Source organism: Dermochelys coriacea, chromosome 23, assembly GCF_009764565.3.
Source record: "Dermochelys coriacea isolate rDerCor1 chromosome 23, rDerCor1.pri.v4, whole genome shotgun sequence".
NCBI classification, from domain to species: domain Eukaryota; kingdom Metazoa; phylum Chordata; order Testudines; family Dermochelyidae; genus Dermochelys; species Dermochelys coriacea.
Window position 1 is genome coordinate 16482897 of NC_050090.1, and position 261892 is coordinate 16744788.

The 261892-nt window shown below is 65.6% G+C and overlaps 17 protein-coding genes and 2 long non-coding RNA genes across 34 annotated transcripts; 13 read left to right on the plus strand and 6 right to left on the minus strand.

The window, feature by feature from the left end:
• Positions 1-904: 904 nt before the first annotated feature.
• On the minus strand, positions 905-15218 carry GRIPAP1 (GRIP1 associated protein 1). Of its 6 annotated transcripts, XM_038382222.2 has the most exons (26): positions 14965-15201; positions 14551-14617; positions 14209-14270; positions 13839-13865; positions 13340-13447; positions 13071-13221; positions 12668-12876; positions 12535-12582; positions 12395-12426; positions 12190-12237; positions 11163-11262; positions 10922-10999; positions 9866-9958; positions 8833-8967; positions 8201-8296; positions 7802-8014; positions 6690-6803; positions 6463-6540; positions 6214-6309; positions 6065-6121; positions 5663-5762; positions 4636-4763; positions 4181-4291; positions 3979-4072; positions 2084-2238; positions 905-1889 (listed from the first exon to the last, which is right to left on the minus strand). In XM_038382222.2, the coding sequence occupies exons 1-26, from the start codon at positions 15004-15006 to the stop codon at positions 1788-1790; spliced, it is 2544 nt and encodes an 847-aa protein (XP_038238150.1). In that variant the 5' UTR covers positions 15007-15201; the 3' UTR covers positions 905-1787. The 6 variants fall into 6 exon arrangements, with proteins under 6 accessions (XP_038238150.1, XP_038238152.1, XP_043357470.1 ...); XM_038382224.2 differs by lacking the exon at positions 9866-9958 and having other exon boundaries at positions 14965-15202; XM_043501535.1 differs by lacking the exon at positions 10922-10999 and having other exon boundaries at positions 14965-15199.
• Positions 15219-16805: 1587 nt separating this feature from the next.
• On the minus strand, positions 16806-64901 carry CACNA1F (calcium voltage-gated channel subunit alpha1 F). The gene is made up of 48 exons (XM_043501695.1): positions 64550-64901; positions 62683-62890; positions 62406-62511; positions 61571-61710; positions 60960-61102; positions 59730-59882; positions 59460-59656; positions 58571-58674; positions 57189-57355; positions 54253-54336; positions 53703-53790; positions 53555-53581; positions 53192-53352; positions 51009-51234; positions 50136-50343; positions 48875-48995; positions 48527-48614; positions 48256-48310; positions 47550-47601; positions 46551-46683; positions 45566-45695; positions 45157-45216; positions 44932-45038; positions 44220-44307; positions 43392-43499; positions 43119-43171; positions 42646-42792; positions 42022-42223; positions 39526-39684; positions 39196-39306; positions 38956-39039; positions 38269-38289; positions 38000-38128; positions 37064-37129; positions 36188-36279; positions 35487-35646; positions 34928-35055; positions 23908-24004; positions 23527-23629; positions 22058-22159; positions 21694-21824; positions 21256-21378; positions 20825-21057; positions 20436-20576; positions 19746-19909; positions 19348-19460; positions 17738-18040; positions 16806-17414 (listed from the first exon to the last, which is right to left on the minus strand). Exons 1-48 carry the CDS (start codon positions 64899-64901, stop codon positions 17127-17129), a joined length of 6456 nt encoding a protein of 2151 aa, XP_043357630.1. The 3' UTR covers positions 16806-17126.
• Positions 64902-65187: 286 nt separating this feature from the next.
• CCDC22 (coiled-coil domain containing 22) lies at positions 65188-72886 on the plus strand. The gene is given in 18 exon segments (XM_043501540.1): positions 65188-65303; positions 65519-65594; positions 65962-66139; positions 66243-66375; positions 66549-66655; positions 68021-68087; positions 68328-68497; positions 68682-68744; positions 68746-68892; positions 69270-69341; positions 69661-69780; positions 70506-70742; positions 70833-70934; positions 71221-71328; positions 71615-71710; positions 71988-72047; positions 72284-72358; positions 72445-72886. Coding segments are annotated over 17 exon segments (1899 nt in total). The 5' UTR covers positions 65188-65303; positions 65519-65544; the 3' UTR covers positions 72559-72886.
• A 28-nt stretch (positions 72887-72914) lies between these two features.
• On the minus strand, positions 72915-81857 carry FOXP3 (forkhead box P3). Of its 2 annotated transcripts, XM_043501575.1 has the most exons (12): positions 81793-81829; positions 78451-78589; positions 78255-78353; positions 77945-78035; positions 77708-77837; positions 75881-75968; positions 75433-75513; positions 75014-75173; positions 74694-74770; positions 73700-73801; positions 73273-73394; positions 72915-73052 (listed from the first exon to the last, which is right to left on the minus strand). In XM_043501575.1, the coding sequence occupies exons 1-12, from the start codon at positions 81810-81812 to the stop codon at positions 72989-72991; spliced, it is 1173 nt and encodes a 390-aa protein (XP_043357510.1). In that variant the 5' UTR covers positions 81813-81829; the 3' UTR covers positions 72915-72988. The 2 variants fall into 2 exon arrangements, with proteins under 2 accessions (XP_043357510.1, XP_038238208.1); XM_038382280.2 differs by having other exon boundaries at positions 73035-73394; positions 81793-81857.
• A 3640-nt stretch (positions 81858-85497) lies between these two features.
• On the plus strand, positions 85498-103201 carry LOC119847051. Its single transcript, XM_038381413.2, has 6 exons — positions 85498-87632; positions 93709-93764; positions 94139-94206; positions 94573-95361; positions 95749-95973; positions 101456-103201. Exons 1-6 carry the CDS (start codon positions 85519-85521, stop codon positions 102581-102583), a joined length of 4380 nt encoding a protein of 1459 aa, XP_038237341.1. The 5' UTR covers positions 85498-85518; the 3' UTR covers positions 102584-103201.
• A 2140-nt stretch (positions 103202-105341) lies between these two features.
• Positions 105342-107761, plus strand: LOC122457301. The gene is made up of 3 exons (XR_006276787.1): positions 105342-105523; positions 107258-107427; positions 107666-107761. It is a non-coding gene; the product is annotated as an uncharacterized LOC122457301 (long non-coding RNA).
• A 649-nt stretch (positions 107762-108410) lies between these two features.
• Positions 108411-110079, plus strand: LOC122457302. The gene is made up of 2 exons (XR_006276789.1): positions 108411-108515; positions 108584-110079. It is a non-coding gene; the product is annotated as an uncharacterized LOC122457302 (long non-coding RNA).
• A 1676-nt stretch (positions 110080-111755) lies between these two features.
• Positions 111756-115816, plus strand: LOC119847052 (putative testis-specific Y-encoded-like protein 3; the record flags this gene model as incomplete). The annotated part of the gene is made up of 7 exons (XM_038381414.2): positions 111756-112616; positions 112746-112823; positions 113022-113133; positions 113218-113363; positions 113440-113516; positions 114281-114381; positions 114726-115816. Coding segments are annotated over 7 exons (1443 nt in total), but the record flags the coding sequence as incomplete, so codon positions are not given.
• A 151-nt stretch (positions 115817-115967) lies between these two features.
• On the plus strand, positions 115968-125937 carry LOC119847106 (semaphorin-3F-like). Of its 2 annotated transcripts, XM_038381520.2 has the most exons (18): positions 115968-116741; positions 117498-117618; positions 119302-119462; positions 119841-119903; positions 120164-120283; positions 120394-120487; positions 120599-120718; positions 121171-121310; positions 121446-121560; positions 122119-122188; positions 122342-122486; positions 123173-123395; positions 123513-123601; positions 123890-123931; positions 124506-124663; positions 124954-125021; positions 125243-125373; positions 125460-125937. In XM_038381520.2, exons 2-18 carry the CDS (start codon positions 117516-117518, stop codon positions 125793-125795), a joined length of 2178 nt encoding a protein of 725 aa, XP_038237448.1. In that variant the 5' UTR covers positions 115968-116741; positions 117498-117515; the 3' UTR covers positions 125796-125937. The 2 variants fall into 2 exon arrangements, with proteins under 2 accessions (XP_038237448.1, XP_038237449.1); XM_038381521.2 differs by lacking the exon at positions 119841-119903.
• Positions 125938-130573: 4636 nt separating this feature from the next.
• PNCK (pregnancy up-regulated nonubiquitous CaM kinase) lies at positions 130574-144983 on the minus strand. 2 transcript variants are annotated; one of them, XM_038381696.2, is made up of 12 exons: positions 144965-144983; positions 134370-134468; positions 134049-134180; positions 133686-133760; positions 133343-133481; positions 132899-133022; positions 132675-132750; positions 132230-132342; positions 132008-132086; positions 131831-131918; positions 131267-131385; positions 130574-130953 (listed from the first exon to the last, which is right to left on the minus strand). In XM_038381696.2, exons 2-11 carry the CDS (start codon positions 134444-134446, stop codon positions 131275-131277), a joined length of 1014 nt encoding a protein of 337 aa, XP_038237624.1. In that variant the 5' UTR covers positions 134447-134468; positions 144965-144983; the 3' UTR covers positions 130574-130953; positions 131267-131274. The 2 variants fall into 2 exon arrangements, with proteins under 2 accessions (XP_038237624.1, XP_038237623.1); XM_038381695.2 differs by lacking the exon at positions 144965-144983 and adding an exon at positions 144789-144851.
• Positions 144984-148276: 3293 nt separating this feature from the next.
• On the plus strand, positions 148277-157156 carry SLC6A8 (solute carrier family 6 member 8). The gene is made up of 13 exons (XM_038381938.2): positions 148277-149081; positions 152918-153049; positions 153161-153392; positions 153957-154089; positions 154281-154415; positions 154536-154639; positions 154763-154887; positions 155005-155117; positions 155251-155409; positions 155502-155604; positions 155837-155937; positions 156178-156348; positions 156681-157156. Exons 1-13 carry the CDS (start codon positions 148805-148807, stop codon positions 156822-156824), a joined length of 1929 nt encoding a protein of 642 aa, XP_038237866.1. The 5' UTR covers positions 148277-148804; the 3' UTR covers positions 156825-157156.
• Positions 157157-159419: 2263 nt separating this feature from the next.
• BCAP31 (B cell receptor associated protein 31) lies at positions 159420-164243 on the minus strand. 3 transcript variants are annotated; one of them, XM_043501336.1, is made up of 8 exons: positions 164120-164243; positions 162837-162949; positions 162400-162500; positions 162004-162151; positions 161783-161918; positions 161341-161467; positions 160871-160971; positions 159420-159945 (listed from the first exon to the last, which is right to left on the minus strand). In XM_043501336.1, exons 2-8 carry the CDS (start codon positions 162926-162928, stop codon positions 159907-159909), a joined length of 744 nt encoding a protein of 247 aa, XP_043357271.1. In that variant the 5' UTR covers positions 162929-162949; positions 164120-164243; the 3' UTR covers positions 159420-159906. The 3 variants fall into 3 exon arrangements, with proteins under 3 accessions (XP_043357271.1, XP_038237865.1, XP_038237862.1); XM_038381937.2 differs by having other exon boundaries at positions 162837-162943; positions 164120-164238; XM_038381934.2 differs by having other exon boundaries at positions 162837-162943; positions 164054-164163.
• Positions 164244-166007: 1764 nt separating this feature from the next.
• ABCD1 (ATP binding cassette subfamily D member 1) lies at positions 166008-175429 on the plus strand. Its single transcript, XM_038382386.2, is given in 13 exon segments — positions 166008-167148; positions 169261-169282; positions 169285-169440; positions 171303-171445; positions 171526-171694; positions 171854-171948; positions 172387-172438; positions 172441-172531; positions 172718-172863; positions 173069-173122; positions 173125-173152; positions 173382-173507; positions 174377-175429. Coding segments are annotated over 13 exon segments (2226 nt in total). The 5' UTR covers positions 166008-166224; the 3' UTR covers positions 174597-175429.
• A 990-nt stretch (positions 175430-176419) lies between these two features.
• On the plus strand, positions 176420-199485 carry PLXNB3 (plexin B3). Its single transcript, XM_043501315.1, is given in 49 exon segments — positions 176420-176427; positions 181678-182093; positions 182096-182167; positions 182170-182220; positions 182223-182270; positions 182273-182324; positions 182326-182420; positions 182423-182590; positions 182593-182729; positions 183305-183344; positions 183347-183463; positions 183466-183482; positions 183629-183674; positions 183677-183753; positions 183939-183948; positions 183951-184038; positions 184298-184430; positions 184661-184817; positions 185049-185108; positions 185111-185155; positions 185615-185726; positions 186011-186234; positions 186386-186595; positions 186833-187007; positions 187217-187385; positions 187387-187412; positions 187716-187821; positions 187962-187997; positions 187999-188090; positions 188163-188339; positions 188752-188771; positions 188774-188943; positions 189062-189301; positions 189686-189847; positions 190133-190281; positions 191251-191351; positions 192550-192767; positions 193272-193450; positions 193878-193944; positions 194247-194562; positions 195448-195551; positions 195760-195847; positions 196115-196281; positions 197366-197526; positions 197650-197797; positions 198208-198272; positions 198376-198451; positions 198742-198816; positions 198885-199485. Coding segments are annotated over 49 exon segments (5775 nt in total). The 3' UTR covers positions 198990-199485.
• A 1121-nt stretch (positions 199486-200606) lies between these two features.
• Positions 200607-210128, plus strand: SRPK3 (SRSF protein kinase 3). Its single transcript, XM_043501316.1, has 17 exons — positions 200607-200622; positions 200746-200821; positions 201491-201553; positions 201635-201765; positions 202210-202318; positions 202566-202653; positions 204478-204565; positions 205159-205265; positions 206004-206169; positions 206724-206749; positions 207478-207637; positions 207949-208197; positions 208338-208438; positions 208558-208665; positions 208737-208806; positions 208969-209061; positions 209673-210128. The coding sequence occupies exons 1-17, from the start codon at positions 200607-200609 to the stop codon at positions 209855-209857; spliced, it is 1836 nt and encodes a 611-aa protein (XP_043357251.1). The 3' UTR covers positions 209858-210128.
• A 1667-nt stretch (positions 210129-211795) lies between these two features.
• Positions 211796-218281, minus strand: IDH3G (isocitrate dehydrogenase (NAD(+)) 3 non-catalytic subunit gamma). 5 transcript variants are annotated; one of them, XM_043501333.1, is made up of 15 exons: positions 217331-217432; positions 216989-217021; positions 216511-216522; positions 216176-216273; positions 215894-216006; positions 215064-215124; positions 214781-214913; positions 214208-214341; positions 214018-214120; positions 213788-213934; positions 213432-213526; positions 213176-213236; positions 212647-212771; positions 212295-212318; positions 211796-211966 (listed from the first exon to the last, which is right to left on the minus strand). In XM_043501333.1, the coding sequence occupies exons 1-13, from the start codon at positions 217415-217417 to the stop codon at positions 212670-212672; spliced, it is 1179 nt and encodes a 392-aa protein (XP_043357268.1). In that variant the 5' UTR covers positions 217418-217432; the 3' UTR covers positions 211796-211966; positions 212295-212318; positions 212647-212669. The 5 variants fall into 5 exon arrangements, with proteins under 5 accessions (XP_043357268.1, XP_043357269.1, XP_038237370.1 ...); XM_043501334.1 differs by lacking the exons at positions 212295-212318; positions 217331-217432 and adding an exon at positions 217944-218281 and having other exon boundaries at positions 212618-212771; XM_038381442.2 differs by lacking the exon at positions 212295-212318 and having other exon boundaries at positions 212623-212771.
• A 225-nt stretch (positions 218282-218506) lies between these two features.
• SSR4 (signal sequence receptor subunit 4) lies at positions 218507-220927 on the plus strand. Of its 2 annotated transcripts, XM_038381445.2 has the most exons (6): positions 218507-218724; positions 219353-219471; positions 219785-219859; positions 219976-220065; positions 220235-220300; positions 220741-220927. In XM_038381445.2, exons 1-6 carry the CDS (start codon positions 218667-218669, stop codon positions 220843-220845), a joined length of 513 nt encoding a protein of 170 aa, XP_038237373.1. In that variant the 5' UTR covers positions 218507-218666; the 3' UTR covers positions 220846-220927. The 2 variants fall into 2 exon arrangements, with proteins under 2 accessions (XP_038237373.1, XP_038237374.1); XM_038381446.2 differs by lacking the exon at positions 220235-220300.
• A 4723-nt stretch (positions 220928-225650) lies between these two features.
• L1CAM (L1 cell adhesion molecule) lies at positions 225651-250169 on the plus strand. The gene is given in 35 exon segments (XM_043501318.1): positions 225651-225828; positions 230303-230452; positions 231376-231390; positions 231709-231814; positions 231918-232105; positions 233273-233395; positions 233535-233705; positions 234336-234447; positions 234568-234752; positions 235362-235493; positions 235700-235843; positions 236242-236355; positions 236515-236537; positions 236540-236675; positions 236864-237023; positions 237930-238054; positions 238123-238224; positions 238944-239139; positions 239247-239312; positions 240078-240192; positions 242646-242768; positions 242770-242869; positions 243067-243182; positions 243610-243820; positions 243968-244031; positions 244033-244088; positions 244240-244294; positions 244296-244408; positions 244606-244725; positions 245032-245196; positions 246515-246646; positions 246851-246923; positions 247264-247275; positions 248611-248701; positions 248703-250169. Coding segments are annotated over 35 exon segments (4095 nt in total). The 5' UTR covers positions 225651-225665; the 3' UTR covers positions 248841-250169.
• Positions 250170-252339: 2170 nt separating this feature from the next.
• On the plus strand, positions 252340-260036 carry PDZD4 (PDZ domain containing 4). The gene is given in 9 exon segments (XM_038381722.2): positions 252340-252590; positions 254129-254347; positions 254349-254398; positions 255839-255929; positions 256067-256165; positions 256365-256427; positions 256605-256706; positions 257030-257131; positions 257750-260036. Coding segments are annotated over 9 exon segments (2016 nt in total). The 5' UTR covers positions 252340-252530; the 3' UTR covers positions 258980-260036.
• Positions 260037-261892: the final 1856 nt, after the last annotated feature.

A 261892-nucleotide genomic window follows, 5' to 3' on the forward strand; every position in this document is an offset into this window, starting at 1 on the left:
GCGGGCAGGGGCTGTGGGTCGGGAGTGAGGGGCATTGGCAGGGCCGGGGGGGGGGGCTGGGCCAGGGTGGCAGGGGCTGTGGGTCAGGAGTGAGGGGCATCGGCAGGGCCGGGGAGGGGGGGGGGACAGGGCCAGGCGGGCAGGGGCTGTGGGTCGGGAGTGAGGGGCATTGGCAGGGCTGGGGAGGTGGGGGGGGGGCAGGGCCAGGTTGGCAGGGGCTGTGGGTCGGGAGTGAGGGGCATTGGCAGGGCTGGGGGGCAGGGCCAGGCTGGCATGGACTGCAGGTCAGGAGTGAGGGGCACTGGCGCAGTTGGGGGGGGAGGTGGGGCCCTACCCCACACAGCTGGGGCAGGGGGCATTGGTGACATCACCAGCCCAGCCATTAATATTTCATTGTTTTCCTTCCCCCTGATCAAAGCCCCCAGGAGTGTTGCCAAGACGGGTGGGGGCGGGATCGTTTCCGGGCAGCACTTTGATGCCAGCCTGAGTCCCTCCCCCAGGCTGCCGAGATGCGGTCAGCTCTGGGGCGGGGGGCTGCTGGGGGCCAGCCCCCCTAACACCATGTGGGGACGGCTTGCCTGGCGCTGAGATGCGGCCAGCTCTGGGGTGAGGGGGCAGGTAACAGGCAGCCGGGCCCTTCCGGATGGTGAAGGAACCTGGAATAGCCCCAGGGGGAATTAACCCCGGACGCCTGGGTTCCTGCCCCGACGAGGGCTTCGGGACACAGAGTGGAGGAGTTTAAGGACAAACAAGATTAGGGGATTTCCCACCCCAAGAGAGCACCTGCCCCACTGGGCCCCCCGCTGCTCCCCCCACCCAGGCCCCTGCCCCAAGGTGCCCCCCAGCACTGCCAGAGGACAGCAGCCACCCCACCCGCCCCACCACTGACACCGGGAGCCGAGCGCCAAGTCCACGTCTTTATTGTCTCCGTCATGAGCCGCGGCTCACGTCACCGACCCACTAAACACCCCCCAGAGCTGGGAGGGGGGCTGGGAAAGTGCAGTCAGAAGATAGTCCAGGCCCCCCCCATGAGCCAAATATACACAGCACGTCCCTTAGCGCCCCTTTGTACAGATGCAAGCGGGCGGGCGGCGGACTTGCAGTGGGACACATGCGGGAGGGGCTGGGGAGCAGGAAAGGGGGGTTAGAGCAAGTCCAGGGCAGAGCAGGTGGGTAAAGGAGCCACTACCCCAGGGGAGAAGTGGGAGCCGCCCAAAGATGAATAGGTGCCCCTCACTCCCGACGCGCAGCCCCTGCGAGCTCAGCCCCATGCGCCAGCCCTGCCCATGCCCCCCACTTCCCCTCATGGGGCCCCTGGGGAACTAGGCTGCGGTTCCCCCTCCTGCCAGCGGAGGCAGCACCACGACACCTCACCTCTTTCCCCTGCTTCTTAAAGGGTTGGTTATCCCTGGCTTGGGGGGCGGGTAAAGTCTGGGGGTAGGGTGAAGCTCAGCAGGGGCAGGATCTGTGCTGGGGGAGAAGGGGTTCAGGTACCAAGAGGATGTGGGGGGAGGGGAAGATGGACAGTGAGATGGGGGAAGGGAGGTCAGGTGGGGGCAGGTTCCCCCCCCCGGGAGGGGCTAGAACTCGGGGGCAGGGGACAATGAACCGTTAATGGAGCTGGGAGGCCGAGGGAGGAGGCGAAGGGTTAAAAGGGCCTGCCCCCCACATAATGTAAGGGGGGGGGAGAAGAGGAAGCTGCTGGCCAAATGGGGGGCAGCGCTTGAAGCAAGGGCATAGGGGGCCCTGGGACCAGGCAGGTCCTGCCCCTGGTGCAGTGGGGGGGGTCAGTGGGCCCCGCCGGGCTCAGCGCCGTTGGGGGTGGGCGGGGGGAGGGGGACGCACTCCTTGCTGAGCCGCACGACCTCCTGGGACAGGACCTCCAGGTGCTGGAAGAGACGAGAGAGCGGGATGAGGGGCAAAGAACCCAGGAGTCCGAGAGACCCTGCCCCCTAGGGGAGAGGGGCTGGGGGGGCTCTTCCCCAGCAGGTGGGGACAGGCACTAGAGGGCGCTTTCCCCATGCCCCTCCCCCCGACTCCACCCCCACAGACTCCGCCCCTCCCCATGACTCCGCCCCCTCACCTTCTGCAGGTGCATGTTCTTGGTGAGCTGCTCCTCCAGCAGGTTCTGCAGCTTCTTGTTCATCTCCCGCAGGTTCTCGTCGCCCGGCTTCACCAGGTCCCGCAGGACACTGCCCAGGCTGCTGCGCTCCAGGGGCCCGTGGGCCGCCGACACGTCTGGGGGGGCAGATGGGGGAGGGGTCAGCCAGCCCCCCACCGAGACCCTACAACAGCACCTCGGGGGCGGGGGTTGGGGGGCAGCCGGCTCCAGGGCTCTCCCGGAGCCGGAAAACCCACTGGGATTGGCTAGGGACCCACCCCCAGGCCGGGAGGGGGCGGCGGGGGCGTGAGCAAGAAAGATAGGACGCAGGTGTCCTGGCGCCCCTCGCTCTAGCCACCAGACCCCACTCCCCTCCTAGAGCCGGGGAGAGAACCCAGGAGTCCTGGCTCCCCACCCCCCCAAGCCGCTAAACACCACTGTGCAAGAATGCTTAGAGCGGGGGGGCGGGGAGCCAGGACTCCTGGCTCCCCCCCCCGCAGGGCAGGACAATGACAGAGGAAGGTAAGGAGCAGGGAGGGTATTTTTAGCCGTCATTAAACATTCAGGGCCGGAGCCGCCAGCTGCCAAGCCGAGGGGAACACGACCCCACAGCAGCTATTTATACCCGGGGCTGCAGGCCAGAGCCGCCCGCCAACCTACCACTCCCGGCTCACTGCCCCACCCCAGAGGTGGCTGCATCTCCCCCTGGGGCACGGCTAGGCCAACACTAGCCTGAGCCTGGGGGAACAGACCGGAGGGTGCAGCCCTGCCCACTTCCAGCCCAGCAGGCAGACAGAGATGAGCTAATTCGGGGTCCCTGGGCAAATGCTGTGCCAGCCAAACCCCCTCCCCACAGCACCCCCCAGCACCCAGCCCAGCCCTGCGAGAGAGGGCTCCCTGCCCAGCCCAGCCCCTCACCCTGCAGCCCCCCTTGGGCTGCCCTGAGGCACCTGGCTGCAGGGGGCCGGGGGATGCAGCGCCAGGCCTGAGCCAGGCAGGATCGATTCCCGGAGCCGCCTCTGGCCCAAGGTGACCCAGGCTGGAGGGAGCGGAAGGGGACTCGCCCAGCAGCCCTTGAGGAGCCGCGGGCCAGGGAGAATTCCAGGGGGAACGGGACACAGAGCCTTTCCCCTGTAGGGGGCGCCGACTCCAAACTGCCTCCCGGCAGGGGGCGGCTGGCGCAGGGGCCCGGGGAACAGGACACAGGGCAGCAGAGCACTTTGCTATCCTTCCAGATCAACAGAAGTGACTTGAAAAAACCTAACAGGGCTGCAGCCTCCTTTGGGGTGGGGACCTACGAACAGCCCCATATAAACGCCACATGAGGATGGCTCATTTGGTGCCAAAATGCAGCCACCTCTGGGGCAGGGCAGCTGGGGAAACAGCCACACACAACGCCGCACAGGGGTGTCTCACTCAGGAAGGGTTGGAGGTATGCAGCACCCATCCCTTTGGCCTCAGGGCTGGAGGGGGTGACCAGCCTTCCCCAGAGCCCCATGGAGGCCCCCAGCAGACATCCAGGGTAGCCGACACCCGCACAATCCTGCTAGCCATGCCCTGACCTGCCGCCCCCACCGCACCTGAACTCACCTGGGGTGGGGGGGAGGAGAGTGGGGCAGGGGTTTCCCAGCATGCCGTGCAACAGAAGGCCTCCCCCCTGCCCTGGCTGAGATGGGACACCCCCACGGCTCCCGGCCTCGTAACATCTGGGACGCCTGGTGATGAATCCAACCCACTGGGACAGGGAGAAACCACCAGCCCCCAGTCTAATCCACTGGACCTCACTCCCTTCCCACAGCCAGAGAGAGTCCTGGCTCTCAGCCCCCCCCAGCTCTAACCACCAGACTCCACCCCCTCCCGGACACCAGGGTCCTCACCGATGCGACTGTCCATGACGTAGGTCTCAATAATGGCGCTCTTCCGGCACAGATCCTCTGCCATCGAGGCGCTGCTCACCTCCAGGTGCTTCACCTGTGGGGCAGGTCAGAGCCGGAGACATTGCCCCTCACTCCCGACCCACAGCCCCCAGCCCTGATCCCCCCTCACTTCCTAGCGCCCCCCATGTGTCAGGGCCGGTACCTTTTCCTCCAGCATCCACTTCTCCTGCTGCATCTCCGCCAGGCGCTGGAACAGCTCCGAGATCTCCTCGTCCGACAGGTCCGCGGGGCGCTGGGGGCTGCCTGTGTTGGACTGGGGGGGCAGAGAGGGGGGGAGGGGCTGCCCTGAGTGCTGATGGGACCCCCCAGGGAGGGGGAAACAGGGTGTGAGGGGTGGGGTTTGCAAAGGGGGGGGTCTGGGTATAGTCTGAGGGAAGAGGGGGATAGGGAGTGGGGAGGGGAGGAGCCCTAGCATCGGGGCAGGGCTAGCACCAGAGGCCATGCCCCCAGGCAGGGAGGGGGGAGGAAGGAGCAAAGGGCTGCTGGGAGCCAGCACAAGAAGCCCCACCCCTTTCGGAGGGAGGGGGAGCAGAGCATGGGGGCAGGGCTTGGTACAAAAGAGGCCCTGCCCCCAATCAGGAAGCCCCACCCCCTCACCTTGACACTGCCCGGCCCCGACCCCTCCTTCATGATCTCTCGGTAGCTGAAGGACGAGATGCTGCTGCTGTCGCCCGTCTGCACCCGGCTGGGGGAGCTCATCTCGGCCAGAACCAGCTCCTCGATCCCTGCGGAGACAGGGCATGGAACCCAGGAGTCCGGGCTCCCCCTCCCCTCCCAGAGCCGGGGAGAGAACCCAGGAGTCCGGGCTCCCAGCTCCCCTGCTCTAAGCGGCCGCACCCGGGGGCGATGAAGGCTCTGAGCTCCGGGGAAAGAGGAACGAACGCGTCAGGGCTAGCAGGGCATTGAACGCCCTGGAGCCCCGTGGCAGCCAGGCCGGGAACGGTGCGTCCGCGTCCAATACTTGATCTCCCGTTTTCTGCTTTTCACTTGACCGTGGCAGGAGCGTTTCTGCCTCTTGGCCCCCGGACCCAGAGACGCCGTCCTCAACGGCATATCGCTGGGGGAGGGCAGGGGGACTCCAAGGAGTCAAGGAACAGCCCCACATGCGATGGACCCCCCCCGCCCCGAAAGCCATCGAGTCAAACACGCTCTCCTCTGGGGTGATCCCCATGTCCATCCCCACGTCCCTCCCTGCTCTAAAGCTTGCTGAGCTCTTGGCCTTCAGGGACATCATGTGGCGAGGAGTTCCGCAGGCTCCCCCTTTCAAACTGCCCCCTCCCCCTTCTGTGAAGCCTTGGCAGAGAATGGTGGGGCTGCCCCCACTGGCGGAAGAGGGAACAGTGCACAGGCTGCGCTCCCATCGCCCCCTACAGCCCAAGATCGCCACAGATTCGCTGTGCACCTGTCCCCTCCAGCTGCCTCTCAGTGCCAGAGCAGCCATCCCCGTGTGACATCGCGTGTGGCTGTTCCCCAGCTGCCCTGCCCTAGAAGTGGCTGCATCTCGGCGCCAGACGAACCACATTCATGCAAAGGAGCGTGGGAAGGGACTTGGAAGCAGGAGGTTGAGGGGAAGATCCCGTGTCCCGTTCCCTGTCCCTTGGGCCGGTGTCCCTTCCGCGCTCACCCGGCCGGGTCTTGGTGTTGGTCAGGATCTCCTGCAGTCGCTCCTGCAGCTTGTCCGCCCGCTTCCTCTCCAGCTGCAGCTGCCGCTTCAGGTCTTTGAGCTACCGAGAAGGGGGGCAGCGAATTGAAAGGGCCGGTGGTCCCGGGGGGCGCAGCCCTGGGCTGAAGGGGCAGGGGGATGGGGCAGGAAGCAGGGACATTAGTAGGGGAGCGCGCTGCTGTTTAACCCCGTCTCCCCTCTGCACAGCAGCAGCTGGAGGGGCCTGGGGGGGCTCCATGACCTGCCAGTCCCTCCACGACTGCTGTGCATCAGAGGAGCGCCCGGGCTCCATCCCAGCTCGGAGGGCGGGGGGGGGATCAGGGTTCCTGGGTTCCGTGGGCAGGGCCAGAGGGGGCCACTCACAGTGGCACTGCCTTTCTTCTCCAGGATGCGCTGTCCGTCCACCGTGTCCTTCACCTCCTGCCAGAGACGGGGCGGCGTCAGTGTCACCCCCAGCCCAGCCCAGCCCTGGGGGGCTCTGGGGCCGGAAGGGAACCGGGGCAGCCCCTCACCTGTCTGAGCCGGCTGATTGTGGCCACGTGCTCGTCCCGGGAATTCTCGGCCGCCCGCAGCTGCTCCCTGGCAGCTTCCACCTCTTGGGCCTTCAGCTGAGGGGAGGGAGAAGCAGCCAGGGGTTAACAAAGTCCCACAGATGATGCAGCCACCTCTGGGGCGGAACAGCTGTGTATACCACCACACAAGGAGAGCTCCTTGGCTCAGAGATGCAGCCACCTTTGGGGCAGGGCAGCTGCCAGTCGTACCTTCAACTCGGCCCCGTGCTGCTCCTTGCACACTCGAAGTGCCTCTTCGTGGTCCCGCTGGTGCTTGTCAATCAGCTCCTGCAACGCAAGATAGAGACACCCCGAGTGAGAACAGCCAGGGATATGGGGGGGGATGGACAGACCTGAGGCCGGTCCCCTCCAGGGGGCGCTGGCTCCCACCCGGCCCCAGGGCAGGCGACAGGAATGGGACCCGGGGCCTCTCCCACCTCTGCTTCCTTGAGCCGCCGCTCGAACCAGCCTTTGGCCCCGTCCATGGACTGGATTTGCAGGCGCAGCTCCTCCACCGTCTGCCGCGAGCTCTCCAGCTCCCGGCTCCGGGCCTGCGGAGAGAGGCACCATCACCGCCCGCCTCTCAGGACTTTGTGTTATGCCTCTATTTTCACACAACTTTGTATCAGATCTTTATATAGAAAACATTGTACTGAGCCCTGGTCTAACGTTAAATAAAAACGTTTTTTCATTTGGAGTAGAATAAGATTTCTCCCCCCCCCGCCCCCCTTAATCAATTGCCCTGTGGCGTGAACGAGGTGTGAATGAGCAAGGCAAGGCGTGGAAGGCAGCACCTTCAGCCAGCTGCAGCCCTGGGAGAGAGGATGGAAGCCAGACCCAAGAACAATGAGCCGTGTCAAGTGGGCTCACTGAAGAGCAGACACACTGGCAGCCTTGGGGGTGAGGAGCCAGCCCCTTCTCTGGGGACACCCTCTTTGCAGCATTGGGACGACCCCCAGAAGGAAATGCCACAGGGGGCCAAGGGACCCAGACTTTGTTTCTGAGACAGATTCGCATGAGAGGGAAGCGGTGAGAAACATGGGGTGTCTTGCAGGGGACCCCGGGTCTCATCCTGTCAACAGCAGAGCATCGATCCTGATCGGCAGCCGCCCGGCTCCAGCCCTCCCCCATCTAACTCACCTGGCCTGTGAAGTTAAGGGGAACAACTAGTTGGTAAAAACAACAAGACGGAGCGAGTGTGTGCGCGCGCGAGGGAGAGTGTAATATCTACCATACGCATACGATACAGTGTTAATACATACATGTATTACAATAAATGTGGCGTTTTGCCTTATTCCCCATGAAAAGATCCTGTGGGATACTTTACGTACAACAAAGGGGGCTTCAAAGAAGCAAGGCTAGTGTGACCCCACCCAGCTGGGGCGGAGCCCATGGGGCTGAGATGCAGCCACTTCTGGGGCAGGGAAGCTGGAACAGCTGCACACAACGCTGCACGGGGAAGGCTCGCCCGGGGCTGAGATGCAGCCAGCTCTGGGGTGGAGCAGCTGTATGTAAAAACTCTGATCCCCACAGGGCTCCCCTGCAGCACCTTCTCCTCCTTGAGCTGCCCCCGCAGCTCCTCCTCGTGGCGTTTCTTCTCCTCATGCAGCTCGCGCAGCTCCCGCTCGTAGCGCGCCCGGACGGCCAGCACCTCCTTCTCCTGCTGCACCCGCAGCGCCCCCAGCGCCTCCTGGTGCCGCCCCTTCTCCTGCTGCGTCTCCACCGCCATCGCGTCCAACATGGACTTCCGCTTGTCTGCGCTCTGTGGGGAGACCCCCGCTGAGACCCCTTCCGCGGCCAGGGGAGAGAGCCGCTCACTGAGCCCCCCCGGCGGTCAGGGGAGAGCGCCCCCCTGCAGCCAGCCCCCCAGGGATTGGCCCCCCCAAGGGACTGGCCCCACTGAGGCCCCCCACAGCCAGGGGAGAGCGCCCCCCGCTGAGCCTCTCACCTTCCTGGCCTCTTCTAGCTCCAGCAGCAGCTTCTCCTTCTCCTGGCCCAGCTCCTGCAGTTGCTCTAGGAGGCGGCTGTTGGCTCTGATGGATTCCTGAAGAGGAGTGTGAAAAAAACAACACAAACAGGCCCCGATAAGTCTGCTGCCCCCCACAGCTCAGACAGGGCCACGAGCGGCCAGGCCAGGGGACAGAGACACTCCGGCTAGCCCGGGGCCCTGTCTCCCAGAGTGGCTGGCGTGACAGGTTCAGGGCCAACGAACAGAGCAGGGCGAGTCTGGGGAAACCCCGGCTGACAGAGGTTTCTGGGTTGCCCTGAGCCGCTCGGGCTAATCACTGGGCCTGACCTCCAGCTGCTTCTCTGGCCTGTCCGACGCCCTGGGGTGAGGAGTTCTGCAGGTGAACGCAAGAGCGCGGCTTCCTGGGGGCATTAAACCAGCGGCCTGACCCTTCCATAGGGTGACCCCCCTGGTTTGGCTCCTGGCAAAGGACGGAGTGGGCTGCTCCTTGATCGGGAACCTGGCGCCCCCCACCATTGATAACTCAAACTGGCGCCCTCTGGGAGCAGAGCAGGGGCCTGCAGGCCCCACGGGCGGGGTGAGCCCTCCTCAGGCATCCCGTCTCCCCCCACCTGTAGCTGGGTGTTTAGGTCGTCCCGCTGCCCAGCCAGCGCCTCCTTCTCGCTCTCCCTCTCCTGCAGCTCCAGGCCGAGCGCTGCGCTCTGCTCCCGCAGCAGATTCATCTCCTGGGTCTTCGACGTCTGGATCTGAACAGCAGGAGAGGAAAGGACGCTCAGCCTGGGGAACTACTCACCACCGGACCTCGGACGGCAGACCAGCCCCCACCCTGCTGCGCTTGGCCGGCGCTAGTTAACTCCAGCATCTCCTAGGACAGGGAAGGAACCCAAGTCCCACTGACACTGGGAACCCGCCTTCAGCTACGGCGCACCCCACATCACTGGAAAGGATCAGGAATGCCCAAACATCAAGTGAGGGGTGTGGGCACCAGCTATCGGGGGAGTCCTCAGTGGCTGGGATAAGGGGAGGGATGAGCGTGCCAATAACTGGGATTAGCAGTGCCAGAGCACGGGGGACACAGACCGGGAGAGGGCGGGGGGTGATTGCCCCCCTCCTCCCCAGAGATAAGGGCAGAAAATAGACCAGAGGGGACACGGACTCCAGACGCAGGGAGAAAAGCGGATTTCCCAGGCCAGGCGCCGACAGAGGAAAGAATCCAGCAAGCAGGAGAACCTGGGCATTCAGCACAAGAGCATCACACACCTTTCCTCGAAGCACTGCCGACTTGGGGAGGGCTTGCCTGGCACGGAAATGCAGTCGCTTCTGGGGCGGGGCGGCTGGGGCAGTGCTTGAGAGGTTTAGGGCAGGCAGCGAAGGAGAATCCCGGCCACAAATCAAAGCCTCACCTCAGCGCGGGACGGGATCAGAGGTGCCCCAGCAGCAAGTCCCGCAAACTGAGATTTGGACCAAGACCCTGAGCTAGCGCCCCCGATGGACTTAGAACTGCCTAGGGGGAATTAATGACTCCCCCTAACGCCCGGCCCTGACTGCCAGGGGAGAGCCCCCTGACGAGCCCCCCACCGTGCTCCCCACCCCAACGCCCAGCCCTGACTGCCAGGGGAGAGAGCGCCCTGCCCCAGCGGGTACCTGCTCTAGTGCAGCTAGATTGGTTCTCAGGGCATCGTTCTCAGAGAGAATCGTCTCTACTTGCTCCTGGCTCTCTGCGCTCTGGCAGGCCACCTGCCCCCGGGGGGCACGGAGCGGGGAGGGGGAGACGCCCCAGAGACAGAGGTAGAAAGAGAAGAGACGCAGTTAACACAGAGAACAGCCGAGGAGGAGGAGATGAACGGCGGCAACGCATCCCTGCCAATTCCCCATCTGGTCCTCAGTTTCCCCAGCTGTACCTCACGTGTAACACCACTGCTCTCCTATGGCTGGGGCAGGACAGGGCCACCACAGCCTGGAGATGGCGCTATTTGTACATGTACGTAAAGTTGCAGCAATCAGGGTTAACAAAAAACCACTAAGAAAATATCCGTGAACTGCAAAATTCAACATGGGACCTGGAGTCGGCATGAAACAAGATCAACTTCAAAACCCCAAGGCAACGAAGAGCCCAAACCCTGACATGAAACGCAGAACATGCCCCAGCCCCAAAGGGAAATGAAGGGCCGAAAGGCCAGGCCCCCCGCGACACCCAGACCAGCACAGAAAGGGGGTACTGGACCGTGGCCGTGAAACAGGGTTAACGAAACGCAGACAACAAGGGAAAACCCCCGGGGGGGCGAAGCAGCTGCCCGCGGGAACCCACGGGAAGGGGCTGGTCATTTGCGAAGCGACCCCAAGGAAACAGGAACCCAGCAGGCGAAGCAGAGGGAGAAGAGAGGAAGAACCAAAGCTGGGCTGGGTCCCGGCCCCCAGCTGCCCAGCCCTGGGGAGGTTAGTTAAATGTGGGGGCGAGGGCCGGTTCCCCACATGTTGCTCCCATGGAGGCTGGAGGGAAGCGAGAACGGCTGCTATCCTCGACATGGCCCGGGGGGGGGGGGGGGGACGACCAGATCCCAGCCCCCACCCAGAGAACCCAGGAGTCCGGGCTCCCAGCCCCCTCTCCAACCAGCTAGTTCCACTGCCTCCACCCCAGGGACTTAGGCAGGAGTGACCCCGGGCGGGAGAAGCTCCCCCGGGGTTCAGCTGGGGGCTCACCTGGTCCTGCAGCGCGTGAAGGGCGTCCGCATGCTCCCTCTGCCAGCTCTGGAGCTGCTCCTGCACCTCGGCAGCACTCTGCCGGGGAGAGGGGGAGGGGGTGGGACAGAGCCCCCCCATGATCCCTCCCACAAACCATCCCTCCGCCTTCTGCACACCCCTGAACCCCCACATACGGAGCCCCTTCCCACCGGCCCAGCTCCTCCCTGAACCCAGAGCCAGGCAGCTGAGGGGCTCTCACCTGCGCGGCTGCCTGCAGCTCCTGGTGCAGTTTCTGGTTGCGAAGCTGCAGCGATTTCAGCTCCTCGTCTCTCCTCTGCTGGACCTCCTCCAGCTTGGTCCTGGGGGAGGAATTCCGGGGACGGGGCCCCTCATGCTCAGGGAAGGGGAGAGAACCCAGGAGACCAGGCTCCCAGCCCCCCTGCAACCACCAGACCCAGCTCCCCTCCTGGAGCCAGAGAGAGAACCCAGGAGCCCCGGCTTTCAGCCCCCTGCTCTAACCACTAGACCCCACTCCCCTGCCAGAGCCGTGGGGGAGAACCCAGGAGTCCGGGCTCCCAGCCCACACCACCCTGGCTGATCCCATGGCCAGTCAGGGCTGGGCACAGCCTGCCCCCCCAGCCGCAGGCCCCGAAGGAAGGGGACATTCCCAGGTGCCTGGCGGGTGGCTGCTGACACGGGCCCCTGCGGAGACCAGCTGCTGCCGCCCACCCATGTGTGAAATGCGGCTTATTCCACCCTATTGACCATCCTACCCCCCGGCTGGGTTCTCGGGCCATTACAATACAGTACCAGGCCAGACTGCTAACTGAGTGTGGCCTCACCAGGACCCAGGAGTCCGGGCTCCCAGCCCCCCCGCTCTAACCACTAGATCCCACTCCCCTCCCAAAGCCAGGGAGAGAACCCAGGAGTCCCGAGTCCAACACAACAGGGTAGGAAAAGGAGACAAACTTTTAATCATTTACTTGACACCCCATGCCAGAGACAGTTTGGAGTAGAGAGAATAAGGGTGGTGTGTGTGTGTGTGTGTGTCCGTCCCCGTCCGTCCGACGGGGGGGAGGAGCTGGGCCCTGCACCGTGTCCGTCCCCATGTGTGCGCACACGCAGGGAGGCCGGATGGAAGCAGCCAGCGAACAGGCGTGTGCCACGGAGCAGGCGAGCGACCGGCCCCAGGCCCTGGCCCAGCCGGCGGGTGCGGGGGCATCTTGCCCGCAGCACGGGGGAGCGCGGACGGGATTTTGCCTGGCCCGGCTGCAGCCGTGTCTCACCTGCTGTCGTTGTAGAGAGCTTCCTTCTCCGTCTGCAGCCGCAGGAAACTAGGAGACAAACACTGACAGTCACCCACAGACACAGCGGGGGGTGTGGTTAGTTATGGGGTGCGGGGCCTGTCCCCTCTAGGGAGTCGTGGCTCCCCCTGCTCTAACCACCAGACCCCCAGAGCCAGGGAGAGAACCCAGGCGTCCTGGCCCCTACCTCTCTTGCTTTTTCTTCAGTTTCTCAGCGAGCTGCAGAGAGAGAGAGGAGAGAGTCGCCATCAGGAAGGGGTCACCATGGACCCCCCACCCCACAGCCCAGGCCCCCCGCCCCGGTCAGGGATGCAGGGTTCCACTCGCCTTATTCAGCTCGTCCTGAAGCCGGGAGATCTCCATCTGCTTGGCCACCTGGGGAGAGAGCAAGGGGGGGGTCAGACCCAGGGGAGCCCCCAGCCCGAGACCCTCCCCCCTCGGGACTGCACCCCCCGCTGACCTCCAGGCTCTGCAGCTGCTCCCGCAGCAGCCTCTTCTCCTCCCGCGCCGTCTCCCACTTCAGTGCCAGCTCCGAGGGCAGGGGGGGGCAGGGGCTGGCGTCCGGCGTCGGCCCAGCCACGGCCTCCCCAGTGGGGCCCTGAGCTTGGGGGGCATCCCCCTGCCCCTCCGCCTGCCGGGCCACCTCCTTCTCGAAGCGCTCCTGCAGGGCTGTGGGGACCTCGTTAGTGCCCCACTCCCACCCCATGGCGCCCACTGGCCCCGATTGCCAGGGGAGAGCGCCCCATGGCACCCAGCCCTTCCTGCCAGGGGACAGCACCCCCCGCCCCTCTCCCCACCCACAGCGCCCCATGGCACCCAGCCCTTCCTGCCAGGGGACAGCACCCCCCCCCACCCCAGGTTACCTGCCACATTCTTTTGCAGCGCCTTGTTCTCGGCCTGCAGCCGCAGGAACTCACTGGGTGGGGGCCCAGGGGACGGGGACCCATCCGGCACTGGGTCCCCCTCCTGCATCCTCTTATTATCCTTCTCCAGCTGCTCAATCTGGGAGCACAGCTGGAGTGAGGGCAGCAGAGAAAGGGATCAAAGGTTAACTAATATCACCGTTTCCCCCCCATGTCCTTCCCGGGGCAAACTCTGGGGGATCTGAGAGCTCAGCCCCCTGACATGGTACCTTGGACAGCTCCCGCACCAGTGCGCTGTTCTGCAGCCGGAAATCCTCCTCCTGGCTGTGCAGTTTGCTCTGGAGCATCTCGTTCTCGCTCAGCAGGGCCTCCACCTCCTGGGGGGCGACAGGGGTAGGGCCCAGACCACCGGCTCTGATTCCCCCTCCAGGGCACCGAGCCCCCCGCCCCCAGCCCAGATGCCCCCCCAGGGCACCAAGCCCCATCCCCAGCCCAGCCACCGGCTCTGACCCCCACCCCCCTCCAGGCCATAGAGCTCCACCCCCAGCCCAGACACTGGCTCTGCCTCTCCCCCACCTGGATCCCAGGCCTGGGGCTTAGGACTCCTGGGTTCTCTCCCTGGCTCTGGGAGGGGTGTGGGGGCTGGTGGTTGGGGGTGGGAGCCAGGACGCCCAGACACAACGGTGACAGGCCTCACGCTAGTCCCGGTGACAGACAACAACCCTGCCCGCCCGAAGCTTTCCTGCCCCGCCGATGAGGCAGCCTCACCTGAGCCTTCTTGCTTTTCCCCAGAGCCTGGAGAAACACAGAAGAGAAACCTCAGTAACTAACACCACTGGGGACCCAGAGCATCCCTCCCACCCACCCCAGAGATGGCTGCATCACAGTGCCCGGCGAGTCTTCCCTGGGCAGCGTTATGTGTGGCTGTTCCCCAGCTGCCCTGCCCCAGAAGTGGCTACGTCTCAGTGCCAGATGAGCCCTCTCCATGTGGGGTTACGCTGGGCTGCTCCCCAGCAGCCCCATCCCTGCACCCTTCAGCAGGTGAGGTGAGCAGGGCCTTGTCACCAGTGCTCAGAGGCAGGATCGGGGACGCGCCGTCACACGCCCGAACGCACCCCAGGTCAGGGAGGGCAGGTACCTTCTGAGCCTTGGCGAGCTCCTTATCCAGAAAGGTGACACGCTGCCGGAGCCCGGTGAGCTCTGTGGGGAGAGAGACCAGGTCAAATGCCACGGCAAAGGGGTGCGTCCCTCTGGGGTATGGCAGCCCCCATCCGGCCCCAGGCAGGGACTGGCTGGCTCAGGGGGGCAGGGGCCTGTCCCCTCTGGGGAGCACCAGCCCCCATCCGGCCCCAGGGCAGGGACTGGCTGGCTCAGGGGGGCAGGAATGGGAGACGCTGGGGCAGAGGCCAAGGGCTCCCCAAGGGTGTGAGTCAGTCTCAGCGTCATCCCCCGGCCCAGCCCAGCCCAGCCCCCCCGTTACCGGTGCTGGTTTTCCGTAGCTCATCCGACAGCTGGTAGTTGTGGGTGCGGAGCTCCAGCAGCTGCGCCTGGGCACAAACACATGGGGGTCAGAGGGGGGCCCGGACGCCTGGGTTCTCCCCCCAGCCCGGGGAGGAGGGGGATCAGAGGGGGGCCCGGACGCCTGGGTTCTCTCTCCAGCTCGGGGAGGGGGGGGAGTCAGAGCGGGGGGGGGGCCCGGACGCCTGGGTTCTCTCTCCAGCTCGGGGAGGGGGGAAGTCAGAGCGGGGGGGGCCCGGACGCCTGGGTTCTCCCCCCAGCCCGGGGAGGAGGGGGGTCAGAGCGGGGGGGGCCCGGACGCCTGGGTTCTCTCTCCAGCTCGGGGAGGAGGGGGGTCAGAGCGGGGGGGGGCCCGGACGCCTGGGTCCCCCCGCACCTGCAGCCGCTGGAACTCCTCCGCCGACAGAGCCTGCGCCATCTTCCGGCCCCCCACCCGTCGGCGGACAAAAACTCCCCCGCCAGCGGCTGTGACGGTGCGGGTGACTTTAAGGGCGGAGCATAGAGTTGCCGGGGCGCCCGGCGAGAGCGTCGCCCGGAAGCAGGAACCATAGAGAGGTACCGGGCGCCGCCAGGACGGGCGGGAGAGAGAGTCGATGTCAGAGGCCGTAGGATCATAGAGTCCCGCCCTTCGCCCCGGAATCAGAAGTTGGGACCATAGAGACGTAGGGGCTCAAGCCGGAAGGAGAGACCATAGAGCCGTAAGTGACAGAGCGCCGAAAGAGTGCGAGGACCATAGAGATGGCCGGCGCGTACGAAAGCGGAAGTAGTAACCATAGAGCCTCTAGGGAGAGAGCGTCGCTCGCTGAAAAACCGGTAGTGGCCATGATAGAGATTAAGGCAGCACCGGTGGGCAGACCGTCCCCTTGTGAGCCTGGCGACCATAGAGACGCAGGCAGGGAACGTTACCGTTACCCTCTTTGGTCCTCCAGTGTCCCCTCCCCCAGCCCAGTCAGTGCTAACCCTTAATTAGGATTAATTAACTAACAATTAGTGACTGCTGGGCTGCCCCTTTAAACCCACCCAATTACTAGGTCCCTTGCTGATTAGCCAGCCCCAATTAGCTAATTACCCCTGATTAACGAGCTCCCAGGGGTCATTAACGATGGCGCCCTGGGGGAAGCCAGCACCAATTAAGGACCCAGGCTCCCAATTAACCCCAGGCTAATTATTGGGGCTGTGGCACGAGCCAAATCACCAATGCCGGGTACAATGGGGGGGGCCTGGGGAATATTGGGGCGAGGCCCAGGCTTGCCTCAGTTTCCCCTCTGCATCGTGTCCAGGCCTCACTGGAGCTGCCTGGCCGGGGGGACGCGAGCGGCCCGGGACCCTTGGGCTCAAAGGCCTTGGAGTTCAGGAGTTAGGCACTTGGGCTTCCCGGCCTAGGGGCTTCGGGCACAGCTGTGCATGAGCCAGCGGGCACAGCCCTCGCCACATCCCTGTGAGCCACCCGCACGGCTCCAGCCTCCCCCTCGCTTAACCCTGGCGTCTGGGCGCCGGCGAACCTCTGATTTCCATGACAAATCAACTGTGTGGCGTTATGGGCGCCTGTTCCTGGGTTGCTCTGCCCCAGAGCTGGCTGCATCTCAGTGCCAGGTGACATTCTCGTGTGGTGTTATACGTGGCTGTTCCCCAGCCCCAGAGCTGGCTGCATCTCAGCACTGGGCAAACCATCCCTGTGTGAACCCTGCAGGGTGTGTGCATTTGGATGGACTCCTGGCCCTTGGGGTCACTCCCAGACCCCTCCCCATTCCTGGCCTGATGCGGGGTGGGGGGTGGATCAGAGAGGAATTGTGGGTATTTACAGAGCGTTAACTGGGACCAGGGAGAGCCCCCCTCTAATCCTCCCCTCCGAGCACGGTGACGAGATAACCCGTCTGACCCAATTGTCCATCCGTCTGCATTGGCGGCCCCCCCGCCCCCCCACTGGAACTGGGGGACGACACTGCGGCTGGGCCCAGGGGTCTGTTCTGGGAGTGGCTACTGGGCTGGCTGGGTCCATAGGGCGGGGTGGGGGGGAACCTGGACTCCTGGGTTCTCTCCCTGGGGGTTGGGGGCTCCCATTGGGGTGGATGTGGCCACAGGTGATTCCCCCACCGAAATATCCTGTGCTGGAGGGGGTCTCCCTGCGACGCCCACGCCCAGCTTCTCCCGGCCTGAGTCCCCCCCCCCACAGGAGACCCCAGACCTCACTTCTTCCAAAGAGAATTTATTGGACTGTCCTACCCCAGACCCTGTGGGGGGGCTCCCCATTGGGTGGGGGCCTGGCTTCAGCAAAGGGGGGGGCTGCTGGAAGAGCCACCCCAGGGCAGGATCCCGCCTCAGCCAATGGGGGGGGCAGCCTTCGGGGGGTGAAGCCCCCTCCTCTGCTGTGTCTTCTCCTGCCCCCCCATTCCTCCAGGCTGCATCCCCAGCGGGGAGGTCCCCTCTCCCACAGCTCCCTGTCCTTGGGGGCGGGTCCAGCCGTAATTCTAGGGTCCATGAACCCCTCCCCCACTGGGGGTCTTCTCCGGGGGGGTCCTCGCACCCCCGCTGCCCTGGTCAATACGAGGCCACACAGACCATCTCGTCGGCCAGCTCGTCCTCGGCCCGTGAGCGGAACGGCTCCTCGTCGCTGTACAGGGCCCCCCCCGCTCCCCCGCCCCCTTCCCCCTCGCTGCCCAGGGGGCCCCCGTGGGCCCCAGGCCCCCGCCCGTGGCTCAGCAGGTGGGAGGCGGCGCTCTCCATCTCAGCGATGGTCATGTGACAGGCGTCGGCGATCTCCCGCTTGGCGAAGGCCACGAACTTGGGGTCCCGGGCATAGAGCCCCAGGCCCTCTGAGATCAGCACCTGGGGGGAGTGGGGGGTCAGAGAGACACAGGCACCCGCCCAGCCCCCCCAGCCCCTGCCCCTCCAAGACAGCTCCCCCATACCTTGACCCGCAGAGCCAGCCAGCCAGCCCCCAGTCCCTGGCCCCCCCAGCCAGCTGGCACCCCCCAGAGGGGACGGGTCCCGTGTCCATTTCCCCACCCCCCCAGCTAGCCGGTGCCCTGCAGAGGGGAGGGGCCCCGTGCCCCATTGCCCGCCCCCCCAACCAGCCGGCACCCCCCAGAGGGGATGGGCCCTGTGCCCCATTGCCAGCCCCCCCAGCCAGCCGGCACCCCCCAACTCACGGCTTCCACCAGGCTGTCAGCGCTGCCCCGCTGGTCGTGGTAGTTGGGACTGGGCACATGGAGATGGGCGTAGGAGGGCCAGGGCAGGTCTGGCTCGTGGGCCCCCCAGCGGGTGCGGGAGGCGGGCGGGAGGCTGCGGCTGCTGCTCTTCTCCCCCCAGCCCCTGACCGTCAGCCCCCCCTCCTCCACCAGCAGCAGGGGGGCGTAGAGCAGCCGGCCCCGCTTGGGGGGCACGGCCCAGGCCTGCGAGGAGTCCCCTGGCGGGCGGCTGGGGCTGTGCCAGGAGGCAGCGCTGCCATAGCCCTGCGGGGAGAGCGGGGTGAGGGGGACCATGGGGGGAACACGTACGCACACCCCCCCTCGCAGCATCGCTCAAACATGCCCCCATCACACACACACAGCCCAGTTGCACCATCGCACACACACACTCCCCATCACACCATCACATGCCCCCTTTGCACCACTGCACGCACACACCCCCTTTGCACCATTGCACACACACAGCCCCATCACACCATCGCACGCTCCCATTGCACCATTGCACGCACACAGCCCCTGTCACACCATCGCACACTCCCATTGCACCATTGCATGCCCGTCACACCATTGCATGCACACAGCCCCCATCACATCATCGCATGCTCCCATTGCACCATTGCATGTCCCCATCACACCATCGCATGCCCCCATTGTACCATTGCATGCACATGCCCCCTTTGCACCTTTGCACACACACAGCCCTGTCACACCATCGCACACTCCCATTGCACCATTGCATGCCTCTGTCACACCATTGCACACACACAGCCCTCATCACACCATCGCACACTCCCTTTGCACCATTGCATGCCCGTCACACCATCGCACGCACACATTCCCCGTCACACCATCGTATGCCACCGTTGCACGTACACATACCCCATCACACCATCGCATGCACACAGGCCCCCACCTCACCATTGCTCACTCACAGCCCACCCATCGCACCATCATGGACACACACACCCCAGTCACACCATAGCTTGCACACAGTCCCCCTCTCACCATCACACACACAGAGCCCCTCTCCACACCATTACAGCACACGGACCCCAGTTGCACGGCCACAAGCACATGCCCCCCCCTTGCACATTGCAAGCACACGCCCCCCATCACACACCCATCCCATGGCACCATCTCACCCCCTGTACCGCAGGACAACCCCCGTCATCCCCCGTTCCCCACTCATACATGGTTGGGCTCCTATGAAAAATCACGATGGGCTGAAGCTTCTGGTCCTAGCCCACGGCTCAGCCCCGCGTGTGGAGCGCCCGCCCTCTGGCTGTGAGGGACACAGGCTGGGGATGCCCTGTGGCACCAAAGGGGGCACCCAGCCCCCCGCGGGAGCTAGGTGCCCGTCCTTAGCCCCTGGCCGGCCGGAGCACCGTGAACGAGAGAGAGCTTTTCACCGGCTCTGCCCCCCAACCACCTGCCATGGATCGTCCCGTCAAAGACCCCGGGCCGGCTGCCTCGTGCGAATGGCCGTGCGAGAGCAAAGCTGGCCAGGGGAGAGGTGGCCCGAGCGCAGGGCCCCACAGTGGAGGTCGTGCCCAGCCCCTCCCCGGGGGTACCTGGGGGGGGTGGCGCCGGGCTGGAGCATTCTGGTGGTAAGTGCCCGGGATGGGCATGTCCTCACAGCTGCCCTGCCGCTGCAAACACTGCATGAGGAAGGGCGGCTTCCGGCCTGGGGGGCGAACGGGGGGGGGCGTTACTCCCCAGCGCTCACATGCCCCCCTGCCCCAGGCCCCGCCCCTTCCCCAGCAAGCCCCACCCCCTCTGCCTTGTCCCCCAGCCTCAAATCTCCCCCTCCCCTAATTCCGCCCACCACCCTAGCTCCACCCCTTACCCCGCCCCCAAAACGGCTCCCTGCTGTTCACCCCGCCCCAACCAGCTCCCCAGCCCCACCCCTGTGGCCCCTCACCTCCCCCTTGCCCTCCTTTTTGCTAGCCCTGCCCCCCCAGCCCCCTACCTGCGGGCGTGGGGGGCAGGAGGCGTCGGCGCTTGGCCAGGCGGCCCCCCGGCCCCCCATCCGGGTGGGCGTTGGAGAGGCGTCGGTGGGGCAATGGCAGGGACCCCCCATGGCCATCGTCCCAGCGGTGCCGGTAGAGCCGGGCGCCCCCCAGACATGGCTGCCTGCGCCGGGCGGGGGAACGAAGGAACAAGGCCGGAGGCGAAGGGACAGAACCAGGAAGGGGGAGGGAGGAACGAAGGAGCGAGGAAAGGCAGAAGGAAGGAACGAGAGGCGGACGGGAAAGAAGAACAAAGGAGAGAAGCGATGAACAGATGGAAACAGGAACCAAGGGAGGAAGCAAGAATGGAAAAAGGAAGGAAGGGGGAACCCCGGCATCCGGGGCCGAACCCAAGGAGGTCAAAAAAATGAAGGAAGGGAAGACAAAAGTGTCAGAAGGACACAGCAGGAGAGAGACAGAAAGCACCTCAGTGAGCCCCGCCCCGTGTGGGGCAATGTGGGGAGTGCTCCCCAGTTGCTAGGAGGTGGGGTAAACCCAAGCCCCATTCCAGCTCCGACCCACAAGAGTCAGTGTGGGAACCCAGGCATCCGAGCTCAATCCCAATGGGGGGGAGCCCTCCCCGTGAGGCGTTATGTGTGGCTCTTCCCCAGCTGCCCCGCCCCAGAGGTGGCTGCCTCTCAGCTCCCCACCTGTCCTGAGAGGCCAGGCTCTCTGAGTCCTCCTCCCGGCTATTGTAGCCTTGCTCCCCCGCTGTCTCCTCACTGTACTCCTCGGCTGGGGGGGGCTCTTCATGCACCGTCGGGGGGATGCAGCTCCCGTCGGAGCTCCGCCTGGACAGACACAGGGACATTGGGAACCCAGGCGTCCTGGCTCCCAACCCCTGCTCTAACCACCAGACCTCCTCCACTCACCACCACCACATACAGCTGGGGAGAGAACCCAGGCGTCCTGGCTCCCAGCCCCTGCTCTAGCCACCAGCCCCCACTCCCTCTCCTAGAGCCAGGGAGAGAACCCAGGAGTCCTGGCTCCCCCCCCACTCCACTCCCAGAGCTCGGGGGAGAACCCCAGCACCCGGTACCTGCTCATGCAGCGCCTGCTGGGGATGTAGGGCAGCTCGGGCAACTCCTCCTGCCTCCCGTTGTTCTCCTTGTAGCTGTGGGGGCCGTTGGGGATCCTGACCAGACTGGCAGAGGAAGGGCGCCAGGACCCCAGTAGCCCGTTGGCCAGGGGCTCCCCACCCCGCTCGGCCGGGGCGGAGACGGGCGCCGTGGGGCAGTGGTCGGGACTGCTGCCGAGCAATCCTTCTGGGGTCTGTGGGAACACGGTGGGGAGGAGTCACTGGGGGTGGGGGCACTCGGGGGGTGGGGGCTTAGCCACAGGAAAGGAGCACTAGGGGGACACCCGGGGGGCTAGGCAGATGGGGGTGGTACCAGGAGCTGTGGTGTCAGGAGAAAGCGGGTGCTGTGGGGTGACAGGGGTGCTGGGAGGGGGCAGATGGGGGGTCCTCACCTGGCACGTCAGCTGCTCCTCCTCACACAGGGTCTCCCCTGCTGCCTCCTCCCCGTCCTCCAGGTCACAGGACAGCGCCCGGCGCATCTCGGGGCCCAGGTCCTGGAGGGTCTGCAGCCCGGCCTGGGGGGAGAACTGAGTCGTGGGGGGCTGCTGGTGTCCCCCCTGCCACCTCCAGCCGGCCCGGTGTCCCCCCTGCCCCGCCCCGCCCCCAGCCAGCCTGGTGTCCCCCCAGCCCTGCCCCCAGCTGGCTCAGTGTCCCCCCAGCCCTGTCCCAGCGCCAGCCGGCCCGGTGTCCCCCCCCACCCTGCCCCCAGCCGGCTCAGTGTCCCCCCCAGCCCCAGCCGGCCTGGTGTCCTTCCCTGCCCTGCCCCATCCCCAGCCAGCCCGGTGTCCCCCTGCCCCGCTGGCTCAGTGTCGCCGGTGGGGGGGTCTCACCTGCAGGGCCGTGGAGTTGCTGGGGGAGGCGTCCGGTCCCAGAAGCCCCTTTTCCTTCCGCTTCCGGAACTTCCGGAAATAATCCTGGATCAGGAACGTGGCGTAAAACTTCCCCACCGTGACTTCCTCCTCTGCGGGGCGAGAGAGGGCTGTCAGGATGCCTGGGTTCTCTCCCGGCTCTGGGAGGGGAGTGGGGTCTGGTGGGTTATAGCGGGGGGGGGGGCTGGGAGCCAGGACACCTGGGTTCTCTCCCAGCTCTGGGAGGGGAGTGGGGTCTGGTGGTTAGAGCGGGGTGGGGGAGCTGGGAGCCAGGATGCCTGGGTTCTCTCCCCGGCTGTATGTGGTGGTGGTGGGTGTTTCTCACCTTCTGGCGGGGGTATCACCTCGTCCAGGAGTTTGGGTTTCGTTCTCTTCCAGATCTTCTTGATAACGGCGCGAAGCTCTTTGTTGGCTTGGTCCAAGTTGCCTAGTGGGGGTGACATGGAAGGCCAGGCACCATGAGCTACAGGTCAGGGGCCCTATGGCCCCTTGTGGGGCTGGGCTCCCGGGAGGGACTCCCATGAGGCACTTTGGCCTGTGGCGGGACTGTCTCCCCTAGCTAAGCGGGGAGAGTGTGAGGCATCATGGGCATTGTAGCTGGGTCAGGAGAATGGGGTGGAGGGGTCGAAATGAGGCAAAAAAGAATGACAAGTCTCACAATGGTCCTGAACTACCATTCCCATGATGCCTTGCAGTGCCTCTCCTACAGGCTATGCTGTGATGCATCCTGGGAGATGTAGTCGGCTGGGAGCCCAGCTCATAGATAACAGGGAGTGAGGCACCAAACTACAATTCCCATGATGCCTTGCAGCAACTCTCCACTCGGGGTTGGTGGACCCCTCTTGCTGGTGGCTGCACTGACAGTTTTTCCTAAAACCTTCCTCAACGGTAGGAAACACAAATAAATGTGCACATACACACGTCCACAGCACTGCAAGTTATTTGTGGAGGTTTTTTTTGCAGACTCAATAGCAACAATAACGTACAGTCGTCTCTCTCCGTTACTGGCCCCACACACAATAGAAACACAAATAAGGCGCTTCAGACTTACTGGCGAGTACGTCTGCTCCTGTGAAACGTGAGGTTTGTATGTTTGTTAACATCACTTTTCCCAGCAGACTTACTCAGCCCCGGCAAGCTGGGGGACAGATGAAGCCCAAGGTGGGGAGGGCCCAGAGTGATGGGGGGCTGGAGGAGGCAGGGGGCTTGGGGTGATGGGGGGCTGAGCCCAGGGCTGGAGCCCAAAGTCCAAGCCCCACCACCTCCAGGAAGGCGGGGAGCCTATGGGACGGGCCGCTGCTTTGGTCCCCACCCCCCATCACCACCCAGAAGGCTGCGGCCACAAGAAAAGCCCCTGGTGGCCACATGGGGCCACAGTGGCCATATTTGAGAAAGGTAGACCGTGGTGCATCATGGGAGATGTAGTCCAGCCACCCACCGGCCCACGGAGGAGAATGGGAGAAGGGAGGAAGCTGCACTATAACTCCCATGATGCTCCCCTGCAGTATTTTGTGGCTCAATCCTTCTCCAAAAAGATTATTTTTCCCAGAGGACTGGGGGGGGAGGGATCCCAATCCCCGTCACCACCCCCCACAGGTCCAGTTAAAACCCTTTGCCCCCCAGCATGTCCAGCCCCCATCGACTCCGGTTGTGTACAGACCCAGAGACACCAGGGTCTATGAGTCACCCCACAGCGCTCGCTTGAGCCCCACTCTTCCCAAGCCAGGCCAAGCCCAGAGACACCAGCCCTCCACAGGCCCAACTGTACCCCCACCCCACACCCCTGGGGTTCACCTTCAGTCTTGATCTTGAGCGAGGTGCGGACCAGGGCGAAGAGGGTGGCGTTAAAGGTGACAGTGCCGTCAGCATTGAGGGGCATGTTCATGGCCACCAGCCTCTGCAAAGAGAGGAAGAATAGAACCCAGGCGTCCGAGCTCCCAGCCCCCTCTGCTCTAACCACCAGATCCCACTCCACTCCCAGAGCCGGGGCAAGAACCCTGGCGTCTGGTTTCCCAGCCAACGCCCCCCCCACTCTAATCACTAGACCCCACTCTCCTCCCAGAGCCAGGGAGAGAACCCAGGAGTCCTGGCCCTAGCTCCCCCTGTGCTAACCACCAGACCCCACTCCACTCCCCTCCTCTTCCAGAGCCAGGGAGAGAACCCAGGCGTCCTGACCTTACAGGCCACGCGGTGCGGGCAGAGCTTCCCAAAGCCGAGGGGCGGCTGGATCCGGCGTAGCAGGGTCACGACGTCCAAGTGTTTAATGCGGCCCCTGGGGAGAGAAATGGAGTGGGCAGAAGGTGTGGGGAGCTGTGGGACACATGGGGGTCTGCTGTCCCTGGTGGTGGATGGGGGAATGGCAAGGGGGGGATAGAGCTGGGGAGATCTGTGAGCATGGGAGGGGGGCTGTGGGTCCCAGAGGAATTGAGGGTCTGGGGGACCTGAGGGGATTGGGGGTCTCAGGGGAATTGGGGGGGTTTGGGGGTGTCTTGGGGTCCCCGGGCAATGCTCTGGACCTGCTCCCTGCAAAGCCAGGCAGGACTCTGGGGACCCTCCTTTCTCAGCGCCGACTGTCCCCAGGACAAGACGCTGCCCCAGCTTCCACCCTCCTGGGTCCGACCCCGTAGCCTCCAGCCTCCCCTGCCCCACCGTGCGCTTCCCGCAGCGAGACCCCCGGGCGTAGGGCAGAGCTTGTTAGCACAGAAATCAGGGACTTTCAGCCAAGTCCATCTTGGGAAGTCCTGGGCCAGACGCCCTGGACTCCCCCCTCCAATCCCCCACGCAGAACCCCAGCCTCCAGCGGCCCGACCTGCGACAACCCCCTTCATGCCCCTCCTCCTCTTTGTCTCACTCCGGGCCAAAGATGTCACCTGGTCGCATGCCCCTCCTGGGTCTCAGGTTACACAGGTGCAGACACCTGGGCAGCCTCACCTGCCCCAGGGCCTCAGCAAAATCACTCCCCCAATTCCCACCACCCAAGCATCAGTGCAGCACACAGGGAAACTGAGGCACACACAGTATTAGTATAGGCCAGTAAGACTCACATGCAACATAAGAAGATGAATAAAACCCCACTCATCACAGGGGGTCCCAGGGGAATTGGAGGTGTGGGGGTCCTGGGAGGATGAGGAGTTTGGGGGTCTGAGGAAGTCAGGGGGCTGAGAGTCCCAAGGGAATTGGGGGTTGTGGGGGTCCCAGGGGAGTCAGGGGATTAGGGATGTGACAAAGTTGGGGATTTTTGTAGTGTTTTACATGAATAGCATGTGTGCGCCTCAGTTTCTCTGTGTGCTGCATATTTAACAAGCTGGTGGGAGAGGGGTTGTTGTTACAGAGGACCAGGTGTGACCTTGCCTAGCAGCCAGGACCCCCGGACAATGGCCTGGAGATGGGGAACCCTAACAACTGGTGACCTGGAGACTAAGAGGCCACCCCAGCTTGGCCGTCAGCTGGTTCCAGCCAGAGGGGCCAGAGGACAGAGGAGGGGAGAGGGGGCCCAGGCAACCTGTTTACCTGGAGAGAAGACAATGGACAGAGGGGGCCTGGGGCCGGTGATAGCAGATGCCCAGTGGGGAAGTAGGGGGGCTTGGGACTGCGGGGAGGGAGCAGCCAGAGCCCCCTGGATGCAGGGGAGACTGGGATGTGCTGGGCTGAGGGGGGCCAGGCCTGAAGCCGGAGAGTTTCTTGTGCTGGGTTCAGATGCTCACTAAATCCTCCTGTGTTACACCAGCTGAGTCGCTCCGGGCTAGAGACCAGGGGGCCTTATTCCCTCTGGGGGTGGAGAGACTGGGGGGGGGCCTGATGTGACAAAGCGGGGGCCCTTCCCCCTGCAAGGTGAGAGCTAAAGGGCTGGAGAACAAAGGAATTAGGTGGCCTCCTGGCCCGGGAAAAGGACAAAGCCCAGAGGAGGGGGGGCTGGGGGGGAGTCAGTTGGGGCTGGCTGGGGACATGGAGTGAAGTGCCGACGGGGTTGTCTGGCTCACTGCCCCCCAAAATGGACCCAGCTGAGGGGTCCTGTTCTCTGCACCTACAAGCTCCGTGTTAGACCATGTTCCTGTCGTCTAATAAACCTTCTGTTTTACTGGCTGGCTGAGAGTAACGTCTGACTGCGGAGTTGGGGGGCAGGATCCTCTGGCTTCCCCAGGACCCCGCCTGGGCGGACTGGCTGTGGGAAGCGCACGGAGGGGCAGGGGAGGCTGGAGGCTCCGGGATCAGACCCGGGAAGGTGGAAGCCGGGTGAGCTGTGTGTCCTGCAGACAGTCTGCTCCCAGAAAGGAGACTTCCCCCGAGTCCTGACTGACTTGGTAGGGAGCAGCTCCAGAGCATCGCCTGGGGACTCTGTGACAACTGGTGGCAGAGGTGGGATGTACTGCACCCCATGGATGGCGCTTTCTGCAGTAAGTGACCAGGGAGCAATAAAACGAAGGGGGATTGATGAGGACCAGGCGTGCTGAAGGCTCAGAGAGGAGCGGTTTCGGGGGGCACTTAACCCCTGGGAGTGTGTGACCAGCAAGGACTGTGCAGTAATGGGGTCCTCCTGGGGACTGCGGGGAGCAGTCTCAGGGGCAGAGGAGCCTGTGGCTTGGCCCTGGGAGAGAGAAGGACTTTTGCAGTAACAGGGTTCCCCTGGGGATTGCAGCGAGCGGTCCCAGGGGTGGAGGAGTCTGCAGCTCGACCCTGCAAAGAGGTGGTGACCTCGAGAAGGGCTGGCACACTAGGGGTTCTCCCTGGAGACCGTGGGGAGCTGAGAGCACACGGGCCTGTGAGTCCACAGCAGCTTGGGAAGAGCGGAGTGAGGGCCTCTCACCATCTCCTTAAGAAGGACATTGTAAGCCTGTGCAAAAAGAGAGGGTTGAGCGTTGGAAAGTTCACCAAAGCACAGTTAATCGTGCAGCTGGAGGAGGATGATCACTCTAAGGAGCAGATTCCTGACCCCAGTAGGGCTATAGCAGGATCTGGGAGCAGCAGGAGTAGTAGCCAGGAACCCCCGACTCCTGTCCCCGACCAGACGGGGGTCTTCACGATCGGGTTCCCCATCGGGGGATCGGAGACGGACGGGATTGGAGCTGAGTCCGAGAGAGCAAGAGGACAGACACAGGCACGTCTCCTTCCCTGTCCCACTTCTTCACCCAGCTAACAGGTAAGGTCCAGGGACACTCATCTTCCGCTCTCCTGGCCTTCCCACCCTGCTGACTAGACAAAGCCACCTTTGGGAGAGGCCAAGAAAGAGCTGCAGAAGCAGCAGCAGCATGAGCTGGCGATGGTGGAGCCGAGAGGCGGAGGGGACCTTCCAGGGGTGAGCGGGGATAGACCCTGGGGTGCCAGTTCCGCAGGGACCCTCGAGACTAAATTGCTGCCCCCGGTTAAGAAAAGGGGGGATGTGGATGCCACCTCACTGCCTGTGAGCAGCCTGGCGATTTGAACCAGGGGGACCCTGCGGAACAGCCCCAGTGTTTAGCTCCCTTGCTGGGCCCCAAGGCCATAGACTCCGTCAGCCAGATGGGTGGGGAGGGGGACAGGCTCCCACTCCTGACCCCAACCTATATGTCTGCGTGGAATTTCCTGGGGTCAGGCCCCTTGGACCCCCAGTGGGAGCAGAAGGTGATGGTCAAGGGGGAGACATTCCTGGGGTGGCGAGATCCTGGGACAGAGAGAACTGTTGTCAGGCCCCGGGTGGTGCAGCCTCAGATGCTGAGGGACTGGGTGAGGGTCCCAGGTATGAAGCCCCTCACCCTGCCTATGGCCCAGATCCCTGCGCAGACCCAGGAGGGGTGGGGCTGGCTGGTCGTTGGGGTTCTCCAGGATAGCAGCTGTGAGACCCTGTTGGGGGGTGACTGTGTCTCTTTGGGACAGGATCCAGGCCCGGCTCCTGTAACGGCCAAGGGTTTGTATTTGAATCCAGGGAACCAATCGGTGGAGAGGGAAATGGTCAGTGAAAATGCAGGTGACCTGGCTGGCAGCAGGGAGGAGCTGCTAGCCTCAGGATACCTGCCTGCCTGTAACCAGACCCCTGGGGCTGCGTGGGACAGAGAGATGCTCCCTGCCCCCTTGCACACCGGAGAGGGGGCTCACGCTGGCTCTGATGCAGTGAGGAAAGCAGTGAGCTCGCTGCCTACCCCACTGGGACAGCAAGGGCAGCGCTGAGCACAGTGGGAGCTGAGACCCCAGCTGAGTGGGGGAGACACAGGCAGGGCAGGGGATCTGTTGGGAGTGGCAAGGTGCTTGGTAAGGAAAATCTGGATGAGCCTAGGCAGCCTTGTGAGCTGTGGCTTTGTCTAGTCAGCAGTGTGGGAAGGCCAGGAGAGCGGAAGATGAGTGTCCCTGCACCTTATCTGTTAGCTGGGTGGAGAAGTGGGACAGGGAACGAACGTGCCTGTGTCTGTCCGGGGTAGTGACTCGCCTGTGGAGGGAGCTACCCCGGTCTCCAAGCAGTTGTCTATGAACAGCCCTGTGTGCTGGGACCAGGGGAATGATCCCGAGTTGTGTGTCTGGGAAAGGAGAAAGTGGAGCAGACAGAAGGGGCCTTTCAGCCTGGGATGGTGGAAAATAGTGCAGTTGTCTCAGAGTTGGTTCTGGATTCAGGTAAAGCCCAGGAAGGGAATGGCCCTAAGTTTGTGTCTGCTCGGGAGAATGGCCCTGTAACTAGGTCGCATCCACTTCGTGTCTATGTAAAATCCCAGAGATCAGACAATTCTGGTGCTTGTATTTTGTCTGTTGCTAGTGTGTTGTTGGGAAAGGGTGTCACAACTCTGTCTAATCAAGGTGAGATCCTAGCCAGGGCACGGTGATTTGATTGTGTTACCTCCTGAGGGTGTGGAAACCTGTAGCAAGAAGGAAAAGATTCCTGAAGGAGAAGGCTTCCAACCTTTTATCTAGGAAGTCTGTCAGTTTGCCCGAAAGGGGATTGTGTAGGAATCCGCCTGATGGGCCAGAGGTAATTCTGGATGTAAGTGAGACCCAGAAAGAGTCTGTTGTTGCTCAGGAAAGTGTTCCTCTAGAGCAAGCCCTAGGTGAAGAGGGTAAGGGCAGAATTTCTGTGAGGGGTGAATTGTTGCATAGAAGAGCCCCTAGGGAAAGAAATCTTCCTGGAGTCTTTGCAAGCAGTTTACTGCAACTGAAGGGTGTGGAAGTGATTTAATCAAGAAAGGTTTCAGAGTAGTAGCTGTGTTAGTCTGTATTCGCAAAAAAGAAAAGGAGGACTTGTGGCACCTTAGAGACTAACAAATTCATTTGACCGTAAGCTTTCGTGAGCTACAGCTCCGATGCATCCGATGAAGTGAGCTGTAGCTCACGAAAGCTTACGCTCAAATGAATTTGTTAGTCTCTAAGGTGTCACAAGTCCTCCTTTTCTTTTTAATCAAGAAAGTTTCAGTTCCTAACAGCCAGAAATTTTCTGTTGTGAATGGATCTACTGGCTTTCCTGTTGAAGGATCCAGTGTGGATAGCTTTGAGAAGGTCTCAGATGGAGTGAAAGCTGTTAAGAAAGTTAAACCGTCCTATAACCAAGTGGCTGTGTTTGGCCAGCTTGTTGGGGAGACACGGTTGTTGAGAAAGGGATGTCTCCATGCTGGTTCTGTAAGTGAACAGTCTGTGGCCCAGGTCAAGATGGGAGCTCTTAACCAAGAGAGCCCAAATTGCAGCCCCCCAGACTGGAGCGCTGGGAGAAGACCCGATCCCAGTTTGACCCCCCCGGGGGTTTTGGGGTGGCAAAAGGGCACAGGCCACATAAACATTCCCACATGCGGCATGCGAGTCCTATCAACCACCCCCGACCTAAGGGAGGGTGTGAAACTGGAAGGGCCTGGTGTAACTCCCACCAAGGAACGGGAGAGATGCTGGGGCATCCATGGGAATGTTGGTGGCTTCGAACTTCCCCAGGTCACTGGCTAAAGTGACCCTGCTCAGTTCGGTCTCAAACGGGGGGGGGGGGGGGGGGGAATGTGACAAGGTGGGACTGTTCTTAATGTTTTCTCTGAATAGTGTGGGGGTGCCTCAGTTTCCCCGATGCAGTTCTCAAATATCTAGGGGGTGGGATAAGGGTGTATGATCGTTGCAGAGCCCTAGAGGACAGGTGTGTGCAGGGGTCTGGACACAGAGAATGGCCGACACCCTGTTTCCTGGCACCTGATGGCCTGGGCCCTTCCCCCTGCAAGGTGAGAGCTAAAGGGTTGGAGAACAAAGGAATCCGTTGACCTCCTGGCCCGGGACAGGGACAAAGCCCAGAGGAAGGGGGGCTCGGGAGAGTTTCAGTTGGGGGCTGGCTGGGGACGAGGAGTGAAGTGCAGACGGGGTTGTCTGGCTCACTGCCCCCCAAAATGGACCCAGCTGAGGGGTCCTGTTCTCTGCACCTACAAGCTCCGTGTTAGACCATGTTCCTGTCGTCTAATAAACCTTCTGTTTTACTGGCTGGCTGAGAGTAACGTCTGACTGCGGAGTTGGGGGGCAGGATCCTCTGGCTTCCCCAGGACCCCGCCTGGGCGGACTGGCTGTGGGAAGCGCACGGAGGGGCAGGGGAGGCTGGAGGCTCCGGGATCAGACCCGGGAAGGTGGAAGCCGGGTGAGCTGTGTGTCCTGCAGACAGTCTGCTCCCAGAAAGGAGACTTCCCCCGAGTCCTGACTGACTTGGTAGGGAGCAGCTCCAGAGCATCGCCTGGGGACTCTGTGACAACTGGTGGCAGAGGTGGGATGTACTGCACCCCATGGATGGCGCTTTCTGCAGTAAGTGACCAGGGAGCAATAAAACGAAGGGGGATTGATGAGGACCAGGCGTGCTGAAGGCTCAGAGAGGAGCGGTTTCGGGGGGCACTTAACCCCTGGGAGTGTGTGACCAGCAAGGACTGTGCAGTAATGGGGTCCTCCTGGGGACTGCGGGGAGCAGTCTCAGGGGCAGAGGAGCCTGTGGCTTGGCCCTGGGAGAGAGAAGGACTTTTGCAGTAACAGGGTTCCCCTGGGGATTGCAGCGAGCGGTCCCAGGGGTGGAGGAGTCTGCAGCTCGACCCTGCAAAGAGGTGGTGACCTCGAGAAGGGCTGGCACACTAGGGGTTCTCCCTGGAGACCGTGGGGAGCTGAGAGCACACGGGCCTGTGAGTCCACAGCAGCTTGGGAAGAGCGGAGTGAGGGCCTCTCACCATCTCCTTAAGAAGGACATTGTAAGCCTGTGCAAAAAGAGAGGGTTGAGCGTTGGAAAGTTCACCAAAGCACAGTTAATCGTGCAGCTGGAGGAGGATGATCACTCTAAGGAGCAGATTCCTGACCCCAGTAGGGCTATAGCAGGATCTGGGAGCAGCAGGAGTAGTAGCCAGGAACCCCCGACTCCTGTCCCCGACCAGACGGGGGTCTTCACGATCGGGTTCCCCATCGGGGGATCGGAGACGGACGGGATTGGAGCTGAGTCCGAGAGAGCAAGAGGACAGACACAGGCACGTCTCCTTCCCTGTCCCACTTCTTCACCCAGCTAACAGGTAAGGTCCAGGGACACTCATCTTCCGCTCTCCTGGCCTTCCCACCCTGCTGACTAGACAAAGCCACCTTTGGGAGAGGCCAAGAAAGAGCTGCAGAAGCAGCAGCAGCATGAGCTGGCGATGGTGGAGCCGAGAGGCGGAGGGGACCTTCCAGGGGTGAGCGGGGATAGACCCTGGGGTGCCAGTTCCGCAGGGACCCTCGAGACTAAATTGCTGCCCCCGGTTAAGAAAAGGGGGGATGTGGATGCCACCTCACTGCCTGTGAGCAGCCTGGCGATTTGAACCAGGGGGACCCTGCGGAACAGCCCCAGTGTTTAGCTCCCTTGCTGGGCCCCAAGGCCATAGACTCCGTCAGCCAGATGGGTGGGGAGGGGGACAGGCTCCCACTCCTGACCCCAACCTATATGTCTGCGTGGAATTTCCTGGGGTCAGGCCCCTTGGACCCCCAGTGGGAGCAGAAGGTGATGGTCAAGGGGGAGACATTCCTGGGGTGGCGAGATCCTGGGACAGAGAGAACTGTTGTCAGGCCCCGGGTGGTGCAGCCTCAGATGCTGAGGGACTGGGTGAGGGTCCCAGGTATGAAGCCCCTCACCCTGCCTATGGCCCAGATCCCTGCGCAGACCCAGGAGGGGTGGGGCTGGCTGGTCGTTGGGGTTCTCCAGGATAGCAGCTGTGAGACCCTGTTGGGGGGTGACTGTGTCTCTTTGGGACAGGATCCAGGCCCGGCTCCTGTAACGGCCAAGGGTTTGTATTTGAATCCAGGGAACCAATCGGTGGAGAGGGAAATGGTCAGTGAAAATGCAGGTGACCTGGCTGGCAGCAGGGAGGAGCTGCTAGCCTCAGGATACCTGCCTGCCTGTAACCAGACCCCTGGGGCTGCGTGGGACAGAGAGATGCTCCCTGCCCCCTTGCACACCGGAGAGGGGGCTCACGCTGGCTCTGATGCAGTGAGGAAAGCAGTGAGCTCGCTGCCTACCCCACTGGGACAGCAAGGGCAGCGCTGAGCACAGTGGGAGCTGAGACCCCAGCTGAGTGGGGGAGACACAGGCAGGGCAGGGGATCTGTTGGGAGTGGCAAGGTGCTTGGTAAGGAAAATCTGGATGAGCCTAGGCAGCCTTGTGAGCTGTGGCTTTGTCTAGTCAGCAGTGTGGGAAGGCCAGGAGAGCGGAAGATGAGTGTCCCTGCACCTTATCTGTTAGCTGGGTGGAGAAGTGGGACAGGGAACGAACGTGCCTGTGTCTGTCCGGGGTAGTGACTCGCCTGTGGAGGGAGCTACCCCGGTCTCCAAGCAGTTGTCTATGAACAGCCCTGTGTGCTGGGACCAGGGGAATGATCCCGAGTTGTGTGTCTGGGAAAGGAGAAAGTGGAGCAGACAGAAGGGGCCTTTCAGCCTGGGATGGTGGAAAATAGTGCAGTTGTCTCAGAGTTGGTTCTGGATTCAGGTAAAGCCCAGGAAGGGAATGGCCCTAAGTTTGTGTCTGCTCGGGAGAATGGCCCTGTAACTAGGTCGCATCCACTTCGTGTCTATGTAAAATCCCAGAGATCAGACAATTCTGGTGCTTGTATTTTGTCTGTTGCTAGTGTGTTGTTGGGAAAGGGTGTCACAACTCTGTCTAATCAAGGTGAGATCCTAGCCAGGGCACGGTGATTTGATTGTGTTACCTCCTGAGGGTGTGGAAACCTGTAGCAAGAAGGAAAAGATTCCTGAAGGAGAAGGCTTCCAACCTTTTATCTAGGAAGTCTGTCAGTTTGCCCGAAAGGGGATTGTGTAGGAATCCGCCTGATGGGCCAGAGGTAATTCTGGATGTAAGTGAGACCCAGAAAGAGTCTGTTGTTGCTCAGGAAAGTGTTCCTCTAGAGCAAGCCCTAGGTGAAGAGGGTAAGGGCAGAATTTCTGTGAGGGGTGAATTGTTGCATAGAAGAGCCCCTAGGGAAAGAAATCTTCCTGGAGTCTTTGCAAGCAGTTTACTGCAACTGAAGGGTGTGGAAGTGATTTAATCAAGAAAGGTTTCAGAGTAGTAGCTGTGTTAGTCTGTATTCGCAAAAAAGAAAAGGAGGACTTGTGGCACCTTAGAGACTAACAAATTCATTTGACCGTAAGCTTTCGTGAGCTACAGCTCCGATGCATCCGATGAAGTGAGCTGTAGCTCACGAAAGCTTACGCTCAAATGAATTTGTTAGTCTCTAAGGTGTCACAAGTCCTCCTTTTCTTTTTAATCAAGAAAGTTTCAGTTCCTAACAGCCAGAAATTTTCTGTTGTGAATGGATCTACTGGCTTTCCTGTTGAAGGATCCAGTGTGGATAGCTTTGAGAAGGTCTCAGATGGAGTGAAAGCTGTTAAGAAAGTTAAACCGTCCTATAACCAAGTGGCTGTGTTTGGCCAGCTTGTTGGGGAGACACGGTTGTTGAGAAAGGGATGTCTCCATGCTGGTTCTGTAAGTGAACAGTCTGTGGCCCAGGTCAAGATGGGAGCTCTTAACCAAGAGAGCCCAAATTGCAGCCCCCCAGACTGGAGCGCTGGGAGAAGACCCGATCCCAGTTTGACCCCCCCGGGGGTTTTGGGGTGGCAAAAGGGCACAGGCCACATAAACATTCCCACATGCGGCATGCGAGTCCTATCAACCACCCCCGACCTAAGGGAGGGTGTGAAACTGGAAGGGCCTGGTGTAACTCCCACCAAGGAACGGGAGAGATGCTGGGGCATCCATGGGAATGTTGGTGGCTTCGAACTTCCCCAGGTCACTGGCTAAAGTGACCCTGCTCAGTTCGGTCTCAAACGGGGGGGGGGGGGGGGAATGTGACAAGGTGGGACTGTTCTTAATGTTTTCTCTGAATAGTGTGGGGGTGCCTCAGTTTCCCCGATGCAGTTCTCAAATATCTAGGGGGTGGGATAAGGGTGTATGATCGTTGCAGAGCCCTAGAGGGCAGGTGGTGCAGGGGTCTGGACACAGAGAATGGCCGACACCCTGTTTCCTGGCACCTGATGGCCTGGGCCCTTCCCCCTGCAAGGTGAGAGCTAAAGGGTTGGAGAACAAAGGAATCCGTTGACCTCCTGGCCCGGGACAGGGACAAAGCCCAGAGGAAGGGGGGCTCGGGAGAGTTTCAGTTGGGGGCTGGCTGGGGACGAGGAGTGAAGTGCAGACGGGGTTGTCTGGCTCACTGCCCCCCAAAATGGACCCAGCTGAGGGGTCCTGTTCTCTGCACCTACAAGCTCCGTGTTAGACCATGTTCCTGTCGTCTAATAAACCTTCTGTTTTACTGGCTGGCTGAGAGTCACGTCGGACTGTGGAGTTGGGGGGCAGGACCCTCTGGCTTCCCCAGGACCCTGCCTGGGCGGACTCGCGGTGGGAAGTGCACGGAGGGGCAGAGGATGCTGGATGCTCCGGGGTCAGACCCAGGAAGGGGGGAGCCGGATGAGCTGTGTGTCCTGCAGACAGGCTGCTCCCAGAGAGGAGACTCCCCCGAGTCCTGCCTGGCTTCGTAGGGAGCAGGTCAGAGCATCGCCCAGGAACTCCGTGACACAGGGGTCCCAGGGGACTTGGGAGTGTGGGGGACCTGGGGAAATTGGGAGGTTGGGGGAGTCTGGAGATGTCACTGCAGGATTGGGGGGAGTCCCAGGGGAATTGGGGGTGTGGGGAGCCGGGGGAATGGGGAGGTTGGGGGTTCCAGGGGGTTTGGGGAGCCTGAGTAATTGGGGGTTAGGGGAGGTTTGGGGGGTCCGGGGGTGGGGCCCTTACTTGGCGGTGGGGTCGTACTCAGACCAGATGCGTTTGAACTCGTCCAGGTGGTGGGGGCCCAGGATGGACCAGTCCCGGGTCAGGTAGTCGAAATTGTCCATGATCACGGCCACAAAGAGGTTAATGATCTGGGGGGGAGGGGCAGAAATCAAGCAGTGAAAAGATGGGGGGCAGGGTCTCCATGTGAGGGACACCTTGTGCCATGCAGCATAGGGGGCACTGGGGGATTATGGCAGATGGAGGGGTCCCCAAGGGGCAGGGGGGCAAATGACCCCCAAGAAGAGGGCGTAGGAGAGCTCGGGGGCCAGGAGCCTTGAGGGGGGCTGGTGGCCATGGAACATGGGGGACTCTGGCAGAGGGCGAGGGGGGTCCCGTGGTGGAGGGAGGTGGTTGCCCACGGGGGGTACAGGGGCTCTGGTGAAAGGTGGGAGGCAGGGTCCCACGGGGGATACAGAGGATCTGGCGGATGGTGGGAGACGGGGGGTACAGGGGCTCTGGCGAATGGCGGGGGGTCCCACGGGGGGCGGGGTCCTGCAGCGGGGGCCCCGGGGGGGCTCACCAGGAAGGCACAGAGCATGAAGAAGCTGATGAAGTAGACGATGGCGAAGTGGCTCCCGCAGGTGAATTCCTCACCGGGCCCCACGTCCGACTCGGGGTCGCAGCGTTTCCCGGGCAGGCTGGCCAGCATGATCTCCTGCCAGGCCTCCCCCGTGGCGCACCTGGGGGGTGAGGGGGAGTCAGCTGGCCCCACCTAGCTCCATGGCGCCCCCCGGCCCCCTCCAGCATCCCGCCCAGCCCACGGCACCTGGCCCCGCCCAGCCCCATGTCGCCTCCCAAAACCCAGCCCTGCCCAGCCCCACAGTGCCTCTCGGCCCCACCGCACCCAGTCCCGCCCAGCTCCACGGCGCCCTCCAGCACCTGGCCCTGCCCAGCCCCATGGCTCCCCCCAGCTCCGCCCCACGGGTGGGGAGTTGGGGCATCGGGGGAGAGTTGGGGAGATGGTAGAGCGCCAGGGGCGAGTTGGAGTATAGGGGGCTCCCAGGGGGAATTGGGGCATCGGGGGGTTCCCAGGGGGGAGTTGGGGCATCGGCGGCTCCCCAGGGGGGAGTGGGGGCATCGGGGCCTCCCTGGGAGGAGTTGGGCCGTCAGGGTCCCCCAGGGGGAGTTGGGAGAATGGTGGAGGCCTGGGGGGAAGTTGGGGTATTGGGGGTCCCCCCGGGAGGAATGGGGGGAGGGCGGGGGTCTGGGTCCGCAGGGTACCTGAAGAGCAGCAGCACAGCCTGGGGGAACGTCTGGAAGTTGTTGTTGCGGTTGATCTGCGTCCCGTCCTGCATCGCCACTTTGCCGAAGGTCTGCAACACTCCGGGACATCACCGGGGGTGGGGGCACCCCAAAAGGGGCCCCTTGTCCCCCCCAGCGCCCCACCACCCCCACCCTTCCTGTTCCCCGCTGCCCTGCAGGTTAGCTCTCCTGAGCTCCCCGCTCCCGCATTGCGAGGCAGAGACACATGTGCGATGCACAACTGGAGCCCTATGCGCATGGTGCATGTGGAGACACACGCATGTGCATGTGTTGCACACTCAGGGGCTGCACAGGGGTGTGCATTGCACACTTGGGGGCTGCACGGGGGGTGTTGCACGCCTGGAGTCTCTATGCACAAGCATCCAGGGTTTGATTGTGATAGATACTCGTGTGGCCCAGAACTGGGTGTGCAAGGCACACTCCAGCTTGCAGAGGCAGACACAGCACAATGTGCGTGTGCCAGAGATACCCTCTGGTGCATGTCGCACAATTAGAGTCATGCACAAGTGTGTGACACATGCTCAAGAATGGGCTGCAGACACGGGTGTATGCAAGTATGTAATGTATGCTCCAGCATTTCTTGCTCGGTCCTAGCCTTGCACAAATGTGCCACGTGCTTTGGTGTGTTGCATGCTCAGGGCCATGCACAAGGGTGCATGTTGCACATGCAGGGCAGTGTGTTGCCTGCTTGCAGTCTTGCACAAGTGCAAGATCCACACTCAGGCATGTCTCAGAGGCACCCCCAGCAGTTCACGCTTTTGGGGGTGTGCAAGGCCAGTGCACTAGTGTGTGCATTGCACATGCACAGCCATGGAAGGCTCCTCTCCCACTTACCTGCATGCCGATGACGGCGTAGATGAAGAAGATCATGGCGATCAGCAGGGCGACGTAGGGCAGGGCCTGTGGAGAGACACGGGGGGGGGGGGGTCAGACTATGGTGGGGTCACAACCCCCCCTTCCAGCCCCACCCCCCTGTACAGCTGACTCCACCAGGCTGCTCCCAGTATGTCCCGCTCCAGCCCACCCTGGCGCCCAGCATGCATTGCTCCATCTGGGCTGCCCCATGGGTGCCGCGCAGAGCATGCTGGGAAGGGTGTACCCCCATAACCCCCGGGTGTACACCCCATCCCCCCATGGGTGTACTCCCTCATTCCCCCCAGATGTACCCCCATAGCCCTCTGGGTGTATCCCTCATCCCCCCGGGTATACACCCCTCATCCCTGTGATGAAGTGGGAATGGTCTTAATGTTTCCTCTCAATACTTTGTGCGTGCCTCAGTTTCCCCTCTGTGTTACCCAAGCACCTTGGTGGGGGGATGAGTGTGTGTGATTGGTGCAGCAACCCCTAGAGGGCCGGTGTGACCCGAGTGGCCACCTGGGCCCAAACAGTGGCCAACACCCTATCTCCTGGCAACTGAGGGCCGGGCCCCTCCTCGGCAAGGACCAGCCGGAGGTGCTGGTGCAGCCCAGGTGGCCTGCTGGCCTGGGAGAAGAAGGGGAACAGGCAGGTCTGGGGCCAGGCAGTCTCTGGATTGGGATGCGGGGAGAGGGGGTCAGGGCACCCGGCCCGGGGTCCCCCCCAGACGGACTTGGCTGAAAGTTCCTGCTCCTGGTGCTAACGAGCTCGGCTCTACGCCGGCCAATAACCCGGCTGAGTCCCACGCGGGCTGTGGAGCAGGGCCAGGGCCCCAGCAGCTGCGGGAGGCGCGGTGAGAACAGGGGCCTGGACGCTCCCAGGCAGGGGCACCCCCCCCCCCGGGCGCCGTCCCACCTGGAAGGACTTGATGAAGGTCCAGAGCAGGGTGCGAATCCCTTCACCTTTGCTGAGCAGCTTGACCAGCCGCATGACTCGGAAGAGGCGGAAGAAGGTGATGGAGATGCGGGAGCTGTCCTCCGAGCTCTGCGGGGCAGGGGGGCGGGGTCACGGCGCCCCACGGTTCCCCCAACCCCCTCCGACCCCCCGCACCCCAGCTCCTCCACCTCCAGAGTCTCATCTGCTCTGGCCCCCCAACCCAGGGTGGGGGGGATCCGGGGCGTTACCTCGCCGACGTGGCCGCCGTTCTAGCGGGGGGCATGGAGTTGTGATGACGACGACGAGGAGGAGGAGATGAAGGATGAAGCCATGAGACCCCGACGTCCGCCGGGAAACAACCATGGGAGAGATGAGAGACAGACCCCCACGCGGGCGGGCGGACGGGATGTGGGGGGGGGGACAGACAGAGGATGGGTGTGTGGTATGGGGGCGGGTATTTCTCCAGCATGTTCCACCCCCCGGATTCCCATTTTATACGGGGTCCCCTGGCCTACTGCTGTGACATGCAGCCCCCCTCGGGCGGGGCACGGGGGCCAGTCACGCGGGGAACCCTCCGGGGTGGGGCACAGGGGGGACCCTTCTGGGGTGGTGCGTGGGGGCCCTTCACACGGGGACCCCTCTGAGGCGGCGCATGGGGTGGACCCTTCCAGGGCAGGGCCCTTCACATGGGGAGCCCTCCAGGGCGGGGCGCAGGTGGGACCCTTCTGGGGTGGCGTGTGGGGGCCCTTCAAGTGGGGACCCCTCTGGGGTGGGACACAGGGGCTGATTCCCCCCACTTCCCATGCCCCCCATCTCCCCACCCTCCAGCTCCCCTCCAGGACCTGCCAGCTTCCTCTCACTTTCCCCAGCCCCACACGGTGTGGCCCGGACACTGGGGTCCCCACCCCAGATTTGGGGGGAAGGGGGGCGCTTACATTGACCTCGGTGACGGCGATGTCCACCACGCTGCCCACCACGATCAGCGCGTCGAAGGTGTTCCAGGCGTCACAGAAATAGTGCTGGGAACGGGGCGGGGGGGTCAGCCGTGGGGTGCATGTCCCACCCCGCCCCCAGCTTGCCAGGCCCCGCCCCCTCACACGAGGCCCCACTCATGTTGTGCCCTGCCCCGCCCCCATGGTGCCAGGCCCCGCCCCCTCACCGCAGGCCCCGCCTACCCGGGGTTTGAAGGCGATGATCTTCAGCACCATCTCCACGGTGAAGAGGCCGGTGAAGACCATGTTGAGCAGGTCCATGACGTAGTTGAAGGGCTGCGACTGCTCGTAGTGCTGGGGGGCGAGTGCAGGGTGAGGGGGGCCCGCCCCAGCCCCAGCCCCAGCCCCAGCTTGATGGAGAGACAAGCTCCGCCCCCAGACGGCCAGGCCCCGCCCCCTCCCCAGATGGACGGACAGGACCCTCCCCGCCCCGCCCCGCCCCCCGCCCCAGGCCCCGCCCCCGGCCCCGCCTCGGGCTCCACCCCCCGCCCCAGGCCCCGCCCCGGGCAGCACCTGCACGGCCAGGGCGATGGTGTTGAGCAGGATGAGCAGGAACATGCCGTACTCGAAGGCCGAGCAGTTCACGGCCGCCCACACCCGGTGCTGGTGCCGGTTCTTGGGGATGTAGCGCCGCAGGGGCTGGGCCTTCAGCGCGTACTCCACACACTGCCGCTGGGGGGCGGGGGGGTCAGGGGGCGCTGAGCCGTGCCCCCCCCCGCCCTCCCGCGCTCAGCCGTGCCCCACACCCGCCCTCCCGGCCCCCCCACCGCTCCCAGCCCCCTGGGCTGAGCCGCCCCGCCACACACTGCCGCTGGGGGGCGGGGGGGTCAGGGGGCGCTGAGCCGTGCCCCCCCCGCCCTCCCGCGCTCAGCCGTGCCCCACCCCCGGCCTCCCGGCCCCCCCGCGCGCTGAGCTGTGCCCCACACCCGCCCTCCCGGTCCCCCCACCGCTCCCAGCCCCCTGGGCTGAGCCGCCCCTCCACACACTGCCGCTGGGGGGCGGGGGGGTCAGGGGGCGCTGAGCCGTGCCCCACACCTGCCCTCCCGGCCCCCCCGCCGCTCCCAGCCTCCCGCGCTGAGCCACCCCTCCACACACTGCCACTGAGGGGGGGCGGGGTTAGGGGCCACCGGGACCGCCACTGCTCCCCCACTGAGCCGTGTCCCATGTGACAAGGTGGGAATGTTTTTTGTTTTCTCTGAATACACGTGCCTCAGTTTCCCCTAGGTATTTTGTAAGTCTCTGGGGGTGGGATAAGGGGGTGTCATTGTTGCAGAGCAAAGGGCCAGGTACGTAAATGGCGACACCCTGTCTCCTGGCCACTGACGGCCTGGCCCTTCCCCCTGCCAGGTGAGAGCTGAAGGGTTGGAGAACAAAGGGATCCGGTGCCCTCCTGGCCCAGGACAGGGACAAAGCCCAGAGGAGGGGGGGCTGGCGGGAGTCAGTTTGGGGCTGGCTGGGGACATGGAGTGAAGTGCAGACGGGGTTGTCTGGCTCACTGCCCCCCAAAATGGACCCAGCTGAGGGGTCCTGTTCTCTGCACCTACAAGCTCTGGTTTAGACCATGTTCCTGTCGCCTAATAAACCTTCTGTTTCCTCGGCTGGCTGAGTCACATTTGAGTGTGGAGTTGGGGGGCAGGACCCTCTGGCCCCCCAGGACCCCACCTGGGCGGACTGGCGGTGGGAAGCGCACGGAGGGGCGGGGAGGCTGGAGGCTCCGGGGTCAGACCCAGGAAGGGGGAAGCCGGGTGAGCTGTGTGTCCTGCAGACTGGCTGCTCCCCGAGAGGAGACTCCCCCAGAGTCCTGCCCGGCTTCGTAGGGAGCAGGTCAGAGCATGGCCCGGGGACCCCGTGACACTTGTCCAGCTCGCAGTTGCGGTACTCCTGCTCCCCCTGGGTGCGGAAGGTGATGGGGCTGGGGGAAGCTGGGGAGCTGGTTGGGGAGGTGGGGCAGGCCGGGGGGCGGTACCTGGTTCTTGTCCAGCTCGCAGTTGCGGTACTCCTGCTCCCCCTGGGCGCGGAAGGTGATGGGGCTGGGGGAAGCTGGGGGGCTGGTTGGGGAGGTAGGGCAGGCTGGGGGGTGGGTACCTGGTTCTTGTCCAGCTCGCAGTTGCGGTACTCCTGCTCCCCCTGGGCGCGGAAGGTGATGGGGCTGGGGGAAGCTGGGGGGCTGGTTGGAGAGGTGGGGCAGGCCGGGGGGCAGGCCGTGGGGCAGGCCAGGGGGCGGTACCTGGTTCTTGTCCAGCTCGCAGTTGCGGTACTCCTGCTCCCCCTGGGTGTGGAAGGTGATGGGGCTGGGGGAAGCTGGGGGGCTGGTTGGGGAGGTGGGGCAGGCCGTGGGGCAGGCCAGGGGACGGTACCTGGTTCTTGTCCAGCTCGCAGTTGCAGTACTCCTGCTCCCCCTGGGTGTGGAAGGTGATAGGGCTGGGGGAAGCTGGGGGGCTGGTTGGGGAGGTAGGGCAGGCCGGGGGGTGGGTACCTGGTTCTTGTCCAGCTCGCAGTTGCGGTACTCCTGATCCCCCTGGGCGCGGAAGGTGATGGGGCTGGGGGAAGCTGGGGGGCTGGTTGGAGAGGTGGGGCAGGCCGTGGGGCAGGCCAGGGGACGGTACCTGGTTCTTGTCCAGCTCGCAGTTGCGGTACTCCTGCTCCCCCTGGGCGCGGAAGGTGATGGGGCTGGGGGAAGCTGGGGGGCTGGTTGGGGAGGTAGGGCAGGCCGGGGGGTGGGTACCTGGTTCTTGTCCAGCTCGCAGTTGCGGTACTCCTGATCCCCCTGGGCGCGGAAGGTGATGGGGCTGGGGGAAGCTGGGGGGCTGGTTGGAGAGGTGGGGCAGGCCGGGGGGCAGGCCGTGGGGCAGGCCAGGGGACGGTACCTGGTTCTTGTCCAGCTCGCAGTTGCGGTACTCCTGATCCCCCTGGGCGCGGAAGGTGATGGGGCTGGGGGAAGCTGGGGGGCTGGTTGGAGAGGTGGGGCAGGCCGGGGGGCAGGCCGTGGGGCAGGCCAGGGGACGGTACCTGGTTCTTGTCCAGCTCGCAGTTGCGGTACTCCTGCTCCCCCTGGGCGCGGAAGGTGATGATGACGAAGCCCACGAAGATGTTCATCATGAAGAAGGCGATGATGATGATGTAGACGATGAAGAAGACCGAGATCTCCACCCGGTAGTTGTAGATGGGGCCCCGGTTCTCCCCGTTGGCGTCGATCGCCTTGTACAGCAGGCTGGGGGCGAGGGGTGAGTTGGGAAGCCCCAGGGACCCTCCAGCTCTCCCCAGTCCCTGTGCCCCTGGCTCCCCCGGGCCCCAGCCCCTGACCCCCTTCCAGCCCCGTCCCACTCCCCATGCCCCCCATCTCCGCACCTTCCAGCTCCCCCGGGCCCCCAGTCCCTGATTCCCTTCTACCCCCTCCCCGTGCTCCCAGGCCCCCCATTTCCCTCCCACTCTCCGTGCCACCCATCTCCCCACCCTCCAGCTCCCCTGGGACCTGCCAGCTCCCTCTCACTTTCCCCAGCCCCACATCTCCCCCGATCCCCAGCCACCGGTCTCCGATCTCCCCTCAGCCCCCCATCTACCCCGATCCCCAGCCACCGCTCTCCAATCTCACCCCGGCCCCCAGCCCCCCATCTCCCTGGCCCCTGGGCGCACCTGGGCCACCCCTCGAAGGTGGAGACGGTGAACAGGGCCATCATGCCGGACAGGACGTTGTCGAAGTTGAAGTCGCTGTTGTGCCAGACTCGCTCGCGCACCATGGGGTGCCCCACATCCCCATCCTTGTACACAATGAACGTGCCCCTGGGGGGGGCACGGGTCAGGTGGGGGGGGACGGACCCTGATGTGCCAACCCCCAGCCTGGTCACCCCGACAACCAGAGCCTCAGCACCCTCCGGCCTGGCCCAACTCGTGCCAACAGTCCATCCCCCGGCCCCATGACACCCGGCCCCTAATTGCAGACCCCAAACTCTGACCCCCGGCCAAGCCCCCACACTATCCCAGCCCCTACCCACGACCCCCTGACTCCGGAGGCAGCTAGTGGGGGGAGACAGGTGAGCGGGGGGTCCTGGTGGGGGGTCCTGGCGGAGGGTCCCTGGGGGGCAGAAGGAGCGGGGAGGGGGACGTACTTGCATTCCTCCGGTGTGTGCTTGGCCTCGTCCGTGCAGCTGTAGAACTTGCCCTGGGGAGAGCCATGGGTCCGGGTTCAGACCCCCCCCATGAGCCCCACACCCCACGTAACCCCCCCTCTACTCCCCCACCTCCTCCCAACCCCCGCCTCCCCTGCACCCCCAGCCCCATGTAACCCCCGACCCCCTGCTCCCTCACCTTCTCCCATCCCTGCCTCCCACCCTGGGTGCTGGGCTGGGGGTCCCGCAGGGAGCAGGGCCCTGGGGGCTCACCTTGAAGAGCTGCACCCCGATGCAGGCGAACATGAACTGCAGCAGCGTGGTGACGATCATGATGTTGCCAATGGTGCGAATGGCCACGAAGACGCACTGGACCACGTGCTGGGGGGGCAGGGGGGTGAGACCCCCAGACACACAGTGACCCCCCCCAGTCCCCCTCAGACACACAGGCCCCTTGGCTCCCCCAGCACAGCACCCCCGGCCCTGCACCCCCTCCCAGCCCTCTGGACACAGCCCCCCCGAGCACTGCCTCCCCAACCCCCTGGCCCTGTACCCCCTCCCAGCCTCTGAACACAACCCTCCCCGAGCACTGCCCCCCCCAGCGCCACGGTCCTGTACCCTGTCCCAGGCCTCTGAACACAGCCCCCCCGAGCACTGCCCCCCCAGCCCCCCACCCTGTACCCCGTCCCAGCGCTCTGAACACAGCCCCCCCTGAGCACTGCCCCCCCCAGTGCCCCGGACCCTGCACCCCCTCCCAGGCCTCTGAACACAGTCCCCCCGAGCACTGCCCCCCAAAGCCTTCTGGCCCTGTACCCCCTCCCAGCCTCTGAACGCAGCCCCCCCCAGTGCCCCGGTCCTGTACCCCGTCCCAGCCCTCTGAATGCCGCCCCCTCTGAGCACTGCCACCCCCAGCATCCCGGCCCTGTACCCCCCTCCCAGCCCCTGAACACAGCCCTCCCCGAGCACTGCCCCCCCAGCGCCAAGGTCCTGTACCCTGTCCCAGCCCTCTGAACACAGCCCCCCCGAGCACTGCGCCCCCCAGCCCTGTACCCTCTCCCAGCCCTCTGAACACAGCCCCCCCCGAGCACTGCCCCCCCACACCTTCAGCCCCTTGGCCCGGTTGATGGCTCGGAGAGGCCGCAGCACCCGCAGCACCCGCAAAATCTTCACCACGGAGATGGCGCTGGAGCTGGGGGGGGAGGTAGCAGGGGGGAGAGGGGGTCAGAGACATTGCAGGGAGTTCCCCAACTTCCCTGCCCGGCACCCCCTGCCCCCATTCATCACAACCCCCAGCATATCCCACCAACTCTTTCTGCTCCCGTTGTATCCCACCACTTCCACCAACCCTTCCCGCTCCTGGAGTATCCCACGGCACCCACCAATCCTTCCCGTGCCCAGCGTATCCCACCAACTCTTTCTGCTCCTGGCGTATCCCACCACTTCCACCAACCCTTCCCACTCCCAGCGTATCCCAACTCACCAACCAATCCTCCCCGCACGCAGCGTATCCCACCGCACCCACCAATCCTCCACACACCCAGCGTATCCTACAGCGCCCACCAATCCTTCCCACCCCCGGCATATCCCACCTCATCCACCAATCCTCCCCACACCCAGCGTATCCCACCTCATCCACCAATCCTTCCTACGCCCGACATATCCCAAGTCGAACACCAATCCTTCCCATGCCCGAGCCATTTCCTGGGCCTGGCTTCCCACTTTCCCTTCATCCCTCCAGTCCCATACAGCATTGTTCACCCCTGCACTCCTAGCCTCCCCATACTTGGGAGCCGCCCTTCCCAGCCCCACTCACTGGATCCCGAAGGAGATGAGGGAGACGCTCACAACCAGCAGATCCAGCAGGTTGAACCAGTTCCTGCAGAAGGACCCTTTGTGGAGGAAGGCCCCATAGGCTGTCATCTGCGGGGCAGGGGGAAGAGGGTCAATCCAGGCCTGTGCTGACCCGTGGGCCCCGTTCCCCTCCCTGAGCCGGGAGAGAACCCAGGAGTCCTAGCACCCAGCCCCCCGTCAGCAGTACCTTGAGCAGGATCTCCACGGTGAAGATGGAGGTGAAGGCATAGTCGAAGTACCCCAGAATCTGAGCAGGGATGGGGTGGGGAGACAAGGCCATGGGGGAAAGTCAACGGCCAATGTGGGGCAGCCCCCCCGCCCTGCCCCAATGGCCCCTCCTGCCCCCCTGCCCTGTCCTGTCCGTTGGACCCACCCCGTGCCCTCCCCACGTCCCCTGGGCCCCTCCTCGTCCACCCTGGCCAGACCCATGCCCCATCCAGCCCCCTTCCTCTCCCCCCCATGCCTCATTCCCATCCATCTCCACCCAAACCCTTCCCCCCTCCTGTGCCCCTCCCCCATCCATCCCCCATGTCCCCCTCCTCCTCCTTCCCCCTCCCCCATTACACCCCCGACGGGCGGGCGGGCGGTGGTCTCACGATGTTGCGGAAGGAGTGGGCCCGGATAGGGTCCTCGGCGGCCAACGAAATGCTGCTAAGGATGATGAAAACGAGGATGAGGTTGGTGAAGATGTGGTGATGGATCACGGCGTGACACCTCACCCGGAGCCTGGGGCAGGGGAGAGATCGGGTCAGAACCAGAACCACCTGTGATGTTCTCTCTGAATACTGTGGGGGTGCCTCAGTTTCCCCTAGGCAGTTCTTAAGTCTCTAGGGGGTGGGATAAGGGGGTGTCATTGTTGCAGAGCAAAGGGCCAGGTACGTAAATGGCGACACTCTGTCTCCTGGCACCTGATGGCCTGGCCCTTCCCCCCTGCCAGGTGAGAGCTGAAGGGCTGGAGAACAAAGGAATCCGGTGACCTCCTGGCCCGGGACAGGGACAAAGCCCAGAGGAGGGGGGGGCTGGGGAGAGTTTCAGTTGGGGGCTGGCTGGGGACGAGGAGTGAAGTGCAGACGGGGTTGTCTGGCTCACTACCCCCCAAAATGGACCCAGCTGAGGGGTCCTGTTCTCTGCACCTACAAGCTCCGTGTTAGACCATGTTCCTGTCGTCTAATAAACCTTCTGTTTTACTGGCTGGCTGAGAGTCCCGTCTACCTGCGGAGTTGGGGGGCAGGACCCTCTGGCCCCCCAGGACCCCACCTGGGCGGACTGGCGGTGGGAAGCGCACGGAGAGGCAGGGAGGCTGGATGCTCCAGGGTCAGACCCAGGAAGGGGGGAGCCGGGGGAGCTGTGTGTCCTGCAGACAGGCTGCTCCCCGAGAGGAGACTCCCCCGAGTCCTGCCCGGCTTCGTAGGGAGCAGCTGAGAGCAACGCCCGGAGACCCCGTGAAACCCACCCCCCACCCCCAGCCAGCCAGTCCCTGCCCTGGGGCTGGATTGGAGCCGGCGCCCCCTAGAGTGGACAGGCCTCTGCCCCAGGCCCCGCCCCCCTGGAGAAACAGGCCCCGCCCCTCCCGGCACTCACGGGTTGGTGCTGCTCAGGAGGAAGAAGGTGCTGCCGGCCGGGATGGGCAGGACTTTCTCCGTCGGCGCCTCCTCCAGCTTGTCCAGGTGGGACTCGGCCAAGCTCTCCTGGTCGCCCTCCTCACCCTCCTCCCCTGTGGGGCAGACAGACGCAGGGGGGTGACAGCGACAGGGCCCCGTCAGGCTCAGCCCTCCCCTCCCCGGGGAGAGAACCCAGGCGTCCGGGCTCCCAGCCCCCACCCCTGCTCTAACCACTAGACCCCACTCCCCTCCCAGAGCCGGGCAGAGAACCCATGAGTCCTGGCGACCAGCCCCCCTCCGCTCTAACCACTAGACCCCACTCCCCTCCCAGAGCCGGGCAGAGAACCCAGGAGTCCTGGCGACCAGCCCCCCCCCCCGCTCTAACCACTAGACCCCACTCCCCTCCCAGAGCCGGGCAGAGAACCCATGAGTCCTGGCGACCAGCCCCCCTCCGCTCTAACCACTAGACCCCACTCCCCTCCCAGAGCCGGGGAGAGAACCCAGGAGTCCTGGCTCCCAGCCCCCCCCGCTCTAACCACTAGACCCCACACCCTTCCCAGAGCCGGGCAGAGAACCCAGGAGTCCTGGCTCCCAGCCCCCCCACTCTAACCACTAGACCCCACACCCTTCCCAGAGCCGGGCAGAGAACCCAGGAGTCCTGGCTCCCAGCCCCCCTGCTTCAACCCACCAGCCCCCACTCCACTCCCAGAGCCGGGGAGAGAACCCAGGAGTCCGGGTTCCTATTCATCATGACAGGATCAAAAAATAAAGTAGGGTCACATCTGGCAGCCACAGATCTCCAAGGTGCCAGTGCCCGAGAGGAGAGCGCCCCCTGCTGAATCTCCCTGCCCGGCCCCCCGCCCTGACCCACGGTGCCCCCCGTACCCAGTCCTGACTGCCAGGGGAGAGCACTGCCTGCCCAGCCCCCTGCCCCACTCCCTGCCCCCCCAGCTGGGAGAGTCAGACCCACCCTTCCTACCTCCTTCTTCGCTCCCTTCTTCATCCTCCTCTTCTTCCTCCCTGCACAGCACCTGGGGACAGAGCAGCAGGAGCCCAGGTCTGTGTGTGTCCCTGCTGGAGGGGCTGAGTCCTGTGCTATCAGGGGGTAGCCAGACCCTCACCAGGGGACTTCAGCTCCCCTGCCCCGGAGTGAACCCTGGCATCCGGGCCAAACCCCATTGAGATGGAGAGGGAATTATTCATAAAGTTTTGGATGAGTATTGTGCATGCCTCAGTTTCCCCAGTGTGCTGCCTGGTTAACTGGCGGTGGGGGGGGAGGGTCTTTGCTCTTTGCAGGGACCGAGGCATGACCGACTCCCAGCTGTCTGGGGCCCAGTCCCCCATGCCACGGAGGAGCCCAGCCGACAACGGCTGTTTGCCACCTGGCACCGAATGACCCTAGGGGCCGACCATCCGCAGGAAGCCAGCTGGGGAAGGGACCAAGTGGGGGGTTTTCTGAAGACGCTGCGCGGGGCATGCCTCAGTTTCCCATGCATGCTGCATGTTTAACGAGGCGGTGTGGGAGAGGGGTTCTTGTTATCAAGGGACGGGGTGTGACCCCGCCCTATGGCCAGTGGGGGAACAGAGGGTGGAAGAGAGGGGCCCCCGAGTATGGACCGAGAAGAGGCTGTGAGGAGGGGATACGGGGGACTGGGCTGCCCTGCGCCGGGGGGGGCACTTCTTACCTTCACACTGCCATCCTGGCTGCCACTGCCCTGAGCTTCATCCACCGCCTTCCCCCTGCGGGGAACAGGGGGGCTCAGAGCAGAGATAGGGAGAGAACCCAGGCATTCGGGCACTCAGACAACGCCCCACTCCCAACCACTAGACCCCCCCTCCCCTCCCAGAGCCGGGGAGAGAAACCAGGCATCCGGGCTCCCCCCCCCCCGCTCTAACCCACCAGATCCCCTCCCCTCCCCGAGCCAGGGAGTGAACCCAGGCGTCCGGGCGCCTCACTTTTTGCTCTCCTCCTTTGATGAGTTGATGTTGTCCCCATCGGCCAAATTGTCCACAGCAATGGCCAGGAAGACGTTCAGCAGGATATCTGGGGGGGGCTCAGGAAAATGGGGGTGCAGAGGAACCCCTGTCCCAGCCCCACCCCAAATCCACTCACCCCCCATGTCAGCCCCCCACCCTCCTGCCACCAGCTTCTGATCAGCCCCTGCTGTCCCTCCACTCCACCCCCCAGCTTGAGATCTGCCCCACTGCTCCCCAGCTGCCTGTCAACTCTCCCCTCCCCCCGACAGCCATTGCCTCAGCCCCCTGTAGCCCTCTGGGACCCCGGCCCTCCGGCGCAGTGGGTACAGTTGCCGCAAATGAAGAGGATGATGAAGTAGACACAGACTAGCATGCCGGGGAAGTAGGGACCCCCGTAGGCCATGATCCCGTCGTACATCACCGCATTCCAGTCCTCGCCCGTCAGGATCTGGGGGGCCGGGCAGCCATCAGTGGGGGGCAGGGGGCTGGCGCGTGCCCCTGGGGGACAGCGGGGGATCCCAGGGGTTTCTGGGGGAGGGGCCCTGGGGGATGGGGGTGGACCTGAACGTCAGTGAGCAGGGTCTGGGGGAAGGTGTCTAAGATGGGGGTCCCAGGGTGGCTGTGGGGAAGTAGGGTACCTGGAACTCAGTGAGCAGGGTCTGGGAGAAGGTGTTGAATGTGGGGGGGTCTTGGGGGGGCCCCTGGGGGTACCTGGAACACAGTGAGCAGGGTCTGGGGGAAGGTGTTGAATGTCGGGGGGTCCTGGGGGGGCCCCTCGGGGTACCTGGAACACGGTGACCAGGGCCTGGGGGAAGGTGTTGAACATGGGGGGCCCCGAGGGGGTACCTGGATCACAGTGAACAGGGCCTGGAGGAAGGTGTCGAATGTGGGGGACCCCGGGGGGGCCCTGAGGGGGACCTGGAACACAGTGAGCAGGGCCTGGGGGAAGTTGTCGAACATGGAAAGGCCCCAGGGAAGTACCTGGATCACGGTGAGCAGGGCCTGGAGGAAGGTGTCGAACATGGGGGTCCCCAAGGGGGCCCCGGGGGGGGTACCTGGAACACAGTGAGCAGGGCCTGGGGGAAGTTGTGAACGTGTGGGGTCCCTGGAACACGGTAAGCAGGGCCTGGGGGAAGGTGTCGAATGTGGGGAGCACCGGGGGGTACCTGGAACACAGTGAGCAGGGCCTGGGGGAAGGTGTCGAACATGGGGGGCCCCAAGGGGGCCCCGGGGACGTACCTGGAACACGGTGAGCAGGGCCTGGAGGAAGGTGTCGAATGTGGGGGGCTCCAGGGGGGCCCCGGAGGTTACCTGGAACACAGTGAGCAGGGCCTGGGGGAAGGTGTGAACGCGTGGGGTCCCGGGGGGGCCCCGGGGGTACCTGGAACTCGGTGAGGAGAGCCTGGGGGAAGGTGTCGAACGTGGGGGGCCCCGGTGGGGGTACCTGGAACATGGTGAACATGGCCTGGGGGAAGGTGTCGAATATGGGGGGTTCTGGGGGAGCCCCGGGGGGTACCTGGAACACAGTGAGCAGGGCCTGGGGGAAGGTGTCGAACGTGGGGGGTCCCGGGGGGGCCCCGGGGGGTACCTGGAACACAGTGAGCAGGGCCTGGGGGAAGGTGTCGAACGTGCTGCGCTTGGTCTGGGTCTCGTCGAAGTTAAACTTGCCCCCGAAGAGCTGCATGCCCAGCAGGGCGAAGATGATGATGAAGAGGAAGAGCAGCAACAGAAGGGACGCGATGGATTTCATGGAGTTCAGCAGTGAGGCCACCAGGTTACTCAGGGACGCCCAGTGCCTGCGGGAGGAAAGAGGGGTGAGATGGGGTGACCCAAAGCCCAAACACGGCCCCCTCCCCACGCCTGGCCCAGCCCCACGCGACGCCCCGTGCCTGTGTGCGGGGGAAGCTGTGCAGATCTTCTTCCACATTGACGGAGGAGGCGGATTTCATGAGCTTGTGCTGTGCAGGTCTCTGTGCGGCGTGAGACGATAGTTCTGGGTGTGCACTAGAGGGGGGGGCTGGGGTCCCCGAGCTGAGTCTTCCGTCCCAGAGCTGATTTCTGCAGCTGGGCATGTCCCTGTGTGCACTGGGCCTGGCACAGCAGGGCAGGGGGAGGGAGCCCAGGCTGCGGGGCCGGGGGGGGGCTCAGTGGGACTCCAGGACCTCAGGTGGGGGGCCAACCCGGCACATCAACACCCAACCCAGCCCCACGCCTGGTCCCCCATGCCCAGTCTCTGCCCCCATGCAACCCCCCAGCGCCTGGGGGGTGGGCAGTGAGAATCAACAGCCAGTGCCCAGCCCCACGCCTGGCCCCGACACCCAGCCCCACTTCCAGTGCTGGACATCCAGCCCCATGCCCAGCCCCGACACCCAGCCCCACACCCGGCCCCGACACCCAGCCCCTAGCCCCACTTCCAGCGCTCGACACCCAGCCCCATGCCCGGCCCCCCAGCACCCTGGACCTGGTGACTTTGAAGATGCGTAGCAAACGGACGCAGCGGAGCACGGAGATGCCGAGCGGCTCCATGACCTGCAGCTCCACCAGCAGGGTCTCCAGGATGCCCCCGCACACCACGAAGCAGTCGAAGCGGTTGAAGAAGCTGACGAAATAGGCCTGCAGGCCCAGGCTGTACAGCTTCAGCAGCATCTCCAGCGTGAAGAGTGAGAGCAGCCCCTTGTTGGCGTAGGCTGGGGGAGAGATGGGGTGTCACGCTGTGGGGGGGACGTCCGGGGGCAGGAGGGGCCGGCACGGGGCAGATGGGCCAGCGCCGGGGCAGTGACTCGAACCGGGATTGCCGGGTTAGCACAGTCGAGGTTGAGCGCAAGCTGGGGGGCTCTCACCAAGGGCGATTACAGGGATCTGGGCATGTTCTCTATTCATCACGGAGCCGGGATTACCCAGGAGCGGGATTCGGGTAATCTGGGGGGGCTCTCGCCGGGGGACATTGGGCATGTTCTCTAGGACAGGGGCTATTTGACACAGAGCCCAGGATTTGCAAAAAAGAAAAGGAGTACTTGTGCACCTTAGAGACTAACAAATTTTTATAGGATTATAGAGGAGCGGGATTTGGGTAATCCTAGAGGAACGAAGCAGGACTGTTCTTGATGTTTCCTCTGAATATTGTGGGGGTGCCTCAGTTTCCCCGATGCAGTTCTTAAGTATCTAGGTGGTGGGATGTGAGTGTATGGTCGTTGCAGAGCCCTAGAGGGCAGGTGTGGGCAGGGGTCTGGACACAGAGAAGGGCCAACACCCTGTTTCCTGGCCACTGATGGCCTGGCCCTTCCCCCCTGCAAGGTGAGAGCTAAAGGGTTGGAGAACAAAGGGATCCGGTGACCTCCTGGCCCGGGAAAGGGACAAAGCTGGGGTGGGGGTTGGAGAGAGTTTCAGTTGGGGGCTGGCTGGGGACATGGAGTGAAGTGCAGACAGGGTTGTCTGGCTCACTGCCCCCCAAAATGGACCCATCTGAGGGGTCCTGTTCTCCGCACCTACAAGCTCTGGTTTAGACCATGTTCCTGTCATCTAATAAACCTTCTGTATTACTGGCTGGCTGAGAGTCACGTCTGCCTGCGGAGTTGGGGGGCAGGATCCTCTGGCCCCCCCAGGACCCGCCTGGGCAGACTCACTGTGGGAAGCGCACGGAGGGGCAGAGGATGCTAAAGGCTCCGGGGTCAGACCCAGGATGGTGGGAGCCGGGTGAGCTGTTTGCCCTGCAGACAGGCTGCTCCCAGAGAGGAGACTCCCCCCGAGTCCTGACCGGCTTCGTAGGGAACAGGTCAGAGCATCGCCCAGGGACCCCGTGACACCCAGAGGTTCCCACAGGGAGGGATTATGATTAGGACCAGGATTGGGAATATCTGCACTCAGGATTATATAGTAGGGGACAAGGGCTACCTAGACAGGGGATTTGGAAGATCTCACACAGAGATTATCTCCCGGGGGGCCCAGGACTACGGGGAGGAGGGATTCTATGGGCCAGGAGATTAGGAGGCTGCAGGGCTGGATGAATGAGGAGGGGATTAGGGTGGAGGGCGGCCAGGATGATCGAGGGCAGAGACAGTCACATGGGAACAAAGCGTTTAGGATTTCCCGGGCCCGATGCCTGGGATTGCGGGGGAGTCGGCTGGGGGGCGCAGAGGCAGAAATGAATTCTCTAGGCTGACGGAGGAGGGGATCTCGTGGAGACCGGTTGGGATTAGGGTCGGCTGGCGGGGAGATGGGGGAAATGGAGGATCCCTGAGGCCTGGCGAGAAACCGGACAGAGGGCTCACTGCCTGGGGGGTTACAGGTGTAGTTTAGGGATGTCTGGCACAGATTGGGGCTGGGACCTGTCTGGGTTTTGCGTTAAGAGCGACGGGGATTCAGGGCCCCACTGGGTCTGGGCTTTCTCGTCGTTCGGGGCAGCTAGGCTGTGTCACTGCAGACCCCAGGCAGGGGTAACTGGGTCGGGAATATCACAGATTGGGATTGGGATTGAGGACACTAGAGATCGGGTTAGTCTGGCACCGGGACGGGGCCTTAGGCTTGTTTGGGAAAGCGAATAGCTATGAACCGCTGCAGCTATAATAAAGTCCCGCCCAAAGCCGGGGCTGGACCCAGGAGTCCTGGCTTCGGGCGGGGAGAGACCCAGGCACCCGGCGGGCTCACCCTGGATCTGGGTCAGCCAGTCGGGCTGGTTGTAGTGTTCGGAGGCGATGGTCAGCGTGTTGAGGAAGACGAGGATCAGGACCATCCAGTAGAAGGAGACAGATTTCACGGCCCGGCGGCACCTCTTCCGCAGCAGCCGGTTCATACGCCTGCACCGGCGGCTGGGGATCAGAGTGGGGGGACGGGTCAGTGGGGCTGAGCCCCACAGAGACCCCCCCACGGGCCGGGACAGCGCCCCCTGCAGGGGCCCACAGAGACCCCCCCACGGGCCAGGACTGCGCCCCCTGCAGGGGATAGCGGGGCTGGGCCCCACAGACACCCCCCACTGCAGGGCTAGACGCCCCCTCCTTCACTCCCACTCACCAGAATTTTGTCTTCGAGATTTTGCCTCTGGAGAAAGAGAAGAGAAAAGAAACAAAAAGTCAAACACAGCCACCTCTGGGGTGGGACCTGGGGCCTGTTTATACCCCCCCAGACCCCAGTAGCACGGGCCCCTCCACCCAGCACTCACAGATACACGTTGCAGCAGGCGGTGTGATGTTCCTCTTCGCCCACGTTCTCGGTGTTGACGGAAGTCGTTTCACTCGCGGGGAGACTCACTGGGGGAGAGATGGACAGGTGAGCTCCCCCCTCAGTGCCCCCACGACTGGCTGGGTGGCTCTGGATTGACCTGGAGGCTTGAGATCAGAATCCAGACCTGCTCCCATTACAATCAGGAGTGACTCTGGATTGATCCCATGGGACCTGAGATCAGAATCTGGCCCTGGTCCCATTTCAATCAGGGGTGATTCTGGTTTGACCCTGGGGAAGCTGAGATCAGAATCCAGCCCTGCCCCCATTGCAATCAGGAGTGACTCCAGATTGACCCTGGGGGAGCTGAGATCAGAATCCAGCCCTGGCTCCATTGCAGATGGGTGACTCTGGATTGACCCCAGCGGGGGAGCTGGGAACAGGACATTAATGAGCAGCCGGGGCAGAGGGGCAGGTAGAGACATGAAGCCCCACCCCGGCAATGACACACAGGCACAGACAGACAGACAGAAATGGAGGCACCACATTACTGTGGGTGTCGGTGGAATGGCTTGAGTGACGAAGCCATTGGAGTCGGCCTTTCTTCTTCTCCGTCAGGTCTTCCATAGTCACACCTTCATCAGGGAGAAATGGATGAAATGAAACGGATGGAGGGATGGGGTGTGTGGGGATAGATGGAGGGATGGATGGATGGATGGACAGAGGGATGGATGGAGGGATGGGGCATGTGGGGATGGACAGATAGGTGGAGGGATGGGGCGTGTGGGGAGGGATGGAGGGATGGAGGGATTGGGCGTGTGGGGATGAATGGATGGACGGACAGATGGGGCATGTGGGGATGGATGGAGGGATGGATAGACGAGTGGAGGGATGGGGCGTGTGGGGATGGATGGACGGATGGACAGACGGGTGGAGGGATGGGGCGTGTGGGGAGGGATGGAGGGATGGGGCGTGTGGGAGGGATGGAGGGATGGATGGATGGACAGACGGGTGGAGGGATGGGGCGTGTGGGGAGGGATGGAGGGATGGACAGACGGGTGGAGGGATGGGGCGTGTGGGGAGGGATGGAGGGATGGGGCGTGTGGGGAGGGATGGAGGGATGGAGGGATGGGGCGTGTGGGGAGGGATGGAGGGATGGAGGGATGGGGCGTGTGGGGAGGGATGGAGGGATGGAGGGATGGGGCATGTGGGGATGGATGGAGGGATGGGGCGTGTGGGGAGGGATGGAGGGATGGAGGGATGGGGCGTGTGGGGAGGGATGGAGGGATGGGGCGTGTGGGGATGGATGGAGGGATCGGGCGTGTGGGGAGGGATGGAGGGATGGAGGGATGGGGCGTGTGGGGATGGATGGAGGGATGGGGCGTGTGGGGATGGATGGAGGGATGGAGGGATGGGGCGTGTGGGGATGGATGGAGGGATGGGGCGTGTGAGGAGGGATGGAGGGATGGATGGATGGACAGACGGGTGGAGGGATGGGGCGTGTGGGGAGGGATGGAGGGATGGGGCGTGTGGGGAGGGATGGAGGGATGGAGGGATGGGGCATGTGGGGAGGGATGGAGGATGGAGGGATGGGGCGTGTGGGGAGGGATGGAGGGATGGGGCATGTGGGGAGGGATGGAGGGATGGGGCATGTGGGGAGGGATGGGGGGCGTGTGGGGAGGGATGGAGGGATGGGGCGTGTGGGGATGGATGGAGGGATGGGGCGTGTGGGGATGGATGGAGGGATGGGGCGTGTGGGGATGGATGGAAGGATGGGGCGTGTGGGGAGGGATGGAAGGATGGGGCGTGTGGGGAGGGATGGAGGGATGGGACGTGTGGGGATGGATGGAGGGATGGAGGGATGGGGCGTGTGGGGAGGGATGGAGGGATGGGGCGTGTGGGGAGGGATGGAGGGATGGAGGGATGGGGTGTGTGGGGATGGATGGAGGGATGGAGGGAGGGATGGGGCGTGTGGGGAGGGATGGAGGGATGGAGGGATGGGCGTGTGGGGATGGATTGAGGGATGGAGGGATGGGGCGTATGGGGATGGAGGGATGGGGCGTGTGGGGATGGATGGAGGGATGGGGCGTGTGGGGATGGATGGAGGGATGGAGGGATGGGGCGTGTGGGGAGGGATGGAGGGATGGGGCGTGTGGGGAGGGATGGAGGGATGGGGCGTGTGGGGATGGATGGAGGGATGGAAGGATGGGGCGTGTGGGGAGGGATGGAGGGATGGGGCGTGTGGGGAGGGATGGAGGGATGGAAGGATGGGGCGTGTGGGGAGGGATGGAGGGATGGAGGGATGGGGCGTGTGGGGATGGATGGAGGGATGGAGGGATGGGGCGTGTGGGGATGGATGGAGGGATGGGGCGTGTGGGGAGGGATGGAGGGATGGGGCGTGTGGGGAGGGATGGAGGGATGGAGGGATGGGGCGTGGTGGGGAGGGATGGAGGGATGGGGCGTGTGGGGAGGGATGGAGGGATGGAGGGATGGGGCGTGTGGGGAGGGATGGAGGGATGGGGCGTGTGGGGAGGGATGGAGGGATGGAGGGATGGGGCGTGTGGGGAGGGATGGAGGGATGGGGCGTGTGGGGAGGGATGGAGGGATGGAGGGATGGGGCGTGTGGGGAGGGATGGAGGGATGGAAGGATGGGGCGTGTGGGGAGGGATGGGGCGTGTGGGGAGGGATGGAGGGATGGAGGGATGGGGCGTGTGGGGGTGGGGAATGAGAGACAAGACACACAGACGTGAGTGTTGTGACAAAGAAGGGGTGTGACCCCCTCCCCAGCCATCGTGGGTTGTGGCAGGACCCAGGGACTGATCCCCCCAACCCCCCGATACAGCTCCCCACACTATACACACTATACTGAGGTTAGGGCTGGGAACCAGGACTCCTGGGTTCTCTCCCCGACAGTTCACCGCAGAGTCCCTGACCCAGTGAGACTAACGAGGCTCCAGCGACCTAATTAACTCTGCGTAGCCGGGGCGGGGGAGAACCCCCGGAGGCAGGGACTCGTCCCGGCTGCCCCTGTGGGAAGGGCACCTGGTGCCACACAGCTGCTAATTGCCCCCCTGGGGCACTGCTGGGGGGAAAATTACAACTCTGCAATGTCCCCAGCCCCCGCCTTGCTCTGCTGAGAGAAACCAGACTCTCCTCCTGTCCCCCCATCTCTTCCCAGCCGGCCCCCCTCCCCGCACTGCCAGGATCCCCCCCGACCCCCTCCCCAGCTGGTACTTTACTCAGGTGCCCACTAATCTCCCGGCCTGGAAATCTCATTTCTCTGCCTGCTAATCCCCTGGTCCGCAGCTGCCCCCGACACAGCTGGCGGCAACTAACCCCCCCCTGCCGGGGTGCAGAATCTGCTGCCCCAGATACCCAGGCCTGGGCTAGCGGGTTGGGAGTGAGGGCCACTGGCTGCGCTGTGGGGGGGAGCCCAGGGCGGGGCTGCAGGTCAGGAGTGAGGGGCACCGTAGGGCAGGGGTCTCACGGGTGTGCTTGTCCTCTGGGTCCCCCTCCTCATCATCGGGGTCGATGTCCTCAGCTTGTGTGATCCAGTCCAGGTAGCCCCTGAGATCCTCCTCCATCTGCTGCTTCTCCCGCAGCTTCTGGAAGTCACCCCGCGCTTTGGCCTTCTCCCGCTCTTTGGAGAACTCCCTGCGGGCAGCGAGGGGTTAACCCCCCAGGCACACGCAGCAACAAGCTAAGCACACGCACACACTGTGTGCACACGGGAAGCACATGTGGGATCCAGCTGCACGTGCTTTGAGATGCGCCTCGCCTGGGGGATCCACCCACACGCCTCAACATGCTAATGAGACACACAATCCAGCCGCACACACCCCAACACACGTATAACATGCTCCCACTGTGCACATGCCCTGACATGCTTAGAACACACTTCCCCTCTGCACATGCCCCAACATGCTGATGTGACAAAGTGGGACCGTTCTTAATGTTTTCTCTGAATATTGTGGGGGTGCCTCAGTTTCCCCAATGCAGTTCTTAAGTATCTAGGGGGTGGGATGGGGGTGTATGGTCGTTGCAGAGCCCTAGAGGGCAGGTGTGGGCAGGGGTCTGGACACAGAGAATGGCCGACACCCTGTTTCCTGGCACCTGACGGCCTGGGCCCTTCCCCCTGCAAGTTGATAGCTAAAGGGTTGGAGAACAAAGGGATCCGGTGACCTCCTGGCCCGGGACAGGGACAAAGCCCAGAGGAGGGGGGGCTGGGGAGAGTTTCAGTTTGGGGCTGGCTGGGGACATGGAGTGAAGTGCAGACGGGGTTGTCTGGCTCACTGCCCCCCAAAATGGACCCAGCTGAGGGGTCCTGTTCTCCGCACCTACAAGCTCTGGTTTAGACCATGTTCCTGTCGTCTAATAAACCTTCTGTTTTACTGGCTGGCTGAAAGTCCCGTCTGCCTGCGGAGTTGGGGGGCAGGACCCTCTGGCCCCCCAAGGACCCCGCCTGGGTGGACTCGCCGTGGGAAGTGCACGGAGGGGCGGGGAGGCTGGAGGCTCGGGGGCAGACCCAGGACGGTGGGAGCCGGGTGAGCTGTTTGCCCTGCAGACAGGCTGCTCCCCAAGAGGAGGGTCCCCCAGAGTCCTGCCCGTCTTCATAGGGAGCAACTCAGAGCATCGCCCGGGGACCCTGTGACAGCTTATGACACGCTTGCCCTCTGCACATGCCCCCAGAGCCTCTCCAAGCCACCTCCCACACAAGGGCCCCATGTACTCCCTGAGCTCCTCCCCAGAGCTGGGCACATCCCCTACCTGGCCAGCCCCCCCCATGCAGCCTGCCCCCCCCTTACCCAGCTAGGACCCCCTTACCCGGCCAACCCCCACCTTACGCAGCCAGGTCCCCCCCCGCCTTACCCACTCAGCACCCCCAGCACAAGGTTGAGGACAAAGAAGGAGCCAAAGATGACCAGGCTGACGAAGTAAATCCAGGGCAGCTCGTGCCCCATAGCATCCTGCATCTGTGGGGGAGACAGGAGTTAGAGGGGGTGTGATGAACTGGGACTGTTCTTTATGTTTCTCTGAATACTGTAGGGGTGCCTCAGTTTCCCCTAGGCATTTCGTAAGTCTCTAGGGGGTGGGATAAGGGGGTGTAATTGTTGCAGAGCAAAGGGCCAGGTACGTAAATGGCGACACTCTGTCTCCTGGCCACTGACGGCCTGGCCCTTCCCCCTGCCAGGTGAGAGCTGAAGGGCTGGAGAACAAAGGGATCCGGTGCCCTCCTGGCCCTGGACAGGGACAAAGCCCAGAAGGGGGGGCTGGGGAGAGTCAGTTGGGGGCTGGCTGGGGAAATGGCTGGGCTCACTGGCCCCCAACATGTACCTGACTGAGGGGTCCTGTTCTCTGCACCTACAAGCAGGTGTTAGACCATGTTCCTGTTATCTAATAAACCTTCTATTTCCCCTGCTGGCTGTCTGCTGTGCAGTTGGGGGGCAGGACCCTCTGGCCCCCCCAGGACCCCACCTGGGTGGACTTGCAGTGGGAAGCGCACAGAGGGGCAAAGGATGCTAAAGGTTCTGGGGTCAGACCCAGGACGGTGGGAGCCGGGTGAGCTGTTTGCTCTGCAGACAGGCTGCTCCCCAACAGGAGACTCCCCCAGAGTCCTGCCCGGCTTCGTAGGGAGCAGCTCAGAGCATGGTCCGGGGACCCTGTGACTGGGGGATCCCCAGGGGTTTGGGGAGCGGGGACAGTTGGGGTGCAGGGGGATCCCTGTGGGTTTCAGGGGTCCCCCGGGGCGGGGGCTCACCCAGTAGAGCACGTCGGTCCAGCCCTCCATGGTGATGCACTGGAAGACGGTGAGCATGGCGAAGAAGAAGTTGTCGAAGTTGGTGATCCCGCCGTTGGGCCCCTCCCAGCGGCCCCGGCACTCGGTGTTGTTGAGGGGACACCCCCGGCCGTGCCCCGAAAAGGCGCAGGGCGAGGGGTCCTCCTCGGCCTCCAGGTCTGGGGGAGGGACGAAGGGGTCAGGCGGGGCCCCGAGTAGGCGGGGGTGGGGGGCTGCAGGCGGGGCGGGTACCTGAGCCAACGATGAAGCAGGTCTTGTGCATGCGGCCGATGAAGAGCTCCAGGCCGATGATGGCGTAGATGATGATGACGAAGAGGACAAGCAGTGCGATGTGCAGCAGCGGCACCATGGCCTTCATGATGGAGTTGAGCACAATGTGCAAACCTGCGGGGGAGGGGTCAGGCTGGGGGGGTCAGGCCTGGGGGCGGCTCATGCAGTGCACCACAGCAGAGGTGTGCAATGTGACAGCATGCAGTGCGACGTGCCAAGGTGCAGTACGACCTCACAGCACATGCAGTGCGATGCGCCAAGGTGCAGTGTGACCTCACAGAACATGCAGTATGATGTGCCAACGTGCAGTGTGACCTCACAGCACATGCAGTGTGATGCACCAAGGCGCAGTGTGACCTCGCATCACATGCAGTGTGATGTGCCACCGTGCAGCACAACCTCACAGCACATGCAGTGAAACGCACCAAGGTGCAGTGTAACCTCACAGCACATGCAGTGAGATGCGCCACGGTGCAGTGTGACCTCACAGAACATGCAGTGTGACGCACCAAGTGCAGTGTGACCTCGCAGCACATGCAGTGTGACGCACCAAGTGCAGTGTGACCTCGCAGCACATGCAGTGTGATGTGCCACTGTGCAGTACGACCTCACAGCACATGCAGTGCGACGTGCCAAGGTGCAGTGTGACCTCAGAGAACATGCAGTATGATGTGCCAACGTGCAGTGTGACCTCACAGCACATGCAGTGTGATGACCAAGGCGCAGTGTGAGCTCATACGAATGCAGTGAAATGCAACAGAGCACGGTGCAAAGAAATGGCATGCAGTGCAATGCGCCCTGGGGCAGTGTGACCTCATACGTCATGCAGTGTAACGAATCATTACACAATGACACTACACTCAGTGAAATACGTCATTGTGCAGTGTCACACCATGCAAGATACAGTGCACTGCACCACTGTGCAGTGAGACAACATGCACTGCGACTCGCCGATGTGCAGGGTCACACCCTGCAGTGTGCAGTGTATTGCATTACCATCCAATGAGAGTACACAATGCATAACTGTGCAGTGTAACATCATATTGTGCACAGGGCAATGCACCACTGTGCAGGGAGGCAGTGTGCTGGGACGTCATACAACTCACACAACTCCTGAAATGCAGCACACAGCAACCCCCCCAGTGCCTGGCCCCCAGGGCTGGCATGTGCTGGCAGGCCCTCGGTCCTTACTGGGGACGCCGGAGACGAGGCGCAGGGGGCGGAGCACGCGGAAGGCCCTCAGGGCTTTGACGTCAAAGCCCCCCGGTTTTCCGCTCATGTGATGGGCATCCCCGGGCTTGTGGGACACTTGCTCCAAGACCACGCTGAACAACCTGCGGGAGAGTGGGCAGGTGAGGGGGGTACCCGGGACGGGGAATGGAGCCTTTTCCCTCTAGGGGGCACCAGCCCTCACCCAGCCCTGTCCCTGTGGGGAGGGGGAGCCCAGTAGGGTGCGGAGGCCCAGCAGGGTGGCCGGGGGTCTGATGGGGTCCTGGCAGGGCATTGGAGAGACCGGGCAGGTGGCAGTGACCCAGCAGGGCAGGGGGCGGTGGTGGGGGCCCAGCCAGGGCCCAGCAGGGTGGTGGGGAGCCCAGCGGGGCGTTGGGGACCATTGGGGGAGCCCAGTGGGGGGCAGGGGCCCAGAAGGGTGGTGGGGGGCATTGGGGAGCCCGGGGGGGAGGCGGTGACCCAGCAGGGCGGGGGGCGGTGGTGGGGGGCCTGGCGGGGCAGTGGGGGCCATTGGGGGAGCCCAGTGGGGGGGGTGACCCAGCAGGGCGCAGGGGGGGCAGCGGGGGACACACCCCACCACCACGATGACGAAGTCCAGCAGATTCCAGCCGTTGCGGATATAGGCACTGGGGTGCAGAACCAGCCCGTACGCGATGATCTTCAGGAACGTCTCCACCGTGAAGATGATGAGGAAGACGTACTCCACTTGCTCCTGTCGCGGGGGGGAGGGGGAGACGGGAATTAAACCCAGGCGTCTGGGCACCACCAGCCCCCACCCCCATGAGCCACAGACACCTGAACGGCCCCCTGCATCCTAGAGAATGAACCCAAGTGTCCTGGGGGCCCTTCCTGCTGGGAAACAGACCCAGGAGTCCGGGAGTGGGGGGGTCATCTCTGGAAGGAAGGAACCCCGGCATCCGGGCAGGCCCCAAGCAGCGGGGGGAGCGGGTGGACAATCACGTGAGGAAGAGCGAACGTGCAAGATGGTCCCGGCTTAGCGCCGACAGCCCCCCCCGTCCCCCCACTGGGTAAGCAGCTTAGAGCTCATGGCCCGGGCCACAGAGAGACAGAGAACCCAGGCGTCCAGGCTCCCAGCCCCCCAACCACCAGACCCCACTCCCCTGCCAGGACTGGTGAGAGAACCAGGAGTCCCCGTCCTCCCCCAGCTAATTCCTTCCCACTCCTCCATGGCTTCTGCCCAGGGACCCAGCAGCTCGTTAAGGACAGCCATTAGCTCCGAGCTCTTAATGAGGCTAAACCCAGGGCCCGGGTGACGGGCCAGGGGAGCCAGCCCAAGGGGCTCACAGGGCCTGCCATGGGGTTGGGAGCCCGGACGCCTGGGTTCTCTCCCAGCTCTGTGGGGCAGCGGGGTTGCTGGGCCGGACGCCGGGGTTCGCGGGGGCTCACCAGGTCGTGGTTGGCGGTGTTGGAGTCGTCCTCGGGGAAGGGGATGTAGACCCCCAGGGCCACGCAGTTGGCGAAGATGGTCATGAGGATGAGGATGTCGAAGGGCCTGGGGTGGGGGGCGGGTTAAGGAGCTGAACAGGCGTGCCCCTGCCCCTTCCCCCAGTGCCCCCCACATGCCCCCCTTTCTCCCCTGCCCCCCAGCACATTCCCTTCCCCCCACCGCCATCTGCCCCCCTCCCCTGCCCCCCAGCCCCCGTGGCAGGGCAGATGCTTCCACTCGACGATGCTGATGGCGGCCCGGCGCAGAGGGTGGTTGAGCCGGAGGCAGAAGAGAGCCCGGGGGGAGCGCGGCACCGTGGGGCTGCCCTGAGTCTTGTGCTTGGCGGGGGGCAAGCGCCGGCGGGGGGTGGGTGGGGGGCTGCCAGCCTCGGCTCCCAGTCCCCCGGCCTCCACCCCCCACCCCGGGCTGTCGGGGGGGACGACCACTGCGGGGGAGAGAGGAAAGGGGTAAGGGTGCGCCCCCCACTGAGCCCCCCTCCCTCTGTGGTGACCCCAGAAACCCAGGCCCCCCCACTGAGCCCCCTCCCCCCACAGAGGCCCCTGCCCCCTCCTGCCCCCGTGGAGATCCCAGCCCCTTCCCAGAGCCCCATGAGGCCCCCCTGCCTCCTCCATGCCACCCTGCCCTTCCACCCCCCCATGCCCCATAGCTCCCCAACCCCTCCATCAACCCCCCCTCCTAGTGCTGGGCACTGGGGGGGTCAGTGTATGTGCCTCCCATGGAGCCCCCCAGGCCCCTGCCTCCTCCTCCAGTCTCCCCCCATCAGGGTCACTTACCCCTCCCGTTCTCTTCCAACTCCAACATCCTGGGTTGGGGGGCCACAAAGCAGGGTGGGGGGTTAACCTCTTCGTCCGGCTGATGCCCTACGGCAGAGGTGGGGGGCCTTGGGGAAAAGCCCCCCCCACTCCTGGCAGCCTCTTGCCAGCCCCCCACCTCTCATGGGGAGCCGGCCCCAGTGTGGGGGGGGCGAGAGCTGGTGATAGGGTGCTCCTGGGTGTTCCTTGTCCCTGTTGCCCCCCCGGTGCCCCACAGGCCCTGCTCCCCCCAGGTACCCTGCCACCCCCGGGACTCCCACCAGTCCCCCGATGTCCCCTTTTTCTCCCGCTCTTCCTCCGTCTCCGTCCCGTCTCTGTCCCTGGCTTGGCCGCGGATTAAGGGGGATTAACTTCAGCAGCCAGTGTGCGCTAGTGGGGGGGACCCGCTGGCCCCCCTGCCCCGGTGGTGGTGGGCACTGAGGGGGGCATCTGCTGGAGGGAGGGGGGAGTGGCAGGGAAAGCTGGGGGCAAAGGCAGCCTCCATGTGCCCCCCAACTCCCCTGGTGCATTCTGGGAGCCACTCAGGTCCCCGACACCTGCCCACCCAGGTGCATTCTGGGAGCCCCCTAGGTTCCCCAACTCCCCCTCACCCTGGTGCATTCTAGGAGCCTTAGAACCCTGCACCCCTCCTCTTTGCAGACTCCCCTTTGCCCTAGTGTTTGCCAACTTTCTAATCACCCCAAACCGAACCCCCCAGCCCCGCCCCCCTCACTCCTCGCTCTCTCCCACCCTCACTCACTTTCCCCAGGCTGGGGCAGGGGGTTGGGGGGCAGAGCGGGGGGAGGGCTCTGGCTGGGGCTGAAGGGGTCGGGGTGCGGGCTCCAGGTGGCCGGCATGTCCAGCCTCCCCAGCATGTCCAGCCTAGTTTGCCCAATGGCATTCTGGGAATGTCAAGGCCTCCACCGTACCCCCCATCCCTGTCGCTCTTCCTTGACTCTTGCTTGCCCCATTGCATTCTGGGAGCTGCAGTGGTGACCCCCCCCCACACACACTCCAGGATTCTTGCTGGCCCCGGTGCAGTCTGGGAGCCTTTATTCCCTCCCCCCCCGAAGAACTGGTTCCATGGGAAGCTCTGGGACAAGTGGGGCGAAGCCCCCCGACCCCAGCCCTCTCATCTCCATTAATGGGGGAGCCACGGAGCCCGGGAACACCCAGGAGTGGGAGTGAGGCCGAGAGTTGAAAGTTAGGGACCTGAAGGGGAATGTGGGGGGCAGGGGGTTGAATTTGGGAGGGGGGAGGAGCGGTTGCTCCAGCCGGTGCCAAGAGTTCACCCCACAGGGCCTCGCCGGCTACAGCCCGGGAGAAGAGGTGGGTGGCGAAGGCCCCGGGTCGGTTTCCCCGCATCTCCGCCAGACCCGGGCTTTTCAGCGCCCCCCTTTCCCCCGGGGCCTGGAAGACGCGGGGGCAGGGAGCCGCCCCCGGAGGAGCCGGGTGTGGAACGGGACGTCGGGGTGCCCTGGGGCCAGTCGCCTGGGGTCGCTCCCGAACCTCCCGCTCCAGGGACGCCCGGGGGTCAGCGAGGCTGAGGTGGCATCGGGAGAACCTGCACCTGGGACCAGCAGCTGCTCCAGGCCCGGGATTGGGGCCGTGGTAGTAACTAGGAGTACACTTCCCAGCATGCATCAGGTTAGGGAGGTTGGGGTTGGACTACAATTCCCAGCATGCACCGGGCGTGGGGGGGGGCTGGACTACAATTCCCAGCATGCATGGGGCTGGGGCAGCTGGACTACAATTCCCAGCATGCACCGGGCTGGGAGGGCTGGACTACAATTCCCAGCATTCCCTGGCTGGGGGGGGCTAGACTACAATTCCCAGCATGCACCGGGCTGGGAGGGATGGACTACAATTCCCAGCATGCATGGGACTGGCGCAGCTGGACTACAATTCCCAGCATGCACCTGGCTGGGAGGGCTGGACTACAATTCCCAGCATGCACCGGGCTAGGGCGGCTGGACTACAATTCCCAGCGGCCCCTGCAGCGGGTCCTGTGACTCCGTAGCCCGCAGAAGCGCAAAGAGGGAGCCCGTGAGTGTGAACCAGCCCCCCCCGGAGCCCCTCCCAGCCCCCTTCCCCGGGAGCTGCCCCTGCCCATCCCCCCTCACTTCTGTACCCTCAACTGTGCCCCCACGTCCCTCTGCCCCACTTCCTGCTGGAGCCAGGTGTGCAGCGGGGGGGGTGAGCGGGGGGCTGGGGGGCATGCTCGGTTCTGGCTACAATTCCCACCCCCTTTTCTCCCCCAGGGATCGCTGCCTGGGGGCCCCCCACCATGGAAGAGGTCGACAAGATCCTCATCCGCTCGCTCCGCCTCTCCGGAACGTAAGCCCCGCCCCCTGCGGGGGGCCGCCGTGCTGTGGGGCAGGGTCTCACCAGGGGGCTCTCCCCGGGCAGTCGGGGCTGGGTGCCGGGGGGCAGGAAGCAGGGTCGGGGGCTCTGGTGGGGGGGGCTCTCCCCGGGCAGTCGGGGCTGGGTGCCGGGGGGCAGGAAGCAGGGTTGGGGGCTCAGCGGGGGGCACTCTCCCCGCCCATCAGTGCTGGTCGAAGTTTAGTGCTGGGCGAGCTGCTCCTCTGCAGCGTTATATGCAGCTGTTTCCTAGCTGCCACCCCCCAGAGGTGGCTGCACCGTGGCGCCAGGTCCCTGACCACCTGGAGGTGCTGTCTGACGGCGGCTCCCCGGCGCCCCCCAGGCAGGTCCCCGAGGAGGTGCAGAGCCTGCGGGAGTTCACCACGGAGCTGATCGTGGAGTCGGTGGTGCGATGCCTCCACGTCATTCACCCGTCGCTGGGCGCCAGCCTCGGTCACGTGCTGCCCCCCGGCATGTCGGCCCGGTTCCGCATTGGCACCAGCCTGGCCCAGGCCTGCCAGGTGAGAGAACCCAGGTGCTCCCACTGCTCTAACCCACCAGCCCCGCTTCCCTCGCAGAGCCGGGGAGAGAACCCAGGAGTCCTGACACTCCCTCCCCTGCCAGGAGCTGGGCTACCAGGGCGAGGTCGGGTACCAGACTTTCCTGTACAGCAACGAGCCCGAGATCCGGCGCCTCCTGCTGTTCCTGGTGGAGAAGTTGCCCAGGGATGATGCTGAGGACGCCAGGCAGCCGGCTGGTACCCGGGGGTGTGGGGGCAGGGGAGGCTCGTGGGGCACGGGGAGGGGCCACACTGCGGGGTTGAAGGTGTGTCTGGGGGGGCAGATTGGAGGGGGTGCTCCAGGGGGGAGGTGGGGATCTGGAGATCAAGGGGGGCGCTGCTGCTGGTCGTGACCTTTTCCCCCCTTGCAGGGAAGTCGGCCGGGCTGCTCCGCGCCATTGCAGCGAAGATTAAGGAGCAGCTGGGGACACCCTGGGTGCCCCCCATGTGCCGCACCCCCCGTCTACAGCTGCTGCAGGTGGGTCCCTTCCCTCTGCTCCCCCGGTTCCGACCCAAGTGTCCAGCCAGCGAGCCCTGTATCCATACCACAGCCGCACACACCAGCCCAGCCCCACGGGCCCATCTACCCCGGTGTCCCGGCTGCAGCATTTGCTTCGCTTCCCTCCCTCCCTCCCCAGCCGGGCCATGGGCTCCCCCCTGTGGACCCGGCTGGATTTGGTCCCGTGTCCTATGCCCACATCGCGTCTCCCCTCGCACGTTCTAAATACACATCATTGTACTCGGGATTAATTAATTACATTCTCCTGTTTTATAATAGAGTAAATATAATGCAGAATTTACTCGATACACAATGATCTGCAAACATTAAACATGACGTCACGTATTGAATTTTATATATGGGACGATACTCGACATTCTATTTCGCCTATGGGGCAATGTATACTAGACCAGATACCATTTATTTAATACATGATGTAATTTGTCGTAATTCGTGTGTTGTCTATTTCAAGCTGGCATATTCCAGTTTAACACGTGAAGCGCATAGATCATATACTCAAATGAGAGCGGATCCTTAACCTCGTCCAATCTTAACCAGCATTCGGTAAACGAGCTCCGGAGTAAATGGGATTGTGTAAATATAACGTTTTCTCCAGTCGCAAAGGGACTGGTAATGAATATTTTTAAAAACTCGACACGTTTCAGTTAACATGAGGCCGGTGAATAACCGTGGTTCTAACGCTGGAAGGTTTCGGGTGCCAGTTACGTTCCATTATTATTAAACCAGTAACCGTAAAGCAGGTTTGCGATAGGGAAGAAGAGGCCGGCGGGTAACGTTCCTGAGATGATGTAGGAAGCGGCGTTAGGTTCTGGTTCGTGTTGTAATTAACCTGCGTCACGTGCGTGACGTTAATGAGCTCGAGTTCACTTCTGCTGACAGTGTCGTTCTGAGTCTCCCCAAACGCACTGGTTGGATTTTGTGGCGTTTCAACCCGCCGCGGTATCAAATCGAACCGTCTCTTCAGGCCGGCCGATAACCCGCCCCTGCCGTGGCCCATGACGTGTGTTCTCTGCACGGTGGGGGGGCGTCTGGCCTTAAATCCCTGCCGTGCCGGGGCCCCCCACGAAGCTGGGTGCAGAGCTAAGCAGAAGTCAGTCTGCAGGTGGGGTGGGACTTCCTGTTTTCCCGCATTGACCCTGCTCCCATGTGATGGAAATGTCCCATCATCTCTTTCTGTCTGCAAGGTGCTACCACCCTATAACTCACCTCCCCCCACTGGGATTCACCCCACAGCTGTCCCCTGGCAGCGCCCCCCTTTCCTATCTCAAACGGGTCCTGTGGCAGGCAGTTCCACAGGCTACAGCGTTGGTTTTCTCTCCGCAGGGCACCTGTCTGCTGAAGCCTTTTCATGCCCACCCCTTGGTCCTGCCCCGCAATTCGGGGCCGGTTGGTAGGTGACGGGATGGGGGCAGGGGCTGGATCTGAGCTCAAGAGGGCTTGGGGGCAGCAGGATTGGGGGCGTGGAGGGGACATGGATTGAGGGGGCGTGGGTGGGAGGCAGGGGATGTGGATTGAAGTCGGGTTGGTTGGGGCAAGGAGTCTGTGGGGCTGGATTCGGGGCATGGGTTGGAGGTGGGGAAGACGGTGTAGGGGGTGGGCTCTGACCTCCATGTCTTCTCTCCCCCCGCAGAGCGCCGGGAGTTTTTCGGGGGGTTCCTGCCCCTGGTGCCAGCTCAGCCCCCCCAGCCGGGCGCCGTGGCCCCGTCCCTGCTGGAGCGTCACGCAGGCGACCTGGGGGCGCAGCACGACTGGGAGGCCGACTGGCAGAGCCAGGGGCTGGCGTCTCGCCTGCCCCCCAAGGTGAGGGGGCTGCAGGGGGGCTCTTGCCTGGGGTGGTGGTGGGGTCCTGGATGTTTGTGGAGGGTCCCTCATGGGGGAAGGGATTTGGCGTCCCCTGGCCTCCAAGGAATACATGCCCGGGAGGGGGGTTGCTGCAGGGGGGTCCCCCAATCACACTGACCCCCCCCATATTATCTCCCCCCAGGAGTATGTGCAGTGGAAGCATCAGCGGCTCCAGCGCCGCCTGCTGGACCAACTGCGTCAGGCCCCCCCCCCCCCACGGCACCACTGGCCCCCCACAGCCAGGGGCGCCGGACCTGGCCCAGATGCTGGGGCTGCTGAGCGCGGGGGGCACTGGGGGGCCCCTGGCCAAGGGGTCCCGCTTCAGCCATGCCCAGCGCCTGGCGCACGAACAGGTACCTGTGGGGCCCGGAGCAGGAACATTGGGGTGTTCGGGGAGCACTGAGGGGTTTGGGGGATTGTGCATGGGGGGGTTGGGGCACCGGGGGAGTTGGGGGGGCTGTGGGGAATGGGGAGGGGGTCTGGGGCAGGGTTTTTGGGCGGGGCTGGGGGGCTCAGAATTCCGGGTACCTGGACAGACTTTGGGTGTGTCTGGGTGGATGAGGGATTGGGGGGGATGGAGGTGGGGTTAAGGGCTACCCAGGAGGTTGGGGGACATTTGAGGGGAGGGAGTGGCTGGCAGAGGGGAATTTGGGGGGCTGGAGGGACACTGGGAAATTTGGGGGGGCTGAGGGGAGAGGCCCTCTGTGACTGTCCTCTTGTGGCCCCCCAGGACCCTCAGGAACTTGTGGGGCAGATGCAGGCGGCAGTGGAAACTCTCCCATCCTCCAAGACCTCGGAGCAGGTAGTGGGGGAGACTCCAATATGGGGTGGGGGAGGGGAACCCCCTTAAAGAGCAGGGGGGGTGCTCAGCAGTTGGGGGTTGGGGGACCCCAAGGCAGGGTCCAGAATGGTGCTCTGGGGGACCCCAAAACAGCAGGGAATTCAGAGCTACTACCTGGATGACCGTTAATCCTGGACCCTAATGATGGCCAGTTCTCATTGCTCCCCCAATGGTCCCTGGCAGAACTCAGCCAGCTGGGGAGGGTGGGAGGGGCTTTTACCAGGGTGCCCCCCGCTGCCCCCCATGCTGGCCTTGAGACCCTCCCCTCTCCCCTCCCCAGGAGGAGCTGGCACGGCAGGCGGAGGAGCTGGCTGGCCTGCAGGGGGAGCTGCGGCGCCTGGAGGCTGAGATGGAGGCCGTGGGGGGGGAGGTGAAGGTGCTGGAGCTTAGCCTCTGCCAGGTGAGGGGCAGGGGGGCTGGGGCGTTTCTCCCTGTGCGGGGGGGCGACCATGGCAGTGGGGGGTCCGTGCTCCCCATGTGTCTCTGCCCCCAGGCGGCCTTCGGGGGGGGGGTCTTGGCGGGTCTGTGCTCCCCACGTCTCTCTGCCTCCGGGCGGCAGCGGGGGCGTCGCGGGGGGGTCCGCGCTCCCCACGTCTCTCTGCCCCCAGGTGTCGGCAGGGGGGTTCCGGGGGGGTCCTTGCTCCCCACGTCTCTCTGCCGCCGGGCGGCGGCGGGAGGGTCCCGGGGGGTCTCGGTGCGTCCGTGCTCCCCACGTCTCTCTGCCCCCGGCGGTGGCGGGGGGTCCTGAGTGGAGTCCGTGCTCCCCACATCTCTCTGCCCCCAGCGGGGGGTCCCAGGGGGTCCGTGCTCCCCACGTCTCTCTGCCCCAGGCGGCAGCGGGGGGTCCCAGGGGGTCCGTGCTCCCCACGTCTCTCTGCCCCAGGCGGCAGCGGGGGGTCCCAGGGGGTCCGTGCTCCCCACGTCTCTCTGCCCCGGGCGGCGGCGGAGGGTCCCGGGGGGTCTCGGCGGGTCCGTGCTCCCCTCGTCTCTCTGCCCCGGGCGGTGGCGGGGGTCCCGGGGGGTCTCGGCGGGTCCGTGCTCCCCTCGTCTCTCTGCCCCGGGCGGTGGCGGGGGGTCCCGGGGGGTCTCGGTGGGTCCGTGCTCCCCTCGTCTCTCTGCCCCCAGGCGGCGGCGGGGCTGTGCCAGCAGCGGCTGGCTCAGGGGGGGCGCGAGCGGACCCTGCTGGTGAAGCGCCGGGCGCTGGAGCTGCTGCCGCAGGCGGAGAGGAACCTGGCCGCGCTGCGGCTGCTGGTGGAGGGCAGCGCCCGGCGCCTGGTGCACCTGGCCGCCCAGTGGGAGACGCACCGGGGGCCGCTCGTGGATCAGTATCGGCACCTGCGAGCCGCCCGCCGCTCCCGCCAGGTGAGCAGGGGGGCGGGGCTTCTCAGAGGGGGCGGGGCTCTGCCCTGGGGCCACCCCGCCCCCACTCACCCCCCCTGTCCCCCCCCGCAGCTGGAGTCGACCCGGCGGGTCTCGGAGATCCAGGCCCTGCACGAGCGGAGCCGGAGCGTGGCCGCCGAGGCCCGGCGCAAGGAGGAGCTGTGCCGGCAACTGGTGGGCGGGGCCTCTGGTGCAGGGGGCGGGGCATCATGGGGGGCGGGACCTGGCATGAGGCCCAGGGTGGGAGAATTGGGCACACGCCCTTTGCATGCCTGCGTGGGGCTGGCCGGGAGGCACCGGGTGCGATCTGCATGCCCAGCTGGGGGGGTGGGGAGCCCTTTGCACGCTGGTTTTGCACATCCCCTGGGCACACGACCCCTCCCCTACGCATGTGGGGCCCCCCTGGCTGGGCCCAGTGTGGGGGGGCTGGGGCAGATGCTGATCCCCCCTGCCCCCCCAGCTGTCGGAGCTGGAGTCGCTCCCCAAGGACGTGTCGCGGGCGGCCTACACCCAGCGCATCCTGGAGATCGTCGGCAACATCCGCAAGCAGAAGGAGGAGATCACCAAGGTAACTGGCAGGGTAATCGCCCCCCCCAGGCAGCTTCCGCGGGCCAGAGATCCCCCCAGGTTACCCCTCCCCTCTCAGGTTTGCCCGGCCCCCCAAGCTGAGGGGGGCGCTCCCCCAGGTCTGCAGCAGTACTATGGCTTTTATCCCCAACCCCCGGCCTTTCCCTTTGCGGCTGCGGGAGTCGAGCTTTTAGCCATGCTATGGGCAGGGCTGGGTCCCCGAGCTATGGGGGGGCTGCCCCCCCAGCAGCAGTAGTAGAACTCTTCTCTCCCCCCGGCCCCCCCAGATCCTGTCGGACACCCGGGCCCTGCAGAAGGAGATCAACGGGCTGACGGGGAAGCTGGACCGGACCTTCGCCGTCACCGACGAGCTGGTCTTCAAGGTGGGGGAGCTCTTGGGGAGGAGGGCTGGACTGGGGGAGGGGCAGGGAGACTATCTAGGGGAGATGTGGGGTGCCTGGAGGGGGGCTGTATAGGGGTGCTCCCCTGGGGATTATGGAAGGGAGAGGTGGGGGGGAATATAAGGTGGATCCCCAAAGGGGCCCCTTGGGGGGGTGGAGAGAGGAGGGTGACTGGGGGGCTGTGGGGGGCGCTGGCCGGGGGTAAGTGGGGGGAGCAGGGTTCCTGACTCCCCCCCTTGTCTTTATGCCCCCCCCCCAGGATGCCAAGCGGGATGAGTCAGTCCGGAAGGCCTATAAGTACCTGGCGGCTCTTCACGAGGTGAGTGTTTGGGGATACAGGCTGGGGGGCACAGCCGGGGGGAAGCAGGAGTGTCTCAGAGGGGGCAGAGCGGGGGGGAAGCTCTCGTCAGCTGGGGGTACCAGAGACCCAGGAGTGGATCTAAGGCACCAGTGTGGGGGGAGAATGTCCCAGGGGGCTGCTGTAGCCCAGGTGGGTGGGAGGATGGGGTAGCCCAGCTGGGGGGACTCATTAACCCCTGTCCTGCTGCCCCCCAGAACTGCAGCCAGCTGATCCAGACGATCGAGGACGCGGGGGCCATCCAGCGAGAGATCCGGGACCTGGAGGAGCAGGTGAGTGTGTGGGCCTGGGGGCGGTGGGGGCCAGAACACGGAGGCCTCCCAGCTCCAGCACTGAAGGAGTTAATCTGCCCCCGCAGATTGAGAGCGAGGGGGCCAAGAAGACCTTGGCCAACCTGGAGCGGATCCTAAGCGACTACCAGGCCCTGCGGCAGGAGAACACGGCGCTGCTGGGGAGGAGCCGGGACCCCTGAGATGGCTGCATATAACGCCCCTCCACTGGGCCCCCCCATCCCCTTTCTCTGCTGTGGTGCCCACACCATTCTCCACTCCCCCCGGGCGCCATCCAAGCCCCCCACTTCCAGCCCCCCGGTAACTGCTGGGGTGTCTCTCCCCTGCCAACTGCTGCATCAGCCCCCGCCGTTTCCCCCACCAAGCGGCAGCTGAGTCTGGGGCGCTGAATTTTGCTCCTTTTATTCCCCCCCCGCAGCCTGGGGTCAAGGCAGCTGTGGCTGGGGTGCAGCGTCCGTTCCCCTCCAATTCCCTTGGTGGAACGAGGTCAATAAAGTCCATGGTTTTGCAGACAGCTCCTGTGTCCAATTGTGGGGGGCAGGTGGTTCCATCCATGTCCCCCCCCATGCTCATGGGGGGGGGCTCAGCCCCTGGAGCTGCCCTTGGGGCGTCTCATGGGCTGGGGTGGGCGCAGGGTGCGGAGGGCAGAGGGGGCAGCAGGTGCTTCAGCAGGTGCCTGGGGGGGAGAGAAGGCATGAGGAGGGGAAGGGGTGGGGATAACACCTTTTGGCCCACCCCACCCCACCCCCGGGATGTAGCTAATGGCAAGGACCCTACTGCCCCACTAGACCCTGCAAAGGGGCGTGGCTAACAGGGGAGGCCCTGCCCCTCCCCGCTGGACCCCCTCTGGGGGCGTGGCTAACAGGGGAGGCCCCGCCCACACAGGGGCTCCGTACAGGGGCGACCGCTGGCTCCGCTTCTTCTGGAACTCGTCCTCGTCCACTGTCCACACGGCGCCTTTCATGTGCTCCACGCGCACGAAGCACTTGTGCAGGCTCAGGTTGTGTCGCACGGCGTTCTGTGGGGGGAGAGGGGGTCAGTGCCCCTCATTCCCGACCCGCAGCCCCTGCCAGCCCAGCCCTGGGCCCCCCCAGCTCTGTCCGTGCCCCTCACTCCCGAACCGCAACCCCCGCCAGCCCGTCCCTGAGCCCCCCCAGCTCTGTCCGTGCTCCTCACACCCGACCCACAGCCCCCGCTAGCCTGGCCCTGAGCCCCCCCAGCCCTGGCAGTGCCCCTCACTCCTGACCTGCAGCCCCCGCTAGCCAGGCCCTGAGCCCCCCCAGCCCTGCCGGTGCCCCTCCCTCCCGATCTGCAGCCCCTTGCCTTCCAGGTGGCCGTGTTGTGCCGGAAGTAGCCGAACATGCGGCTGAACCACTGATAAATCTCGTTTAGCGTCAGCTGCCGGTTGGTGGACTCTAGAATGGCCTGTGGGGAGATGCGGGGGGTCAGGGCTCCGGGGGGGTAGCCCCTCTCCCCAGGCTCTGGGGCTGGAGGGGTGCACCCTGTGACGAAGTGGGACTGTTCTTAATGTTTCCTCTGAATACTGTAGGGGTGCCTCAGTTTCCCCTAGGCATTTCGTAAGTCTCTGGGGGTGGGATAAGGGGGTGTCATTGTTGCAGAGTAAAGGGCCAGGGTACGTAAATGGCGACACTCTGTCTCCTGGCCACTGACGGCCTGGCCCTTCCCCCTGCCAGGTGAGAGCTGAAGGGCTGGAGAACAAAGGGATCCGGTGCCCTCCTGGCCCGGGAAAGGGACAAAGCCCAGAGGAGGGGGGGCTGGGGGGGGAGTCAGTTTGGGGCTGGCTGGGGACATGGAGTGAAGTGCAGATGGGGTTGTCTGGCTCACTGCCCCCCAGAATGGACCCAGCTGAGGGGTCCTGTTCTCTGCACCTACAAGCTCCGTGTTAGACCATGTTCCTGTCGTCTAATAAACCTTCTGTTTCCCCGGCTGGCTGAGAGTCCCGTCTGCCTGCCGAGTTGGGGGGCAGGACCCTCTGGCCCCCCCAGAACCCCACCTGGGTGGACTCGCTGCAGGAAGCGCACGGTGGGGCAGGGGAGGCTGGAGGCTCCGGGGTCGGACCCAGGAGGGTGGAAGCTGGGGCAGCGTCTTGCCCTGGGGACAGTCGGTGCCGAGAGAGGAGGGTCCCCACAGTCCTGCCCGGCTTCGCAGGGAGCAGGTCAGAGCATCGCCTGGGGACCTTGTGATACCCCTAGTGGCAGGGCAGATGGGGGATGACGGGTAGGGGGTTGTTGGGTGAGGTGGGGGCGGGGGGAAGGGACCAATGGGGCAGGGGGTTCCCCGGGCTCGGGGCGCTCACCCAGCGGATCAGCATCGCGTAGGTGAAGGGCGGCCGGGCTGTGCTGAGCCGATAAAACTCCAGGCTGGGGCCCAGGTCTGCAGGGGGAGCAGAGCTGTCAATCAAGGCAGGGTGACGCCCCACCACCTGCAGCACGGGCTGCCCCCAAACCAGGTTCAGTGTTACCCCCTCCCGCAGGAAATGCTGGCCCCCCAGTCGCAGCCCAGAGCTGGGAGAGAACCCAGGAGTCCTGGCTCCCACCCCCCCTGCTCCCACCACCAGCCCCCACTCCCCACCCAGAGCCGGGAGAGAACCCAGGCGTCCGGGCCCCAGCCTCTCACCTGAGAAGATGCCGACACCATGGCTGCCCCAGGAGTGGGTCTGGGGGGTCAGTGGCATCTGCAGCGCCCCCTTCTGGGCAGGGAGGGTAGCTCCCGAGCAGGCCCAGCCCAAGGGGTTGGGGGGATGGGTTGGGCAGCGCTGGCCCCTTGCTGACACTGCCTGGGGGGGAGGGACAGGTAAGTGATGGGGGAGGGGACTCTGGCCCCACTCCCTCATCTTCACCCCAACCCCATGGATTCTGACTCCACCCCACCAGGCTTTAGGCCCTGCCCCTGCTATCTGGCCCCACCCCCAAGGCCTCAAGCCCCACCCCCAGTCCCTCACCTTCCCACAGACATGGACCCCCACCCCTATTCCTCCCACCCCAAGGCTCTGCCCCCTTCTTGCCCCACCCAAGAGGACCCCCCCTGGCTCTTACTGGGTCAAGGGCTCGGTCTGTGGCCTCCATCGTGGCCAGCTGGGCCTGCATGGCCCCCAGGCGCTGCCGCTCCCGCTCCAGCTGGGGGGGGAGGGGGACAGGTGAGGGGGGCAGGAAACAGGTTGGGAGGAATCCCCCAGGACTACAACTCCCACAATGCACCTGGATGACACCTCCCATGATGCTCTGTGACGGATCAAGCCCCCTCTCCCCCAAGACAGGAGCTGTCCATTTGTCGAGGACACGAGACCCTGATTCCCAGCCCCCCCACATGAAGACACCTGTGAGGAGGGAGCCCCCCAGGACAGATCACCCCCGATATCCCGTGTCAGTGCCCCCCAGCCCCAGATATCCCCCCAACCTTCTCCCCGAGGCAGTGCCCAGCTGCGATTGTCCCCCCCAGCCCCTGTGGGGAAGCTGCACCCCAACAGACCCCCACCAGGCTCACCTGCTCCTCCAGGTGCTTGACCAGCTCCCTCTGCCGCCGGCACCGGGCTGCCCCATCCTGCGCCCACAGCGGCTCCTGCCGGGGGGGTCTGCCGAGATCAACAGGTCAGCTGGCATGTCCCCCTCCCAGAACCAGGAGAGAACCCAGGCATCCGGGCTCCCAGCCCACCCCAGATCTAACCCCCCAGCCCCCACTCCCCTCCCAGAGCTGGGAGAGAACCCAGGCGTCCGGGCTCCCAGCACCCCCACATCTAACCCCCCTCCCAGAGCTGGGAGAGAACCCAGGCGTCTGGGCTCCCAGCCCCCCCCACATCTAACCCCCCTCCCAGAGCTGGGAGAGAACCCAGGAGTCTGGGCTCCCAGCCCCCCTACATCTAATCCCCAGCCCCCACCCAGGAGCAGGACCATCCCTACCCATTTTAGTGCCCTAGCAGGCCCCCCACGGGAGGGCTGTGTGTGGCCCCAGGCTTCTACGGGGGGGTGGGGGGCTGGCTCTAGGCCTCTGTGGGGAGGAAGGGGGGGGCTGGCCACTTCCTGCGGGAAGTGCAGTAACCCGGCCCCAGCCTGCTCCGCTCCCCTGGCTCCCGGGAAGGGGGGGTCAGCCCCCCCAGTACTCGCCGGCACGGCAGGGGCCGGGTCGCTCCACTTACTGCCGCAGGGGAGGGGTGGGGGGCCGACCCCTGCTGCAGCTCTCGGGGGACGGGGTGGCTGCAGTGGGGGCGGGGGCCATGGGAAAGAGGCTGGAGCAGCAGCCGTGTAGGGCACCCGGAAATGAGGAGCCCCAAATGTCCTGGTGCCCCAGGCAGCTGCGTGCCTTGCGTAGGGGTAGGGATGGCCCTGCCCCCCCTCCCCTCCCAGAGCCGGGGAGAGGACCCAGGCGTCCGGGCTCCCAGCCCGCCCTGCTCTAACCACCAGCTCCCACCCCCCCGAGCCAGGAGAGAACCCAGGCGTCCGGGCTCCCAGCCCCCCCCGGCTCTAACCAGCAGCCCCCCCCCCGAGACGGGAGAGAACCCAGGAGTCCTGACAGTGTCAGGTTTACAATGGCGCTATGGAGCCAGGCCTAGGCTCGGAAGGGGCCCCCACCTGCTCTGCTTGCCCTGCACCCCGAGACCCCACCTGCTCCCCTGCGGCTCCGGGCGGCTCCGCCTCTCACCCCTGGGGGGCCCCACCTGAGCTGCCTGGGACTGGGGCAGACGCCGGGCCGGTCTTGGGCAGTTGGGGGGCAGGGGATAGTGGGGGGCCTTGGCTGGACCCCTCCAGGCAAGTGGGTCCTGAGGCAGGTCCTGGCCAGGCTGATCCCGCCCTTCCGAGGGGCCAGCCCTGGCTCATCCCAGCGTGGCGTGAGGGGCTTCTGGGGGGGTGCTGGGCTGTGAGGGGGCCCTAGGGAGTGGGGGTTGTGGGGGGCGCTGGCCGTAGGGCTTTGGGGGGTGTTGGGTGGGGGTCTGCGGTCCGGCGTGGGCCCGCCCCCCAAGGGGAAGGAGCAGGGGAAGGCTGGCAGCACCTGGCCGGGCGGGCCAGTGCGCACCTGGCAACTGGCGGTTTGTAACCCGTGGCCTTGCGCTGGGCTGGGTGGAGCTGGGTCCGGGGACCGACCCCCGCCCCTGCTCCATGGCCCCCAGGGGGGCCCACAGGTATGTTTGGCGCTAGGCCCGCAAAAGGTTAATCCAGCCCCCCTGGTCTCCCAGCCCCCCTCCCCTCCCAGAGCCGGGAGAGAACCCAGGAGTCCTGGCTCCCAGCCCCGCTGCTCCAACCACCAGCCCCCTTCCCCTCCCAGAGCCGGGAGAGAACCCAGGAGTCCTGGTTCCTAGCCCCCTCCCCAAGCACTCACCTCTCATTCTGCTCCCTGTGGTCCCCGGGGCTGGGACAGCGCTGGGGGGGAGACCGGTCCGGGGAGTGGGGGACGTAGCGGGAGGCAGGTGGGTCCCTCAGAATCCACTCCATGCCTTTTATGTTAATCCCTGGAACAAGGGGGGAAGAAATGGGGGGGGGGTGGGCCAGGGCACCATGCCAGGCTACACCCCACCTGCCAGAACCCCCCCGGCACCCTACATGCCCCCTCAGTTACCATGTGTCAAGCCATGGCAGGATCTCACCACCACCACGCCCGGGGGCTGGAGGTGCAGGATGGAGGGGCGGGCGCTGGGCTCCGGAGAGATCTAGGGGGAGGAAAGTGAGGGGGTGAATGGGGGCAGAACCCAGGTGTCTTGACTCCCAGCCCCCTCCACTGTAACCACTAGTCCCCCACTCCTCTCCCAGCATCAGGGAGAAGACCCAGGAGTCCGGGCTCCCAGCCCCCCCAGCTCTAACCACCAGACCCCACTCCCCTTCCAGCACCGGAGAGAGAACCCAGGAGTCCGGGCCCGGTGCGGTGGTACCTGTTGGATGAGCAGTGCCTGGCGCTGGGTGTCCTGGAGCAGGGCCTGGAGGTGGGGGGTGGTTTGGGGATCCCCCATCGCCTCGGGGCACGGTGGCACCTGTGGAGCAGGCAAGGGGGGGGTGCTGTCAGTCCTGGTGGGCTAGGGAGGTAGGCTGCCCCCTCTGTGCCCCTCCCCCAGCCATGTGGGGACCCACCTGCTGCTTCCTGGAGGGGGCGCTGGTTCCGCGGGTGAGCACCGTGGGGCGGTTCTGGGCCCCGCTGGGCGGGCCGGCGGGGCTGTTGCCATGGGGCACTCGGGATGCCATGCGGCTGGTCATTGGGGCCTGGTGCAAGCTGTGGGGAGAAAGGGCAGGTGAGGGGGTGGGAGAAGCTACGAGGAAGTACACATGTGTGTGACTGGTCACACGTTAAGCTGTGCACGGGGCGTGAGCAAGTGTGATCCATGCAAGATGTCACACGTACACGCATGGAGGAGATTCATGCATGTCACGGGGAGCACACGCATGTCAGCGGTTTCCCATGGCGCGTGGGACACCAGGCGCATGTCAAAGCCCTGCAACACGTGATGGGTGGATTCACGGTGAGCGTGCGTGTGTATTGGTGAGCGTATTGGTGCGTGTGCAAGCAAGTGTGAACCATGCAACATGTCCTGTGCGGGTCTGAGCCATGTCACACGCAGGGGCCAGAAGCCACAGGGCCCAGCCGGACCTTAGCAGCCCTCAGCCTCCCTGACGAGCTGCGGGGCTAATTAGTGAGCGTGGCTGGGGGAAACGGGCCTTGATTAGCCAGACGGGTCTGACGCAGAGCCGGGAGATCCAGGAGAGGGGTGCAGAGGGGCGGATGTGGGGCTAGGTAGAGGGAGGGGAGAGATTGGGGGCTGGGAGGGCTGGTTAGAAGGATGGAGGGGGTGGGGGGCTGGTTGGGGGGGCTCGAGGACCCCTGTGGGGAGCAGCGACCTGTGGATCTGGCCGTGGGATTTTGTGCTGTGAGCCGGGGCAGCGGCCGGCTGGGATCGGGGACCCCAGAGAGCGACAGGCTCTCGGCAGCGCCGCCACCAGCCATGAGGGGGTGCCCCGGAGGTGAGGATATGGCCGAGCACACGCACGTGTCTGTGATCCGTGCGACATGTCACGTCCTGGGGAACATGCATGGCTGTGTATGAGCTGCGTCTTTGCCCCCGTGACCGCCCAGGGACGGGACGTGCCACGCAGCCTTGTGCCACGAGCGGCCAACACGTGTGGGTCAACGTGATCTGTGGCCCACCTCGCACGGTCAGTGCACTAAGCCCTCCCATGGTTCGCATGTGTGCAACCCCCCATGACATGCGGGCATCTCCTCCGTGCACTTGGGCCGCTCCCACGCCAGCCCACCGAGGCTCACGTGTCATTGTGAACATGCCTGGACACATGACGCACCCTTCAGACGAGCGGTCCTGGGTTTCGGGAGTGAGAGCAAACACCCAGCTCCGGGAGGGGGGAAATCCAGCTAGCACCCCCCATATTACCCCCACACCTTGACCCCTGCACCTCCCACCATGCTCTGACCCCTAGCTATACCCTACCCTCTCCAGTTCTTTGCGGCCCCCCCATGCCCCTTCCTGCCCCCCCAACCTCTAACCCCCACTCCCCTCCCAGAGCCGGGGACAGCACCCAGGAGTCCTGGCCCCCAGGGCCCTGCTGTAACCCACTACACCCCACTGCCCCCAAGGCTGGGGAAAGAACCCAGGCTCCCAACCCTGCACACTCCCCCCACTCTAACCACTAGACCCCTCTCCCCCCCAGGGCAGGGGCTGCGTCGAGCTGCTTCCCCGCAGCGGGGGTGGGGCTGGGGCCAGGTTCCGAGAATCGGGGTGACGTCCCGTTCGGCCCCGCTCTGATTTCTCACCGCAGCCCCCGCTTCCCAGACGTCATGGAACCCGGCCACGTCAGCGGCATGGGACGCGGCGCCCGGGGGGTTAAATCCGGGGTGGCCCCCCCCGGCCTCAGCACGCACAGAGCTGGGGGGGTGCAGCCTGGCAACCCGAAGCCCCCAGCCCAGCCCCAGGGGTCCATGGGAGGCTGGATTTCATCTGCTCCCCCCCGGCCCCGATCCTCCCCAAAGCTCAAGTCGCACTAGGCCTGGAGACATCGCACACGAGTAACCAGCCTGGGTCTTACAGGGCCCACTCCGCTCCCAGAGAACCCAGGAGTCCTGGCTCCCAGACCACCCCCCACACTCTGAACACCAGACCCCACTCCCCTCCCAGAGCCGGGGAGAGAACCCAGGAGTCCTGGCTCCCAGACCACCCCCCACACTCTGAACACCAGACCCCACTCCCCTCCCAGAGCCGGGGAGAGAACCCAGGAGTCCTGGCTCCCAGACCACCCCCAACACTCTGAACACTAGACCCCACTCCCCTCCCAGAGCCGGGGAGAGAACCCAGGAGTCCTGGCTCCCAGCCCGCCCTGCTGTAACCCACCAGCCCCCACTGCTCTACCAGAGCTGGGGAGAGAACCCAGGCATCCTGGCTCTCAGACCACCCCCATGATCTAACCACCAGACCCCGCTCCCCTCCCAGAGCCAGGGAGAGAACCCAGGAGTCCTGGCTCCCAGCCCCTCCCTGCTCTAACCCACCAGCCCCCGCTCCCCTCCCAGGGCCGGGGAGGGAACCCAGGAGTCCTGGCTCCCAGCCCCCCTGCTTCAACCCACCAGCCCCGGCTCCCCTCCCAGGGCCGGGGAGAGAACCCAGGAGTCCTGGCTCCCAGCCCCCCTGCTTCAACTCACCAGCCCCCGCTCCTCTCCCAGGGCCGGGGAGAGAACCCAGGAGTCCTGGCTCCCAGCCCCCCTGCTTCAACTCACCAGCCCCCGCTCCCCTCCCAGGGCCGGGGAGAGAACCCAGGCGTCCTGGCTCCCAGCCCCTGAGCCAGGTATTTCTCCCCAGTTCTGGCAGCCGCAGTTTCTGTCTCGGGTGTTCTCTGGGCCCGGGTCTGTGTAAAGGGACCTGGCCTGTGGGCGTCCACACAGATTTGAAAGAGGAGTTGGGAGTGGAGCTGGTTCAGCCTGGCCGGGTCCCCTCACCAGTGGCGTGAACGCGCCATTGAGTTGCTGGCAGGGAGAAATTCTGGCTTCTGGCCACGCTCTCGATGGGGTTCTGCAGCCAGACGGACCCAGTCTGGAGTCTACATCGCGTCTCGATGAGCAGGAATCGGGAGTTCGAGTCTGGATCAATCCACGGGGCTGGGTTCGCGGCGTATCACGTTATTAAAATCCCGCTATGTTTGGCAGGGTGACTCCAGATTGACTCTGGGGTGCTAAGCTCAGAATCCAGCTCTGCTCCCGGTGCAATGAGGAGTGACTCCAGATTGACCCCAGGTCAGCTGAGATCAGAAACCCCTCCTGTCCCTGCTGAAATCAGGGATGATTCTGGATTGACCCTGGAGCAGACCTTAAATCAGCTGAACGACTTCCCCTGCATCCCGACAAGACCCGCAGTCACCTCTGGCCTGCCGGGGCCTGCTCCGATTCCCCCCCCCCAACCCTGGTCCCACCCCACTCACCGCTGGGCACTCCTCAGCATCCCGGCTGGCAGGGGAGCCAGTGCGAAATCCGCCCCGCAGGTGGGTATTTATAGGGCAGTCCTGGGGTGGCCGCACTCCCCTTGCCGGGTGACTCAGTGGAAACGGAGCGCCAGGGCGGTGTGCCCCGCGTGCCCTTTGGGGGGGGTTTTTTCTTTGCTCGAAAATAACACCAGCTTTTCGGTCGGGGTTTTCGGCGCCCCAGCCCCCGAGGCTTTTGAGCACCAAGAAGCTACCGCAAAAATATCAGTGTGCGAGGGAAAGAAAACCACAGCGCACAGGAGAGAGACACACGCGTGCGTGCACACCCCGCCGGAGGAAACGGGTTCACGGGGTGTTATTAAGAGCCACCGGGCCCCCCGTGAGCAGGGCCAAGGGAATGGAATCGGGGCAGGAAAGCTGGGGCAGACACAGGTTGCCTGTCGTGTGGGAGAAATGGGGTGTTGTTGCTAATGGCACGGGGAGAGAACCCAGGAGTCCGGGCTTCTAGCCCCCCCCCGTACCCCACCAGAGCCCACTCCCCTCCCAGAGCTGGGGAAAGAACCCAGGAGACCGGGCTCCCAGCCCCCCCGCTGTGCCTCACCAGAGCCCACTCCCCTCCCAGAGCCGGGGAAAGAACCCAGGAGTCCCGGCTCCCAGGCCCACCCCCCGCGCTCTACCCCACCAGACCCACTCCCCTCCCATAACCAGGGAGAGAACCCAAGAGTCCGGGTAAGGAGGGTGGTGTCTCAGGCAGAGACAGGCCCATCGTGGATAAAGCCCTGGGAGGGAGCCAGCAGCCAGGAGTTCAATTCCCCCACATTGCTCGGTGCCTCAGTTTCCCCATGAAAATACCCTGCCTGGCTCTGTTCTGACTGTCAGCTTGGTGGGGCAGAGGCTGGCTGCTTGTGAGTGTGTTGAGTGTGCACACGTGTGTGTGTGTGTGTGACACGTGCCAGCAGCGAGGGGTCGTGCGTAGCTGGCCGAGCTGCTGAGCGTGCGGCTGGTGACCAACCCACCTCTGGGCCGGAACTGAGTGTGTGGAGTTGTGATGCTCTGTGTGACCATGTGGCTGAGGGTGTGTGCACCAGTGTGTGTGTCTGAGAGAGAGACTGTGTATCAGGGTGTGTGTGGTTGTGTAGTGGTGGGTGTGCAACTCTATACCTGAGTGTGTCAGTGAGATTGTGTAGTGGTGGGTGGGTGGGTTTGATTGTGTAGTGCTCTGTGTGATTCCATAGCATTGTGTGTGTAATTGTTTACTGCTCTGTGTGCGTGTGGTTGTGTAGGTGTCCATGTGTGATAGTGTAGCACTGTGCGTGCAGTTGTGTAGTGCTCAGTGTGTGCATGTCAATATGGTTGTGTGGCACTGTGTGTGCGTGTCACTGTAGTTGTGTAGTGTGGTTGTGTAGCAGTGTGGGTGCATGGTTGTGTAGGTCTCCATGTGTGACCCTGCAGCACTGTGTGTGTGTTGTGTGTCAGTGCGCTGGTGTAGCGCTGTGTGTGCATATGTCAATATGGTTGTGTAGTGCTGTGTGTGCATGGTTGTGAAGCGTGGTGTGTGTGTCAGTGTGGTTGTGCAGCGCTGTGTGTGCATGGTTGTGAAGCACGGTGTGTGTGTCAGTGTGGTTGTGCAGTGCAGTGTGTGCATGGTTGTGTAGGTCTCCGTGTGTGATCCTGCAGCGCTGTGTGTGCGTGCCAGTGCGATGGTGTAGCGGTACGTGTGTGTGGCCACATGGTTGTGAAGCGCGGTGTGTGTGTCAGTGTGGTTGTGTAGCGCTGTGTGTGCATGGTTGTATACGTCTCCGTGTGTGATCCTGCAGCGCTGTGTGTGCGTGTCAGTGTGATGGTGTAGCGGTACGTGTGTGGCCGCATGGTTGTGAAGCGCAGTGTGTGTGTCAGTGTAGTTGTGCAGCGCTGTGTGTGCATGGTTGTGTAGGTCTCCGCATGTGATCCTGCAGCGCTGTGTGTGCGTGTTAGTGCGGTGGTATAGCGGTACGTGCGTGTGGCTGCATGGTTGTGTAGCGCGGTGTGTGTGTCAGTGTGGTTGTGTAGCACTGTGTGTGCATGGTTGTGTAGGTCTCTGTGTGTGATCCTGCAGCGCTGTGTCTCTGTCTGACTGCGTGTGTCCCAGGCGCCTGGCCCCCCAACCCCTCAACTCACCCCTTCCCCTCCACAGCGGCTCAGACCCCCCTCCAGCCCCCCTCTCACCTTGGGGGACTCCAGCCGCCCCGCCCCACCGGGGAGCCCCATGGCCGCTGGCTCAGAGCACCCGGGGCTCCTCAGACGCTTCTGGGCCCCCCTCACTGTCCCCCGGTTATATGGGTGCGCCGGCCTCCTCCCGACGCGATGCCAAACCCTCCGCCTGCTCCCCGCCCCCCCGCCCTGCCCCCCTGGCGCTGCTGGGGTGCGGCTGGCCCGACCCCCCCCAGAGCAGGCGGGGAATTTTCAGGGGAACTCCAGGGTCAGGTCGGGGCGCGGCCAACTTTCACTGCGCCGGAGAGACGGCAGCCAGCTGACCTGAGATGAGGCCTGTCCCCCCAGAGCCGGGCCCACAGGCACCCCCCGTCCCTGCCCGGCAGCCCCCAGAGCTGGGCCCACAGGCACCCCCCGGCACTGCCCATTCCCCGAGAGCTGGACCCGCAGGCACCTCCGGCACCTCCCGTCCCCCCAGAGCCGGACCTGCAGGCACCCCTGGCACCTCCCGTCCCCCCAGAACCGGGCAGTGGCTTGTCCCCGGCATCTGTCCCCCCAGGGGCCGTGTCCCCTCGCAGGGCAGCTGGTGCCCTCTGACCCTGCCCTGGTGAAGGAGGAGTGAGTGGGGCTGGACACGCAGACAGGCGGACAGGGGGGTGTGCGTGGGGACAGCCAGGCGGACGGAGGGGGGGTGTGTATGGACAGACATGTGAGCGGAGGGCTGTGCATGGTGATGGACGGACGGGCGGAGAAGCGTGCACGTGGACAGACAGACAGACAGAGCGGTGAGCGTGTGGGTTAGGGACAGACAGACAGACAGACAGACGGAAGGGTGTATGGGGATGGACAGACAGGCGGACGGAGGGGTGTATGGGGACGGACAGACAGGCGGAGGGGAGGGCGTGGGGACAGACAGGCGGACGGAGGGGTGTATGGGGACGGACAGACAGGCAGACGAAGGGGTGCATGAGGACAGACAGACGGCGGAGGGGAGGGCGTGGGGATAGACAGGCGGACGGAGGGGTGGATGGGGACGGACAGACAGGCGGAGGGGAGGGCGTGGGGATAGACAGGCGGACGGAGGGGTGGATGGGGACGGACAGACAGGCGGAGGGGAGGGCGTGGGGACAGACAGGCGGACGGAGGGGTGGATGGGGACGGACAGACAGACAGGCGGACGGAGGGGCAGAGGTCTGTGGACGGGGGGCCCGAATGCTGCAGGATGCTGGTGACCCTGCTTAGCTGACTCGGGGCCCCGGGTGGGCTGGGGGGCTGGGAAAGGGGGGCTGGGGGAGGGCAGAGAGACTGGGCGTCATTAGTTACCATCCCCCCGCCCCTCCCCCCCACAGCCCCCCCTGCCCCAGCCCCTCCCTCATCCCTCAACCCCTCCCCTGCCCCCAGCCCCTCCCCCTCTTCCCGGGTTCCCTCTCACCCCTCCCCTCCCCGGTTCTCCCGCCCCCTCCTTGGCTCCGCCCCCCGCTCCTCCCCCCGCCTCGCTCCGCCCCCCCAGCCGCCGCCGCTGCCGCCGCCGCCGCCATGGCCGGCGCGGCCTCCCCCTCCCCGCGGTCCCCCCTGCGCCGGCCCCGGGCCGGGGGGTGGGGGGCGGAGGAGCAGGAGCCCGCCCAGCGCCCCGCTTGGCAGCTCTCCCAGCATGCCCCGGGGCAGCCCCACTCCCAGCATGCTGCAGGGCAACACCAAGGGCCAACTTCCCAGCAGCCCATGGGGCAACCCCACTCCCAGCATGCAGTGGGGCATGGCGAGGAGCCACTCTCCCAGCATGCAGTGGGGCACGGCGAGGAACCACTCTCCCAGCATGCCACGGGGCATGGCGAGGAGCCGCTCTCCCAGCATGCAGTGGGGCATGGCGAGGAGCTGCTCTCCCAGCATGCAGTGGGGCACGGCGAGGAACCACTCTCCCAGCATGCCACGGGGCATGGCGAGGAGCCGCTCTCCCAGCATGCAGTGGGGCATGGCGAGGAGCTGCTCTCCCAGCATGCAGTGGGGCACGGCGAGGAACCACTCTCCCAGCATGCCACGGGGCATGGCGAGGAGCCGCTCTCCCAGCATGCAGTGGGGCACGGCGAGGAGCCGCTCTCCCAGCATGCCACGGGGCATGGCGAGGAACCGCTCTCCCAGCATGCAGTGGGGCATGGCGAGGAACCGCTCTCCCAGCATGCAGTGGGGCACGGCGAGGAGCCGCTCTCCCAGCATGCCACGGGGCATGGCGAGGAACCACTCTCCCAGCATGCCACGGGGCATGGCGAGGAACCACTCTCCCAGCATGCCACGGGGCATGGCGAGGAGCCGCTCTCCCAGCATGCCACGGGGCATGGCGAGGAACCGCTCTCCCAGCATGCAGTGGGGCATGGCGAGGAGCCGCTCTCCCAGCATGCCACGGGGCATGGCGAGGAACCGCTCTCCCAGCATGCAGTGGGGCACGGCGAGGAGCCGTTCTCCCAGCATGCCACGGGGCACGGCGAGGAGCCGTTCTCCCAGCATGCCACGGGGCATGGCGAGGAACCGCTCTCCCAGCATGCAGTGGGGCATGGCGAGGAGCCGCTCTCCCAGCATGCCACGGGGCATGGCGAGGAACCGCTCTCCCAGCATGCAGTGGGGCACGGCGAGGAGCCGCTCTCCCAGCATGCCACGGGGCACGGCGAGGAGCCGCTCTCCCAGCATGCCACGGGGCATGGCGAGGAACCCCTCTCCCAGCATGCAGTGGGGCATGGCGAGGAGCCGCTCTCCCAGCATGCCACGGGACATGGCGAGGAACCGCTCTCCCAGCATGCCACGGGGCATGGCGAGGAACCGCTCTCCCAGCATGCAGTGGGGCACGGCGAGGAGCCGCTCTCCCAGCATGCCGCGGGGCACGGGGAAGAGCCGCTTTCCCAGCATGCCGCGGGGCACGGCGAGGAGCCGCTCTCCCAGAATGCCACGGGGCACGGCGAGGAGCCGCTCTCCCAGTATGCAATGGGGCACGGCCCGGAGCCGCTCTCCCAGCCTGTTGTAGGGGCGCGCCGGGTGCTGTTTGCTGATACCCTGGGCTTGCCCTTGACCCGCCTGCGGCGCTACCAGCCCTGGCCGCCCCCCTCGCCTGAGTCGCCCCCTGAGGTGCTGCCCCACACCGGCCAGCCACGCCCCGCCCCCTACCTGCTTCCCGCCTTCGTGCTGCCCCTGCCAGGGCAGGGCGAGCCGGAGCGGCTGGCGCGGCTGCGCCGGGCCATGGTGGAGCTGGAGGAGGTGCTGGCGTCGGGGCCGGGCGAGCCATGGCTGCTGCGGGGCACCGTGCGGGTGCTCAACGTGGCCTACCGCAAAGCCGTCCACGTGCGAGCCAGCCAGGACCGCTGGCGCACCTACCGCGACCACCCCGCCTGCTACGTGCCGGGGGGCTCGCCCGATGGGGGGCTGAGCGACCGCTTCACTTTCAGCCTGCCCTTCAGCCCTGGCCAGGAGGAGGAGGAGGAGGAGGGGGACGAAGCCCGGCTGGATTTCGTGATCCGGTACCAGACCGACGAGGGCGTCTACTGGGCCAATAACCAGGGGAAGAACTACAGCGTGGTGATGAAGGGCCTGCCCCCGCCCCGGGCGCCCCCCAGCATTGCTGGCCCCGGGCGGCAGCTGAAGAGTTGCATGAGGCCGGAGAGGATGAGGTAAAATACCACCATCCTCCCAGAACCCCAAAACCGTCCCACAGAATCCCCCTGTGAGAACCGCCAAATGCCCCTGATCCCTGTGACTCTGAGCCCCCCAGATCCCCTGATCTGTGACACTGAGCCCTCCAATTCCCCCAATCCCCGTGACTCTGAGCCCCCACATACCCCCAATCTGTGACTCTGAGCCCCCCAATCCCTGTGACACTGAGCCCCTCAATCCCCCTGATCCCTGTGACTCTAAGCCTCCCAAATCCCCCCATCTCAGTGACATTGAGCCCCTGAATTCCCCTGATCCCCATGACTCTGAGCCCCCACATCCCCCCAATCCTGTGACTCTGAGCCCCCCAAATTCTGATTTGTGACTCTGAATCCCCAATTCCCCAATCCCCCATGATTGAGCCCCCCAAATCCCCCCAATCTGTGACTGAGCCCTCCAAATCCCCACGATCCTGTGACTCTGTGCCCCCTCAATCCCCCCGATCCCCATGACTCTGAGCCCCCAAACCCCCTGATCCCCATGACTCTCAGCCCCCAAATCCCCCCGATCCCCGTGCCTCTGAGCCCCTCAATCCCCTCGATCTGTGACTCTGAGCCCCCAAATCCTCCTGATCCCTGTGACTCGGAGCCCCCCAAATCCTCCTGATCCCAGTGACTCTGAGCCCCCCAATCTGTGACTCTGAGCCCCCGAAATCCCCCTGATCCCCATGACTCTGAGCCCCCCACATTCCCCCAATCTATGACAATGAGCCTCCCAATCCCCCAATCCCCGTGACTCTGAGCCCCCCACATCCCCCCGATCTGTGACTCTGAGCCCCCAAATCCCCCCAATCCCCGTGACTCTGAGCCCCTCAATCCCCCCGATCTGTGACTCTGAGCCCCCCAAATCCCTCCAATCCCCATGACTCTGAGCCTCCCAAATCCCCCTGATCTCTGTGACTCTGAGCCCCCCAAATCCCTCTAGTTTATCAGGGGGTGCAGAGCCTATGGAAGAGCAGCCCAGACACTGCTCTGAATTACAAGGAATTGGTGGGGCTCAGAGTCACAGAATCGTGGGGATTTGGGGGGCTGAGAGTCATGGGGATTGGGGACTTGAGGGCTCAGAGTCTTGAGGATTGAGGGGCTCAGATATATGGGGAAGGACCCTGCCTTTGCCCCACCCTCCTTCTGAGATAGTCCCTGCCCCACAGGGCACAGAGTGTCGGGGGGAGATGTTGGAGGTCTCGCGGTGGGTTTATACTGCGGACAGAGGATCAGCAAGTGAGAGGGGAAAGGATTCATTTGGGCAGGGTGGGGTAGCACTGTTGGTCTGTGCAAGCATCAGCACTTGTTCAAAGTGAATGTGCATTGCTCCCAGATCAGGTGCAAGCATTAGCACTAGTGCAAAGCAAGTGTGCAGTGCTCCCAAGTCGGAACTCACCTTGTACCTTGTGCAGTCGTTCCCATGAATGCCAAGTGTGTGTGTTATGCTCCCAAACCAGAATTCACCCTTTTCCCTTATGCTATCATTTGCACTAGTAAAAAGTGGATGCAAAACACTTCCAAATCACTTCCTCGTGCAAATATTAGCAGTAGAGCAAAGTGAGTGTTCAATGCTCCCAAATCAGCATTTGTCCTGCTCCTTTGTGTAGTTCACAGAATATCAGGGTTGGAAGGGACCTCAGGAGATCATCTAGTCCAACCCCCTGCTCAAAGCAGGACCAATCCCCAATTTTTGCCCCAAATCCCTAAATGGCCCCCTCAAGGATTGAACTCACAACCCTGGGTTTAGCAAGCCAATGCTCAAACCACTGAGCTATCCCTTGTTTGCACACGTGTGAGGTGCATGTGTAATGCTCTCAATCCAGAACTCACACTGCTCCCTTGTGCTATTATTTGCACTAGTGAAAAGTGAGTGTGAAACTTTCCCAGGTCAGCATTCACCCTGCTGCACTGTGTGTCTTAGTACTAGTGCAAGGCAAGTGTGCAATGCTCCCAAACCAGAATTCACAACGGGGTCTCGATGAAGGACTTTCACACCCGCTTTTCACTAGTGTATGTTCTGATGCCAGTGACCCCATGCAGGCTGTCGGTGCAGATCTGCCGGTGGTTCTAGGAGGACACAGACCAGCCGGGGGATTAAACTCCAACGCCCGACACTGAGCGAGGAGAAAGGCAGTTCAGGTTAAAGCTCCTGCCCCTCGTGGTCTGAAATTTCACGATCACATTTCCAGCTGCCGGCGGGCGAGTTCTGCGTAGTGAAAAACAAGCTGCGGGGGAAATGGGGCAGCGCCGTCATTTATTATTTCTAAAGAAACTGAGACCGAGGGCTGGAGAGAAGGTGAAATCACTTCGTCGGGGTGTTTTCTCTGAAACTCGGGCAGCAAAAGTGGTTTCCAAAAGAGGCAGGAAACAGAGTTAATAACGAGCCAAGCGGGGAGTGAAAAGTCTTGCGGTCGGCTGATTTTGTCAGAGATCTCATTTAAAGTGGGTAGATAGGTGGATAAAAGGGCCCAATATGGGCATTTCTGTACCAGAATCTCAGGCAGGGTCTGGGCAGCGTCCGGCGTGACGGGGCCCTGATCTCGTTGGGGTCTGGGCAACTCCCGGCACGATTGGGCCCTGATCTCATCGGGGTCTGGGCAGCACCCAGCGCAACAGGGCCCTGGCCTCGGTCAGGGTCTGGGCAGTACCCAGCGTGATGGGGCCCTGGTCTCGGTCGGAGTCTGGTGGCACCTGGCGCGACGGGGCCCTGGTCTTGGTTGGGGTCTGGGCGGTGCCTGGTGCGGATGGGGCCCTGGTCTCAGTTGTAGTCTGGTGGCGCCCGGCGCGACGGGGCCCTGGTCTGGCTTGGGGTCTGGGTATAAATACATCTCATGTATTTTATTGGCTTCTCCTTCACCCCTGGGTCCAGCTCCTGACTTGTTATCCTAATGAATGTCAGGTGTCAGGGGGTCGCCGTGTTCGGCTGTATCCACACAAACAACGTGGAGTCCGGTGGCACCTTAAAGACGAACAGATTTATTTGGGCTAAAGCTCTCCTGGGTAAAACCCCCTTCTCCAGATGCCTGGAGTGGAAATTAGACACAGGTATTATTCTATTGACACATGAGGAGACGGGACTTACCTCACCCTAACCCTAACGAATGCTAATTAAAAGGCAGTGAGACGGGAAGGGCAGGTGGGTGCGTGGGAGCGAGTGAGCTCTAGGTTCTCACGGGGACGAAGACCACGCCAAAGGCCCGTCTCCAAGGCCTTGCTCTGCCTCAGTTTCTCCATCTCTACGGAGGAGAACGGGGGGAAAGAAGATGCTGAGCGACGGGAGGTAGGCAGGAGTTTGTATGCTTGGAGTGGGGGCTGGTTAACCCCCGCCATGTCTCCAGTGTGGGTGGGGGCACCCGGGTGTCCAGTGATGAGAGCGGGGGCTGGGAGCCAGGACTCCTGGTTTCCTTCTGTGTCTGGGTTTGTGACCGAAATGTTTCTCCTCCGCTAAGACATGAGCATCAAAGGAAGTTTCTTTTTCCACGGGCCCCACCCCCTGCGGCTGAAACACAGGCGGTACCTTCAGCTTTTCCCCCCACCTGCCCTCCTTGCCCCCCCCGCTGAGGCTGAGTCTGGCAGAGTTTGCCCTTGGGCACCCCTCTGCAATCAGGGGTGGCTCCGGATTGACCCCGGGGGGGCTGTGATCAGAATCCAGCACTGCCCTCTCTGCAATCAGGGGTGACTCCGGATTGACCCCGGGGCTCTAAGATCAGAATCCAGCTCTGCCTCCTCTGCAATCAGGGGTGACTCCAGATTGACCCCAGGGGGTCTGAGATCAGAATCCAGCTTTGCTCCCGTTACAGCGGGGGATGACTCCGGATTGAACCCGGGGGGCTGAGATCAGAATCCAGCTCTGCCCCCTCTGCAATCAGGGGTGACTTCGGATTGACCCCGGGGGGCTGAGATCAGAATCCAGCTCTGCCCCCTCCGCAATCAGGGGTGACTCCGGATTGACCCCGGGGGTCTAAGATCAGAATCCAGCTCTGCCTCCTCTGCAATCAGGGGTGACTCCAGATTGACCCCAGGGGGTCTGAGATCAGAATCCAGCTTTGCTCCCGTTACAGCGGGGGATGACTCCGGATTGAACCCGGGGGGCTGAGATCAGAATCCAGCCCTGACTCTTCTGCACTCAGGGGTGACTCCGGATTGACCCCGGGGGGGCCGAGATCAGAATCCAGCTCTGCCCCCTCTGCAATCAGGGGTGACTCCGGATTGACCCCGGGGGGGCCGAGATCAGAATCCAGCTCTGCCCCCTCTGCAATCAGGGGTGACTCCGGTTTGACCCCGGGGGGCCGAGATCAGAATCCAGCTCTGCCCCCTCTGCAATCAGGGGTGACTCCGGATTGACCCTGGGGGGGCCGAGATCAGAATCCAGTTCTGCCCCCTCTGCAATCAGGGGTGACTCCGGATTGACCCCGGGGGGCTGAGATCAGAATCCAGCTCTGCCCCCTCTGCAATCAGGGGTGACTCCGGATTGACCCCGGGGGGCTGAGATCAGAATCCAGCTCTGCCCCCTCTGCAATCAGGGGTGACTCCGGATTGACCCCGGGGGGCTGAGATCAGAATCCAGCTCTGCCCCCTCTGCAATCAGGGGTGACTCCGGATTGACCCCGGGGGGCTGAGATCAGAATCCAGCTCTGCCCCCTCTGCAATCGGGGTGACTCTGTATTGACCCCGGGGGTCTGAGATCAGAATCCAGCTCTTCCCCCTCTGCAATCAGGGGTGACTCCGGATTGACCCCGGGGGTCTAAGATCAGAATCCAGCTCTGCCTCCTCTGCAATCAGGGGTGACTCCAGATTGACCCCAGGGGGTCTGAGATCAGAATCCAACTTTGCTCCCGTTACAGCGGGGGATGACTCCGGATTGACCCCGGGGGGCTGAGATCAGAATCCAGCCCTGACTCTTCTGCACTCAGGGGTGACTCCGGATTGACCCCGGGGGGGCCGAGATCAGAATCCAGCTCTGCCCCCTCTGCAATCGGGTGACTCCGGATTGACCCCGGGGGGCTGAGATCAGAATCCAGCTCTGCCCCCTCTGCAATCAGGGGTGACTCTGGATTGACCCCGGGGGGCTGAGATCAGAATCCAGCTCTGCCCCCTCTGCAATCAGGGGTGACTCCGGATTGACCCCGGGGGGGCTGTGATCAGAATCCAGCTCTGCCCTCTCTGCAATCAGGGGTGACTCCAGATTGACTCCAGGGGGTCTGAGATCAGAATCCAGCTTTGCTCCCGTTACAGCCGGGGATGACTCCGGATTGACCCCAGGGGGCTGAGATCAGAATCCAGCCCTGACTCTTCTGCACTCAGGGGTGACTCCGGATTGACTCCGGTGGGGCTGAGATCAGAATCCAGCTCTGCTCCCTCTGCAATCAGGGGTGGCTCCGGATTGACCCCAGGGGGCTGAGATCAGAATCCACTCTGCCCTCTCTGCAATCAGGGGTGACTCCGGATTGGCCCCGGGGGGCTGAGATCAGAATCCAGCCCTGATCCGTCTGCAATGCGGGGTGACTCCGGATTGGCCAGACCCAGTGCCGGGCCGGATTCTCTCTGAGCTCAGGGCGTGGGACGGGCCCGGAGCCGCTCTCAGAGCTGCGCCGTGGGCGCAAGGTGCCATGCGAAGCTGCGGCTTGGCTTTGTCACTGTCCCGCCCCCTTGCAGCCGCAGATCTGAGGGCCTGGGCTCCAGACGGTGACTCGCAGGAAAGGGGAAAACCCAGGAACGCACCCAAAATAGCTGCGGGGATTTACTCATGTGGAGATGCCGAGCCGGATCCGGGCCCCGTCGCGCCAGACCCCAGACACACGGAGAGAGACCGTCCCTAGACAAACAAAGGGAAACTGAGGCACCCAGTGATTAGAGCTCAGCTGGGCATGTGTGGTTGAGCTGGAATGGAACCTGGGAGCCCTGGCTAACACCTTGCCCACTCAGGCTGGGGGCCCGGGCGCCTGGGTTCTCTCCCTGGCTCTGGTAGGGGAGCGGGGAGGGGGCTGGGAACCAGGAAGGTGCCACCCCCCACCTGGCCCTGGGCAGTGACTGGATCCTTCTCCCCCCACAGGCCGTGTGAGGAAGAGCCAAGCGATGAAGATACACCAAACCCTGTCGACGCGGAAGGTATGTGCTGCGCGCTTCCCCCCAGTAGTGCCCCCAACCAGGGTCGTCCCCAGGGCTGCGAGCTTCCCCCCAGCAGTGCCCCCAGCTAGGGTCTCCCCCAGCACCACGAGCTTCCCCCCAGCAGTGCCCCCAGCCGGGGTCTCCCCCAGCGCCGTGAACTTCCCCTTAGCAGTGCCCCCGACCAGGGTCACCCCCAGCGCTGTGAGCTTCCCCCCAGTAGTGCCTCCAGCCAGGGTCTCCCCCAGGGCCGTGAGCTTCCTCCCAGCAGTGTCCCCAGCTGGAGTCTCCCCCAGCGCCACGAGCTTCCCCCCAGCAGTACCGGGCTGGTTGAGGGGAGCACTAGTGTGGGTGACCCCGTCTCTTTCTGTCTCCAGAAGGGAGCCCTGAAAGGGAGACGCGAAGAGAATCGCCCTCAGCTCCCGCACCGCAGCCCACGGGACAGGTATGAACAGCCGGCAACAGCGTTGGTGTGGGGAGAGAGGCCCCTTCCCGGCCCTGTGCTGAGCCCCCCTCCCCACGGCACCCCCATTGCCTGGCCCTGCCTGCCAGGGGAGAGCGTCCGCTGCCCAGCCCCTCACCTGCCCCTCAGCGCCCAGCCCTGCCTGCCAGACTAGGGCTGCGCAGACCCACAGCGAGGGTCAGCCCCTACCCCAGAGATCTCCCCATCTCACTGACAAAGGCCGGCTCAGGCCCCGCTTCTCACAGGTGGGGAAACTGAGGCACGACTGTGCCAGAATTGCCCCTCCCCCCCGGCGCTTGTGGGGGACCCTGCCTCTCCAGCCCCCATCCTTCCCATGCCCTGCTGCAGGTCCCGGCGCTGCCGGTCGCCTCCACGTCCCTGGAGACGGAGCCGCCTGCGAGGGAGCCCCCGCAGCCACCCGTGGCCGGCACTCTGGGGCCAGGGGCCTCGTTCTTGGAGGCTGGCCTGGCAGAGCAGGCTGGGCTCTGGCGGGTGGAGGAGGAGGCTGTGGACTCGGAGCTGGAGCAGCTATACCTCTGCCATCTCAGCCGGCTGCGGGCAGAGGAGCTGGGGGGCGCCGGGGGGCGGCCGGGGGGCATGGAGGCGGCTGGCTGCCCCCCGGCCTGGCTGCCTGCCCTGCACCTGAGCGTGCTGAGCGACCGGGACCTGGTGGTCGGCTGCGCCGGGCCGGAGCGGGCGCTGAACAGCTCCCTGGCCCAGGAGATTACCCGGCGTTACGCCAGCCCAGCGGGCGAGGGCCCGGAGACGGGCACGGCAGCCCGACTCACCCCGCCAACCGGCCCGGGGCGGGACAGCCCCCCAGCGCTGCTGGAGGGCGGGATCCGGGGAGCCGGCTCAGGGGGGACTCTGCAGCTGCTGGCGCCGGCCGCCGTGGTGGTGCCGGCATGGACAGCGGCCCCGGTAGGGCGAGGCCGGGGTGGCTGCGGAGGGCCACAGGGCCTGTGGTTGGGTGAGCCCAGGGAGGGGGTGCCCGGCTGCCCCCCGCGGCTGGGGCAGGCCCTGACCGGTTCCCTCCACGTCCTGGGCCTTGTGATCATCCTGCCCATGGTCCTCAGTGGCTGCCTGCCGGCCGCACTCATCACCCTGTATGTGGTTCTCACGTGGCACCAGGCGAGCTAGGACCCAGGCGTCCTGGCTCCCAGCTTCCCCCGCTCTAGCCCCCTCACCCCCAGAGCTGGGGAGAGAACCCAGGTGTCCTGGCTCCCAGCCCCTCCACCCTACCCCACACTCGTTGTGTCCCACACTGGCGCTGGGGGCCATGTGTCTCTGAAGACCTTACATCGGCTCATTGTCCCGCTTTGCTTCTCCGGCACACGACCCCCACCATGGCTCTGTATTTATTTGGTACTGGGGGTGCGTGGGGGGAGTCAGTGGGTCCCCCCCCCGTGTGGTGCAAAGCGGGTCATTTGCAGCATGACGCTTCCGCTGAGTGCTACTGAGAGTTTCGGTCCAGCCACCGGGGGGGCTGGCAATCGTCTGGCTGATTCACCGCGCTTGCATCAGCCCCCAGCGGTGAGGCCCCACGGCACGCTGGAGCCGCCCAGCCACCCGCTCCCCCACGTGGCCCTCTTCGGCGTCTGCAAGTCGAAGGAGCTGCTACTGTGGGAGCCGGGGAGGGGGGTGGTGCCTCAGTTTCCCCACATGGGAGCTCTGCCCGTGTTTGGGAAGCCGTGGGACACTCTTGGAGTGATGGAGGACAGCCTGTGTCGGAGCCGAGGCTGGGTGGAGGTGAGAGTGGAATTGGACCCAGATCCTGCTGCAGTTGGGAGCGACTCCAGATTAAGTGGAATCAGAATCCTGCCCTGACCCCATTGCAGTCAGGGGTGACTCTGGATTGACTCTGAATTAACTGAGATGGGAAGTCAGAAAACCTGCCTTGGAGCGAGAGAGGCAAGACTCTGGATCTGCATCGAGACGGCTCAGGGGGGCCGTGAGCCCCAGGGTGGGGGGGGCAGATATCTGATAACGGGCTCGTCGGGCTGCCGGCACCGGGTCCCGGCTGGGAGTCAGGTGCCAGTTGTGGCCCGGGATGGGGATTCGCCCTGGGGACAGTGGGCCCGGGGCTGGGCCGGCGGCTCCCCGAGCGGGCGGGTTCGGGACCCTGACGCGTGGCGTCTTGAAGGGGGTGAAACGCCGGCGACCGCGCAGCTGATGGAAACGCAAAATAAACACGGTCCCGGCCAGAGCCCTGGTGTCGGTTTCTGGGGGGGCTCATGGCGCCAGCAGGGGGAGGATGGGGGTCCGGCTGTGGGGTGGAAGGTGACGGGCCTGGAGGCAGGATCAGTCTGGCCTGGAGCACAATTCCAGATGGGAGCCGGTGTCCCCCAGAGGGGACAGGCCCCTACCCCATTCCCTGCCCCCCGACCCAGCCAGTCCCCGCCCTGGGGCCGGCGGCCCCCAGAGGGGACAAGCCCCTGCCCCATTCCCTGCCCCCTGAGCCAGCCAGTCCCCGCCCTGGGGTCGGCGCCCTCTAGAGGGGACAGGCCCCTGCCCCATTCCCTGCCCCCCGACCCAGCCAGTCCCTGCCCTGGGGCCGGCGGCCCCCAGAGGGGACAAGCCCCTGCCCCATTCCCTGACCCCCGAGCCAGCCAGTCCCCGCCCTGGGGTCGGCAGCCCCCAGAGGGGACAGACCCCTGCCCCATTCCCTGCCCCCCGAGCCAGTTTGGGATTGGGCAGTTCAAGGACATGGTGCCGCAGCCCATAGGAAACCGCCCCCCATCAGATTTGCTCAGTTGCTTTGTAGTTTCAGTATCCCTTTGTGGAGAACCCAGGCGTCCTGCCCCCCCCCCCGCTCTAACCACTAGATGCCCCCTCCCCGACCTATGGAGAGAACCCAGGCGTCCTGGCTCCCAGCACATCCCCCACTGCTCTAACCACTAGACCCCCCTCCCAGAGTCAGGGAGAGAACCCAGGAGTCCTGGCTCCCAGCCCCTCCCTCCCCCTTCGCTTCCCCTGGTCCCGATGTTGCGTTGCTGCCCGAGTCCCCCTCCCCCGCTCCGCCATTGTCCCCCGGCCCCTCCTCGGCCCCGGCTCCGCCCCCCACGTCCCTCTGCCCCCCAGACCCCCCCCGCCGCACCTTCCGGTGGATGCTGAAGAAGATGGTCGGATCCCGGCCGCCTCCCGGCTCCTTTGTGGGGACCGGAGCCTGAGCCCCTGCGCGATGCCTCCGGGCTCATCTCGGGGGGAGAGTCCGGACCCCCTCCCTCCCGGCTGGAATCCGGCGTGACTCCGGAGCCGCCGCACCCAGCATTCCCCTCCAGCAATCGGGTCGAACCGGGGTCCTGGGGATGGAGCGAGCCGGCGTCGGGGCGCCGCCCGGGCCAGGAGGGCGCCCCAGGACCGGCCCCGACCTGGATTTAACCCCCTGGATCTAATGGGGGGGGAGTCGAATCCGGATTCCCACGGAGGAGCGAGCCGATCCGGGATGCCATTGGATCGATCTGCTGGACGAGGTGTCTGTGTTGAAGAGGGCAGATCCGGAGTCACACCGGATTGATCGGGGGAGGGAATCCCTGGAGGAGGGACCCGGCTTCTTGGTTTCACCGAGGCCCCGATCCGGGTAGCTTGGGGGTCCCTGGGACGCCGCCGCGGGGAGCCTTCGGCGCCGGGCTCTGGAGGCAGCGGAAGCGGGGGAGCAGCGCCCCCAGACCCCCAAGGCAACCCCCGAGCCCCCTCCAGTCGGCATGGGGGGAGGCTCAGCAAAGGGACACCCCACTCCCCACAGGGCCTGAAGGCGCCGGGGGCAGGGGACTCGCCCCCCACCAAGCGGGGAAGGATTTGGGGGTCTTGCCTCACGTCGGGGAGCCAGCGGAGCAGAGGTGAGCTGGGGCTGGTCCTGGGGGGGGCGGGCTGGGCCCCTGCCTCGGCCCCCCTCCATCCTCAGCCCACCACCAGTATACATCCCTCTGGCCCCCCCATATACATCCCTCCATCCCCAGTTCCCCACTTGTATACATCCCTCCGGCCCCCAATATACCCCCCTGTCCCAGCCCCCCACTAGTATACACCCCTCCACCCCCCATATATATCCCCATCCCCTCACCTGTATACACCCCTCCGGCCCCCCCATATACATCCCTCCATCCCCAGCTCCCCCACCTGTATATCTCCCTCATCCCACCCCACATGCACCCCCGTCCCCAGCCCCCCACCACTTTACCCCCTCCACCCCCATATACATCCCCCCATCCCCTCACCTATATACATTCCTCCTGCCCCCCGTATACACCCCCTATCCCCAGCCCCCCACCGGTATACACCGCTCTGGCCCCCCATATACATCCCTCCATCCCCAGCGCCCTACCGGTATACACCCCTCTGGCCTCCCCCATATACACCCCCGTCCCCAGCCCCCCACTGGTATATACCCCTCTGCCCCCCCATATACATCCCTACATCCCCAGTGCCCCACCTGTATACATCCTCTTGCCTCCCATATACCCCCCCGTCCCAGCCCCCCACTAGTATATACCCCTCCGCCCCCCCATATACACCCCCCATCCCCAGCCCCCCACCTGTATACACCCCTCCGGTCAGCCACTCATCCCATCATCCCTCCACCCCATATACACCCCCTCCATCTGCCCCTCCCCAGCCCTCCGTACACTCCTCTGCCCCCCCGTCTCCCCCCAAGCCGTCCACCCTGTCCCTTTTTCCTCCCATATACCCCCACACCCCTCACTGTACCCCAGACACCCCATAGCTGCTCCAGCCTTGAACAGTCGTTTATCCACCCACCCCTCTGAAACGGGCCCCCCACCCCCCTCCACCCTGCACCTGCCTCTGGCCTCCGCCCACTGGAGGAGCCTGTGGGGCTGGAGAGATGAGGGGTGTGTGTCCATCCAGCCCCTGTGCACCCCTTTAACTCGTCACCCCTCCCCCTCTGCACATACCCCTCTATTGTCCCATCCCCCTCACTCCACCCACCCATTCCCTGCCACCCCCTCCAGCCCCCCCTGCCATCCCTACACCCCCCGGCCCTCCCCTCCTGCTGACACCCCCTCCATCCACCCGTCCCTCCAGCCCCCCCATCATCCCTACACCCCTCCCCACCCACCAGCCCCCACCCCGCCTCCAGCCCCCTCCCTTTCTCTGGCTGACACAGGTGCAGAGACCCGACAACAAGGCCTAGGAGTGGCTGGGGGGGTTGTCATTCAGGGCCTGGGGTGTGTGTGTGTGTGTGTGTGTTTCCACTTTGTGTGTCTATGTATTGTATGGGTGTATTTTGTATGTATATAGTATATGTGTAATGTGTGTGTATATATACTTTTGTGTGTATATTATATGTGTGTGAATACAGTATGTATGTATTATGTGTGTGCAGTGTGTGTAGCGTGTGTATACACGCATGTATGTTTCCACTTTGTGTACGTGTGTGTAACGTGTGTGTAACGTGCATATTGTGTGTGTATCGTGTGTAGCATGTGTGTGTATCGTGTGTGTATTGTGTGTGTGTGATATGTAGTGTATGTGAGCATGTGTGTGTAGCGTGTGTATGAGTGGATTGTGTGTGTGTGTGTGTAATGTGTAGTGTGTGTGTAGAGTGTGTAGTGTGTGTGTGTAGCATGTGTGGATTGTGTGTAGGGTGTGTGGGTAGCATGTGTGGATTGCATGTGTATGTGTGGATTGTGTGTTTGTGTAATGTGTAGTGTGTGGATTGTGTGTGTGTAATGTGTAGCATGTGTGTAGCATGTGTAGTGTGTGTGTAGCGTGTGGATTGTGTGTAATGTGTAGCATGTGTGTAGCACATGTAGCGTGTGTGGATTGTGTGTTTGTGTAATGTATAGTGTGTGTGTAGCATGTGTAGTGTATGTGTAATGTGTGTGGATTGTGTGTGTGAGTAATGTGTAGCGTGTGTGGATTGTGTGTGTGAGTAATGCATAGTGTATGTGTAGTGTGTGTGGATTGTGTGTGTGTAATGTGTAGTGTGTGTAGAGTGTGTGGATTGTGTGTGTAGCATGTGTAGTGTGTGTGTAGCATGTGTGGATTGTGTGTGTGTGTAATGTGTAGCATGTGTGTGTAGCATGTGTGTACACACGTGCATGTTTCCACTTTGTGTGTGTGGGCGTCTCTCTCCCCTCGGCGTGCGGCCAGGCTCTGGGGGGGCTTTGTGCCAATTTACCCCCCCATTACCAGCCCCCAACCTGCCAGACTCGCCCCCGCCCCCAACTGGGACATGACAACAGAACGGGGGGTGTGTGTGTGGAAATTTTGGCCAGGCCCCCACCCAGCAGGCCCTGAGTTGATGCTCACGGGGGGGGGGCCCCCTCAGGGCAACTCCACTGGCCTCATTCTCTTCTCTCTTCCCCCCGGGGCAATCAGGAGTGACTCCAGTTTAAGAGCAGAATCGGGTCCCAGCTCAATTCCACAGCCCACCTCCTTCCCCGGTGGCTGGAGAGGGGAATGAGTGTGACAGAGCCCGGATGTGTGTGTGTGCGTGTCTGCTCCCCTATTGGAGGGGTGGAGCCCTGTGCTGTGAGTGTGTGTGTGTGTGTGTCTCTGCTCCCCCAGCTGGAGGTGCGGAGTCCTGTGCTCTGTGTGTGTTTGTTTGTGAGTGCTCGTGTGTGTGCAAAGTACCCTTTCAAAGCATCTGGGGTGAGCAAAAGCAGCCAGAAAGCTTCAGCCCCCCAATGTGCTGGGGCAGCCGAGTGTGAGAGGGACCGAGTGTGAGCGGATGTCAAGGCGTGAGGGCATGAACGTGGAAGGGGCCCGGCAGGGTGGGGGGCACGTGTGTGAGGCTCAGTCTGCTGGAGGGGAAGAGTGTCGGCGCAACTGTGAGCGTGTCAAGCGAGTGTGACTCGATGTGGGGGCATGTGTGTGTGTGTCTGTGTCCGGGCGGCTGTGAGGATGAGCGTGTGTCAGTGCAAGTGTGTGTCAGTCTGAGTGCGGCCGTGAGGACGACAGTGCATGAGTGTGTCAGCGTCAGGGGGGCCGTGAAGATGACGGTGTCCTTCTCCCTAGGGGACGCCGGCTGGGGGGGGCTGGCTGGTTGGGGGGGCAATGGGAGATGGGACCCCCAGACAAGGTGGGTGATGGGATTGGGGGCCTGTGCTCAGCAGCCCCACCTCCAACCAGGTCGGGCCTGGGGGCAGCAGGCACTGCCCCATAGCCTGGGCACGCCGGGCTGGGGGTCCCACCGGGCCAGGCCCCGCCCCCGACGATCCCTTCTCCCCCCTGCAGAGGCCCCGGGGCCATGGGCCGCCCCCGCTAGCCCCGCAGGCCGGCGATGGCGAACGCCAGCGAGGCAGACGAGCCGGGCCTGCCGGGCCCCCCGGCGGCCTCCACCTACGCCAAGCTGCTGTTGCTGGGGCTGATCATCTGTGTGAGCCTGGCGGGCAACCTGGCCCTGGCGCTGCTGGTGCTGAAGGAGCGGGGGCTGCACCGGGCCCCCTACTACTTCCTGCTGGATCTGTGCCTGGCCGATGCCGTGCGGGCGGCCATCTGCTTCCCCTTCGTCCTGGTCTCCATCCGCCACGGCTCGGCCTGGACCCACAGCCCGCTGAGCTGCAAGGTGGTGGCCTTCCTGGCCGTCCTCTTCTGCTTCCACGCTGCCTTCCTGCTCTTCTGCATCAGCGTCACCCGGTACATGGCCGTGGCCCACCACCGCTTCTACGCCAAGCGCATGACCCTGTGGACGTGCGTGGCCGTCATCTGCATGGTGTGGACCCTCTCGGTGGCCATGGCCTTCCCGCCCGTCTTCGACGTGGGCACCTACAAGTTCATCCGGGAGGAGGACCAGTGCATCTTCGAGCACCGCTACGTCAAGGCCAATGACACGCTGGGCTTCATGCTCATGCTGGCCGTGCTGGTGGGGGCCACCCACGCCGTCTATGGCAAGCTGCTCTGCTTTGAGTACCGCCACCGCAAGATGAAGCCGGTGCAGATGGTGCCGGCCATCAGCCAGAACTGGACGTTCCATGGGCCGGGGGCCACCGGCCAGGCGGCCGCCAACTGGATCGCCGGCTTCGGCCGGGGCCCCATGCCGCCCACGCTGCTGGGCGTCCGGCAGAACGGCCACGCCGCCAACCACAGCCTGCTGGGCATGCAGGAGTTCAAGGCGGAGAAGCGGCTGGGGAAGATGTTCTACGTCATCACCGTCCTCTTCCTCCTCCTCTGGTCGCCCTACCTCGTGGCCTGCTACTGGCGGGTCTTCGTCAAGGCCTGCAGCATCCCCCACCGCTACCTGGCCACCGCCGTCTGGATGAGCTTCGCCCAGGCCGCTGTCAACCCCATCGTCTGCTTCCTGCTCAACAAGGAGCTCACGAAGGGGCTGGCGGCCCATGTGCCCTGCCGCAGGACAGAGCCCCCCCTGCCCCGGGAGCCGTACTGCGTCATGTGAGGGGGGGCGCTGGACACGTCACGCCAGGGGTGTCCCCCATGGGTCACGGCCACGGGAGAGGGTTCGAGGGGCTGGCAGCAGCGGGTTGAGGGCGGGACGCTGGACATCCGGCGACAATCCGGAGTCACCCCCTGCCCGCAATGGGATCAGGCCGGATTCAGATCTCAGTTAATCTGCAGTCAATACAAAGCCACCCCCAGACTGCAGTGGGATCAGGGCCGGATTCTGATCTCAGTTAATCCAGAGTCAATCTGGAGTCACCCCCTGCCCGCAATGGGATCAGGCCAGATTCTGATCTCAGTTAATCCAGAGTCAATCCGGAGTCACTCCCTGACCGCAATCGGATCAGGCCAGATTCTGATCTCAGTTAATCTGGAGTCAATCCGAAGTCACCCCCGGACTGCAGTGAGGTCAGGGCTCGATTCTGATCTCAGCTCCCCTGGGGTCAATCCAGAGTCACCCTGACTTCGGCAGTCTTACTCCAGCTGCAGTGGCTTAATCTGGATTCACATCCGGGTACCCAAAATGGGGAATTTGCTGTGTCTAGTTTATTCCCCAACGTGGAGATGAGAAGAGATGGGGTAGGAGTGGGGCAGGTCTGGGGAGGAAAAGGGAGCTGGAGGGTGAACCGGGGAAGGGGGGGTGGGCAAGGGAGGGGTGGGGAGATTGGGGGAGGAGGTCCAGCCCAGCAACGCCCATGCCCACCCTCTGCCTCTGCGGGTGATTTAGCAGCCTCTCAGTCAGTAACCAGGGACACGCCCCCCATACAGTCTCCATGGCAACAGCCAATGGGAGCCCAACAGACCATGTCACCCTGGAACAATGCAACCAGGAAGGGGGGGAGACCCATCCTGGCCCCGAAATCTCTGGGGGGAGGGAAACGGGGATGCTGTGGTCACAGGTGTTCCGGAGAAATGGGCCAAGGGCTGCAGGGACCAGCAGATTCACAGGAGCAGTCCCAGGGCGACAGGCGGAGTCACAGGCAGCGATTCTTAGGGCGACAGGCGGAGGAACAGGCAGCGATTGTTAGGGCGACAGGCGGAGAAACAGGCACGATTGTTAGGGCGACAGGCGGAGAAACAGGCACGATTGTTAGGGCGACAGGCGGAGTCACAGGCAACGATTGTTAGGGCGACAGGCGGAGTCACAGGCAGCGATTGTTAGGGCAATGGGCGGATTCACAGGCAGTGGTTGTTAGGGCGACAGGCGGAGGAACAGGCAGCAATTGTTAGGGCGACGGGTGGAGGAACAGGCAGCGATTGTTAGGGTGACGGGTGGAGGAACAGGCAGCGATTGTTAGGGTGACGGGTGGAGGAACAGGCAGCGATTGTTAGGGCGACGGGTGGAGTCACAGGCAGCGATTTTTAGGGTGACGGGTGGAGGAACAGGCAGCGATTGTTAAGGCGACAGGTGGAGTCACAGGCAGCGATTTTTAGGGCGACGGGTGGAGTCACAGGCAGCGATTGTTAGGGCGACGGGTGGAGGAACAGGCAGCGATTGTTAAGGCGACAGGTGGAGTCACAGGCAGCGATTGTTAGGGTGACGGGTGGAGGAACAGGCAGCGATTGTTAGGGCGACAGGTGGAGGAACAGGCAGCGATTGTTAGGGTGACGGGTGGAGTCACAGGCAGAGATTGTTAGGGTGACGGGTGGAGTCACAGGCAGCGATTGTTCGGGTGACGGGTGGAGTCACAGGCAGCGATTGTTAGGGTGACGGGCGGAGGAACAGGCAGCGATTGTTAGGGTGACGGGTGGAGTCACAGGCAGCGATTGTTAGGGCGACGGGTGGAGTCACAGGCAGAGATTGTTAGGGTGACGGGCGGATTCACAGGCAGCGATTGTTAGGGTGACGGGTGGAGTCACAGGCAGCGATTGTTAGGGTGACGGGTGGAGTCACAGGCAGCGATTGTTAGGGCGACAGGTGGAGGAACAGGCAGCGATTGTTAGGGTGACGGGTGGAGTCACAGGCAGAGATTGTTAGGGCGACGGGCGGATTCACAGGCAGCGATTGTTAGGGTGACGGGTGGAGGAACAGGCAGCGATTGTTAGGGTGACGGGTGGAGGAACAGGCAGCGATTGTTAGGGTGACGGGTGGAGTCACAGGCAGCGATTGTTAGGGCGAGAGGTGGAGGAACAGGCAGCGATTGTTAGGGCGACGGGTGGAGGAACAGGCAGCGATTGTTAGGGTGACGGGCGGATTCACAGGCAGCGATTGTTAGGGTGACAGGTGGAGGAACAGGCAGCGATTGTTAGGGCGACGGGTGGAGTCACAGGCAGCGATTGTTAGGGTGACGGGTGGAGTCACAGGCAGTGATTGTTAGGGTGACAGGTGGAGGAACAGGCAGCGATTGTTAGGGTGACAGGTGCAGTTACAGGCAGCAATTTTTAGGGCGACGGGTGGAGGAACAGGCAGCGATTGTTAGGGTGACGGGCGGAGTCACAGGCAGCGATTGTTAGGGAGACAGGTGGAGGAACAGGCAGCGATTGTTAGGGCAACAGGTGGAGGAACAGGCAGCGATTGTTAGGGCGACAGGTGGAGGAACAGGCAGCGATTGTTAAGGCGACAGGTGGAGTCACAGGCAGCGATTGTTAGGGCGATGGGTGGAGTCACAGGCAGCGATTGTTAGGGTGACGGGTGGAGGAACAGGCAGCGATTGTTAAGGCGACAGGTGGAGTCACAGGCAGCGATTGTTAGGGTGACGGCTGGAGGAACAGGCAGCGATTGTTAGGGTGACGGGTGGAGTCACAGGCAGCGATTGTTAGGGCAACGGGTGGAGTCACAGGCAGCGATTGTTAGGGCGACAGGTGGAGGAACAGGCAGCGATTGTTAGGGCGACAGGTGGAGGAACAGGCAGCGATTGTTACGGTGACGGGTGGAGTCACAGGCAGCGGTTGTTAGGGCGACAGGCGGAGTCACAGGCAGCGATTGTTAGGGTGACAGGTGGAGGAACAGGCAGCGATTGTTAGGGCGACGGGTGGAGTCACAGGCAGCGATTGTTAGGGCGACAGGTGGAGAAACAGGCAGCGATTGTTAGGGTGACGGGTGGAGGAACAGGCAGCAATTGTTAAGGCGACAGGTGGAGTCACAGGCAGCGATTGTTAGGGTGACGGGTGGAGTCACAGGCAGCGATTGTTAGGGCGACGGGTGGAGGAACAGGCAGCGATTGTTAAGGCGACAGGTGGAGTCACAGGCAGCGATTGTTAGGGTGACGGGTGGAGGAACAGGCAGCGATTGTTAGGGCGACAGGTGGAGGAACAGGCAGCGATTGTTAGGGTGACGGGTGGAGTCACAGGCAGCGATTGTTAGGGTGACGGGTGGAGTCACAGGCAGCGATTGTTCGGGTGACGGGTGGAGTCACAGGCAGCGATTGTTAGGGTGACGGGCGGAGGAACAGGCAGCGATTGTTAGGGTGACGGGTGGAGTCACAGGCAGAGATTGTTAGGGCGACGGGCGGATTCACAGGCAGCGATTGTTAGGGTGACGGGTGGAGGAACAGGCAGCGATTGTTAGGGTGACGGGTGGAGGAACAGGCAGCAATTGTTAGGGCGACGGGCGGATTCACAGGCAGCGATTGTTAGGGTGACGGGTGGAGGAACAGGCAGCGATTGTTAGGGCGACGGGTGGAGGAACAGGCAGCGATTGTTAGGGCGAGAGGTGGAGGAACAGGCAGCGATTGTTAGGGCGACGGGTGGAGGAACAGGCAGCGATTGTTAGGGTGACGGGCGGATTCACAGGCAGCGATTGTTAGGGTGACAGGTGGAGGAACAGGCAGCGATTGTTAGGGTGACGGGTGGAGTCACAGGCAGCAATTGTTAGGGCGACGGGTGGAGTCACAGGCAGCGATTGTTAGGGTGACGGGTGGAGGAACAGGCAGCGATTGTTAGGGCGACGGGTGGAGGAACAGGCAGCGATTGTTAGGGTGACAGGTGGAGGAACAGGCAGCGATTGTTAGGGTGACGGGTGGAGTCACAGGCAGTGATTGTTAGGGTGACAGGTGGAGGAACAGGCAGCGATTGTTAGGGTGACAGGTGCAGTTACAGGCAGCAATTTTTAGGGCGACGGGTGGAGGAACAGGCAGCGATTGTTAGGGTGACAGGTGGAGGAACAGGCAGCGATTGTTAAGGCGACAGGTGGAGTCACAGGCAGCGATTGTTAGGGCGACGGGTGGAGGAACAGGCAGCGATTGTTAGGGCGATGGGTGGAGTCACAGGCAGCGATTGTTAGGGCGACGGGTGGAGGAACAGGCAGCGATTGTTAAGGCGACAGGTGGAGTCACAGGCAGCGATTGTTAGGGTGACGGGTGGAGGAACAGGCAGCGATTGTTAGGGTGACGGGTGGAGTCACAGGCAGCGATTGTTAGGGTGACGGGTGGAGTCACAGGCAGAGATTGTTAGGGCGACGGGCGGATTCACAGGCAGCGATTGTTAGGGTGACGGGTGGAGGAACAGGCAGCGATTGTTAGGGTGACGGGTGGAGTCACAGGCAGCGATTGTTAGGGTGACGGGTGGAGTCACAGGCAGCAATTGTTAGGGTGACGGGCGGATTCACAGGCAGCGATTGTTAGGGTGACAGGTGGAGGAACAGGCAGCGATTGTTAGGGCGACGGGTGGAGTCACAGGCAGCGATTGTTAGGGTGACGGGTGGAGTCACAGGCAGTGATTGTTAGGGTGACAGGTGGAGGAACAGGCAGCGATTGTTAGGGAGACAGGTGGAGGAACAGGCAGCGATTGTTAGGGTGACGGGTGGAGTCACAGGCAGCGATTGTTAGGGTGACGGGCGGATTCACAGGCAGCGATTGTTAGGGTGACAGGTGGAGGAACAGGCAGCGATTGTTAGGGTGACGGGTGGAGTCACAGGCAGCAATTGTTAGGGTGACGGGCGGATTCACAGGCAGCGATTGTTAGGGTGACAGGTGGAGGAACAGGCAGCGATTGTTAGGGCGACGGGTGGAGTCACAGGCAGCGATTGTTAGGGTGACGGGTGGAGTCACAGGCAGTGATTGTTAGGGTGACGGGTGGAGGAACAGGCAGCGATTGTTAGGGTGACGGGTGGAGGAACAGGCAGCGATTGTTAGGGAGACAGGTGGAGGAACAGGCAGCGATTGTTAGGGTGACGGGTGGAGTCACAGGCAGCGATTGTTAGGGTGACGGGCAGATTCACAGGCAGCGATTGTTAGGGTGACAGGCGCAGTCAGAGGCAGCGATTGTTAGGGTGACAGGCACAGTCACAGGCAGCGATTGTTAGGGTGACGGGCAGAGTCACAGGCAGCGATTGTTAGGGCGACAGGTGGAGGAAGAGGCAGCGATTGTTAGGGTGACGGGTGGAGGAACAGGCAGTGATTGTTAAGGCGACGGGTGGAGGAACAGGCAGCGATTGTTAGGGTGACGGGTGGAGTCACAGGCAGCGATTGTTAGGGTGACGGGTGGAGTCACAGGCAGCGACTGTTAGGGCGACAGGTGGAGGAACAGGCAGCGATTGTTAGGGTGACGGGCAGAGTCACAGGCAGCGATTGTTAAGGCGACAGGTGGAGTCACAGGCAGCGATTGTTAGGGTGATGGGTGGAGTCACAGGCAGCGATTGTTAAGGCGACGGGTGGAGGAACAGGCAGCGATTGTTAAGGCGACAGGTGGAGTCACAGGCAGAGATTGTTAGGGTGACGGGTGGAGTCACAGGCAGCGATTGTTAGGGTGATGGGCAGAGTCACAGGCAGCGATTGTTAGGGCGACAGGTGGAGGAACAGGCAGCGATTGTTAGGGTGACGGGTGGAGTCACAGGCAGCAATTGTTAGGGCGACGGGTGGAGTCACAGGCAGCAATTGTTAGGGTGACAGGTGGAGGAACAGGCAGCGATTGTTAGGGCGACAGGTGGAGTCACAGGCAGCGATTGTTAGGGTGACGGGCGGATTCACAGGCAGCGATTGTTAGGGCGACGGGTGGAGTCACAGGGAGCAATTGTTAGGGTGACAGGTGGAGGAACTGGCAGCGACTGTTAGGGCGACAGGCGGAGGAACTGGCAGCGACTGTTAGGGCGACAGGCGGAGGAACTGGCAGAGAAACACACACAATGCTAGAGTACCCTGCACCGACACTCGGGTACGGGGCACAGTAACAGACGGCGGTGCTTGTATAACAGGTGGAGGACCACCTAGCGATGGTAGGGTACCCAGCAGGAACACAGCTGCATGCGAGAGGAACAGGTCCCCTCCCAGCCCCTTTGCTGCTCCCCAGAGCTGTTTGCATTCTCGCACGGACAGACTCCAGAGGGCAAAGGGATTTGGAGCGGGATGTCATGGGGCTGAGCCCTGACCCCGGGCTCCTGGCCTGACGCACCCTACTGGCAGCGGGGAAGTGACTCCAGATTGATACCCACAGAAATGAGATCAGAATCCGTCTCTGGGACCACTGGCTGCTGAGGCTGGGGAAGGGAGAGCCTAGCCCTGGGAGCCAGGACTCCTGGGTTCCATCCCCAGCTCTGGGAAGGGAGCGCGGTCTAATGGGTTAGAGCAGGGGCTGGGAACCAGGACTCATGGGTTCTCCCCCAGCTCTGGATGGGAAGTGGGGTCTGGTGGGTTAGATCCAAGGGGGCTGGGAGCCAGGACTCCTGAAATAGGTGGGTGAAGGGCAGGGGGGGTCTTCGCTCTCCGTTTCCAGCCGGGCCCCGGCCTTGCAACAGATCTGCCCAGGCTCAGAACTCTTCTCTTGCTCTTTTTGTTTGGGGTTTTTTGGGGGTGGGGGATTTTTTTGGCAGAAAAAAGAAAGAAAAAGACACAGAAAAAAAATCAACGTCTTTTGTACAAAAATACCTCCCCCCCAATAATTTCGGGGCTCGGGGGGGTGGGGAGGGCATGATACAGCGACAGGATGGCCGGACAGAGCCTCCTGACAGCAGCCACTTCTGGAGGGACCCCAGGGGGACAGCCACTCTGTCGGCGGAGGGAGAGCATTGGGAGGTGGGGGGCAGTGTGGGGGTTCGCTCAGAGCTTTGGTTCTTGTCCAGCTCCTCCCCCCCTTTTTTGGGGTGCTGGGGGGAAGAGGCCGTTCTCGTTTCTTTTCTTTTTGATATAAAAACCAACGGAATGAAACAAACTGACCAAACGGTGTTTTCTTTGAGCCAGGGGCACGCAGGACCCGTCTTCCGGGGCATCCGGACACCTGAGTTCTTACCCTGGCTCTGGGAGGAGAGTGGGGTCTGGTGGGTTAGAGCAGGGGGGCTGGGAGCCAGGACTCCTGGGTTCAGTCCCTGATTCTTGCCGTCAGTCACTATTGGCCATTGTGGAACAAATCTCTTCATGCCTTTTCCCCCCGCGAGCTAGGTCAGGCGAGTGCAGTATGAATGCAGACCCCGATTACTCCAGCCTCGGCCTCTCCCAGCCGGGGGGTGCTGGTGCACCCGGGGCAAAGTTTGGGCCAGGAAGTAGTTGGCTCCCCCGGCATCTGAACCGAAACCTCCATCTGTGCTTTGGTTTCCTGCCCGACCCTGCCCCCGAAATTTCGATTCAAAGGTCACAGATTTCTCTTTCTTCGAAAACAGCCAGCATGATAAGATCTGGGGCATGGGGTGAGGGGGAGAGATGCAGCCATGTCTGGGGTGGAGCAGCCACACAGGGATGCTTCGCCTGGCACTGAGATGCAGCCACCTCTGGGGCAGGGCGGCTGGGGAACAGCCACACATAACACCATATGGGGATGGTTCGCCTGGTGATGAGAGGCAACCACCTCTGGGATGGGGTGGCTGGGGAGCAGTTTGGGACAGGAAGTGAAGCTGATGCCTGTTGCTGACTGGCATTAGAGCGGAAATTTTGATAGGGAGAATGGGCCCCTCCAACCTGGGATTCGCCCTGGACACCGGGGTTCAATCCCTCCATTTTATGGGGGAGAAAGCCGGGCTAGGGGAGTTAGTGCCAGCACCGATCACCAGGGAACAGCGCCCCTTGCAGAGCCCCACCCCAGGTGTGGGGCCCCTTCCTATCCCTTTGGAAATGTCTCCCCCAGACTCAGGGTCACAGCGCCACACGGCGGTGACTCAGAAATGCAGCAGCTCCCACACAGCCCCCTCCTCTCCCTTCCCCCACTTTATTTCCTCCGCTGGATTATAGGGTCTGGCTGGGGACGCCCCCACCCTTCAATCTGCCCCTCACGGGGGGCGAGGGAGGCAGGATCTTTCGCTCCACTCTGGGCTGTTCCTTACGAGGCCGACGGCTATTTGCTTTGCCATGTACAATGCACAACTGTACACACTGCACCATTGTTTGCAGCGCACTCTCACGTGCAAGGCACCGTTATTCAAGGGGGAACCATTATGTGCAGGGCTCGACTGTTTGCACATTACTACGTGCAAAGCACTATTGCACACAATGCGTCGTGTGCGCTGCACTCTCGTGTGTAAAGCCCACCACACACTGTTGCCCGCGGTGCACGCTCGTGTGCAAGGCACCGTTGCTCCCGGGGCGCTACCTCTGCGCAACGAACAATCCCGCGCCACCGGCATTTGCTCCCCCTGGCGGGCGGGCGCGCGCTTGCCAACAGCCAGCTGCCCAGGGCGCAAGCGCCGCATTCGGCGCTACTGCGCATGCACCGGGGAAGTTCCGGCCAACGCGCATGCGGCACGCGCAGCCTCCCTTTGAGACACTGCCGAGTGTCCTCCCCCGCCCCATCTCTGGCGGACGCGACCGAATCCTCCGAGCCTGGTTCCGCCTCCTGCCCATTGGCCGCCGCCGAATCAGGGTCCGGGTCCCCCACGTGGGGGGCGGGACGAAGACGGAACCCGCGACGATTGCTGGCGCCGCTGGCCAATCGCCGCCCGGTTCGCGCCCCCACGTGGGACGGAAGCCTTTTCCCTCCCGCCGTTGGCGGGGCAGCCCTGCTGCTGGCCAATCAGCGCGGGCAGGGGAGAGAGGCCCCGAGGAAGGGGGGAGAGACGCGCGAGGCGCTCGAGTTTGGCAGTTGGCGGCGGCCGTTGCTCCCCTCGCGCCTCTTCCGTTTGAAAACGAGGGTTGAGCAGGAGGGAGGGGGGCTGGCGCGGCCCCGCCCCCGGGCCTGAGCGGACCGAACCATGAGCGGGAGCGGGGGCGTCCCCCGGACCCCACCACCTTCCCCGGCCGCCAAGCGTCGCTGCCCGGCCGCGCTGCTGAAGGAGACCGAGGCCGCCCAGGCGCTGACCCAGCTGACGGCCTGGGGGGGCCTGGAAACCGCCGGGCGCCAGGGGGCGCCCGCGGCCGAGGGGGACCTGGAAACTGCTGCCACGGGGCTGGCGCCCCCTGCTGGGGAGGGGGGCCTGGAAACTGCCAAGCGGGGCAGCCTGGACACCGCTGGCGGCGGGTGGGGGAGCCCCAAGACTGCCGGCGGGGGGGAGAGGGGCCAAGAAACCACGGAAGGGGAGAGGAGCCACCAAGGTGCAGCCGGGGGGAAGCGGAAACTCGAGACTGCTGCGGAGCCAGGGAGCCTTGAAACCGCCGCCGCCGAGGGGAAGGGGGTCCTGGAAACCGCCACCACCAAGATGGGGAGGCTCGAGACCGCTGCCGCTGAGGGAAAGGGGGTCCTGGAAACCGCCAAAAACAAGATGGGGAGACTCGAGACCGCTGCCGCCGAGGGAAAGGGGGTCCTGGAAACCGCCAAAACCAAGATGGGGAGACTCGAGACCGCTGCCGCGAAGGGGAAGGGGGTCCTGGAAACCAGCGCCACCAAGATGGGGAGGCGCGACACTGCGGCCACTGACGAGAAGGGAGGCCTGGAAACTGCCGACGGCCGGGAGGGGCGGAGGAAGAGGTGGGCGGAGGAGGAGTGCTCCATCATCTCGGTGGGGGAGGAGGAGGAGGAGGAGGAGGGGGGGGGGGGCCGCGGCGGCCCGGCCGGCCCCGGACACGGAGCAGTACCTGGAGGCGCTGGAGGCGGTGCAGCTGGAGCTGGAGGCGGTGAACGAGCAGGCCAGCTGCGCCTTCCGCATCCTCAAGGCCAAGTTCGGCCACATGCGCCGGCCCCACCTCGAGCGCCGCAATCTCATCATCCAGAACATCCCCGGGTTCTGGGTCACCGCCGTATCCCTCTGCTGGGGGTGCCGCAGGGCAGCCGGGGCTGGGTGGGGGGCGGAGAGCTGGGGGGGGCTCCAGGCCTGGAGAACCCAGGCGTCCGGGCGCTGTTGTGTTTCCTTGACTTGGGCTCGCCAGTTTCTCAATCACCCCCAGCTGTCAGCTGTGATCAACGACCGGGACGAGGACACCCTGAGCTACATGACCAACCTGCAGGTGAGAGCGGGGGCTCGGCGCTCGGACACCTGGGTTCTCTCCCTGGCTCTGGGAGGGGAGTGGGCTCCAGTGGGTGTGGGGGGCGGGGCTGGGAGCCGCCTCCTCTCGGAGGAACCTGGGGACCCGAGGGGTGGGGGTGGGGGATGCGCTGTGGAAAGTCTTAGGCCCGGACTCCTGGGTCCTTTCTGCCCCTGGCAGGTGGAGGAGTTCACTCACGCCAAGTCAGGGTGCAAGATCAAGTTCTACTTCAGCGGGAACCCCTACTTCCAGAACGAGGTGATCGTCAAGGAGTTCCAGCCGGCCTCCTCTGGTACGGGACAGGGCTGCATTCGGGGGGGCACTGAGGGGGGTGCTCCCCATGCCTGCACCCTCACCCCTGCCTCTCCCCCCGCAGGCAGGCTGGTGTCGCACTCCACCCCCATCCGCTGGTGGCGGGGCCAGGACCCCAGGGCCCACGGCCGCAAGAGCCCCGAGGTGGGGCGCAGCTTCTTCAGCTGGTTTGGGGACCACAGCTTCCCTGCAGGTGACCGAATTGCTGAGGTGAGACCCCCCAAACCCCGATCCTGCCCCCCCGGCCACCCCACCCACGTCTCACCCTCCTGCTCCGTCCCCCCAGATCATCAAGGAGGACCTCTGGCCGAACCCGTTGCAGTACTACCTGATGGGCGAGAACGGGGGCGCCGGGGACGACAGGTGAGACAGCGTCTCCTGCTGGAGGGAGCCGGGCGAGGGGCTGGGGGGAATCGGGGGCCGGCAGCCTGGGGAGCCAGGGACTGTGCCTTACTTTTTGGTGGCTGAGAAGTACATGCTGGGTAACCTGGGCAGGGGGGGCGCTGAGCATTGTGGGTAACCTGTGGGGTGGGCACCAGGAATTGTGGGTAACCTGGGGTGCCCGTCCCTCACACCCTGCGGTGCCCGCAGCGGGACGGAGCCCGGGGACGACTGCATGGTGATTGTGGGTAACCCGGGTGGGGGGGCGAGCATTGTGGGTAACCTGCGGGGTGGGCACCAGGAATTGTGGGTAACCCGCGGTGCCCGCAGTGGGACGGATCCCGGGGACGACTGCGTGGTGATTATGGGTAACCCAGGTGAGGGGGCCGAGCATTGTGGGTAACCTGCGGGGTGGGCACCAGGAATTGTGGATAACCCGGGCAGGGGAGGCGCTGAGCATTGTGGGTAACTTGTGGGGTGGGCACCAGGAATTGTGGGTAACCTGGGGTGCCCGTCCCTCACACCCTGCGGTGCCCGCAGCGGGACGGAGCCCGGGGACGACTGTGTGGTGATTGTGGGTAACCTGGGGGGGGGGCCGAGCATTGTAGGTAACCTGCAGGGTGGGCACCGGGAATTGTGGGTAACCCAGGTGGGGTGGGCCGAGCGTTGTAGGTAACCTGTGGGGTGGGCACCAGGAATTGTGGGTAACCCGGGGTGCCGTCCCTCACACCCTGCGGTGCCCGCAGCGGGACGGAGCCCGGGGACGACTGCGTGGTGATCGTGGATGACGAGGGGGACGAGGACGAGGTGCAGGAAATCATGGACGAGGAAGAGGATGGCGAGGAAGGTCAGTAACGGGGTCCCTGGGTAACGCCTCCCTGGGGGGGGCTGTGTCTCTGCAGCGGGCAGGGGGGTTTTATGAAGGGGGCAGGGCTGGCTGAGCAGGGGCTGTGGGTCGCGGGGGACATGTGTCAGGGTTTGGGGGTGCTGATGGAGTGGGGAAGGATTGGGGGGTGCTGGTGAAGTGCAAGGCCATGGGTGGGACATGTTTTAGGATTGGGGGTGCTGGTGGAGTGGGGAAGGATTTGGGGGGTGCCGGTGGTGCAGGGAGGCTGTGGGTTGGGGGGCCATGGGTCAGGATTGGGGGGGCACCAGCAGTACCCACATCTGTTCCCCCCCCCTGCCCCCCAGGCAGCACAGCGGAGGAGCTAATGGCAGAGGCGGCCGGCCGGGGCTCAGAGCCGGAGGAAGACGGTTGATCCCCTGCCCCCCCTGCCCCACCAGCACCCGAAGATGGACCAGGCTTCCCCCCCCAGCGCCCTCTGCTGGGGCTGGACTCTGTGACTGAGCTTTGCCCCCGGACCCCCGGCCTGAGGTCGCTTCCCGCTCTGGGCTTGGAGCAATTCATTGGAGCTCTTCAGTTGAGGGCGACCGCAGTTCCCAGCCTGGCCGCTGGGGGGCAGCACTCCCCACTGTGTCGCCAGTGGGGCAGTCGTCTGGGGGGCCATGCTGGCGTTGGGGGTCGGCCCAGGGTGCTGGGGGCATGGTGGGTAAATACCCCCCCCCGGGGGCTCTGTGGGGGCCTGCCCGGCTTTGGCAGAGGGGCATTGTGGGTAAATCCCCTCCCTTCCCACAGTGGCCAGGTGGGGTCCTGCCTGGCTGCCAGAGAGGGGCATTGTGGGTAAATCCCCCCCCCCAGTGGCCAGGTGGGGTCCTGCCTGGCTGCCAGAGAGGGGCATTGTGGGTAATCCCCCCCCAGTAGCCGGGTGGGGCCTTGGACCCCCAGTGGCCTTTTACTGAGCAGCTCAGGGTCTCTTGTTCCATTAATTGTGCTCAGGGGTCGGCCGTTGACTCCCCCCTCCCACAGCCTGGGGTCCCCCAGAACCTGCTGCCAGCCTCAGGGCCCCCTCCAGCTGCTTTCTGCATCTCTGCTGCCCCCCCACCAGCACAATCCCGTCAGCTCGGGCTGGGCACGACTCTGCCCATCCGCATTGGGGGGGCATTTATAAAACCAACCAACCCCCCCCGGTGGCAGCTGTATGATCTGCCTGTCCGCTGGGGGGCACCATGGGGCAGGGTGGGGGGTGCTCTCCCCAGCAGTCAGGGAGCAGTCAGCCATGGGGCCGGCCCCTCTGATGTGTTGTAGCCGTGGGTGGAGGCGCTAGGCTGGCGGTCCCCCCGTGGCCGCCCTATGCAATGCTACTGATGTGGGGGGCGGTGCCCGGCCGGGGGTTGTGCCCGGCCCCGTGAAAACAAAGCACTTAATATACGGAGAGATTTCACCCGCCCGGCTCCTTCCTGGCGCGCCGCCCCCCCCCGTGGGGCCCCCTTCCTGCCCGCCGTGGGGTCCCCCTCCCTTGCCCGCTGTGAGGTCCTCTGTCCCCTCATTCCCCTGCCCGCCGTGGGGTCCCGTGGACCCCTCGTCCCACCTGGGGTGTCCTTTCTGCCCACGTAGCTGTCTGAGCAAAGGGGCCACGGCAGACCCTCCTTCCCCCAGCTGGGAGAGAACCCAGGTGTCCTGGCCCCCCCGCACTCCCCACGGCCAGGGTGGGGGAGTTGCTGAGTCTCGAGGTCTCAGGGTCTGTTTGGATCTCGGGGTGGGGGTGCCTGGGAATCCTGGGGGGCCCGTGTGGGGGCTTGTGGGGCAGCAGAGATCTTCCCAGCATGCCCCGGGCTAGACTGGGTGCGGGGGGGTCACCCCTGTTTGGCTGCCGGGTGTTCCCCAAATCCTCCTCGATCTGTTCCCCCCCACAGCTGCTCCTTCCCCCTCCAGGGATCTCCCCACTTCCCCCTCCAGGAACTTGCCCCCCCCAGCTGCTCATTCCCCCTCCAGGGATCCCCACGTCCCCCTCCCCCTTCGTAGGACCCCCCACTTCCCCCTCCAGGAACTCGCCCCCCCAGCTGCTCCTTCCCCCTCCAGGGATCCCCCCACTTCCCCCTCTGCCTTTTTAGGACCCCTCCACTTCCCTCCAGGCAGGTCCCAGCCCCTTCGCTGTTCCGGGTCCCGCCCCCAGCCAGGTATGTGGGGGGAGGGCGGTGGGCAGGGAGGGGTTAAGGGGGGGAATCAGCTGCAGGGCCCGGGATTGGCCGGGGGATTATCGGCCCCCTTCGTCCTGGGACCTTCCCACCGCGGGGGGGGGGCGAGATCTCACCCCCCCCGGACGCCGAGCTGGGACGGAGCCGCCTGGGAGCGGGGACAGACTCGGGGTAAGGGCCCCCCAGCCTGCCGGTGCCCCCCACTCCTGACCTGCAGCCCCCCAAGCCCCTCCCGGCCTGCTGGTGCCCCCCACTCCCGACCCCGGGACGCAGACACTGATGGGGCCGGGACGCAGGGAGCAGCCGCCCGCTTTGGGACAGGAAGTGAAGGAGCCCCCCCTTCCCTCCAACTGCAAGGACGGGGGGGCACATTTAGGGACTGGCCCGAGCAAAGAGGGGGCTGCTCATCCCAGCATGCACCTGGCCGCACCTGGGGGTGGGGCCTGCAGGTTGTAGCCCGCGCAGCTGGGGGCCCGAGAGGCAGGGGTCCGGGTGGGGGGAGGGGTTGTCTCTGTGGGGGGGGAGATCAGCCTCCCCAGCACGGGCCTGGGGGGACCCACATGCCTTGTCCCCTGGCTTCACCCCATTGCTCTGCCCGCAGGGGGTGGGGCATGGAGGGGGGGCCCCAGTCGGGGGGGCTCTTGGGGGTTGGTTACTTCCCAGGGACTCTGATGGGGGGGTCCCCAGCGGGGAAGGGGCTCGGCTGGGGTATCTCATCCCCTCCCCCCCAGCAAAGGGGGGGATGAGGGGGCAGTGCAGCCCTGGGAAGTGGCTTCCCCTGGCCACACACCTGTGCCACCCCAGGGGGTGTGTGGGTTGCCCCTGCCCCACTGCACCCCCCAGCACTCAGCCCTGTCTGCCAGGGGAGAGCGCCATCCCCCTGCCCCACTCCCTGCCCCCCACCTACCTCTTCTCCTTCTCCCACAGGTGCTGCCTGCCCCCGCCATGGCCCCCCCAGTGCGTGCCCTGCTGCTGGGGTTGGTGCTGCCCTGTGCCCTGGCCTGGTCCAGCCCCCTCAGCACCCCCCGCGTCTCCCTGTCCTACACAGGTGAGGGGCAGGGGGGCAGGGAGCTGGTGGGGCGCAGCCCGCATGGGCCGTCGTGCACAGGTGCTCCCAGCAGTGGCCGTGCAAGGGGGTGGGCCGGCGCGTGTCGCAAGTCACACGTGCGTGCAAAGCGTTCGTCCAGGGTGAGAGATGTGTGCAGAGACGTGTCAGTGAACACATGTGTTCCTGGATGCCAGTGCACATGTGTGTCCGTGCGATCAGATGGGCTGCTGAGCCCCGTGCTGGGTCACTATGGGGCACGTGGTGCAGAGGTACCCATGGTGCCCCCCGCAACTCCCCCTTGCTGGGGACTCCGGGATCTGGTTACCCGGCCGGCTGCAGGGAGCGGCTTTCCCAGAAAAGCTTAAAATACCCAGAATGCCGAGTAGGGCTGAGCTCCCCCCCCGCCTTCTCTGTTGTGCAACACGTTGACCGGCCGTGCAACGGACCATCTGGCTGTGCAATGCACCAGGACCAGCCCCCCAGCCATGCAATGCACCATCCAGTCATGCAATACACCAGGACCAGCCCCCCAGCCATGCAGTGCACCATCCAGTCGTGCAATGCACCAGGACCAGCCCCCCCCATGCAATGCACCAACCAGCCAGGCAATGTGCCAGGAACCCCCCCAGCCATGCAAAGCATCATCCAGTCATGCGATACACCCGGACCAGCCCCCCAGCCATGCAATGCACCATCCAGTCGTGCAATACACCAGGACCAACCCCCCAGCCATGCAATGCACCATCCAGTCGTGCAATGCACCAGGACCAGCCCCCCCCCATGCAATGCACCAACCAGCCAGGCAATGTGCCGGGAACCCCCCCAGCCATGCAAAGCACCATCCAGTCGTGCAATGCAGGGAGCAGTGGGGGGCTGCCCCCCCATTGTCTCAGTCCCCGCCTGGCCGGATATAGCTGTGACACGCGCCCCAGACACGCTGCAGCAGGCACCTGCCATGGGGCTGACTGGAGGTCACCCCCAAAGCCTGCAAAGCCTGGGGCTTGTGGGGATTTCCGGCAGGATGCCTGGGTCCCGTCCCCGGTGCCAGGAGGTCAGCAGGGGCTCTTGGGTTAGAGCAGGGGGCTGGGAGCCAGGACTCCTGGGTTCCATCCCTGGCTCTAGGAGGGGAGTGGGGTCTAGTGGTTAGAGTGAGGGGGCGCCTAGTGGCTAGCCCCCACTGCTGCCCCAGAAACCTGCCCTTGGCCCTGGCTCTCAGACCCTGGCCTGCGTAGCGCCCTGGCCTGGAATCTCCCCCCGGGGCTGTGCCAGCCGTGTCCGGCGGCTTTGACACGCTCAAGGTCACTGCAGGTGGGAAGCTCGCAGTACGGCCTGGCACGGGGCTGGAATGCAGCTGGAGGATTTCAGGGATTATTTCTGGGCTTTGCTGTGCCCGCCCCCCCACCCCCAAAATACCCCCTGAGCTCAGCCAGCGCCAGGCAGATTAACGGGGGGGTGGGGACCACTCCAGCTGCTGCCTGTGGGGGCTGGGAGCCAGGACTCCTGGGTTCTCTCCCAGCTCTGGGAGGGGAGTGGGGGCTGGTGGCTCAGAGCAGGGGGGCTGGAGCCCGGACACCTGGGTTCTCTCCTGGCTCTGGAGGGGAGTGGGGGCTGGTGGTTAGAGTGTGGGGTGGGGAGCCCGGATGCCTGGGTCCCATCCCGTCTCCATTCCCCCCTGCCCCCCAGAGCTCCTGCAGACCCACACCGCCCGGCCCTTTGCTTTCGCCTTCAACACCAGTGACTATCGGATCCTGCTGCTGGACCAGGACCAGGACCGGCTCTACCTGGGGGCCCGCGACTACCTGGTGGCCCTGGACCTCCACAATGTCAACAGGGAGCCGCTCATCGTAAGGGGCACCCCATGCTGGGTGCCCGGACGCCTGGGTCCTCTCTGGGCTCTGGGAGCGGGGTGGGGTCTAGTGGTTAGAGCAGGGGGCTGGGAGCCCAGACTCCTGGGTTCTTTCCCCAGCTCTGGGAGGGAGTGGAGTCTAGTGGTTGGAGCAGTGGGGGCGGGGGGGGCTGTGAGCCAGGACTCCTGGGTTCTCTCCCTGGGTCTGGGAGGGGAGTGGGGTCTAGTGGTTGGAGCGGGGGGGCGCTGGGAGCCCTGACTCCTGGGTTCCCTGAGAGGCAGGAGGGGTGGAGGGGGCTGGGAGTCGGGGAGCGCACAGACACTGGGGGGCTGGTTCTGGGGTCCCCATCTCTGACCCACTCTCTCCTCTCCCTAGATCCACTGGCCGGCGTCCCAGAGTCAGCAGAGCGCCTGCCGCATGGCGGGGAAGGGGCAGCGGGTGAGATGGGGCAGGGCCCCCCCTGGCCCCCCCATCACCCCTCTCCTGAGACCACACAGGGCTTCCCCAGTGACCTCTGTGGTTCTGCCCATCTCCCAGGAATCTGCCCCTCCATGCCCCCCCCGTGAACCCTGAGGATCTGCCCCGAGCCACAGCCCCCTGGGACCCCTTTGTCTCTGCCCCCCATGTCCCGCTGAGATTCCCCTCCCCCCCATTCGGGTCCCAGCCCTGCCCCGACTCACCCCGTCTGCCCCTGCCAGGGTGAGTGTTTCAACTACGTGCGTCTGGTCGAACCCCTGAACCGCACCCACCTCTACGTCTGCGGGACGGGGGCCTGCCAGCCCGTCTGCGCCCTGGTGCACCGCGGCTGGCGGTCACAGGTGAGCCGGACGCCTGGGCAGGGGGGCTGGGGGTGAGATGGGGGGGCTGGGAACCGGCTGGGGCGGGATGCTGCTGGGGGGAAGAGCTCTGACCCCCTGTCCCCCCCCAGGAGTATCTGTTCCGCATGGTGCCGCGGTCGCTGGAGCCGGGGAAGGGGCGCTGCCCGTACGACCCCCGTCAGAGCAGCCTGGCCACGCTCGTCAGTAAGTGGGGGCTGGGGGGGCAGGGTCCGTTGGTCCCCCTGGGGGGACCCTGCTCTGGAGGGGACCCTGCTTTGTGCGGGGGGGTCTCACTCACCCCCCTCCCCCCCGCAGATGGGACACTCTACGCTGGGCTGCACGTGGATTTCATGGGCACCGACGCGGCTCTTTTCCGCACCATGGGCCCCCGGCCGGCCGTTCGCACGGAGCAACATGACTCCCGCTGGCTGTACGGTACGGGGGGGGGGGGGCTGCGAGTCGGAACTGGGGGGTGCTGGCCGGGCAGGGGGGGCTGCGGGTTAGGAGTGAGGGGCACCGGCCAGGTTGGGGGGGGCTGCGGGTCGGAAGTGAGGGGCACCGGCCGGGCGGGGGGGGCTGCGGGTCGGGAGTGAGGGGCGCTGGCCGGGTTGGGGGGGCTGCGGGTCGGCAGTGAGGGGCGCTGGCTGGATGGGGGGGGCTGCGTGTCGGGAGTGAGGGGCCCTGGCCGGGCGGGGGGGGCTGCGGGTCGGGAGTGAGGGGCGCTGGCCGGGCGGGGGGGGCTGCGGGAGTGAGGGGCGCTGGCCGGGCGGGGGGGGCTGCGGGTCGGGAGTGAGGGGCGCTGGCCGGGCGGGGGGATGCTCTGGGTCAGCAGTGCCCCCTGGTGGCAGACATGGGCGTCTCACTCACCTTGGCTCTGCCCCCCGCAGACCCCGTTTTCCTCCGGGCCCACGTGGTGCCGGACAGCAGCGAGCGCAGCGACGACAAGCTTTATTTCTTCTTCCGCGAGAAGGCGCTGGAGGGCGCCGTGGGGCCTGGCGTGCTGGCCCGGGTCGGCCGGGTCTGTCTGGTGAGCGTCACGCTGGGGGGCGGGGGCATCTCCGTGCCATGTGGCGTTATGTGCGGCTGTTGCTGGCCGCTGCGCCCCAGAAGTGGCTGCATCTGTGCCAGGCGAGCCGATCCCTGTCCCCCGTTTCTACCCCAGAACGATGACGGTGGGCAGCGGGCCCTGGTCAACAAGTGGACGACGTTCCTCAAGGCCCGGCTGGTTTGCTCCGTGGTGGGCGAGGACGGGGTGGAGACCTTCTTCGACGAGCTGCGTAAGCCTGGGGGGGCGGGCGGGCGTCGGGGGGCAGGGTCGTTCTTCAGGGTTCAGTCTGAGCCATCGCTGGATGCCCACGAATTCCTCGTGCCGGCCGGGACAAGCTGCCAAGAGCCGCGCCCGAGCCGCGGGAGAGTCGGGGCCCAGCCCCGGTGTGACACGGACGTTTTCCCGGCTCTGCCGGGTTGGGATCCGCCCTCCGGCTCTGGGGCAGGTACGAGCCGCGGTCGCGGCCAAGGAATATCTCACCCCATGGCCGCGGTTGCTTCACGCGATTCCCGGGGACACTAATGTTCAGCGGGTTACGAGCTTTTGGACGACCCCTTGCCAGACAGCCGTCCGAGCGGGGACCGTAGTGGTGTAGACGGTCACGGGGGCCGGGTGGGGGTGAATACTGGGGTGGAAGGTCACAGACAGGGCGGCGGGGGCCTGGATCCCTGGGTTCTTTCCCCAGCTGTGGACAGGGAGTGGATTACAGCAGCGGGGGAGGGGAGGGGAGCCCGGATGCCTGGGTTCTTCCTGATTCATCTCCCCCCTCCTGCCCCCCCATTTCCAGGAGATGTTTTCCTGCTGCCAACTCAGGACGAGAAGAACCCCCGGGTGTACGGGCTGTTCTCCACCCTGGGGTGAGTCGGGGGGCAGGGGTGTGGATTGGGGGGAGTAACAGGGACGGGGTGCTGGGCACTTGGGGGTGCTGGGGATTTGGGGGTAGGTTCTCGGAGGGGGCAGGGTGACCCCAGGGGGGGATGGGCGGTCTGTAACCCCCCTGTGTCCCCCAGGTCAGTGTTCCGGGGCTCGGCCGTCTGTGTGTACCCCCTGAGCGCCATCCGCAGCGTGTTCAACGGCCCCTTCGCCCACAAAGAGGGGCACAGCTACCAGTGGGTGCCCTACACGGGCCGTGTGCCCTATCCCCGCCCCGGAGCCGTGAGTGGAGGGGCTGGGAGCCCGGATGCCTGGGTTCTCTCCCTGGCTCTGGGAGGGGAGTGGGGTCTGGCAGTTAGAGCGGGGGGGGCGCAGGGAGCCTGGATGCCTGGGTTCTCCCCCCAGCTCTGGGAGGGGAGTGGGGTCTTGCAGTTAGAGCGGGAGTGTAGGGGCAGGGAGCCCGGACGCCTGGGTTCTCTCCCCGGCTCTGGGAGAGGAGTGGGGTCTTGCAGTTAGAGCGGGGGGGGGCGCAGGGAGCCTGGATGCCTGGGTTCTCCCCCCAGCTCTGGGAGGGGAGTGGGGTCTTGCAGTTAGAGCGGGAGTGTAGGGGCAGGGAGCCCGGACGCCTGGGTTCTCTCCCCGGCTCTGGGAGAGGAGTGGGGTCTTGCAGTTAGAGCGGGGGGGGCGCAGGGAGCCTGGATGCCTGGGTTCTCCCCCCAGCTCTGGGAGGGGAGTGGGGTCTTGCAGTTAGAGCGGGAGTGTAGGGGCAGGGAGCCCGGACGCCTGGGTTCTCTCCCCGGCTCTGGGAGAGGAGTGGGGTCTTGCAGTTAGAGCGGGGGTGGGGGGGCAGGGAGCCCGGACACCTGGGTTCTCTCCCCGGCTCTGGGAGGGGAGTGAGATTTGGCAATTACAGCGGGGGGGGGCAGGGAGTCCGGACGCCTGGGTTCTCTCCCGCTCTGTCCCCGCAGTGCCCAGGCGGTGCCTTCACCCCGGGGCTGGGCTCCACGCGCGAGTTCCCGGACGAGCTGGTGATGTTCGTGCGCTCGCACCCGCTGATGTACGACCCCGTGTACCCGGCGCCGCGCCGCCCCCTGCTGGTCCGCACTGGCCTCCCCTACGGCTTCACCACGCTGGCCGTCGACCTGGCGCAGGCGGCCGACGGGCGCTACGAGGTGGTCTTCCTTGGCACGGGTACGCAGGACGCCGGGGTCCCATCCACGGCCTGGGGGGGTTGGGAGCCCGGACGGCGAGGGCCCCGAGCGGGGGCAGTGGTTCCCCATCTCACGTGCTCTCTCCCCTCCCCCCCAGACCGGGGCACGGTACAGAAAGTGGTGGTGCTGCCCAAGGACCCAGGTGTCCTGGAGGAGCTGACGCTGGAGGAGGTGGAGGTGTTCAAGGTGAGAGACCCCGCCCCTGCTGCCCAGGCCCCGCCCCTTGCCCCTCCCTTCCCTCTGGGCCCCGCCCCCTTTTGCTCCACCCTTGCATCCTAGCCCCGCCCCTTCCCACCAGGCCCTGCCTTCTATGGCTCCTCCCCCTCCCCGTAGGCCCTGCCTCCTCTTGCACTCTTCACAGTAACCAGGCCCCGCCTCCTTCTCTGGCCCCGCCCCCTGAGCCAGGCCCCGCCTCCTTCCTGGCCTCCGCCCCTTCCTGCCCCACTTCTCACCGCCCCTCCTGTCTCCCCACAGACCCAGGTCCCCGTGAAGACCCTGTGGATTTCGTCAAAGCGGGTAGGTCGGTGGCGGGGCTGAGGCTACAGACTGGGGCTCGCAGACAGGTAGAGGGGGCTGGGAGCCCGGACGCCTGGGTTCTCTCCCCAGCTCTGGGAGGGGAATGAGGCCTAGTGGTTAGTGCAGGGGGGGCTGGGAGCCCGGACGCCTGGGTTCTCTCCCCAGCTCTGGGAGGGGAATGAGGCCTAGTGGTTAGTGCAGGGGGGCTGGGAGCCCGGACGCCTAGGTTCTCTCCCCAGCTCTGGGAGGGGAATGAGGCCTAGTGGTTAGTGCAGGGGGGCAGGGAGCCCGGACGCCTGGGTTCTCTCCCCAGCTCTGGGAGGGGAATGAGGCCTAGTGGTTAGTGCAGGGGGGCTGGGAGCCCGGACGCCTAGGTTCTCTCCCCAGCTCTGGGAGGGGAATGAGGCCTAGTGGTTAGTGCAGGGGGGCTGGGAGCCCGGACGCCTAGGTTCTCTCCCCAGCTCTGGGAGGGGAATGAGGCCTAGTGGTTAGTGCAGGGGGGCTGGGAGGGGTCTGTGGGTCAAGGGGGGGGTCTGTCCGTGCCTCCGTCCCTCAGGTGTGCGTCTGTCCCCAGCACCAGCTGTACGTCTCCTCGGATGTGGGCCTGGCCCAGCTGAGCCTCCATCGCTGTGGGGCCTACGGCCCAGCCTGCGCCGACTGCTGCCTGGCCCGGGACCCCCACTGCGCGTGGGACGGGCGCCGCTGTACCCGTTACAGCCCCGCCCCCGCCAGGTGAGCACCGGGACACCTGGGTCCCACGCCCCGGGGAAGCCCTACGGCCCCACCCCCGCCAGGTGAGCGCCCGGACGCCTGGGTCCCACGCCCCAGGGGAGCCCCACGGCCCCTGCCCCACCAGGTGAGCGCCCGGACGCCTGGTCCCGGGCCCCAGGGGGAGGGGACTTGCCAAAGCCACACTCCAGCACCACTTACGGGGGGGGGGACAGAGGGGGCGGGGCGGCAGGGGCAGCCGGGGGGGGAAGTGGCAGGAACTGATGCTGTATCTCCCCCCTGCCCCTCGCCAGGCGTGTCCGGCGCCAGGACATCAAACACGGAGACCCCCTTCGGCAGTGCCGGGGCTTCAACGCCCAGGGTGAGTGCCCCTCGCGGGGGACGGGGGCAGCCAGGACGCCTGGGTTCTTTCCCGGCTCTGGTAGTTGGGGGGGGGCACTGGGAGCCAGGACTCCTGGGGGGAGGAATGGGGTCTGGTGATTAGAGTTGGGGGGCTGGGAGCCAGGACTCTGGGGTTCAATCCCTGGCTCGGGGGGGTGTCTCTGTTGCTCTCCCCACTGACGCGTGTCTCCCCCCCCCCAGCGGAGCAGGAGCTGGAAGAGCAGGTGCAGTTCGGGGTGGAGGGGGGCAGCGTGTTCCTGGAGTGCCGGCCCCCCTCTCCCCGCGCCCAGGTCCGGTGGCTGCTGCAGCTGGAGGGCGGCACCTGGCGCCCGGTGAGTTACCCCCCCCCACAGTGCGGTGACCCCCTCAGTCCCAGCCCCGATCTGACCCCGTCCCCCCGTCTCTCTCTGCCCCCCAGCTGCCCCGGGAGCGGGTTCTTCTGCAGACGCCCCAGGGGATCCTGCTGGGCCCAGTGGCGCCGTCGGACGGGGGCCGGTACCAGTGCGTGGGCACCGAGAACAGCTACACGCGTCCCCTGCGCCGCCTGCTGCTCCATGTCCTGCCCCACGGCCTGCTGGGGGGCCCCCCGCCCCCCACCTGCCAGAGCCAGTGGGGCCCGCCCCGCCCCGGAGCGGGGCAGAGGGGCCAGAACGGGACCCAGATCGGAGCCGAGGCCTTGGGAACCAGCCTGGGGGGCCCGGGTCGGCGACGGGACCGGGCCGGACCCAGCCGGCGCCCCCCGCCCCGGAACTGACTGGGGGCCCCAAGGCTGGGGTGGGGGGCTCAGACCCTGGGAGGTGCCGGCAGGGGGTGGGTTCGTTCCACATTCCAAGGGGGACCCTGGAGCGAATCGCCCACGGCTGGGGAGGGAGGCGGCATTTCCTTTCCATGTACATAGTCTCCTTTGCTGATGGGGGGGAGGTGGGGAACCCGGACGCCTGGGTTCACCCCCGTTTGATTTGCAGAGTCTATTTTTTCACAGCTGGGGGGTGTCTAACACGCCTGGACTTGGGTTGTTTCAAAATTAATTTATTTTTTTATCCTGTCCCCAATTTCCTGTGACCCCGGTCGCTGCTGTGGACGAATCCGGCTGCTGCCGATTAAAGGGGCCGGTGCTTAATTTTCTAAATGTGCCCCCAGCGCATGGGGATGGGCTGGCTCGGGAGTTTGGGGGGGACCCTGCCAGCCTGGCCCTCGGATCCCCCATGCCTCCCCCAGCCCTGCTGGTGCCCCTCACTCCTGACCAGCAGCCCCCTGCTAGCCCAGCCCTGGGCCCCCCCCAGCCCTGCCGGTGCCCCTCACTCCCGACCCGCAGCCCCCGCTAGCCCAGCCCTGCTGGTGCCCCTCACTCCCAACCCGCAGCCCCCACTAGCCCAGCCCTACCCCCCCCACCCCTGCTGGTGCCCCTCACTCCCGACCCCCAGCCCCTGTCCTGGGCTCTCTCCCACCCTGGGGGAGGTTGGGGTGGGGGACTCTGGGGGACGGGTTGGGGCCAGCTTGGAGAAATTTGCGGTGGGGGCGGGCAGCTGCTCCATCCCCTGGCGCCCGGCGTGACGGGTGTGGGGCTCGGGCCACTCCGGTTCTGCCCCTTGGACCCCCCCGGCTCGCTCTGTGACGGCCTCTCCCAGCCAGCCGAGCAGAGACGTCAGTTCAGCTGGGCTGGTCACGTCCCGACCGGGTTTATTCCGGGCCTGGACGTCGGGTCCTCTCAGGCTTGGTTTGCTTTCGGGGTCCCAGGAGACGGTTGGGGGGGAAGCTGGTGGCCCCCCGCAATTTCTCTCCCTGAGTTCCAGGACCCAGAGAGGGAGCGGGGGGGGTTGGACAGTTGTGACCATTTGGGTCACGATTCGGCCTCGATGCTCCCGGGGGGGTTGACCCCTTTGCTGGACGATTTGACGCAGCCTCTGTGCCAAACGTCGCTTCGCTGTTTGCCTTTCCTCGGTTTCGTCGTGTAATTCTGCCTCGCGGGGCCAGGGTGGGACGCCCCCCGAGCGCCGTGGCCAGGCCGCCCGGGGAGACCCCCGAGCCGGGAGCACGGGGGATACGGGCCCAGCCCAGCCCCTGACACCTCTGGGCTCCGTTCCCGGCGTCGGCTGCCCCCACGAGGCGTCGCGCTGCGGCAGGTGTTGGCTCCACGCCCCGGGGTGTCCGTGGCCCTGACCCAGAGCAGCCTCTGGGGGGGACAGGGCCAGGGCCAGGTGCAAATGTACAGCCAGGGGACACCCCCGGCGCCCTGCGGAGACTTGTGCTGGGCTTAGCAATGCTCCGGCCCTGTCCCGGGGGCAGCGGACGCCAGCCCCCCCAGCGTCTCCAGGGGGGAGACAGCCCCGTGTCTTGCCGCGCCATGGGGGGGGATGCTGGGGAGTCGTCCCAGCCGCGTCCCGGTCCGGAGCCCACATTGAGCGGGTTCGTGTGCAGTGAGGATGTGCCTGGCTGGGTCTGCACCCGGGGCAGGACCAGGGAGACTCAAGCTGGGGTAACAGGAGTGTCCCAGCCTGGGGGTGAAGACGACAGACACGCCCGGGACTGGGGGCGTTGTGTGAACGGGGGGAGCCAGGAGTTGGTGCTGCATGAGCCCCCTGCCCAATCCCTGGTCCCATCCACCCCGAGGGGCAGGAGCCCAGTGCCCTGGTGATGGGGCGTGAGGGCGGCTCTGGTACTAACTGGCCCCCTCGCGGTTGCGTCGTCAGGCACCATCCACCCGGGTTCGATCCGGTCCACGGGAGCCGCGTTACTTCTCCAGTCAGGCTGCCCAGACCAGATCCTGGGGCCAGCTCTGCCCCGGTCGTCACCTGCAGGCGTGAGAGCTACCGGGGGGGGCTTAAGACTAGACAGTCCCGGGGGGGGGGTTAATTCACTTCCTCAAACACCCTGGGGCGAGAACCAGAAACCAGTCGCCCTGGCTAAACAACCAAGGCAGAGAAGTGGTGAGGGGGAAGACACGTCTTTGGACCGTGAAATCCTCGCGGGGAAGAGGGAAGGAGCCTGAACCCTGGCAAGTGAAGTGTGGAAACACAACGGGGAGGCTGAAAAGAACGTGAGACCAGCGAGCCAGAGACTCGGAAAGTCCCAGCAAAACAAGTTCAGTCCATCGGAAGCAGGAAGCTGCTAAACAACCCGTGGGGCCCCTGGGCGATGAAGGTGCTAAGGGAGCAGTCAAGGACGACAAGGCCTTTGCGGAGAAACTCAGTGAATTCTTTGCATCGGTCTTCACGGCTGACGTGCGTGAGATTCCCACACCTGAGCCGGTCTCGTTAGGTGACAGGTCTGAGGAACTGGCCCAGACTGAGGTGCCATTAGAGGAGGTTTGGGAACAAATTGCTAAACTAAACAGCAGTAAGTCACCAGGACTGGATGGGATTCACCCAAGAGTTCGGAAGGGCTCAAATGTGAAGTTGCAGAACTAACAACTGTGGTTTGTTACCTGCCCTTTAAATCCGCTTCCGTCCCGCTGACGGGGGGGAGCTAACGTGACGCCAATTGTTAAAAGGGCTCCAGAGGTGATCCCGGCAATCCCAGGCCGGTAGCCTGACTTCAGTACCGGGCAACTGGGTGAAACTCGGAGAGAACGGAATCGTCGGCCAGCGGGAGGAGCAGAATTTGTTGGGGAGGAGTCACCAGGGTTTTAGTCCCGGCAAATCGTGGCTCCCGCATTGGCTGGCCTCCTCTGAGGGGTCGACAAGTGCGTGGACGAGGGGGACCCTGGGGGTACTGACAGCCAGTGACAAGGTGGCTGCTCCGAGGGATCCGGCTTTTCCACTTCCCTCGCCAGGGGTTGGCCAGGGTCACTGCTGGTGGAGGGAAGGGGATTAGCCAGGAAGACCCTGGAGTGTCCCCCTCCCCTCCCCAAACTCACTGAACACCCCCCCTGCAGGTACCAGGGGCCCCTTTTCTTTCCTGCTGCCTCCCCACCCGGATGCCTGGGTTCCTCTTTCTTCCTTTCCCTGTTCCTCCTCCCCCCACCAGTGCTTGGACACCCGGGTCGCCCCCAGGCGGGCCCTGCCCAGACGCCTGGATCCCCTCCTGGCTCCCTCCCTCCCTAGGTACGGACTGCCCTCCCTGGACACCTGGGTCCCTCTCCCCCCCCCCGCAGCGAGAGAGGAAGGGGTTATAAGGCGGCAGGGAGGCTGGGGACAGGACCCCCCCACCCCAGAACTGGGCCCCATTTGGCTGTGCCCATTGGTAGTGGTTTTACAGCAGCACCCCGACTGTCCAGCTGAGAGGTTACCCCTGGGGGGGGCATCTGGCAGGGGCGCGACCCACAACTTGATGGTAGCCCAAGACCAGGCCTCATTATGCTGTGGACATTACTAGCAGCATTATGGTAGCCTAGACCAGGCCCCCCACCGGGGTCCCCCTCCCAGACAAGGGACAGGGCCCCACCGGCCAGACACAGAGAACGTCACGAGGGGCCGGGGCCTTCACTCTGGACAGGGACCCCTCCGACTCCCAGCCAGGAGGGACCCCCTGGCAACCTGCCTCCATTCAGGTGGGACATTGGGATAGACACCCCGCACCCCAGCCCCACTGTGTCTGCTCAAAAGGGGTACAGCAGATGAGGAAACTGAGTCAGGGCCAGAGGTGGTGGCGAAGGGAGCCAGAAAAGCACTCACGGTTTGCGCTCTGGGGTCATGGGTCCCTCGCCCGGCTGGGCCCGACTCCGCACTCCCGGAGCGCAGGTGGGTGGATTTGCAGCACTGCCCCACGGCCGAGCCCAAAGAGCCAGCCGGCCAGGCCTGCAATGGGCACTCGCACAGCTCCAGGTACCCCAGCCCCCCCATGGACCCCACACTGCCCCTGCACTTCCTAGCTCTCCCTGCCAACTTCCTCCCCACAGGGCCTGCCCCCCTGGGCATCCAGCCTGTGGTTACAGTCGGGGTGACACCCCACCCCTGGCCTCCTACCTTTTGTGGCCCCCAACACAGCCAATGCCGCCCAGCTCCAAACCCCCGGCCCAAAATTAACATGCAAATGAGGCCTTGGCTCCAGACGCTGGCTCATGGATGGAGGGAGGGAACCAACCCCCCCGGGCAATCCCCTTCCCCCCTCCCCACTCCCCTCCCAGAGCTGGGGAGAGAACCCAGGAGTCCTGGTTCCCAGCCCGCTCTGCTCTAACCACTAGCCCCATGGGTGTGAGCTGGGTGCCAGGCGGGATACCAGGGTAGGTGGGCACAAAACTCCATGACACTCCCCAGCTAGTTTGACAGGTTTTATTATTGACAGATCATGGGATGCGAAAGTGCCCCCCTGCCCCTCCCCCTCCCCCTAGCTCTGCCGGTGTCCCCCCTCACTCCCGACCCCCAGCCCCTGCCAGCTCAACCCTGGGCCCACCCACCTCTGCCGGTGCCCCCCTCACTGCTGACCCCCAGCCCCTTCCCCCCCAGCTCTGCCAGTGCCCCTCACTCCCGACCCCCTGCCGCTGCCTGCCCAGCCCTGCCCCCCCAGCTCTGCCGGTGCCCCCCCTCACTCCCGACCCCCTGCCGCTGCCAGCTCAACCCTGGGCCCACCCACCTCTGCTGGTGCCCCCCCTCACTGCTGACCCCCAGCCCCTCCCAGCTCAACCCTGGGCCCTCCCCACCACAGCTGCTGCCACTCCCGACCTGTAGCCCTCTGCTGCTACTTATGCGGGGGAGGGCTGGACCCATATCTCATTGCAGTCTGTGGTGCGGGGGTGGGGGGGCTCTTTCTCCTTTTAACCCCTTCCCATCCATGCCTCAGCTCTCTCTGGGGCAGGTGGGGGCCTGTGGCCGGGGGCAAGTTGGGAAAGGCGGCCGGGGGGGGGCCATGTGGTCTGGGGGGGAGGGGCTGTGGTCCCAGGCTGCCCCCAGCCCCAGAGGTGGCTGCTGGGGGGGGCGGCTGGGGCTGGGGTTTGGTCCTTCATGCAGTTGGGCGGCTCATGCAGATGCCAGCACCTGCAGGGAGAAAAGGGGGGGAGACCATGAGCACTGGGAGGGGCCAGGTCAAGGGGGGCCCCTGTGGGATGGGGGGCTGGTGGGGGTCAGTGCGGGGGGGCCAGGCTAAAGCAGGGAGAGGTGGGGGCGTGGCTAGCTGGGGTGTGGCCACATGAGGGGGGTTGTACTGGGGGCGTGGCCAGGTGGGTGTGGCTAGGTGCCCGGGGGTGTGTGTCTGTGCTGGGGGCGTGGCCTGGGTGCATGTAGGGGCGTGGCTAGAGGGGTGGAACCAATCCTCACCCCCCTCCACATGCACACACTCCCCCATCCTCACCTCTGGGGTCACCAGTCCCCGCATGGCCCCCCTGGTGCCCCCTCCTCCACCTCGTCGGCCTCGGGGCTCTGCCCCATCTTGGTGATGTGGCGCAGGAAGGACGTGGCGTTGATAGCTCGCTGGGGGGGCACAGAATATCCTGCGTGAGACACCCCCCCCCGGGACGGGACCCAGGCGTCCGGGACGGCTAGCCCCTAGGGGAGCCCCCCAGCTCACCCACCATCTGGGGACTGGACCCAGGCATCCGGGATGGCTAGCCCCGATGGGAGCCCCCCAGCTCACCCACCTTCTGGGGACAGGACCCAGGCGTCCGGGATGGCTAGCCCCGAGGGGAGCCCCCCAGCTCACCCATCCTCTGGGGATGGGACCCAGGCGTCCGGGACGACTAGCCCCTAGGGGAACCCCCCCAGCTCACCCACCCTCTGGGGACGGGACCCAGGTGTCCGGGACAGCTAGTCCCAAGGGGGACCCACCCTCAAGGGACAGGACCTCGGTGGCTGGGGCAAGGACAAGGGACCCAGGCGTCCAGGGTGGGGGGATGGGACCCAAGTGTCCGGGGCTCACCTTCCACTGAGTCCTGGCAAAGTTTTTCTGGATCTGTTCACTCACGGAGCTGTGAATGTCTTTGTCCAGCGCCATATCCCCCGAGATCCTGGGGGGGGGGGGGTCAGAGGTGAAAGGTCAGGGGGCTCTCGATGGGGACCCCCCACCCCCACCCATCCCACGGTGGGGGGAGCTCACCATGGGTGCTGCAGGGCCTGTTCGCATGTGTAGCGCTTCTCGGGGTCCCGCTGCAGCAGCTGCTGGATGAAATCCTTGGCTGGGGGAGGGAAGGGTGGTCCCTGTGAGCTGGGGACTCCAAAAGCCCCCTGCCATTGGGAACCACCATCATTGGGGGGCCCCCCATATCCCCTCCCATGTAGGGACCCCGCCCAGATTTTGGGGCCACCCTGCGGGTCTCACCTGAGTCCGAGATGTCATCCCAATAGGGTGAGTCGAACTCAAACGCCCCTTTGAGAATCTGGGCGAAGAGTTCGGAGTCATTGTCGTCGTAGAAAGGGGGGTAACCGCACAGCCTGGGGAGGGCACAAAGGGGTGAGAGATGGGTCACCCGTCCCACCTGGGGCCAGCACCCCCCACCGTCCTCCCAGATGCCTGGGTCTCCTCCCCATCTCTCCTCCCCTCTCCAGAAACACCATCCCGGACGCCTGGGTCCCATTCTGCAGGGCCGGGTGTGCTGTGGGAGCCCCTGGTAGCAGCACCCCCGGATGCCTGGGTCCCATTCCCAACCCCGGACTCCTGGGTACCATTCTATGGGGCGGGGTGTGCTGTGGGAGCCCCTGGCAGTGGTGCCCCCAGATGCCTGGGTTCTCTCCCACACCCCCTCGCCCCCCCGGGTGGGACTTACAGGATGTAGGAGATGACGCCCAGCGCCCACGAATCCACAGCTTTCCCGTAGGGCTTCTGCTCCAGGAGCTCAGGGGCTAGAGGGTGAGAGATGGGAGTCACTGCCCTGGCCCCCCCACTCTCCCAAACTGCTCTTGCCCCCCCACCTGCCTCCGACCCCCCAAGCTTCCCCTGCCCCCCAGCCTGCCCCTCCCCCAACTGTCCCCAGGCCCCCGCCTCCCTCACCCACGTAGCCGGGGGTCCCGCAGGCCGTGGCCATCACCCCATCTGACTCCAGCTTGGAGAGCCCAAAATCCGTGATCATGATCTTGGCATCCTCGAAGGGGCTGGCGTAGAGCAGGTTCTCGGGCTGGGGGGGCAGAGGGGGTTAAACTGGGGGGTATCAGGGCAGAGACCCCCATGGCTCCAGGCCCCCCACCTAACCCCTCCCTGCAGCCCCCCATCCCTGCCCCTCTCAGACCCCCCACCCCACCTCCTCCCCACCCCCTCTGACACTGCTGTGACTCCGCCTCCACCCAGGACCCCACTGAGACCACGCCCCCTTCCTGTGGCCCCCACCCCTGGTCTCTCTGAGACCACGCCCCTCCTCCACAGGCCCTGCCCCGGTCTCTGAATCCCTGCCCCTAGGCCCCTGTGAGACCGTGCCCCCCCACAAGCCCCACCCCTCACCTTGAGGTCCCGGTGCACTATCCCCAGCTGGTGCAGGTAGCTCACGGCCTCCAGCACCTGCCGGATGAGGCGGCTGGCGTCCCGCTCCGTGTAGTGCCCCCGCTCGACGATCCGGTCAAACAGCTCCCCCCCCGTCACCCTGCCAGAGACCCCCCCATGAGCCGGGGAGAGAACCCAGGAGTCCGGGTTCCCAGCCACCTCCCCACCCTAATCACTAGACCCCCTCCCCTCCCAGAGCCAGAGAGAGAACCCAGGAGTCCGGGCTCCCAGCCCCGCCCAGAGCTCTAACCCCCAGCTCCCCCTCCCCTCCCAGAGCCAGCAGAACCCAGGCGTCCGGGCTCACAGCTGCATGGCCAGGTACAGGTGCGTGGGGGTTTCGTAGATGTTCTCCAGAGCCACGATGTTCTCGTGCTGGATCCTGCAATGGGGAGGAGAGACAGGTCGGGGGGGACTTGGGCCCCCGGAAAGAGCCCCTGAGCTCCTCAAACCCGCCCCCCCACAGCTCCCCATCCACCCCCACAGCTCCCCCATCCCCCGCCCCCCATCCCCACACCCTGCCTCCCACAGCTCCGCATCCCCACACCTTGCTCCCCACAGCTCCCCCTGATGCTGACTGCCCTCAACACCCCCAATGCCCCCTTCTGATCACTGCCCCATCCCCCTCCGTCCATGCCCACCCCACACTGACCCCTTGACCCTCCCTTACTTCCTGAGCACGGCGATTTCATTCTCCACAGCCACCTCCTTGCCCCGCAGCACCTTCTTGGGGATGCATTTCAGGGCCACCAGCTGCTGGGAGCCCCGCTCCTGGGCCAGGAACACCTCCGAGAAGGCCCCGCTGTGGGACAGACCAACAAGGGGTCAGTCTCCAGGTGAGGCGGCTCCCCCCCCAACTCAGCGATGCAGAGAAGGGGAAACTGAGGCATGGAGATGCTGGAGAGCAGGTGTCTCCCCCAGAGTCACCAGGCCAGGAGTCCTGGCTGTCCCCTCCCCAGGTTTTGCCCCCCACCCTTCTCGGGTGACTCACGCCCCAAGTTTCTCCTTGATGTCATAGACAGTGCCGATCTCCTCTGTGGTTTTCCTCCAGCTCTCTCCCATCAGCATGGCACGCGGGTCCGGCTGGGCACTGAGGAGACGGGGGAGGTCAGGCCCATGGGTTGGACACAGAACCCTGCTCTGACCCACTGGCCCCTACTGCCCTCCCAGGGCTGGGAGAGAACCCAGGAGTCCTGGCTCCCAGCCCCCACCCCCCCACTCTAACCACCAGTCCCCACTCCCCTCCCAGGGCTGGGAGAGAACCCAGGAGTCCTGTTCAAAACCAATAGGGGTTGAAGACCAGATGCCCTGAACAGGGCATTGGTGAAGGAGCAGGAAGTGGGGGCACCTTCCCATTGGGCTGTGCTAGACCTTCCCCCGAAAGACTGGGATCACCGTGCTGAGCTTCCTCTCACACCACACACCCGTGGGCAGGGACCTTCGATGGTTAATTGGTGCATCGGAGGCAAAAAAGATGGCCACCAGTGGGCGTTCAACGGGCTTGCGGGCGAAAGGGTCTGGGGAGGGAGTAAGGGCTGGGAAAGGGTCGGGGTCTGTGTGTTCAATAAGTGTGTGGAGGGGAGGGAGAGGACATGAGGGGACGGATGGGGAGTGTGGGGATGGACGGATGGGACTTGCGGGGATGGATGGGGTGTGCGGGGATGGACGGATGGACATATGGGGCATGCGCAGATGGATGGATGGGATGTGCGGGGATGGGTGGATGGACAGATGGAGTGTGTGGGGATGGACGGACGGGGCATGCAGGATGGATGGATGGACGGATGGGGCGTGCGGGGATGGACGGATGGGGTGTGCGGGGATGGGTCGATGGATGGATCGGGCATATGGGGATGGGTGGATGGACAGATGGGGCGTGCAGGATGGGTGGACGGATGGATGGGGCATGCGGGGATGGGTGGATGGACAGATGGGGCGTGCGGGGATAGACGAATGGGGCGTGGAGGGATGGTTGGATGGATGGATGGATGGATGGGGCATGTGGGGAGCTATGGATGGACAGATGGGGCATGCAGGGATGGGTGGATGGACAGATGGGGCGTGTGGGAAGGGACAGATGGGGCATGCGGGGATGGATGGGGTCTGTGGGGATGGATGGATGGGGCATGCGCGGATGAGTGGATGGACAGATGGGGCGTGCAGAGATGGACAGATGGGGCGTGGAGAGATGGACAGAGGGGGCATGCGGGGATGGATGGATGGGGCATTCGCGGATGAGTGGATGGACAGATGGGGTGTGTGGGGATGGACAGATGGGGTGTGCGGGGATGGGTGGATGGACGGATGGGGCGTGCAGGGATGGACGGATGGGCTGGGTGGGGATTGGTGGATGTACAAATGGGGCATGCAGGGATGGACAGATGGAGCATGCAGCGATGGGTGGATGCATGGATGGGGCGTGCAGGGCTGGGTGGATGGATGGATGGGGAGTACGGTGATGGGTGGATGGACAGATAGGGCATGCGGGGATGGATGGATGGGGCATTCGCGGATGAGTGGATGGACAGATGGGGTGTGTGGGGATGGACAGATGGGGTGTGCGGGGATGGGTGGATGGACGAATGGGGCGTGCAGGGATGGACGGATGGGCTGGGTGGGGATTGGTGGATGTACAAATGGGGCATGCAGGGATGGACAGATGGAGCATGCAGCGATGGGTGGATGGATGGATGGGGCGTGCAGGGCTGGGTGGATGGATGGATGGGGAGTACGGTGATGGGTGGATGGACAGATAGGGCGTGCGGGGATGGATGGATGGGGTATGGGAGGATGGGCAGATGGACGGATGGGGCATGCGCGGATGAGTGGATGGACAGATGGGGCATGTGGGGACGGACAGATGGGGCGTGGTGGGATGGGAGGATGGAGAGATGGGGCGTGGGGGGATAGATGGATGTGTGGGAAGCTATAGATAGACAGATGGGGCGTGCGGGGATGGACAGATGGGGTGTGCGGGGATGGGTGGATGCACGGATGGGGCGTGCAGGGATTGGTGGATGGACAGATGGGGTAGGCAGGGATGGGTGGATGGGGCGTGCGGGGAAGGATGGATGGACAGATGGGGCATGTAGGGATGGACGGATAGGGTGTGCAGGGATGGGTGGATAGGGTGTGTGGGGATGGATAGATGGAGCGTGCGGAGATGGGTGGATGGACGGATGGGGCGTGCGGGAATGGCTGGAGGGATGGATGGGGTATGTGATGTGGGGGGATGGAGGGATGGATGGGGATGTGTGGGGAGAAGGATGGAGGGATGTGGGGATGGATGGAGGGATGGATGGGGTGTGTGGGGGGGATGGATGGGGCACAGAATCATAGAATATCAGGGTTGGGAGGGACCTCAGGAGGTTCTAGTCCAACTCCCTGCTCAAAGCAGGACCAACCCCAACTAAATCCTCCCAGCCAGGGCTTTGTCAAGCCTGACCTTGAAAACCTCTAAGGATGGAGATTCCACCACCTCCCTAGGGAACCCATTCCAGGGCTTCACCACCCTCCTAGGGAAATAGTGTTTCCTAATATCCAACCTAGACCCCCCCCATGCAACTTGAGACCATTGCTCCTTGTTCTGTCATCTGCCCCCACTGAGAACAGTCGAGATCCATCCTCTTTGGAACCCCCCTTCAGGTAGTTGAAGGCTGCTGTCAAACCCCCCTCACTCTTCTCTTCTGCAGACTAAACAAGCCCAGTTCCCTCAGCCTCTCCTCACAAGTCATGTGTTCCAGCCCCCTAATCATTTTTGTTGCCCTTCGCTGGACGTTTTCCAATTTTTCCACATCCTTCTTGTAGTGAGGGGCCCAGAACTGGACACAGTACTGAAGATGAGGCCCCACCAATGTCGAATAGAGGGGAACAATCACGTCCCTCTATCTGCTGGCAATGCCCCTACTTATACAGCCCAAATGCCATTGGCCTTCTTGGCAACAAGGGCACACTGTTGACTCATCTCCAGCTTCTCGTCCACTGTAACCCCTGGGTCCTTTTCTGCAGAACTGCTGCCGAGCCATTCGGTCCCTAGTCTGTAGCGGTGCATTGGATTCTTCCTTCCTAAGTGCAGGACTCTGCACTTGTCCTTGTTGACCCTCATCAGATTTCTTTTGGCCCAATCCTCTAATTTGTCTAGGGCCCTCTGTATCCTCTCCCTACCCTCCAGCGTATCTACCTCTCCTCCCAGTTTAGTGTCCTCTGCGAACTTGCTGAGGGTGCAATCCACACCATCCTCCAGATCATTAATGAAGATATTGAACAAAACCTGCCCCAGGACCTACCCTGGGGGCCCTCCGCTTGATACCAGCTGCCAACTGGACCTGGAGCCATTGATCACTACCCGACAATCTAGCCAGCTTTCTATCCACCTTATCGTCCATTCATCCAGCCCATACTTCTTTAACTTGCTGGCAAGAATACTGTGGGAGACTGTGTCAAAAGCTTTGCTAAGTCAAGGAATAACACATCCACTGTTTTCCCCTCATCCACAGAGCCAGTTATCTCATCATAGAAGGCAAGTAGGTTAGCCACGCATGACTTGCCCTTGGTGAATCCATGCTGACTGTTCCTGATCACTTTCCTCTCCTCTAAGTGCTTCAGAATTGATTCCTTGAGGACCTGCTCCATGATTTTTCCAGGGACTGAGGTGAGGCTGACTGGCCTGTAGTTCCCAGGATCCTCCTTCTTCCCTTTTTTAAAGATGGCCACTACATTAGCCTTCTTCCAGTCGTCCGGGACCTCCCCTGATTGCCAGGAGTTTTCAAGGATAATGGCCAATGGCTCTGCAATCACATCCGCCAACTCCTTTAGCACTCTTGGATGCAGCACATCCAGCCCCATGGACTTGTGCTCGTCCAGCTTTGCTAAATAGTCCCGAACCACTTCTTTCTCCACAGAGGGCTGGTCACCTCCCCCCCACGCTGTGCTGCCCAGTGTAGCCGTCTGGGAGCTGACCTTGTTCAGGAAGACAGAGGCCAGAAAAGCACTGAGTACATTAGCTCTTTGCACACCCTCTGTCACTAGGTTGCCCCCTCATTCAGTCAGCCCCCCTCATTCAGCCCACACTTCCCTGACCTTCTTCTTGTTGCTAACATACCTGAAGAAACCCTCCTTGTTACTCTTCACATCCCTTGCTAGCTGCAACTCCAGGTGTGCTTTGGCCTTGCTGATTTCACTCCTGCATGCTCCTCCCTGGTTATTTGTCCATCTTCCACTTCTTGTCAGCTTCTTTTTTGTGTTTAAGATCAGCAGGGGTTTCACTGTGAAGCCAAGCTGGTCGCCTGCCATATTTACTATTCTTTCTACACCTCGGGATGGTTTGTCCCTGTAACCTCAATAAGGATTCTTTAAAATACAGCCAGCTCTCCTGGACTCCTTTCCCCCTCATGTTGTTCTCCCAGGGGATCCTGCCCATCAGTTCCCTGAGGGAGTCAAAGTCTGTTCTTCTGAAGTCCTGGGTCCGTATTCTGCTGCTCTCCTTTCTTCCCTGGGTCAGGATCCTGAACTAGACCATCTCATGGTCACTGCCTCCCAGGTTCCCATCCACTTTTGCTTCCCCTACTAATTCTTCCCGGTTTGTGAGCAGCAGGTCAAGAAGAGCTCTGCCTCTAGTTGGTTCCTCCAGGACTTGCACCAGGAAATTGTCCCTCCACTTTCCAAAAACTTCCTGGACTGTCTGTGCACCGCTGTATTGCTCTGCTGTATTGCTCTCCCAGCAGATATCGGGGTGACTGAAGTCTCCCATGAGAACCAGGGCCTGTGATCTAGTAACTTCCGTGAGTTGCCAGAAGAAAGTCTCGTCCACCTCATCTCCCTGGTGCAGTGGTCTGTAGCAGACTCCCACCACAACATCACCCCTGCATGTAGGGATGGACGGTTGGATGGGGGCATGGGGGGACAGATGGACGGATGGATGGATGGTGCATGTGGGAGGGGATGGATGTGGCGTGTGGGGATGGATGGATGGATGGATGGTTGGGGGGGATGGATGGGGCATATGGGGATGGATGGAGGGATGGACGGGGTGTGGGGGGGATGGATGTAGATAAATCTCTGCATTAAGCATCTTCACACAACTATGTATTATTTTCACATGCCGTTGTCTTATCCCTCTTCGAGCCCCTTGTGTGACATCTCTCCACACACAGCCCCCGTTCTTGCACACGTGTGTGTCACAGCCCTTGACGGAGGAGCTTTGCATGGCGCCCTGGTGCAAAGTCACAGCCCCGGAGGGCAGGGTTGGTGGACAAAAAATGTCTTGGCGATAAGAGCAGACCAAGCCCCCCTCAATCCCTTGCCCTGGGGATGAGCGGGGTGGGGAAGGCAGCACCTCCAGACACACTGGCAGCCTGTGAGGGGGAGTGTGTGGGGTTATATGCGTGTGTGTGAGGGGGAGCGTGCAGAAGTGTGTGTGTGTGCATGTGTGTGAGGGGGAATGTGCGGGTATGTGTGCGGGGTGTGTGTGTGTGCAAATGTGAGGGGGAGTGTGCAGGTGTGTGTGGGTGGGGGGAGTGTGTGGATGTGGGGGGAGTGTGCAGGTGTGTGCATGTGCAGGGGGAGTGTGCAGGTGTGTGAGGGGAGTGTAATGTCCATCATACGCATACGATACAGTGTTGGTTGATTCAGGTATTACCAATAAACGCGGCGTGGCGCCTTATCCCCTGAACGGATCCCGTGTGGTACAACACGGGGCGGGTGGGGATGGATGAAAGGACGGAAGGATGGATGGACAGATTCACAGAGGGATGGACGGACAGACGGATGAATGGATGGACAGGGCATGTGGGGCTATGGGGAAGATGTGGGGAGGGTGGCTGCAGAGCGGGCCCAGCCTGTGCTACACAATCCAGGCCCCCCCCCCCGTATTATTCACACGACCTCCCTGCCAAATCCACCCTGCTACTAACCAACAAGGCTCTGTGGGCGGGGGGCAGCGGGGAGCAGCGGGGGGCGTGCTAGATCTTGACTTTAGCAAAGCTTCTGACATGGTCTCCCACAGGACCCTGGCCAGCAAGGTAATGAAGTCTGGGCTGGCTGAAGGGACGACACGGCGGACAGAAAGTTGGCTAGATCGTCGGGCTCAGCGGGGAGTGACCAGTGGCTCCGTGTCTCGCTGGCAGCCGGGATCAAGCGGGGCGCCCCAGGGCTGTTCAATATCTTCGTTAACGATCTGGCGGGCGGCGTGAGCTGCCCCCCAGCACGTCCGTCTGCAGAGGAGCCTGGGCTGGGGGAGAGGTGGATCCGCTGCAGGGGAGGGACAGGGTGCAGAGGGACCACGACAAATACGAGGATTGGGCCAAAAGAGACCTGAGGAGGTTCAAGAAGGAGCAGGGCAGAGTCCTGCGCCGAGGACAGGAGACTCCCCGGCACCGTGACAGGCCGGGGGCCGAGCGGCAGGGCAGCAGTTCGGCGGAGCCGGACCCGGGGCTTACGGGGCACGAGGGGCTGGGCAGGAGTCAGCGGTGGGCCCTGGCTGCCAAGGAGCCAACGCCATTGTGGGCTGCGTTAGTAGGGGCCTTGCCAGGAGACCGAGGGGCGGGATCGTTCCCCTCCATTCGGCCCTGGGGAGGCCACACCTGGAGTCCTGCGTCCAGTTCGGGCCCCCCATGAGAGAGGGAGGTGGCCAAATCGGAGGGAGGCCAGCGGAGGGCAAGGGAAATGGCCAGAGGCTGGGGCAGGTGACTGACGAGGAGGGGCCGTGGGAACTGGGGTGATTGAGTCTGCAGACGAGAAGAGCCAGGGGGGACTTGACAGCAGCCAGCGAAGGGGGGTCCCCAAGAGGATGGCGCTCGGCTGGTCTCGGAGGGGGGCAGAGGACAGACCAAGGAGCCATGGTCTCAAGTTGCAGTGCGGGGTCTAGGTGGGATATTAGGAAACACGATTGCCCTAGGAGGGGGGGAAGCCCGGGAGGGGGTTCCCTGGGGGGGGCAGAAGCCCGGGAGGGGGTTCCCTGGGGGGGAAGAATCTCCATCCTTGCAGGGTTTAAGGCCCGACTGGACCAAGCCCTGGCCGGGGGATTTAGTTGGGGCTGGACTAGGACCTCCTGGGCCCCTCCACCCCGATCTTCTGTGAGTCAAAGGCACCACCCAGCCATCCCGACACACACCACAAATCAAACACCACACAACACCCACAGCCAGGGTAACACAACCCCCATACGCACCACATCTACCCACCCACACAACACCCACAACCAGGGTAACACAACCCCCATACGCACCACATCTACCCACCCACACAACACCCACAACCAGGGTAATACAACCCCCATACACACCACATCTACCCACCCACACAATACCCACAGCCAGGGTAACACAACTCCCATACGCACCACATCTACCCACCCACACAACACCCACAACCAGGGTAATACAACCCCCATACACACCACATCTACCCACCCACACAATACCCACAGCCAGGGTAACACAACTCCCATACGCACCACATCTACCCACCCACACAATACCCACAGCCAGGGTAACACAACCCCCATACGCACCACATCTACCCACCCACACAACACCCACAGCCAGGGTAACACAACTCCCATACCCACCACATCTACCCACCCACACAACACCCACAGCCAGGGTAACACAACCCCCATACGCACCACATCTACCCACCCACACAGTCAGGGTAACGCAAATCCCCCTATACACACCACAACACACACAGCCAGAGTAACGCAACCGCCCCCCACACCACAGCTATCCACCCACACAACACCCACAGCCAGGGTAACACAACCCCCCCATACACACCACATCTACCCACCCACACAACACCCACAGCCAGGATAACACAACCCCCATATGCACCACATCTACCCACCCACACAGTCAGGGTAACGGAAATCCCCCTATACACACCACATCTATCCACCCCCACAACACACACAGCCAGAGTAACGCAACCCCCCCCACCACAGCTATCCACCCACACAACACACACAGCCACGCCATGCAATCCCGCCATACATACCACAGCTATCCACCCACACAACACACACAGCCAGGATAACACAACCCCTATACACACCACATCTACCCACCCACACAGTCAGGGTAACGCAAATCCCCCTATACACATCACAACTATCCACCCCCACAACACACACAGCCAGAGTAATGCAACACCCCCCCCACACACCACAGCTATCCACCCACACAACACACACAGCCAGGGTAACACAACCCCCATACGCACCACATCTATCCACCCACACAACACCCACAGCCAGGGTAACACAACCCCCATACACACCACATCTACCCACCCACACAGTCAGGGTAACGCAAATCCCCCTATACACACCACAACACACACAGCCAGAGTAACGCAACCCCCCCACACACCACAGCTATCCACCCACACAACACCCACAGCCAGGGTAACACAACCCCCCCCATACACACCATATCTACCCACCCACACAACACACACAGCCAGGATAACACAACCCCTATACACACCACATCTGCCCACCCACACAGTCAGGGTAACGCAAATCCCCCTATACACATCACAACTATCCACCCCCACAACACACACAGCCAGAGTAACGCAACCCCCCACACACACCACAGCTATCCACCCACACAACACACACGGCCAGGGTAACACAACCCCCATACGCACCACATCTACCCACCCACACAACACACACAGCCAGGGTAACACAACCCCCATACGCACCACATCTATCCACCCACACAACACCCACAGCCAGGGTAACGCAACCTCCCCATACACACCACAGCTGTCCACCCACACAACACACAGCCAGGATAACAACCCCCCCATACACACCACATCTACCCACCCCCACAAACACACACAGCCAGAGTAATGCAACCCCCCACAGAAATCACAGCTATCTATCCACACAACACACACAGTCAGGGTAACGCAAATCCCCCTATACACACCGCAGCTATCCACCCCCACAACACACACAGCCAGGGTAACACAACCCCCCCATACACACCACATCTATCCACCCACACAGTCAGGGTAACACAACCCCCCCATACACACCACATCTACCCACCCACACAACACACAGCCAAGGTAACGCAAATCCTCCTATCTACACCACATCTATCCATCCACACAACACACAGCCAGGGTAACACAACGCCCCCCACATCTATCCACCCACACAACACATACAACCAGGATAACACAGCCCCCCCATAGACACCACTTCTATCTACCCACACAACACACAGCCAGGGTAACAACCCCCCCATACGCACCACAGCTATCCACCCACACAACACACACAGCCAGGGTAACACAACCCCCCCACAACCACATCTATCCACCCCCACAACACACACAGCCAGGGTAACACAACCCCCCCAAACACACTCACCACAGGTCTCCACCCCCACAACACACACAGCCAGGGTAACACAACTCCCCCATACACACCACAGCTATCCACCCATACAACACACAACCAGGGTAACGCAAAACCCCCCATACACATCACATCTATCCACCCACACAGTCAGGGTAACGCAACCCCCCATACACATCACTTCTATCCACCCCCACAACATACACAGCCAGGGTAACACAACCCCCCCCCACACACCACAGCTATCCACCCCCACAACACACACAGCCAGGGTAACGCAACTCCCCCATACACACCACAGCTATCCACCCATACAACACACAACCAGGGTAACGCAAAGCCCCCCATACACACACAGCTATCCACCCACACTACACACAGCCAGAGTAACCAACCCCCCCATACACACCACAGCTATCCACCCACACAACACACAGCCAGGGTTACAACCGCGCCATACACATCACATGTATTTATCCACACAACACACACAGCCAGAGTAACGCAACTCCCCCCCACACACTCACTCACCACAGCTATCCACCCCCACAACACACACAGCCAGGGTAACACAACCCCTATACACACCACATCTACCCACCGACACAACACACAGCCGGGGTAACGCAAATCCTCCTATACACACCGCATCTATCCATCCACACAACACACAGCCAGGGTAACATAACGCCCCCCACATCTATCCACCCAAACAACACATACAAGCGGGATAACACAGCCCCCCCCATACACACCACTTCTATCCACCCCCACAACACAACAGCCAGGGTAACACAACCCCCCACAACCACATCTATCCAGTCACACAACACACAGCCAGGATAACACAACCCCCCACCCCACCCCACCCCCCGTTAGCCCATAACGCCCCCCCATCCCACCCCGCTGCCAGCCCAGCACCGCCCACCTGTGCTACATCCCCCTCTCCCCGGAGCCGGGCACAGGACCCAGGCGTCCGGGCTCCCAGCCCCCCGCCCCCATCTCTCCCTCCGAGGGGGTTCTGGCACCTACCAGCTGGACCTGAGCCCCCTGCAGCTTCTCTCGGAATCTGTTCCTTAGTCTCCCCCCCCGCCCCCCCCAGCTCTTCTCCCCGCCCCCCCCTCGCCCCTTCCCGGCGCGCTCCGGGCCATGTAAGGAAATTGCGGAGATCTCTGGAAGCCAACCAGAGAGACGGAGCCTGAATTTACCCCCGGGCTGCCCGGACGCCTGGGTTCCATCCGCAGCTCGGGGAGAAAAAGGCGGGGGGGAGGGTTCTAGTGGTTGGGGGATGGGGCTGGGAGTCAGCTCTAACCCACCAGCCCCCACTCTCCTCCCAGAGCAGGGGGGGAGAACCCAGGAGTCAGTGCTCCCAGCCCCCACTCCCCCCCCAGAGCCGGGGGGAGAACCCAGGCGTCCGGGCTCTTGGAACCGGAAATCCAGCCTCCTTTCCTCTGACTGGAGCGAAGGCCCTGGGACACCCACCCCCCGCAGGGCTATGAGCCCCCCCGCCCCCAGCAGCCCCCCCCCGCCCCCAGCACTCCGCAGGTCTCTGCCCCAGCGGGACAGGGAGCTAGGCGCCCCCATCGGGTGCCCCGGGGGAAGGGGGGTGGATGGGGGGGGGTTGGGGAGAGCTGTGGGGTAGTGGGGGGGCTGTAAGCGCTGTAGGAAGTGGCCACAAGAGGGCGCCCTAATACCGCTGCTGGTCCCCGCTCCGATCTCAGCAATCAGGCCACAGCAGGGCGGGAGAACCCAGGAGTCCGGGCTCCCAGCCCCCACCCCAGCCCCTGGATCTCACTCTCCGCCCTGAGCCAGGGAGAGAACCCAGGAGTCCGGGCTCCCAGCCCCCACCCCAGCCCCTGGATCTCACTCTCCGCCCTGAGCCAGGGAGAGAACCCAGGAGTCCGGGCTCCCAGCCCCCCCCCCCAGCCCCTGGATCTCACTCTCCGCCCTGAGCCAGGGAGAGAACCCAGGAGTCCGGGCTCCCAGCCCCCACCCCAGCCCCTGGATCTCACTCTCCGCCCTGAGCCAGGGAGAGAACCCAGGAGTCCGGGCTCCCAGCCCCCACCCCAGCCCCTGGATCTCACTCTCCGCCCCGAGCCAGGGAGAGAACCCAGGAGTCCGGGCTCCCAGCCCCCACCCCAGCCCCTGGATCTCACACTCCGCCCTGAGCCAGGGAGAGAACCCAGGAGTCCGGGCTCCCAGCCCCCACCCCAGCCCCTGGATCTCACTCTCCGCCCTGAGCCAGGGAGAGAACCCAGGAGTCCGGGCTCCCAGCCCCCACCCCAGCCCCTGGATCTCACTCTCCGCCCTGAGCCAGAGAGAGAACCCAGGAGTCCGGCCTCCCAGCCCCCACCCCAGCCCCTGGATCTCACTCTCCGCCCTGAGCCAGGGAGAGAACCCAGGAGTCCGGGCTCCCAGCCCCCACCCCAGCCCCTGGATCTCACTCTCCGCCCTGAGCCAGGGAGAGAACCCAGGAGTCCGGGCTCCCAGCCCCCACCCCAGCCCCTGGATCTCACTCTCCGCCCTGAGCCAGGGAGAGAACCCAGGAGTCCGGGCTCCCAGCCCCCACCCCAGCCCCTGGATCTCACTCTCCGCCCTGAGCCAGGGAGAGAACCCAGGAGTCCGGGCTCCCAGCCCCTGGATCTCACTCTCCTCCGTGAGCCAGGGAGAGAACCCAGGAGTCCGGGCTCCCAGCCCCCACCCCAGCCCCAGGATCTCACTCTCCGCCCTGAGCCAGGGAGAGAACCCAGGAGTCCGGGCTCCCAGCCCCCACCCCAGCCCCTGGATCTCACTCTCCGCCCTGAGCCAGGGAGAGAACCCAGGAGTCCGGGCTCCCAGCCCCCACCCCAGCCCCTGGATCTCACTCTCCGCCCTGAGCCAGGGAGAGAACCCAGGAGTCCGGGCTCCCAGCCCCCACCCCAGCCCCTGGATCTCACTCTCCGCCCTGAGCCAGGGAGAGAACCCAGGAGTCCGGGCTCCCAGCCCCTGGATCTCACTCTCCTCCGTGAGCCAGGGAGAGAACCCAGGAGTCCGGGCTCCCAGCCCCCACCCCAGCCCCTGGATCTCACTCTCCGCCCTGAGCCAGGGAGAGAACCCAGGAGTCCGGGCTCCCAGCCCCCACCCCAGCCCCTGGATCTCACTCTCCGCCCTGAGCCAGGGAGAGAACCCAGGAGTCCGGGCTCCCAGCCCCCACCCCAGCCCCTGGATCTCACTCTCCGCCCTGAGCCAGGGAGAGAACCCAGGAGTCCGGGCTCCCAGCCCCCACCCCAGCCCCTGGATCTCACTCTCCGCCCTGAGCCAGGGAGAGAACCCAGGAGTCCGGGCTCCCAGCCCCCACCCCAGCCCCTGGATCTCACTCTCCTCCCTGAGCCAGGGAGAGAACCCAGGAGTCCGGGCTCCCAGCCCCCACCCCAGCCCCTGGATCTCACTCTCCGCCCTGAGCCAGGGAGAGAACCCAGGAGTCCGGGCTCCCAGCCCCCACCCCAGCCCCTGGATCTCACACTCCGCCCTGAGCCAGGGAGAGAACCCAGGAGTCCGGGCTCCCAGCCCCCACCCCAGCCCCTGGATCTCACTCTCCGCCCTGAGCCAGGGAGAGAACCCAGGAGTCCGGGCTCCCAGCCCCTGGATCTCACTCTCCTCCCTGAGCCAGGGAGAGAACCCAGGAGTCCGGGCTCCCAGCCCCCACCCGAGCCCCTGGATCTCACTCTCCGCCCTGAGCCAGGGAGAGAACCCAGGAGTCCGGGCTCCCAGCCCCCACCCCAGCCCCTGGATCTCACTCTCCGCCCTGAGCCAGGGAGAGAACCCAGGAGTCCGGGCTCCCAGCCCCCACCCCAGCCCCTGGATCTCACTCTCCTCCCTGAGCCAGGGAGAGAACCCAGGAGTCCGGGCTCCCACACCCCCCTCTTGCCATGGGAGGGATCCCAGCAGGGGCGTGACGGGGGGGCTGGGGATGCAAGAGCGGGGCTTTGGGAGCAGTTCCGGGGGAGTCTCTAAAATAGCCTGGGGGGTGGGAGCTGGGGAGCATCTCAGCTGGAGGAGGGAATCTGCCATCCGTACCGGCAGGAGTTGGGCTTGGGGGGGGTCCCAGCTGCCGGGGGGGAGGGTCTGCACCCTCCCAGCTGTGAGGGGGGGTCCCAGCAGCGGGGGGCAGGGGCTGAGCTCTCCCAGCTGTGCGGGGGGGGTGAGGGACTTCGCTCTCCCAGCTGTGCGGGGGGGCGGAGGGGGATCCCAGCAGCGGGGGGGGGGTGAGGGGCTGCGCCCTCCCAGCTGTGAGGGGGAGCGGGAGGATCCCAGCGGCGGGGGGAGGGGCTGAGCTCTCCCAGCTGGGGGGGCAGGGGGATCCCAGCAGCGGCGGGGGGAGGGGCTGCGCTTCTCCCCCCCCGTCACACGCTTCTCCCGAAATAGCGGCTCCTCCCCCTGCCTGGCAACGCTAGCTGCGGGGGGGGAACGGGGGGGCGGGTCCCGAGGCGTGATGCTGCCCGTGACGTCACCCCATGTCTGCATAAAGCCCGGGGGGGGCGCGGACGGGGACAGACGGACCGACGGGCAGCGAGAGACCGAGGACAGAGGGACACCAGCCTCCCCCCACTCAGAGACCTCGTCTCGGACCCCTCCCCCCGCGCCCCGGCCCAGGGGGGGCTGCCCCGTGCCCGACCCCCCCCATGAGATTTTTCAGGCTGACCTTCAAGTGCTTCGTGGATTGCTTCTGATTTCCCCCCCCCGCGGCTGCTGCGACCCCCCCCGCCTCCAGAGCACCCCCCGGCGCACCTCCCCCCCCAGCTCCTCTCTTTGCAAGGGGGGGGAGAGATTTTAAATTGCATCCCTTTTCTTCCCCCCCCCCCCCGCCAAGACCCGCATCCTGACCCCCGCCTCGTAAGTTTGTGGGGGCCTTCCTCTCCGCCCCCCTCCGTAGGACCCTCAGATCCCCCCCACTTGAATCCCTGCTCCAGCGCCCACAGACCCCACCGCAGCGCCTCTCCCAGACCCGGATCTTCCCCCCCCGCACCTCCTAGATTGGGGGGGGCACCGAACCCGCCCCCCACCGGACCATGAGCAAAGGGAGCTTGCTGGAAAACGGGGTGTACAGCGTCCCCTTGGGGGGGGTCATGTGCCAGGAGCAGGAGGGTGGGGGGCTGGTGGCGGTGTCCCGCAAAGGGGACCGGGGGGGCCCCCTGCCGGCCCCCCCGCCGCCCGCCGCCGCCCTGCCGCCGCCCCCCCGGGAGACCTGGACCCGGCAGATGGATTTCATGATGTCCTGTGTGGGCTTCGCTGTGGGGCTGGGCAACGTCTGGCGCTTCCCCTACCTGTGCTACAAGAACGGCGGAGGTGAGGGGGGGCTGGCCGGAGGGAGGCGGGGGGCTGGCCGGAGGGGCTGGCGAGGGGCAGAGGGGGGGCTGGCCGGCCGGAGGGGGGCGGGGGGGGCTGGTGAGGGGCAGAGGGGGGGGAGGTGTGTTGTGTTGTGGGGGGGGCGATCACTGCCAGTCCCTCCCCCCATCCTGGGTATCACTGCCCTGTAACTGCAGGGCAAAGTGCAGCGGGGGGGGAGAGAGGGGCAGAGGGGGCTGGCTGGGAGAGGGGCAGAGGGGGCTGGCTGAGGGAGGGGAAGGGCCAGTGTGGGGAGGGCGATCACTGCCAGTCCCTCCCCCCCACCCTGGGTATCACTGCCTGTAACTGCAGGGCAAAGTGCAGCGGGGGGGGATGGGGGCATGCCAGGTGTGGGGCTGGGCAAGGAGCACGCAGCACAGGTGTGGGAGGGGCCTCCCTGCCCCACAAATCCCTCCTCAGCCTGAGACCCCCCCAGCCCCGGTCTCTGCCCTGAGGGACCCCAGCACTGTCCTGTGCCCCTCACCATGCTGTCTGTATCCCCCTGGTCCTCCCCTCAAGCCCCCCCAACTGTCTGTGTCTCTCAGTCTGTCTGTGTGTCCCCATCCACCCCCTCTATCTGTCTATCCCAGGGGTGGGCAAACGTTTTGGCCTGAGGGCCACATCTGGGAACAGAAATTGTATGGCGGGCCATGAATGCTCACAAAATCGGGGGTTGGGGTGCAGGAGGGGGTGAGGGCTCTGGGGTGGGGCCAGAAACGAGGAGTTAAGGGTGTGGGGGCACTGGGCTGGGGTGGGGGAGTGGCATGTGTGGGGGGTGAGTGCTGGGACTGAAGGTGGGAGGGAGCAGGGCTGGGGCAGGGGGTTGGGGTGCAGATAGGAGTGAGGGCTCCGGCTGGAGGTGCATGCTCTGGGGTTGGGCTGGGGATGAGGGGTTGGGGTTCAGGAGGGGGCTCCAGGCTGGGACTGAGGGGTTCGGAGGGCAGGAGGGGGATCAGGGCTGGGGCAGGGGGTTCAGGCCAGGAGGGGGTCAGGGGTGCAGGCTCTGGGTGGCACTTACCTCAAGTGGCTCCGGAAGCAGCAGCAGGTCTCCTCTCCGGCTCCTATGCGTAGGGGCAGCCAGGCGGCTCTGCGCACTGCCCTGTCCACAGGCACTGGCCCTGCAGCTCCCATTGGCCATGGTTCTCAACCAATGGGAGCTGCAGAGGCAGCACTTGGGCAAAGGCAGCACGCAGAGCCCCCGGCTGCCCCTATGTGTAGGAGCCAGAGAGGGGACCTGCCGCTGCTTCTGGGAGCCGTGTGGATTGGGGCAAGACCCGGACCCTGCTCCCTGGCGGGAGCTCGAGGGCCGGATTAAAATGGCTGCTGGGCTGGATCCAGCCCGGGGACCACAGTTTGCCCACCCCGATCTATCCCCCCCATCTATCTATCCCCATCCACCCCCTCTATCTATCTATCCCACGCACCAGCCTGTCTGTCTGTCTGTCCTTCCCTCCCCCAGCCTGTCCAGCCCTGGTGCCCAGCTGGGTGTGCTGACAGGCGTCTGACACTGACTCACCGCCTGTCACGCTCCCACTCGGTGACACACCCGCTGGTGCCCGCTGTCACACTCGGCTGCCCCGGGCAGGGAACCGGGCAGGTTTCCAGGCCTCCTGCGGCCCAGCCGAGGCCGGGCTGGGCCCCGACGTGGGGCGAATCCAGCTGCTGCTCAGGGGGGTTGTGCCCAGCAGCGCGTGGGGGCTTCTCTGGCACGGGCCCATCCCGCCGTGTCTGGGCCGGTTCTTCCCGAGCTGCTGGAGGCTCCTTTGGGCCGGGCTTCGCAATCGGTGCCTCTCGACAAATGATTTCTTACCCCACCCTTCGATTCACGACAAATTTCACAACGTTTAGTTTGGGACCCCAAATGAATGGTTTGGGGGCCTTTTTATTTGCCCAAAAATGTTTCATTTTCAACCTGAAACAATCTTTTCTTTTCTTTTCTTACCTTTCAATTTACCAAAAGGTCAATTTACCAAAACCTGCCATTTTCAACCCCAAATTCACCCCCCTTCGATCCACCACAGCTGTCACAGAGTGGCCTTGTCAGCCTTGAAATGAATTCGTTCCAATCTTTTGATCTGGGATGTGACAGACTCCCAGGTCGTGCCCACTCTTGGCCCGTGCAGTCCCTGGGGGGAACCCCCATCAGCGCAAGAGCCCTTCTCGGGGGTCCAGCCTCCCGCCTCCTGGAACCGCACCGCTCTGAGCCTTAGCATGCCTGTCTCTGCCGTGGGCCCCTCAGGGAGACACCCGGGGCCTCCACCCCCAGAGGGAATAAGGCCCCCCTCCCCGAGCTCCCCACCCCCAGAGGGAATAAGGCCCCCTGGTCTCTAGCCCGGAGCAACTCAGCTGGTGTAACACAGGAGGGTTTAGTGAGCGTCTGAACCCAGCACAGGAAACTCTCTGGCCTCAGGCCAGGCCCCCCTCAGCCCAGCCCAGTCTCCCCTGCATTCAGGGGGCGCTGGATGCTCCCTCCCCCCAGTCCCGAGCCCCCCTGCTTCCCCGCTGGGCATCTGCTATCACCGGCCCCAAGCCCCCCCATCCATTGTCATCTGGTAAACAGGGTCACCTGGGCCCCTTCTGGCTGGACCCAGCTGGTCCAGTCACCGGGGTCCCCGCAGCCCCTTGTCCCCCCACTGTCCAGACCCGACTTGGGCTCCTGGTCCCCAGTCGCTGGGGTCTCCACTCTCCAGCCCATTGGCCGGGGTCCCATGTTCCCTCGCTGGCCCTGTGTCCCCACAAACCCCCTCTCCCACCCTCTCGTTAAACCAGTAACATCCAGGGAAACTGAGTCCCACCCCCTCAGCATGCAAACCACTGACAAAACCCAAAGACACCCCCCCCCCCGTCGTCGTCACAGGGAATAATTTGAGGAAAGGTTTCAGTTAAACCCCAAGATGCCAGGAATTTTCAAGTTTCCTTTTTATCCCCAAATCAATCCCCCCCCACCACCACCCCCCTTTTTGATTCACCAAAAAGTTGCATTTTCGACTGAGAATTAATTGCCCCACTGATTTCTCAGCACTGCCGGCTACTGGACAAATCCTTTCCTTGCCCCAGCCCCTTGGCATACTGGAATCTGTCCCGGGATAGCTGGCCGGTTGGGGGCACAGGGGTATCTCTTTCTCCCGCGGTCCTGGTGCGACCGTGGCCGGGATCCGGCATCCCGGGCAGGTGCCCACAGCAGCAGAAAATGCTGAATTTTCAGCTGGCAGCGGGGTCTGTTTGCCAGACAAGTCCTGGCTGACAAAGAAGGGGCAGAGGTTTCCCAGGGGAGGGGACGCAGCTTGGGGGCCCCTGGGCAGTGCCTGGGCCGGCTTCCCTCCAGCCCTGGCTGTTGCCCGTGTTTCCTGCACGACGAGGCGTTTGGCTTCTCGTCCCAGCCACGAACCCACCCCGCTCCCGGCCGCGTGCTCCGGCAACCTAATCCTCTTGGGAATCAGCCACAGATCATCCTCTTGCCGGGGCTCGGGGGGGGGGGTCTGGACTCCCCGTACGCGGGGGGGGGGGGATCCAAGTGCCAGGCTATAAATAGAGATGCCCAGGGTGACTCATGCCTGCCCATGTGAGTGAGGGCTGAGGGGCACCGGTGGGGCCATGGAGGGGGGGCCTGGGCTATCAGGGGCTGTGGGTTGGGTGTGAGGGGCACCGGCAGAGCTGGGGGGGGCAGGGTTGGTCTGGCTGGGGGCTGCAGGGGGAGTGAGGGGCGCTGGGGGGGCAGGGCCTGGCTGGCAGAGGCTGTGGGTCGGGAGTGAGGGGCACCGGCAGGCTGGGATTGATGCCCTGATTCTTCCCCCCAGGTGTCTTTCTGATCCCCTATCTCCTCATCGCCGTGATGGGGGGGGTCCCCATTTTCTTCCTGGAGACTTCGCTGGGACAGTTCATGAAAGCTGGGAGCATCAACGTCTGGAACATCGCACCCCTGTTCAAAGGTCAGCGACCCCCATCCTGGTTAGGCAGCCCCCCAGGTCAGGGCCGGCACCCCTCGGAGGGGACAGGCCCCTGCCCCATTCCCAGCCCCCCCTGATTTCTCCCCCCCACAGGTCTGGGCTTCGCCTCCATGGTAATCGTGTTTTACTGCAACACCTACTACATCATGGTGCTGGCCTGGGGCTGCTACTACCTGGCCAGCTCCTTCGCGGACCCCCTGCCCTGGGCCACCTGCGGCCACCCCTGGAACTCGCCCGAGTGCACCGAGAGCTTCCGCCCGTCCTGCGCCCCCGGGAACCACAGCTGTGAGCCCGAGGGGCGCTCGCCCGTGCTGGAGTTCTGGGAGTGAGTCCCCCCGGGACCCCTCTATCCCCTGTCCGAGGGGCGCTCACCCGTGCTGAAGTTCTGGGAGTGAGTCCCCCCCGGGACCCCCCATCCCCCCCGGGACCCTCTATCCCCTGCCTGAGGGGCGCTCGCCCGTGCTGGAGTTCTGGGAGTGAGTCCTCCCGGGACCCCCCTATCCCCCCCGGGACCCCCTATCCCCTGCTCAAGGGGCGCTTGCCTGTGCTGGAGTTCTGGGAGTGAGTCCCCCTGGGACCCTCTGTCCATCCCCGGGGACTGGCTCTATCCCCTGCCCGAGGGGCACTCACCCGTGCTGGAGTTCTGGGAGTGAATCCCCCTGGGATCCCCTGTCCCCCCGGGACCCCCTGTCCCTCCCCGGGGACCCCCTATCCCCCGCATTCACCTGTGCTGGAGTTCTGGGAGTGAGTGTCGGGGGCGGACAGGCACCTCTATAAGACAAAGCCCCAAATGTCAGGACTGTCCCTGTAAAATTGGGACATCTGGTCACCCCACCCCTGTGGGGCTGAGCTGGCAGGTCCCCCCCCACTCACTGCCCCCCTGTTGCAGGAACCGGGTGCTGCACCTGTCGAGGGGCCTAGAGGTGCCGGGGGCCATCAACTGGGAGGTGACCCTCTGTCTGCTCGGGTGCTGGGTGCTCGTCTACTTCTGCGTCTGGAAGGGCGTCAAATCCACCGGGAAGGTACGGGGGTCCCTGGGGGGAGGGGAAAGTGGAGGGGCGGGAATCTGGGGGAGCTCGGGGTGGGTCACAGCCTGGGGTCCCCTGGGAAGAGGGGGCTGCAAGAGACCCGTGGGGTTCATGGGGGAGGGGGCCCGGCTGTGGGAGAGGGGGCCTCACGCTGCCCCCCTAACCCTCCCGGCCCCTGCCCACAGATCGTCTATTTCACTGCTACATTCCCCTACGTGGTGCTGATCGTCCTTCTGATCCGGGGCGCCCTGCTCCCCGGTGCCGGCGCCGGGATCCTGTATTACCTGAAACCCGACTGGTCCAAGCTGGGATCCCCTCAGGTAACGGGGCGCTGGGGTTCTCTGCCGGCTCTGGGAGGGGAGCGGGGTCTGGTGGTTAGAGTGAGCGGGGGCTGGGAGCCCGGACGCCTGGGTTCTCTCTCTCTCTCTCTTTCCACGCAGGTCTGGATCGACGCGGGGACTCAGATCTTTTTCTCTTACGCCATCGGTCTGGGCGCCCTGACAGCCCTGGGCAGCTACAACCGTTTCAACAACGACTGCTACAAGTGAGCCGGGGGGGGGGTCTGAGCCCCCCAGCCCCTCCCCTGCTGCTGGGATCCCCCGAGTTCCCCTCCAGCTGGTGCTGCCCCCTCCGGCCTGTCCTCTAACCCCCCCTTCCTTCCCCCCAGAGATGCCATAATCCTTGCCCTGATCAACAGTGGGACGAGTTTCTTCGCTGGCTTCGTTGTATTTTCCATCCTGGGCTTCATGGCGGCAGAGCAGGGGATCGACATCTCCAGGGTCGCAGAATCCGGTGGGTTCCAACCGGACGCCTGGGTTCTCTCCCGGCTCTGGGAGGGGGCTGGTGGGTCAGAGCAGGGGGTGCTGGGAGCCCGGACTCCTGGGTTCTATCCTGGTCTCTCTCCCCCAGGGCCTGGCCTGGCGTTCATCGCGTATCCCCGAGCCGTCACCTTGATGCCCATTGCTCCCCTCTGGGCAGCTCTGTTCTTCATCATGCTGCTGCTACTTGGACTGGACAGCCAGGTGGGGCTGGGGCCCGGACGCCTGGGTTCTCTCCCCGGCTCTGGGAGGGGGGTTGGGGCTGGAGGTTAGAGTGGGGGGGGGTCTGGGAGCCAGGACTCCTGGGTTCTCTCCCTGGGGGCTCCAGGGCTCAGAGCTGGTGGCGCTCCCCCCCAGTTTGTGGGGGGTGGAGGGTTTCATTACAGGGATCCTGGACTTGCTCCCGGCCAGCTGCTCGTTCCGGTTCCAGCGGGAGGTGACGGTCGCCCTGAGCTGTGCCCTCTGCTTCTTCATCGACCTCTCCATGGTCACCGAGGTATGGGGGGGCTGTGGGTCGGGAGTGAGGGGCACCCCTGGCCTGCGCCGCGGGACTTGGTCCCCGCTCACTCCTGCTCTCTCCCACCCTAGGGGGGCATGTACGTCTTCCAGCTCTTCGATTACTACTCGGCCAGCGGCACCACGCTGCTCTGGCAGGCGTTCTGGGAGTGTGTCGTGATCGGCTGGGTGTACGGTAAGTCCCGCACCGCCGGGGGCTGTGGGTCGGGTGGGGGGGCTGCGGGTCGGGAGTGAGGGGCACCGGCGGGGGGGCAGATGGCCCCTGACTCTGATCTGGGTTCGGCAGGCAGGATGCTGGGATTGATGGCCCCTTGGCTGTGAAGTGGGGGTGCAGTAAGCAGGGCCCGGGGGTTGGCTGCAGGGGGAGGAGGCATATTCGGGTCTATCTCACCCATTGCCCCCCTCAGGGGCTGATCGGTTCATGGACGACATCGCCTGTATGATCGGCTACCGGCCCTTCCCCTGGATGAAATGGTGCTGGATGGTCCTGACGCCCCTCATCTGCCTGGTACGGCCTGGGCAGGGAACCCGGACTCCTGGGTTCTCTCCCAGGAGGGGGGGAGCCCAGACTCCTGGTGCGGGATGGGCCCTGGGGTTCTCTCCCTGGCGGGGGGGTGGGGAGCCCGGACTCCGGGGTTCTCTCCCTGGCGGGGGGGAGCCCGGACTCCTGGTGCGGGATGGGCCCTGGCATTCTCTCCCTGGCGGGAGCCGGGCTGAGCTCCGGGTTTTAACCTCCCGCCTCCCGCAGGGCATTTTCCTCTTCAACGTGGCCTATTACAAGCCGCTGATCTACAACCACACGTACGTGTACCCCTGGTGGGGCGAGGCCATCGGCTGGGGCTTCGCTCTCAGCTCCATGCTCTGCCTGCCCCTCACCGCCCTCTACAAGCTCCTCCGCGCCAAGGGGACCCTGGCCGAGGTGAGCCCGGACGCCTGGGTTCTCTCCCCGGCTCAGGGAGCGGGGGGGGAGTGGGATCCCGGACGCCTGGGTTCTCTTCCCCAGCTCAGGGAGGGGTGGGGTCTAATGGGTTAGAGCGGGGGAGGGAGTGGGATCCCGGACGCCTGGGTTCTCTTCCCCAGCTCAGGGAGGGGCGGGGTCTAATGGGTTAGAGCGGGGGAGGGAGTGGGATCCCGGACGCCTGGGTTCTCTCCCTGGCTCAGGGAGGGGCGGGGTCTAATGGGTTAGAGGGGCGGGGGTAGTGGGATCCCGGACGCCTGGGTTCTATTACCCGTCTCTCTCCTTGCCCCCAGCGCTGGCACTGCCTCACCCAGCCTATCTGGGGGCTGCACCACCTGGAGTACAAACTGCCCGAGCGGGACGGGGGGGCGCTGACGACGCTGAACCCCGGCACCGAGGACATGGGGAAAGTTGTGATCCTGGAGAGCGTCATGTGACTGCGAGCACCCCCCCAACCCCCCTGGCACATCTGCCACTCAAATCATACAGCCACTCTATGCGGGGGCGGCAGGACCCCTGAACCAGCCCCCAGAACCCCGGATGCCTGGGTTCTCTCTCTGGCTCTGGGAGGGGAGTGGGGTCTGGTGGTTAGAGCAGGGGGCCCAGGAGCCAGGATGCCTGGGTTCTCTGGGAGGGGCACCCAGAATGGTTCCCCTGTTCAGACCCACACACCCCAGAGCCAGCGTAACACCCCCCAGTAGGGGAACCCAGGCGTCCTACCCCCCCATCCCGAGCCCTTGAACACAGATTATATTTTTCACATTTTCTATCCAGAGCTATAGAGAGATCTATAAATAAACCCCGCGGGGGGAGGGGGCGTTAATTTTCTTAATTGCGGGGCCTGTACAAAGCACTAACGAGCCGCAGCGTCGAGGCCGGGTGTCGCGCGGGGACCCGGCAGGCGGGTTTGCACAGGACAAAGTGTGGGTGTGTCAGGGGGGCATGTCTGTGTCAGTGTCCAGGTATGCGTGCGTGTCCGTGGGGGGGCATTGGGGGGTGTCTAGGTGTGTGTCCGTCCGTGGGAGGGTCTGTGTCAGTGTCCAGGTGTGTGTGTCCGTGGGGGGGAGGGTCTGTGTCAGTGTCCAGGTGTGTGTGTGTCCGTGGAGGTGTGTGCACATGTGGGGGGGGTCCTGTGTTAGTGTCCAGGTGTGTGTGGGGGGGAGGGACAGTGGGGGTATGTGCGTGTCTGGGGGGGGTCCTGTGGCAGTGTCCAGGTGTGTGTGTGTGTGTGTGTGTGTGTGTGTGTGTGTGTGAGAGGGACAGCGGGGGAGGGGTGCGTGTCCGGGGGGGGGGTCTGTGGCAGTGTCCAGGTGTCTGGGGGTGTGCGTGTCCGTGGTGGAGGTGTGCGTGTCCATGGTGGGGGTGTGTATCTGTTCACGCTACATCCATGTACCAACTCAACCTCAAGCCAACGGGGCTAGAACTGGGGGGGGCTGCGGAGGCCAGTGGGGGGGATTGTGGGTGAGCCTCTGGCAGTGGGGGAGGGGCTGTGGCTGGGGGCTTGGCCCCCCTGGGGTGTGAGTAGGGTCCCGGCCATGTCTCCAGCCCCCTTGCCCCTCGTGCAGCGCGGCCCAGCCTGGAAGCAGCCTCTGGGCTGGCTTTGTTTGGGGGGAGGTGGGGGGGATGCCCCCCCATGCCAAGAGTCCAAGCTCTGCGATTCAGTGCCCCCCCCAGCCAGGGGCAAAATCCAGAGTGACTCCAGATTCCCCCCCTCCCTGGGAGAGGCTGTCCCAAGTGTCCCCCCAACCCCAGGGGCTCTGGGGGTGCTATTCCACATCAGTCTTCCACGGTGGCAGCTTTAATGTGTTTTGTGTTGTGTCAAACCAGCAGGAGCTCCCCTGACCCCCCATCCCCTGACCCCCACGTCTGTCATCGTGTTAATTTCCATCCTCAGACAGCAATAAATGAGACATATCCCGGCCAGCTGCCTGCCGTGTCTGCGGGGGGGGGGAGTTGGGGGGGAGATAAGACCTGGGGCTACACCGACCCCCTCCACACACCCCTGCTTTGTTCCCACGCAAGCTGGCTCCCAAATTCAACCTGGTGCCCTGCCAGCCTGATAGCACCTCTCCCCAAGCTGCAACCAGCCCCCCCGCAGCCACATCTCACCAACAGGAGGGGCGGGGGGCAAAGGGGGCAGGGACTGGGGGCCAGGATGCCTGGGTTCTCTCAGGGCTCTGGGAGGGGAGTGGGGTGGAGTGGTTAGAGCAAGGGGGGCAGGGACTGGGGGCCAGGACGCCTGGGTTCTCTCAGGGCTCTGGGAGGGGAGTGGGGTGGAGTGGTTAGAGCAAGGGGGCCAGGATGCCTGGGTTCTCCGCCAGCATCACCCCCCTAGGCTCTCTGCACAGGCCACGCTGTCCTGCCCCGGAATGTCCGGGGGAGCCGCCCGCTACCCTTGGCCTCAGCTCCCGCAGCACAGCCAGGGGGGTGGGACAGGCTCCTCCTCCAGCAGGAGATCTGCTTCTCCATGTAGGGGAAACTGAGGCAGGGGCAGAGCAGCTGCAATCAGCCCATGCCCCTCAGGCGGGCTCTGTGCCTCCCCATAGCTTTGGGCACTGGGAGGTTTCATTAGATCCGTTACCAGGGGCCCTGTCCCCCCAAGAGCTAGGCCCCTCCCCCCTCTTCCCCCCAACAAGCTGCCAAACAGGGCAAGGGAGAGTCAGGACCTGGGCACAGCTTAAGAGAGGAGAACCCAGGCATCCTGGCACCTCCCCCCCCCCGCAAAGTCCAGGGCCAGGGACTTGGGCACAGGGCACCCTGTGGCCCTGACTCACCCGGGCAACGTGCACCAGCCCATCACCCCCCCGTCCCCTAATTTACCCTGAGTCACCCTCCCCCCACTGAGAGAACCCTGGCAGCCGGGAGCAGGGACAACTGCATGGATGGAAGGGTTCGGAGGGATAGAACCCCATTGGCTGGACTCCAAAGTGCCTCAGTTTACCAGAAGCAATTGACCCCTTGGCCCTGAGGGAAGATGGAGTCGGGGACCCAGGCAGCCCCCCCCCATTCAGCAAGGCACCATGCCCCAAGCCTAGCGTCTGACCCTTTATTGAAGCCAAAGCTCAAATTGCTACAGAGTCAGCCCCAGTAACAAAACAGGCCCCAGCGGGGGGGATGAGTCTGACACAGCCAGGGGGGTGCAGCTGGGCCCCCCCAGAAACACAGGGCTTACAAGAAAATAGTACAGGTGGGAGGGGGAGGGGAGAACCATGGCTCCCTACAAACCTTTGCTCCAATGAGGAAATACAAGGGGCCCCCAGCTCAGGAAAGGCAGAAAGAGCAGGTCACAGACTGGGGAAACTGAGGCACAGGGGCTTGACACCCCTGCTTGGAATGGGCACGGCCGAGTGATGGGGTGAGTGTAGCAGCCCCACCGCCTGCAAGCAGAGGGGAAGGGAGGGGAGCCTGACCCCCGCCGCAGACTGTAGACTCCACCCACTGAAGAGTGGGGGCGTGGTCCAAGAGAGGCTCCGCCCACAGAAAGCAACAGCCAAGGCTGCAGGGGGAGGGGAGGGGCCATCACTCCTCTTTCTTGTCCTTGGGTGCCTCCTGCTGCATCTGGAGACAGACCAACAGGGAGTCGGGGGGGGGGACAGGCTGCTGCCCCCCCCAGGCAGAGCCCCCCCTCCCTCTGCCCCAGGGGAGCCCCCCCATGGCTCTGTCCAGGACCCTCGCTGCCAGCCCACCCCCCCCAGCCAGGGCTCCTCACCCCCAACATGCAGCCCCCATCCCCCCTCAGCGCTTTTCAAGCTTGAAGCTCCCCCACGCTGACAGTTAAAATCCCCCAGCGGCTGCGGGGCCCCACCCTGGCAGCGGGAGCAGGGTTGGGCAACCGCGCCCGGCAGGGAGCCGGCCTGACGCACCTGCCTGCACGTAGCCGTCACGAGGCGCCGGGCACGGAGCCCACAGCCGGGCCGGCCAAGGGAGTGGGCGGGGGAGCCAGCCCTGCCCCCCCCACGAGAGCAGGGCTCCTTACTCCCGACCCACAGCCCCCGCTAGCCCAGCTCTGCCCCCCCTGTGCCCCACACTCCCGACCCACAGCCCCTGCTAGCCCAGCCCTGCCCCCCTGCAACCCCCCCATGCTCCTCACTCCCAACCCACAGCCCCCTGCCAGCCCAGCGCCCTCCCCACCCAGTGCCCCTCTCTTGACCCACTGACCCTTGCCAGCCCCCCCCCCCCCCCCATCAGCTGACAGCCCCCCTTGCCAGTGGGTTATTTATAGGCCCATGTGGCCAGCTCCCCGGATCTCTTACAGATCAGCTCCCAGCCAGCCCCTTGCCAGGCATGGCTGGGCTGCCCCCTGGTGGTGCCTCTCTGGGGGGACTCTGGCCAAGTGTGTGGGGAGATGGGGGGCTGCCAGGCCCCAGCCCCACAACACCAGCCCCGCCCCCGGCTCTGTAACACATTCTGCTCCCCCAGGCTCCAGAGGCCCATCCTAGACCATGGGCTCCAGCCACCCCCCTCCAGCAACCCTCTGCCCCACCTGCAGTTTGCCGTGTTCCTCCAGCAGCCGGTCGTACTCCTTGGTCAACCCCTCGGCCTGCTTCCTCATGGCCAGCGCCTCGCTCTCCGCCTTCTCCACAGCTGGGGGGAGCAGCCCAGGTTAGCCACAGCAGGGCCCCCCCGGGCGGGTAACCGGCCCAGCCTGCCCAGTGGCTGCGGGGGCAGAGCTGAGCCAGCGCCCGCTGGGGTGAACAGCCTGAAGCGTGGCTGGCGTTGCCTGAGTGTGCAGAGAGCCTGAGCCCCCTGCCCCCCACTGTGTAGCGCCTCCACCTAGGGAGCTGCCTCTGTTTCCCCAGAAGGGTTGTCTTAGGCCTGGACAGCCAGGCACAAGCAGACAAGCACCAGCCATGGGGCTGGGATTCACGGGGTAACCCAGACCAACACTAACCTCAGGACTTAACCCCTGAGTGGCTGCAGGGGATGGAAATCCCGCCCCAGCTCCCAGCTCACCCCTCTTGCTAGAGGCCAGCTCCTCCTTCAGCTGCTTGAGCTCCTCCTTCAGCACCTCGTTCTGGCCAGCGACCCCCAGCCCCTCGGCCGGCCGCTCCCCGACATCCACACCAGCCTGCTTCAGCTCCTGGGGGGAGACAAGTGACCCCAGCTGGACCCCACACCCTGAGCCAGTGCTTGCCAGCCCTAGGCCCCCACAGCTCCTGCACCCCTATAACTGAACCCAAGGCCCTGCCATCCAGACCCCAGTCATAGGGCCCAACTCCCTCCCCCACGGACAGATCTCACTTGAGGGCCCCCTGATTGAATCCCCCACCCCCCTGAAACACCCACCCCTCACGAGGGCTCCCAGCTTCACCCACAAGAGGGCTGGCAGCCTGCAGATCCAGAGGATGAGGGTTGGAGCCCCACCCCCCACTGTGCTGGCCCCCTTGCACCCCACCTTCTTCAGCTGGTCGTTGTCCTCCATGTATCTCTTGGCTGCATCACTGGCGCTCTCCGCCTGCTTCTTGAACGCCTGGTTGGAGGCCAGGAGCGTGGCCTGCTGGGAGATGAGCATCACCAGCCGGCGCAGGAGACTGCAGGGACCCAGGGCAGCGAGGGGTTAACAGCGGAGGGGGCCCTCGCTCAGACCCCGGCCCCCCACCCGGGGCCCACACTCACAAGGAGAGCAGCAGGGCGAAGCCGGCCAGGTAGAGGTTGCGCTGGGCGCGGAAGAGTTTCATGTGGAAATGCTCCACGGTGCCCGGGTTGTTCTGCAGATTCACCTTCTCAGTCACGTCATCGTATTTCTGGATCTCGCGCAAGGCATCTGGGGGCAGCACGGGGTTAGCGCACCGGGCGCCAGCGCAGTGCTCCCAGCTGGGAGCCCGAAGGAACCCAGGCGTCCGGGCTCCCAGCCCCCCCCGCCCTGACCCACCAGACCTCAATCCTCCCCAGAGCCAGGAAGAGAACCCAGAAATCCTGGCTTCCAGGTTCTCACCCTAAGAACATTGGGTCACAAGGGTAAGTATGTGTCCCGGCCCTACCCCCCACAGACCCCCAGCACCCCCCGCTCACCAAGCAGCAGCAGGATGAGGATGGTGATGAGCACCACGAAGAAGGTGTTCCCGTAGGTCACCACCAGCCGGACCAGGCGGGACCGGAAGATTTTCTGCCATCTGCTGGGGGTGGGAGAGGATCACCCAGGCAGCCCCCCAACTCCTCCTTCCCACCACACGGCCAGACCCAGCCCACCAGGGCCCCCCACAACCCCACACAGGGATATGGGGACAGAAGCGGACTCCGGGTTCCCCCAAAGCAGAGACGGGGGTGACTTCGCCGGGACCCAGCAGAGAGGTGCCCACTGCCCCACAGGGAATGGGAGATGGAGCCTCCAGACCCCTGGGAGGCCAGCCCAGCCCCCCAGCACTGGGGCAGGCTCCCCGCCGGGAGGGGATATCAGCAGAGAACCCAGGAGTCCTGGCTCCCTGCCCCTGCCAGGATGGGGGCCCCACCTGGGCGCAGAGATGAAGGGGACACAGAGGAGCAGGACGGCGAAGACCTCGGCGTAGAGGAACGTGGCCACGGCCATCCACTGCAGGCTCATTGCGGCCTCGGGGGGCTGGGGGAGGGAGAGCGTCAGCCCGCCCCACTCCCCACCCCACTGCATCCCCCGCCCCCTATCATCCTGACCCACAGCCCCCCACCCCCCTGCATCCTCCACAGCATCCCCCCACCCCCATCACCCGACCCACAGCCCCCCACCCCCCTACCCCCCATCATCCCTGACCCACAGCCCCCCACCCCCCTGCATCCACCACATCATCCCCCACCCCCATCACCCCTGACCCACAGCCCCCCCACCCCCCCTGCATCCCCCCACCCCCATCATCCCTGACCCACAGCATCCCCCCCACCCCCTGCATCCCCCCACCCCCTATCATCCCTGACCCACAGCATCCCCCACAGCATCCCCCCACCATCCCTGACCCACAGCATCCCCCCCCCCCCCTGCATCCCCCACAGCATCCCCCCACCCCCATCACCCCTGACCCGCATCCCCCCACCCCCCTGCATCCCCCACAGCATCCCCCCACCCCCCTGCATCCCTGACCCACAGCATCCCCCCACCCCCTGCATCCCCCCACCCCCTATCATCCCTGACCCACAGCATCCCCCCACCCCCCTGCATCCCCCACAGCATCCCCCCACCCCCATCACCCCTGACCCGCATCCCCCCACCCCCTATCATCCCTGACCCACAGCCCCCCACCCCTCTGCATCCCCCACAGCATCCCCCCTACCCCCATAATCCCTGACCCACAGCCCCCCACCCCCCTGCATCCCCCACAGCATCCCCCCACCCCCCTCATCCCTGACCCACAGCCCCCCACCCCCCCTGCATCCACCACAGCATCTCCCCGCCCCATCACCCCTGACCCACAGCCCCCCACCCCACTGCATCCTCCCACAGCATCCCCCCCGCCCCATCACCCCTGACCCACAGTCCCCCCATTATCCCCCACCCCCAGACCCTCACTGCCAGGGGAGAGCACCCCCCCTCCAAGCCCCATGGCACCTTCCCCCCCCCCCCCCATCACCCTCCCTGCCCCACCCGGGATCAGTCACTCTCTAGCAGCCCCTCCCCGCCCCAACGGGCCCCAGGGACTCGCTATCTGGCAGCCCCCACCCCCAATGGCCCCCATAGGCTCACTATCTAGCAGACCCCTACCCTCATGGGTTCACTATCTGGCAGTCCCCAATAGGCCCCTAGGCTCACTATCTGGCAACCCCTCACCAGGCCTCGAATCTTCAGGCAAATTCCAGCTAAACTCTGCGCGCCCCCCGCCCCAACCGGAAATAGGAACTGAACAGGAAGTCCCGCCCCCTCCGGGCCGCCGTCCGCCAATGAGCGCACAGCTTTCTTAACGGACGGCGCCGCGCCCCATCAGCGGAAGCTCCCATCTGGGCGGAAACACTTCCCTCATGGCGCCGGAAGAGGCGCTGTCAGATACCCGAAGTGCAGCCGTGACATCTAGCGAGGCGGCAGCGACTTCCTGGCCGCACCGGAAGTACCTCCATAAAACCCTAACGGGGCGGAAGCGCCACGCTATTCCAGAGGAAGTGACGTCTCAGCTAGTACCGGAAGCGCCGCCATGGTAGCTAACGAGGCGGAAGTAGCGTGGCTGTGAAATTGCCGGGCGGGGAGCCGTGGAGCGTCAGCGGGCCCGGGCCGGACGGACAGGGCGGGACTCAGTGGCCAGGAGCCAGGACCCCTCAGCCGGCCCGGATCCCGGTTCTGGGCACCCCCGGCCCCTCCTCTGGCCTCTGCCCCTCGCTCGCTTCCCGTTCCCAGCCCCCAGGAAACTGAGGCACCAGGAAAACTCCCCCCCCGAACCCCCCCGGGGCACCCTGGGGTGCAGAGCAGGGAGATTGGGGGGGGTCTCTGCTCCTCCCCGTCACAGGAACCAGGGGCCAGCCCCTGACAGCAACGGGAGCCGCGTTAACCCACGGAACGGGCAGCGGGGGCTGCGGATCGGGAGTGGGGGGGGCCGGCAGGGCTGCGGGGGGCAGGGCCGGGCAGGGCCGGGGGGGGGCAAACAAGGGTTTCTCTCTCTCTCTCCCAGCTCCTGCCCTTTGGCCGAGCTCAAGCTGCCACACCAGGAGCAGCCGGGCTGTAAAGTTCCCTGGGGAGGGGGAGGTAACTGGCACCCCCCAGGGACTCTGCCATTTGCCCCTGCCATGGGTATCATGCACCCGCGATAGCAGCCCCGGATTGTGAGCCCAGGACGCCGGGGTTCCTGGCCCAGCTCCCTCTGCTGGCTGCTGCCCCTGCTTTGTGCCTCAGTTTCCCCTCTTCTAGTTAAGTTGGGGCACAGACCTGGAACAGAGTGCACCCCCGAAGAGCCTGGGGGACCCCCGTGGCCTTCCCAAGGCTTAGAGCAGGGAGCTGAAGGAGGGAGGGGAAAGGCGTCGTGTGCTGGGCTGCAAGCAGGGATGCTGGTGCCAGACCTGGGCTGGCCAGACGTGGGGCAAAGCAGGAGGGTCGGAGCCCCGGGGTGCGGCCCCGATCCCAGGCAGCCGGAAGAGCCTGGCGTGGGGGGCCTGTTTGCGAGGGTGTGACACAAATGAATACGAGGGGAAGGAATTCCGGAGTCACCCCCCTTCGGATCTCAGCTCCCCTGGACTCAGGCCGCAGTCATCCTCCCCTTTGGATCTCAGCTCCCCTGGCTCGGCACCCCCAGCTCAATCCAGAGTCACCCCCCCTTTGGATCTCGGCTCCCCTGGGCTCAATTTGGTGTCACTCCCCCCTTCAGATCTCAGCTCCCCCGAGCTCAATCCCGATTGCAATGGGGGCAGATTCAGATCTCAGGTCCCCTGGCCTCAATCCACTTGGATCTCAACCCCGCCCCCACCCGGGCTCAATCCAGAGTCACTCCTGATTGCAATGGGAGCAGGGCCAGCTTTGGATCTCTCAGCTCCACTGGGGTCAATCCAGAATATCCCCTGGATTGCACAGGGCCTGATTCAGATCTCAGCTCCCCCAGGCTCAATCCGGAGTCACCGCGATTGCACTGGGGGCAGATCCAGCTTCCACCTCTTGCGCCCCAGGACGCGCATAACCCCGCCCCCCCGGACCCGGGTCCCTCCCCTTACCCGCCCCCGTCTTCTATCCGTGGAGCCACAGCGCCACCTAGTGCCCCGTGCGGGGCTTCTCCGTAGGCGTGCCCCCCCCACGTGTCTCTATGGTCAGCCCCCCCCCGTGGCAGGGCATTGTGGGACCGGGGTGGAGCCGGGCTTGACATTTCGCTCCCAGCTGAGCGCAGAGCAGGACGGTGCATGGGGGCGCGGGGCTCTTAAAGGGCCAGCGCCGCGAAGGGGGGGCAGTCCCGTGGCACCCCCATGCCGTGGTCTGCGAGCCGGGTGGCCGGGCGGCTGGCCCGGGGGGTGACGGCCAGGCGGGTGGCCCTGGCTCTGGCGGTGGCCGCCCTGGGCGCCCGGAAACTGTACCCCCTGCTGCGCCGGGCCACCACCGGCTCCCGGCACGTGGTCCCGGGGCCCGGGGCCGACTCGGGCCACGGCCGGCCCGTGGCTCAGTGGCCGGAAGAAGAGGCCACGCCCGGCATCAACCGGGCTTTCCTGCGGCGGCTCCTGCGGCTCCTGCGGCTGCTGTTCCCCGGCCCGCTGTGCCCGGAGACGGGGCTGCTGGCCCTGCACTCGGCCGCCCTGGCCAGCCGCACCTTCCTCTCGGTCTACGTGGCCCGGCTGGATGGGCGCTTGGCCCGCTCCATCGTCCACAAGAGCCCCCGGCGCTTTGCCGGGCAGCTGCTCCAGTGGCTGCTCATCGCTGTGCCCGCCACCTTCGTCAACAGCGCCATCCGCTACCTGGAGGGCCGGCTGGGCCTGGCCTTCCGTGGCCGCCTGGTGGCCCACGCCTACGGGCGCTACTTCCACGCCCAGACCTACTACCGGGTCAGCACCATGGATGGGCGCCTGCAGGCGCCGGACCAGTCGCTCACCGAGGATCTGGTGGCCTTCGCCGGCTCCGTGGCCCACCTCTACTCCAACCTGACCAAGCCGGTGCTGGACGTGGCCGTCACCACCTATGCCCTGCTGGGGGCGGCCCGGGCCAAGGGGGCCGGCACGGCCTGGCCCTCGGCCATCGCCGGCCTGGTGGTCGGCCTGACGGCCAAGGTGCTGCGGGGCTGCTCGCCCCGCTTCGGGGAGCTGGTGGCCGAGGAGGCCCGGCGCAAGGGGGAGCTGCGCTACCTGCACGCCCGGGTGCTGGCCAATGCTGAGGAGATCGCCTTCTACGGAGGGCACCAGGTGCCAGGGGAATGCGGGGGGCTGGCAGCCCGGACGCCGGGTTTCTCTCCCGGCTCTGGGAGGAGAGGGGGTCTGGTGGGTGGGGGTGGGGACCTTGGACGCCTGGCTTCTCTACCCGCTTTGGGAGGGGAGTGGGGTCTGCTGGGTCGGAGCAGGGGGGCGGGACCCCGGATGCCTGGCTTCTCTCCCCAGCTCTGGGAGGGGAGTGGGGTCTGCTGGGTCGGAGCAGGGGGGCGGGACCTCGGATGCCTGGCTTCTCTCCCCAGCTCTGGGAGGGGAGTGGGGTCTGCTGGGTCAGAGCTGGGCGGCGGGACCCCGGTTGCCTGGGTTCTCGCCCGGCTCGGGCAGGGGAGGGTGGGGATTTAAAGGGCTAGCAGCCCCCGGGAGCTCTGGCTCTGCAGCCATGTTCCTTCACCTTGGTTACGTCTCTCTCCCGCCTGGTTCCTCGAATCCCCCCCCAGGCCGGGTGCAGGGGTGACTGACCTGGGCTGGGCTCTGCCCGGGGCTGCTCGCTGGGGACTCACGCCTCGGAACCGCTCTGCCCTCTTCCTCATTCCTGCCGCGGGGGGTGGGGACTGGGAGCCCGGACGCCTGGGTTCTCCCCAGCTGCTGGAAGGGGGTCTGGTGGTTAGAGGGGCTGGGAGCTAAGATACCTGGGTTCTTGCCTTGGTTCTACTTGCTTCTCTCTTCCTCAGTTTCCCTTTCTGGAGTAAAGCGCCCCATTCAGTGCTGCCATTCGCACCCCAAAAGAGCTCCCCTTCCCCGGTGCTGCAAACTCCACCCCCTCCCCAGTCACCCCCCATCCCCCTCCTGCCTGTCTAATGCAGAATCCCCACTGCCGGGGGGGGTCCTGGGTGGGGGTTCTCCCAAGTCCCTACTCACCCCTCCCGCGACGAGCCGGCCCCGGACGCTCTGTCGCCCCGCGGGCGGAGCGGCCCCGGACGCTCTGTCGCCCCCCGCGGGCGGAGCCGGCCCGGACGCTCTGTCGCCCCCCGCGGGCGGAGCCGGCCCCGGACGCTCTGTCGCCCCCCGCGGGCGGAGCAGGCCCGGACGCTCTGTCGCCCCCGCGGGCGGAGCCGGCCCCGGACGCTCTGTCGCCCCCCGCGGGCGGAGCCGGCCCCGGACGCTCTGTCGCCCCCCGCGGGCGGAGCCGGCCCCTGACGCTCTGTGCCCCCCGCGGGCGGAGCCGGCCAGGACGCTCTGCGCCCCCGCGGGCGGAGCCGGCCCCGGACGCTCTGTCGGCCGAGGGCGGAGCCCGGCCCGGACGCTCTGTGCCCCCCGCGGGCGGAGAGCCGGACGCTCTGTCGCCCCGCGGGCGGAGCCGGCCGACGCTCTGCGCCACGCGGGCGGAGCCGGCCCGGACGCTCTGTCGCCCCCCGCGGGCGGAGCGGCCCCGGACGCTCTGTCGCCCCCCCGCGGGCGGAGCGGCCCCGGACGCTCTGTCGCCCCCCGCGGGCGGAGCCGGCCCCTGACGCTCTGTCGCCCCCCGCGGGCGGAGCCGGCCCCGGACGCTCTGTCGCCCCCCGCGGGCGGAGCCGGCCCGGACGCTCTGTCGCCCCCCGCGGGCAGAGCAGGCCCCGGACGCTCTGTCGCCCCCCGCGGGCGGAGCCGGCCCCGGACGCTCTGTCGCCCCCGCGGGCAGAGCAGGCCCCGGACGCTCTGTCGCCCCCCGCGGGCGGAGCCGGCCCCGGACGCTCTGTCGCCCCCCGCGGGCGGAGCCGGCCCCGGACGCTCTGTCGCCCCCCGCGGGCGGAGCCGGCCCCGGACGCTCTGCGCCCCCGCGGGCGGAGCCGGCCCCTGACGCTCTGTCGCCCCCCGCGGGCGGAGCCGGCCCCGGACGCTCTGTCGCCCCCCGCGGGCGGAGCCGGCCCCGGACGCTCTGTCGCCCCCCGCGGGCGGAGCCGGCCCGGACGCTCTGTCGCCCCCGCGGGCGGAGCAGGCCCCGGACGCTCTGTCGCCCCCCGCGGGCGGAGCCGGCCCCGGACGCTCTGTCGCCCCCCGCGGGCGGAGCCGGCCCCTGACGCTCTGTCGCCCCCCCGGGCGGAGCCGGCCCCGGACGCTCTGTCCCCCCGCGGGCGGAGCCGGCCCCTGACGCTCTGTCGCCCCCCGCAGGCGGAGCAGGCCCTGCTGCAGCGGTGCTAGGGGCGCTGGCTGCCCACCTGGACCTGGTGCTGCTGCAGCGGCTCTGGTACGTGATGCTGGAGCAATTCCTCATGAAGTACGTGTGGAGCGCGGCCGGGCTGCTCATGGTGGCCGTGCCCATCGTCACGGCCACCGGCTACTCCGAGAGTGGTGAGCCAGGGGCTGGCCGGGGAGGGGGCCTCTGGGAAAGGCTGGGGGTGCCCAGGTGAGGGGGGGGGCTGAGTTGCCAGCTTGCTCCGGAAACGCCCCCGCGCCGCCCGGGTCCCTCTCGGACATTGCGGGCACCAGGCATCGGGCCGTGTTCCCGAGGGGCCCCGTCGCGCCACAGAGACGGACGGGAGCTCGCGGCTGGATCCAGCCCTCGGGGAACGGGGGGAACCAGCTACCGAGGGAGCCAAGCGCCGCCCTCCAGGCCAGGCCCAGTGCAGTGGAAATGGGGCTTGAATGCGGCCGGCCGGCGCTTGGCCCCTGCTGCCTTCCTAGGCTCAGGGCCTCACCGGCCCCTCGCCGAGCCCGCCGGGGTTGGAGTCTCTCCTGGCCTGCGTGTCTCCGTTCCGGGCCCTCGGCTCTCGTCCCCTCCCTGCCTGCGTCCGCCGGGGGTTCAATCCCCGCAGGTCCCGTGTGGGCTGCGCCGGCTCTCGCTGACGTCTGCCCTGCGGGGCGCTGGCTTCCTCCATCGCACAGGCCCCGTTGGGCGGGCCAGCTCCCGTGGGCCGCAGCGGACAAGCCGGGTCGGGGGACCTGCCGTTCCAGCTCCACGTCGGTCTGCACGGGATCCCTGGCCCCAAGGCCGCATTCAGCCCGATGTTCGCCCATTGCACGTTCCCGGCCCCGGTGACCTCGCGAGCCTCACGCTGGCCAAGGACACCCAGCTATTTCCCAACCGCCGGGACTTTTGCCCGGTTTATCACCCAGCGATTCAGCGCTAGCCTCAAGCCCGCAGGCAGCCCATTTCTTCCTCACCGGACCGGTGCTTCCCATGCAGCGATCCCGCCCTCCCACCGAAACGTGCCCCATCCCACCCGCCCCGAATGTGGGGTCTAACTGCGGAGAGTCCCCATTTCCATTCTCCATCAGCCGCGTGCTGCCTGGATTTCCATCACCCCGGGACCGTGGCGAGCCTCTCGTCCGCCCCCCTGCATCTCGCGGGCCAGAGTCCTGCCCCAGCCCCGTCTCACCTTGAGTCCAAACGGCCAGAGTGGGAGAATCTGCCCCGTAAAGATCGGCCCCTTATTCCCAGGGTGGCCCGGTCCCTGTTGCTGGCTCGTGTTCGACCTTCCTCGGCTGGACGGACGAGCCCGCTTTGAATTTGTTCCCCACGCAGACGGGGGTCCGGTCCCCCCTTCGCGTCTCTCGCCTGCAGGCCGGTTCCTTTGGGAATTGTGGGCCCAGAGGCAGGATCCCAGCCACGGTCGCACCAGGGCCAGATCCCGAGTGAAATCACTGCCCTGCTCCCACACAAGAGTCCCCCGTTCGTACCCCCCAGGATCACATTCAGCCGTCGTCTGCCACGACCCACAAACCTTTCCCACTTGCTAGGGCAGAGGCCCCCGGCGGCGTTTTTCCTTCCCAGCCAGCCAGGGCGCGGCTTGGCCAGATTCACACACCTGGTTAGCCCGGCCGTCACACTCGCTCTGTCTCACCCCCACCCCGTCTTCTGCCTTGTGTCCCCCCCACCCCCCCGACATTTGTGTTTTCCGCGGATCTGTGTTCCCCACCGGGCCGAGAACCCTGCCTGGGGGGGGGCCCCAGCCCGGAGTTCATCCAGCCACCCCACCCCAGAGCAGGGGGGTGGAGGGGGGGCAGCAGGGAGCCGCAGGGGGAAGGGGTTGCCAGAAGGGGGTGCCATCCACAGGAGGGGCTGCCCGCATGCGGGATGTGCAGCCAGCCGCGGGGGTGCTTGGGCTGCTGGGAGAGGCAGAGCATTTTGGGGGTGGACCCAGGGGATCCCGCTCGGGGTTTCCCCAGGGGAAGGGGTAGATCTGCCCCCCCCGATTCTCACTCCTCCCCAGACTCGGAGCAGGTGAAGCGAGCCGCGCTGGAGATGAAGGAGGAGGAGCTGATAGGCGAGAGGACCGAGGCCTTTACCACGGCCAGGAACCTGCTGACCGCAGCTGCCGACGCCACCGAGAGAGTCCTGGCCGCCTACAAAGAGGTGAGGGGGCGCCCGGACGCCTGGGTTCTCTCCCCGCTCTGGGAGCCCGGAAGCCTGGGTTCTAACTCCCTCCCCCGCAGGTGACGGAGCTGGCCGGTTACACCACCCGGGTCTATGAGATGTTCCATGTGTTTGAGGACGTGCAGCGTGGGCGCTTTACCCAGCCCGGTGAGGCAGAGGAGGGCAGAGACCAGGCCACAGCCATGATGAGGCCCGGGGTGCGCGTGGAGGGACCCCTCAGGATTCGTGGTGAGCCCTGGGGCAGCGTGGCAGCCATTTTTGTGGGTCCTGCTAAAATGGGTCTTCTCTGAAATGTGTGCGTGTCCCCGCACCCCCTGCTGGATGGGACGAGCCCTGCGGTTAATTCTTTCTCTCGGCCTCCCCCCTTTGCCTCCGTTCGCCCCCCAGGCCGAGTCGTGGATGTGGAAAGTGGAATCATCTGTGAAAACATCCCAATTATCACCCCCACCGGGGACGTGGTGGTGGCCGGCCTGAACCTCAGGGTAAAGTGGAGCCCAGAGCCGGGCTAGCAGGGGCTGCGGGTCGGGAGTGCGGGGCACCGGCAGGGCTGGGGGGGCCCAGGGCCGGGCTAGCGGGGGCTGCGGGTCAGGAGTGCGGGGCACCGGCAGGGCTGGGGGGGCAGGGCTGGGCTAGCAGGGGCTGCGGGTCGGAGTGCGGGGCACCGGCAGGGCTGGGGGAGCCCAGGAGTGAGGGGGGCTGAGGGAGGGGCTGGGGAGGGGACGGAGGCGGGGGAAATTGTGGGGGGGGGCTGGGAACCTGACTTGGGGCTCACATGGGGGGCGGGTGTCAGCTAGCAGGGCCCTGCCCCATCTCTGAGCCCTCCCCATGTCCTAGAGACCCCAGGGGACCCGGGGGGGCAGGGTTTCCCTCTATCACCCCCCTCTAGGTGGGGGGGTCTCACGTCTCCGGCTCCCCTGCAGGTGCACGGGGACATGCATCTGCTCATCACTGGCCCGAATGGCTGCGGGAAAAGCTCCTCTTCCGGATCCTCGGGGGGCTGTGGCCGGCCTACGGAGGGGTCCTCTACAAACCACCCCGCCAGCGCATGTTCTACGTGCCCCAGAGGTGTGGGCTGCCCGGATGCCTGGGTTCTCTGCCGGGCTCGGAGGGGAGGGGGGTCTGGTGGTTAGAGCAGGGGGGGGCTGGGAGCCAGGACGCCTGGGTTCTCTCCCCGGCTCTGGCAGGCCAGTGGGGGTCGGTGGGTCAGAGCAGGGGGCCCAGGAGTTTGTTTACCCCCCATGTTTACCGTAGGCCCTACATGTCGGTGGGCTCCCTGCGAGAGCAGGTGATCTACCCCGACACGGCCCAGGACATGGCGCAGAAGGGGCTGACGGACGCCCACCTGGAGCAGATCCTCAGCGTCGTCAGCCTCAACTACATCGTCCAGCGGGAGGGAGGTGGGTACGGGGGGGATGGGCAGAGTGGGGGGGAAGGGTCAGTGGGTGATGGAGGCAGAGGGAGGGCGATGGGCCGGGGGGGCCATAGGGGGGACGGGGCAGAGTGGGGGGGATGGGGGTCAGGGGGTCACGGGGGAAGAACTAACACCTCCCCCGAGCGAGTGACCAATGAGGCATCTCCTTTCCCCCATGGGGGCGGGGCCAGGCTGGGAGGCCGTCAGCGATTGGAAGGACGTCCTGTCGGGGGGTGAGAAACAGCGAATGGGATGGCCCGCATGTTCTATCACAGGTCAGTGACCCCCCCCCCGGGATGCCCCTCTCCCCCAGGAATTCCCCCCTCTGCCCCTCTGCAGCGGAGTCCCTCCCCCCCCAAGCTGGGCCCTGAGGGTGGGGGTGATGGGGGAGGGGAAGGGAGAGGATTTGGGGGCAGGGTGGTAGCTGCTCCCCTTGTTGCCCGGGGGGCGGCGGGGGGGGGGGTTGGCTCGGGGGCTGCCCCCCAGCCTGACGCCTGCCCCCAGCCCACAGTATGCCCTGCTGGACGAGTGCACCAGCGCCGTGAGCATCGACGTCGAGGGGCGCATCTTCCAAGCCGCAAAGGATGCTGGGATCTCGCTGCTCACCATCACCCACCGGCCCTCACTATGGTACGGCCCCTTCCCCCCCTGCCCTGCTATGGTACGGCCCCTTCCCCCCTCGCTCACTATGGTACGGCCCCTTCCCCCCCTGCCCTGCTATGGTACGGCCCCTTCCCCCCTCGCTCACTATGGTACGGCCCCTTCCCCCCCTGCCCTGCTATGGTATGGCCCCATCCCACCCCCACGATGGTACACCCCATTCTCCCCAACGGGCCACTCCCTGATCCTGACCCGACCTCTGACCTTAACCAGCCCAACCCCGCCCCTTGATCTTAACCCCGCCTCCTGACCTATGATCCCGACCCCAGCTCTCATCTGACCTTAACTCTGACCCTACCCTGGATCTTGACCCCTCCTCCAACCACATGCAGAAGGGGTGGGGCCGGTCTCAGGGTGGGGGAGCGTCCATCCAGGCGTCCCCCCAGCAGGGAGCCCCCCAGCCCTCCCCATGTATCTGCCCCCGCCGTCTCGCCCCCCAGCCCCCTCCTGTATCTGCCCCCTCACGTCGGCACCCCCCTTCACTAGCCAGAGCCCCCTGCATAGTGCCCCCCCAAGTCCCCCGCAAGGATCCTCCTCATTCCCCCCCGGCCCCCTCCCAGCAGCCACCACATCCCTCCCCGGGAGCCAGCGTGGGCAGGGGCATGGCCAGGCCCTGGCCAGTCAATGGCCCTTTGTTCCCAGCCCCTGGGTATCTGCAGGGCTGGGGGCTGCGGGTCGGGAGTGAGGGGCGCCGGCAGGGCTGGGGCCCCAGGGGCTGCGGGTCGGAGTGAGGGGCGCCGGCAGGGCTGGGGGCCCCAGGGGCTGCGGGTCGGGAGTGAGGGGCGCCAGGGGCTGCGGGTCGGGAGTGAGGGGCCCCACTGACCCTGCCCCCCCCCCAGGAAGTACCACACCCACGTGCTGCAGTTCGACGGGGAGGGCGGCTGGAAGCTGGAGCGTCTGGACGCGGCCGCCCGGCTCTCGCTGACGGAGGAGAAGCAGCGGCTGGAGACGCAGTTGGCCGGGGTCCCCCGAGTCCAGCAGCGCCTGGCCGAGCTCTGTCAGATCCTGGGGGACGACGTCTCCCCTGGCCCAGCCAGGGTCCCCCACAGCTCGGCCTGAAACACAGGGAGGGGATCTCGCGGAGCACCTCCTGTTGTCCCAATATGGTGTATGTGGGGGGGGGGACCATTAAAAGTCCCCTGGGAGTTGGGGTGATCCTGGCTGCCCCCCATCTCCAAGTGATTGAAGTACAGGGCCCCTCCCCCTGCCCAGCTCCCCAATCACCCCCCGTCACTGAGCATTTCAGGGGGCCTTCTGCAGCACCCCCAATTTTTAGTGCACTTAATGCCTCTTCCCGCTGCCATTGAAGGCAGCCTATACTGTGAAATAGGGGGTTCATGCCATCCCCTAGCTCCTTAGTCCCTCACAGCGCCCCAAAGAATCCATTGCACAAGCAGTGCCACTGCCAAGACCCCCCCCAGAGAAGCTGGCCCCCCAGGTCTCTCTCCGGCTCCCCCCAGACCTCTCAACAGTGTGGGGCGCACAAGGGCAGTGGGACATGCTCACGGCTCCCCCATGACAGGGCCCCCCAGGATTTTCAGGGTGGAGCTTGCTGATCCCAGACCCCCTGACCCCCCAGCTAGCCGCACAAGATTTTATACTAACCCAGACTGGAGAATGTAGCTACTGGTGGGTGCAGAGGAACCAGCCTGTTGCTTTGATTCCCCTGGGTGTGGCAGACACAGCTCCACTTTGATTTGGTTTGAGAACCAATTTAAATCCCTGTGTGGACGCTCTGAATTCTCTTTAAGAAGGAGTTAAACTGGTTTAAACCCCCATCTAGATGCTCTTAACTCAATTTACAAACCAGTTCAGTGGCTGGTTCTTAAACTGATGTAAAGTTAAATCAATTTAAATCCTCACCTGGATGCACTGAATTTGGTGTAAGAACCAGCTCAGTTAAACCAGTTTAAATCCCCATCTGGATTTGAAGTGGTTTAAAATTTGCACCTTGGGTTTAAACTGGTTTAAAAAATTGCACCTAAGGCCACGTCTACACTTGAGAGCTCATGGTGGCAAAGCTGTACCGATGTATCTGCTGCCCCCAGGGCCCCCCTCAGCTCCCCCGTCCCCCTGTCCCCTCTCTACCCCCCCATTGGCCCTGTCCCCCACCGTCCCCCTGTCCCCTGACTCCCACGATTCATCTTCACCCCTCTGTATCCACCCCCCCTTTCCCTCCTAGCCCCCCTCCGGGGTCTGGGCCATTTGTCCCCATCTCTCCAGGGAGGGGGCTCCACCAACCCCGGGGGGGTCATTCCCCAGCCCCCCCATTGTTAGGGGTAGAGTCCGACTATGCAACGTGCTCCCCCCAAGCCCGGCTGGTGCCTTATGAGCTGACAGAGGCCAGTAAAAGAAACCAAGAGAGACCCCCCTGTGTGGTGTGACTCATTGGGCTGGGGGGGAAGTGGGGGAGCTGAGAGGGGGCACTATGGGGTGGGAAGCAGGGGGGGTTGACAGCGAGCAGGGCAGGGGTTGCTGTTCCCTGGCAGTCTGGGTCCTGGAGGGTATGGGGGCAAGGGGGGTGCTGTCCCATGGCAGTCTGTGCCCTGGGGGGGCTAGGGGGTATTGGGGGCAAAGGGGGTGCTGTCCCCTGGCAGTCTGGGTCCTTGGGAGGTATGGGGGGCAAGGGGGTGCTGTCCCCTGGCAGTCTGGGCCCGGGGGAGTTAAGGAGTATCGGGGGCAAGGGGGGTGCTGTCCCTGGCAGTCTGGGCTGGGCACTGGGGGGGCTCTCTCCTGGCAGTCCGGGCGTGGGGGTACGTGGGGGGCCGATCTCCCCTGGCAGTCTGGGCCCTGGAGGGTGTGGGGGGGCGATCTCCCCTGGCAGTCCAGGCTGTGGGAGCAGGGCGGGGAGGGGGAGGGGGAGGGAACCCAGGCGTCCGGGGATGGGGCCGTGAGTTCCCAGCCATAGCCAGCAGGGGCGCCCGTGGCCCGGCGCGTCGGTCCCGCTGGGGCGGGGTGTGGGGGGGTGTGGGGCGGGGTGGTCGCGGTGTATTGTGGGGGAAGCCTGGTGCAGCCAGGGAGTTCAGATCTGCCTCGAGCTGGGACCGGCAGCGCCGCAACCGGGTAGGGGGGGGGGGGGGGGGGGAGGGGTGCCCCCCCAAGCCATCTTCTTAACGCGACCCCGGGTCCCGCCCCGCCTCAGTTTCCCCCGGTGCCACTGGCGAGGGGATGCTCGCTTCTTAGGGCGCGAATCCGCCCCCTTTAATCCGGAGCGTGGGTGACGGGGAGTTGGGGGGCAGCTGCTTCCCTTACCCCCCCATTGGGGTGGCTGAGAATTTCTTAGGGAGACCCCAAATCTCCTCTCCTTCAGTATCCAACGTCACCCCTAAAACTCTGGCTGCACCCCCGGCTCGACCCCCCCACCAGATTCTCACCCCCCTGACACCCGCACAAACGGATCCCGGCCCCCCAAACCCCCGGAGCCAGTGAACCCCAATTCCCTGAACATCCGCAGTATGTGCCCCCCAGTATGGAGGGGGGTACAAATCAGAGCCCCCTCACTGCCCCCCAAATGCACAGCAACCCCCTCCCCAGGCAACCTGGCTCTCTGCCACGCCCCCTTCCTGGGGAGTCCCCCCTACATCTTCCTCCCCCCTTGGGGAGCTCTCCCCAGCCAGCCCCACCTCAGCGTCTTTCCCACGCCCCACTCTGCCAACGCCCGATTCCGCCCCAAATCCGGTAGCCCCAGGGGGACCCTGTTAGCCCCCCAGCAGCACCGGCCCCTACGAGGCCCCAACTCCTGTGACCCCAGCCGGCGCCTGCCCCCCATTCCCGGAGCCAGCCAGTCCCGGGTTAATTCCTGGCTGGATTCCCAAGGCCGGTGGCTCTAATCCCGGGGCGGGGGCGCTGGGGGGTCAGTGTCCAGGGCCCCTCATGGGCCGCGGGCTTCCCCGCCTGCAAATCCCTTAAAGCTGCCCCGGCAGAGCCAACGAAAAGCGATCAGCCCCCCCGGCCCCCCCCCGCAGGGGCTGCGGGTCGGGAGTGAGGGGCACCGGGAGGGCGGGGGGCAGCAGACGGGACGGGGGGGGAGGACCAGCCCTGCCGGTGCCCCTCTCTCCTGACCCGCAGCCCCCTGTTCTGCCTTGTCTGGGTGCCAGCCTGGCTCCCCCATTTCGCATCCCCCCTCCCGGTTAATTTCTCTCTGCTCTGATCTCAGCTGCTCTGGCTGCATGAGGATTAAATGAACCAGCCCCGCCCCCACCTGCTCTGGGCTCCCCCCCAGCCCCACTGGGCCACCAGGGCCAGGCTGGTCAACAGGGCACGCGGGAAACTGCCACACGGCTACCAGCTGAACCAGTGCACACAGGTGTGTGCGGGGAGCTGGGGCTGCGGGTCAGGAGTGAGGGGCACCGGCAGGGCTGGGGGGACCCAGGGCTGGGCTAGCAGGGGCTGCGGGTCGGGAGTGAGGGGCACCGGCAGGGCTGGGGGGCTGGCAGGGGTTGCGGGTCGGTGTGAGGGGCACCGGCAGGGCTGGGGGGCTGGCAGGGGCTGCGGGTCGGGAGTGAGGGGCACCGCGGCGGGGGGGGCTGGCAGGGGTTGCCGGTCGGGAGTGAGGGGCACCGGCAGGGCTGGGGGGCTGGCAGGGGCTGCGGGTCGGGAGTGGGGGCACCGGCAGGGCTGGGGGCTGGCAGGGGCTGCGGGTCGGGAGTGAGGGGCACCGGCAGGGCTGGGGGGCTGGCAGGGGCTGCGGGTCGGGAGTGAGGGGCACCGGCAGGGCTGGGGGGCTGGCAGGGGTTGCCGGTCGGGAGTGAGGGGCACCGGCGGGCTGGGGGGCTGGCAGGGGCTGCGGGTCAGGAGGGAGGGGCACCGGCAGGGCTGGGGGGCTGGCAGGGGCTGCGGGTCAGGAGGGAGGGGCACCGGCAGGGCTGGGGGGACCCAGGGCTGGGCTAGCAGGGGCGGGTCGGGAGTGAGGGGCACGGCAGGGCTGGGGGGCTGGCAGGGGCTGCGGGTCGGAGTGAGGGGCACCGGCAGGGCTGAGCTGGCAGGGGGCTGCGGGTCGGGAGTGAGGGGCACCGGCAGGGCTGGGGGGACCCAGGGCTGGGCTAGCAGGGCTGCGGGGTCGGGAGTGAGGGGCACCAGCAGGGCTGGGGGACTGGCAGGGGCTGCGGGTCGGGAGTGAGGGGCACCGGCAGGGCTGGGGGGCTGGCAGGGGTTGCGGGTCGGGAGTGAGGGGCACCGGCAGGGCGGGGGGGCTGGCAGGGGCTACGGGTCGGGAGTGAGGGGCACCGGCAGGGCTGGGGGGCTGGCAGGGGTTGCGGGTCGGGAGTGAGGGGCACCGGCAGGGCTGGGGGGCTGGCAGGGCTGCGGGTCGGGAGTGAGGGGCACCGGCAGGGCTGGGGGGCTGGCAGGGGCTGCGGGTCGGGAGTGAGGGGCACTGGTGTGATCATGGAGTCAGGAGAGGGGGGCAAGGTCTCCCCTCCACTTCCCTCTCCTCCCCTCTGCTGGCTCCGAGCCCCGCATGTTCCCTCCAGTCTGTCATGCTCTGAGTGGGGCTGACGTCTCCCTTTGTGGCCCCAAGTCTTTCTGGGCCCCCGTCCCATTCCCCGAGCAGCCCTGAAAGCCCCATTATCCCCGGCCCGGCCCCCAGCCTTACAGCCTTGGAGTGAGGGGCACCGGCAGAGCTGGGGGGACAGGGCTGCGCTAGAAGGGGGCTGTGGGTCAGGAGTGAGGGGCACTGGCAGAGCTGGGCTAACAGGGGGCTGTGGATCGGGAGTGGGGGCACCGGCAGAGCTGGGGGGGCAGGGCTGAGCTAGCAGGGAGCTGTCTTTTGGCACCCATGGGGTTAACACTGGGGGGGACATGCCCCCCCCAAAGCCCAGGCTCCCAGAGACTCCCTTTGTTCCCGGCTGCTCTGTTATCAGGCCCAGCCTGTGCCCCCCTCCACCCCCATGGCCAGGACAAAGCCTGGCTTTCATTGGGCACCGCACCCCCCACCCACTGCGGGGGCGGCCAGGCTGGGGGCCAAGGCCCTGGTGCTGCAGAACCCAGCCCAGCCCCAGCCTGTCCCAGCAGGGATGCTGTGGGGCACAGGGAAGGGGGCAGGCTCAGAGGGGGGAGCCCCAGCAGGAGGGGGCTGCAGGGAGCCCAGGTGTTGGGCTCTGGGCTCCCCACATCTCCGCGGGCTAGGCAAGGCCCGGCTGGGGCAATGCCCACCCAGAAGCCCCCCGATGCCCCACATAGCTGGCCCCGATCTGGCCCTGCAGGGATGGGGGCTGCCTCCACCTCTGAGCCCAGTGACCCAGTTGGCTCGGCAGCGGGGGATTGATGGGCATTGGACGGGGGTCAGGGCGGGAGCTCCGGGGGGGGCAGGCCTGGGCTGGCAGGGGCTGTAGGTCAGGAGTGAGGGGCACCTTGTCCTGCCAAGGGGGGGGATTCAAAGACCCCTTAAAAAGAGCAGGAGGACTTGTGACACCTTAGAGACTAACAGATTTATTTGAGCGTAAGCTGGTGAGCTCCGGCTCGCTTCATCCGATGCATCACGAAAGCTTCTGCTCAAATGAATCTGTTTCTCTAAGGTGCCACAAGTCCTCCTGTTCTTTTTGCGAATATAGACTAACACGGCTGCTGCTCTGAAACTCCCCCTTAGTCACCCAGCAGCTAATTAATAACCCTGGCTCCCCGTGACCCCACCTGCCTGGGGACAACCTGCCCCAGCTCTGCCAGTGCCCCTCACTCGCGACCTGCAGCCCTGGGTATCGGGGGTCGGGGGGCCGCGTGCCAGGCCCTGACGGCCGATTGTCCGTGGGGATAATGGGCCCCTGTGGCGCTGGGTGCCGGGCGCGGGCTGGTGCGGGGAGAACAGAGGGGCTCATTGACAGAGCCTCGAATTCCCCCCAACCTCCCCACTCATCTCCCCCCCAGGAGAATGAGAAGGGACAAGGATCGCCCAGAGCCCAGGGGTGAGCACTGAGACCCCCTTGCAGCCGATTGGTGAGTGGGGCTGGGAGCCCGGACGCCTGGGTTCTCTCCTGGCTCTGGGAGGGGTGTGGGGGCTGGTGGTTAGAGCAGGGGGGCTGGCAGCCCGGATTCCTGGGTTCTGGCCCCAGCTCTGGGAGGAGAGTGGGATCTGATGGTCAGAGTGGGGGGGCTGGGAGCCAGGACTCCTGGGTTCTCTCCCTGTGGGGAAGGGCCTTTCCCTCAGGTTCCTTTGTCTTCTCTGCCTGCCCCACCCTGCCTAATGTCTGGTTCCCTTCCCCCACCTCCCAAGAGGTGGGGCGGGGTGGGGGGGGAGACATGTTGGGGCCTGCAGAAGAGACCTGATTCCCAGCCTGCCCCCGCCCCACCTGGCTGGCAGGGAGGTGCAGCTTGATGCAGTCACTGCAACCCCCCCACCACCCAGCTCAGCAGGTCAGGGCACAGCCCGGACTCCTGGGTTCTCTCCCCAGCTCTGGGAGAGGAGGGGGCTGGTGGTTAAACAGGGGGGGCTGGGAGCCAGGACTCCTGGGTTCCTCACCCCACCAGCTGTGCCTCTGGGTTTCCAGACGGCCCCATCTGGCGTGTGTCTGTGCCAGGGGTGGGGAGAGGGGGCCCTCAGTGGCAGGATTTCACTCCTTGGGGCCCCCCCAGGGACAGAGGGAGGTGGAGCAGCCTGTCAGAGCTGCATTGAGCCTGGGGGGGGGGGGAGGGGACTTCCCCACCCTGCGCAGGGGGGCAAGGAGGGGCACAGGGGGCATCTTTCCCTCCCAGGTCACATGGCTAGTGTGCAAATCCCTGCTCTCCTCGCACGCTTGGGCCCCTGCCTGTGGCCATGCCCCAGGTTCCCTGCCAGTGCCCCCCCGTTCTGCCCCACAGCCCATGCTCTGGGTTCCCCCCTCCAGGCCAGCTGCCTGACCTTGAGCCCCCCCCTTCCCTGCCCCCAAGTCTGAGCCGAGACCTCAGTGAGCCGGGCCAGGGGGGTGTGGGATTAACTGGGGGGGGCAGAGAATTAATCTCCATCCTAAATCCTCCTGCAGCTGGCGGGGGGAGGGCTGGGAGCCAGGACTCCTGGGTTCTCTCACCAGCTCTGGGAGGGGAGGGGGGACTGGTGGTTACAGCAGGGAGGAGGCTGGGGGCCAGGACTCCTGGGTTCTCTCCTTGGAGGCTGTACGTGGCCCATCTCCCGGGTCCCCCTAACCCTGTCCCCCTTTTCTCTCTCTCTCAGGCTTCAGACATGCCCCCCCTCCTTGCCCCCTTCCTCCTCCTCCTCCCTCCTCCCCTCCCTGCCCCTCCCGCCCCTACCCTCCTTCTCTGCCCCAACGCCATTCAATCACCTGGCGCGTGCCAGCGGCTCGGGTGCCCTGTACGTGGGGGCCGTGAACGCCCTGTACCAGCTGACGCCGGAGCTGGGGCTGGCGGGGCGGGCGCGGACCGGGCCGGAACTGGACAGCCCCGAGTGCCTCCCTTCCGGGACCCCCGGGACTGCCCCAAGCCGCCCCACGGACAACGCCAACAAACTGCTGCTGCCCAACGAGGGGGCCGGGAGCTGGTGGTCTGCGGCAGCTGGCCCAGGGCTGTGCGAGAAGCGGGCGCTGGCCGACGTGGGCCGGCTGTGCCCGAGAGAGCCGGGCGACAGCCAGTTCGTGCGGCCAACGAGCCCCGGGTCTCCACGGTGGGCGTGCTGGGGCGGCAGGCCGGGCGGGACCTGCTCTTCGTGGGCGCGGGCTGACGGGGAAGCTCTCGGGCGGGATCCCGCCCGTCACCATCCGGCCCTGGTGGGGCCCGGCGCCTTCTCCAGCGAGGGGATGGGCAAGCTGGTGGTGGCGACTTCTCCGACTACAACAGCAGCTACGCGGGTGCCTACGCGCCGGGGGCACGTCTACCTGCTCTTCTCCCGCCGGGGCGCCAAGGCCCAGCTCGACTATCGCCCCTTCCTGGCCCGTCTCTGTGCCGGCGACCTGCACCTCTACTCTACACCGAGGTGCCGCTGGAGTGCCGGGACCCCGGGCACCGCTACAAACCTGGCCCGGGCCGGGCAGCTGGCCCGGCTCCCGCCCCCCCGGGGGGATGTGCTCTTCGTGCTGGCGGCCGTGGGACAGGGGGCCACGGCCGCCCCCAGCCGCAGACGGCCCTGTGCGCCTTCCGCTGGCCCAGCTGGACGCCGCCGTGGAGAGGACGCGCCGGGCGTGTTACACGGCGGGGGGCCGGGGGCCGGGGGGCCGGGAGGAGGCGGCCATCGAGTACGGGGTGACGTCCCGCTGTGCCCAGCTGCCCAAGGTCCGGGGTCCCCGCCCCCCGAGGGTCCCCAGATCACCAGTGCCCCGCTCCGAGGGGTCCCCGGGCAACTGGCCCCCTGCCCCACCCCGCCCCGAAGGGTCCCTGGGTGACCGGCCCCCCACTCCTGAGGGGTCCCCAGATCACCAGCGCCCCACCCTGAGGGGTCCCCGGGCAACTGGCCCCTGCCCGGCCCCGAGGGGTCCCTGGGTGACCAGCCCCCCACTCCTGAGGGGTCCCCAGATCACCAGCGCCCCACCCTGAGGGGTCCCCAGATCACCAGCACCCTGCCCGAGGGGTCCCTGGGCAACTGGCCCCTCGCCCGCCCGAGGGGTCCCTGGGTAACCGGCCCCCCACTCCTGAGGGGTCCCCAGATCACCAGCGCCCCGCCCCGAGGGGTCCCCGGGTAACCGCCCCCCCTGAGGGGTCCCCAGATCACCAGCACCCCACCCGAGGGGTCCCTGGGCAACTGGCCCCCGCCCCACCCCAAGGGGTCCCCGGGTAACCGCCCCTGTCCCGCCCCGGAGGGGTCCCCGCCTCACACTGGGCCCATTGCTCAGCCCTGCGTCTCACCCCAGGAGTCCCCGGACGTGTACCCCTGCGGAGACGAGCACACCCCCAGCCCATTGCTGGCCGCGTGGCTGTGGAAGCCGGCGCCCTGGTGACTGGGCTACCAATGCTCACGGCCGTGGTGGCGACGGTGGAGGCCGGACACACCATCGCCTTCCTCGGAGAGGGCTGGGGCAGCTGCACAAGGTGTGTGCGTGCGGGATGGGGATGCTCCACCCAGAGCTGGCTGCAACTTGGCTGGGCCGGGTGTGTGGGGTGAGGCCGCTGGGGAGGTGGCTCCACCCCAGAACTGGCCCTCTCTCGTGCCTACACCCTCCCCTCCCCGCATGCAGGTGTATCTCAACTCCTCCGTGGGGCAGGTATACAGCACCGTGCGCCTCGGCCAGCACTCCCCGTCAGCCCCGATCTCCTCCTGGACGGCAACGGGACCCACCTCTACGCCATGACGGACTCCCAGGTGCGGCCCGACCCCTCCCTCTTCCAGGGCAGAGGCCACCCCACCCCAGAGGGGGGCTGGGGGTGTGGGGGGAGGCCGCTCCGCCCCAGAGGGGCCGCGTCTCTGCGGGGCCGGGGGGGGGTGTGGTCGCTCCGCCCCAGAGGGGCTGTGTCTCTGTCCCCCCCCTCACTCTCCGTCCCCCCCAGGTCACCCGGGTCCCGTCTCCGAGTGCCCCCGCTTCCAGGACTGCGCCACCTGCCTCCGTGCCCGGGACCCTTTCTGCGGCTGGTGCGTCCTGCGGGGCCGGTGAGTCTCGTTCCCGTGGGCCCCACAGCCCCAGTGGCGCATTGGGGGAGGGGGGTGCATTGAGACGCACGGGGACGAGGTGCCATTGTTTATGTAGGACCTACACCAAAGCTGGCTGGGTGGGGAGGCGGGGCTATGAGGGGAGTGGGTGGGGCCCGGGCTATCAGCCGTGGTGAAAGGTGACAGACGGGCCCGCCCGGCCAATCGGTTGCCCCCCTCCCCGCTGTCCCATCCCCTCACCTGATTGGCTGGTCGGCAGGTGCACCCGCAAGCTGGAGTGCGAGCGCATCGGGGCAGCCGACCAATGGCTGTGGAGCTACGGGGCCAGCAGCCAATGCCTGCGTGTCGAGAGGGTGACGCCGGCCAATCAGAGCCGTGAGGAGCAGACGGAGGTGAGCGCGGGGGGAGGAGCCGGAGGGGGGTGGGACAAAGAGGCTGGGAGAGGTGGGAGTCGGAGAGGAGGGGCTGGGGGCAGGGTGGGCGTGGCCCGGAGTGGTGGGGGGGAGTTGGGGCAGGGGCAGGATGGGAGGGGCTTGGGAGGGGCGGGGCCGGGAGGTTTGGGGGCGGGGCAGAAGGGGGCGTTTCAGGACACTCACCCCATTGGATCCATGACACCCCCCAGGTGTTGCTGTGGGTGCCCCGGCTGCCCCCCCTGGCTGAGGGCGAGAGCTACCTCTGCGCCTTCGGGGAGCAGATCAGCCCCGCCCTGCGGCGGGACGCGTGGGTCCACTGCCGCTCGCCACCCAGCCCCCAGGTGCCGCCCAGCCAGGAGGGCAAAGGTCAGCATGGAGGGGGTTGTGGATGGGGGGCAGCCCTTTAGGAAACTGGGGGGAGATAGAGGAGGGGTCTGGACCTGCCCCCATAACCCAGCATGCACTGGGATTGGGAGAGGAACAAAGGATTCTGGGTGGGGGAGAGAGGCCGGTGGGGCGGAGCTGCCCTTGGCGCGGGGGCGGGGGTGGGGCCGGAGGGGCAGGGGATGGGCAGTAACCCAGATGCCCCGCCCCCAGATCACGTGTCCCTGGCGCTGTCCCTGATGTTCGAGGACGTGGTGGTGGCGGCGACTGACTTGTCTTCTACGACTGCAGCGCGGTGAGCGCCTGGCGCGCTCCTGCCCGTGAGCCGGCCGGGCTGTGGGCCGGGAGTGAGGGCACCGGGGGGGCTGCGGGGGGCAGGGCCGGGTTTGCAGGGGCGGCGGGTCGGGAGTGAGGGGCACCGGGGGGGCTGCGAGGGGCAGGGCCGGATTAGCAGGGGCTGCAGGCCGGGAGTGAGGGGCACCGGGGGGGCAGCGGGGGGCAGGGCCGGGTTAGCAGGGGCTGCGGGTCGGGAGTGAGGGGCACTGGTAGGGCTACAGGGGGGCAGGGCCGGGCTAGCAGGGTCTGCAGGTCAGGAGTGAGGAGCACTGGCAGATCTGGGGGGCAGGGCCGGGCTCACAGGGGGCTGCAGGTCAGGAGTGGGGGGCACGGGGAGGTTACGGGGGCAGGGCCAGGTTAGCGCGTGGGTCGGGAGTGAGGGCGCCAGCAGCATTGTGGGTCCTGGCCCTGCGCTGACCCCACTTTGTCCCCCTGCCCCCCAGGTGCGGCGGGTGCGTGGGCAGCCCCTGGCCCTGTCACTGGTGCCCGGGGAGTCACCGCTGTGTCCCGGGCGCGTCCTGCCCCCACGGCGAAGGGACCATCTACAACCAGAACGTGAGGGACGTGCCTCTGGGGTGGGGGCGGCAGGGAAGGGGACCCAGGTGTCCGGGATGGTATCTGTAGGGTGGGGGAGGGGACCCAGGGCGTGGGATGGTATCTGTAGGGTGGGGGAGGGGACCCAGGCGTCTGGGATGGTATCTGTAGGGTGGGGGGGGGACCCACGTGTCCGGGATGGAATATGAGGGGGGGCAGCAGGGAAGGGGACCCAGGAGTCTGGGACGGCATGTCTGGGGCCGGGGGAAAGGGACCCAGGTGTCCGGGATGGCATCTTGGGAGAGGGTGGGGGAGGGGGAAGGGGACCCAGGCGTCCATGACAGCCCCCCCAGTGCTTCCCTCCAGTTGTTCCCCCAGTCTAACCCCCTCTTGTCCTCAGGTCCAGGAGGGGGGCCCCTGGGGCCCGGAGGTCTGCCCGAGCCTGGGGGGCGTCGAGGGGTCCCTCCTGGTGCCCGTGGGGGTGACCGTGCCCCTGAGCCTGGCAGCCCACAACCTGCAGCTTCTGGGGGTGAGTGGGGGGGCCGAGAGGAAGGGGGCGTGGGAGGCAGAGTCTGGGGAGCAGGTTGGTCTCTCTCCCCCCCCAGCAGGCACTGTTGCCATGGTTACACTGGGTTGGTGGGGGGGGTCAGCCCTGGTCTCACTCTCCTCCCCCCCCGCAGGACCCGTTGCCAGCGTTACGCTGCGTGGGAGGTGGGGGGGGGGGCACCTGTGTCGGTGGAGGCGTCGCTGGACGAGGAGGGGGGGGGGCCCAGCGGGTTCGGTGCCGTCCCCATGCCTACAGCTACTCCCTGCCCCCCCTGAGCTCCCAGCCCCACTCTACGTCACCGTGGGGGGCACAGGGCGCCTGGACAACTGGGGGGACCTGCACGGTGAGTGACCAGGCGCTGCAAGCTTCCCCAGGGCAGTGCCCTGGGAGAACTCGGGGCGCTGCGATCTTCCCTGTGGTAGTGCCCTGGCCCTGGGGGGAGGGGAGGGGGGCTGTGAACTTCCCCACGGTAGTGCCCTGGGGGCCAGGGAGGGGGCGGAGAGGGGGCAGTGCCCTGGGGGCGGGGCAGGAGTCAGGGGCGGGGCTGGGACACGCTGATCTCCCTTTCTGCCCCCCCCAGTGACCCTCTACAACTGCTCTGTGGGTCGGGCCGACTGCAGCCACTGCCTAGCAGCCCCCCCGGAGCTGGGCTGTGTCTGGTGCCAGCCAGGGGGGGGCTGGCTGCCGCTACCGGGACCTCTGCCCCCCCCGGCACCGCCGAGCCCCTCTGCCCCACCCCCATCATCCAGGCGGTGAGACTGGGACACGTGCGGGGGGGCTATTGGGCTGGAGGGAACCGTGGTCTGATGGGGGCCCCGGGGCTGATGCTGGGGTGAGGGGCACACCGGGATGGGGGGTGCGGGTGGGGGGGAAGCTGGGCTGGGGGTGTGGGTGGGGGGATACCGGTCTGGGGGGCGTGGGGAGGGGGGAAGATGGGCTAGGGGGTGCTGGTGGGGGGCAAAAGTTGGGCTTGGGGGTGCTGGGCCGGGGGTAACTTTGCCTCCCCCCAGATCCAGCCCCACAGCAGCCCTCTGGAGGGGGGCGTCCCCCTCACCATCATGGGCTCCAACCTGGGCCGGCGCCTGGCAGACGTGGGCTCGGTGCGGGTGGCCGGCCGGCCCTGCGCCCCCCGCCCCCCCCCTCTACCGCGTCTCCACACGGTAAGGTGGTGCCCCCCGCTGTGAGCTTCCCCCAGCAGTGCCCTCACCCCACTACCCGCTCCCGCTGCGAGCTTCCCCAGCAGTGCCCCCACCCCACTCTGTGAGCGTCCCCCAGCAGTGCCCTCCCCACTGCCTGCCCCCCTGCTGTGAGCTGTCCTCAGCAGTGCCTCTGCCCCCCGCTGCGAGCTTCCCCCAGCAGTGTCCTTGTCCCACTGCCCACCCCACGCTGCAAGCTTCCCCCCAGCTGGGCATTCCCCAGTGCTGCGAGCTTCCCCACAGCAGTGCCCCTTCTCCCCCTCACAGGATCGTGTGCCGGGTCTCTCCAGGGCAGAGGGGCGTCTCCGGCCCTGTTGAGGTCACCGTGGGGGACCGGCCCCCTGGCGTCTCTGCTGATCACTTCACCTACCAGGTCAGCGCGGGCTGGGACTGGGGGGGCGCCGGGGGGGTGCTGGACTCATGGGGTGGACAGACCTTGAGGGGGGCAGGAGCCCTCTCTCTGCTGTTGCTGCGAGCTTCCCCCAGCAGTGCCCTTTCTCCTCCCCCCGCCAGGACCCCACCCTGCAGGAGTTGCACCCCGGATGGGCCCCATAGCAGGGGCACCCGGCTGACCATCCTAGGAGAGGAGCTGCTGACAGGCGACCAGATCGCAGTCTTTGTGGGAGACCTGCCTTGTACCATGTGAGTCCCCCTGCCGCCCGCTCGCCCCCAAAGTTCTGCCCCCCATGGCTAACCCCCTTCTCCCCCACTCAGAGTAGCCCCCGTGGAGCCCACGGCCATCGTCTGCGTGACCAGCCCCAGCCCAGAGCCGCGGGAGGCATCCGTGCGGGTCCTGTACGGACAGACAGAGCGCCACCTGCAGGGGGGTACCTTCGCCTACACCCTGAACCCCAACATCACCGGGGCGGAGCCGGCCACCAGCTTCCGGGGGTAAGAGATCCAAGGGGGGGGCTGTGAGCTTCCCCCAGCAGTGCCCCTCCAGCCGGGGTCTTCCCCAGTACTGCGAGCTTCCCCCAGCCGGCATCTTCCTCAGCGCTGCGAGCTTCCCCCAGCAGTGCCCCCACCCGGGGTCATCCCCAGCGCTGCGAGCTTCCCCCAGCAGTGCCCCTAGACGGGGTCACCCCAGTGCTGTGAGCTTCCCCACAGCAGTGCCCCCAGCGCAAGTCTCTCTGAGATGCGGGGTGGGGGCGGGCTGTGAGCTTCCCCCAGCAGTGCCCCCAGCCAGGGTCTTCCCCACCGCTGCGAGCTTCCCCCAGCAGTGCCCTCAGCTGAAAAAATAAATTCCAGCCCTTCCCCCCCCCCTCCCACTCCCCCTCACTCACCCGGACTCCTGGGTTCACAGGGGCGGTCGGATCATCCGTGTGGGGGCACCCACCTGGACGTGGTGCAGCAGCCTCTCATCAAGGCCCTGCTGGTGCCAGGGGGGCCGGATGGCAGCAGGGGGAGCAGGAGGAAGAAGAGGGGGGTGCTGGGGGCCCCCCAAGCCCTGCCGACCCCCCCGCGTCCCTGCTCCATGGTGGGGGACCTGCTGGAGGTGAGCCGGGGGGCAGGTGTGGGGGCTGGGCTGTAGAGGGGTCAGGGGGTGTCTGTGACAGGCCTGGGAGGGGGCCGCTGGCCACCCCCCCATGGCTCTTAATCCCGTGCCCCCCCAGTGCTGGGAGCCCTGCTGCCCCAACTCCTCGGCGCTGATGCTCTGCCCCACGCCGGCTGTGCCCCCCGGCGCACCTCTGCGGGACCTGCTCTTCGTGCTGGACGGGCTGCGGCTCAGCTTCGCGGTGGCCAGCGGGGGGCGCCCCTTCGCCTACGCCCCCGACCCCCAGCTGCGCTGGCTGGGCCGCGGGGCCCCCGGCGCCCCCTACAGCCTCAAGCCGGGCAACGTGCTGCATGTGGAGGTGAGGGGGAGGAGGGCTGCGGGGTGCGAGTGGGGATGTGACATGGGAGGAGGGGTGGGGCTGGGGGTTGGGAGGAAGGGATGAGGCTATGGGGGAGGGGGGTCGGGGTGGGGATGGAGGGAAGGAGGGGTGGGGCTGGGGGAGGGGTTAGTGGGGGGGTGGGGGAAGGGATGGGGGAGGACTGGAGGATAGGAGGATGCTATGGGGGGATGCAGGGAAGGAGGGATGGGGCTGGGGGAGGGGAGTTAGCTGGGGGTTGGGGGAAGGGATGAGGCTGGGGGGGAGGAGGGGGGATGCAGGGAAGGAGGGGTGGGGCCGCAGGAGGGGAGTTGGGGGAGGGGGTTAGGGGGCCCCCCCCAGCTCTGTGTCCGTCTGTCCTGGCAGGGGGACGGGCTGACCTTGGGGATCTCCAAGGAGGAGGTGCTGGTGCGGCTGGGGGAGGGGCTCTGCGCAGTCAAGACCCTGACCCGCACCCACCTGTACTGCGAGCCCCCCCTGCGCCCCCCCCGGCCCCTCAACGCCTCCGCCGGCCTCCCCGAGTTCATCGTGAGTGTGGGGCAGATCTGGGGGGGCTGGGCCCCTTTCCTATGTGGGGGAAGGGGGAGATGGGGGGGCCTGGCCCCTTTCTCGGGATTGGGGAGGGGCTGCAAGTAAAGTGCGGGGAGGGGGAGATGGGGGGGGCCTGGGCCCCTTTCCTGGGTGGGGGAGGGGCTGCAAGGGAAGTGGGAGGAGAGGGGACAGGAGTTGGGGGAAGGTGGGGCTCTGGAGATGGGTTGTGTGGGGGAAGGGCTCTCTCTGCTCCCTGACACCCCCATGTGTGGTCCCCCCCAGGTGCAGATGGGGAACCTGCGTCTGGAGCTGGGCCGGGTTCGCTATGACACGGAGCCGAGCCCCCGCTTCCCCCCGGAGGCGCAGGTCGGGCTGGGGGTGGGGGCTGCGCTGCTGGCCTTCATCGTGCTGCTCCTCATCCTCATGTACAGGTGTGGGGGGCGACAGCCTAGTGCCGCTGCCGGGGGGTGGGGAGGGGGCAGGAAAAATCAGCTTTTGGGGGGGTTCTTTCCACCCTGCCTTCACCCCCACCATGGGCAAAGCGTCAGGTCTCCTGCCTAACCCACTAGAAGATAACCTACTACTGCTGCTGGGGAATGGAGCTAGGGGAGGAGCATTCAGCAATTGGGGGGGTCCTTCCACCCTGCCCCCCACACTGGGTGAGGTACCCTCTCCCCATATCTCTCTGCCAACCTCCACCCTGTACCACAGATATCCCCCCGCCACCACCTCCTAGGTCAGGGGTTCTCAAACTGGGGGTCGGGACCCCTCAGGGGGTCGTGAGGTTCTTACCTGGAGGGTCACAAGCTGTCAGCCTGCACCCCAAGCCCCGCTTTGCCTCCAGCATGGATAATTGTGTTAAATAGATCAGCACGTGTTTCTAATTTACACGGGGGGGTCGCACTCAGAGGCATCCTGTGTGAAAGGGGCCCCCAGTACAAACGTGTGAGAACCACTGTCCTAGATATCCCTCCGCCTGCCCCCCCGGCCAGCCCCAGCCTCCTCACTCGGGTATCCCTCCGCCTGCCCCCCCGGCCAGCCCCAGCCTCCTTGCTCGAGTATCCCGCCGCCTTCCCCCCCAGCCTCCTGGCTCAGGTATCCCTCCGCCTGCCCCCCCACCCTGGCCAGCCCCAGCCTCCTTGCTCGAGTATCCTGCCGCCTGCCCACCCCCCCCAGCCTCCTGGCTCGGGTATCCCTCCGCCTGCCCCCCCACCCCGGCCAGCCCCAGCCTCCTTGCTCGAGTATCCTGCTGCCTGCCCACCCCCCCCAGCCTCCTGGCTCGGGTATCCCTCCGCCTGCCTCCCCGGCAGCCCCAGCCTCCTGGCTCAGGAATCCCTCCGCTTGTGTAAGGGGATAACAACCTACTGCTCCTGCTGCTGGCTAACGGAGCCCCCCCGCAGGCGGAAGAGCAAGCAGGCCCTGCGGGATTACAAGAAGGTTCTGGTGCAGCTGGAGAACCTGGAGGTCAGCGTGGGGGACCAATGCCGCAAGGAGTTCACCGGTACGGGGGGAGGCGGAGGGATCTCCGTGAGGGAGAAATAGTCCCTGAGGAGATGAAGAAGGACATTGGGGCTGGGGGGCGGTGAAGGGATACCTGGGGAGAGGTATCTTGGGGGGAAACAAACGGGGCAGAGATATCTAGGAGGGGAAATAGTCCCTGAGGGAAGTTGGAGGGGTGGGAGTGGAGGGATATCAGGAAAAGAGTCCCTGAGGGTAGTTGGGGGGCAGAGGGATCTCGGGGAGGGGAATAGTCCCTGAGTGAAGCTGATGGGAGTCAGTGGGGGAGCCGAGAGATATCGGGGGGGGAACAGTCCCTGAGGGATGTTGGCTGTGGGGGAGGGGTATCGGGGAGGGGGAAATAGTCCCTGATGGAAGTTGACTGCGGGGGGAGTTGGCAGGAATGGTGGGATATCTGGGAGGGGAAGTAGTCCCCACGGGCCGTGGGGTGACTCATTGTCACGGGGTCCCCAGGCGATGCTCTGACCTGCTCCCTACGAAGCCGGGCAGGACTCTGGGGGAGCCTCCTCTCGGGGAGCAGCCTGTCCCCAGGACACACAGCTCCCCCGGCTCCCACCTTCCTGGGTCTGACCTCGGAGCATCCAGCCTCCCCTGCCCCTCCGTGCGCTTCCCACAGCCAGTCCACCCAGGCGGGGTCCTGGGGGGCCAGAGGGTCCTGCCCCCCAACTCCGCAGGCAGACGTGACTCTCAGCCAGCTGGTAAAACAGAAGGTTTATTAGACGACAGGAACATGGTCTAACACGGAGCTTGTCGGTGCAGAGAACAGGACCCCTCAGCTGGGTCCATTTTGGGGGGCAGTGAGCCAGACAACCCCGTCTGCACTTCACTCCTCGTCCCCAGCCAGCCCCAAACTGACTCCCGCCAGCCCCCCCCTCCTCTGGGCTTTGTCCCTGTCCCGGGCCAGGAGGCCACCGGATCCCTTTGTTCTCCAGCCCTTCAGCTCTCACCTGGCAGGGGGAAGGGCCAGGCCATCAGGTGCCAGGAAACAGGGTGTCGGCCATTCTCTGGGTCCAGACCCCTGCACCACCTGCCCTCTAGGGCTCTGCAGCGACCATACACCCCCATCCCACCCCCTAGATACTTAAGAACTGCATCGGGGAAACTGAGGCACCCCCACATTATTCAGAGGAAGCATTAAGAACAGTCCCGCTTTGACACACCTCTCCCCTTGCCGCCCCCAGACCTGATGACGGAGATGACGGATCTGAGCGGGGAGCTGGAGGGCTCGGGGATCCCCTTCCTGGACTATGGCACCTACGCCCAGCGCATCTTCTTCCCTGGCCAGGGAGGGGCGCCGGCACGGCGGGGGGCCGAGCTGCCTGAGTGTCGCAGGGCCACCGTGGAGCAGGGCCTGGCCCAGCTCTCCAGCCTGCTCAACAGCAAGGCCTTCCTGCTGACGGTGAGAGAGCAGCTGGGGGGGCAGGGGTTTTGGGGGGCTCTCCAGCCTGTGCAACAGCAGGGTCTCCCCACGGTGGTGAGAGTGGAGGCCAGGGGGTTATGAGGGTACATGGGGTGGGGATTATTGGGTTACAGGGGTGTTGGTGTATGAGGTACATGGGGCAGGGGACTATAGGGTACAGGGGCTATGGAGGTACAGGGATTATGGGGGCAGGGGGTTATTGGCATACAGGTTATGGGGCACGGGAGTTATTGGGGTACAGGGATTATGGGGCTAAGGGGTTATGTGGTTGCAGGGGGCTATGGGGGTACAGGGAGTATGGGGGCTATTGGGGGACAGGTTATGGGGAGGCAGGGGGCTATGGGGACATGGGGGCCCAGCAGGTGAGGGGACAGCAAATGCTGCCCAGGGGAGGGCGCGATGGGGCACTCGGGGGGCCCAGCACAGCCCCGGGCATGAGGGGGACGCCAGCCCCCCGTGCTGACCCCTCTCCCGGCCCCACAGCTGATCCACGCGCTGGAGGGGCAGGCGTCGTTCTCACGGCAGGACCGATGCCAGGTGGCCTCACTGCTGGCGCTGGCGCTGCACGGGCAGCTGGAGTATCTCACCGACGTCATGCAGAGCCTGCTGGGCGAGCTGGCGCAGCGCCACGTGGCCCGCAACCCCAAGCTCATGCTGCGCAGGTCAGCCCCGTGCGGGAGCTCCCGGCATGGACCCACTCAGGAAAGGGGGCAGAGGGAGCCCCCCGGCTAGCGGGGAAACCACCAGAGCCCCCCGCTTGCCGGGCCTGAGAACGCATCTATTCCCCGCTGATGGGAAAACCAGCCATGCTGTGACCGGCACCAGCCCAGAGAGCTGCTGCTGAGACGGGGGCACCCAGAGAACCCCGGGGGTGCGCCAGGCCCAGCCCAGCCCCTTCTCCTGGCATGGGAGGGAAATGGGGGTGGGGGGGTTGATAAGCTGCCATTGGAACTTGGCCACTAGGGGGATGGGGGAGGATCAGGCTGGAGGTAGATGGGGTGCACTGGGGGAGGGGCAGGGAGGTGCCCATGGGGGTGAACGGATGGGGGGGTCTCACAGCGAACCCCACTGAATCCCTGCACCCCACAGGACGGAGACCATGGTGGAAAAGCTGCTGACTAACTGGATGTCGATTTGCATGTACTCCTACCTCCGGGTGAGCGCCCAGCACGGGGTCCTGTCCCAGCGGGGCAGGGGCAGTGAGAGCGGGGGGGCTGGGAGCCAGGACTCCTGGGTTCTCTGGGAGGAGAGAGGGGTCTGGAGGGTTAGAGCGGGGGGGCTGGGAGCCAGGACTCCTGTGTTCTCTGGGAGAAGGTTTGGGGAGTTAGAGCTGGGGGCAAGCCAGGACTCCTGGGGGATGGTTAGGGGGTTAGAGCGGGGGGGGCTGGGAGCCTGGAGTCAGAGTGTGGGGGAAGCTGTGGCCCCGGACGCCTGGGTCCCACCCTCTGCGTCTCCCAGGAAGTGGCGGGCGAGCCCCTGTACCGGCTGTTCCGGGCCATCAAGTGGCAGGTGGACAAGGGGCCGGTGGACGCGGTGACGGGCCAGGCCAAGCGGACGCTGAGCGACGGGCACCTGCTGCGGGAGGACGTGCCTGTCCGGCCCCTGACGCTGAGCGTGCTGCTGCGGGGAGCGCCGGGGGGCGCCGGGGGGCAGCAGGTGCCCGCCCGCGTGCTTGACATCGACACCATCAGCCAGGTCAAGGAGAAGATCCTGGAGCAGGTCTACAGGGGGGTGCCCTTCTCCCAGCGCCCCCCGGCCCACGCCCTGGACCTGGGTGAGGGGGCAGGGCAGGGTTGTGTGGGTGTCACGGGGTCCCTGGGCGATGCTCTGACCTGCTCCCTACGAAGCCGGGCAGGACTCTGGGGGAGTCTCCTCTCGGGGAGCAGCCTGTCTGCAGGGCAAAAAGCTCACACAACTTCCCCCTTCCTGGGTCTGACCTCGGAGCATCCAGCATCCTCTGCCCCTCCGTGCGCTTCCCACCGTGAGTCCGCCCAGGCGGGGTCCTGGGGGGCCAGAGGGTCCTGCCCCCCAACTCTGCAGTCAGACGGGACTCTCGGTCAGCCAGTAAAACAGAGGGTTTATTAGATGACACGGACACGGTCTAAAACAGAGCTTGTGGGTATAGAGAACAGGACCCCTCAGCCAGGTACATGTTGGGGGCCAGTGAGCCCAGCCATTTCCCCAGCCAGCTCCAAACTGAACCCCCCCAGCCCCCCCTCCTCTGGGCTTTGTCCCAGTCCCGGGCCAGGAGGGCACCAGATCCCTTTGTTCTCCAGCCCTTCAGCTCTCACCTTGCGGGGGGAAAGGGCCCAGGCCATCAGGTGCCAGGAAACAGGGTGTCGGCCATTCTCTGGGTCCAGACCCCTGCACCCGCCTGTCCTCTAGGGCTCTGCAAGGGTCACGCACCCTTATCCCACAACCTAGATACTTAAGAACTGCCATGGGGAAACTGAGGCACCCCCACACTATTCAGAGGAAACATTAAGAACAGTCCCACTTCGTCACAGTGGGCCAGGGCCTCTCCCAGCCCCCCAACCCACACACTGGACCTGGGTGAGGGGGTGGGGCAGGGCTGCATATAGGTCAGGGTAGGGGTGGCGTGCCCATGGGGATTGACCGGGGGGCAGAGGGGCCCCTCTCACCCCGTGTCCCCCCCCAGAGTGGCGCTCGGGCGTGGCCGGTCACCTGACCCTGTCTGACCTGGACCTGACATCCGTCACCCACAATGGCTGGAAGAGACTCAACACCCTGCAGCACTACAAGGTGAGGGGCCCGGACGCCTGGGTTCCCTCCCCCAGCTCTGGGAGGGGAGGGGTCTGTGATCCCTCCCCAGCTCTGGGTGGGCAGTGGGATCTGGGGGTGGGTGGTCTGGGGTCCCGGACGGCTGGGTTCCCTCCCCCGGCTCTGGAGGGGAGGGGGGTCTGGGGTCCCGGACGCCTGGGTTCCATCCTCCGGCTCTTTTCTCCCCCAGGTTCCGGACGGGGCAACAGTCGGGCTGATCCCACGGCTCCAGAACGACATCCCCCAGAGCCCCAACCAGAGCTTCCTCTCTGGGGAGAGTGAGTGACCCCCCCATCCTCCCCCCTCTGCTGTGGAGATGGTGCCGCCCAGCCGCCCACACCTGGAGTCCTGGACAGGACCCTGGACTGAACCAAGGGGGACATGGGGGTGCTGGAGAGATTGAACCAAGTGGGAGAGGAATATGGTGTGGTGGGACTTTGGACTGAACCAAGGAGGGAAGCCAGGGGGGTGGGATCTGGGGGGCCTTGGACTGACCCAAGTGCAGAGAAATCCCAGGGGGATCCAGACTCACCCTGCCCCCACAGACACCCCGATGCTGGAGGACAGCGAGGACGGGGGGCTGCGGCTCTGGCACCTGGTGAAGCCGACGGAGGAGCCTGAGGCCCTGAAGCAGCAACAGCGTCGCAGCAGCCTGCGGGAGCGACCCACGGCCATCCCCGAGATCTACCTCACCCGCCTGCTGTCCATGAAGGTGAGCCCCCCTCGGACCCCCCCACGGCCATCCCCGAGATCTACCTCCCCCGCCTGCTGTCCCTGAAGGTGAGCCCCCCTCGGACCCCCCCAGTCCCCCCGACCCCCCCTCAGAGCCCCCCACGGCCATCCCCGAGATCTACCTCCCCTGCCTGCTGTCCCTGAAGGTGAGCCCCCCTTGGATCCCCCCAGTCCCCCCGACCCCCCCTCAGACCCCCCCACGGCCATCCCCGAGATCTACCTCCCCCGCCTGCTGTCCCTGAAGGTGAGCCCCCCTCGGACCCCCCCAGTTCTCCCCGACCCCCCCTCAGAGCCCCCCACGGCCATCCCCGAGATCTACCTCCCCCGCCTGCTGTCCATGAGGGTGAGCCCCCCTTGGATCCCCCCCAGTCCCCCCGACCCCCCCTCAGACCCCCCCACGGCCATCCCCGGGATCTACCTCCCCCGCCTGCTGTCCATGAGGGTGAGCCCCCCTTGGATCCCCCCCAGTCCCCCCGACCCCCCCCTCAGACCCCCCCACGGCCATCCCCGAGATCTACCTCCCCTGCCTGCTGTCCCTGAAGGTGAGTCCCCCTCGGACCCCCCCAGTTCTCCCCGACCCCCCCTCAGAGCCCCCCACGGCCATCCCCGAGATCTACCTCCCCCGCCTGCTGTCCATGAGGGTGAGCCCCCCTTGGATCCCCCCCAGTCCCCCTGACCCCCCCTCAGACCCCCCCACGGCCATCCCCGGGATCTACCTCCCCCGCCTGCTGTCCATGAGGGTGAGCCCCCCTTGGATCCCCCCCAGTCCCCCCGACCCCCCCTCAGACCCCCCCACGGCCATCCCCGAGATCTACCTCCCCCGCCTGCTGTCCCTGAAGGTGAGCCCCCCTCGGACCCCCCCAGTCCCCCCGACCCCCCCTCAGAGCCCCCCACGGCCATCCCCGAGATCTACCTCCCCCGCCTGCTGTCCATGAGGGTGAGCCCCCCTTGGATCCCCCCCAGTCCCCCCGACCCCCCCTCAGACCCCCCCACGGCCATCCCCGGGATCTACCTCCCCCGCCTGCTGCCCCCCGGCCCCCTCTGACCCCGGCCCGCGCCCGCAGGGGACGCTGCAGACCCTGGTGGAGGACGTGCTGCAGGCCGTGCTGAGCGTGGGCCGCCCGGTGCCCGTGGCCGTCAAGTTCCTCTTCGACCTGCTGGACGAGCTGGCCGCCCGCCACGGGGTCAGCGAGCCCGAGACCCTGCACATCTGGAAGACCAACAGGTGGGGGCTGCACAGCTGGGAGAGCGAGGGGGGGCGGGGCACTGGAGGGGGCAGGAGCCGCGGGTGGCGGGGGGCCGGGGCAGGGAGCCGGCACCCCACGTCTCACCCCGGCCCCCCCCCCAGCCTCCTGCTGCGGTTCTGGGTGAGCATCGTGCGCAACCCCCAGCTGCTGTTCGACGTCCGGGTGCCCGACAACGTGGACGCTGCCCTGAGCGTCATCGGCCAGACCCTCATCGACGCCTGCACCCCCGGGCAGCACAGCGTGGGGCGGGTGAGAACCCCGGTGTCCGGGGCAGCCCCCGCTCCCCTCCCCTCCCAGGGACCCCGGCCTCTGGGGCAGCCCCCGCTCCCCTCCCCTCCCAGGGACCCCGGCCTCTGGGGCAGCCCCCCTCCCCGCCCCTCCCAGGGACCCTGACCTCCAGGCAGCCCCCCCTCCCCTGGACCCCGGCCTCCAGGGCAGCCCCCATTTCCTCCTAGGGACCCCAGCGTCCTATCACCTCCTGCCCCTCCCCCCGTGGGAACCACGGTGTCCGGGTCACCTCTCCCCCCTGGACTCCAGTGTCCAGGGCAGCTCCCCCCACAGAGACCCCAGTATCCTGGGGCACAGGCCCCCAGCACTGGCCCCCTTGCTCTGTGGGACCATGTCCCCCCCCAGCTGTCTCACGGCCTCTCTGCCCCCAGGACTCGCCCGTGAACAAACTGCTCTACTCCCGGGAGATCCCGCGCTACAAAGAGCTGGTGGAGAAGTGAGTGGGGGCTGGGGGCCAGGACACCTGGGTTCGCTTGCGGCCCAGCCCTGCTTTTTGGGGCGCCTGAGCCCCCCAGCTCATCGGCCTCTCTCCCGCTCAGGTACTACGCCGACATTCGCCAGGCACCGCCAGCCTCCTACCAGGAGATGAACTCGGCCCTGACGGAGCTGTCCAGGGTAGGGCCCCCGACCCACAGCCCCCCGGTGCCCCCCGCTCCCGACCCCCCAGAGCCCCTCACTCCGGACCTCCAGCCCCCCTGTAACCCCCACTCCTGACCCACAACCCCCCCGGCACCTCTCGCTCCCGACCCGCAGCCGCCGCCCGACCCCCCTCGCTCCCAACCCATGGCTCCCGGAGCCTCCAGACCCACGGCCCCCCCGGCGCCCCTCGCTCCCGACCCCCAGCCCCCCCGTACCCTCCACCCCCGACCCGCAGCCCACACCATTCCCGTCTCTCCCCATTGCAGAAGTACTCCTCAGACCTGGACGGCTCGGCCGCGCTGCAGGAGCTATACAGCTACATCAAGAAGTACTACGACCAGGTAGAGGGCGGGCCATGGGGCTGGGGGGGCGCCATGGGGCAGCGGTAACCCCCTGCTGTGTGTTGCAGATCAGCAGCGCCCTAGAGGAGGACCCTGTGGGGCAGAAGATGCAGCTGGCCTGTCGGCTGCAGCAGATCGCCGCCCTGGTGGAGAACCAAGTCACCGACTTGTGACCTGGCCCCACACCTGCGCCGTGGACCCCCCACTTCCTCCCCACATCAGCCCAGATCTCAGGGATCCCCCTGCGCCCCCTGCCCCCCCACTGCCTCTTCCCATCCAGGGATCCCCCCAGTGCCTTATGCAAAGCTGCAGAGGGGGTTCCCTGCACCCCCAAATCCCCACCCCCGCAAGCCCTTCGGGGTCCCCCCAGCTCCTGTCGGTAGAGGTGTATGTCTGCCTTAGCTGCCTTCACCCTCTGGGAGGGGGTGGCTGAGAGCTGCCCCCAACCCCCCCACTGAGATTTTGGGGGTCAGGAGCCCCCCTTTCTTCAGGCCTGGGGTCCTCCAGGCAAGTAGTGCACTAATCTGGGGTGTCTGTAGCCACCCCCGCTTTGTACAGAGTGGTGCTAATGACTCCTGAGAGCCCCCCTATTTCGTACCCCTTTGTACCGGCCCAGAGCTCGGCCTTTGGATGTAATTTATTTTCAGCAATAAAAACACTTTTCAGAAATTTGGCCTCCGGCCCTTTAATTAGCGGGCAAATCAACACCCTGAGCCAGCCAACACCCCCCCATGGGGGACAGACCCCGTGCCCCCCCCCGAGCCGGCCAGTACCTGCCATGGGGCCAAATTGGAGCCAGTGCCCTCTAGAGGGCAAAGACCCCCTGCCCCATTCCCACCCCCAGCCAGGAATTGGGGGTGGGGGAGCTGTGACAAAGCGGGACTGTTCTTAATGTTTCCTCTGAATACTGTAGGGGTGCCTCAGTTTCCCCTAGGCATTTCGTAAGTCTCTAGGGGGTGGGATAAGGGGGTTTCATTGTTGCAGAGCAAAGGGCCAGGTACGTAAATGGCGACACTCTGTTTCCTGGCACCTGATGGCCTGGCCCTTCCCCCTGCCAGGTGAGAGCTGAAGGGTTGGAGAACAAAGGGATCCGGTGCCCTCCTGGCCCGGGACAGGGACAAAGCCCAGAGGAGCAGAGGCTGGAGGGGGAGTCGGTTGGGGCTGGCTGGGGACATGGAGTGAAGTGCAGACGGGGTTGTCTGGCTCACTGTCCCCCAAAATGGACCCAGCTGAGGGGTCCTGTTCTCTGCACCTACAAGCTCTGGTTTAGACCATGTTCCCCATCGTCTAATAAACCTTCTGATTCCCCAGCTGGCTGAGAGTCACATTTGAGTGCAGAGTTGGGGGGCAGGACCCTCTGGCCCCCCAGGACCCCGCCTGGGCGGACTGGCTGTGGGAAGCGCACGGAGGGGCAGGGGAGGCTGGAGGCTCCGGGGTCAGACCCAGGAAGGGGGGAGCCGGGGGAGCTGTGTGTCCTGGGGACAGGCTGCTCCCCGAGAGGAGGCTCCCCCAGAGTCCTGCCCGGCTTCGTAGGGAGCAGGTCAGAGCATGGCCCGGGGCCCCTGTGACAGGAGCTCATTGGGCTTGGAAGGGAAAGGGGGGACGGGAAACCCCCCTTAAATTGGGAGGCCTCAGCGCAGGTGCTGCCAGAGAGTTTGTGGTGACACCCCCCTGCTGGTGTCCCCTCCCCTCCCCCATCAGAGCTCCCCTCCCCCTCCCGGGATTCCCCCATATGGAGCAGCAGCTGTTGGGGGGGGGCTGCACATGCGCCACGGGCTCCAGGGGCAGAAATGAGCAGCAAGAAGGGTGAGGGGGACAGGGGGGTGGCCGGGGGACGGGTTCAAGGGGGGGAGGGCAGCAGGGGGTCATGGTGCAATGGCTGGGGGGATTACTGCCAGGACCCCTGTTGTTAACCCTCCCTCCCCCCAGGTCCAGGCAGCTCCCAAGGCAAGAAACCCAAAAAGAAACACAGGAAAGAAAAGGGACCAAGAACCCCGGCCCCCAGGTGAGAGGGGCTGCGGGTCGGAGCGAGGGGCACAGGCAGGGCAGGGGGCTGCGGGTCGGAGCGAGGGGCACAGGCAGGGCAGGGGGGCTGCGGGTCGGGTGTGAGGGGCACAGGCAGGGCAGGGGGCTGCGGGTCGGAGCGAGGGGCACAGGCAGGGCAGGGGGGCTGCGGGTCGGGTGTGAGGGGCACAGGCAGGGCTGGGGGCTGCGGGTTGGAGTAAGGGGCACCGGCAGGGCTGCGGGTGCAGGTCGGGAGTGAGGGGCACTGGCAGGGGGGGCTAATAGACTGGACCGTACCCCTCCTTGGCAAGCTGCCCTAGTCTGTGGGTTCCCAGCTGTGCCCCTCGGGTTCGGGGGGGTGGCTGGGTCTGGGGGGGCTGGTTCCTCAGGACCCCCTGCCCCGGGGGGAGCTCATTGCAGGGGCTCGGTGCCAGGCCCGGATTCCTTCCCCTGGGCGGCCCCAGCTGGCCGGGTGCTATTTTTAACCCCACGACGCCAGCCGGGGGGTGAGGTCATGGCTGAGTCGGGGGCACATATCCCAGCATGCACTGCAATCCCCCCTCTGCACGGCCCAACCCAGCGGGGGACTAAGGGGAGGGGATTGTGTCCGAGTCCCCCGCTCCCCACATCCTTGGGACCCCCCCCCCGAATCTCCCCTTCTCTGGCCTAGACCCTCCCCAGAGGTGGCTGCATCTGGGGCCAGCGCCATGGGGGAGCTGCCAGACGGACCCAGGTATGGGGGGAGGACGCGCTGCATCCCAGGGGGGCCACGTCCCAGCTCTGGGGGTCACTAACCCCCCGTTTCTCTCCCCAGGTCGCCCCAGCCCCCCAACCCCACGCAGCCCCCCACTGCCCCGGCGCCACCTCCAGTCCTGCCCCCCCAGGGTGGGGGGCACCTGGGCTCTGACGACGAGGAGCAGGAGGACCCCAGGGACTATTGCAAAGGTGGGGGGGTCTGGGCCGTACCACTGAGTGGGGGGGTAGGGATGGCAGGGACCATTGGGATAAATGGGAAGTGGCGGAGGGGACACGGGGGGGCGGGATGAACCACGGGGAGGGCAGAGGGGTGCTGTAGGGAGGGACGTACCACGGGGAGGGGTGGGGGATGCCATCCAGAGGGATGTCCCACAGGGGCAGGCAATGTCACGGGAGGGCCATACCATGGGGAGGGGTGCGAGAGTGCCACGGGCGAGTGCCACAGGGAGGGGCGGGGGACACAAGAAGGGGTGTACCTCAGGGTCGGGGTGCCACATGGAGGGCCATAACCATGTGTAGAGGGCAGGGGGGCTCTGTCTGCAGCAAAGCAACCTCCCCGAGGGGAGACACTGGGGTTTGTAGGGCCCTGGCCCCCCCGGCTGGCAGCAGCTGACCCCCCCCCCGTTCCCCCAGGCGGGTATTACCCGGTGGCGATCGGGGACCTGTTCAATGGGCGCCACCACGTGGTCCGAAAACTCGGCTGGGGCCATTTCTCCACCGTCTGGCTCTGCTGGGACATCCAGTGAGTGGGGACTGGAGGGAGGAGCCCGGACGCCTGGGTTCTCCCCCAGCTCTGGGAGGGGAGTGGGGGTTGGTGGGTCGGAGCAGGGGGGGCTGGGAGCCCAGATGCCTGGGTTCTCTCCCGCTCTGGGAGGGGAGTGGGGGTTGGTGGGTCGGAGCAGGGGGGGCTAGGAGCCCGGACTCCTGGGTTCTCTCCCAGCTGTGGGGATCAGGGGGGTCGGTGGGGCACTAACCTCCCGTCCCTGCAGGCGGAAGAGGTTTGTGGCACTGAAGGTGGTGAAAAGCGCCAGGCACTACACAGAGACGGCCATGGATGAGATCAAACTGCTCAAATGTGTGAGTGCCCCCCGCCCCCTCCTGCCTCTCCCCCTCCTGAGCCCCCGCCTTCCATCTGCCCCCGCCGGCCCTGCTCCTTTCCCTGCTCCCCCCACCTCCTTCGACTCACAGAAGATCGGGGTGGAGGGGCCCAGGAGGTCCTAGTCCAGCCCCAACTAAATCCCCCGGCCAGGGCTTGGTCCAGTCGGGCCTTAAACCCTGCAAGGATGGAGATTCCTCCCCCCCCAGGGAACCCCCTCCCGGGCTTCTGCCCCCCCCAGGGAACCCCCTCCCGGGCTTCTGCCCCCCCCAGGGAACCCCCTCCCGGGCTTCCCCCCCTCCTAGGGCAATCGTGTTTCCTAATATCCCACCTAGACCCCGCACTGCAACTTGAGACCATGGCTCCTTGGTCTGTCCTCTGCCCCCCTCCGAGACCAGCCGAGCGCCATCCTCTTGGGGACCCCCCTTCGCTGGCTGCTGTCAAGTCCCCCCTGGCTCTTCTCGTCTGCAGACTCAATCACCCCAGTTCCCACGGCCCCTCCTCGTCAGTCACCTGCCCCAGCCTCTGGCCATTTCCCTTGCCCTCCGCTGGCCTCCCTCCGATTTGGCCACCTCCCTCTCTCATGGGGGGCCCGAACTGGACGCAGGACTCCAGGTGTGGCCTCCCCAGGGCCGAATGGAGGGGAACGATCCCGCCCCTCGGTCTCCTGGCAAGGCCCCTACTAACGCAGCCCACAATGGCGTTGGCTCCTTGGCAGCCAGGGCCCACCGCTGACTCCTGCCCAGCCCCTCGTGCCCCGTAAGCCCCGGGTCCGGCTCCGCCGAACTGCTGCCCTGCCGCTCGGCCCCCGGCCTGTCACGGTGCCGGGGAGTCTCCTGTCCTCGGCGCAGGACTCTGCCCTGCTCCTTCTTGAACCTCCTCAGGTCTCTTTTGGCCCAATCCTCGTATTTGTCGTGGTCCCTCTGCACCCTGTCCCTCCCCTGCAGCGGATCCACCTCTCCCCCAGCCCAGGCTCCTCTGCAGACGGACGTGCTGGGGGGCAGCTCACGCCGCCCGCCAGATCGTTAACGAAGATATTGAACAGCCCTGGGGCGCCCCGCTTGATCCCGGCTGCCAGCGAGACACGGAGCCACTGGTCACTCCCCGCTGAGCCTGCTGCTCCCCTCATGCCCCCCCATCCCGCTGCCTCTCTCCTGCCCCCCCAGGTTCTTCCCAGGCTCCCTCTTGCCCTCCGACCCTCCCTCAGTTCCCCCATCTGACTCCTAGCTCAGCCCATCATGGAGTGTGGGGGGTCAGGGCCCTGCACCCTCCACTTCCTGCGACCCCCCGGGACCCTCAGCCAGCCAGGAACACAGGCCCCAACAGAGCTTGTGGGTCCAGGAGACAGGACCCCACAATCGGGTCCCTCTTGGGGGTGGGCCTCCCCCCAGCCCCTCCTATGGCTTCTCTCTCTCTCTCAGGCCAGGAGGCCACCAGATCTCTTTGTTCTCCAGCCCAGGCCAAGGAGATGGGGTGTCGGCCATTCTCTGTGCAGACCCCATCACCCTGGCCCCCTAGGGCTCTGCTACAATCACCCCCCAAATCCCCCCACCTGGATCCTTAAGAAAGGCCTAGGGGAAACTGAGGCACCCACCCAGTATTCAGAGAAGACATGAAGAACATTCCCACTTCGTCACATACCCTCAGCCCCCCTCCTGTGCCCCCCCCCACTCTGGCTGCCATCCCAGGGCGATGGGGGCGGGGGAGATGACAATGTGGCCGTGACTCAAGGCGGGGCTGGACGCCTGGGTCCCCACGTCCTGCCTCAGCGCAGGGCTCCCACCGCACTACTTCCCTCCCCCCAGGTGCGGGACTCTGACCCCGGTGACCCCAAGAGAGAGAACATCGTCCAGCTCCTCGACGACTTCAAGATCTCGGGCATCAATGGTGTCCGTATCCTTCCATGGGGAACCCAGGTGTCCAGGCTCCCAGCCCCCGTCCTAGTCACCAGCCCCTCCTCCCCTCTCAGAGCTGGGAGAGAACCCAGGTGTCCGGGCTGCCGGCCGCCCCCTGCTCTGGCCCCCCACTCTCCTCCCAGAGCAGGGGGAGAACCTTGGCGTCCAGGCTCCCGGCCGCCCCCTGCTCTGACCCCCCAGCCCCCCACTCTCCCCCCAGAGCTGGGAGAGAACCCAGGCGTCCAGGCTCCCGGCCGCCCCTGCTCTGACCCCCCAGCCCCCCACTCTCCCCCCAGAGCTGGGAGAGAACCCAGGCGTCCAGGCTCCCGGCCGCCCCCTGCTCTGACCCCCCAGCCCCCCACTCTCCCCCCAGAGCTGGGAGAGAACCCAGGCGTCCAGGCTCCCGGCCGCCCCCTGCTCTGACCCCCCAGCCCCCCACTCTCCCCCCAGAGCTGGGAGAGAACCCAGGCGTCCAGGCTCCCAGCCGCCCCCTGCTCTGACCCCCCAGCCCCCCACTCTCCCCCCAGAGCTGGGAGTGAACCCGGGCGTCCGGGCTCCTGGCCCCCCCATTTCCTTGACTCCCAGGCGCAGATGTCTGCATGGTGCTGGAGGTGCTGGGCCACCAGCTCTTGAAATGGATCATTAAATCCAACTACCAGGGCCTGCCCCTGCCCTGCGTGAAGAGCATCCTGCGCCAGGTACGGGGGGCTGAGACCCCCCAGAGCCAGCAGAACCCAGGCATCCAGGTTCCCAGTGCCCCCCCACTCTAACCAACCAGCCCCCACTCCACTCCCAGAACTGGGGAGAGAACCCAGGCATCCGGGCTTCCAGCACCCCCACCCCACTTCAAGCCACTGGACCCTTTGGGGTGGGTCGAGGTGTGCAGACTCTGCCCCCAAATGTCCCCTCGTCCATACAGCCCCATATCTGACACACACACACCCCAGTGCAGGGAATGGGGGAGCTCTGTGTTTGGGCAGCCTCTTCCCCTGGTCTGTCCATTCCCCCATTATCCCAAAATTGGGGGGGTGGGCTGTTTTTGGGAGGTCCTGGGGAGGAGGGGCAGGCTGCCCCAGTCCGTACCGCCCCTGCTGTGCCCCAGTGCTGGTTTTGGGGTGCTGGGGGGCTCGGGCTGCCCCGGTCCCTACCGCCCCGTGTGCGCCCTCAGGTGTCAATTTTGAGAGACTGGGGGGCTTGGGCTGACCCGGTCCCTACTGCCCTGTCTGCACCCCCAGGTGCTGGTTTTGGGGGGCTGGGGGGCTCGGGCTGCCCCGGTCCCTACTGCCCCGTGTGCGCCACCGGATGCTGATTTTGGGAGACTGGGGGGCTTGGGATGCCCCTGTCCCCACTGCCCCGTGTGCGCCCCCAGGTGCCGGTTTTGGGGGGCTGGGGGGCTCGGGCTGCCCCAGTCCCCACCGCCCCGTGTGCGCCCCCAGGTGCTGCAGGGCCTGGATTACCTCCACACCAAGTGCAAGATCATCCACACGGACGTCAAGCCGGAGAACGTGCTGCTCTGGGTGAGCGAGGGGGACGTGCGGCGCCTGGCGGCCGAAGCCACCTGCTGGCAGCAGCTGGGGGGGCCGCCCCCCCCCGCCTCCGCTGGTAGGGCCCCCCCAGCACAGGGGGAGGGGCCGGGGCACCTGGGGGGGCTGGGTTCCCTCACTGCTCAGGGGGGCTGGGGCCCGGACACCTGGATTTTCCCACCGCTTGGAGGGGGTGGGGTGCGGGAGACTGGGGGCCCGGACGCCTGGGTTCTCTCACCGCTCGGGGGGGGCCAGGGGCCTCTCACTGCTCGGGGGGGTACCAGGGGCCCGGACACCTGGGTTCTCTCACCACTTGGAGGGGGGGGCTGGGGGCCCGGACCCCTGGGTTCTCTCACCGCTCGGAGGGGGTGGGGTGGGGGGGACTGGGGGCTTGGACGCTGGAAGCCCAGATGCCTGGGTTCTCTCCCCAGCTCTGGGAGTGGAGTGGGGGCTGGTTAGTTAGAGTGGGGGGGCACTGGGAACCTGGACGCCTGGGTTCTCTCACCACTTGGAGGGGGTGGGGTGGAGGGGCTGGGGGCCCGGACATCTGGGTTCTCTCCGTGGCTGTTGATGCTTTGCATGTGGGATGCCTTTTGTGTTCTGAGAATCTTGACCTTGTCCCCCCCCCCGCAGTGAGCTCAGCCCCCCAGGGGATGGAGGTAAGTTCTGCATGGGGGCTAGATGCCCTCGCACGCCCACTGCCTTGCACGCCTGCCCAGGCACCTGCTTGCACTCCCTCCCCCATTGGGTAGGCATCTCTGTCCTACTGGTTCCTTCCCAGCACGGCCCTTCACACGCTCGGTTCCTTCCACGCCCGCCTGGCACGGCCCTTTGTACGCTCAGTGCCATCCCTGCCAGCATGGCACGGCCCTTTGCATGCTCTGTGCCATCCCTGCTGGCATGGCACAGCTCTTTGCACACTCGGTGCCTTCCCTGTCGGCACGGCACGGCTCTTCGCACGCTCGGTGCCTTCCACGCCCACCCGGCATGGCCCTTTGCATGCTCGGTGCCCTCCCTGCCAGTACGGCTCTTTGCACACTCGGTGCCCTTCCTGCCGGCACGGCTCTTCGCACGCGCCGTTCCTTCCACGCCCGCCCAGCAGGGCCCTTCACACGCTCGGTTCCTTCCACGCCTGCCGGGCACAGCTCTTTGCACACTCGGTTCTTTCCCTGCCCGCCTTGTAGGGCTCTTTGCACACTCGGTTGCTTCCACACCTGCCCAGCTGGGCCCTTCACACGCTCGGTTCCTTCCATGCCTACCGGGCATGGCTCTTTGCACGCTCGGTGCCTTCCACACCCACCCAGCAGGGCCCTTCGCACGCTCGGGGCCTCGCTCCCCCTCCTGGCTCCCATCCCCGCCCGCGGGCACTAACCGGGGCTCCCGGCAGCTCTCCAGGAATCGGCGCAAGAAGCTGAAGCGGAAACAGAGACGCCAGGGCCGGCTGCTGGCCGAGCGGCTGCGGGACCTGCAGCGGCTGGAGGAGCTGGAGACAGGGGCCCCCCTCCAGGGTCCCCCCCTGTCTGGGGCCGACTCCAACACAGAGGAGGGTGAGAGTCAGCAGGGATGGGGGGGTCACTGGGGGTGCGGAATTGGGGGATTAGCGGGGGAGGGGGAAATTGGGGCTCTTGGGGAGTTAGCAAGGCAGGGAGATTTGTGGGGTTGCTGGGTGGGGCGGAGGGGCACTGGGGGGCTGGGGCATCACCAGGGATGTGGGGGGTCCCCTGGGCAGGGGGGAATATGGGGGTTAGTGGGGGAGGGGGAAGTCAGGGGCTTGTGGGGGGAGGGTTGGGCGCAGGGAGATTTGTGGGTTTTCCCCCCTTATTCTGGGGGTCACACCACCCCCACTCTCCCCCTGCAGAGTGGCCCCTCCCTGGGCAGGGCAGCCTGGCCAGCAGCCCCCAGAGCCAGACCTCATCCTCCGGCTTCCAGGCCCTGCCGCCCTACGACGCCTGGAATGGCCACTCGGGGGGCCCCCCCCGCCGCCGGCCCCCCAGCCCCGCCTCGGCCACGTCTGGCTTCTCCAGCTCCCTCTTCTCCACGGCCTCCGGCTCAGGCCAGTCCGGCAGCTCGGGCCAGCGGGAGCGCGGGGGGCTGCTGTCACCCAGTGGTGAGTGGGGGGCCGTTTGGGGCGGGGGGCTCTCCCTGGCAGTCAGGGCCAGGCACTAGGGGATGGGGTGGGGGGCACCATGGGGCGAGGGGGGTCTGAACCTGGGACACGAGGCCTCACCCTCCCTCTGCCCCCCCCAGCTCCATTCAGTGCCTCCGAGTTCCTGGTGAACCCCCTGGACCCCCAAAATGCTGACCGGATCCGAGTGAAGATCGCAGATCTGGGCAACGCCTGCTGGGTGGTGAGGGGGCGCTGGGGGGGGTCGCGCTGGGGGGCAGGAGTGGTTGGGGGGCTGGAGTTGGGGGGCTGGGGTTTTGGGGTCTCTCTCCCTGCCCTGTTCTCACCCCCCCCCCATTTCAGCACAAGCACTTCACCGAGGACATTCAGACCCGGCAGTACCGGGCCCTGGAGGTTCTGATCGGCGCCAGCTACAGCACCCCGGCCGACATCTGGAGCACAGCCTGCATGGTACGGCCCCCCTGCCGGGCCCGGCCCCCCGAACCCCCCAGCCAGCCCTGACTCCCCTCTGCTCCCCACAGGCCTTCGAGCTGGCGACCGGTGACTACCTCTTCGAGCCCCACTCGGGGGACGATTACAGCAGGGACGAAGGTTAGTTGCGCCCAGATACCGGGGTAGATGGGCCTGGGGTCTGCCCAGGGGGGCATAGGACCAGGGCGGTCTGCCATGGGGGGAAGATGGGTATGGGTATGTGATGTGGGGGGCAGGGGAGATGAGACAGGACTGACTCCCCCTACCCGTTTACCCCCCCAGATCATATCGCCCACATGGTGGAGCTGCTTGGTGAGATCCCCCCCCACTTTGCGCTGTCGGGGCGCTACTCGCGGGAATACTTCACCCGCCGAGGTGAGGGGTGGGGCGAGGCAGCGGTGAGGGGCAGTCGAGCAGGTTGGGAGGGGGAGCGGCTGATGCCCCTCGGGAACGAGCCAGGGCCTTAGCTGGGGGGCTGGAGGGAGGTCAGAGGTCCGGGTGTCTGGGTTTGTCATGGAGTGTGGGGGAGTCAGGGCCCTGCACCCCCCCCTTCCTGCGATTCCCCGGGACGCTCAGCCAGCCAGGAACACAGGCCCCAACAGAGCTTGTGGGTCCAGGAAAAAGGACCCCTCAATCGGGTCCCTCTTGGGGGTGGGCCTCCCCCCATCTCCCCAGCCAGCCCCCCCATCTCCCCAGCCAGCCCCTGCCCTGATTCCTCCTCCAGCCTGTCTCCAAGGCAGAAGGTATCACTTGGGCCCAGGTCACACCGAAACCCCCCTCCACTGCAGACAGTCCCAGCAACACCCCCAGGTCAGTCTGCCCCCCTCCCTGCTCCATCCCAGGGCTGGGGGGGGGGAGGGTTAGGGCTCAGGTGGGGCCAGGGAACGGGGCTGGGGGGAGTCGACGGGGACCAGGGATTGGGGCTGGGGGGGTCGGGGCTCAGGTGGGACCGGGAACCCCAGCACTGACGCCCCCCCCACCCCTAGGCGACCTGCGGCACATCCCCAGCCTGCGGCCCTGGGCGCTGGGCGCGGTGCTGCTGGAAAAATACGAGTGGCCCCGGGAGCAAGCGGCTGCGTTCACCCGCTTCCTGCTGCCCATGCTGGACTTCCTGCCCGAGCGGCGCCCCACGGCCGCCCAGTGCCTGCAGCACCCCTGGCTGAGCCCCTAGGGACCCCGGCGTCCGGCGGCCCAGTGCCTGCAGCACCCCCGGCTGAGCCCCTAGGGACCCCGGCATCCGGCCGCCCAGTGCCTGCAGCACCCCCGCCTGAGCCCCTAGGGACCCCGGCGTCCGGCCGCCCAGTGCCTGCAGCACCCCCGCCTGAGCCCCTAGGGACCCCGGCGTCCGGCCGCCCAGTGCCTGCAGCACCCCTGGCTGAGCCCCTAGGGACCCCGGCGTCCGGCCGCCCAGTGCCTGCAGCACCCCTGGCTGAGCCCCTAGGGACCCCGGCGGCCCGGTGCCTACAGCACCCCCGCCTGAGCCCCTAGGGACCCCGGCGTCCGGCCGCCCAGTGCCTGCAGCACCCCTGGCTGAGCCCCTAGGGACCCAGGTATCCGGCTGAGCCCCTAGGGACCCCGGCGTCCGGCCGCCCAGTGCCTGCAGCACCCCTGGCTGAGCCCCTAGGGACCCCGGCGTCCGGCCGCCCAGTGCCTGCAGCACCCCTGGCTGAGCCCCTAGGGACCCAGGTATCCGGCTGAGCCCCTAGGGACCCAGGTATCCGGCTGAGCCCCTAGGGACCCCGGCGTCCGGCCGCCCAGTGCCTGCAGCACCCCTGGCTGAGCCCCTAGGGACCCCGGCATCCGGCTGAGCCCCTAGGGACCCCGGCATCCGGCCGCCCAGTGCCTGCAGCACCCCTGGCTGAGCCCCTAGGGACCCCGGCATCCGGCTGAGCCCCTAGGGACCCTGGCATCCGGTGCCTGCAGCACCCCTGGCTGAGCCCCTAGGGACCCTGGCATCCGGTGCCTGCAGCACCCCTGGCTGAGCCCCTAGGGACCCCGGCGTCCGGCTGAGCCCCTAGAGACCCCAGCGTCCGGCCGCCCAGTGCCTGCAGCACCCCCGCCTGAGCCCCTAGGGACCCCGGCGTCCGGCCGCCCAGTGCCTGCAGCACCCCCGCCTGAGCCCCTAGGAACCCCGGCGTCCGGCGACCCAGTGCCTGCAGCACCCCTGGCTGAGGCCCTAGGGACCCCGGCATCCGGCTGAGCCCCTAGGGACCCTGGCATCCGGTGCCTGCAGCACCCCTGGCTGAGCCCCTAGGGACCCTGGCATCCGGTGCCTGCAGCACCCCTGGCTGAGCCCCTAGGGACCCCGGCGTCCGGCGACCCAGTGCCTGCAGCACCCCTGGCTGAGCCCCTAGGGACCCCGGCATCCGGCCGCCCAGTGCCTGCAGCACCCCTGGCTGAGCCCCTAGGGACCCCGGCATCCGGCTGAGCCCCTAGGGACCCTGGCATCCGGCTGAGCCCCTAGGGACCCTGGCATCCGGTGCCTGCAGCACCCCTGGCTGAGCCCCTAGGGACCCCGGCGTCCGGCGGCCCAGTGCCTGCAGCACCCCCGCCTGAGCCCCTAGGGACCCCGGCGTCCGGCGACCCAGTGCCTGCAACACCCCTGGCTGAGCCCCTAGGGACCCCAGCGTCTGGCCGCCCGGTGCCTGCAGCACCCAGCTGAGACCCTAGGGACCCCGGTGTCCGGCCGCTCCGTGCCTGCAGCACCCCTGGCTGAGCCCTTAGGGACCCCGGCGTCCGGTGCCTGCAGCACCCCCGGCTGAGCCCCTAGGGACCCCGGCGTCCGGCCGCCCCATGCCTGCAGCACCCCCGGCTGAGCCCCTAGGGACCCCGGCGTCCGGCGGCCCGGTGCCTGCAGCACCCCCGGCTGAGCCCCTAGGGACCCTGGCATCCAGCCGGCCGTTCCCCTGTTTATCAGGGACCCAGGCGTCCAGACCACACCCCTAGCGTGTGACACTTGATTAAATGGTTTGACAAAAACCCTTCTGTCAGCGTGATCATGTTTGGGGGGCAACAGGGACCCTGGCGTCCAGGCTGTCAGTGTACCCCCACCCGCCCCCGCTATGGTGGGAGGGAACCCAGGCGTCCAGGTAGGAGGCGGAGCAAGCAGATGTTGCACTGACATTTATTGCTCGTGGGGAGGCCTGGCCCCACGGCAACAGACACACACACAGCAGCAGCGACATGGACGGGGGGCTATGGGCAGCGCCCCATGGATTGCCCGGCTGTGGGGCACCGGCCTGCACAGCCCCTTCACCTTGGCTAAGAGTGGGGTCCTCCCCTGCAGGAGAGAGGGAGGGGTCAGAGGGAGAACCCAGGCATCCGGCTCCCCCTGACACATGTGCCCCCAGCTTTCCCCGCCTCACCGCCCGTTCCAGGCGGGGAGGGACCCAGGCGTCCGGCTCCCCCCCTCCCCCGACACATGTGCCCCCAGCTTTCCCCGCCTCACCGCCCGCTCCAGGCGGGGAGGGACCCAGGCGTCCGTCTAATCCCCCCTCCCCGACACAGTGCACCAGCTTCCCGCCTCACAGCCCGCTCCAGGGGGGAGGGGGGACCAGGCGTCGGCCCCCCCTCCACGACACGTGTGCCCCCAGCTTTCCCCGCCTCACGGCCCGTTCCAGGCGGGGAGGGACCAGGGAGGTATCCCCCCCCCCCCCGACACGTGTGCCCCAGCTTTCCCCGCCTCACCGCCCGTTCCAGGCGGGGAGGGACCCAGGCGTCCGGCTCCCCCCCTCCCCCGACACGTGTGCCCCCAGCTTTCCCCGCCTCACCGCCCGCCCCTGATGGGGAGGGACCCAGGCGTCCGGCTCCCCCACTCCCCCGACACGTGTGCCCCCAGCTTTCCCCACCTCACTGCCCGCCCCAGGCGGGGAGGGACCCAGGCGTCCGGCTCCCCCCCTCCCCCGACACGTGTGCCCCCAGCTTTCCCCGCCTCACCGCCCGCTCCAGGCGGGGAGGGACCCAGGCGTCCGGCTCCCCATGGCCTAGCTGCACTGGCTCCAGCCGGTCGCTGTGCGGACGTGGTGCAGGATGGACTGGACAGCCCCCGATGTGGTGCCCTGGCCCCCGATGTCCGGCGTGTGGGTCTGCAGGGAGGGGCGGGTTAGAGCAGGGGCGTGGCCAGGAACTGGGTCCCGCCCCCTCCAACCTGCTCTGCCCCCTGTTCCCCTGGGCAGCCTCTCCAGGGGGCAGAGCCATGACCCACTTGCCCCACAGGAGCAATTACCCCTCACAGGATGGCCTTCCCCCGGAAGAGGCGGGACTTCCTGGCCCAGTAGCTTGTGATTGGCTAATGCTGAGAGAAGAGGCGGGACTTGTGCTCCTGGTTGGAATCCTCCTCGCATTAAGGCGGGACTTCCCCATCCAGCCGCCTGCCGCTGGCCAATACTAGGGGAGGAGGGCGGAAGGAGATGCAGGAAGTCCTGCCCCTGCTCTCCCCTAAAGGGCAGGACTTCCTCCCTTGCCGGCCAGAAGGAGGGGCGGGGCTTACCGCCTGGTCGTCCAGGGAGGCCAGCACGGCCTGGCGGATGGTGGTGGCGAAGGAATGCAGCCTGCGAGGGGAGGAGCAAAGAGGGGCGGAGTCAGAGCAACACATGCCCCGCCCCCCCAACAGGCACTGCCCCCAGAGGCGGGAGAAGGATAGAGCAGGAAGCCCCAGAAGATGGGGCTGGGGACACTCACCAGAGGTGCGGGTGAGGGGACGGGGGGGCTCACCGGAGGGGGGCACAGGGGACAGGGGGGCTCACCGGAGATGATCCAGCATCATGCAGGCGGCCAGCAGGGTGGCCGTGGGGTTGGCGATGTTCTTGTGGGCGATGCTCTTCCCCGTGTTCCGTGTGGCCTGGGGGTGCAGGGGGAAGCGGTGAGACCCTGATCCCGGCCCACAGCCCCCCAGTATCCTTCACTCCAGCCCTTTGCCTGCCCTGCTCCCCTCATTCCTGCCCCACAGCCCCTGGCTCCCCGCAGCTCCCCTGCACCCCTCATTCCCGCCCCGCATCCACCCTCATTCCGGCCCCACAGCCCCCCTGCATCCCTCATTCCCGCCCCGCGGCCCCCCTCCTGCAAGCCACAGCCCCAGGCTCCCTGCAGCCCCCCCACTCACGGTCTCGAAGACAGCAAAATCTCTCCCATAGTTGGCGCCGGGCACGAGCCCCGGGCCCCCGACCAGCCCCGCACACACGTTGTTCACGATGTTCCCATAGAGATTGGGCATCACCATGACGTCAAACTGCTGGGGGCGGGACACCAGCTGCGGGGAGAGCGGGGGGAGGGGTCATGATGCCTGGGTTCTCTCCCAGGCTGGGGGCGGGCCCCGGACGCCGGGGTTCTCACCTGCATGGTGGTGTTGTCCACGATCATGCTGTCGAAGGTGATCTCCGGGTAGCCGCCCGCCACCTCCCGGCAGCACTGCAGGAAGAGCCCATCACCCAGCTTCCTGCGGGGAGGGGTCAGGGGATGAGTGACCCCCTGCGGGACTCCCCCCCCGAAGCGAAGCGCCCGCCCCCTGGGGCCCGGCACCCACATGATGTTGGCCTTGTGCACGGCGGTGACCTTGGCGCGCCCCGTCTCGCGGGCCAGCCGGAAGGCGTAGTCGGCGATGCGCAGCGACCGCGCCCTGGTGATGATCTTCAGGCACTCCACCACGCCGGAGACGCTCTGGGGGGGGGGGGGCGGGGTCAGGACACCGGGGTTCTCCTTCCCCCGGGCGGGGGGGCTCGGCCCTCCCCTCCCAAAAGGACGGTTGGGTGGTGCCCAAGGTGGAGCCACGGCACCCAGGTGGGCACAGATGCCAGGGGGCGGAGGGGGCTCCCAGGGGTGGGTGGGGACCCCAGAGGCTGTTGGGACAGGGGTGGGGCTCCCAGAGGCTGGTGAGACAGGGGTGGGGATCCCAAGGGGTGGGCTCCCAGAGGCTGGTGAGACAGGGGTGGGGATCCCAAGGGGTGGGCTCCCAGAGGCTGGGTGGGGCAGAGGCGGGGCTCCCAGGGGGGTCCCAGAGGCTGGGTGGGGCAGAGGCGGGGCTCCCAGGGGGGGTCCCAGAGGCTGGGTGGGGCAGAGGCGGGGCTCCCCAGGGGTGGGCAGGGCCCCAGGGCAGCACCTCGTGCTCCAGGCTGCTGTACTCGCCCTCCGTGTTCTCACGGACGATGAGGATGTCGATGTCGCGGTGCCGCGTCATCACCCGCGGGAGGCTCTGGCAATGGATCACGTTGGCGTAGAGATCCAGGCTGGTACTGGGGGGGGGGACATGGGATCAGAGCCCCCCCGGGACAACCAGCACCCCTCACTCCCGACCTGCAGCCCCCCTGGCACCCCTCACTCCCGGCCCGCAGCCCCCACCCCCCTTACTCCCATCCTTCCCCAGGCACATAGCCCCCGCTCACCGCAGGACATTGTTTCGGGATTTGTAGAACGGCGGCAGGTTGTGGTTGGTCTCAATGTTTCCTGTCGACCAGAAACTGGTTAATCCCCAAATGCAGGAACCCAGACCAGACGGGGACCCGGGCAGAGACGCAACCCCGCAGTGTGGGGCAGGGGGCCAGTCACCCAGGGACCCCTTTGGGGGGGGAGGGCTGCGACAAAGTGGGACTGTTCTTAATGTTTTCTCTGAATACTGGGTGTGTGCCTCAGTTTCCCTAGGCATTTCTCAAGTATCCAGGTGGGGGGATCGTTGCAGAGCCCTAGGGGCAGCGTGTCTGCACAGAGAATGGCCGACACCCCGTCTCCTGCAAGGTGTCGACGGAAGGGGTTGGGGAACAAAAAGATCAGGTGGCTCCTGGCCCTGAAAAGGGAGAAAGGCCAGAGAAGGGGCGGGAGAGTTTCAGTTTGGGGCTGGCTGGGAAAATGGAGGGAGGCCCAGATGGGGCTCTGGCCACCCTGCCCCCCAAAACGGACCCAGCTGAGGGGTCCTGTTCTCTGCACCTACAAGCTCTGGTTTAGACCATGTTCCTGTCGTCTAATAAACCCTCTATTTCCCCGGCGGGCTGAGAGTCCCGTCTGACTGCAGAGTTGGGGGGCAGGACCCTCTGGCCCACGCAGCACCCTGCCTGTGTAGACTTGCTGTGGGAAGAGTCCTGCCTGGTTTCTTAGGGAGCAGGTCCAGAGCATGGCCTGGGGACCCCGTGACAGGGGCCAGTCACCCGGGGACCCCTTGGGGGGCGGGGGAAGAGGCTGGAGCCAATTACGGGGGACTCTGCCCGGCGCTGCGACGTACCCTTCAGGGCGACGCGGTTTCGCCGGATGGCCATGATCGCGTTCTGAATGTCGTCCTCCACCGCGTCTGAGCTCACCCGGACCTCCTCGAAGTCCACTGGGACACAGGTCTGCCTGGGGGAGGGGAGAGAGACAGGACGCCTGGGTTCTCTGGGAGGGAAGGGGAGTGGGGCCTGGGAGCCAGGACTCCTGGGTTCCCACACTCTCTGGGTCAGCACAGGGAGGCACTGAGGCCCAAGTGTCTCCAACAGGGGGCTATTGCCCCCATCCCCTCCCTGCATACCTGAACACCTCCTTCACGTGCAGCATCAGCTCCGGCCCGATGCCATCTCCCGGGATCATGGTCACGGTGTGACGCCCCCCGTACTTCGCGGGAGGAGGCTGTGGGTAGAGAGGTGGTGAGAGAGAATCCAGGAGTCCGGAGTCCCAGGCCCCCCTGCCCAAACCACCAGACACCAATCCCCCCTAGAGCTCGGAGAGAACCCAGGAGTCCTGGCTCCCACCCCCACTCCCCTCCCAAAGCTGGGGAGAGAACTCAGGAGTCTGGGCTCCCAGTCCCCTGCCTTCCCTCCCTCTGGGTCCCCCATTGGGCCCCCGCACTCTGGGAGCAGTACTCACAATGGGGGTGTGCTGTGGGTCGCAGGATGCAAGAAGAGGGGCAGAAGAGAGAAGGGGGTTAGTTCAGCTCAGTGAGAAGGACGATGGGGTGGCGGGGCCTCCCCGAAGGACACCCCCTTCCTTCGGGGGAGAGGTTCTGAAGCTATGCCCATAGGCCATGGTACCCTGAGCCGTTGTTCCCCCTGCTCCCCCCAATCCTTGAGCCATTCCCCAGCCAGCCCCCCACCATCCTCTAGCCACCCCATTCCCAGCCAGCCCCCCACCCATCCTGTCCACCCTCTCCTGGCTGTCGGTGCTGTGGGGTCCTGCGGCAGGGAGTTCCCCAGGCCGGCCGGGCGCTGTCCCTCCGCAGGGATGGGGGGGATTCCGCAGGCTTGCGTGCGATGTGGGGGTCGGGACCCCGCACGGGGGATTTTGCAGCCCTGCAGCCGCCCCTCCCCCCCGGCCCGTGGCCAGAGCCGGGGGGGGAACCACTCACTGATGTCAGGGTCCTGCGCTCGGCACCCGGCACCTGGGGGAGAACAACAGGGGGCAGGTTAGAGCCGGGGCTGGGGGGAGCCCGGACGCCTGGGTTCTCTCCCCAGCTTGTGGAGGGAGAGGGGGGCTGGGAGCCCGGACGCCTGGGTTCTCTCCCCAGCTTGTGGAGGGAGAGGGGGGCTGGGAGCCCGGACGCCTGGGTTCTCTCCCCAGCTTGTGGAGGGAGAGGGGGGCTGGGAGCCCGGACGCCTGGGTTCTCTCCCCAGCTTGTGGGGGGAGAGGGGGGCTGGGAGCCTGGACGCCTGGGCTGTCTCCCCAGCTTGGGGGGATCACTCTTGCTTGCCCCAGAGGATGCTGGGAACTGGCCCCGGGGGGGGGTGGAGTCTCTCTGGCGCCCTCTACAGGGCTGGGCGAAGTCACCCCCTTCCATCCCCCCTCCACTCCGAGACTGAGCGTAGCCGCAGCCAATCACAATCGGCCGCTTCGCTGTGGCCCGCCCAATCGGAGAAGCCGGCCCAATCAGCAACGGCCGCCGGTGACGAGACGACCAATCGAAAGAGAATTTCAGACTTGGCCCCGCCCTGAGTCTTTGGAAGCGCCTCTTTGCCGCCCCCGTCGGGCGTTCCAACCAATTAGCTCAGCTCTTGTCGGTCAAGCCCCACGCATCTCCTAGGCCTGTTCCAATCAGAACTAAGCCTCTGACGCTCCCCCCGCCCATTTCATTCCTCGTCCAATCAACTCAAAAGTAGTCGGACCGCCCCCTCTCCAACTGCAGCATCGACTCCTGATTGGTCCCGGCCTCCACCGGCGTCCTGTCCAATGAAGAGGCCGCTGCGCCACCCTGCCCCGTCCATTCCACTCCCTCTCGTCCAATCAGGAGCCGTCCCCGCAGGTTAAGCCGACCCACGCGCCGGCTGGTCCTCCCGCCGTATCCCCCGCCGTGCAGCCCTGCTTACCGGGCGGGGCCCCAGCAGGGCCGCTCTCCACAGCTGCCTCCTCGCCATCAGAGCCGCCGCCATTGCAGAGCCGCGCGCGATACACAAGACTAACGCGCGCCCGCGCCTGCGAGACCTAGTTAGCTAAGTCCCGCGAGAGCTCCGACTCGGAATTCTCGCGAGATTTCGCTCGGGAAATCTCAATGCCGCGCCTATTTTCAGCGAATCGTCAGCGCCATATACATCCCGGCGGCCATTTTGTATCATCAGGTTGGGGGCTGTCCGGAGATGTCCTGAGAGACGCATGCGCATTGACGGCCCTGTGGCTTGTTTCTCGCTCCTTGGGGGCCAATAAATCTCGGCGGCCATTTTGTCCCTGGATGGCTCTGTGATTGGTAGGCGGGATGCGCGAGGAGACGGAGCGCGCGTGCGTACTGAAGAGGCCGCGCCTTTTCTCACTCGCGGGTGGCCAAAATAAGTCACGGCGGCCATTTTATTCCTCGAATCCCGGGGAATCTCGCGGGCGCTTGCTCAGCGCAGAGCCCCTGGTCACCCCGCGCCGCTTCTCGCTCCGCGCCGCGCCAGATAAATCCCGGCCGCCATTTCCTCTCCCCGGGAGGGTGAAAGCCACGTCCGCGCTGGGTCACGTGGTGGGTCGGGGGTGCTTCTGATTGGCTGGCGGCGGCAGGCGCCTTCCCGACACGCTCCGCGGCGGCGGTCCGGGTTCTTCGGCCACGGGCGGCGATGGCGCTGGCGGGGATCGCGCTGCTCCTGGCGGCGGCGGCGCTGGGCGGGGCCACAGGTACCGGACCCCGCCCCCTGCCCCGCCCCTGAGACCCCGCGGGGCCCCGAGCGCGGGGGGGCGGGGATCTGGGGGCTGGGCTGGGGGTTGGGGGGCGGGGCTGTGGGGTAGGGCCAGAGGGGGCGGGGATCTAGGAGGTCTGGGGGGCCGGACTCGGGCTATGGGGCGGGGGCGGGGCCAGAGCGGGGCAGGAATCTGGGGGGCAGGGCTGGGCTGGGGTCTGGGGGGCCGGACTCGGCCTATGGGGCAGGGATCTGGGGGGCAGGGCGGGGGGGTCTGGGGGGCCGGACTCGGCCTATGGGGCAGGGATCTGGGGGGCAGGGCTGGGCTGGGGGGGTGGGGCTGTGAGGTAGGGCCAGAGGGGGCGGGGATCTAGGTCTGGGGGCAGGGCTAGGGTCTGCAGGGGTGGGGCCAGAGTGGGGCGGGGATCTAGGAGGTCTGGGGGGCGGGGCGGGGCTGGGGTCTGAGGGGGCCGGACTCGGGCTATGGGGCAGGGATCTGGGGGGCGGGGGTGGGGATCTAGGAGGGCTGGGGGCGGGGCTAGGGTCTGAGGGAGCAGGGATGCGCTGTGGGGGCGGGGCCATGGTCTGAGGGGGCGGGGCCGACTCACTGCTCCACCCACCCACAGGTGAGACGTGCCCGGAGCCCACCATCGTCCCGTCCTACTACACCACGGCCGACGCCGTCATCTCCTCCGAGAGCGTCTTCGTGGTGGAGATCGCGCTCACCTGCCGCAACGGGGCGCAGGTACGGGGGGGGCCCGGACTCCTGGGTTCTCGCCTGGCCACGGGTCTGGGGTGGGGCTGGGAGCCCAGATACCTGGGTTTGCTCCTGGCCGGGGTAGTTGGGGGCAGGGCTGGTCCCCTGGGAGCTGACCTCAAAGGGTCTGGCGAAGGCCATTCAGCATCTTCACTGGCGGGGGGGGCTGTGGGGACTGGAATGTGGGGGGGGCAGACCAGGGATGGGGAACGGACAGGGAAGGGGGGAGGTGGTGCTGTGGCCCAGGCCAGCTCCCGCCCCCCTGGACCCCACGGTGCTAGGCTCTGTCTCTCCTCCGCAGAATGTCGCCCTGTACGCCGACGTCAATGGCAAACAGTTTCCTGTCACCCGGGGGCAGGACGTGGGGCGCTACCAGGTAATGTCAGGGCCTGGCAGGAGGGCTGGGAGCCAGGACTCCTGGGTTCTCTCCCCAGCTCTGGGAGGTCAGTGAGTGGGGGTCTGGGGGTACATTGACAGGTTTCCCCCCCCCAGGTCTCATGGAGCATGGAGCACAGGAACGCCCGGTCGGGCACCTACGAAGTGAAGTTCTTCGATGAGGAGTCGTACAGCGCCCTGCGCAAGGTGAGGGACCTGGCTCCAGGGGGTCTGCGGGACGGGGGGAGATGGGGGACGGGAATGGGAGAGAGTTTGAGGGCCGTTAGCCCTGCCCCAGTGGCTGTGGTCAGGTTCTGCTGCCTGGGGGGTCATCTGTGGGGGCCCCCCCAACTGACACCCCATTCCCCCCCCCCAGGCCCAGCGCAACAACGAGGACGTATCAGCAATCCGAGCCCTGTTCACAGTTAGCGTGGATCACCGGGTGAGAGGAGGGCTGTCCCTGCAATATAGGGGCGGGGCTGTGTCCCCTGGGGTCAGGGGTGGGGCTGTATCCCCCATGGTGGGGGGGCCAGGCTCACACAGGGCATGGGGGGGTGGGGCTGTGTCCCCCAGGGTATGGGGGCGGGCTCACCCAGGGGATAAAGGGGTGGGTGGGAGCAGGCTCAACCAGGGGATTGCGTGTCCTTGGGCTATGTCCCGCAGGGGCAGGGTGCCTGGATCCCCCTGGGGGCGGGGCTGTGTCCCCTATGGAGGGGGACAGGCTCCTGGGATCCCCCTGGGGGCGGGGCTGTGTCCCCCGGGGAGGTGGACTCCCCCTGGGGGTGGGGCTTTGTCACTGAGCCAGCCCCGTGCTGGGTGTGGCTGGGGGGCAGCTGTGGGGTGGGCTCAGGAGGCGGCTGACCCACCCTCCATCTCCCGCAGGGTGCCTGGAGTGGACCCTGGGTCTCCACAGAGGTGCTGGCCGCCGCCATCGGGCTCTTCGTCTACTATCTGGCCCTGAGCGCCAAGGGGACCATCCAGGCCTGAGGGGCAGCCGGGGTCCCCCCGTGGGGCCGACTGCTGCCCCGCTGAGTCCCCTACTGGCCCCCAATAAACACTGTCCCCACCCGTTCGGCTTGCTCTGCTTCTGGGGTGCGGGAACTGGGGGTACTGCAGCGCGGGGCTCCACGGCCGGCCCCGGGCCTGGCCCCCTCCCAGAGACACGGCCCCAGCTCTGGGTGGGGGTGGCTTTCAGCACCCCCACTATTAAACGTGTCCCAGCACCACTGGGGACACGGCACGGGGGAGGCCGTTCTCAGGTTAGTGCAAAGTGCAGCCCAGGGGGTGAATGTAGCTGGATGCCCGGTAACCGTGCCCATCCTGTAAGGAAATTAACACCCCAGCCGCCCCTCACTGTCGCACTGAATTCCAGAAGGGGGACGACACAAACCCGGGGAGGCAAGTGAAACAGGAATTAAAGGGTTCAGTGTCAAACATGAGATCCCACCGAGGCTAAACAGCAAAGCGAAAGGAACAGTGAGAGGCACAGAGGGCGTCCTTTGAACCGTGAAATCCTCGCGGGGAAGAGGGAAGGAGCCTGAACCCTGGCAAGTGAAGTGTGGAAACACAACGGGGAGGCTGAAAAGAACGTGAGACCAGCGAGCCAGAGACTCGGAAAGTCCCAGCAAAACAAGTTCAGTCCATCGGAAGCAGGAAGCTGCTAAACAACCCGTGAGGCCCCTGGGCGATGGAGGTGCTAAGGGAGCAGTCAAGGACGACAAGGCCTTTGCGGAGAAACTCAGTGAATTCTTTGCATCGGTCTTCACGGCTGACGTGCGCGAGATTCCCACACCTGAGCCGGTCTCGTTAGGTGACAGGTCTGAGGAACTGGCCCAGACTGAGGTGCCATTAGAGGAGGTTTGGGAATAAATTGCTAAACTGAACAGCAGTAAGTCACCAGGACTGGATGGGATTCACCCAAGAGTTCGGAAGGGCTCAAATGTGAAGTTGCAGAACTAACAACTGTGGTTTGTTACCTGCCCTTTAAATCCGCTTCCGTCCCGCTGACGGGGGGGAGCTAACGTGACGCCAATTGTTAAAAGGGCTCCAGAGGTGATCCCGGCAATCCCAGGCCGGTAGCCTGACTTCAGTACCGGGCAACTGGGTGAAACTCGGAGAGAACGGAATCGTCGGCCAGCGGGAGGAGCAGAATTTGTTGGGGAGGAGTCACCAGGGTTTTAGTCCCGGCAAATCGTGGCTCCCGCATTGGCTGGCCTCCTCTGAGGGGTCGACAAGTGCGTGGACGAGGGGGACCCCGGGGGTACCGTGTACGTAGACTGTCAGACAGCCAGAGTCGGGGTAAGAGGGACGGTTCTCTCAGGGGTTGGTAACTGGACAGGACACAATGGGCAGCAATAACTGGAGAGCGGTAAATCGTGGTGTCCCCCAAGAGTCTGTTCGGGGCCCAGTCCTATTATCGTGCATAAATGGTCTCAAAAAAGGGGTAACCAGTGAGATAGCAAAATTTGCAGATGAGATATGTCGTGGGGCCCCTACAAAGCCTGGCAGGACTCTGGGGGAACCTCCTTTCTGGGAGCAGCCTGTCTGCAGGACACGCAGCTCACCAGGCTCCCACCTTCCTGGGTCTGACCCCGGAGCCTCCAGCCTCCCCTGCCCCACCATGCGCTTCCTACAGCGAGTCTCCCCAGGCGGGGTCCTGGGGGGGGGTCAGAGGGTCCTGCCCCCCAACTCCACAGTCAGACAGGACTCTCAGCCCGCCGGGGAAACTGAGGGTTTATTAGATGACAGGAACATGGTCTAAACCCGAGCTTCTAGGTGCAGAGACCAGGACCCTCAGCTGGGTCCGTCTTGGGGGGCAGGGAGGCCAGACCCTGGTTCTGGGCCCCCCTCCATTTCCCCAGCCAGCTCCAAACTGAAACTCTCCCCCACTCCTCCAGCCTTTGTCTCTTTCCCGGGCCAGGAGTCACCTGATCTTTGTTCCCCAACCCCTTCTGTCGGCACCTTGCAGGAGACAGGGTGTTGGCCATTCTCTGCGCAGACCCCATCACGCTGACCCCCGGGCTCTGCAACAATCACCCCCTTGATCCCCTCACTTGTATACTTAAGAAAGGCCTAGGGGAAACTGAGGCACCCACGCAGTATTCAGCGAACACATGAAGAACGTTCCCACGTCGTCACACTACAAAACTACTCCAGGCAGTTACGTTGCAGGCAGCCTGCGCAGAGCTGCCAGGGGACCCTCGAAACTGGGTGATGGCAACAAACTGGCAGATGAAATTCCGTGTGATAAATGCAAAGTGACGCACGTGGGAAAACATGGTCCCAGCGAGCCCTGTACGCTGATGGGTCTGGATTCGCTGTTCCCGCTCACGAGCGATCCCACAGGCAGCCCCTCAGTGTGCCGGGGCTCCGTGGGAAAGGGAGAGAAGAAGCCAAGTTGCCTTGAATGCTGCAGGCAGATGCGCTCGCCCCATCTCAGAAAAGATCTGTTGGAATTGGAGAAGATTCAGAGCAGGGCAACAAAACTGATGCAGGGTCTGGAGCGGCTGCCAGCTGGGGAGAGATTAATAGGCCGGGGCCTTGTCACCTTGGAAAAGAGACGGCTCGGGGGGATACGAGGGAGGTCTATAGGTGGCGTGTGGAATAAGGACGTGTTGTTTACTGCTAACAACACGAACTAGGGTCACCAAATGACATTAATAGGCCCCAGGTTTAACACGAACAAAGGACGTATTTCTTCACACAGCCCACAGTCGACCTGTGGAACTCCTTGCCAGAGGATGTTGTGAAGGCCAAGACTATAGCAGGGTACAAAAAAGCAGTAGATCAGTTCCCAGTGAATGGGCCCATCCATGGCTATTACCCAGGTCTCCCGAGCCTCTGTGTGCCAGGAGCTGGCAATGGGCGCAGGGGATGGTCACTTGGTGACTCCCTGTTCTGTTCACTCCTTCTGGGCACCTGGCACTGGCCACTGTCGGGAGACGGGACACCGGCCTAGATGGACCTTTGGGCTGACCCAGCCTGCTGCTCCTATGGGAGGTCGTGGCCCCCCCGGCTGTCACAGACTGCAGGCCCAGGGCTATTGCCCTGCTCAGGAACAGCCCCTGGGGGTCACACTATCCCTGGGGACAGCCACTGGCTTCCCCACCCTCCCAGACCCACCTTGGAGCCTGCAACCCCCCTCGACTGGACCCATGGGGGAACCCTGCCCCCCAACTTCCCTGATCCAGAGTGACTCCACCAGCAGTGTGAATGCAGGAGGGTTTCCCAAAGGCCCTGACCCCAGCTTCGCCTTCCAGCTGCTCCCACTTCACACAGGGGCTGGGCCTCAGCCACACCGGGGTCTCTGCAAAGCAACCCCCCCCCCAGTTAACCAGGTGGGGGAAACTGAGGAGAATTCATCGAATATCAGATGACAAAATCCCCACTCCACCAGCCCAGCTGCCCCCCCTCCTCTGCAGGGTGTGAGATACTGGCCGGGGGGGGCTGTCACACCACGGCCCAGCCCCTGCCCACCGCACCTCTAATATCCTCTGGCTGGTGGGGCCGGGGCAAGGCTGGCTCTGCCCTGCAGGGGCGAATGGAGGCTGGGGGCAGGCAGCGGGGGACGCTGCATTCACCGGCCACCCCCTGACTCGGCCCTACCAGAGCCCTCCCCCACAGAGCCAGGGCAAGAACCCAGGAGTCCGACTGAAGGGAAGGGCCCTGGCCTGCTCTGTCAGCTGTGGGGGAAGGGAGGACAAACCTCAGGGAGGGGTTCTCTGAGATTGGCTGCGTCCAGCACAGAGTCCCCCTGGAGAGCTCCACTGAGCCCCCCACCACGTGCCTGGCCCTGACTGCCAGGGAGAGCACCCCCTGCCGAAAGGTCGGGAGTGAGGGGCACCGGCAGGGCTGGGGGGGGGCCAGGGCTGGGCTAGCAGGGGCTGTGGGTCGGGAGTGAGGGGCACCAGCGGGGGGCCTGTCTCACTGTCTGTCCTGATGATCATTAGCAGGGGGCCTGGTGATGTCATGAGGCTCCCACCCAAGCCCCCCTTGGGAGCCCATAGTCCAGTCCCCAGCCCCCTTTGCACTGGGGTGGGTTTTGCTGGGTCTCCTCTCCCCCACACCAGACCCCACTCTCCCTCCTTGTCCCAGAACATCCCATGGGTAGTTCCCATCCCCCAGCCTATCACCCCTGGGGGGCAGCGGGGTCCCCCCAGGCCCGAGTCTCTGGCGGCAAGAATCCAGGGCGATGCCCCCAAACCTCCTCCCTGCACCACCAGCGGCCCGGACTCCTGGGTTCTCTCCCCAGATCGGGGAGGGGAGTTGGTGGGGGGGATCTAATTTCCCAGCATCCCCTGGGAGTTGGACAGTCCCCTCTGTGTTCCCAGAAACTGCCCCTCCCCAGCAGCAAGTACCGGGAAATCCACCCCGTCCCCCCCGGCCAGCTCTGCCGGCACCCCTCACTCCCGACCTGCAACCCCCAGTCTCCCTGGTGCCCTCACTCCCGACCTGCAGCCCCCAGCCCTCCCCCGTGCCCCTCACTCCCGACCCCCAGCCCCCCCACGTCTCCCTGGTACCCCTCACTCCCGACCCCCAGCCCCCCGCGTCTCCCTGGTGCCCCTTACTCCCGACCCCCAGCCCCCCGGTGCCCCTCACTCCCGACCCGCAGCCCCCAGCCTCCCGCGTCTCCCTGGTGCCCCTCACTCCCGACCCGCAGCCCCCAGCCCTCCCCCCGTGCTCCTCAGTCCCGACCCGCAGCCCCCTGCCCCCCAGCTCCGGTAGTAGGCAGGGCATCACCCCTTTTCCAGTCCAGCTTCTCTGCGCCCCCATGGAATTTACCCAGCCGAGTTGGGGGTGGGGTCACAATGAGGGGATCCCCCTCCCAGAACTGGGGGGAGAACCCAGGAGTCCTGGCTCCCAGCCCCGCTCCCCGCCCAGGGAGGGGCCGGGCTCTGGGGGTGGGGTCTGACTCCGGATTATGTCACAGTCTCTGCAGCCGCAGTGGGGAGCGGAGCGGCTCGGGCGCAGGTAGGGGCTGGGGGGGCTTGGTCCGTTCGGCTTCTCCTGCCCCCCGTCCCGGGGCGGGGACCAGCGTCTGCTGCGAGCCGTGAGGGGGCAGCTGGGGGGGCTGCGGTTGGCAGGGTGCAGGGCCGAGGAGGGGCTGGGCTGGGGGGCGCTGGTTTGTCTTTGAAAAGGGGGGTGGGTCTCAGTCGGGGGATGGGGGGATGTCAGGCTGGGGGCTGCTCTGTGGGGGAGCGAGGGGCCCTGGGGGCCGGCTGTGGGGGGAGGGGCTGGGCGTGGCCGGTCCCGGCGGGGGGCTGCGGGAGGGTGTGATGGGGGGTTGTGGGTCTTGCACGTTGGGTGTGGCAGGTGTTGCATGTTGTGATTTGTGATGTACGTTCCGTGTCGATGGGGTGCGCGTTGTGTCTGGCCTGTGGGTTGCGTGTTGTATGTTGTGACGTGCGGGTTGTGTGGTGTTGTGTGTTGCGATGTGTGGGGTGGTGTGGCGGGTTGTGGGTTGTGTTGTGATGTGTGGGTTGTGTGTTGCGATGTGTGGGGTGTTGTGGCAGGGTGTGGGTTGTGTGGGGTTGTGGCTGGTTGTGTGTTGCGATGTATGGGGTGGTGTGGCGGGTTGTGGGTTGTGTTGTGATGTGTGGGTTGTGTGTGGTGTGGCGGGTTGTGTGTTGCGATGTATGGGGTGTTGTGGCAGGTTGTGGGTTGTGACGTGTGGGTTGTGTGGGGTTGTGGCTGCTTGTGTGTTGCGATGTATGGGGTGGTGTGGCAGGTTGTGGGTTGTGTTGTGATGTGTGGGTTGTGTGTGGTGTGGCGGGTTGTGGGTTGTGTGTTGCGATGTGTGGGGTGTTGTGGCGGGTTGCGCGCTGCACTGGGTGGGAGCCAGGGCTGGGTGCGGCCTTTGTGTGGGTCGGGGGGGATCCCGGGGATAGGCTTGGAAACGGGATGGGAGGAATTAAGGGGGGCCAGGCTGGCTGCTCTCCTCCCAGCACCGGTAAATGGGGGGGATGGAATTCGTGTGGGGGAGACTCTAGATGGGGGGTGCGAGCCCCTGCCCCCGCCCCTCACTCCCGACCCACAGCCCCTGCCCCCCACCTCTCTGCTGCCCCCCACCATGTGTCTGGACGGAGACGTGGGGTATTTAGGGGACTAACCAGGAATCGATCATTGTTTGTCCTGTTGATTATCGGGGAAGCAGCGAAAGTGGTTGAATAAATTTCAGGGGAAGAGACTTGCCCCCTACCCCTCCCCGAGACGTGGAGAGAACCCAGGCGTCCTGGCTCCCAGCCCCCTGCTCTGACCCACCAGCCCCCCTCCCCTCCCCTCCCAAAGGCGAGGAGAGAACCCAGGAGTCCTGGCTCCCTGGGCCCCCTGCTTGCAGCCCCTGCTAGCCTAGCCCTGTCTCCCCACTCAGAGGTTCAGTGGGTCTTTTTGTGGGGGTGTCTGAAAGTTAAGGGGGTGAAAAGGTGGGGCCCTTGGAATCCCCCCAGCCCATCCCCCGCCCCAGGAAAGGTGGGGTCGTGGCAGGTGATTGGGGGAGGGGAATTTCCACATGAGCTGCAGGCTTATGTGGGGGGGAAGACCTGGCTCTGGATACATGTGGGCAGGGAGGGGACTGCACAGGGATGTGGCCACCCAAGCCCCCTCCCCTCCCAGGGCTGGTAGAGAACCCAGGAGTCCTGGCAGGGGACAGACAGACAGGAGGAATCCAGGAGTCCGGGGAGAAGGGTCCTGGCTGCGGCCATGGGTGGGGTTTGGTCCTTTCCCTCCAGGGGTTTTGGCTCCATCAGCCCGGTGGGGGGTTTCTGTGGGGAGACAACCCCTCCCCGGAGCCCAGGGGCCAGGACCCAGCATGACCCCTGGCCCCCACTGCGCCTGGACTGGTGGGGCAGGTCACCTGTCAGACTCAATTATTGGGTTGGGGGGGGCTGGGAGTCCGGACTCCTGGGTTCTCTCCCCGCGCCTGGGAGCCAGGAGTTGATGGAGCTGGGATCCCCCCATCCCGGGTGCCCCGTTTCCGGCTCTCCCCCCCCCACCGCATCCGGCCAGGGACACGGAGACAAGAACCCATTTGTGTCGGGTCTGAGAGCCGCCCCACCCCCGCACTTCCGCTGACCCCCAGCCCAGCCCCGAGACCCTACAATGGGGCGCCTGTTGGGGCCGAGCAGGGGGGCAGGGCCGGGCTAGCAGGGGGTGCGGGTTGGGAGTGAGGGGCACCCTCCCCTCCCCCCCATCATTCTCTCGGTCTCATTTTCCCCTGGTTGGGGGGGGGGGAGTCAGAGCCCTTAACTCTTTGCTATCTGGCTCTGGGAGGGGAGCTGGGGCTGGTGGTGAAAGTGGGGGTGGAGTGGGCGGGAGCCCGAACTCCTGGGTTCTCTCCCTCGCCCCGCTGGGGTCAAGGTGACTGTGGACCATTATCCCATTGCCTCTCGGTTGCCATGGAAACCCAGGAGGTGGAGCCGCGGGGTCTGGGGGGAGGGGAAGATGCAACAGACAACGGCCGGCGCTCGCCCAACCCCCCCCCCGGCTGCCCCCGTCCAGCACGGCCCCCCCTGCAGCACCCCACAGCCTGCAACACCCAACACCCCCCCACAACACCCAACACCCCGCCACAACACCCCATAGCCTGCAACCCCCCGCAACCCCCAACACCCCCCACAATACCCACCACACCCCGCAACACCCAACACCCCCCGCAACACCCACCACACCCTGTGACACCCCACAGCCTGCAACACCCAACACCCCGCCACAACACCCCATAGCCTGCAACCCCCTGCAATCCCCAACACCCCCCGCAATACCCACCACACCCTGCGACATCCCCCGCAACACCCCACAAACTGCAACACCCCACAACAACCAACACCCCCCCACAGCCTGCAACACCCACCACACCGCACAACACCCCACAGCCTGCAACACCCACCCACCCCCACAACACCCACCACACCCAGCAACACCCCACAGCCTGCAACACCCACCACAACACCCATCACACTCTGCAACTCCCCACGACATCACACAGCCTGCAACACTGTGCAACACGCTCCAGCCTGCAACAGGCAACACCCAACACATCCCACAACACTCAAGACACCCTGTAACCCCTCGCGGTGCTGCAGCCCACCCCCCCATGGTAATACAACAGGCTGCACACCCCCGGTGCCCCGACAGCCCCCACTGGCTCCGTGGCTCAGTGCCCGGAGTGTGACCCAGCCACTCGTCTCATTAACTCCCCGGCTGCTGGAAGATTTTTTTTTCCAAGAAACCAACAATAGGACTACCAGGGGCTGCAGGTCGGGAGTGAGGGGCACCAGCAGAGCTGGGGGGGCAGGGCTGGGCTAGCGGGGGCTGTGGGGTGGGAGTGAGGGGCACCGGCAGAGCTGGGGGGGCAGGGCTGGGCTGGTATGGGCTGCGGGTTGGGAGTGAGGGGCACCGGCAGGGCTGGGCTGGCAGGGGCTGTGGGGCAGGAGTGAGGGGCACCGGCAGGGCCGGGGGTGGAGCCCCCTCTCCAGTTTTTGCCCCCCCCGGTTACTCTGGTTCCCTCTGCCTCTGGGGTGCGGCAGCTCACAGGGGTGGTGCCCAGCGCTGGTGACCAGGACGGTGCCAACTCCAAGTAGACAATGACGCGAACCCTGCGGCCGACCCCTCTGGGCCCAGATCTGTGGGAACAGCTGCCTCCTCTCACTCCCCTCCCAGAGCTGGGGAGAGAACCCAGGCGTCCGGACTCCCAGCCCCCTCCTCTTCTAACAACCAGCCCCCTCTCCCCACACTCAGCTCCGAATCTCTGACTTGATACCAAATTTACTTCGCTACTGTGGGGACGAATGGGAGCCGGTGCCCCCGAGAGGGGACAGGCCTCTGCCCCATTCCCTGCCCCCCGCACCAGCCAGTCCCCGCCCTGGGGCTGAATGTTTAGTAACAGCAGAGTTTGTACGGCTGGCAGGGGCTGTGGGTCGGGAGTGAGGGGCACCGGCAGGGCTGGGCGGGGCAGAGGCTGTGGGTCGGGAGTGAGGGGCACCGGCAGGGCTGGGCGGGGCAGGGGCTGTGGGTCGGGAGTGAGGGGCACCGGCAGGGCTGGGCGGGGCAGGGGCTGTGGGTCGGGAGTGAGGGGCACCGGCAGGGCTGGGCAGGGCAGGGGCTGTGGGTCAGGAGTGAGGGGCACTGGCAGGGCTGGAGAGGCTGCAGGTCTTTCCCCTCCTCTCTTTCCTCCCCCCTATTAATAATTCATGACCCCTCCCCCGTTGCGGGCGCTTTTCCATCTGTTCCCCCCTCCGTCCGTCGTCCGTCCCTCCCTCCATCCGTCTCCTGTTGGGGGAGGGGAGGGGCTGGGGGGATCCCGCTGGGTTGACAAGATAAGCCCCAGGCCCGGTAATTGTCTGGGGGTTGGGGGGTTCTCTCGATGGAGGAATGTGGGGGGAGGGGCAGTGCTCCACCCCAGAGCTGGTTGCACGGATCTCGCTCACTGGTGCTTCTTCCCCACCAGGTGCACGGAGCGACCCAGGCGCCCCCAGCCAGCGCGGCCGGATTGAGCGGCCCCAGCCGGCGGGGAGGATGGCTCCCACGTGGGGCCGGCTGCTCCGGCTCTGGCCTCTCCTGCTGGGCCTGGCCCAGGCCCTCACCATCCCCAAGGAGTGTGAGTAGCTGGGGGGTTCAAGTCCTTCCCCCCTGTGAGCCAGAAGTGGTGCGGTCTTGGGGTCCATGGATGCTGGATCTCTCCCGTTTCCCTGCCATGGTACAGTCCAAGTGTCAACCCATAGCTACAGCCAGCACCACGGGCAGGGCTCCGGGTGTAGCAATGGGCTGTAGGTACAGCCAGCACCACGGGCAGGGCTCCGGGTGTAGCAATGGGCTGTAGGTACAGCCAGCACCACGGACAGGGCTCCGGGTGTAGCAATGGGCTGTAGGTACAGCCAGCACCACGGACAGGGCTCCGGGTGTAGCAATGGGCTGTATCCACTGGTGCCAAACCCAGTACTTATAAAGGTGGGGGCAGTTGCTGCATTGGGGGAATCCATGACTCTGATCTGGGTGGTGGTTTTGCACATTCGCCCTTGCACACTTTGCACGGCTCTTCAGGCTGTGGTGCACAATCATGCTCCGTGCCTTGTTTGCTGTAACACCCGCTCACGTACAATCCCCCCTCACTCCCCGTGAGCACCGAGTCCCACCTGCCCCCACACATGCTGTCGCACACTCACCCTTCCCCACCCCCTCCACTCACTCTTGTGCATGCAAACCCTCACCAAGCAACCTCCAGCCCTTGTGCCAGCTCCCCGAGCACACTCGTTCACTCCCAGCTTTCTTGCACACCCTCCAGTGCACACTCGGGCTCTCCCAACCTGCCTTGCAACCTTGCACACGCTCCGGCTAGCTTCTCTTGCACACTTCCACTTACCTACTCCCCACCTCACAAGTGTGTGTGCACAACTTGCATGCTCATGCCCACACAGCCCTTGATCGCACTCCCCTGCCCGCTGGCACGAGCTCCCGGATCCCCCACATGGGACGCCAGCTAACGTCTTTCTGTCTCTCTCCCCTGCTACCCGGGTGGCACAGATGAGATGCACAACCGTGAGTTCTGGGGTGATACGGGGTCCGTGGGGCCAGGAGGGTGGAGCCGGCTGCGAGGGTGGTGGTTCTGGGCACACTCGGGCTGCAGCTTTGCACACTCACCCCCTTTTCCCAAGAACCCCCCAGGACCATTTTGGATCCGTCAGAACAGAGATTGGGGGGCTGAGATGGGGGAGCCATGTGAGGGGGGAAGGGGCAATGGGGGAGTCGAGGGGGAAGTTTGGGAGAGTTCAGGGGAGGGGTAATTGCGGGATTCCAGGGGAAACTAGGGGTGGTGGGAGGCAGAGGATCTCAGTCTTTGTAACCACCCCCCCCCAGTGAGGCAGCCCCCAGAGATGACTGAGCAGCTCGTGGAGAAGCTGGTCGTGTTCCCCAGCGACGACATTGTCCTGCGGTGCGAGGCCACCGGGAACCCCCCTGTCACGTGAGTACGGCCCCCCCTCTCCTGTCCCTGGACCCCCCTCCCTGTCCAGCCCCCCGGGGCCCCCCCCCGGTGCCGCCCCGAGCTCCTCCCCCTCCCCCTGCAGGTTCCGCTGGACGAAGGATGGGCACTGGTTCGACCCGCGCCGGGAGGCCGGGGTGACGGTCATCGAGGGCTCAGGGACGCTGTACATCGTCAACAGCAACGCGGGGTGGTACCAGGGCGTGTATCGGTGTTATGCCAGCAATGAGCTGGGCACGGCCATGGGCCCCGAGATCCAAGTCATCGCTGACAGTGAGTGACCCCCACCCCTGCGGCCAGCGCCCCTCGCTCCCGACCCGCAGCCCCCCCACCCCGCCCATCACCCCCCACTCCCAAACCGCAGCCCCCGGCCCCACCCAGCCCCTACCCTGCCCGGCGCCTCTCGCTCCCGCCCCGCAGCCCCCCTGCCTTGCCTGGGACCCCTTGCTCCCGAACCGCAGCCCCCCCCTGCCCCGCCCAGCACCCCTCACTCCCGACCCGCAGCCCCCGGCCCCACCCAGCCCCTGCCCTGCCCGGCGCCTCCTGCTCCTGCCCCGCAGCCCCCCCTGCCTGGCGCCCACCACTCCCGACCCGCAGCCCCCCCGCCTTGCCTGGCACCCCTTGCTCCAGAACCGCAGCCCCCCCGCCCCGCCCAGCACCCCTCGCTCCCGACCCGCAGCCCCCGGCCCCACCCAGCCCCTGCCCTGCCCGGCGCCTCCTGCTCTTGCCCCGCAGCCCCCTCTGCCTGGCGCCCACCACTCCTGACCCGCAGCCCCCCCGCCCCGCCTGGCGCCCCTTGCTCCCAAACCGCAGCCCCCGGCCCCACCCAGCCCCCGCCCCGCCCGGCGCCCATTGCTCCCTAACCGCAGGCCCCCCTGCCCTGCCCAGCACCCCTTGCTCCCAAACCGCAGCCCCCTGCCCCGCCCGGCGCCCCTCACTCCGACCCTCAGCCCCTGGCCCCACCCAGCGCCCCTTGCTCCCAACCCACAGCCGCCCCCCTGCCCCGCCCGGCGCCCCTCGCTCCCGACCCGCAGCCCCTGCAGGTGCCCCTCACTCCTGACTCGCAGCCCCCCTGCCCCGCCCAGTGCCCCTCGCTCCCAACCCGCAGCCCCTGCCAGATCTGGGCTCCCCCTGCCTTTTACCTGAAGGTCTCCCCAGGGCTCAGCCAAATGCTCCTGTTTCCACGACAACCATTTCCATGGCAGCGAGGTGTCGGGGTGATGTAATTGCATCCTCTCCATCAGCACCTCCCCCACCCTTGGCTTCAGCCTGAGGACCCCCCCCCCGAGCCTCCCCAAGGAGCAAAGGCCGGGGAAGTGGAGAATTCACCCAGCCCCCCCCCGAGCCCTGCCGGTGCCCCTCACTCCCGACCCACAGCCCCTGCCAGCCCGCCCCTGCAGTTTGATTCAACACCCCCCACCCTTCTCCTCCCGGTTGCAGGTACCCCCCAGTGGCCCAAGGAGAAGGTGTCGCCGGTGGAAGTGGAGGAAGGGGAATCCGTGGTCCTGCCCTGCAACCCCCCCGCCAGCGCCATGCCCCCCAAAATCTACTGGCTAAACAGCCGTGAGTATCTGCTGCTGGGAGCAGGACACGGGACCTGTCCCCTCTGGGGGCACCGCCTCCCACCCGGCCCCAAGGCGGGGGGCAGGTGGGGGGCAGGAGGCAGGTTGTGCTCCAGGTTTAACCCCTCGCTGCCCTGCAGGGATCGTGCACATCGCGCAGGACGAGCGGGTCACCGTGGGGCAGGACGGGTACTTGTACTTCGCCAACGTGCGGGGCTCGGACAGTCACCCCGACTACATCTGCCACGCACACTACCTGGGCCCCCGCACCATCATCCAGAAGGAGCCACTCGAGCTGCGGGTCCGGCCCAGTGAGTGGGGCTGGAGCGGGAGCTGGGTATCCTGGGCTCTGAGTAATACCCTGACCTGGGGGCGGGACGTGCGGCGTGGGGGGGGTCCAGACCCAAATGGGGACCCTTGTGGGGGGAGGTTTAAAGGCTTTAGGGGGGAGGGCCAGGGATCGATTTTCAGCCCCACTCCTCCCCCCACCTCTCAGCCAGAACACTCACGCACCCCAATTCCTCGGCGTCCATTAGGGCAGACCCAGGGCTGCTCTACACCTTAATGGGGGGTCCCTGTGGCTCCTGCACCCTCTGGAGGGGGGTGGGACAGGATCCTGGGGACCCCACAGATTTTTGGGTATCCTGCCCAAATTGAGCCTGGTATGTTGGGGGCCATTGCCCCCCCCATGATGGACAGAGAGGGTACACGGCTCACCCCTCTCCCCCCCAGCTGCCCCCTACTGGGCTCATGGGGATGTATGGGGGGTCTCCCTGCTCCCTCCCCAACTCCGCCCTCCCCAGCCCCCACCAGCCCGTTGGACCCAGGTATCTGAACAACAGATCCGGGCCCTGTTGCTGGTGGGGGGGAGAGGGACCCCCTCTGTTCTTCTCCCCACACCACTCGGTGCTGACACCCCCCCCCCCACGTCTCCCCTGCAGCCAACTCAGTGAAGTTTCGCCAGCCCCGGCTCATGATGCCACCTGGGGAGACCAGCTCCCACCTCGCCCTGCGGGGGTCCAGCCTGGCCCTGGAGTGCATCGCGGAGGGCTTGTGAGTGGGGCATGGGGGACTGGAGGGCGGCAGGGCGGAGGCACTGGGGGTGGGTGTTACGGGGACTGGGGGGGCCTGTCTGACCCCCCCAGCCCCACGCCAGCCCCCCTCTGCCCCCAGCCCTACGCCCACTGTGGAGTGGGTCCGTCTGAACGGCCGCCTGCCCGCGGAGCGTGTGGCCCTGGAGAACTCCCGGAAAACCCTGCGGATCCGGGACGTGGTGGAGGAGGACGACGGGGAGTATCAGTGTATCGCCCGCAACACCCAGGGCACCACCCGTCACAGCTACACCGTCACCGTGGAAGGTAACGGCAGGGCTGCAAGTTGGGAGCAGGGCTGGGGACTGCGGGTCGGGAGTGAGGGGCACCGGCCGGGCTGGGGGCTGCGGGTCGGGAGTGAGGGGCACCGGCAGGGCTGGGGGGGCTGCGGGTTGGGAGTGAGGGGCACCTGCAGGGCTGGGGGGGCTGCGGGTCGGGAGTGAGGGGCACCAGTCGGGCTGGGGGGGCTGTGGGCTGGGAGTGAGGGGCACTGGTCGGGCTGGGGGGGCTGTGGTCTGGGAGTGAGGGGCACCGGCCGGGCTGGGGGGGCTGTGGGCTGGGAGTGAGGGGCACCGGCCGGGCTGGGGGCTGTGGGCTGCGGGTCGGGAGTGAGGGGCACCGGCCGGGCTGTGGGGGCTGTGGGTTGGGAGTGAGGGGCACCGGCCGGGCTGGGGGGGGCAGGGGGCTGCGGGTTGGGAGTGAGGGGCACCGGCAGGGCGGGGGGCCTAGGTTGGCAGGGGGCTGTGGGTCGGGAGTGAGGGGCACTGGGGGGACTGGGCTGGCAGGGGGCTGCGGGTCGGGAGTGAGGGACACCGGCAGGGCTGGGGGCTGCGGGTCGGGAGTGAGGGGCACCGGCTCACCCCTCTCCCCCCCCAGCTGCCCCCTACTGGGCTCAGAAGCCCCACAGCCGGGTGTACGGCCCCGGGGAGAACGTTCGGCTCGACTGCTCCGTCTACGGGAAACCCAAACCCCTGGTGTCCTGGAGGATCAACGGCGTCCCCTGGGCAGGTGAGAGCTGGGGGGCTGAGCGGGGAGGGATGTGGGGGGTGGGAGGGGATGGGGTGGGGGGCATTGGGTGCAGAGGGTGGAGTTGGGCAGGAGGTGGGGGCGGAGTTGGCTGGGGGGGGTGGTGGGGCTATGCAGGATGTGGGGGCGGGGCAGTGGGTGGGACATGGGGCGTCTCTGCAGCCCCCCCCAGCTGCATCTCCCCCCAGAGCTGCAGCCAGACCCGGCACGGACGCTGCGCTCGGGGGCCCTGATCCTGAGCCAGGTGACGCCCAACGACTCGCTGGTGGCGCAGTGCGAGGCCATGAACCACCATGGCCGCCTGCTGGCCAACGCCTACGTCTACGTCATCCGTGAGTGCCTGGCAACAGCCGCCCCCGGCAACCAACCCTAGCGACCGCCGCCTAGCAACCAGCCCAGCCCCAGCAATTGGGCCCAGGCTACAGCCTCCTGGCAACCATCAATCATCCCCCAGGCAACTGCTGCCCCTGGCAACCACCGCCTGGCAACTGGCAACCAACCCCAGTAACTGGGCCTAGGTTACAAACTCCTCATCCCCCTACCAGTCACACCCTAGCAACCGCCGACCCTGGCAACCAGCCCTTGGCAACCATCCCATCTCTGGCACCCCCTCCCCCAAGGGCAGCTCCCAGGGGCCCATTCTGCCAGGCATCCCCTGTGTCGGTGGGTTTGGGGGTGCAGAGGCGGGGCTGGGTCCAGGGCCCCATCTTACACCCCCCCCACCCCACAGAGCTCCCAGTGAAGATCCTGACCCCGGACGAGCAACGCTACACCGTGGTGGAGAACCAGACGGCGTCTCTGCACTGCCAGACCTTCGGGGCGCCCGTGCCCAGCGTGGACTGGTGAGGGGACCCCCACGTGCACGCGCCCTGCAGTGCCCCCCCACAGACACCACTTCCTTCCCTGCAGACACTGTGCGCCCCCCCATGCTGCAAGCTTCCCCGCAGCAGTGCCCTGGGCAGTGGGTGCCAAGTGCACCCCTAAACCCCTCCCTGCCGGCAGGTCACGAGCAGTTGGAAGCGCTGCAGGACGAACGCGCCTTCGGCACCACACAACGGCACCTTGCGGCTGAGCCAGGACCCAGCGCCAGGACACCGGTGCCTACGTGTGCCTGGCCCAGAACGACCAGAACAATGTCACCTCCGCGCCTGGTCGAGGTCAAAGGTGGGGCCCCGCACCCCCAGCATCCAGGGCCAGGGGGACGGGGGCGGGTAGGCCGGGGAGGAGGGGCCGAGGGATGAGGGGGCGGGGCCTGAGGTGGGAGGGAGGCGTGCCGAGGAGGTGGGGCATGCTGGGTAGTGACACGCCCCGGGTGCTACCCCCCATCACACCATCCCTCTGTCCTGTCCCAGCTGCGACACGGATCGAGCTGGGCCCCCAAAGCGCCGTGGTGAAGAAATCCAGCAACGTGACCTTCCAGTGCCTGGCGCGGTTCGACGAGACGCTGCAGGAACACGGGGTCGAGTGGCGGCGGGACGGGCACCCCATCCAAGAGTCAGACGACAGCGACAAGTGAGGGGGGGAGCAGGGCACTGCTGGGGGAAGGTCGCAGTACTGGGGGAGACCCTGGCTGAGGGCACTGCTGGGGGAAGCTTGCGGCGCCGGGACAGACCCCGGCCAGGGGCACTGCTGGGGGAAGCTGGCGGCACCAGGACAGACCCCGGCTAGGGCACTGCTGGGGGAAGCTGGCGGCACTAGGACAGACCCCGGCTAGGGGCACTGCTGGGGGAAGCTCACGGCGCCGGGACAGACCCCAGCCAGGGGCACTGCTGGGGAAAGCTCGCGGCGCCAGGACAGACCCTGGCCAGGGGCACTGCTGGGGGAAGCTCGTGGCGCCGGGACAGACCTGGCTGGGGCACTGCTGGGGGAAGCTGGCGGCACCAGGACAGACCCCAGCCAGGGGCACTGCTGGGGGAAGCTCATGGCGCCGGGACAGACCCTGGCGAGGGGCACTGCTGGGGAAAGCTCGCGGCGCCGGGACAGACCCTGGCCAGGGGCACTGCTGGGGGAAGCTCGCGGTGCCAGGACAGACCCGGCTGGGGCACTGCTGGGGGAAGCTGGCAGCACCAGGACAGACCCTGGCTAGGGGCACTGCTGGGGGAAGCTCACAGCGCCGGGACAGACCCCAGCTAGGGGCATTGCTGGGGGAAGCTTGTGGCACCAGGACAGACCCCAGCCAGGGGCACTGCTGGGGGAAGCTCGTGGCGCCAGGACAGACCCGGCTGGGGCACTGCTGGAGGAAGCTGGCGGCACCAGGACAGACCCCAGCCAGGGGCACTGCTGGGGGAAGCTCGTGGCGCCAGGACAGGCCCGGCTGGGGCACTGCTGGGGGAAGCTCACGGCGCCGGGACAGACCCCAGCCAGGGGCACTGTTGGGGGAAGCTCGCGGCGCCAGGCTCACCCGCCCCCTCCCGTCAGGTACACCATCGAGCCCGGCTGGCTGCGGATTTCCAGCGTGGACTACCCAGACCAGGGCGTGTACAGCTGCCGAGCCCACACGGTGCTGGACGCGGTGGAGGAAAGCGCCGAGCTGCGGGTGGTGGGTACGTCCCCTGGTGGGGGGGGTGCAGGGGGGCTGCCTGGGCCGGTTCTGACCCGTCTCTGCCCCCAGGCCGCCCCGGGCCGGTGTCGGAGCTGCAGGTGTCGGAGCAGCAGGAGCACCGGGTGAAGCTGAGCTGGACCCCAGGGGACGATCACAACAGCCCCGTTGAGAGTAAGAAGGGGGGGCCCAGCCCCCTGGATCCCAGGGCATCTGCCCCTCCCCCCAACCTCCAGCCAGCCCCGTCAGCTTTGCTGCAACTCAGGGTACCCCGTCCCTGACGCCGGGCAGCCTGGGGGAGACAGCGGGGGGCAGGCAGGTCGGCAGGGGAATTGGGGGCCGGGGCCATTCTAGGGGTATTTTGGGGGGCAGGTGGTTTTGGGGGGTGTTGGAGGTGGTTCTAGGGGGTGGTTCCAGGGGGGCATTGGGGGACCAGGTGATTCTGGAGGGGCTTGGAAGGCAAGCAGTTTGGGGGAGTGTTGTGGGCCATTTCGGGGGCCAGGATGTTCTGGGGGGGCTCGGGGGGCAGGCAGTTTTGGAGGGGTGTTTGGGGGCTGTTCTGGGGGGCTCAGGGGCAGGCAGTTTTGGAGGGGTGTTTGGGGGCTGTTGTGGGGCGGCTCGGGGAGCAGGCGGTTTTGGGGGTGTTGGAGGCTGTTGTGGGGTGGCTCGGGGAGCAGGCAGTTTTGGAGGGGTGTTTGGGGGGCTGTTGTGGGGTGGCTCGGGGAGCAGGTGGTTTTGGGGGTGTTGGGGCTGTTTTGGGGTGGCTCGGGGGGCAGGCGGTTTTGGGGGTGTTGGGGGCTGTTCTGGGGTGCAGGCAGCTGGGGAGGTGTTGGAGGCAGTTTTGGGGGCTGTTCCAGGGGGCACCAGGCGTCTCTCACCCCGTCTCCCCCCAGAGTTCGTGGTGGAGGCAGAGGACGGGCTCCGGGACCCCGGCACCTGGCGGGACGTCAGCACCGTCCCGGCCACCAGCCCTGGGCCCGGCTGCACCTGGCCCCCTACGGCGAGTTTCGGTTTCCGTCCGCGCGGCCAATCGGTACGGACGGGGGCGAGCCCAGCGCCACCTACACCCCTGTTCACACAGCCAGGCGGGTACGGCCCGGGGGGGTGTCGGGGAGAGGTGTCGGGGGCGCGGGGAGGGGAGGGGAGGGGGGATCCCTCACTACCTTCTCTCCACTCACTTGTCACTTTCCCTCCAGCCCTGAGCGCTACCCGAAGGGGTGGGGCGAAGGAACGAGACCAGCAACATGCTCATCACCTGGAAGGTAACATGTCGGGGGGCTCAGCCCTCACAGCCCCCGATTCCCCCCATGTCTGCCCAGCCTTGCAAATGCTGCTTCCTTCAGGAGATCAAGGGATCCGTGTCCCACATGGCAGGGCGCCCATGGGGGGCTACCGGCTGTTGTCTCCTGTGTGGGGGTGTTGCTGTGTAGCCAACACCGTGGGGGGGGCATGTGTTATCCTGTGTTGTGAGGTCGGTACAGGGAGGGGGGAGGCGTGTGTTGCGGGGCAGAGACACTGATGGTTGCGGGGTGTTGGTGGTTCGCGGGGTAGCCAGCTTCAAGGGGTAGTTTAGGGTGCGGTGTTACAGGGTAGCTGGGGTGTTGTGCCCAGGGTCTTCGAGTGTCACGGTGACAGGGTTGTTGTGGGGTAATTAGTTTACATCCTACGTGCATCATGTCAGGTCCTTGCGTCGTGCCTCCCGCCTCTGTCCATTGTCGTCTGGTAAACAGGGTCACCTGGGCCCCCTCTCCCCCCTTCTGGCCCCTCTGGCTGGACCCAGCTGGTCCGGTCACTGGGGTCCCCGCAGCCCATTGTCCCCCAACTGGCCAGACCCGGCTGGGGCTCCTGGTCCCCAGGTCCCCAGTCGCTGGGGTCTCCACTCTCCAGGCCATTGGCTGGGGTCCACGTTCCCTCGCTGGCCCTGTGTCCCCACAAACCCCCTCGTTAAACCAGTAACACCCAGGGAAACTGAGTCCCACCCCCTCAGCATGCAAACCACTGACTAAACCAAGAGACCCCCCCCACAGCATCCCGCACCCTGGCCACAGCCTGTTTGGCTCGCGCTCCCCGTCAGCCTCTGCCTGGCCCTACGGCTTTGCCGGGCCCCTGACCATGGCTATGGCGTGTCACCCTCCGGGGAGGGTCTGTGCAAGGAGAGATCCGGCCCGACCCCCGGCGTCAGCCAAGACACGGATTTACAGGCCCCTCGCATGGCCCTCAGGGGTCTGCTCTCTCCAGGGCCCCCCCCCAGGACTGCACCCCTGGCTCTGCCATGGGCCCCTCCTCTGGGCTCCGGGGCTCCCCATCCCTAGAGGGAGCAAATCCCCCCCCCCAGTCTCCAGGAGGGGCAGGACTCAGCCAGCGTCATGCGGGGGGTAACTGGACGTCTGGCCCCAGCCCCAGCCCCCCCTTCCAGCTGACCCCCCATATCCCCTCCCCCAGCCATCCTCTGTCCCCATCCCCAGGTAAACAGGCCAGCTGGGCCCCTCCCCCCGGCTGGAACCGGCTGCTCCCGAGCTGGGGGCGCCTCCTGGGTACCAGTCCCTGGGTCCCCCGTCTCCAGCCCACCCCACCCCACTGCTTCCTACTCCCTCCCCTGCCCCAAGCGACGCCGGGAGCCGGCGGGGCAGGGCCGGGTCACTCGCTGCAGCTGCGTTGTGCCTCACACCGGGGGGCACAGGATTGTCGCGCCGTGTGTGTGGTACAGGACACTCGCATTGCTCGTCACCCAGGGTTGGGTGTGCTGCCGTGGGGAGTGTGGGAAACGACGTAGTTGTGTTGTCACTCACATGGGGTGTGTTTTACGGAGCAGTAATGCTGTAGCTGACACTATTTTACAGGATAGTTTGTCAGTGGGTGTGTTTTAGAGGATAGTTGCGTTGTAGTTCACACCGTCTGTGCACCTATTATGGGGTAGTTGTGCTGTAGTTGATGCTTTGTGTAGGTGTGTCATGGGGTCCCCGGGCGATGCTCTGACCTGCTCCCTTCAAAACTGGGCAGGACTCTGGGGGACCCTCCTCTCTGGGAGCAGCCTGTCTGCAGGGCAAACCGCTCACCCGGCTTCCACCTTCCTGGGTCCGACCTCGGAGCATCCAGCCTCCCCTGCCCCTCCGTGCGCTTCCCACCGCCAGTCCGCCCAGGTGGGGTCCTGGGGGACCAGAGGGTCCTGCACCCCAACTTTGCAGTCAGACGGGACTCTCAGCCAGCAGGGGAAACAGAAGGTTTATTAGACGACAGGAACATGGTCTAAACCAGAGCTTGTAGGTGCAGAGAACAGGACCCCTCAGTCAGGTACATGTTGGGGGCCAGTGAGCCCAGCCATTTCCCCAGCCCCCCCTCCTCTGGGCTTTGTCCCTGTCCCGGGCCAGGAGGTCACCTGATCCCTTTGTTCTCCAACCCTTTAGCTCTCACCTTGCAGGGGGGAAGGGCCCAGGCCATCAGGTGCCAGGAAACAGGGTGTCGGCCATTCTCTGTGTCCAGACCCCTGCACACACCTGCCCTCTAGGGCTCTACAATGACCATACACCCCCCTCCCACCACCTGGATACTTGAAAACTGCATAGGGGAAACTGAGGCACCCCCACACTATTCAGAGGAAACATTAAGAACAGTCCCGCTTCATCACAAGGTGTATGCTACAGTTCTTGATGTGTGTGTGTGTGTGTGTGTGTGTGTGTGTGTGTGTGTGTTACAAGGTAGTCATCCTGTAGTTCAGACTGTGCGTCTGTCTATTATAGGCTAGTTGTGTTGTAGATCATGGTGGGTAGGTGTTGTAGTTCTGGGTGGCTGATTGGTTGGGTATTACAGGGTAGTTGCATTGTAGTTCATGGTGGGTGGGTGGGTGTTACGGGGTGTTATGGGGTTCCCAGGCCATGCTCTGGGCCTGCTCCCTACCAAGCCCGGCAGGACTCTGGAGACCCTCCTCTCTCGGAGCCGACTGTCCCCAGGGCAAGACGATGCCCCAGCTTCCACCCTCCTGGGTCCGACCCCGGAGCCTCCAGTCTCCCCTGCCCCACTGTGCGCTTCCCGCAGCGAGTTCCCCCGGGCGGGGTCCTGAGGGGGCCAGAGGGCCCTGCCCCCCAACTCTGCAGGCAGACATGAAAACAGAAGGTTTATTATAACCTCCTGCCCCTCCTCCGGCCTTTGTCCCTTTCCCGGGCCAGGAGCCACCTGATCTCTTTGCTCCCCAGCCCCTTCAGTCGGCACTTTGCAGGGGACGGGGTGTCGACCATTCTCTGTGCAGACACCATCACACTGCCCCCAGGGCTCTGCGACAACCCCCCCGATCCCCCCCACCTGGATACTTGAGAAATGCCTAGGGAAACTGAGGCACCCACGCAGTATTCAGAGAAAACACTTAGATCTGTCCCACGTTGTCACATGGAGTTGTTGCGTTGTAGTTCGTGCCCCGTGTGTGTGTGCACGTTATGGGGTGGTTGCACGCTCTGTATCTGTGTGTGACGGGGTAGTTACACCGATTTGCTCCCGTTGTGTGCTGGGGGGGGGGTCTGGGATGCATTGTATCCAGGATGGAGAATGGGTGGGCCCTGAGGCTTTGCCCCCCATACACTGATGCCCCCCCTTTCCTCCCCCAGCCCCTGAACAAGTCGGACTGGAACGCCCCCGAGCTGAGCTACCGGGTGCAGTGGAGGCGGCTGGGCCTAGAGGAGCGCTGGAGTGAGGAGACAGTCAGCGCCCCCCCCCTTGCTGGTAACGGAGACCCCCACCTTTGTGCCCTACGAAATCAAGGTGCAGGCCGTGAACCCCACTGGCAAGGGGCCCGAGCCCCCCACCGTGGTGGGGTACTCCGGAGAGGACGGTGAGTGGGGGAGCAAGGGTGAAGGAGCAAAGGGGAGAAAGAAAGGGGGACATAACCCCCGGGGTGGGGTTGAGGAATGGGGGGAGAGGAAAGGGGAGAACTGTGACCCCCAGCTTGGTGGGGGCCATGGTGGGAAGGGACTAGGGGGGAAGCTCTGAGCCCCCCCCACATTACACAGGCGTTTGTTCCTCCCCTAGTGCCCCTGGTGAACCCCGAGAACGTGGGGGTGGAACTATTCAACAGCACCAGTGTCCTCGTCAGCTGGAGCCTGCCCAACAGAGACAAGCTGCGGGGTCACCTCCGGGGGTTCAGGGTAATTGGGAGGAGGGCCTGCGGGTCAGGAGTGGGAGGCATGGGGCGCTCGGGGGCCTGCAGGTCGGGAGTGGGGGGCACGGGGCACTTGTGGGGGTGGCAGGTTGGGAGTGGGGGGGTGCAGTGCTCTAAGGGGGGCTGTGGGTTGGGAGTGGGGTGTTTGGGGGCACTCAGGGGTTGCGGGGCACTCGGGGTGGCAGATTGGGAGTATAAGGTGCAGGGTGCTTGGGGGCTGGCAGGTTGGGAGTGGGGAGTGCAGGGTTCTTGAGGGTCATGGGGCGCTCGGGGGAGCGGCAGGTCGAGAGCAGGGCACTCGGGGGGCTGCAGCTTGGGAGTGGGGGTTGTTGGGTGCTCTGGGGGGCTGCGGGTCGGGAGCAGGGGCTGCTCGGGGGGCACGGGGGCCCTGCTGTCTCACCCTGTCCCCCCAGGTGTTTTACTGGCGGCTGGGCAGTGTGGGGGAGCGGAACCGGCGCCAGGCCCGGGCCCAGCTGCTGGTGCTGACGCTGGAGGGGGAGGTGTTGCAGGCCAGGCTGGGGGGGCTGCGCCCCTGGAGCTTGTACCGCCTCTACGTTGTCGTGTTTAACGGGCACAGCGATGGGCCCCACAGTGAGGACGTTGACTTCAGCACCCCCGAGGGAGGTGAGACCCCCCTGGACCCTCAAACCCCCCTGTGACCCCCCCAGCTCCTCCAACCCCCGCGAGGCCCCCACCCCCCTGAACATCTCCCACCCCCCAGGAGGGTAAGACCCCCCGAATGCCCCAGCTCTCCCCAATCTCTGCCCGCAGTGCCCAGCCCCCCCGGCTCGCTGCTCCTGGAGCGGGTGTCGGACACGGCGCTGGCTCTGGAGTGGACGCCCCCCGGTTCCCAATGGGGCGCTGACCGAGTACCTGCTGCAGTACCGGCAGGGTGAGTCGGGCACTGGGGGGGGGGGGGGGGGTGTGGGGGCTGGCCAGTGGGCATGTGCAGGGCAGGGGGGAGCGGGAGGGGGCAGGGGGGCTGAGCGGGAGGGGGGAAGATGGGCCAGCTGGGTGCTAACCCCCGCTTGCCCCCCCCCCAGTGAACGGGTCGGAGCTGGGCCCCCTGCACGAAATGTCCATCCCGTCTCCCAGCGGAACGTGAGCTGGCCCGGCTGGACCCGGGGCAGGTACGGTTCCACCTGCGGGCGCTGACCCGGGCCGGCCAGGGCGAGCCGCTGGTGCAGGAGGGTGGCACCGTGCCAGAGCCAGGTAAGGGGGGGCCCCAGGCAACTCCTGCGGATCCCCTAACCCCTCCCGTGACCTCCCGGGATCCTGGGTGGGGGCCAGACCCACGCCTGCCCCCCTCGGGCATGTTGTGGGGGCCCCACAGTGGCAGGGAATTCCCCAGTCTCTGGATCTGATATTAAAGGGTTAATTTCCCCCCCTTTGTCTGCACCACCCCCCAGTGCTCCCCACTTTGGACAACATCAGCATCTCGGGGTGGGGCCTGATTTCACCGTCATCACCTGGGTCCGAGCGGCACCAGGCCAACGTGGAGTTCGAGATTCAGTTCATGAGCAAGACCAGTAAGAGCCGGGGCTGGGGGGGGGCCCTAATCCGGTCCGGGGGGGGCTGGCGGGGGAGAGGCTGGAGGTCTGTCCCTCTCGAGGGCACCAGCCCTGAGCCAGCTCTGGGTGGGCTTGGCTGGCTGGGGTGGTGGAAAGGGGCCATGGGTCTGAGTGGGGACTTGCTGGCTCTGTGGGGCAGGGAATGGGGGTTCAGGGGGCCTGTCCCCTGTAGGGGGCACCAGCCACGATCCGGCCTGGGGGGGTGGCCAGTGGGGGGCGGGTAGGGACATGTGGGCAGTAACCCCCCCTCCCGCTGCCCCCCAGCGGCCGAGCCCTGGCGAACTTCCGGCCAGGCGAACTCCACCCACGGCTCCTACCGGCTCCTCAACCTGCGACCCGGCACCTCCTACCGCGTCCAGTTCGTGGGGCGCGACCCCTCAGGGGGCAACGTCTCCTTCTGGGAGAGCGAGGTGGAGACCGACGGCAAGCGTGAGTGAGGCCCCAATCGCTGCCCCTGCCCACGGCTCCCCGGGGGGCCAGGGTCCCCATACCTGTCCCATGGCTCCCTGGGGGGGCCAGGGTCTCCCATACCCATCCTCCCCATGGCTCCCCGGGAGGCCAGGGTCCCCTATACCCATCCCCTGTCCCACGGCTCCCCGGGGGGGCCAGGGTCCCCCATACCTGTCCCCCCCCCATGGCTCCCTGGGGGGTCCTGTTGTACTTAAAGTACCGCACGGGAGCCGTTCTGGGGGATAAGGCGCCGCGCCGCGTTTATTGGTAATACCTGAATCAACCAACACTGTATCGTATGCATATGATGGACATTACACTCCCCTCACACTCCTGCACACTCCCCCCTCACACCCGCACACACACGGAAACACACAGACCCGCACGCTCCTCCACCTGCACACTCCTCCCCCCGCACACACCCACACACTCCGTCTTGTCGTTGTTACCAACTAGTTGCCCTCATTACCGCCCTGGCCAGGTGAGTTAGATGGGGGAGGGCTGGAGCCGGGCGGCTGCCGATCAGGATCGATGCTCCGCTGTTGACAGGATGAGACCCGGGGTCCCCTGCAAGACACCCCACGTTTCTCGCCACTTCCCTCTCATGCGAATCTGTCCCAGAGTCAAAGTCTGGGTCCCTTGGCCCCCTGTGGCGCCTCCTTCTGGGGGTCATCCCAATGCTGCAAAGAGGGTGTCCCCAGAGAAGGGGCTGGCTCCTCACCCCCCTGGCTGCCAGTGTGTCTGGAGGTGCTGCCTTCCCCACCCCGCTCATCCCCAGGGCAAGGGATTGAGGGGGGCTTGGTCTGCTCCTACCGACAAGACATTTTTCGTCCACCGTCCCTGCCCTCCGGGGCTGTGACTTTGCACCAGGGTGCCATGTAAAGCTCCCCCCTCAAGAGCCGTGACACACACGTGTGCGAGAACAGGGGCTGTATGTGGAGCGACGTCACACCGGGGGCTCTGAAGAGGCATAAGACAACAGTCAGGCGACAGTCGTGCAGAGATTCATCCACAGCCCAGGGTCCCCCGTGCCCGGCCACGTGTCCCGGAGCCCCAGGAGCGGGGCTACCCCCCTCAGCCTGGCCCCAGCCCCACGCCGTCTTCCCCCCCACCCCCAGGTGCTGGGAGGGCCGGGGCAGCTGGGAGCCATTCACCCTGCCCGGCCTGAGAGCGGACAGACCCCACCCCGCTGGGGAACAATGCAGCAGGTGGGGGAAACTGAGGCACGCCCAGGCTTCGTGCCCCGTGTCCGGGCGAGGGGTCCCTGGATAACACCCCCGTCGCTCTGCCCCCCCAGTGCTGACGACCGACCAGCGCAGCTTTGCCACCGAGGGCTGGTTCATCGGCTTCATCTGTGCTGTGGTCCTGCTGCTGCTGGTCCTGCTGACCCTCTGCTTCCTCAAGCGCAGCAAGGGAGGGAAGTACTCGGGTGAGACCCCGCCCCCCGGAGCCCCGCCCCCAGCTCCCGGAGCCCCAGCCCCTTCACCCTGCTGGGGACACCCCTCACCCCACCCTCCAGGGAGTGACCCCAGCCGCCCCTGCACTCCAGGGTCCCCAAGCAGCCCTGCCCCCCCAAACCCGGGGGTCCCTTGGCTCCTGCCCCCTGGCTAACTCTCTCCCTTCCCTGCCCCAGTGAAGGACAAGGAGGACACGCAGGTCGACTCTGAAGCTCGACCCATGAAGGACGAGACATTCGGGGAGTACAGGTGGGTGGGGGGCAGGGCTGGGGGAGGGGAAGGGACTGGGTAGGGCAGGGGGCTGTGGGGGTGGGGAGGGACATGGACCCCGGAAGCCCTCCCCATTGGGGGAACACGGGGGGGAGGGGGTAAGAATGACCTTCTCTGTTGTGGGACCCCTCCTTCAATTCCCAGGGGGGACCCAGAATGCACTGAGGCAGTTGCCCCATGGGGGGCTTGGGGTTGGATTTAGTGGCTTCTGTTTAACCTGCCCCCCCCGCTACCCGTCCCCTGCTGCCTGGTCTTGGGGGGTCTCTGACTGTCTCTCTCCCCACCCCCCAAAAAACTGCTGCTGGCTTTGTTACCACAGATCCCTGGAGAGGTAAGAGGAGCTGGCGGGGAGGGATCCCAGACACCTGGGTTCTCTCCCCGGCTCTGGGAGGGCAGTGGGGTCCAGCGGTCAGAGCAGGGGGAGCTGAGATCCCTGACTCCTGGGTTCTCTCCCCAGCTCTGGGAGGGCAGTGGGGTCCAGTGGTCAGAGTAGATGGAGCTGGGATCCCGGACGCCTGGGTTCTCTCCCCGGCTCTGGGAGGGCAGTGGGGTCTAGTGATCAGAGCAGGGGGAGCTGGGATCCTGGGTTCCATCCTCCATTGCCAGGTGCGCCGTTCACTTGTTTTTTGGCTGGGGGGACAGCTAAGGTTTGGGAGTGGCACTTAAGGACCCCCCTACATGCTTGTGGAGGTTGTGGCAGCTCCCGGGGGGCACAGGTGTGTCAGAGCAAGTGTGCAGGGCCCTGGGGCGACTGTACATGGTGAGGGGGACAAGGGTGTGCTGGGGCGATGGTAGCCAGGGTTGGTTGTGAACTGGTGATGGTGCACAGGGCAGTGGTAGCTGGGGGTGGTTGTGCACTGGCCATGGTTCACGGAGGTGATGCGTGGGGGGCAGGCGGCTTGCACTGTGGGCAGATTGTTCTCTTGCACTCACACCTCAGTCTGGTGTGCACTTTGCTCCCTTTCACACCCACTCACCCCCATATGCTCACACTCAGCAACCCCCCGACATGCATGTAAACAACCCCTCCTTGTGCACAAGGCCCAGCTGCCACTTGCACGGTTCCTGGGCCACAGCCCTCACATGCCTCTGCTCCCACCCAGGCCTATGTGCACACTTCTCTGTGCACCAACACATTGACGTGAGGTGTCATGCCCTCCATGCCACCTCACACCCGTGTGCCTCTCTGCCCCCCTCTGTGTCAGGTTGTTGCATGCTCTTCCTGCACAGGCTTGTGCACCTGCACACCCATGTCCTCTTGGCCTGGTGCACACTCACCCCCCTTTGTGCCATGCACCCCCACTGCTGGACATGCTCCTTGCACACCCACTTTTGCACACCTCCTTTGCCCTCTTTGTACCTGTCCACACTCGCTTTCTCTTGCACCTTGCTGCATACACCTTGCACACTCAGTTCCATGCATTTTTGACCCGCTTATCTTGCTCACTCACCCAGTCACTTCCCCGGCACTGTGTGCACACTACTTGTACACTCACCACATCCCTTCCCTCTGCACCTTGCAAATCACTCCTTGCACATGTGAGCACCCACTTTCACATGGCTTGCACACCTGCACCATCACATTCTCCCCCCACCTTGCACACTTCCCACCCTGTGCCTCGTGCACTGGCGCACACCCCCCTCACCCCGCTCTCTGCGCCGGCAGCGAGAAGGAGGAGAAGCCGTTCGGCAGCAGCCAGCCCTCGCTCGACGGGGCCGTCCCGGCGCTGGGCAGTGACGACAGCCTGGCCGACTACGGGGGGCAGCGACGACGTGCAGTTCAACGAGGACGGATCCTTCATCGGCCAGTACAGCAGCCACACGGGCAAGGAGGCGGCCAGCAATGACAGCTCGGGGGCCACCAGCCCCACCAATGCCACGGCCGCCCTGGAGTAGGGGCGACCCAGAGCCCCCCTTGGGGAATAGGGGAGCCCCTTCCTGCCCCGTGGGGATTGGGGGGCTGTACCCCCACCTCCTCCCCCATCCCCAAATCACGGAGGGGGAATTCCTGTTAGCTTCCCCCCTCCTGCCCCCAGTACATTAGGGGGGTAATTTAAGGGGATCCTGCCTTAGCTCCCCCAAATGTCAATACCCCCCCAAACAGGGAAGCTGGAATTTTCTCTCCACTCCCCTCCCCGAAGCATCATTTATCTTCTGCATGTGACGGGCCAAAACATTTGGGGGAGGTGAGGGATTAATGGGGTGAGGGGCTGGAAGGGGGCAGGGCTGGGGGGCTCTGTACCCAGGATTAATATTTGCCAAAAAATAGACCCTCCCCCCGCATCTCTCCATGTTTTAATCATTCTGGGCTCAGCCTCTGCCCTGCCCCTGGGAGTGAGACCAAGAAGTCAAGGCGGGGGCAGGAAGCCCGGACTCCTGGGTTCCATCCCTAGCCCTTTCCCCATGTTTAGGCCAGTTGGCTTCCTTTAAGCTGGGGGCGTAGGGGGGACTGACCATTTCCCCCTAATTCTGCTCAGTTCCCTCCCCCACTTCCTTTGCATATAATGGGGGGGGGCTGTTCATACCTCACCAGGGTCCTGGGATTCCCCTGCCCCTCCCTTGCCAATGCTGAGAGCTCCCCACAGGAGGGTTCCCCGCCCCCCCCACAAATTCACCTCTGCCACCCACTCCCTGGACTCTCTGCGGGGGGCCGGCATCACCATTTCACCCCCTCGAAAGGGAACTGCCCCGCCCCGCTTTTCTCACACAGCTGCCTTTGCAACCACCTTTCTCAAGCCAAGTGGCCTCTTGTTCTCTCTGTGCCCCCCCCCGGATCTCCCCTCCCCATCCTCCATCAGGGTCTCAGCTTTGCTGTGTGTCCCCCTGACCCCCCCTTTTTTTTGCATAAAACAGATTTTAAAAAACATTTTAAAATGCCCCCCCCGGCTGGGTGGCGACCTGGCCGGGAGCTGCCCTGTGTAGATAGGTGCCCCCCCTGTTCGCTGGGTCGTCGTGTAGCCGTGGTCTGGGGCCTGCTGTGTGCTGTGGGGTAGTCGTGGCTTCGCGTTCCATATTCAACAAGAAAAGGGGAAAAAAACTTTATAAAAAAGTCCCCTCCCAAAATCCCATCCCTGGGGCCCGCTAAGGCCATGCGGCCCCCCACCCCCACCCCGTGTCCTCCCCCTCGTCGGCTGTCACTAGCGTCTTGATTGATGGCTTTTTTATATCTATACTGTACAGACCGAACCGAGTTCGAAACCTGGTGGAATAAAACCTGAAACCTGGCGGCTCCGTGTGGTGCTGGTGGGGGAGATTTCCGGGGGAGGGGGCGACTATGGGCGCGTGCCCCCTGCTCTGAAAAGAAACCCAAGAGGTGTTAGATGTACCAAGGGTGCATTTCCACCCAGAAAGAGAGGGGAGGAATTTTAGGTGTGTTATGGTAACAGCTTCGCCCCCCACCAGGAAGGTGGGATGGTATGGATATTAAGGTAGCAGCCCTCAGTTCCCCGCCCCCCCAGTGGGGGAAGGAACATTATGTGTGTTTACGGTAGCTCTCGCCCCCTCCCCATGCCCACCCCAAAATGGACGGGGACTGTTATGTTTGTGGCAGTATCATTAATGAACCAGAGCGGGCGATATTAGCTGTATTACGGTAGCAACCCCAAAGTGGAGGGGTGGGTGGCGCTATTCTGTGTATTATGGCACTACCTACCCCCTCGCCTCCCTGTTGATGGGGGCCCTTTTACGTATATTACGGTAAAGCGCCACACGAAGAGACACTGACGCAGCTATACTGGGCATTACGGTAGCACCTCGGGTGACGGGCTGGGGCGGTTTTGGGCTTTACAGTAGCAGCCCACTGCGGCGCTGATATTACGGTAGCACTCCGGGCCGAGGGCCTGTTATTATGGTCATTACGGTAACTTCTGGTGCGGAAATACAGATATTACGGTAGCATCCACCCAGTCTGGGGGCGGGATATTCTGTGTATTACGGTAGCGTTACAGACAGTCGCACTCCCTGCGCCAAAGGAAATTGGGGCGGGGGGGCAGGACGCCTGGGTTCTCTCCCGAGCTGGGGGGCGGGGGGGAGCCAGGACGCGTGGGTTCTACACTGAGCCCAGAAGGGGGGAGCTGGTGCCCAGACTATCCCCGTCTGCTGGGGGGAAGGGAGCCGGGGGTGTGTGGTTGGGGGGCGCCCGGACCCTGCTCAACCCCACCTGAAACCACTAACCCCGCCGCTAGCAGCTGATCTCTGACCCCCAGACATCCCCCGCCCATACCCCTAGATGGGCCCCCCAGCACCCCCGACACCCCTCGTCCCCGCATCGTACCCAGCCCAGAGGGGGGGCCGGGAAGCAGAGCGGGGGGGTCTTTGTTCTGCAGCTGGAACCCGCCCAACTGGCTGCTGAGCCCCCCCCCCGCCAGCAAAGTCCGGCGCGAGGTGCCCGGATACCAGCCCCCCGCACCCCCACCCCCGGGGCGCGTCTCCTGCTTCCAACAGTGACAGAATTGAACTCCTGGCCACAGCCCCTGGGGTTGGTACTGAGACCCCCCCCCGACCAGGGTAAAAGATGGAGTAATGAATACACCCCCCTGCTCCAACCACCAGCCCCCCTCCCCTCCCAGAGCCGGGAGAGAACCCAGGAGTCCGGGCCCCCTGGATGTGTAGGAACAGAAGAGCGGCCACAGGGTCTCAGACCGATGTCCGTCCAGTCCAGTGTCCTGGGCCCGCAGTGGCCAGGCCGGGTGCCCAGGGAATGACCAAGCGGGTCATGGGCCAGCGACCCTGGTCCTGCCACCGGTTCCCAGCGCCCAGCAAACCAAGGCCTCAGGGCACCAGCCCCACCCGGCCGGGCTAGTGGCCTTCGGGAGGGTCTCTGAGCCCCTGGGTCTCACCTCTCCACTCAGCACGTGGCCGGGAAGCAGGGGGGACCCCTAAGGGGGAGGTCAGAGGGGTGTGGGGGGATGGATAGATAGAGGGGTGTGGGGGATAGATAGATTAGATTAGATCGAGGGGGTGGGGGGATGGATGGATGCATGGATAGAGGGGGGTGGGAATAGATAGAAGGGATGGGGGATGAATAGATAGAGGGGGGATGAATGGATGGATGGATAGATAGATGCAGGGGGTGTGGGGGATGGATAGAGGAAGGGTGGAGGGAGGGATTGATGGGGATTTCCAGGGTGCAGGGAGCGGGGGGGGGTTAGAGAGATGGGCTGGAGTGGGGGGGTGGCAGAATGTGGGGGGCGAGAGGGGGAGGGCGGGGTGGAGGGAGGGATTGATGGGGTGGGGGGTGGAGGTGTGTGTGAAGTGGGGGGATGGAGGAGTAGGGGGCGGGGCCGGAGGGGCGGAGTGGAGGGGCTGGGGGTGGGGTCCAGCCACCGCCCCCCCACCGCCCCCGAGCCAGGGACGGAGCCGCCGCCGCCGCCCGACCAGCCGCGTCTTCCCCGCCGCCCCCCGCTCTTCGGCCCCCCCACCATGCCCCCGGGGGGTGACCCCGCCCCCCGCCGTGCCCCGGCGATGCCAGCGTTGGGGGGGCCGGGGGAGCAGAGCCCCCCCCGCGGCCCCACCTGTAGGATGGGAGGCGGCTGAGCCCCCCCGCCTCCTTCGTCTCCGTCCTGCCCCCCCGCCCCCGGTTTCACGATGGGCTGCAAGCTCTGTCTGGTGCAGAAGCCGGAGGAGCAATACAAGGTCATGCTGCAGGTAGGGGGGCGCGGGGCTGCAGGTAGGGGGCGGGGGGCTGCAGACAGAGATGGGGCGCGGCTGGGACAGGGCCTGCACGGGGTCGCTGGGGGATGCAGAGGGGCAGGGAGCGGGAGCTGGGGGTGCCGCTGGGGGAGAAGGGGCTGCAGGGATGGGTGGGGAGGGGCTGGGGGATGCCGCAGGGGAGATGGGAAGGGAGCATGTACCAGTCTAAGGAAGGTTGCCTAGCAACAACCCCCCCCATAGCTGCTGGATTTGGAGGGATGAATGAATGAGGGAGAGGGGCTGCATCTCCCCAGCCCGGGACCCCCCCAAATGTAGTTACCCTCCCCTAGCTCTGTCTGACCCATCCCCCACCTCCCCCACCCCTTCTCACCCATCCCCCCTTCCTCCCACTTCATCCATCCCCCCAGCTCTGCCGGTGCCCCTCACTCCTGACCCGCAGCCCCTACTAGCCCAGCCCCTGTGCCAAGTCGGGGGTCATTTCTGGGGACTGAAGAGGGAATATTCTGGGTGCGTCTGGTGCAGGATCAGCTTAGAATTCAAAGCCCCAACTCACTGCAGCAGGCCGGGGGAGGGGGGAGGGGAGGGGAGGGGAGGGGGTGTGTGAGAGGGGCACAGAGAAGGACATTTGGGTGCAGTTAATTGTGGCTGGGCCAGCAGCGGCTGCGGGTCGGGAGTGAGGGGCACCGGCAGAGCTGGGGGGGGCAGGGCCGGGTTAGCAGGGGTTGCGGGTCGGGAGTGAGGGGCACTGGCAGAGCTGTGGGGGGGCAGGGCCGGGCTAGTTGTGGGGCTGGGGGTCGGGAGTGAGGGGCACCGGCAGGGCTTGGGGGGGACAGGGCTGGGCTAGCAGGGGCTGCGGTTCGGGAGTGAGGGGCACAGGCCAAGCTGGGAGGGGACAGGGCCGGGCTAGCGGGGGCTGCGGGTCGGGAGTGAGGGGCACCGGCAGAGCTGGGGGGGACAGGGCCGGGTTAGCAGGGGTTGCGGGTCGGGAGTGAGGGGCACTGGCAGAGCTGGGGTGTGGGGGGCAGGGCCGGGCGGGGGCGGGTCGGGAGTGAGGGGCACTGGCAGAGCTGGGGGTGTGGGGGGCAGGGCAGGGCTAGCAGGGGCTGTGGGTCGGGAGTGAGGGGCACCGGCAGGGCTTGGGGGGGCGGGGCTGGGCTAGCAGGGGCTGCGGGTCGGGAGTGAGGGGCACAGTCAGGGCCATGGGGAACTGGTTGGGGGGCTCAGGGTGGGGGATGGTTCCCCCCACACACACTCCGTGTCCCTGTATCAATCCTCTTAGTTTCCATGGGAACCGTTGCTGCAGTAACGCAAGGATGGAGATGGAGACGATATGATAAGGGGGAAGCTAGGGGGGCTCGTCCCAGCCAGACACCCCAGGGTGGGGGAGGGAGAAGGGGGGGGTCTATGCCGCCCCTGTTGGGGGGGCTGAGTGCCGCCCTGCAGGTGTCCACACTGAGGGGTAGCTGGAGATGGGCTGGGGGGTATGGAAAGGCGGGATCTGCCCGGGGGTCTCTCATGCCCGGCCCCCCCAGGTGAACGGGAAGGAGCTCTCCAGGCTCTCCCAGGAGCAGACGCTGGAAGCTCTTCGCTGCTCCAAGGAGCCGCTGGTCATCCAGGTCCTGAGGCACAGCCCCCGGGCGCGGGGCGGAGGGGAGGGGGCCGCCCTGCCCGGGGACCCCGCCACCCTGGTGGACAGTGGGACGCAGACGGACATCACCTTCGAGCACCTGCTGGCGCTGGGCCGGCGGCGCCCCCCCCAGCCCCCCTGCCATGACACTGGAGACCTTCGGGATCCCCGAGCTGTGAGTGACCCCAAGCGGAGCCCCTCACTCCCGACCCACAGCCCCTGCTAACCCAGCCCTGCCCCCCCAGCCCTGCCAGTGCCCCTCATTCCCAACCCATAGCCCCTCCTAGCCCAGCCCTGCCCCCCCAGCCCTGCTGGTGCCCCTCATTCCCAACCCATAGCCTCCTGCTAGCCCAGCCCTGCCCCCATGGCCCCGTCAGCGCCTCTCACTCCCAACCCACAGCCCCTCCTAGCCCAGCCCTACCCCCCAGCCCTGCTGGTGCCCCTCATTCCCAACCCATAGCCTCCTGCTAGCCCAGCCCTGCCCCCATGGCCCCGTCAGCGCCTCTCACTCCCAACCCACAGCCCCTCCTAGCCCAGCCCTACCCCCCCAGCCCTGCTGGTGCCCCTCATTCCCAACCCATAGCCTCCTGCTAGCCCAGCCCTGCCCCCATGGCCCCATCAGCTCCCCTCACTCCCGACCCACAGCCGCTGCTAGCCCAGCCCTACCCCCCCCCAGCCCTGCCAGTGCCCTTCATTCCCAACCCATAGCCCCTCCTAGCCCAGCCCTGCCCCCCCAGCCCTGCCAGTGCCCCTCATTCCCAACCCATAGCCCCTCCTAGCCCAGCCCTGCCCCCCCAGCCCTGCTGGTGCCCCTCATTCCCAACCCATAGCCTCCTGCTAGCCCAGCCCTGCCCCCATGGCCCCGTCAGCGCCTCTCACTCCCAACCCACAGCCCCTCCTAGCCCAGCCCTACCCCCCCAGCCCTGCTGGTGCCCCTCATTCCCAACCCATAGCCTCCTGCTAGCCCAGCCCTGCCCCCATGGCCCCATCAGCTCCCCTCACTCCCGACCCACAGCCGCTGCTAGCCCAGCCCTACCCCCCCCAGCCCTGCCAGTGCCCTTCATTCCCAACCCATAGCCCCTCCTAGCCCAGCCCTGCCCCCCCAGCCCTGCCAGTGCCCCTCATTCCCAACCCATAGCCCCTCCTAGCCCAGCCCTGCCCCCCCAGCCCTGCTGGTGCCCCTCATTCCCAACCCATAGCCTCCTGCTAGCCCAGCCCTGCCCCCATGGCCCCGTCAGCGCCTCTCACTCCCAACCCACAGCCCCTCCTAGCCCAGCCCTACCCCCCCAGCCCTGCTGGTGCCCCTCATTCCCAACCCATAGCCTCCTGCTAGCCCAGCCCGGCCCCCATGGCCCCATCAGCTCCCCTCACTCCCGACCCACAGCCGCTGCTAGCCCAGCCCTACCCCCCCCAGCCCTGCCAGTGCCCTTCATTCCCAACCCATAGCCCCTCCTAGCCCAGCCCTGCCCCCCCAGCCCTGCTGGTGCCCCTCATTCCCAACCCATAGCCCCCTGCTAGCCCAGCCCTGCTCCCATGGCCCCGTCAGCGCCCCTCACTCCCGACCCGCAGCCCCTGCCAGCCAGGCCCCGCTAACCTGTGTTCTCCTCCACCACAGGCCCCCCTTCGGGCACGACTACTATGACCCTGTGGAGTTCATGGAAGAGGCCCCCCCAGAGACAGAGCGGGCTGAGGAACTGGAGTATGAGGTGAGCAGGGTGGGGGATGGGAGCCCGGACGCCTGGGTTCTCTCCCGGCTCCGGGAGTGAGGTGGGAGCTGGTGGTTAGCGTGTGGGGGGGGGAACTGGGGCCTCCATTCAGGATCTGACCCCCGTCCCCCCTGCAGGAGGTGGAATTGTACAAATCGAGCCACCGGGACAAGCTGGGGCTGATGGTTTGTTACCGGACGGATGACGAGGACGACGTGGGAATCTATGTCGGAGAGGTGGGGAGCCATGAAGGGAGGGGTGTGATGGGGGCCATGGCGGCGATGAACTGGGGTGGGAGGGGTGGGGGCTGGAAGAGACCGGGGGTGACTCTTTGCAGGGGGAGAGGGAGCGGGCTGAGGGCCGGGGCAGCCCATGGGAGACTGGAGGGTATGGGGGGGTCTTGGTCCCTAGTGCCATCCCCCCTTCTCTCCCCAGGTGAACCCTGATAGCATCGCTGCCAAGGATGGGCGCATCCGAGAGGGCGACCGCATCATCCAGGTGGGGGGTGCTAAGGGGTGCTGGGGAATGGGGGGTGCAGAGGGGGTGCAGGGGGCTAAGGGGGGCTGAGGGACAAGGGGCTAAGAGGAGTGCAGAGGGCTATGGGGGGATGGGGGGTGCAGAGGGCTATGGGGGCCTGGGGAATGGGGGGCTGACTTGGCCCCCCGGTCCCCTCAGATTAACGGGGTGCAGGTCCAGGACCGCGAGGAAGCCGTCGCCATCTTGACCCAGGAGCAACAAACCAACATCTCGCTGCTGCTGGCCAGGCCTGAGACCGAGGTGAGGGGTGCCCCGACGGGGTGGGGCTGAGGGGGAGGGGGGAGTCAGTTTAGGGTCTGGCTGGGGGGAACTGTGGGGCAGGGGGTTGAGGGGGTGAGGTGGAAGTTGGGGGGCTGGGAGGATGTGGGGGGCAGGGGGAGATTTGGGGGTCCCAGAGGTGGGAACAGGGGGTCACAGGGTGGGTTGGGTGCTCACCATTCCCCAGTGAGGGGGGATCATGGGGGTGTTGGGGGGGTCCCTTGGGCTGGGGCTGCCTGGGATGGATGGGGGGATATGACTGGGGGGGGGCTGCAGCTTCACCCCCCCTCCCCATCCGCCCCCAGCTCTCCAGGCGCTGGAAGGACAGTGACCGTGAGGATTTCCTGGACGACTTCGGCTCCGACCACGAGGGCGAAACGAGACCCCGAGCGACCCCCGGGCAGCAGGTGAGGGGGCGCTGAGGGGCAGGGGGCTGGGAACTGGGGGGCTGGTGTGAGGCCCAGGTGACCCTGTTTACCAGGTGACAATGGATGGGGGGGCTTGGGGCCGGTGATAGCAGATGCCCAGCGGGGAAGCAGGGGGGCTCGGGACTGGGGGGAGGGAGCATCCAGCGCCCCCTGAATGCAGGGGAGACTGGGCTGGGCTGGGCTGAGGGGAGCCTGGCCTGAGGCCGGAGAGTTTCCTGTGCTGGGTTCAGACGCTCACTAAACCCTCCTGTGTTACACCAGCTGAGTCGCTCCGGGCTAGAGACCAGGGGGGCCTTATTCCCTCTAGGGGTGGAGGCCCCGGGGGTCTCCCTGAGGGGCCCACGGCAGAGACAGGCATGCTAAGGCTCAGAGCGGTGTGGTTCCAGGAGGCGGGGGGCTGGACCCCCGAGAAGGGCTCTTGCGCTGATGGGGGTTCCCCCCAGGGACTGCACAAGCCAAGAGTGGGCACGACCTGGGAGGCCGTGACAGCTGGGCAGGGGGTGCTGGGGGACGTGGAACCGGGGGGCTGGGCAGGGGAGCCTGAATTAAAGTCAGCTTCACCCCAGTCTCCAAACCTCCCCCTTCTCCTCCCCCCAGCCTGCCGTGGCCCCCGACCCGCCCAGTGCCAGCCAGGAACTGGACAGCGGGGTGGGCCGGACGGACGAGAGCACCCGGAACGAGGAGAGCTCGGAGCACGACCTGCTGGGGGATGAGCCCCCCAGCTCGGCCGGCACCCCGGCCCCCCAGCGCCGTCCGGCCCCGCTGCAGGCCCGGGACTTCCACTTCAGCATGGACTCGCTGCCGCTGGCGGGTGGCGAGCTGCCGGCCCCGCCCGAGGTGCCAGGGCTGACGGACGCCGAATTCGAGCGGTACCGGGAGCTGCTGGAGCTGCGAGGGCACCTGGCCACCGGCCCCGGCCCCCTGCGCACCGGCCTGGAGCCCAGCCGCACCCGGGCGGCCCTGCTGGAGGAGGAATTACGGCACCTGCAGTTCAAATGCCGCAACATCCTGCGGGCACAGAAGATGCAGCGGCTCCGGGAGCGCTGCCTCAAAGCCTGGCTGCTGGAGGATGGAGGGGGGCCGGCCCCGGCGGGCGAGGGCCACCCCCCGGCCCCGCTGGCCGACATCACCGAGGTGCCCGAGCGCTCGGAGAAGGACAGCACCAGTGCCTACAACACCGGGGAGAGCTGCCGCAGCACCCCGCCGCTGGGGAGCCCCAGCCTGCGGCCCTGCCGAGCCGGCCCCGACGCCAACCTCCCCGGCCCCCCGCCCAAGCCGGGCCGGCTCCGGCGCCCCCGGGAGGGCAGCCCCGGGCTGGCTCGCCGGGCGCGGGATGAGAGCCCGGCGCCCGGCGGGCTGGCGGGTGGCGCCCGGGCGGAGTGGAAGGGGAAGGCGCGGGGCGAGGGCACCCGGCGCCCGGGGCGGGACCGGCTGCTCAAGGCGCGGGCGCTGAAGATCCGGGAGGAGCGGAGCGGCATGACCACGGACGACGACGCCGTGAGCGAGATGAAGATGGGCCGGTACTGGAGCAAGGGGGAGCGGAAACAGCAGCTGCTGCGGGCCCGGGAGCAGCGCCGGCGCCGGGAGCTCATGCTGCAGAGCCGGCTGGACTGGCAGCGGGAGGCGGGCGAGGGGCGGGCGGGGGGGGCCCCCGGGGCCCCCGGCGAGCTCAGCATCCTGGCGCTGAGCCACCGCAAGAGCCTCAAGAAGCGGAGCCGGCGCATCCTGGACAATTGGATCACGATCCAGGAGATGCTGGCGCATGGTGCCCGCTCGGCCGACGGGCGCCGGGTCTACAACCCGCTGCTCTCCGTCACCACCGTCTGAGGGGCCCGGGGCTCCCCGCCCCCGGCCAGGATTGGGGCTCCCCCCCACTGCCAGCCAGGATTGGGACTCCCCCACCTGCCCCGCTACCAGCCAGGATTGGGGCTCCCCCGCCTGCCCTGCTACCAGCCGCGATTGGGGCTCCCCCCACCCTCACCACCGGCCAGGATTGGGGCTCCCCCTGCCCCACCCCAGACCAGGATTGGGGCTCACCCCATCCCCCGCCCACACCACCGGCCAGGATTGGGGCTCCTACACCCTACCACCGGCCAGAAGTCGGGGCTCCCTCCCTGCTGCGTGACAAGGCTTGGAGACTTGGTTTCTCCCCCATGTGCCAGGATTGGGGGGTGATCCTGCCTCCCCCACATCGCCACCATCAGAGGACACAGGGGATGCATGGAGACCGTGGGGGCCCCCCCAACCCGACAGAGCAGGAAAGAGGGGGGCACCTGGACATGCCTGGCTGCAGAAGGGACCCCCGGCTGCTGAGACAATGAGGAATTTTGTGGGGTTTCCCAACGCTGCTCCAGCCCCCCCTCCCCTCGCTACAGGGACGCCCCAGGATCGGGACCAGGGGGGCGTGAAACACAAAGACACCGAGTCAGGCTGTACATAGAGCACAAGGGCGGGGGGGGGCACAAAGCCCCCCCCATGCTCCCTCCCGGGACAGTTTTTATGTTGTGTCTGTGATTCGTGGCTGGTCAGTTCTTCATCGTTTGTCTGAGTCTGGCAGGAGAGATACCTGGGCTCCCTGCCCCCCCCAGCGGACCCCACTGCCCCCCGAACTGCACCCTAGACTCCCAAAACTAGACCCCACTGCCCCCAAACTCCCATTGCCCCCCAAACTGCCCACTAGCCCCCCAAAAACCCATCCCACTGCCCCAAACCCCCCATTGTCCCCCGAATTTCCCACTAGTCCCCCAAACCCCTCACTGCCCCCAAACATCAGACCCCTTTGCCCCTGAACTGCGCACTAGCCCCCAAAACCAGACCCCACTGCCCCCAAACCCCTCAATGCCCCCAAACATCAGAACCCTTTGCCCCTGAACTGCCCCCAGCCCCCCAAAACCAGACCCCACTGCCCCTTGAACCGTCCACTAGCCCCCCAAAACCAGACCCCACTACCCCCAAATCACCCACTAACCCCCCGAACTGCCCCCAGCCCCCAAAACCAGACACCACTGCCCCCGAATTGTACACTAGCCCCCCAAAACCAGAGCCCACTGCCCCGAATCACCAGACCCTACTGCCCCCAAACCCCCCGAAACCAAACCCCACTGCCCCCTCACCCCTCACTGTCCCGAACCCCCCACTGTCCCCCAACCACCAGACCCCACTTCCCCCTGAACCCCCCCACTGCCCTCTGAAGCGCCCACTAGCCCCCCAAAACCAGACCCCACTGCCCCCGAACTCCCCACAGCCCCTGAACCCCTCACTTTCCCTGCTACCCAGCAGACTCCCTTCCCCCACCACCAGTTCCCACTACTCCTCTGAACCCCCCACGACCCTCCCAGAGCTGGGGAGAGAACCCAGGAGTCCTGGCTCCCAGCCCCCCTCCCCGCTGTAACCCACCAGCACTCCTCCCCTCCCCTCCCCACCCAGATCTGTCATGTCTGTGTCCACAGCTCCCTGCCGCTCTCATGCCCAGCAGGGGGCGCTGCCGGGGGGCGGGGGGGGGTGGGGGCTCCCGGACGCCTGGGTCCGGAGCCGAATCTGCCTGGTCAGAATAAAGCGGAGCCTTTTTACTCCTTTCATGCGGCTGCGTCCGGAGGCTTTACTGTCCACGAGTCCCCCCCCCCCGCCCTCCCGTGGGCTGCACCCCCCATGGGCATGGCCCCCCCCGAGGGTCTCACCCTTCCAGCCCCCGCTTTAGCCACCAGGCCCCACTGCCCTCCCAGAGCAGGTCAAAGAACCCAGGCGTCCTGGCTCCCAGCCCCCCTGCTCTGACCCACCAACCCCCACTCCCCTCTCAGAGCCAGGAGAGAACCCAGGAGTCCGGGCTCCCAGGCCCGCACTAGGGGCAGTGATTGACTGGCTGTGGGGGCAGACGTTCTTCCCTCAACAGTTCGGGCTTCTGCCCCCACATCCACAGGGACGGGGGGGACTCCCTAGGCACCTCGTAAGGGGGATTCGGGGGCACGCAGGGGCGCTGGCAGAAGCCCAAAAATTTGCTGTATCAAGATGGAGTCGCGGGGGGGAGGCGGTAAAAAACGAGGAAACGATTTTATGGCGATTCCGGCTCCCTGGCGAAGCCATGCCAGGAAATTCCAGCCCCACGGGCGACACCCCTCGCTCCCGACCCGCAGCCCCCCAGCCCCACTGGCGCCCCTCACTCCCAACCCGCAGCCCCCAGCATCCCTCGCTCCTGACCCGCAGCCCCCCAGCCCCACTGGTGCCCCTTGCTCCCGACCCACAGCCCCCAGCCCAGCCAGTGCCCCTCGCTCCCGACCCGCAGACCCTCAGTCCAGCAGATGCCCCTCGCTCCCGACCTACAGGCCCCAGACCCCCCCATGCCCCTCGCTCCTGACCCACAGCCCCCCATCCCTGCCAGCGCCCCTCGCTCCCGACCCGCAACCCCCAGCGCCCCCCAGTGCCCCTCACTCCCGACCCGCAGCCCCCCAGCCCCCCAGTGCCCCTCGCTCCCGTCCTGCAGCCCCCCAGCCCCGCCGGCCCCCGTCAGTCCCGACTCGCAGCCCCCAGCCCTGCCAGCGCCCCTCAGTCCCGACCCGCAGCCCCCAGCCCTGCCAGTGCCCCTCACCCCTGACCCACAGCCCCCCAACCCGCCCGGCGCCCCTCGCTCCTGACCCGCACCCCCAGTGCCCCCCAGCGCACCTTGCTCCCGACCTGCAGCCCCCAGCCCCGCTGGCACCCCTCGCTCCCGACCTACAGCCCCCCAGCCCTGCCAGCACCCCTCGC

Bases quoted from the DNA above. Each gene is read 5' to 3' on its own strand.
- GRIPAP1 (XM_038382222.2), bottom strand. From the start codon at position 15,006: ATGGCGCAGGCTCTGTCGGCGGAGGAGTTCCAGCGGCTGCAG. The intron at 6,804-7,801 runs GTGCTGCAGGGG...CTCTCTCCGCAG, and splicing joins GGCAGCTCAAGGAGGAGAAG to GCCCGGAGCCGGGAGCTGGA. The intron at 5,763-6,064 runs GTGAGTGGCCCC...CCTTCTCGGTAG, and splicing joins AGAAGAAAGGCAGTGCCACT to CTCAAAGACCTGAAGCGGCA.
- CACNA1F (XM_043501695.1), bottom strand. From the start codon at position 64,901: ATGCATGCTGGGAAGTGTACTCCTAGTTACTACCACGGCCCCAATCCC. The intron at 59,657-59,729 runs GTACCCGCCCCG...TCCCTCCCCCAG, and splicing joins CTGCTTCATCGTTGGCTCAG to ACCTGGAGGCCGAGGAGGAC. The intron at 45,217-45,565 runs GTGAGACCACCG...ATCCCTGCTCAG, and splicing joins CCCACTCCTTCCGCAACATC to ATTCTGGGGTACTTCGACTA.
- FOXP3 (XM_038382280.2), bottom strand. From the start codon at position 81,812: ATGCTGAGGAGTGCCCAGCG. The intron at 78,590-81,792 runs GTGAGTGGGGTG...TTCTCCCCACAG, and splicing joins ATGCTGAGGAGTGCCCAGCG to CTTGCACCAGGCCCCAATGA. The intron at 73,395-73,699 runs GCAAGGGGCTGC...CTCCCCCCACAG, and splicing joins ACAACACGGCCACCTGGAAG to AACGCCGTGCGACACAACCT.
- LOC119847051 (XM_038381413.2), top strand. From the start codon at position 85,519: ATGGCCGGCGCGGCCTCCCCCTCCCCGCGGTCCCCCCTGCGCCGGCCC. The intron at 95,362-95,748 runs TAGGACCCAGGC...CGCTTGCATCAG, and splicing joins TCACGTGGCACCAGGCGAGC to CCCCCAGCGGTGAGGCCCCA. The intron at 95,974-101,455 runs GTGAGAGTGGAA...CGCCCCCGCTAG, and splicing joins GGAGCCGAGGCTGGGTGGAG to CCCCGCAGGCCGGCGATGGC.
- LOC119847106 (XM_038381520.2), top strand. From the start codon at position 117,516: ATGGCCCCCCCAGTGCGTGCCCTGCTGCTGGGGTTGGTGCTGCCCTGT. The intron at 120,284-120,393 runs GTGAGCCGGACG...GTCCCCCCCCAG, and splicing joins ACCGCGGCTGGCGGTCACAG to GAGTATCTGTTCCGCATGGT. The intron at 121,311-121,445 runs GTGAGCGTCACG...TTTCTACCCCAG, and splicing joins GGGTCGGCCGGGTCTGTCTG to AACGATGACGGTGGGCAGCG.
- PNCK (XM_038381696.2), bottom strand. From the start codon at position 134,446: ATGCTGATGGGAGAGAGCTGGAGGAAAACCACAGAGGAGATCGGCACT. The intron at 133,023-133,342 runs GTGAGGGGTGGG...CTGCCCCCCCAG, and splicing joins TAGTGCACCGGGACCTCAAG to CCCGAGAACCTGCTCTACGC. The intron at 132,087-132,229 runs GTGAGACCCGCA...TCCCTCCCCCAG, and splicing joins GGATGACATCTCGGACTCAG to CCAAGGATTTCATCCAGCAG.
- SLC6A8 (XM_038381938.2), top strand. From the start codon at position 148,805: ATGAGCAAAGGGAGCTTGCTGGAAAACGGGGTGTACAGCGTCCCCTTG. The intron at 153,393-153,956 runs GTGAGTCCCCCC...CCCCTGTTGCAG, and splicing joins CCCGTGCTGGAGTTCTGGGA to GAACCGGGTGCTGCACCTGT. The intron at 154,888-155,004 runs GTGGGTTCCAAC...TCTCTCCCCCAG, and splicing joins CTCCAGGGTCGCAGAATCCG to GGCCTGGCCTGGCGTTCATC.
- BCAP31 (XM_038381934.2), bottom strand. The intron at 162,501-162,836 runs GTGGGGCCCCCA...CACCCCCAGCAG, and splicing joins CCCTTCATCTCTGCGCCCAG to ATGGCAGAAAATCTTCCGGT. The intron at 162,152-162,399 runs GTGAGCGGGGGG...TGCTGCCCCCAG, and splicing joins CCTCATCCTGCTGCTGCTTG to ATGCCTTGCGCGAGATCCAG.
- SRPK3 (XM_043501316.1), top strand. The intron at 201,554-201,634 runs GTATGGGGGGAG...TTCTCTCCCCAG, and splicing joins GAGCTGCCAGACGGACCCAG to GTCGCCCCAGCCCCCCAACC. The intron at 206,750-207,477 runs GTAAGTTCTGCA...GGCTCCCGGCAG, and splicing joins CAGCCCCCCAGGGGATGGAG to CTCTCCAGGAATCGGCGCAA.
- IDH3G (XM_043501333.1), bottom strand. From the start codon at position 217,417: ATGGAAGGGGGTGACTTCGCCCAGCCCTGTAGAGGGCGCCAGAGAGAC. The intron at 214,121-214,207 runs GTGGGTGCCGGG...CCCTCCCCGCAG, and splicing joins GTGCACAAGGCCAACATCAT to GAAGCTGGGTGATGGGCTCT. The intron at 212,772-213,175 runs GTAAGCCCCGCC...CCCTCCCTGCAG, and splicing joins CCTCCCTGGACGACCAGGCG to ACCCACACGCCGGACATCGG.
- SSR4 (XM_038381445.2), top strand. From the start codon at position 218,667: ATGGCGCTGGCGGGGATCGCGCTGCTCCTGGCGGCGGCGGCGCTGGGC. The intron at 220,066-220,234 runs GTGAGGGACCTG...CCCCCCCCCCAG, and splicing joins CGTACAGCGCCCTGCGCAAG to GCCCAGCGCAACAACGAGGA. The intron at 220,301-220,740 runs GTGAGAGGAGGG...CATCTCCCGCAG, and splicing joins CAGTTAGCGTGGATCACCGG to GGTGCCTGGAGTGGACCCTG.